The sequence below is a fragment of the Salminus brasiliensis genome, chromosome 3 (assembly GCF_030463535.1).
Source record: "Salminus brasiliensis chromosome 3, fSalBra1.hap2, whole genome shotgun sequence".
NCBI classification, from domain to species: domain Eukaryota; kingdom Metazoa; phylum Chordata; class Actinopteri; order Characiformes; family Bryconidae; genus Salminus; species Salminus brasiliensis.
Window position 1 is genome coordinate 33,210,056 of NC_132880.1, and position 252,786 is coordinate 33,462,841.

The following is a 252,786-nucleotide window of genomic DNA, read 5'->3' on the forward strand; positions in this document are numbered from 1 at the left end:
ATCTGATTCTGAGAATGACTGAGCCTGAACTTATTCAAGAGCTAGGTGAGTTTTTATCGTTTCCTTCCTCTTATATTTACATTAATGAGCAAGCAGCAAAAAAAGATAAATGAGTAAGTGTGCAAGATTATTTAAGGTACAGCACATTACTACACATTAAGTACTGCAAGGGCACTTAACTTTATACTTTTGCCTGCATCCCCAGTTTCTCTTTTCTTCTTTCTGGGCCCTAATTTTGTGATCCCAATGCAAACTGAAAAAAAAAAAATCACAACATCATAGTGTTGGTGCTTGTGAGTGTGGGAGATATGTTCCTGTTATTTTGTAACCACAGGCACATGTGGTAATATGTCTCTCATTTAAAGCTGTGTAGGTTAGAATCAATACTTTATCAACAAGGATGGTTAGGTTATCTCCATTCCCTTTTAAAACCCAGCGTGCATTGGTGACTACGTGCAATAACATTTTAGATGTTTTATATGGTCTGTGACATTGTCTTTGTAGAATATATATATATATATATATATATATATATATATATATATATATATATATAAACTAATATATATTAGTTTCTTTTGTGCTTGCACTGTACTCTGTTTGATAACTGTATCTGATATACTGTAATTTCTTAGTTTTCATTTAAAACTATGTGGTAATTTGTTTTAATTTTGTTAATATAATGTATCATTAATTTAATTTTAGACTTTCTAACATTGTGTGATTCCATCAAGAATGATCAGATTCACATTTAGAATCCTAATTAATTTGTATGCAAATTGAGCTGTTTGTTCTTATTTGTTACAGATGAAATACTTAATGTACTTAGTGGCCTGGTAGTACTGAAAAGGCTGTTAAAACATTTGTACAGTCACAAATCCAGATTGTAAAAGCGACAGGACAGAATGCCATTTCTATGCCATTACTTTTCTATCTTGGAGCAAAGCAGACTTGATAATAGTGGGCCAAAAAAGATAAGATAAGATAATCCTTTATTGGTCCCACAGTGGGAAAATGCACAGTGTCACAGCAGGGATAGCAAGACATTCAGATGCAAAAAATAGAACAATTACCAATATATAGACAATCTAAATAATATAAGTAAAAAACTCTGAGGGAAAACAATATTATCTACAGATTATTTACAGAAAAATCCTTAAAAATAGCCCCCTTTCACACTTCCTGATTCAATACTGTCATCACAGGAAATATTACAGTAACTATGGTGTTTCATGATTGAGAGTATGAATGACTTGCATGTTTTAGGCATTAGTAATTAGTTAATGTAAACACAGATTTAGACTAAATTGGGTTTCCTGGCAGCTTTGATGACTTCTTTTGTACTGTTCCAATAACTGGATGAGCAAACACTTGCATTATATCACAAAATAAAGGAAAGATAAGAAAACAATATTTATTATTTAAAAAGTACAAATATTTAAGATTTTTAAAGATTTTTGAATGCATGTTACCAGGTCAATGTAAGTAAACAGCCACATGATGTGCACATCATAGGAATCACAGGTGTTAAGTAAACCCAACTTCTTCAACAGAATGGCGACAACGAAACAGCAAGTATACTCAGACAGAAGTGGATACATTGTCTGGAGAGAAAAAAAGGGAGGAGGCTGACAAACATTTTAAGAAAGACTCACTGAAGAGACGAAGACTGGAGACAATGCGAGCCATAGAACAGATTGAGAAACTGTGGGAAGGAACAAAACGAGAGAAAAATGAGATAGACAATATGAGGGAAAGAATCAGGCGACAACAAGATGAGATTGGTAGGATGACGGAAGAGAAAAGACAGCTTGAAAGCATGCTGGCAGAAATGAGGATGCAACTACAGCATGTCAATGAAATGATGCAGCAAAACAGGGAGGAGATAAACCAAGAAAAAGACTTGATTGAGCAAATGAAATCAGACCTGCAAAGAGAGAGGTATTCCCTGGAACAAAAATGTGATGAAATCGTGAGAGAGAGACAGAACATAGAAATAATGAAGTATGAAACATTGAAAGCAAAAGAGGAAATGGAGAGCAGTCGTGAAATTACAAAGTATGAGAAGGACAGGATGGAGGAAATGAAAACTGCCATACAGTGGCAAATACATGAGATAGAAAAGAAAGTTGAGGAAACAAAACAAGCTAAAGACAAAATGGATCAGCTGAGAGCTGAGCTTGAAGAAGAGCGTAATGATATAGACAGGAAAAGGGATGACATTAAAAGACAAAAAGAGCAATTTCAACAAATAAAAAATGAGATCCACAGAGTGAAAGAGGAGATGGAGCAAAGATGGCATGAAACAGAGAAGGAAGAATTGGAACGGAGGTCTGTTATCCAAAAAGAGAAAGATGAGTTGACAAATGTGAAGGCTGAAGTTCAGAAAGCAAAAGACGAGATCAGGAAGAACAGAGAAGAGTCAAAACTAGAAAATGACAGAATAAACCAAATGAGAGCTGAAATGCTTCATGAGAAAAACCTCTTAGAGAAAAGATGTCAAGAGGCCTCGAGAAAAGAAAAGGAGTTGGAACAGATTATGTACAAGATTAAAAATGAAAGAGAGGAGTTAGCACTAAATGGAGAGTTAGTGAAGCAAGAGTGGGAAAAGGTGGAACAGGCCAAGGCAGATCTACAGTTGCAAAATGCATCCATTGAGACCAAGATTGAGGAAGTAAAGCGAGCAAATGAAAAACTGGACTGGAATAAAGTGATGATTCAGAATGAAAAGGAGGTTCTGGAAAAGCAGAGGGATGATACACGTAAAGCTAAAGAGGAGTTAGAAAAAAGAAGGTATGAAATAATGACAGAGGAGTTAGAGCACAGAGCACAATTACAGAGGGAGAGAGATGAATTGGAGGCAATCAAAACAGAACTTCAGAAGGCCAATGATCTTGAAAGAGCAAGAGTGGAGAGAGTGAAAGAGGAGATCATTTGGATAAAGGAGGCGGTTCGACAAGAAAAGGAAATAATTGAACAAGTAAATGCTGAGATAAAGACAGAAAAAGAGAATCTTAGAAGAAAACAAGATGAAATACTAAGGGAAAGAGAAGAGCTAGAGAGAGTTCAGCATGAAACAGTCCGAGCACAAGAGGAGATGGAGACATGCAAGGAAATCACAATACGGGAGAATGAAAAAATGGAAAAAATGAAAGCTGACATTCAAACTCAAATAGAAGATATAGAGAAAAAGGTAAGAGAGACAAAACAAGCAAAAGAAAACATGGACGAGATGGAAGTGAAGTTAGGGGAAGAGAGAGATGACTTGGAAAGGAAAAGGGGCAGTGTCAAAAGAGAAATGGAGCAATGTGAGCTTATTAAATATGAGATCATTCGAGTGAAGGAGGAAATGGAGTGTAGGTGGCATGAGACTGAGAAAGAAGACCTTGAGATGAGAGAAAAAATGCAGCTAGACAGAGATAGACTTAATCAACTGCGGGATGAATTTCAGATAGTCAAGGAGGATACAGAAAAGAGTAAACAAGAATTATTGCAAGAAAAGGAGGGTTTTGAAATGCTGAAAATTCAAATCACAAATGACAGAGAAGCTGCCAACAAACAAATGGATGAGGTTAAGGCTAAATTTGAAGAGTTATCATGTATCAAGACTGAAATAGAAAGAGAGAAGCATGAGATTGAGAGAGAAAAAGAAATGATTGAACAAAAGATTAAAGAAATTAGCCAAATGAGGAATGAGCTACAGAATCAAATGGCAGAAATGGATAATAAGACTGCAGCAGCAAAAATAGCTATGGATGAGGCAAATCAAGCCCAGTTTGCAGCACAGGAAGCAGAACTGCTTTTTAAAAAGCAAAAAGAGGAGATGGAAAAGAGAAGGTATGAAACAGTGAAGGAGGAGTTGGAACAAAGAGCTGAGATACAAAGGAAGAAGGAGGAACTGGAACAAATAAATGATGAGATACAAAGAGCTCAAACAGCATTACAGACAACAAGGGACACTGAGAAAGATAGCTTGCAGACAATTCTGCAGGAAGTACAGGAAGAGAGAATCGTGACTGAGCAACTCAAAGCTACTCTGCAGAAGGAAATGGTCATCCAGGAAAGACACTCAAGTGAGATAGAAAAAGAGAGGCAAGAGCTAGAAAAGCTTCAATTCCAGATGCAGAAGATGAAGGAGGACATAGAAAAGAAGCAATATGATAACATGAAAGATGATGTAGAGAGGCAGGACAAGCAGCAGAGAGAAAGGGAAGAACTTGATAGACTCAGGGCTGAGCTGGAAAGAGAAAAAGCAGCCCTACACAGAAACAATGATGTATTTAGGCAAGACAAGGAAAGATTAGAGCAGATGATGATTGAGATTCAAGAGCAAAGGGAAGATATAAGAAGTAGACTAGAACAGGTCAGACAGGCAGAAGATATCATAAGACAAAATCGAGAAGAAGTTGAGCTTCAAAGAGAACATCTGGAGAGGATCCGTGTGGTGACAGAGAAAGAAAAAGAGCCATATGAAAAAGTCAAAGATGAACTTAACAGACTGAGAGAAGAAATGGAACGACTTTGGGAAGAGACTGAAAGAGAAGAACAGGAGGACAGAGAGAAATTGCAGAGAGAGAAGGAGGACATGAATAAAAAGATGGAGGAGATGAAGAATGAGGTGATTCAGATCCAAGACATGAAAGTGCAGTTAACAAAACAGAGGGAGGAAGTAGAGGCCAAAATGGAAAATGCAAAGAAAGAAATGGATAAACTTGAGCAATTGAAGGCAGAGCTGCAGCGACAAAAAGAGGAGCTTGAAGATAAAATTGCAGAGAATAAGACAGAGAAGGATGAAATGGAGCAGATGAGGGCTGAAATACTAAGGCAAAAAGAAGATGTTGAAAATAAAATGGAACTAGCAAAAACAGAGATGGAAAAGATGCTACTAGTCAAGGAAGAAATACAACAACAAAGAGAGGAATTGGAAGCAAGGATGCAAAAGGCAAAACGAGATATAAGAGAGATGGAACTCATGAAAAAAGAAATGGACAGGAAGAAAAAAGAGCTTGATCAAAGAATGAAACAAACATTGAGGAAAAAAGAGGAGATGGACAGGATGAGGATAGAAATGCAGAGGGCAAAGGAAGAAATGGAACATAAAAAGGCAGAGACTGAGAAGGAAAGATATGAGATGGAATGTGTTAAAGCAGAGATCCAAAGAGCAAGGGAAGAGTTTGAGATTAGAGTAGAAGAGAGAGGTCTAGATATGGAAGAAAATGAAGAGATAAATGCTGAGATAATCAAACTGATTAACCAGATTGAAAGAACCAGAGAAATTGTATGGAACACAAAATTTCAGTTGGAAAACAAGATGGCAGAGAGTCAGGAGGAAGCAGGACACAAAGACCAGATGAATGCTGAAATGCAGAGGCTCATGGTAGAAATTGAACAAATTAGAGAGATGCTGCGAAGGCTAAAAAAGGAAATGGAACAAAACAAAGAATCCATCAGGAGAGAGAAGGATGAGATAAGAATGTTAAAGATTGAAATGCAACGAAGAAAAAGAGACTTGCAATACAGAGAGGAAAAGAATATAAGAGAACGCGGAGAGTTAGAAGTCATGGGTAATATGATACAGCGACAAAGAGAAGAGGTAGAGGAGAGACTGAAAAACATTATGCAACAAAATGAGAAGACAGAGTTGGAACTCAAAGATGTCAAACAAGAGAACATAAAACTTGTTAAAGACTTAGAACTCCAGTTACAAAAGCACAATGACAAGGAATTATTAATGAAATCCCAGCTAAAAAAAGAAACTGAGCACATTGAGAAAATGAAGCTAGAAACACAGAATGAAAGGCTAAAAGTAGAAGAGATGGCAAGACAGGTTCTTAAAGAGAAAGAGAGTATTAACAGTCTTCTAGAGGAGACCAGATGGAAAAACGAAGCCTTAGATGCAATGCATGCTCAGATAGAAAAGCAGACACAACAACTAGAGTCAGATAAATACATGATTGCTAAAGAAATGGCTGAACTTCAAAAACAGAAAGATGCTGCTGCACATCTTTCTGAGGAAATTAACAGAAAAGCAAAAGACCCAAACAGATTGAATGCTGATCATGAAGAAAAGCAAGCACTTAAATTTGAGAGAGACAAGCTCAAAGTAGAAATACAAGATCTTAAGGTCTCAAAGAGAGAGCTAGCAAGAGCAAATGAAATATTAAGCAGTCAAATTGCTGAACAAGAACAAAGTAAGATTATGCTGGCAGACATCCAGAAAGAGAGAGAGAAACTTGAGCAGATGAAGGTGTTCATATCAAGCCAAGCCACTGATATTGAAACTGAAAAGGAACAACTGAGACTCAGAAAAGATGAACTGGAGCAGATGCAAGAAGAGATTGCAAAACAACAAAAAGAAATGAATGAAATCAGAAACACTATAATGACAGAAAAACTACAGCTTGAGCAGAATTGGGATGAACTGAATAAAGAAAAGAAAGTAGTGGATGACGTCTTGCTGACTGAAAAGAGTAACATTGAAAGAGAGAGGTCTGAAATTCTTGAAGAGAAACAGCAAATGGAGAGCAGTTTGAGAGGAGCACTGGAAAGGGAGATGGAAAATGTAGAGAGACTGAGAAGAGAGTTACTTGATGAAAAGGAAGCAATAGAAAAGCAAATGCAAGTGATTAACAGAGACATGGACAATGTGAAACAACACAAAACCAAGCTGATCAAAGAGTCAGAGGACATAAAACAGGAGAAAGAAATTCTTTCTGAGGAGAAGAGAATGCTAGAGAAGATGAAGATGGAGCTAGACAGAGAAGCAGAATATATTGAGCAGCTAAAGCTAGCTACACAGAATGACAAAGTGAAGGTGGAGGAAAAGCTCAGAAGAACTGCTGAAGAAAACCAAAAGAGAAAAGAAGAGCTGGATGGTTTTTATGCTGCGATACAAAAGGAAAGAGAAGCAGCTGAATATGATAAGGAAATGATTGCTGAGGAAAAGGCTGACCTGGAGAACACCAAAAGAGAAATAAGTAAAACCAAAGAAGACCTAGAAATCCAAATTGCTGAAGAAAGGAAAAGGAATGAAATTAGCCTTGAAAAAATAGAAAAAGAAAGAGAAAGTGTTGACCATGAAAGAGAACGACTAAGACAAGAACAAGAACATCTAGAACGCCTGCAGGCAGAGACTAAAAACCAAGAAAAAGAAATGGATGATTTGAGAAACACGATCAGTGCTGAGAGGATTCTGCTTGAAAAGATGAAGTCTGAAATTGATCAAAAGACCAATGAAATGAATCAGATTCTTGATCAATTGCACGATGAAAAGAAGAACCTTGAGATTGAAAAAGCAGAAATAATGAGAGAAAGAGAAAAAATGAACACTGATCTGCAGAGTGAAAAGAAAAATATGGAGCATCTGAGAAAAGAAGCACTCAGTGAAAAAGAAATAATTGAACAAAACAGACAGTTGCTGAAGATAGATATGGATGAGATGGAGCAAATGAAATTCAATTTGGAGAAAGATTTACAAAACATAAAACTCCAGAAACAAATGATTGAGGATGAAAAGGACCAACTGGAAATGAAAACAGCTGAACTGCACATCGAAGCTGAGAACATTAAAACCTTAAAACAAGAAACACTTAGAGAAAGGAAGAGAGTAGAAGAAATGGCTGCTCAACTTCAAAAAGAGAGAGACGATGCTACAAATCTCAATGAAGAAGCAAGGAGGAAAATGGAAGATCTAGAAAGGATGCGTGAGGATTTTGAAGAAGGTAAAATCACGCTAACAGACATCCAGAAAGAGAGAGAGAAACTTGAGCAGATGAAGGTGTTCATATCAAGCCAAGCCACTGATATTGAAACTGAAAAGGAACAACTGAGACTCAGAAAAGATGAACTGGAGCAGATGCAAGAAGAGATTGCAAAACAACAAAAAGAAATGAATGAAATCAGAAACACTATAATGACAGAAAAACTACAGCTTGAGCAGAATTGGGATGAACTGAATAAAGAAAAGAAAGTAGTGGATGACGTCTTGCTGACTGAAAAGAGTAACATTGAAAGAGAGAGGTCTGAAATTCTTGAAGAGAAACAGCAAATGGAGAGCAGTTTGAGAGGAGCACTGGAAAGGGAGATGGAAAATGTAGAGAGACTGAGAAGAGAGTTACTTGATGAAAAGGAAGCAATAGAAAAGCAAATGCAAGTGATTAACAGAGACATGGACAATGTGAAACAACACAAAACCAAGCTGATCAAAGAGTCAGAGGACATAAAACAGGAGAAAGAAATTCTTTCTGAGGAGAAGAGAATGTTAGAGAAGATGAAGATGGAGCTAGACAGAGAAGCAGAATATATTGAGCAGCTAAAGCTAGCTACACAGAATGACAAAGTGAAGGTGGAGGAAAAGCTCAGAAGAACTGCTGAAGAAAACCAAAAGAGAAAAGAAGAGCTGGATGGTTTTTATGCTGCGATACAAAAGGAAAGAGAAGCAGCTGAATATGATAAGGGAATGATTGCTGAGGAAAAGGCTGACCTGGAGAACACCAAAAGAGAAATAAGTAAAACCAAAGAAGACCTAGAAATCCAAATTGCTGAAGAAAGGAAAAGGAATGAAATTAGCCTTGAAAAAATAGAAAAAGAAAGAGAAAGTGTTGACCATGAAAGAGAACGACTAAGACAAGAACAAGAACATCTAGAACGCCTGCAGGCAGAGACTAAAAACCAAGAAAAAGAAATGGATGATTTGAGAAACACGATCAGTGCTGAGAGGATTCTGCTTGAAAAGACGAAGTCTGAAATTGATCAAAAGACCAATGAAATGAATCAGATTCTTGATCAATTGCATGATGAAAAGAAGAACCTTGAGATTGAAAAAGCAGAAATAATGAGAGAAAGAGAAAAAATGAACACTGATCTGCAGAGTGAAAAGAAAAATATGGAGCATCTGAGAAAAGAAGCACTCAGTGAAAAAGAAATAATTGAACAAAACAGACAGTTGCTGAAGATAGATATGGATGAGATGGAGCAAATGAAATTCAATTTGGAGAAAGATTTACAAAACATAAAACTCCAGAAACAAATGATTGAGGATGAAAAGGACCAACTGGAAATGAAAACAGCTGAACTGCACATCGAAGCTGAGAACATTAAAACCTTAAAACAAGAAACACTTAGAGAAAGGAAGAGAGTAGAAGAAATGGCTGCTCAACTTCAAAAAGAGAGAGACGATGCTACAAATCTCAATGAAGAAGCAAGGAGGAAAATGGAAGATCTAGAAAGGATGCGTGAGGATTTTGAAGAAGGTAAAATCACGCTAACAGACATCCAGAAAGAGAGAGAGAAACTTGAGCAGATGAAGGTGTTCATATCAAGCCAAGCCACTGATATTGAAACTGAAAAGGAACAACTGAGACTCAGAAAAGATGAACTGGAGCAGATGCAAGAAGAGATTGCAAAACAACAAAAAGAAATGAATGAAATCAGAAACACTATAATGACAGAAAAACTACAGCTTGAGCAGAATTGGGATGAACTGAATAAAGAAAAGAAAGTAGTGGATGACGTCTTGCTGACTGAAAAGAGTAACATTGAAAGAGAGAGGTCTGAAATTCTTGAAGAGAAACAGCAAATGGAGAGCAGTTTGAGAGGAGCACTGGAAAGGGAGATGGAAAATGTAGAGAGACTGAGAAGAGAGTTACTTGATGAAAAGGAAGCAATAGAAAAGCAAATGCAAGTGATTAACAGAGACATGGACAATGTGAAACAACACAAAACCAAGCTGATCAAAGAGTCAGAGGACATAAAACAGGAGAAAGAAATTCTTTCTGAGGAGAAGAGAATGTTAGAGAAGATGAAGATGGAGCTAGACAGAGAAGCAGAATATATTGAGCAGCTAAAGCTAGCTACACAGAATGACAAAGTGAAGGTGGAGGAAAAGCTCAGAAGAACTGCTGAAGAAAACCAAAAGAGAAAAGAAGAGCTGGATGGTTTTTATGCTGCGATACAAAAGGAAAGAGAAGCAGCTGAATATGATAAGGGAATGATTGCTGAGGAAAAGGCTGACCTGGAGAACACCAAAAGAGAAATAAGTAAAACCAAAGAAGACCTAGAAATCCAAATTGCTGAAGAAAGGAAAAGGAATGAAATTAGCCTTGAAAAAATAGAAAAAGAAAGAGAAAGTGTTGACCATGAAAGAGAACGACTAAGACAAGAACAAGAACATCTAGAACGCCTGCAGGCAGAGACTAAAAACCAAGAAAAAGAAATGGATGATTTGAGAAACACGATCAGTGCTGAGAGGATTCTGCTTGAAAAGACGAAGTCTGAAATTGATCAAAAGACCAATGAAATGAATCAGATTCTTGATCAATTGCATGATGAAAAGAAGAACCTTGAGATTGAAAAAGCAGAAATAATGAGAGAAAGAGAAAAAATGAACACTGATCTGCAGAGTGAAAAGAAAAATATGGAGCATCTGAGAAAAGAAGCACTCAGTGAAAAAGAAATAATTGAACAAAACAGACAGTTGCTGAAGATAGATATGGATGAGATGGAGCAAATGAAATTCAATTTGGAGAAAGATTTACAAAACATAAAACTCCAGAAACAAATGATTGAGGATGAAAAGGACCAACTGGAAATGAAAACAGCTGAACTGCACATCGAAGCTGAGAACATTAAAACCTTAAAACAAGAAACACTTAGAGAAAGGAAGAGAGTAGAAGAAATGGCTGCTCAACTTCAAAAAGAGAGAGACGATGCTGCAAATCTCAATGAAGAAGCAAGGAGGAAAATGGAAGATCTGAAAAGGATGCGTGAGGATTTTGAAGAAGGTAAAATCACGCTAACAGACATCCAGAAAGAGAGAGAGAAACTTGAGCAGATAAAGGTGTTCATATCAAGCCAAGCCACTGATATTGAAACTGAAAAGGAACAACTGAGACTCAGAAAAGATGAACTGGAGCAGATGCAAGAAGAGATTGCAAAACAACAAAAAGAAATGAATGAAATCAGAAACACTATAATGACAGAAAAACTACAGCTTGAGCAGAATTGGGATGAACTGAATAAAGAAAAGAAAGTAGTGGATGACGTCTTGCTGACTGAAAAGAGTAACATTGAAAGAGAGAGGTCTGAAATTCTTGAAGAGAAACAGCAAATGGAGAGCAGTTTAAGAGGTGCACTGGAAAGGGAGATGGAAAATGTAGAGAGACTGAGAAGAGAGTTACTTGATGAAAAGGAAGCAATAGAAAAGCAAATGCAAGTGATTAACAGAGACATGGACAATGTGGAACAACACAAAACCAAGCTGATCAAAGAGTCAGAGGACATAAAACAGGAGAAAGAAATTCTTTCTGAGGAGAAGAGAATGTTAGAGAAGATGAAGATGGAGCTAGACAGAGAAGCAGAATATATTGAGCAGCTAAAGCTAGCTACACAGAATGACAAAGTGAAGGTGGAGGAAAAGCTCAGAAGAACTGCTGAAGAAAACCAAAAGAGAAAAGAAGAGCTGGATGGTTTTTATGCTGCGATACAAAAGGAAAGAGAAGCAGCTGAATATGATAAGGAAATGATTGCTGAGGAAAAGGCTGACCTGGAGAACACCAAAAGAGAAATAAGTAAAACCAAAGAAGACCTAGAAATCCAAATTGCTGAAGAAAGGAAAAGGAATGAAATTAGCCTTGAAAAAATAGAAAAAGAAAGAGAAAGTGTTGACCATGAAAGAGAACGACTAAGACAAGAACAAGAACATCTAGAACGCCTGCAGGCAGAGACTAAAAACCAAGAAAAAGAAATGGATGATTTGAGAAACACGATCAGTGCTGAGAGGATTCTGCTTGAAAAGACGAAGTCTGAAATTGATCAAAAGACCAATGAAATGAATCAGATTCTTGATCAATTGCACGATGAAAAGAAGAACCTTGAGATTGAAAAAGCAGAAATAATGAGAGAAAGAGAAAAAATGAACACTGATCTGCAGAGTGAAAAGAAAAATATGGAGCATCTGAGAAAAGAAGCACTCAGTGAAAAAGAAATAATTGAACAAAACAGACAGTTGCTGAAGATAGATATGGATGAGATGGAGCAAATGAAATTCAATTTGGAGAAAGATTTACAAAACATAAAACTCCAGAAACAAATGATTGAGGATGAAAAGGACCAACTGGAAATGAAAACAGCTGAACTGCACATCGAAGCTGAGAACATTAAAACCTTAAAACAAGAAACACTTAGAGAAAGGAAGAGAGTAGAAGAAATGGCTGCTCAACTTCAAAAAGAGAGAGACGATGCTGCAAATCTCAATGAAGAAGCAAGGAGGAAAATGGAAGATCTGAAAAGGATGCGTGAGGATTTTGAAGAAGGTAAAATCACGCTAACAGACATCCAGAAAGAGAGAGAGAAACTTGAGCAGATGAAGGTGTTCATATCAAGCCAAGCCACTGATATTGAAACTGAAAAGGAACAACTGAGACTCAGAAAAGATGAACTGGAGCAGATGCAAGAAGAGATTGCAAAACAACAAAAAGAAATGAATGAAATCAGAAACACTATAATGACAGAAAAACTACAGCTTGAGCAGAATTGGGATGAACTGAATAAAGAAAAGAAAGTAGTGGATGACGTCTTGCTGACTGAAAAGAGTAACATTGAAAGAGAGAGGTCTGAAATTCTTGAAGAGAAACAGCAAATGGAGAGCAGTTTAAGAGGTGCACTGGAAAGGGAGATGGAAAATGTAGAGAGACTGAGAAGAGAGTTACTTGATGAAAAGGAAGCAATAGAAAAGCAAATGCAAGTGATTAACAGAGACATGGACAATGTGGAACAACACAAAACCAAGCTGATCAAAGAGTCAGAGGACATAAAACAGGAGAAAGAAATTCTTTCTGAGGAGAAGAGAATGTTAGAGAAGATGAAGATGGAGCTAGACAGAGAAGCAGAATATATTGAGCAGCTAAAGCTAGCTACACAGAATGACAAAGTGAAGGTGGAGGAAAAGCTCAGAAGAACTGCTGAAGAAAACCAAAAGAGAAAAGAAGAGCTGGATGGTTTTTATGCTGCGATACAAAAGGAAAGAGAAGCAGCTGAATATGATAAGGAAATGATTGCTGAGGAAAAGGCTGACCTGGAGAACACCAAAAGAGAAATAAGTAAAACCAAAGAAGACCTAGAAATCCAAATTGCTGAAGAAAGGAAAAGGAATGAAATTAGCCTTGAAAAAATAGAAAAAGAAAGAGAAAGTGTTGACCATGAAAGAGAACGACTAAGACAAGAACAAGAACATCTAGAACGCCTGCAGGCAGAGACTAAAAACCAAGAAAAAGAAATGGATGATTTGAGAAACACGATCAGTGCTGAGAGGATTCTGCTTGAAAAGACGAAGTCTGAAATTGATCAAAAGACCAATGAAATGAATCAGATTCTTGATCAATTGCACGATGAAAAGAAGAACCTTGAGATTGAAAAAGCAGAAATAATGAGAGAAAGAGAAAAAATGAACACTGATCTGCAGAGTGAAAAGAAAAATATGGAGCATCTGAGAAAAGAAGCACTCAGTGAAAAAGAAATAATTGAACAAAACAGACAGTTGCTGAAGATAGATATGGATGAGATGGAGCAAATGAAATTCAATTTGGAGAAAGATTTACAAAACATAAAACTCCAGAAACAAATGATTGAGGATGAAAAGGACCAACTGGAAATGAAAACAGCTGAACTGCACATCGAAGCTGAGAACATTAAAACCTTAAAACAAGAAACACTTAGAGAAAGGAAGAGAGTAGAAGAAATGGCTGCTCAACTTCAAAAAGAGAGAGACGATGCTGCAAATCTCAATGAAGAAGCAAGGAGGAAAATGGAAGATCTGAAAAGGATGCGTGAGGATTTTGAAGAAGGTAAAATCACGCTAACAGACATCCAGAAAGAGAGAGAGAAACTTGAGCAGATGAAGGTGTTCATATCAAGCCAAGCCACTGATATTGAAACTGAAAAGGAACAACTGAGACTCAGAAAAGATGAACTGGAGCAGATGCAAGAAGAGATTGCAAAACAACAAAAAGAAATAAATGAAATCAGAAACACTATAATGACAGAAAAACTACAGCTTGAGCAGAATTGGGATGAACTGAATAAAGAAAAGAAAGTAGTGGATGACGTCTTGCTGACTGAAAAGAGTAACATTGAAAGAGAGAGGTCTGAAATTCTTGAAGAGAAACAGCAAATGGAGAGCAGTTTAAGAGGTGCACTGGAAAGGGAGATGGAAAATGTAGAGAGACTGAGAAGAGAGTTACTTGATGAAAAGGAAGCAATAGAAAAGCAAATGCAAGTGATTAACAGAGACATGGACAATGTGGAACAACACAAAACCAAGCTGATCAAAGAGTCAGAGGACATAAAACAGGAGAAAGAAATTCTTTCTGAGGAGAAGAGAATGTTAGAGAAGATGAAGATGGAGCTAGACAGAGAAGCAGAATATATTGAGCAGCTAAAGCTAGCTACACAGAATGACAAAGTGAAGGTGGAGGAAAAGCTCAGAAGAACTGCTGAAGAAAACCAAAAGAGAAAAGAAGAGCTGGATGGTTTTTATGCTGCGATACAAAAGGAAAGAGAAGCAGCTGAATATGATAAGGAAATGATTGCTGAGGAAAAGGCTGACCTGGAGAACACCAAAAGAGAAATAAGTAAAACCAAAGAAGACCTAGAAATCCAAATTGCTGAAGAAAGGAAAAGGAATGAAATTAGCCTTGAAAAAATAGAAAAAGAAAGAGAAAGTGTTGACCATGAAAGAGAAAGACTAAGACAAGAACAAGAACATCTAGAACGCCTGCAGGCAGAGACTAATAAACAAGAAAAAGAAATGGATGGTGTGAGGAACACCATTTGTATTGAAAGGAATTTGCTTGAACAGAGAAAGTCTGAAATTGACAATCTAGAAAAAGAAATTAATGACAATTTTGATAAGTTCCAGTATGAAAAGAACAATTTTGAGAGAGAAAAAGTTGAACTGATACGAGAAAAAGAAGAAATGCAGGAGAGTCTACAAAGAGAAAGAGAATATATGGAGCTTCTAAGGAAAGAAGTACTTAGTGAATCAGACTCAATAGAAAATAGGAGACAATTGCTGAAGATTGATATGGATGAGATGGAGAAAAAGAAATTAAATTTGGAGAAAGATTTAGAAAACATGAAGCTTCAGAAAAAAATGATTGACGATGAGAAGGACAAATTTGAGAAGACAAAGGCTGATCTGGATGATATGATGACAACCACAAGGAAGGAGAAACTTGCGTTTGAAAAAGAAAGAGCTGAAATTATGGAAAAAATACAACAAACCCAGAATATGCTACAGAAAGAGATTAAAGATGTGGAGCGTTTGAAGGAAGAGTTGCTTTCTGAAAAGGAGATGATTGAAAATGATAGACAAAAGTTAAGGAATGATGTGGATGACATTAAAGCAAAGAAAAATGAAATTAACAGGGAGTTAGATCATGTTGGATTTCAAAAGCAAGCTATTGAGAATGAGAAGAAAATGATTAAGGAAATGAAAGTACAACTTCAAATGGAATCTAAGAAAATTAAGAATTTAGCTCAAGAAGCAGAGATTGACAAAAAAAGGTTGGATGAGTTTGCCATTCAGCTTCAACATCAGGGAGACAATATTGATCGCCTTGCTATGGAAACTGAAAGAAAGAAAGAAATTCTGGATGGAATTCAAGCGGATGTGGAAAATCAAAGGGAAACAATTAATTCAGAAAAATTATTACTTGAAAGTGAAAAGAGAGACCTGGAGAAAACTAAAGCAGAGATTGCAAAATCCAAAGAAGACTTAGAAAACAAAATCTCTGAACAACGGGAAAGCTATGCTGTTGCACTAGCAGACATACAGCAGGAGAGAATAATTCTTAAACAAATGCATGAATCAATTTCAGAGCAGCTAGTTGATATTGAAAATGAGAGGAAGAAAATATCACATAGAGAAAATGAGCTATCTCAGTTACAGACAGATGTTCTCAAACAACAGAAAGAGATGGAAGACCTAAAGGACACCATCAAGCTGGAAATGAATCAGCTGGAACAGAGGCAAGCTGATTTAGACCAACTCCAGAAAGAGGTTGATGATGTAATGGAATTTACCAAGAATGAAATGAGCAATGTTGAAAATGAAAGAGCTGAACTGTTAGAGAAACAAAAAATAGAGAATAATTTAAGGGCCACTCTTAAAATGGAGTTAGAACACGTGGAGCATTTAAAACAGGAACTACTTATGGAGAAGGAATTTGTTTTAAATAGTAGACAGGCTTTGCAGAGAGACATAAATGAAATTGAGTTGAGTAAAGCTAATGTTCATAGACAGTTAGAAGATATCAGAATTCAAAGACAGACTATTTTAGATGACAGTGAAATGTTGCAGACAATGAAAGCTGATCTGTATAGAGAAGCTAATGGTATTCAGAAGCTCAAGCAACAAGTAGAGGATGAAAAACTGAAGACTGAAGAAACAGCAGCCAAACTCCAGGAAGAATGGAGTCATTATCAGAGGCTCACTGAAGAAACCAAAAAGAAGAAGGATATGCAAGAGGCAGTGCATGCTGAGATGGAAAAGCAGAGAAAAGTCGATGAAGCTGACAAAGTTAGAATTGAAGAGGAAAAATATGAACTAAGGACAACCATGGCTGAGATGGCAATGGATAAAGACGATATTGAAAAACAACAACTAAAACAAGATGACATGGATCAGATCCATATCCAAATTCAGAAACAGCAAAAAGAATTGAATGACATGAAGAATATCATCTTAATGGAGAAGGTCCAATTAGATCAGAGGAAGATTGAATTTAATCAGCAACACAAAACTATGATGGAGTCAATCAGGATAGAAAAGATTAATATTGAGAAGGAAAATAAGGAAATGATGGAGCAGAAACAGCAAATGGAGAGCATTATAGCTGATGTAGAACAAAAGAAACAGGAAGTAGTAAGAGAGTTGGAGAATCTTAAAATGCAAAAACAAGCTTGTGAGGAGGAAAGGGAAGACATACAGAAAATAAAAGTTGGTCTACAAATAGAGTTAGAGGAAATTGCAAAGCTAAAGCAAGACACACAGAAAGAAAGAGCCCAGCTTCAAATGGAGAGAGACCAAATTAGTCATTTTGCAGAAGAGAACATTAGAAGGAATGACATTCTTATAAGGATACAAGATGACATAGAAAAACAGAAACAAAGGACTGAGTCTGATAAAAACATGCTTGAACAATTAAAACACAAACTGGACAAAGAGAAGGAAGACATAGCTACAGCAAAAATAGAGCTTAAAACACAGCTTGATGAGGAAAGACAAAAGAATGAGGCAACTCTGACAGAAATACAGAAAGAGAAACACAATCTTGAAGTGATGAATATAAACACCTTTAGACAAATCAATGTTATTGAAAATGAAAAAGAAGAATTACATCTCAGACAACATGAACTGGAAATCCAGGAAGCGAAAATTGAAAAACAACAAAAGAAAATAGATGATTTATGGAAAGAAGTGCATGATGAGATGGAACTTATAAGGAAGGAGAAGGACAACATTGAGAAGGAGAAAGTAGAAATCTTTAATCAGAAAGAGGAAATTGATAAATGTCTACACAATGCTCTGAAGAACGAGAGAGATAATGAGCTTCAGAAGAAAGAGTTGTCAAATGCGAAAGATGAGGTCCAAAAGATGAAGGCTAAGCTGAAAAAAGACATTGATGTTTTTGAAAAGCTAAAGCAAGACACAGAATATGATATTGACAAAATAAAGAACTTACAATCAGCATTAGACAAAGCAAATGAAGCTCTTAATCAAATGCAAATCAGTATCACAAGAGAAAGACAGGATCTTGATAAAGAACGAGCAGGCATAGAGGAGCAGAAGCAGTTAATAGAAATCAGTTTCAAGGTTGCTGTGGAGAGAGATGCACTGAATAAGGATGAATTGAGGAAGGAGAAAGAAAAAATACAACATCTGAAAGAAGAAATAATTAATGAAAAGAAATCAATTGAAAGAACTAGACAAATATTGGAGAAAGAAATAGATGGCTTAAAACAACAAAAATCGAAACTTGATAAACATTTTGAAACCATACTTTTTCAACAGGAAGACACAAAACGTGAAAGGGATGAATTAGAGAAAATAAAAGCGGAGTCACAAAGCAAAGCTCATAAAACTGAAAAACAAATTCAAGAGACAGAAATACAAGCACTCCAGAGGATTCACGAAAAAGCCACTTTGGATGTAGATCGACAAAATAAAGAACTAGATAGCAAGATTAAAATGCTTGAAAGATGGGCAAACGAGTTGGAAGCAACATCTACTGTTAGAGGGGAGAGGGAGTTAGAGGGAAGAAAAGAAGATTTTGAAACGCAATATGTGAAGCAGATGGAGGACGCTGCACAAATTATGAGTGATATACAAAAAGAGAGAGATGCACTTGTAAATACTAAGCTAAGCCTGCTTCATCAAGTGGATGACATAGAAAATGAAAAGAGTCTCATCAGGGCAAAAAATACTGAGCTACAACTCTTACAAGGACAAATGCAAAAACAAAAAGAAGAGATGATTAGAGAGGAGGTAAGATTAGAACAAGAAAGGATGACACTACAGAGAGAAGAAGAGGAATTGGTGAAAAATAAGAAAACAGCAAAGGAAGAAAGCGACAAGATTCATGAACTGAAGATGGAGTTACAAAAACAGACAGAAGCAAATGAGGAAAAAATAGAAGCAATTATTAGAGAAATAAATAGACTTGAAAAGGCAAAGGCTCTGTTGCAAATAGAAACAAAAGAGATTGAAAGAAAGGAAGCAGAGACAAAAACAGAGAGAGAAGAGCTAGAACAGGTGAAATCTGACATTTTGATGCAAAAGGCAGATCTTGACTCCAAAAGACAAGAAAGTAAATTGGAGATGGAAGAACTTAATCGTTTGCGAACAGAAATAGGGAAACAGAAAGAGGAACTGGAGGATAAGATGCTCAAAACAAAACGTGAGATGGGAGAAATCACATTCATGAAGTTTGAAATTGACGGAAAAAAGAAAGACCTTGATCAGAGGATGAGACAGGTCACAAGGAAACGAGATGAAGTGGAGAAAATGATGGCAGAAATCGAGAGTGGCAGAGAAGAACTTGAAAAGAAAAGAGACATAATCAGTAGGGAAAAGCATGAGGTGGAACAACTTAAAGTTGATTTACAGAAAGAAAGAGAGAATTATCAGCTTAGCATGATGGAGAGTGATGGAGATGGGGAGGAAAGGAAGCAAATAAATGCTGAATTACTGAGGTTAATTCAAGAAATTGAAAGAGCTAAAGATGTAATGCAAAAAAACAAATATGTCATGGAAACCAAGCTAGAGAGCACAGCAATGGAGACAGGTGAAGCCCAGCAAATGAATGCTGAGATGCAGAAACTGATTCAAGAAATCGAACAAATAAGATTAGTGTTGAGGAAAATGAAAAATGAGGCCAAGGCATTGAGAAAGCAAAAGGATGAACTGGCAAACTTGAGGCAAGAAATGGAGACACAGAAGCACCAAATGAATGAATCCTTTGATCAAAAGAAAAATGAGATTCAAAGAGAAAAAGAACAGATGGAAAGCAAAATAAGAGAGTTTGAACAAGATAGAGCTGATATGGAGAGACAAAGACAGAAGATAGAATTTGAAAAACAAAAAATCTATAATGGGAATCAGTTGTTAGAAAAGGAAAAAGCTGATGTACAGACAAAATCTGATATCTTAGATAACCTCTTAGAGGCATCTATGTCAGAAATGGAAAAAGCAATTAAACTAAGATCAGAAACTGCAAGTGACATGGAAATTAAGACTGAGGAGGTTAAAACAATGACTTTAGTAAAGTTAAGGACAGGGATGGAAGTGATAAGCTTAGATGATGTTGAAGATGTCTCAGAGACAGAGGACAGTAAGAACCGCATGGAACAGGCCAAAAGAGAACTGGAAAAACTGGCGCATATGAAGGCTGAGTTGCATGTACAGAAACTTGAAGAGAGTAAAGCAGACACACAACATGGAATGGAAGAAGTAAAACAAAAAATAGCTGATATTCTGAAACAAAAGCAAGATGCTGAGATGCAACAATTAACACCTGTAAATGTGGAAATGGGCGAAATTAAGAAGCAGAAAAAGGAATTGGAGGAAAAGCTTCAAAAGACAACACGTGAGATGGGAGAATTAGAACTGGTGAGGTCTGAGATTAGTATGGAGAAGAAAGAGCTGGACCTAAAGAAAAGAGAATTTGTAAGGAAAAAAGGAGAAATGGAGAGGATAAAAACAGAGATAACAAAAGCCAGAGAAGGTCTTGAAATGGATAAAGAGGCAATTGAACAAAAGAGTCATGCATTGGAGCAAATGAGAGATGAAATTCAAACAGCTAGAGATGAATTTCAGCTTTTAATAGAGGAAGACTATAGAGGTCTAGAAGATGAGACAAAAACAAGTTCACAGATACAGAGACTAATCATAGAGGTTGTGCGAATCAGAAACATGGTGCAGAATTTGAAGGCTGACATGGAACAGAGGATGGAAGAGCACAAATCTGAGGCAGGAGAAAAGGAAAAAATGAAAACTGAGATCCAAAGGCTGATTCAAGAAATTGAAAAAATAAGAGAAAGTCTTGGACAGCTAAAGGAAGAAATTGAAACTACTAGGAAAGAGAGGAAAGAGGTAGAGATGGTGAAGGTAGAATCTGATAAACAGAGACAACAAACAGCAAAAAGGGAGTCAGCAAAAGCCCTGGACGACACCCATATAATAGCAATGGAGTTAGAGAAGAAAAATGAAGAACTTGCCAAAATCCATGAAGAACTGCAAAGGTATAAGAATGATCTAGACCTAGTGATGAGGAATACACAAAGTCAGAGGCAAACTGGCAAAGAACTGCAAGACATAATCCAAAAGAAGAAGCATGAGCTGGATGTGATAACTACAGAACTACAGAGAGGAAAACAAAATCTTGAAGAGCAGAAATATGATACAGAAAAGAAAAGGATTATTGAAGAGATTGAGAGAAAGCAGCAGATCCTTGAACAAATGAAAATGGAGGTACTCAGAAAGGAGGAAGGGGTAGAAAAAGAGAAAGAAAACATTAGACTTGAAAAGCAAGAATTTGAGGTTATTAAAGCTGAAGTACAAAAACAAAAAGTTGATGTGGAAATGCTTAGAAATGGGTTGGTTTTGGAGAGGAATCAACTACAACAGGTTCAAGATGAAATTGATAGACAAAAGCAAGAACTGAACAATACAACTGAGGCTATTGAAGAAGACTGGAGAATTCTGGAAAATATGAAATCTGAAATGGAAAGTGTAAAAATTCGACTGGATGACACAATCAAAGAGAGGACACAGAAGGAACGACAAAAATTGGAGGAACTCAGGCATGAAATAATTCAGGAAAAACAGGAAACTGAGAAAATGAGGGAGCTACTCAGCAGAGACAGAGATGAATTAAAACAAACGAAAGCCAACTTGGAAGAACAAATAAAAGCAAATAGCATACTGAAAGAACATATAGAAAAAGAGAAGAAGAGGAGAGGTGAGGTGTTGGAACAGCAGATTAAAAAAAAGAAAGAAGAGGAAGAAAAAGAAAAGGAAAAAGAGATGAAGAGATTGGAGAGCTTGAAAGATGAAATAGAAAAAGCCAAACACAAGATGATGAGTGACGCACTTTTACTTGAGCAAAGAGAGACTGAAATAATTGAAGAAAAGGAAATTCTGGAGGATAATTTGAAGAAGATAATGGAGGAAAGAAGGGATTTAGATCGAATGAGAGTTGAACTGGTAGCTCAAACTGAACAAATTGAAGACACTCTCAGAGAGAAAATGAAACAGGAGAGAGAAGAAATTATTCAGTTAACGAATGAAATACAAGAGGAGAAGAAATATGTGGAAAAAGAGAAGGACATTACAAGTACTTTGAAGAAGGAAGTAAACCAAATGAAGGTCAATTTAGAAGTTAAAAACCGAGAGATTGAGCTTGAGAAAGAAAAGATGGAGAATGAGAGAAGTGATTTTGAGCATCTAAAGGCAGCTATGCAGAGAGAAATGGAAGATAATACAAATACTCTAGAGAAGATCAGCATGGACAGACAAAAGTTAAATGAAATTGAAAAAGAACTAAAAAACGAGAAAGAGCAATACAAGATCCTCCTGGAAGACACTCAGAGACAGAAAGATGCACTGGAGAAGATGTCTGATGAGATATCAAAGCAAAATGAAGAGATTGAGACAATGAAAGCTTCTCTGGAGAAAGAGAAAAGTGATATTGAAAGCAAATGGTTGGAGATACAGAGGAAAGCTGAGGAGCTGGAAGTGCAGATTACAAAACAGAAGGAAAAGGAAGACATGGACAGAGTGGCAATTGAGGAAGAGAGAAAAACACTGGACACTGACATCCTTGAATTCAGAAGACAGAAAGAAGAGGCCGAAAAGGAAAAGGAAGACCTGGTGGAGAAATGGAAAGAACTAGACAATCTGGGAGAACAAATGCAGAAAGAGAAAGATGAAATGGATAAAGACAAACACAAGATTATGACTGACACACTTCTACTTGAACAACGAGAGACTGAAATAATTGAAGAAAAGCAAATTCTGGAGGATGATTTGAAGAAGATAAAGGAGGAAAGAAGGGATTTAGATCGAATGAAAGTTGACCTGCAAGCTGAAACTGAACAAATTGAAGACACTCTCAGAGAGAAAATGAAACAGGAGAGAGAAGAAATTAATCAGTTAACGAATGAAATACAAGAGGAGAAGAAATATGTGGAAAAAGAGAAGGACATTACAAGTACTTTGAAGAAGGAAGTAAACCAAATGAAGGTCAATTTAGAAGTTAAAAACCGAGAGATTGAGCTTGAGAAAGAAAAGATGGAGAATGAGAGAAGTGATTTTGAGCATCTAAAGGCAGCTATGCAGAGAGAAATGGAAGATAATACAAATACTCTAGAGAAGATCAGCATGGACAGACAAAAGTTAAATGAAATTGAAAAAGAACTAAAAAATGAGAAAGAGCAATACAAGATCCTCCTGGAAGACACTCAGAGACAGAAAGATGCACTGGAGAAGATGTCTGATGAGATATCAAAGCAAAATGAAGAGATTGAGACAACGAAAGTTTCTCTGGAGAAAGAGAAAAGTGATATTGAAAGCAAATGGTTGGAGGTACAGAGGAAAGCTGAGGAGCTGGAAGTGCAGATTACAAAACAGAAGGAAAAGGAAGACATGGACAGAGTGGCAATGGAAGAAGAGAGAAAAGCACTGGACACTGACATTCTTGAATTCAGAAGACAGAAAGAAGAGGCCGAAAAGGAAAAGGAAGACATGGTGGAGAAATGGAAAGAACTAGAAAACCTGGCAGAACAAATGCAGAAAGAGAAGGATGAAATGGATAAAGACAAACACAAGATTATGACTGACACACTTCTACTTGAACAACGAGAGACTGAAATAATTGAAGAAAAGCAAATTCTGGAGGTTAGTTTGAAGAAGATAATGGAGGAAAGAAGGGATTTAGATCAAATGAGAGTTGAACTGGAAGCTCAAACTGAACACATTGAAGACACTCTCAGAGAGAAAATGAAACAGGAGAGAGAAAAAATTAATCAGTTAATGAATGAAATACAAGAGGAGAAGAAATATGTGGAAAAAGAGAAGGACATTACAAGTACTTTGAAGAAGGAAGTAAACCAAATGAAGGTCAATTTAGAAGTTAAAAACCGAGAGATTGAGCTTGAGAAAGAAAAGATGGAGAATGAGAGAAGTGATTTTGAGCATCTAAAGGCAGCTATGCAGAGAGAAATGGAAGATAATACAAATACTCTAGAGAAGATCAGCATGGACAGACAAAAGTTAAATGAAATTGAAAAAGAACTAAAAAACGAGAAAGAGCAATACAAGATCCTCCTGGAAGACACTCAGAGACAGAAAGATGCACTGGAGAAGATGTCTGATGAGATATCAAAGCAAAATGAAGAGATTGAGACAATGAAAGCTTCTCTGGAGAAAGAGAAAAGTGATATTGAAAGCAAATGGTTGGAGATACAGAGGAAAGCTGAGGAGCTGGAAGTGCAGATTACAAAACAGAAGGAAAAGGAAGACATGGACAGAGTGGCAATTGAGGAAGAGAGAAAAACACTGGACACTGACATCCTTGAATTCAGAAGACAGAAAGAAGAGGCCGAAAAGGAAAAGGAAGACCTGGTGGAGAAATGGAAAGAACTAGACAATCTGGGAGAACAAATGCAGAAAGAGAAAGATGAAATGGATAAAGACAAACACAAGATTATGACTGACACACTTCTACTTGAACAACGAGAGACTGAAATAATTGAAGAAAAGCAAATTCTGGAGGATGATTTGAAGAAGATAAAGGAGGAAAGAAGGGATTTAGATCGAATGAAAGTTGACCTGCAAGCTGAAACTGAACAAATTGAAGACACTCTCAGAGAGAAAATGAAACAGGAGAGAGAAGAAATTAATCAGTTAACGAATGAAATACAAGAAGAGAAGAAATATGTGGAAAAAGAGAAGGACATTACAAGTACTTTGAAGAAGGAAGTAAACCAAATGAAGGTCAATTTAGAAGTTAAAAACCGAGAGATTGAGCTTGAGAAAGAAAAGATGGAGAATGAGAGAAGTGATTTTGAGCATCTAAAGGCAGCTATGCAGAGAGAAATGGAAGATAATACAAATACTCTAGAGAAGATCAGCATGGACAGACAAAAGTTAAATGAAATTGAAAAAGAACTAAAAAACGAGAAAGAGCAATACAAGATCCTCCTGGAAGACACTCAGAGACAGAAAGATGCACTGGAGAAGATGTCTGATGAGATATCAAAGCAAAATGAAGAGATTGAGACAATGAAAGCTTCTCTGGAGAAAGAGAAAAGTGATATTGAAAGCAAATGGTTGGAGATACAGAGGAAAGCTGAGGAGCTGGAAGTGCAGATTACAAAACAGAAGGAAAAGGAAGACATGGACAGAGTGGCAATTGAGGAAGAGAGAAAAACACTGGACACTGACATCCTTGAATTCAGAAGACAGAAAGAAGAGGCCGAAAAGGAAAAGGAAGACATGGTGGAGAAATGGAAAGAACTAGACAATCTGGGAGAACAAATGCAGAAAGAGAAAGATGAAATGGATAAAGACAAACACAAGATTATGACTGACACACTTCTACTTGAACAACGAGAGACTGAAATAATTGAAGAAAAGCAAATTCTGGAGGATGATTTGAAGAAGATAAAGGAGGAAAGAAGGGATTTAGATCGAATGAAAGTTGACCTGCAAGCTGAAACTGAACAAATTGAAGACACTCTCAGAGAGAAAATGAAACAGGAGAGAGAAGAAATTAATCAGTTAACGAATGAAATACAAGAAGAGAAGAAATATGTGGAAAAAGAGAAGGACATTACAAGTACTTTGAAGAAGGAAGTAAACCAAATGAAGGTCAATTTAGAAGTTAAAAACCGAGAGATTGAGCTTGAGAAAGAAAAGATGGAGAATGAGAGAAGTGATTTTGAGCATCTAAAGGCAGCTATGCAGAGAGAAATGGAAGATAATACAAATACTCTAGAGAAGATCAGCATGGACAGACAAAAGTTAAATGAAATTGAAAAAGAACTAAAAAACGAGAAAGAGCAATACAAGATCCTCCTGGAAGACACTCAGAGACAGAAAGATGCACTGGAGAAGATGTCTGATGAGATATCAAAGCAAAATGAAGAGATTGAGACAACGAAAGTTTCTCTGGAGAAAGAGAAAAGTGATATTGAAAGCAAATGGTTGGAGGTACAGAGGAAAGCTGAGGAGCTGGAAGTGCAGATTACAAAACAGAAGGAAAAGGAAGACATGGACAGAGTGGCAATGGAAGAAGAGAGAAAAGCACTGGACACTGACATTCTTGAATTCAGAAGACAGAAAGAAGAGGCTGAAAGGGAAAAGGAAGACCTGGTGGAGAAATGGCAAAAACTAGACAATCTGGGAGAACAAATGCAGAAAGAGAAAGATGAAATGGATAAAGACAAACACAAGATTATGACTGACACACTTCTACTTGAACAACGAGAGACTGAAATAATTGAAGAAAAGCAAATTCTGGAGGATGATTTGAAGAAGATAAAGGAGGAAAGAAGGGATTTAGATCGAATGAAAGTTGACCTGCAAGCTGAAACTGAACAAATTGAAGACACTCTCAGAGAGAAAATGAAACAGGAGAGAGAAGAAATTAATCAGTTAACGAATGAAATACAAGAGGAGAAGAAATATGTGGAAAAAGAGAAGGACATTACAAGTACTTTGAAGAAGGAAGTAAACCAAATGAAGGTCAATTTAGAAGTTAAAAACCGAGAGATTGAGCTTGAGAAAGAAAAGATGGAGAATGAGAGAAGTGATTTTGAGCATCTAAAGGCAGCTATGCAGAGAGAAATGGAAGATAATACAAATACTCTAGAGAAGATCAGCATGGACAGACAAAAGTTAAATGAAATTGAAAAAGAACTAAAAAATGAGAAAGAGCAATACAAGATCCTCCTGGAAGACACTCAGAGACAGAAAGATGCACTGGAGAAGATGTCTGATCAGATATCAAAGCAAAATGAAGAGATTGAGACAACGAAAGTTTCTCTGGAAAAAGAGAAAAGTGATATTGAAAGCAAATGGTTGGAGGTACAGAGGAAAGCTGAGGAGCTGGAAGTGCAGATTACAAAACAGAAGGAAAAGGAAGACATGGACAGAGTGGCAATGGAAGAAGAGAGAAAAGCACTGGACACTGACATTCTTCAATTCAGAAGACAGAAAGAAGAGGCCGAAAAGGAAAAGGAAGACATGGTGGAGAAATGGAAAGAACTAGAAAACCTGGCAGAACAAATGCAGAAAGAGAAGGATGAAATGGATAAAGACAAACACAAGATTATGACTGACACACTTCTACTTGAACAACGAGAGACTGAAATAATTGAAGAAAAGCAAATTCTGGAGGTTAATTTGAAGAAGATAATGGAGGAAAGAAGGGATTTAGATCAAATGAGAGTTGAACTGGAAGCTCAAACTGAACACATTGAAGACACTCTCAGAGAGAAAATGAAACAGGAGAGAGAAAAAATTAATCAGTTAATGAATGAAATACAAGAGGAGAAGAAATATGTGGAAAAAGAGAAGGACATTACAAGTACTTTGAAGAAGGAAGTAAACCAAATGAAGGTCAATTTAGAAGTTAAAAACCGAGAGATTGAGCTTGAGAAAGAAAAGATGGAGAATGAGAGAAGTGATTTTGAGCATCTAAAGGCAGCTATGCAGAGAGAAATGGAAGATAATACAAATGCTCTAGAGAAGATCAGCATGGACAGTAAAAAGTTAAATGAAATTGAAAAAGAACTAAAAAACGAGAAAGAGCAATACAAGATCCTCCTGGAAGACACTCAGAGACAGAAAGATGCACTGGAGAAGATGTCTGATGAGATATCAAAGCAAAATGAAGAGATTGAGACAATGAAAGCTTCTCTGGAGAAAGAGAAAAGTGATATTGAAAGCAAATGGTTGGAGATACAGAGGAAAGCTGAGGAGCTGGAAGTGCAGATTACAAAACAGAAGGAAAAGGAAGACATGGACAGAGTGGCAATGGAAGAAGAGAGAAAAGCACTGGACACTGACATTCTTGAATTCAGAAGGCAGAAAGAAGAGGCTGAAAGGGAAAAGGAAGACCTGGTGGAGAAATGGCAAAAACTAGACAATCTGGGAGAACAAATGCAGAAAGAGAAAGATGAAATGGATAAAGACAAACACAAGATTATGACTGACACACTTCTACTTGAACAACGAGAGACTGAAATAATTGAAGAAAAGCAAATTCTGGAGGATAATTTGAAGAAGATAATGGAGGAAAGAAGGGATTTAGATCAAATGAGAGTTGAACTGGAAGCTCAAACTGAACAAATTGAAGACACTCTCAGAGAGAAAATGAAACAGGAGAGAGAAAAAATTAATCAGTTAATGAATGAAATACAAGAGGAGAAGAAATATGTGGAAAAAGAGAAGGACATTACAAGTACTTTGAAGAAGGAAGTAAACCAAATGAAGGTCAATTTAGAAGTTAAAAACCGAGAGATTGAGCTTGAGAAAGAAAAGATGGAGAATGAGAGAAGTGATTTTGAGCATCTAAAGGCAGCTATGCAGAGAGAAATGGAAGATAATAAAAATGCTCTAGGGAAGATCAGCACGGACAGACAAAAGTTAAATGAAATTGAAAAAGAACTAAAAAATGAGAAAGAGCAATACAAGATCCTCCTGGAAGACACTCAGAGACAGAAAGATGCACTGGAGAAGATGTCTGATGAGATATCAAAGCAAAATGAAGAGATTGAGACAAAGAAAGCTTCTCTGGAGGAAGAGAAAAGTGATATTGAAAGCAAATGGTTGGAGATACAGAGGAAAGCTGAGGAGCTGGAAGTGCAGATTACAAAACAGAAGGAAAAGGAAGACATGGACAGAGTGGCAATTGAGGAAGAGAGAAAAGCACTGGACACTGACATCCTTGAATTCAGAAGACAGAAAGAAGAGGCCGACAAAGAAAAGAAAGACCTGGTGGAGAAATGGAAAGAACTAGACAATCTGGGAGAACAAATGCAGAAAGAGAAAGGTGAAATGGATAAAGACAAACACAAGATTATGACTGACACACTTCTACTTGAACAACGAGAGACTGAAATAATTGAAGAAAAGCAAATTCTGGAGGATAATTTGAAGAAGATAATGGAGGAAAGAAGGGATTTAGATCGAATGAGAGTTGAACTGGAAGCTGAAACTGAACAAATTGAAGACACTCTCAGAGAGAAAATGAAACAGGAGAGAGAAAAAATTAATCAGTTAATGAATGAAGTACAAGAGGAGAAGAAACATGTGGAAAAAGAGAAAGATATTACAAATACTTTGAAGAAGGAAGTAATCCAAATGAAGGTCAATTTAGAAGTTAAAAACCGAGAGATTGAGCTTGAGAAAGAAAAGATGGAGAATGAGAGAAGTGATTTTGAGCATCTAAAGGCAGCTATGCAGAGAGAAATGGAAGATAATACAAATGCTCTAGAGAAGATCAGCATGGACAGTAAAAAGTTAAATGAAATTGAAAAAGAACTAAAAAACGAGAAAGAGCAATACAAGATCCTCCTGGAAGACACTCAGAGACAGAAAGATGCACTGGAGAAGATGTCTGATGAGATATCAAAGCAAAATGAAGAGATTGAGACAATGAAAGCTTCTCTGGAGAAAGAGAAAAGTGATATTGAAAGCAAATGGTTGGAGATACAGAGGAAAGCTGAGGAGCTGGAAGTGCAGATTACAAAACAGAAGGAAAAGGAAGACATGGACAGAGTGGCAATGGAAGAAGAGAGAAAAGCACTGGACACTGACATTCTTGAATTCAGAAGGCAGAAAGAAGAGGCTGAAAGGGAAAAGGAAGACCTGGTGGAGAAATGGCAAAAACTAGACAATCTGGGAGAACAAATGCAGAAAGAGAAAGATGAAATGGATAAAGACAAACACAAGATTATGACTGACACACTTCTACTTGAACAACGAGAGACTGAAATAATTGAAGAAAAGCAAATTCTGGAGGATAATTTGAAGAAGATAATGGAGGAAAGAAGGGATTTAGATCAAATGAGAGTTGAACTGGAAGCTCAAACTGAACAAATTGAAGACACTCTCAGAGAGAAAATGAAACAGGAGAGAGAAAAAATTAATCAGTTAATGAATGAAATACAAGAGGAGAAGAAATATGTGGAAAAAGAGAAGGACATTACAAGTACTTTGAAGAAGGAAGTAAACCAAATGAAGGTCAATTTAGAAGTTAAAAACCGAGAGATTGAGCTTGAGAAAGAAAAGATGGAGAATGAGAGAAGTGATTTTGAGCATCTAAAGGCAGCTATGCAGAGAGAAATGGAAGATAATAAAAATGCTCTAGGGAAGATCAGCACGGACAGACAAAAGTTAAATGAAATTGAAAAAGAACTAAAAAATGAGAAAGAGCAATACAAGATCCTCCTGGAAGACACTCAGAGACAGAAAGATGCACTGGAGAAGATGTCTGATGAGATATCAAAGCAAAATGAAGAGATTGAGACAAAGAAAGCTTCTCTGGAGGAAGAGAAAAGTGATATTGAAAGCAAATGGTTGGAGATACAGAGGAAAGCTGAGGAGCTGGAAGTGCAGATTACAAAACAGAAGGAAAAGGAAGACATGGACAGAGTGGCAATTGAGGAAGAGAGAAAAGCACTGGACACTGACATCCTTGAATTCAGAAGACAGAAAGAAGAGGCCGACAAAGAAAAGAAAGACCTGGTGGAGAAATGGAAAGAACTAGACAATCTGGGAGAACAAATGCAGAAAGAGAAAGGTGAAATGGATAAAGACAAACACAAGATTATGACTGACACACTTCTACTTGAACAACGAGAGACTGAAATAATTGAAGAAAAGCAAATTCTGGAGGATAATTTGAAGAAGATAATGGAGGAAAGAAGGGATTTAGATCGAATGAGAGTTGAACTGGAAGCTGAAACTGAACAAATTGAAGACACTCTCAGAGAGAAAATGAAACAGGAGAGAGAAAAAATTAATCAGTTAATGAATGAAGTACAAGAGGAGAAGAAACATGTGGAAAAAGAGAAAGATATTACAAATACTTTGAAGAAGGAAGTAATCCAAATGAAGGTCAATTTAGAAGTTAAAAACCGAGAGATTGAGCTTGAGAAAGAAAAGATGGAGAATGAGAGAAGTGATTTTGAGCATCTAAAGGCAGCTATGCAGAGAGAAATGGAAGATAATACAAATGCTCTAGAGAAGATCAGCATGGACAGACAAAAGTTAAATGAAATTGAAAAAGAACTAAAAAACGAGAAAGAGCATTATAAGATCCTCCTGGAAGACACTCAGAGACAGAAAGATGCACTGGAGAAGATGTCTGATGAGATATCAAAGCAAAATGAAGAGATTGAGACAACGAAAGTTTCTCTGGAGAAAGGGAAAAGTGATATTGAAAGCAAATGGTTGGAGATACAGAGGAAAGCTGAGGAGCTGGAAGTGCAGATTACAAAACAGAAGGAAAAGGAAGACATGGACAGAGTGGCAATTGAGGAAGATAGAAAAGCACTGGACACTGATATTCTTGAATTCAGAAGGCAGAAAGAAGAGGCTGAAAAGGAAAAGGAAGACCTGGTGGAGAAATGGCAAGAACTAGACAATCTGGGAGAACAAATGCAGAAAGAGAAAGATGAAATGGATAAAGACAAACACAAGATTATGACTGACACACTTCTACTTGAACAACGAGAGACTGAAATAATTGAAGAAAAGCAAATTCTGGAGGATAATTTGAAGAAGATAATGGAGGAAAGAAGGGATTTAGATCGAATGAGAGTTGAACTGGAAGCTCAAACTGAACACATTGAAGACACTCTCAGAGAGAAAATGAAACAGGAGAGAGAAGAAATTAATCAGTTAATGAATGAAATACAAGAGGAGAAGAAATATGTGGAAAAAGAGAAGGACATTACAAGTACTTTGAAGAAGGAAGTAAACCAAATGAAGGTCAATTTAGAAGTTAAAAACCGAGAGATTGAGCTTGAGAAAGAAAAGATGGAGAATGAGAGAAGTGATTTTGAGCATCTAAAGGCAGCTATGCAGAGAGAAATGGAAGATAATACAAATGCTCTAGAGAAGATCAGCATGGACAGTAAAAAGTTAAATGAAATTGAAAAAGAACTAAAAAACGAGAAAGAGCAATACAAGATCCTCCTGGAAGACACTCAGAGACAGAAAGATGCACTGGAGAAGATGTCTGATGAGATATCAAAGCAAAATGAAGAGATTGAGACAATGAAAGCTTCTCTGGAGAAAGAGAAAAGTGATATTGAAAGCAAATGGTTGGAGATACAGAGGAAAGCTGAGGAGCTGGAAGTGCAGATTACAAAACAGAAGGAAAAGGAAGACATGGACAGAGTGGCAATGGAAGAAGAGAGAAAAGCACTGGACACTGACATTCTTGAATTCAGAAGGCAGAAAGAAGAGGCTGAAAGGGAAAAGGAAGACCTGGTGGAGAAATGGCAAAAACTAGACAATCTGGGAGAACAAATGCAGAAAGAGAAAGATGAAATGGATAAAGACAAACACAAGATTATGACTGACACACTTCTACTTGAACAACGAGAGACTGAAATAATTGAAGAAAAGCAAATTCTGGAGGATAATTTGAAGAAGATAATGGAGGAAAGAAGGGATTTAGATCAAATGAGAGTTGAACTGGAAGCTCAAACTGAACAAATTGAAGACACTCTCAGAGAGAAAATGAAACAGGAGAGAGAAAAAATTAATCAGTTAATGAATGAAATACAAGAGGAGAAGAAATATGTGGAAAAAGAGAAGGACATTACAAGTACTTTGAAGAAGGAAGTAAACCAAATGAAGGTCAATTTAGAAGTTAAAAACCGAGAGATTGAGCTTGAGAAAGAAAAGATGGAGAATGAGAGAAGTGATTTTGAGCATCTAAAGGCAGCTATGCAGAGAGAAATGGAAGATAATAAAAATGCTCTAGGGAAGATCAGCACGGACAGACAAAAGTTAAATGAAATTGAAAAAGAACTAAAAAATGAGAAAGAGCAATACAAGATCCTCCTGGAAGACACTCAGAGACAGAAAGATGCACTGGAGAAGATGTCTGATGAGATATCAAAGCAAAATGAAGAGATTGAGACAAAGAAAGCTTCTCTGGAGGAAGAGAAAAGTGATATTGAAAGCAAATGGTTGGAGATACAGAGGAAAGCTGAGGAGCTGGAAGTGCAGATTACAAAACAGAAGGAAAAGGAAGACATGGACAGAGTGGCAATTGAGGAAGAGAGAAAAGCACTGGACACTGACATCCTTGAATTCAGAAGACAGAAAGAAGAGGCCGACAAAGAAAAGAAAGACCTGGTGGAGAAATGGAAAGAACTAGACAATCTGGGAGAACAAATGCAGAAAGAGAAAGGTGAAATGGATAAAGACAAACACAAGATTATGACTGACACACTTCTACTTGAACAACGAGAGACTGAAATAATTGAAGAAAAGCAAATTCTGGAGGATAATTTGAAGAAGATAATGGAGGAAAGAAGGGATTTAGATCGAATGAGAGTTGAACTGGAAGCTGAAACTGAACAAATTGAAGACACTCTCAGAGAGAAAATGAAACAGGAGAGAGAAAAAATTAATCAGTTAATGAATGAAGTACAAGAGGAGAAGAAACATGTGGAAAAAGAGAAAGATATTACAAATACTTTGAAGAAGGAAGTAATCCAAATGAAGGTCAATTTAGAAGTTAAAAACCGAGAGATTGAGCTTGAGAAAGAAAAGATGGAGAATGAGAGAAGTGATTTTGAGCATCTAAAGGCAGCTATGCAGAGAGAAATGGAAGATAATACAAATGCTCTAGAGAAGATCAGCATGGACAGACAAAAGTTAAATGAAATTGAAAAAGAACTAAAAAACGAGAAAGAGCATTATAAGATCCTCCTGGAAGACACTCAGAGACAGAAAGATGCACTGGAGAAGATGTCTGATGAGATATCAAAGCAAAATGAAGAGATTGAGACAACGAAAGTTTCTCTGGAGAAAGGGAAAAGTGATATTGAAAGCAAATGGTTGGAGATACAGAGGAAAGCTGAGGAGCTGGAAGTGCAGATTACAAAACAGAAGGAAAAGGAAGACATGGACAGAGTGGCAATTGAGGAAGATAGAAAAGCACTGGACACTGATATTCTTGAATTCAGAAGGCAGAAAGAAGAGGCTGAAAAGGAAAAGGAAGACCTGGTGGAGAAATGGCAAGAACTAGACAATCTGGGAGAACAAATGCAGAAAGAGAAAGATGAAATGGATAAAGACAAACACAAGATTATGACTGACACACTTCTACTTGAACAACGAGAGACTGAAATAATTGAAGAAAAGCAAATTCTGGAGGATAATTTGAAGAAGATAATGGAGGAAAGAAGGGATTTAGATCGAATGAGAGTTGAACTGGAAGCTCAAACTGAACACATTGAAGACACTCTCAGAGAGAAAATGAAACAGGAGAGAGAAGAAATTAATCAGTTAATGAATGAAATACAAGAGGAGAAGAAATATGTGGAAAAAGAGAAGGACATTACAAGTACTTTGAAGAAGGAAGTAAACCAAATGAAGGTCAATTTAGAAGTTAAAAACCGAGAGATTGAGCTTGAGAAAGAAAAGATGGAGAATGAGAGAAGTGATTTTGAGCATCTAAAGGCAGCTATGCAGAGAGAAATGGAAGATAATACAAATACTCTAGAGAAGATCAGCATGGACAGACAAAAGTTAAATGAAATTGAAAAAGAACTAAAAAACGAGAAAAAGCAATACAAGATCCTCCTGGAAGACACTCAGAGACAGAAAGATGCACTGGAGAAGATGTCTGATGAGATATCAAAGCAAAATGAAGAGATTGAGACAATGAAAGCTTCTCTGGAGAAAGAGAAAAGTGATATTGAAAGCAAATGGTTGGAGATACAGAGGAAAGCTGAGGAGCTGGAAGTGCAGATTACAAAACAGAAGGAAAAGGAAGACATGGACAGAGTGGCAATTGAGGAAGAGAGAAAAGCACTGGACACTGACATCCTTGAATTCAGAAGACAGAAAGAAGAGGCCGAAAAGGAAAAGGAAGACCTGGTGGAGAAATGGAAAGAACTAGACAATCTGGGAGAACAAATGCAGAAAGAGAAAGATGAAATGGATAAAGACAAACACAAGATTATGACTGACACACTTCTACTTGAACAACGAGAGACTGAAATAATTGAAGAAAAGCAAATTCTGGAGGATGATTTGAAGAAGATAAAGGAGGAAAGAAGGGATTTAGATCGAATGAAAGTTGACCTGCAAGCTGAAACTGAACAAATTGAAGACACTCTCAGAGAGAAAATGAAACAGGAGAGAGAAGAAATTAATCAGTTAACGAATGAAATACAAGAGGAGAAGAAATATGTGGAAAAAGAGAAGGACATTACAAGTACTTTGAAGAAGGAAGTAAACCAAATGAAGGTCAATTTAGAAGTTAAAAACCGAGAGATTGAGCTTGAGAAAGAAAAGATGGAGAATGAGAGAAGTGATTTTGAGCATCTAAAGGCAGCTATGCAGAGAGAAATGGAAGATAATACAAATACTCTAGAGAAGATCAGCATGGACAGACAAAAGTTAAATGAAATTGAAAAAGAACTAAAAAATGAGAAAGAGCAATACAAGATCCTCCTGGAAGACACTCAGAGACAGAAAGATGCACTGGAGAAGATGTCTGATCAGATATCAAAGCAAAATGAAGAGATTGAGACAACGAAAGTTTCTCTGGAGAAAGAGAAAAGTGATATTGAAAGCAAATGGTTGGAGGTACAGAGGAAAGCTGAGGAGCTGGAAGTGCAGATTACAAAACAGAAGGAAAAGGAAGACATGGACAGAGTGGCAATGGAAGAAGAGAGAAAAGCACTGGACACTGACATTCTTGAATTCAGAAGACAGAAAGAAGAGGCTGAAAGGGAAAAGGAAGACCTGGTGGAGAAATGTCAAAAACTAGACAATCTGGGAGAACAAATGCAGAAAGAGAAAGATGAAATGGATAAAGACAAACACAAGATTATGACTGACACACTTCTACTTGAACAACGAGAGACTGAAATAATTGAAGAAAAGCAAATTCTGGAGGATGATTTGAAGAAGATAAAGGAGGAAAGAAGGGATTTAGATCGAATGAAAGTTGACCTGCAAGCTGAAACTGAACAAATTGAAGACACTCTCAGAGAGAAAATGAAACAGGAGAGAGAAGAAATTAATCAGTTAACGAATGAAATACAAGAGGAGAAGAAATATGTGGAAAAAGAGAAGGACATTACAAGTACTTTGAAGAAGGAAGTAAACCAAATGAAGGTCAATTTAGAAGTTAAAAACCGAGAGATTGAGCTTGAGAAAGAAAAGATGGAGAATGAGAGAAGTGATTTTGAGCATCTAAAGGCAGCTATGCAGAGAGAAATGGAAGATAATACAAATACTCTAGAGAAGATCAGCATGGACAGACAAAAGTTAAATGAAATTGAAAAAGAACTAAAAAATGAGAAAGAGCAATACAAGATCCTCCTGGAAGACACTCAGAGACAGAAAGATGCACTGGAGAAGATGTCTGATCAGATATCAAAGCAAAATGAAGAGATTGAGACAACGAAAGTTTCTCTGGAGAAAGAGAAAAGTGATATTGAAAGCAAATGGTTGGAGGTACAGAGGAAAGCTGAGGAGCTGGAAGTGCAGATTACAAAACAGAAGGAAAAGGAAGACATGGACAGAGTGGCAATGGAAGAAGAGAGAAAAGCACTGGACACTGACATTCTTGAATTCAGAAGACAGAAAGAAGAGGCTGAAAGGGAAAAGGAAGACCTGGTGGAGAAATGTCAAAAACTAGACAATCTGGGAGAACAAATGCAGAAAGAGAAAGATGAAATGGATAAAGACAAACACAAGATTATGACTGACACACTTCTACTTGAACAACGAGAGACTGAAATAATTGAAGAAAAGCAAATTCTGGAGGATAATTTGAAGAAGATAATGGAGGAAAGAAGGGATTTAGATCGAATGAGAGTTGAACTGGAAGCTCAAACTGAACAAATTGAAGACACTCTCAGAGAGAAAATGAAACAGGAGAGAGAAAACATTAATCAGTTAATGAATGAAATACAAGAGGAGAAGAAATATGTGGAAAAAGAGAAAGACATTACAAGTACTTTGAAGAAGGAAGTAAACCAAATGAAGGTCAATTTAGAAGTTAAAAACCGAGAGATTGAGCTTGAGAAAGAAAAGATGGAGAATGAGAGAAGTGATTTTGAGCATCTAAAGGCAGCTATGCAGAGAGAAATGGAAGATAATAAAAATGCTCTAGGGAAGATCAGCACGGACAGACAAAAGTTAAATGAAATTGAAAAAGAACTAAAAAATGAGAAAGAGCAATACAAGATCCTCCTGGAAGACACTCAGAGACAGAAAGATGCACTGGAGAAGATGTCTGATGAGATATCAAAGCAAAATGAAGAGATTGAGACAAAGAAAGCTTCTCTGGAGAAAGAGAAAAGTGATATTGAAAGCAAATGGTTGGAGATACAGAGGAAAGCTGAGGAGCTGGAAGTGCAGATTACAAAACAGAAGGAAAAGGAAGACATGGACAGAGTGGCAATTGAGGAAGAGAGAAAAGCACTGGACACTGACATCCTTGAATTCAGAAGACAGAAAGAAGAGGCCGACAAAGAAAAGAAAGACCTGGTGGAGAAATGGAAAGAACTAGACAATCTGGGAGAACAAATGCAGAAAGAGAAAGGTGAAATGGATAAAGACAAACACAAGATTATGACTGACACACTTCTACTTGAACAACGAGAGACTGAAATAATTGAAGAAAAGCAAATTCTGGAGGATAATTTGAAGAAGATAATGGAGGAAAGAAGGGATTTAGATCAAATGAGAGTTGACCTGCAAGCTCAAACTGAACAAATTGAAGACACTCTCAGAGAGAAAATGAAACAGGAGAGAGAAGAAATTAATCAGTTAATGAATGAAATACAAGAGGAGAAGAAATATGTGGAAAAAGAGAAGGACATTACAAGTACTTTGAAGAAGGAAGTAAACCAAATGAAGGTCAATTTAGAAGTTAAAAACCGAGAGATTGAGCTTGAGAAAGAAAAGATGGAGAATGAGAGAAGTGATTTTGAGCATCTAAAGGCAGCTATGCAGAGAGAAATGGAAGATAATACAAATGCTCTAGAGAAGATCAGCATGGACAGACAAAAGTTAAATGAAATTGAAAAAGAACTAAAAAACGAGAAAGAGCAATACAAGATCCTCCTGGAAGACACTCAGAGACAGAAAGATGCACTGGAGAAGATGTCTGATGAGATATCAAAGCAAAATGAAGAGATTGAGACAATGAAAGCTTCTCTGGAGAAAGAGAAAAGTGATATTGAAAGCAAATGGTTGGAGATACAGAGGAAAGCTGAGGAGCTGGAAGTGCAGATTACAAAACAGAAGGAAAAGGAAGACATGGACAGAGTGGCAATTGAGGAAGAGAGAAAAGCACTGGACACTGACATCCTTGAATTCAGAAGACAGAAAGAAGAGGCCGACAAAGAAAAGAAAGACCTGGTGGAGAAATGGAAAGAACTAGACAATCTGGGAGAACAAATGCAGAAAGAGAAAGGTGAAATGGATAATGACAAACACAAGATTATGACTGACACACTTCTACTTGAACAACGAGAGACTGAAATAATTGAAGAAAAGCAAATTCTGGAGGATAATTTGAAGAAGATAATGGAGGAAAGAAGGGATTTAGATCAAATGAGAGTTGACCTGCAAGCTCAAACTGAACAAATTGAAGACACTCTCAGAGAGAAAATGAAACAGGAGAGAGAAGAAATTAATCAGTTAATGAATGAAATACAAGAGGAGAAGAAATATGTGGAAAAAGAGAAGGACATTACAAGTACTTTGAAGAAGGAAGTAAACCAAATGAAGGTCAATTTAGAAGTTAAAAACCGAGAGATTGAGCTTGAGAAAGAAAAGATGGAGAATGAGAGAAGTGATTTTGAGCATCTAAAGGCAGCTATGCAGAGAGAAATGGAAGATAATACAAATGCTCTAGAGAAGATCAGCATGGACAGACAAAAGTTAAATGAAATTGAAAAAGAACTAAAAAACGAGAAAGAGCAATACAAGATCCTCCTGGAAGACACTCAGAGACAGAAAGATGCACTGGAGAAGATGTCTGATGAGATATCAAAGCAAAATGAAGAGATTGAGACAATGAAAGCTTCTCTGGAGAAAGAGAAAAGTGATATTGAAAGCAAATGGTTGGAGATACAGAGGAAAGCTGAGGAGCTGGAAGTGCAGATTACAAAACAGAAGGAAAAGGAAGACATGGACAGAGTGGCAATTGAGGAAGAGAGAAAAGCACTGGACACTGACATCCTTGAATTCAGAAGACAGAAAGAAGAGGCCGACAAAGAAAAGAAAGACCTGGTGGAGAAATGGAAAGAACTAGACAATCTGGGAGAACAAATGCAGAAAGAGAAAGGTGAAATGGATAATGACAAACACAAGATTATGACTGACACACTTATACTTGAACAACGAGAGACTGAAATAATTGAAGAAAAGCAAATTCTGGAGGATAATTTGAAGAAGATAATGGAGGAAAGAAGGGATTTAGATCAAATGAGAGTTGACCTGCAAGCTCAAACTGAACAAATTGAAGACACTCTCAGAGAGAAAATGAAACAGGAGAGAGAAGAAATTAATCAGTTAATGAATGAAATACAAGAGGAGAAGAAATATGTGGAAAAAGAGAAGGACATTACAAGTACTTTGAAGAAGGAAGTAAACCAAATGAAGGTCAATTTAGAAGTTAAAAACCGAGAGATTGAGCTTGAGAAAGAAAAGATGGAGAATGAGAGAAGTGATTTTGAGCATCTAAAGGCAGCTATGCAGAGAGAAATGGAAGATAATACAAATGCTCTAGAGAAGATCAGCATGGACAGACAAAAGTTAAATGAAATTGAAAAAGAACTAAAAAATGAGAAAGAGCAATACAAGATCCTCCTGGAAGACACTCAGAGACAGAAAGATGCACTGGAGAAGATGTCTGATGAGATATCAAAGCAAAATGAAGAGATTGAGACAATGAAAGCTTCTCTGGAGAAAGAGAAAAGTGATATTAAAAGCAAATGGTTGGAGATACAGAGGAAAGCTGAGGAGCTGGAAGTGCAGATTACAAAACAGAAGAAAAAGGAAGACATGGACAGAGTGGCAATGGAAGAAGAGAGAAAAGCGCTGGACACTGACATTCTTGAATTCAGAAGGCAGAAAGAAGAGGCTGAAAAGGAAAAGGAAGACCTGGTGGAGAAATGGCAAGAACTAGACAATCTGGGAGAACAAATGCAGAAAGAGAAAGATGAAATGGATAAAGACAAACACAAGATTATGACTGACACACTTCTACTTGAACAACGAGAGACTGAAATAATTGAAGAAAAGCAAATTCTGGAGGATAATTTGAAGAAGATAATGGAGGAAAGAAGGGATTTAGATCGAATGAGAGTTGAACTGGAAGCTCAAACTGAACACATTGAAGACACTCTCAGAGAGAAAATGAAACAGGAGAGAGAAGAAATTAATCAGTTAATGAATGAAATACAAGAGGAGAAGAAATATGTGGAAAAAGAGAAGGACATTACAAGTACTTTGAAGAAGGAAGTAAACCAAATGAAGGTCAATTTAGAAGTTAAAAACCGAGAGATTGAGCTTGAGAAAGAAAAGATGGAGAATGAGAGAAGTGATTTCGAGCATCTAAAGGCAGCTATGCAGAGAGAAATGGAAGATAATAAAAATGCTCTAGAGAAGATCAGCATGGACAGACAAAAGTTAAATGAAATTGAAAAAGAACTAAAAAACGAGAAAGAGCATTATAAGATCCTCCTGGAAGACACTCAGAGACAGAAAGATGCACTGGAGAAGATGTCTGATGAGATATCAAAGCAAAATGAAGAGATTGAGACAATGAAAGCTTCTCTGGAGAAAGAGAAAAGTGATATTGAAAGCAAATGGTTGGAGATACAGAGGAAAGCTGAGGAGCTGGAAGTGCAGATTACAAAACAGAAGGAAAAGGAAGACATGGACAGAGTGGCAATGGAAGAAGAGAGAAAAGCGCTGGACACTGACATTCTTGAATTCAGAAGGCAGAAAGAAGAGGCTGAAAGGGAAAAGGAAGACCTGGTGGAGAAATGGCAAGAACTAGACAATCTGGGAGAACAAATGCAGAAAGAGAAAGATGAAATGGATAAAGACAAAAACAAGATTATGACTGACACACTTCTACTTGAACAACGAGAGACTGAAATAATTGAAGAAAAGCAAATTCTGGAGGATAATTTGAAGAAGATAATGGAGGAAAGAAGGGATTTAGATCGAATGAGAGTTGAACTGGAAGCTCAAACTGAACAAATTGAAGACACTCTCAGAGAGAAAATGAAACAGGAGAGAGAAGAAATTAATCAGTTAATGAATGAAATACAAGAGGAGAAGAAATATGTGGAAAAAGAGAAGGACATTACAAGTACTTTGAAGAAGGAAGTAAACCAAATGAAGGTCAATTTAGAAGTTAAAAACCGAGAGATTGAGCTTGAGAAAGAAAAGATGGAGAATGAGAGAAGTGATTTTGAGCATCTAAAGGCAGCTATGCAGAGAGAAATGGAAGATAATACAAATGCTCTAGAGAAGATCAGCATGGACAGACAAAAGTTAAATGAAATTGAAAAAGAACTAAAAAACGACATGGACAGAGTGGCAATGGAAGAAGAGAGAAAAGCGCTGGACACTGACATTCTTGAATTCAGAAGGCAGAAAGAAGAGGCTGAAAAGGAAAAGGAAGACCTGGTGGAGAAATGGCAAGAACTAGACAATCTGGGAGAACAAATGCATAAAGAGAAAGATGAAATGGATAAAGACAAACACAAGATTATGACTGACACACTTCTACTTGAACAACGAGAGACTGAAATAAATGCTCTAGAGAAGATCAGCATGGACAGACAAAAGTTAAATGAAATTGAAAAAGAACTAAAAAATGAGAAAGAGCAATACAAGATCCTCCTGGAAGACACTCAGAGACAGAAAGATGCACTGGAGAAGATGTCTGATGAGATATCAAAGCAAAATGAAGAGATTGAGACAAAGAAAGCTTCTCTGGAGCAAGAGAAAGGTGATATTGAAAGCAAATGGTTGGAGATACAGAGGAAAGCCGAGGAGCTGGAAATGCAGCTTGCAAAATACAAGGAAATGGAGGAGCTGAATAGGAGAGAAGTCGAAGAAAAGACAAAAACACTAGAAACAGAAAGTATTCATGTCGTGACCCAGAAAAGAATCATCAAAAAAGAAAAGGAAGACTTGGAGATGAAGCTGCTTGAGCTAAATTCTTTGCAGGAAGAAGTGCAAAGCCAAAAGAGTGTAATTGACAAAAGTAAAAATGAGGCACTGAATATGAAATTGCAACTGCACCTAAAGGAAAGTGAAATAAATATCCAGGAACAAAGTTTGAATGATGATTTGAGAAGAATGATGGAAGAGAGGAGTGACCTGAATAAGATGAAGACTGCCCTTGAAGCTGAACAGCAAAAAAAGGAACAAATCTTTATTGAGCAAGTGAAAAATGAAAGAGAGAAACTTGATCAATTAATGAATGAAATACAAAGAGAAAAGAAAGACATGGAAAACAGTAAGGAGGAAATGAACAACATAAAGGAACAACTGGAACAAAATAAAATCAAACTTTTTGAACAACAAGAGATCAACCTTCTTGAAGAAGAAACAAACAAGAAATTACAGAAACTTGGACAACTTGAACTTAACATTCAGCAGAAAGAAGATGAAATGGCTCTTGAACAAAAGAAACTACAACATGAAAAGAAAGAAAGTAAGAGGAAAAAACACACTTTAGAAATCCATAGAGGAGATTTCGCACAGACAGGGCCTGAAGAAGGAATAACTCAGATGCTTGATACAGACGTAATTCTCACTTCTGCTGTGCAAATTTCTACAGTTGATCTGAGTGAGACAAAAGACAATCAAGACCAACAGACACAAATAACAGACATACCAGTGAAGCCAGAAATATTAGAGAAAAAAGGTGATGGTGTGGAGTTTAGAACAACACAGGTTACAAAGCTAAAACCAAGAGGTGGTAAGCTAGCCCAAATCACTGATGAACTTGAAAAAAGAATAATTATTTTACGGGAAGAGGAGAGGAACATGGCTCTGCAGATTCTGAAGCAGAAAGAGAATCTGGTTCAGGTAGAAGCAGAGACACACAAAGTAAAAGAGGAACTCAATAAACAAGAAGAACTGCTGCACATCACAAAAGCTGAGTTGGACCAATTCAAAGCTGAATTTCAAAGGCTTCAATATGTAACTGAAAGCTCTGAAATTAGCTCAGACCTTAAGCCGATTCAAATGCACGGGATTATGGTAGACATTTACACACAGACGTGTGAAGATGACAGTGTAACACCAGCAGAAAAGGTACCATCATCTGTGGCAAGATGGAAAAAAGACCCAGCAGTTTCTACAGAAGAACCTGCAAGGGATGAGACTGATAGCCTAATAGAATCATTCAAATTGGTGAAGACGAAAGCTGACATGCCAAAGATGGAGAAAGAGCAAATCATAGAAAGAGAGTGGACTGAACTAGTGCAATATAAAGAAGCACTTGAGAGACAACAAGACGAGATACAAACATGCAAACAAAATATAGAGAACGAGAAGATAGAATTAGAAACAGTGAAGGAGAACATGGCAAAAGACATGGAAATTCTGATGGAGGAGGCAAAACAGACAAAGGAAAAAGCAGAGGAAACTGAATTCCAGTTACAGAAACAGAAGAAAGAACTGGAATATATCTCAGATGAGATTAGAAACAAGACAGAAGAGCTGAGTTTGATCAATATGATGATACAGAGGGTGAAACAAGAAATGGATATGAAATCCAGCAAAGACATGAACCTTGAACAAGTCGAGATAAGCATGCATAAAGACATAGACAAGCAGATCAGACTTGATATGGAGAGACAAAAAGAAGGGCTACAACCTGTTCAACAGAACATAGAAAATGAGGCATGTGAACTAGAAACCAGAGTAACAGGAACAGAGGGCACAGAGAACATCATATTGGAACTCATCAGGGAGAAAGAAAGAGCTGAAGAAATGGTGGTCCAACTTACCAAGGAACAGAAAGAAATTCAAAACATTATGGATGAGACAAATCAGAAGAAAATTGAGTTAGAACTGATCAATAAGGAACTTCAAGCCGAAAAGGAAGAAATGAAGCGCAGCATTAAACTAAAAGAACAGAATTTGGAAAAGATTAGAAATGCCACAGAGATTAAAGCTAAACAGCTTCAGAGCAAAACAGCAGAGCTTGAAGATATGAAAACTGTGCTGTCAAATGAAAAAGAAAACATTGAAAAAATCAAAGCAGAGTTAGAAAAGGAGAAATATCAACTGACACAAATGAAAGAAGAATTAAAGACACGTAGACAAGACAGAGAAATAGGAACCATAAGTGAGGAAAGAGATGATATGAATCAAATCAAGACAGCTGAAGTGAGACAGACAGAAGAAAAGGGCACTTTTGAACTGCGAAAGGATGAGGCAGAGCACTTAACAGAATTGCTGAGAACTGAGAAAGAGAATACACAGAAGCTTGAGGCTGAACTTCGAAAAAATCTAAAAGAATTTGAGAACATGAGGGAACAAATAGAAAGAGAAAGGGAAAGTCTTGAACTGGAAAAGGCTAAATCACAGCAACAGATGGTGAGCATGGGAAGTATTTTGGATGGTTTCAAGAAGGACAATGAAAAGGCAAAAGACATGATTAATCAATTTCAAGAAGAGAGAATAAAGAATGAGGGAATCCTTGAAGAAGCCATGACAAAGATTGATAATTTGAAGCTTATGAATGAGAATTTGGAGAGACAGAAAACAGAACTACAGTGCCAAAACCAGCTCCTCGAAGAACACAAGCGTGATCTACAAATAAAATTGCAAGAGTTACAGAAACAATTAGAAGAAATTCATTTGAAAATACATGGAGAAAAAGACAATATTGAGAGAGAGTACAGAGAAGAAGAGCTAGAAGCTCTAAAGGAGACTAGGAAAGAAATCATGAGGCAGAAAATGAAAATGGAAATTGATTTACAAACCAGAAACAATGAATTCATGCTCCTTCAAGAGGAATTAAAAAACAAGAGTAAGATCATGGATGAACTGAGGGCCACTATGGCTATGGAGAAAAGTGAGCTTGATGAAAAGAGGGATGAATTATATAAACAAAAGCAATATTTGGATGGTATGTTAAAAAAATCTGAGGGAGAGTTGGAAGAGGCACGTGCTGAAATTGAAATGCAGCGACAACAAATAAATGAGCACATTGAGCAAACTGTTAAGGAAAAGTTAAGCACAGAGATGGAGCACATTGAAAAAATTAGAACCCAGTTAGATGACCAAAGACGTGAACTAGAAGATGAGAAGCAGAAACTAAGAAACAAAGAGAATGACCTGAAACAGATTGAGTCTGAGCTACAAAGGAAGAAAACTGAAGTAGAGAAGTTCATGAAAGAAGTAATGAAAGAGAGGGAGAAGCTTGAGACTGTGGCCATTGAACAGCAGACGGAGAAGGAGCAGATTGAGGCTATCATTGGGGTCACCAAGAAAAAACAAAAACACCTAGAAGATGAGCTGGAAAGCCAATTGCAAAATGTTAGAAACACCCAGGACATACTCACAAAGGAGAAAACTGATCTGGATCAAATGAAGGTGGAAATACAGAGGAAAAGAGAGTACTTAGATGATCTCATTACAAAGCAACAAAATGAATTTGAAATTAGGGAGAATGACATTCAGAGAGAAAGAGAAACTCTGGAGAAGATAAATGCTGACTTGGAAAAGCTGACCAGTGAAATAAATAAAGAGAGAGGAGAACTGAACATCAAGAGAGACAGACTTGAGCACTGGGAAACAGAACTACAGATAAAGCAAGCTGAGACTGAGGTGTTAAGGGACACTCTGTTAGCTGAGAAATTTCAGCTTGAGAGAACACAGTCAGAAATGCAACAACATCAATCTGAGACACATGCCATCCTGGAAGCCACCAGAAAAGAGCGCTATGAAGCAGATCAGGTGAAATATGAAACTGAACAGAAGCTAAAGGAGATTGAGAATATGATGCATGGATCACTGAGAACAGAAAAGGGCGAATGGGATCAGTTACAAAGTGAATTGCAACATGAGAGGAGAGAAATAGAGAGAGACAAGCAGATACTAAACAGGTTAAAGGATGAGCTTGACCAAAAGCGATCTGATTTAAATAAAGAGGAAGAGAGAATTAAGATGGACAGACAAAACATCCAAAAGGAGGCAAATAGCTTGGAGAAAATGAAAGCAGATGTGCAAAGAAAAGCTAAGAACATTGAAAGGTCAATGGAGGAGACACAGGCAGAGAAACTACAATTGGAGGAAATGACTATTCTCCTCAATAAAGAAAAGGAAGACTTTCAGAGTATTATTGAGAAGACCAAGAGGCATGCGGCAGAAATACAAACAATGCAAGCTGAGTTAGAAAGACAGAAACAAGAATTTGAAGTGAAGATACTGTTGCTTCAGGGTGAAAAGAATGAACTAGAGAGAAGGAAAGCAGACACTGAGACACTCAGAGAGAATCTGGAGAAGCAGATGGCAGAACAAAAAGAAAAGGGTATCATGACAAAGACAGACTTACAACATCAGAAGGGAACTTTGGAACAGCTGAATGCCGACATATTGATGCAAAGAGAAACTTTGGAAAAGGAAAAGAACGAAATAAGACTCCGGGATTATGAAGTAGAGAACAAACTGAAGAAGGTGGAAGAACAATGGAGGGAAATTAAAGTCTTTAGAGATGCTGTTATGATGGAAAAAAATCAGCTTGAAAAGAGACAACAGGAGCTGGATAACGTGGTGGAGCAAATCAGAAAGGACAGAAATGATCTAGAGACCATGAGAAATGAAATTGAAGAAAAAAGACAGCAGCTCAAAGAAACCATTCAGGAAAGTGAAAAACAAAAAATACAAAAACAGACCATTAAGAATATTGGGGAAGACATGGAGGAGACAGTGAAAGAGAGGAAAGGGGCAGCTGAAATTGCCTTACAGTTTGCAAAAGAAAGAGAAGAGCTTGAGAGCATCACCACAGAAGTACAGAAGAAAAATAAGGACCTAGAGGAAGTTAATGCTGAAATACAAAGATTCCAACATGACATAATAATCAAGAAAAACCTGTATGAAAAAGAGATGAGTACAATGCAACACAAAAAAGCTGACTTACAGAGGGAATTGGAAGAATTAGATGCCAAGGTGAAGCAACTGAGGAAAGAGACAGAGACAACAATTCTAGACAAACAAAAGGAGATGTTTAAACAAGCTGAGCAACTGCTCGGAAGTGAAACTGAGGCACTGGAAAGAGATACAGGACTAGAATTGAGAAAACAAGAACTAGCTCTATATCAAACTGAACTCTATAAACAAAGGGATGAACTGCTAGACTTGAAGAGCATGGTCACAAAAGAAAGGAATGAGCTTGAAGCAAGGCAGCTTGAGCTAAATCAGCAGCAGCAAGAGGTGAATGATACAATTGAAGCCATAAGGAGGGAGAGAAATATAATTAAACAAGAGAGGTCTGAATTTGATGAAGAGAAAAATACATTTAAGAGAAGCATGCAAATAAAGAAAGAGGAGCTTGAAGAGCTAAAAAATCTTATTCAGAAGGACATGGAGGAAATTGAAGACTGTAAAGAGCGCCTGAAGAACGAGAAGAGTCATATTGAACATGACAGAGCTGATCTAGACAGACAAAGGGAGCTAGTAGAACTTGCCCAACAAAAAATACACCATGAGAGAACTTTACTACAACAGGAAAAAACACTGATGCAGAAAGAGACAGGACGAGATAGGGAGAACATCACAAAGAAGACACAAGGTGAATTGGATGAGATGGAATTCCGACTTGAAGAGCTTAAAAAGGAGATGGACAACATCACCGAGCAGACAAACAGGAAGCAAAGAGAGCTGAGAATGCTTAATGAGGAAATACATAAAAAGAAACGAGTCCTAGAACATTACCAAGAAATATTTCAAGTACGTGAGCAGGCTGGAGAAAAAGAGACTCACTCGCTGCCTGAGGAGAGTCTCAGTATTTCAAAGGAAAATGTTGAGAAACTGAAAGAGCAGGAACATCCTGAAGACAAACAAAGGCTAAGACTAGACCATGTACAAGATGCTCAAACACAAACATATGAGCAGGACTTGGAGGAATGCTATGGCAGTGAAAAAATTAAAATAGAGCAAGACATAGTAATGGCAAGGGAACAAGAAACCTCAGGTCATTTCACTGTGATGGAAGAAACATATGATCCGAACCAATATGAGGACAAAGTTCTTCCTCAGGAGGACGGAAAAGAAATTCTAAGGAAGTCACTGAGGTCAGAAACGGCAGAGCTACAGCAAATGAAGACAACTGCGCTGAATAAGAGGGATGAACTGCCACAGGCAAAGGCTGGGACTCGAGTGATGGCTAAGAATCTGGAAATGATCCTGGAAGAAACTAAGAGGGAGAAAGAGCGGGATAAGGGTTTGCTGCTCCAGCTCATGGAAGAGAATGAGGAATTAATTTATGCCATGGCAGAGAAAGATAAAGAAGTGGAGAGACTCCGTAACACATTCCAGAAAATGAAAGAGGAACTGGATATGACAATGAGAGCGATGGAGGAAGAGAAGGAGAATCTAGAGGTGCACAAGGACTTGTTAAAGAGAGAAAGAAATGAACTAGAACAAATGAGAGCTGAAGTACTGGAGAAGGTGTCAAGAAGCAAAAGAGAAACAGATGAAATGGGAAAACTGGAATCCACCAAAGGTGTTCCAGGGAGGAAAATGACAGATGAAAAAGGGCTGCCACCATTTGAGACAGAGAAGGACAAAACAAAGAAAATGGAAAGGGCTGATGCTCAGACACAGACTTTTGCAGTAGAACCAAGGCAACTGGAACTTTCTCATGACATTACAGAGCCCATTGGAGAGGTAGAAAAACTTAACCTCATAAGATCTGACCTGAAGAGACAAATAGTTGAACTTGAGAACACCAGAAAAGATCTAAAAACAAGTGAACTAAAACTTGAAAACATAAAAGCCAAGTTTGTGGAAATAAAGTATGAATGTGGAATTGCTGAAGCAAAAAAGAAAGAGATCATGGAGGATATTCAAATAAAAAGTTACGATCTGGAGCAGATTGGTGCAGAAAGCCAAAAACAGAGAGAAGAAATGAAACATTTAACACAACTGTTTCAAAGCAGAAAACATGAACTGCAGCAAATTGAAGGAGATATACAAGTACAAAGGGAATGGATGAGAATAGAGTTAACTAAAGTGAAATCACAGATACAGGACAAAGAAGACAGAGAAGATGAGTTAACATATGAGAAGAAGACAAAGGATGCTTGCTTACAGTGTATAATAGAAAAAGAAATGGAAGACCATCCCACTATTACTATCACAGAACGTGCTAGTGATTCTGAAGTCATCGAGAAAAAGACATGCATGACTCAGACTTGTGATGAAGACTTTTCAAATATTTCAGATGAGATACCTGACAGAGACCGTCTGATCTACAAAAAGGAGATAGAGGAAATGACTAGAACAATAAAACATATGAAAGGAGAACTAGAGAAGAGATTACAAGACATTCAAAGGAAGGAACTGGAGAGAGCTGGAATCCAGAAAGAGAAAATCGAGCTGGAGCTAAAGAAGGCTGAAATGGAAATGTTTAATGAAGCTCTTCGTCAAGAGAGCGAGACAGACAAGCAGAGAATCCTGGAGAGGGAGAAAGAAATCATTCTGTTAAAGGAATGCATGCTGATCGAGATTCAGCAATTAAAGAGCAAGAGGACAGACCCAAGCACAAAAATGTACTTGCAGAGACTGGAGCAACTCATCAGTGAAACAGCTATAAAGATGGATAGATATAGGCGGATGGCAGACAAAGCTGTGCAAACAGTGACACGAGAGTGGACAGGAGAAGAGAAAAGAGGCACTAATCAGCAGGTGGGGGTTGTCAGGGTGCAGGAGTGGGCTGGACGGGAGGAAGCTGCCACCTCTACTCTTTATGATCTGGTTGAAGTGAAGGAGGAGGAGGAAGTAAGAACAGAGATACTGAGGGGGGCACTGGCTGTGGACATGTCACGAAGAAGGCGGTTGCTGCGGTGGATCAGAAGATGCTGCTGCTGCTGCTGTCCAACAAAATCTGAAGAAGAGGAGCAGGATATTCTGTGATCATCAGGCCAAGCAAGAGCAGTGAAACTTTAGAAACTTAAAGGGTTTATATTTACCTTTTGATATGCTTGTTTCATCATGTTTATGCTTCATAACTTGTTAGAAGAAATCATTGTTTATATATATATATATATATATGCTCTTCTTTTGTTTCAGCTTTTTATGTTGTAAGAACATTTTATGACTTGGAGCACTTTTATTTTGAAAGCAAATCTTAATTACATTAAGAATGTTAATAATAAAGAAAAGAAAATAGAGAAGTAGAGCACTTAAATCCATGGCGCTATAGCACTTAAATCCATGTCTGTTCAGAGATCATGCTAATTCACAGACAAATTAATGTTAAATTTAAAAATTGTGAGAGCATTTTGTTTGGAAAAATGTATTTAAATAAGTAGTAATCATTTACATATACTACAGTAGCTACTATCCCACATCCCACACTTTCTTTTCTATCAATTGTTTGTGTCTTAACAATAATTCATACATATCTTTCCCCAGCATTATTTCTATAAGCCACTCACACATGTGCTTTATTTTTGGTTGATCTTAACCCTGACAAAATGTCATTTTTACCATTGGAATTTCATTTAATTTACAGGTGCATGTACAATGTGCATATCCCCGACCCAGGTGGGACATTCAGTAAAATGGGATTAAGGCTCCCCAAAAACCCATTTGGCCATTTTCTCATTTTGTATTAATTCTAATTTGGACAGAAAGATTTCTCTCCCATGTTGCCTTAGACAAAGCAACCAGCAGTACCCTTGGTTATACTACAGTAACAAGCATTTAGCATACTCAAAGTGTGTGCAGGTGTTTGAAGACTCTGCATGACCGGTACTCTAAAAGTGGTGGTAGGCTGCATAATCATCGGAGGAGGAGTATGCTAACCTTCACCAGTCCAAACTGCTATTGTCTGGCAAAGAGGGGAAGATCCTTTCACTGTAATGAAATTTAACTTTAAAAAATTCAACAAAAATGTCCTTTGGGGCTGGAAGCCAACATCCAAAGACTCCAAAGGCAAATAAACAGTCCTGAGAACATCACAAATCTCCAAAAGCATGCTATGTAAACCATCAGGTCTGAGTGTAAACGGATAATGCAACTATACTTTTCTCCAGAAAATCAAAGTAACACTGGGGTAAGGATGTTGTTCTGTTGTTGCATGTGGTGGTGATTAATACCTTTAAATAAAAATGCACTGTTTCCATATATATATATATATATATATATATATATTATTATTTTTTTTTTTTTTAGATTTTATGAACATGTCAATAATGTAACCTATTTCTTTTTACAGACATCTGAATAAATATGATTTTAAATCCACACTTCACTTGTCTCTGCTCGTTGCTTTTGAAAGAAAGTACTAGATTAATTATTTAAATTATTCCTGAAAGCACCAGCAGTTAAGTTTTCAATTCAAAATTTATTCACTCAGTTTTCAATACAGAAAATGGAAAGAAGTTGACCATCACGTCAAAAGTTTACACTGTTTGCCTGAATAGTCTTTTCCACAAAACATCATAGGGATTATATGCATATTATGCATATTATGCATACATATTTAAGACAGAATTGTTATTAAACTAGACTGCACACACTATCCTCAGTAGATCACAGTTAACACATCACCCATATCCAAAATCTCCATTAGTTATTTTTTTACTGTTCATGAAGAGGATCTGTGTTTTACAGAAGTTACACTGACAATCATGTCATGTCCCTAAGAGTTTAAATGTATAGGCTGGATCCTCACAGGACTTTTGAAAGGAATGCTGTAATCTTCCATGTAAACACTAGATGGAAGTATTGAACAGATCATCAAATTGGAGTCCAGTGGGTCTCTGTGTCATTCAAGCACTGTACATTTTTGTGTACATGACCAAGTACATAAGAACATGTGTATTGTGTGCTTCAATTCGTACTTCAATAGATTCTGCACTAATTTGTTTATTTCTATTTATATTGGCCAGGTTAAAAGTAAACAGTTGCACCTCATTTTCCCCTTTAGGTTTGTAAATACTATAACAATGAAGAGTAGATTCTCACTTTCCCATTTTCATCAGAGAATTTATTCAAGCCATTAAACCAGTCGTATGACGCTGTGGTCATACTACTATTCCACCCCACTATGATGCAAGAGTAAAACCATTGTTTACAAAAAAAAAAAGGGGGGGGTCATCTCATTCAAGGACCTCACTAATGCTTGTCAATGAATGCAGTTAAGTCCTCACATTAATGCTGAAAATCTAGTAGAAATATTTCAACTACAGCTACAAAGGGAAAGGATGAGAAAAGAGTTAACTAAAGTGAAAACACAGATACAGGACAAAGAAATACTTTCCTTTACAGTACAGGAAAGTTTCTCTACAGTACAGAGTTCTTCCAACAAAAGCAGGAAAAACCCTTTAAACAAATCATGATTTTACAAGAAACAATTAAAGAGAGATAGAAAGATTGATATGACTGGCAAAACAATTTAATCCATTTATTTTTGTTACTAATGAATCCGCTGTAGCCCTGGAGTCCTTAATGTTACCATGTTACAGAATGACACACAACTTCAAAGTTCCACTGGGCCTGCAATGTTACAAAAAAGTAACTTTCTGGCTTTCCATCAGAGAGTAGACAATTAAGTTTGATGATCACCTCCCCACCTTATCCCCAACTCTCCAACACAGTAGATGGAGAACCATCATTCCAGAGAACACAGTTCCACTCATCCATAGCTCAATGTTGGGGGGCTTTTTAGCCCACACCTGGCATTAGACATGGTGCCAATAGGTTCATGTTCATCTGCTCCAGAGGGTCCTATTCTATTGGTAGTACTTCTCTACAGACTATACGAGCTGTATGTGTATATACATCTGTGTCAGCAATGGCTGCAACTTAAAGAAGCTGAATGCATTCATTAAAAGGGGTGTCCACACACATGGACATTTATACCTTTAATGATGTTTTACTGCTCACAAGACTGCAAACTTTACTGTAAACACAAGATGGCAGCAATGCACAGCTCATCAGATTATAGGTACAGGAAGCTGTTGGTATACTTGTATACTTCGACAGTGAGCCCCTAGTTCATTTCCTGTTCTAGCACAAGCAGTACTGTACAATCTGTGCTGTAATGGTCTTTTACACAGTAACGGTAAGTGATATGGTAAAAATATTATCATGATATTTAAAGATACAATACACAATATTTATGAGTATATTTTTACATGTTGACAAAATGCACCAGTAGCATCAGATTCTTAAAAACGACTGTTTAAATACTGGTAGCATACCTTTACTTGGGTGTCTATTATAGATGCTTTATGGATGCTCACCTGACATTTAGCTAACATTCAACTGTTAACATCTAATAAATGCAACTGAACTCTTAGTTGAATGTAAATTATTGTCTATTGAATGTAACCCCATAACCCTAATCTTAACCCTAACCTTAAAAACCATTAAAAATGTAAGGTTACAGGTTAGTGTCAGGTCTAGGATTACAATCAATAGACATTTACATTCAGCTTAGAGTTCAGTACAACTTCATCCAATTTAACAGGACTATTAAACACTGAAATGTGCAGTTTGTCAGTGTTTTTTGAGCACTGATAATCTGCAATGCTAATAATCCAACATACGTTAAAAAGTATTTTGTGTATCACGCTTTCAAAATCATTTGCAATATGATAAAATATTGTCACATTGCCCACCCCTAGTGACATGGTTATAAATAACATAAATAACAGTTCTGTAGGCCCAGGCTCTGTTACTTTAATGTTTTTATGTTTAAATGCTTTCTGTTTAAATGTGTCTTGTGGTACTTTAGGGTCTTGGGTTAACAGCAGTTGTTTTAATGATGCTTTGAGAATACCTGACTGCATCACAACCATTAAAATCCCTCATGCAAGCTGGGAAGGAGTGAGTGTTATAAACATGGGCTGTTCTATATGGAGCTATACACTCTATGGGCCTCTGAATTGATTTGGGAGCCAATTAGAAGAGTTTAAGATGCAGCATGGTGGCTTGCCCAAGATGTTAGGTGTGAAGCAGTGACATATGGAGCTGCAGTTCCATAAAGTTGTAGAGGAGGTGGATAGAAGCGTACATAAAACCATGCTTTCCTTCTCAGTTGACATTCTCCTATTGACAAATATTGCTCTTAACTAATAGAGAAATTTGGTTACAGAACTGAATCTGACATTTGGACCAATCTGCAGTTTACTTATGATCTGCTTTGGGTAAGAGGAAGGCTTGTTTGCTTGTTAGCTGAGCATTTATGTCATTGTAACTTGACAATATGACTTCCTCCGAAAATATCTTGTTAAATTTCACAATCCTTTTTTTGGACATTTCTCTTAGATGCATTCCGATGGACTTTAAAATGTCATTTGTATCCAGATGCCTTTAAAAAGTGGATCTCCACATTTAAACTGTAATTGCCTCTGTTTAAAACCACAGTTGTGTAACTACCATTAAATATTAATTTGCATTTCCCTTTTTCAAAGCAGTGCAAACAGTTTACATGAATTTGTAATTGCAGCCAACTCAAAGGAAAGTGAGAGCACAACCTTTATAACTCATACATATTGATGGGCTCACTGTTGCTGCGTTGGTTTAATTATCCATACTGATTAGAAAAAACGGAGGCCAGAGTGTTGGACATACAAGAGGACAAAGCATCTTTTCCTCCTTTGTTGCCACACGCCGAGCGATTCGAGGGGAAACAAGAAAGATGGTGGGGGGCTACATTAGCAGTTAATATTGGGGTCATTAAAAGTGGAACCGGGCCTATTTCAGAGACAGGCCCTGAGAGCTGTAGAGCTGTAGGCCTGAAGGGAGTGCCAATCAGGGTTTAATGATTGACTCAGCTGTGTGGAAGAGGCTCATTAGTGAGCTGCACTGAGAGTGCTGCACCCCAGGGCCTAGCCTCTCTTGTGTAGATTCCCTCCGGCCATGCGTGCCGCATAGGGGGCCCACATCAGCAGGGTTTCTCTACAGGAGGAGGAGTGTGTCTAAATGTGTGAGTTTATAAAGGATGTTTTGGACAGCTCAGCAGACAACAGTATGCAAACTATGATATTCCGATACAATATGACAACTGAAGGCTTATAATTACAGGATGTGGTGATATATATATAGTGAATATATTGGGGCTCTAAACAGTTTTGAAAAGCAACACCAGGAATGAATAAAAATGAATAGAAGCATTTTCCACTTATCCAAACTCCTAAAAAACTTTGCCTCAACAGCATGTCTCATGTTTCATTAAAGGAGTGTCTGACATATGCTGTGCATCTCAGGAGCTGCCACTACACAAATAAATTAATCTTCTTTCTCGCTTCTTCCTGGTCTTCCTGGTCAGTTTTGTGTTAGTTCCAGAGCCTACCCAGAATGGTAGGGCACAAGGTTAGGATATCTCCTGGTCAGGTCGCCAGTCAATCACAGTACATGCATTCTAATGCAGCTTATTTTGAGTACTCATGTAGCATTAAAATATACTGCTGAAATGTTTATTTATGGTATACACTGAGGAAGTGGGAAATTGCTAGCTAATTTTTTCTAAAATGTAGCAAATAAAGAATACCATATTTTTTTCCACTAAACACATAAATGTAATTAAGTATGTACAGGTACAGGTACAGATAACCAGGACCAGTTGCTCTGATACTGTAGGTACTAGCATAGGTAGTCTTGTGTTTATTTATATGGTAAATAATCATGGACTATCTGAAAGCTGTGTTTCTGGAACACAATTTACCAATTCACAAACAATATAATTCCAGCGCTTGTGTGTGTTTGGCCATGTCCTGGATCAATACAAACACAGCTGTGATGTTTAATAGCTTTCTAAACATACTATATCAGCACAATAGATTTGAATGCAGCCTTTGTAATCAGTGTCTATTCAATTTGTCCTCTGTGGTTTAGAAGCATTATGTTTGGGGCTAAAATGCAAGAATGGAATCGCTAAAACACTGATTCTGCTCAGGGTGAGCTGATTTCATCTGTTTCTGAGGCCTGGTTTTTGTGCACTCAGTGTGCACATATATACCATTCTAGTCTGAATTTGGCCTGGTTTCATGGGAAATCATTAGCTTCCCAATTCCCCCATTGGGATTTGTGCAGGAAGAGGTAAACAAAGGGTCTCTCAGTTGTAGGAAAGCTGTCATATTTCTTGCTGGCACATGTGACATGACACTCACTCTTCATCAAATGAAAACAAAAGGTCACTCCCTCCATTGCAGAAAGCTGTCACATATCATCCCCTCACACGTCATGTGGAGAAAAACAGCAGTGGCACCATAGACCACCACTGGGCTGCTCTCACGCTTTGGTGGCTTTATCTGGTTGTTTCTGGTTGTTTTTTTTCTTATTGTGTATTTATTTATTTGTTTAATGTGCTAATCAGAATAAGCTCCTGACTGCTTGATTTAGTGGTGAACACACTGCTGAGTAATACAGTAATTAATCATGGGGCTGTTGTGTTTCAGCACAAAGAGCCCACTGATTCAGAGCACTTATATTGAGTGCTTTTATTACCAGTGCTGTTATTGCACATAAGTGACAAATGTACTAATGTCAGTTTGTGTGCTTACCAGTCATTGTCTGTGATTATAATTCATTGTGATTTGGTGAAAAAACAAGCAAGGAAAACAATAACAATTATGTAGCCATGAATAAATAGATATTGCATGGTAGCTTTTACACTTGCACACATAAAATTTAATTGTTAACAATTTAATGTTAATATAAAAAACACAACCCTGGTTGAATGTGTGCTAACTATCATCTTAAAAACATTTAGTCCAAATGCTAGCGTTGCCATATTTTTGTTTTCAAAAAAGAGGACACTGGGGACACATCACCATATGGGTTTCCACCATAGTTAGGATGTTGTGGCTGGGGGGGGTTTCAAGTGGGCCTGTTGGAGGACTGTGGAAATGTGTATGTGTGAGACTAAAAAAATTACTTCTCAAACCATGCAAGTACAGTATGCTAAGGTACATTAATGCATAAATATTTATTCATATATATATATATATATATATATATATATATATATATATATATATATATATATATAGCCTTAATAGCTTTAATATAACCAAATCATCTCCTTTCAGTTCAACTTACAATGAATGCCATCCATGACATTCTACGACAGGGGGATACTACGGTGGATACCAATGTGTCCCTGTTGTCTCCTTTTTGAAAACAAAAATCAAACTTGGATCAAATGTTTTAAGATGTTTAAATGTTTTCAGTTCAATCAGGAGTGTTTGACTGGTACTATACATATTTTTGATTCCTAAGACTACAAAAACCATTTTTGTTATTGTTCACATTTTGACATAATGTAAATCTGACAGTTGTTCTTTACAATGTGGCATAATTTTGTGATGAATGGATTGGAATAAAATATTTTATAGATATCATAGACTTCCATTGAAAGTCACATTTTTTTTCCTTCTCCTGTAAAGTTGTCATTTTGAAGATACATGTTTTTTTGTATGACATCAACTATATGCTTTTCTTTACACAATGTGCACATAAACTACATTTAATAATGTAGCTCATTTAGTATATTATTTAAATTAAGCCTCTTGACCTGAGCTTGTAGTGCATGCTTTTCTAACTTGTATTTGCAGTGTTAAACCCAAGTTGACTCAACATTGCCTGGGAGGTTCTCTTTCTCTTTCTCTCTCTCTCTCTCTCTCGCTCTCTCTTCCTGATCTGTTAGTCTTTTGCCATGTGCAGAAGAGAGATTGGAGGTGTAGAATGCTGCTGGACACACATGGCTGCTTTTGGGTTTGCTGTGTTGGCAAATGGATGCCCTGCTTAGTCTGCCCTTGCTCCAGTATATAGAGTGAAGTCTTTAAATTGAGTGCTGCTGTTTGCTCGCCAGAAATGGGTTTAAATGTCAAGTCAGGTCAGAAAACAACAGCATAATGACATTCTCACTGTCTCCAAGACCCCTGTGGGATATATCCTATTGTTATTCTTAGATAAAGGAAGGAGAAGGAGAATGCTCTCATATATTATTTATACACATTCCTTGCATTCACACCAAGAAAAAAACAAGTAAATGAAGAGATCAGATGAGCAAAACCAGTGTTCTTCATCAGTTCAGAAAAACATGTCAAATGAAGTAGCGCATGAACAGGGTTGTTCAGTTTTGTCCATTTTTTATTGATTGGCTATTTTTTATACCTTATACCTTACTCTATTAATCTTTACAATAATTAGTGTGACACAATTACTTACATATCAGTAGTGACAGAACTAGTTACATCATATTAACAGCACCTACTGTATATTGCACCTATGAGCACATCTCACAACAGCTTGTTTTTTTGTTTATGGTCAGCAGATTTTAATGAGGTCCTGTCTGCACAGATAAGGCTTCTGGTTCTGTACTCTTTTCACTCTTTCCATGCGGTTCAGCACCACGGAGAGCGCACATGTCCTTGCTCTCAGACAGAATACAATAACCGAAAGTGCTAATTCAGCATGTACTCACTCAGCTTCTCCAGATGGAGGTAGAGCACAGACATAGCTTCACAGATGTGTGTGTGTATGTCTGGGTCTATGTTTTTAATTGACCCAGACATCTGTTTTAAACCAATGAATGAATGCATTTTATTAAAGAGATTTTTTATTTCTGTTTGTCATTTTGTTTCAGTTATTTCAGTATTTTCTTTTACATATAGCTCTTGTTGTAGTTCAAGTGTAGTGGAGACATGATGCCCAAGGCTCAATTGTATTTTTGCTAGTCTGATTTTGGAATTAGAGAACATGATATTGATCAGTAATTTAGTGCCCTGTGTTTAGCCTGTACATGCACTGACCTATGTGTAGTCACTGGTAAAGACATTTCTGTATTTTTCTACTCTATTGCATATACACTATATTGACAAAAGTATTGGGAAACGTTCATTTATGCTCATTTATTGTTTCTCCCGTTGATCCTGCATTTGTTGGAGTAATTGTCTCTACTGTCCAGCAAAGGCTTTCTGCTAGATATCGGAGCATTGCTGTGAGGATTAGATTTCCATCTCATCCTATATTTATTGTATGGAGCACCATCATAAAGTAAAAATAATTATATTAAAATCCACATTGCACTTCATATATGGATTATAAACTAAATCTCTCTAATAACAAACAGTTTTAAATTATTAGTTGATGATTATTGGGCACACAAATATGTTAATTATCAGTTATTGTTATTAGCTAAGAGGTTTTGCATCAGCCTATCCCTAATAACTATACACATAATGCAGAGTATTTGAAGTATTTGAAGACACATTCCTATAGCCTAAACATTTTTAAATACATCATAGAATACTCATGATTTATAACCTTTTGTGTCTAATCTGGGTACTGTGGGTTATCAGGCTTCCTTCAGCACCTTCTTCATTACACACATGCTTTAAGTGATATATGCTTTAGGTTGGCTCATCAGAGTAATCTGATAACTTCGCTCTTTTTCAATTTAAAAAAGAAAGACTTTATGTCTAGCCTGGATCACCTAAAGAGCCTTGATTGATTTCTATGCGTATGTGTTAAACTCTAATGAATTTGAAAGTGCCTGATAAGACTACACTCTTCCACAGGGACTAAGTGGAGAATTAAACAAATCCCCCAGAGTCTGGAGTAAGTGGAAGCAAAATTCCTTTTTGTTATCTAATTACTTCAGCTGTCTGAATCTAAAGATGAGACAGATATGTTTTATGGCTGCTCAAATGTTTTATTCTTACATTGATACACATCAAACCAAGAGCTTTTTTAATATGTTTACTTTTTATGTAAATGTATTAAAATGGCATCCTAGCCAAAAACTGTTACAGTAACCTAAGGAAAAAGGTTTTTGTTCACTATAACGATGGCAGTGGAATGATAGAGCCTGTGTACACCTGACACAAACATGCGTTTTGTATCCAGATAGTATCTGGATCTACTAATTTGACTGGATTCTGTTTGCACTTGTCATTAAAATGCGTCTCCAGTGTGAGCACGTTAGATTTTACTTTCCCGCATAAAAAAAACATTATCAGGGACATAAATACCTGTAAACAACGGTTTAAAACTTTCTTTCTCTGGGAGACCCAGAGTTTAGAGGAGAAAAGTTTAGAGGAGCCACGGAGGTTCTACAACGCGGTGGAACAGTATGTGGTTCTTGCATTCCTATAACAACTCTATTAGAAAATGCCAAGGACTATTTAAACCACAAGGGGCAAACTCAGTACTCTTATCCACTCGGTAAGTACGCACACACACACACACAGGCAGCGCAAGGAAAAGAAAGAGACCTACAGTAATAATTACTGACTGAATCTGTTCATAGATAATGCATTGCATTTACACGACCACCTCTGAATATGATTTGAGTGATCCTATTATAATCTTATCCCAATGCGTCTTGGGGCTGTACACCTGGCTTTTCATGTGGAAAAGTGAAGTATGAACGTGATCCGATCACCAAAAACACATCTTAATGGCAGATGTAAACATGCTCATAGTGAACCACATTTTAATGCTATAACGAATCATTTTTACAAGGTTCTATGAAGAACCATCTACAAAGAGTTTTCTACCAATGTGAAGAACCCTTTTACAAGACAAAGTATTAAGCCATTAAATATTCCAATGGTTCTTTAAGTTGTCACGATTCTATCTAGAACCACTGTCTTTGTTAAAGAACCTTTGAAGAACCCTGTTTCAAGTAAAACCCTGTGTGTGTCAGCATGTTGTAGGTTTCTGCTCTGGTGGACTTCTCTTTATGACGGCCTCACAGTGTTTTGCCATATGTTCCTAAAGTTTTGTTGGTTCCATAGATTCCAGCTTTTGGTGTCAAATTCTGATTCTACCATCTGTGTGCCTCTTGAGAAATTAAAATTGAGAAATTGAGGCTTGATGACCAGGCTATGTTTATCCAGTTTGGTTTGGGTGAGCCGATGCCCACTGCAGCCTCAACTTTCTGTTCTTGGCTGATAGAAATGGAACCCAATGTGGTTTTCTACTATTGTAGCCCATCTTCCTCAAGGTTAGACTTGTTCACCACAATTATCTGTTTATCGCAGCTGAGTTACTGTAACCTTTCTGTCAACAATAAGACAGTGCTATCTGCAGAATGACCAATAGATATTTTTTTTCTCATTCTGCCATTCTGAGTAAACTCTAGAGACTGTTGTGAAAAAAAAGACCAGAAGATCAGCAGTTTTAGGAATACTTAAACCAGCCTGTCTTGCACCAATGATCATGCTCACTTAAAATCATATCAAATATTTTGATGTGAAGATTACATGAAGCTACTGGCCAGTATTTGCCTGATATGTATGTGAATGCACACACACAGCTTGTCTAGTCCCTGTGGAGAAGTACTACCAATAGAATAGGACCCTCTGGAACAGATAAACATGAACCTATTGGCACCATGTCTAATGCCAGGTGTGGGCTACAGGGGTGTAAATCCCCCCAGCACTGAGCTGTGGAGCAGTGAGCCTGTGTTCTCTGGATTGATGGTGCTCCATCTACTGCATTCTGACCTCAATAACACATAGGGAAACCTGAACTTTCCATTGGAAATCTGAAGTAGATTATGGTTTTAGGTCACCATGCATTAGCAGGTGGGCCAAAAATAATAGTAACTAATAATATCTAATGTTTTACCTCCCCCTCCCACCACCCACCACAAAGGATTTATAATTTATGTTGACTTTAAAATGACAGTCAAATAGCATCCACTTGATATAAGCCTACTGTATATTTCCATAGTAACATCACTAAATCACAACATCCACTTTGGATGTAATGTTTTGCCTATATATTGTTTGTACAGTATACAAGAACAATTTGTGACTGCTAGACAAACTTGAAGTTGTAAACAGGAAAAGGCACTGAATATTTTTCCTTCATCTCCTTTAATCTGGTAAGTAATTATATCTGATGAAAGTATGACCTAATTTGTCAACTCTGCTTTGAGTCATGTTGGAATATATAATTTTGAGTCATGTTTATGTTTTTTTAGGCCTTTGCCTAGACTGATTTTTGAGTCATATTTCTACATTTGGTTGGAACATTTTGAGTCGTGAGTCCAGAGTTGACTGGTTTATTTTGGCTGTTGTCATAATGTTTATCCCCCACAATTGAAAACTATTATGTAGGTGTAACACGACTGTCATTGGTAGCTAGAGCAGAGGAAGCCTCTAAATAAACATGCTCATTTTTGTGCTTCCCTGGACCATTACATTTTTTAGCAATCAATCTTAGCCCTTAAATAGGCTATACCCACCATTTCTCGATTTTCTTGAAGGACAAATGACAATTGTTGTTCATGTTTTTTAATAACACTCACAAACCATTTTTAGTTAGTTTGGCTGAATGAATGGTCAGAAAATGAGACAGCAATGGAGTTTGGAGGTGCTCACAAACTGACTTTACCCACACACAATGCAATGGCAGAGAAACTGCACTGAAGACAAATTGTGGTAATTAGCCTGTGTAGACAGTGCAGTCTGATCAGCGGATATGTAAAATTACAGCCTTGCACTTGGGGATGGGTCAGACATTAATTTGATTTACCTCACTTTCGCCACCCAGAGTGCTTTTTGATAGAGCACTTTAACGGCTGCATTAGAAGCTGGAGTGCAGGCCAAGAACCACTGCCCATAACGACTGCTTCTTTAGCTCTGACCTATGATGTTATACAACTCAAACTCTTACAGAAAGATGAAGTTCCCTTTGGGTGTATGATCTAATCCTAGGTTTTAAGTTTTATTGTGGCATAGTCTGTTCCATTGTGAAAAGTTTTTTTTTTTGTCATTTAACTGAAACAAAACCATTAGATAGCAAACAATCTAAAGTACAACATCAGTAGATGTCTGAGAACAATGTTAATGTTTTTTTAATTATTAATTAACTTTGGTTTAAAGTCAATTTAATATAAAAAATGACCTTTTTAACATTGCTAGTGTATCATTTATATAAAATTGATAAATACATTACAATACAATAAATAAATACATTGGTCTAAGGGCCAAAATAATAGTAATCAATTGTTACTATTCAATATTTTTCTTTTTACAAAAGTTTTACCTCCCTCTCCCACCTCCCATCACACGCCTTAAAGGCTTGGCTAGCTGTGAGTCCCTATATTTCATTTAGAAATATGTCACGGTTCGAAAGGAAAATGCTTTTTGATTTCTAATTCATGCTGACTTTAAAGTGACAGTTTCAAACAGCTTAACACAGCTTGATATGATATAAGCCTACTGCACAGTGCCTTTGCAAAAGTTTGGACCCTTGCATTCTTTCTATTTTGTTGCCTTACAAGCTGGAATTAAAATGGATTTCTTGGGTGTTTGTATCATTTAATTTGACCATGCCTATCACTTTAAAACTGCAACATTTTTTTATTGTTAAACAAACAAACAACCTCCCCCCAAAGTCCATACTTTGTAGAGCTACCTTTCTGCAGCAAGTCTCTTGGTGTCTCTATAAATCTGCCATCTATCAACTTGGATTTTTGCCCATTCTACAAGGCATAACTTTTTTTTGTTGTAAACTCTTTTGTTGTACAGCAATTCTTAAGTCATACCACAGATTCTCAGTTGGATTGAAGTCTGGGCTTTGATTACGCCAATCTAAGACACTGAAATGTTTCCTCTTAAACCACTCAAATGTTACTTCAGCAGTATGCTTAGGGTCATTGTCCTGCTGGAAGATGAACCTGTGTCCCAGTCTCAAATCTCTGGAAGTCTGAAACAGGTTTTCCTTTTCCCCCTAATTTTCCCTGTATTTATCATTATCTATCGTTCATTCAGTTCTGACCAGTTCCCCAGTCCCTGACATTGAAAAACATGATGCTACCAAACATACTACTCCAAATGTGTTTTCTTTAAACAATGTTTTTTTTTTTCAAGATACTCCAATCTCCACTGTGGACTTTTCCAGCTCCAGGTCTCTTTCTTGCCTCTCTGTTTAATGCCTTTCTGGCCTGAGAGTTTTGTTGACCAGCCATTTCTTGGCAGGCTTGTTGTGGTGGTGTATTTTTCCACTTTGTAATGATGAATTTAATGATGCTCTGTGGAATGATCAAAGTTATTTTTCTATAACCCATCCGTGATCTGTACTTCTCCACAAATTTGTTGCTGACCTGTTTGGCTTGTTTGGTGGTGCCCCATGTTTAGTTGCGTTGCGAAACTTTGGGGCCTTTCATAACAGGTACCCAAGGATTAATTAACAGTTTTTAAGGCTGGTTTTACACTGAAGTAAAATTATTATAGTTATTTATTGCAGTTATGTTTGCCATCCTGTGGGTGAAAGCAGTTACATTTAGTGTTCTTCCCCCCTAATGGTGCTGAAAATGACTTGAGTAAAATCACAATTGTATTTCTTTGTATTTTCTTTTAATTGTAACTATTCTTGCAAAAGCCTTTCAGGGATGTTAGATCCCAGGAATGTGTTAATGCTTTCTTTTCTTTATGTCTTTGTATTTTTCTATTTTTATGTAAAGCACACGTGCTATACAAACAAACTTGCCTTGTTTTGCCATAAAATTTAAGATGGATAAAAGTGCTAAGAATTAAGCAACTAATCATGTAAACACAGACATTCATGCTAAAATTAATGTCACACCATACAGCCTCATCTCTCTGCTTTCTCAAATAATTACAATGTTGCAGATTAGATAAATAAGCAGTTGCTTCATGGTGATTTCTTAATAATATATTACAGACACAGCAGCCTTAGAACAAACCCTTGGAACCCAAATGAGTTTGGCTTCTTCAAAGAAATGTTTTTTTTTTATGGACATTGCTGATTATATGTAGTGTTTGCTATGTAACTGTCTAATTAGGATTTGGCATCACATAATCACTGATGAACATGCTGAGGATGTTTTTATTTTTCTTGAAAGGATGTCATGTGACTTAAAATGTAAACATCTACTATCAGTTTAATTGGAGCTTCTCTCATCTGCACATCATTTGTCCAGGGTCATTATTGGGGTCATTTTGTTAAAACTCTCACACCGCTTGATTGCACTGAGGAGCACTATTCTTTAATAAGAAAGGGAGCTTTATTAGTAAGATAAGCTGTTATGGTCTGTTTTGCCTAAACTGTTCACTGGATTCATTTGCTGCCCTTTCAAGTCCCAATCTCAGTACCACCAGCCTTTAGAAAGATAAGTACACTGATTGCCTCAAAATGTCATTTTTATTAGAAAAAGTTAGCAGAATGTAAGGCATAAAGTTTTGCTCTGTTAGCTCATGATCTTGAACATGAAGGTGCTTCAAAAGGTTAATTTGAGTGAAGTTATTAAAGAACCGCTTTTGGTTGTTTCTGAAACCTGCACCTAGGAAAACACTGCCTTGCACATGCTAACATTATTTTATGCATTACTTCACCTATTCAAGCTCAGAAAAAGCCAGATAATGAGTTGGATCAGTGTACTGGTGAACTGAACAGTTGAAAAACAGTAGTGGGTCTCCAGAAGCATATTTAATCTAACATCATTTCAACATCATTTTATGTCTGTTGTATGTAACACTGAACTGTGGTATAATGACACTATGATATTATTATTTTATGTAGTTTAGGATAAAACAAAAGATTAAGATCTTAAAATGCCTAAAAGCAATCAGGGCTTTTACACCAGCGGTATCTTTGTTCGCAATACTTGTCAGGAAAACCTCTTGACCATGTATATGTGTGTGTACATGGAGGTGACAGTGTTTGTAGCTTGTGTTTATAGCTTGTGTGTAGTGGACCAGCAGAGAACCATTAGAGAACCAACCAACCATACTGTGCTTTGGGGTCATCTGATGTGGTCAGATCCTTTAAGGCAGTTAACCCACGCAGGGCACCTGGTCCTGATGGTGTACCCAGGTGAGTCCCTAGATAGTGTGCCAACCACTCCCTGACAGTCAGTGATTCACATGCTTTGAGAAAACCCCTGTTGTTCCAGTTCCCAAGACATCTGCTATTGTGTGCCTAAATGACTACTATCCTGTTGCACTAACATCAAGATCGGCTGCTCAAAGCTCATTTCTCATCTCATCTCTATTCTGCACTTCCAGCCACAACAAACCCTCCATTGCTCCCACTAATTTACATACTGCTCTAATTCATCTCCAGAGAACATCATTTTCCTATCAATGCACTCTGTCCTCACTCTCTTGAGCAAAAACAAATATGTGAGAATATGAACATATGTGAGAATGCTGTTGATAGAAAGCTCAGAATTTAACACAGTCAGACCCTGACAAACTCACAGACTTAGGTCCAAACACATCTCTGCAACTGGATTCCAGACTTCCTGGTGGGCAGACCCCAGGTGGTGAGGGTAGAAAACCACTTCTCATCCACTCTGACTCTGAACATAGGTGCTTCCCAGGGAGCTGTGCTTAGCCGTCTACTGTGCTCCCTGCTGACACATGACTATCTAGTCAAGCCCAAATCCAACATCATCTTTTACTGATGACACAACCTTCCTATACAGATGAAGTCAGTGCTCTGTTAGAGTGGTGCTACAGTATGACACTCTGTCTCAAAACCAGCAAAACAAAAGAGATGATTGTAGATTACTGGAAACTGAGGAAGATGAGAGGTCATTCTTCTGCTTTTAGCAATAAAGCTAAAGTGGAATGAGTCTGCAGTGTTATGTTCCTCAGTTTACGCGTCCTGGGTGACCTCACCTGGTCCCTGCATGCCAGCACAGCAGTGAGATCTTCCCATCAGCATCTCTTCTCTCTGCAAAAGCTCAAGAAGTTTGGAAGTCTGAAGAGGTTTGCCTTCTGACATTCACTAACTTCTAGAGATGCACCATATAGAGCATTCTTGTGGGCTGCATCACTGTCTATAAATGGCAGCTGGACTGTCTGTGACAGCCAGGCCTTTCAGTAAAGTAGTGAAGACAGCAGAATTCATCATAGGCAGAAAACCCTCAGTCTTGCAGGACATCTATCAGTCACAATGCCTAAGAAAAATCCACAAAATCAGGTCTACCAGTCACTCAGCACATGTTCTGTTTGCCATTCTGCCATCTGGCAGGTAGTAATGCAGCATTCAGTTAAAAATGAGGAATAGGCTAAAAAAGAGTTTCTCCCCCTAGGCTATCAGGCTACTGATCACATTGTGGAGCTGTGAATTCATCTCCAATATCTCTGTCACTCTGTCACTTTATTATGTATTACATTACTTTTATGGACACAGTCTCTAAGCCACTTTATTATCACGGTAAGAACTCTCTTTACCCCTACCAGTTAAGAAACACTGGTTTACAGTATGCTGATATTAAGAGGCAGCAATAGGTAATGATATTACCAGGATACTGACAACTACAGTCAGCTAGATGAGTAAGTAATTAAAATCAATAGACATAAAAAGCCAAAATATGGCTATTATACCGACAATTTCTTGTCAGAAATATTAAGGCAAATAATTGTAAATAACTAATGCAGAAGTTCATAGGATATGTAAGGCAGCGAAGGATACATCTGCAGTGCCTTCACAAATTGGCAAGATAAAAGTACCTTAGCAGGCAGCATTTAATAAAAACATTTAATTCAGACATGACATCCTGCCCTTGAACACTGCCTGAGTAGCCAGAATGTATTACATCCAAATATTCTCTCTTTGTAATCGTGCCAGTCCAACTCTTGATCAAACATGGTAACATCAACTGTTGTCTGAAACACTTTGGATATATTAATTTCAGACATATCCTTCCATTCATGTTATGTGCTTCCTCCTGGGTAATCATTGGGCAAAAAACAGGAAAATCTTTGGACAGGGCAACTGGTTAATTGACGGTTCCTGCACACATCTTTCTTTTCATACATAGGTGGAATATAGCATAGCCAGTTCTCCTACCAGGTGTGTTTTTTGAGAGGTGGGAGGAACCCAGAGTACCCAGAGGAAACCCAAGCAGACACAGGATCAAGCATCAAATCCTTAACCCCTGACACCTGGAATTAGGGTTGAGCAATTAATTGAAAATGAACAGAAACTTGCCCATGTCGATATATATTTTTTATTCTGTTAATACATTTGTTATTCTAATCTCATTTCTTTTATTTTTGGTTGGGCCTAATCATTTTCCCTCTGACCCATCCATGCTGTGACGTGAAAGCAACATGGAGGAAAACTTGAAACACTGAGCCATTGGAGCAACTCAATTAGCTTATATAATCTTTCTTTAATCGTAATTGAGGTTAAGGTCGAATTAATTGTGATACTGATTTGAGGTCATATTGCCCAGCACTACCTGGAGCTTTGCAACACACATACTACCTGCACCACCACCATGCCACCCCGGATTTATCTTTTTGACTAATGTATTTTCTACATAGTAGAGTCCCATATAATCCCATGTACAGAGTCTCATATACTCTTTGTGCTCTGTATCCTTTGTATATTAGTGGTATCCCAGTGTAAATGAAAACTATATATGCTTCTCTACAAGCATATGAATACTCGTATGTCCTAACATGTTGTGCTAATAAATAAATAAATGACTTAACATGACTTAAATCATGGGCTATTGAGCCACAGAGCAAGTGGAGCATGTTAAACCTTTGATTAGGTTGGAACTAGACTGTTCCCCAACCCAGTCTTTTTCAGTTGCATGCCTGGGAATGTTTTGAATTTGAAGCTAACGATGCTAAAATATAAACTTAAGTAAACAGAGGTAAGATACAAATAGTCCATAAATATTTTATGCCAATTTAGGGAGCATGCTTAAGTTTAGGTTGCTAGGTGGTTTCTGTTTCTCAATTTAATGTTTTTAAAAATCAAGTTTTTAAATACAGTAAATCCTGTGGTGAAGAGTAGAGTATTCCTCTAGTTCTGTATGAGACACAGACAGAGTGAGAAAGAGAGAGAGAAAATTGTGAGTGAGTACCACTGATACCTCCCTTTCTCTCTTATCTTTGACTATACAACCAGCGGGCTGCGCTGCTCCTCAGGTCAGGTGAAGGTTAGTTCCACTACTGTTCATCTCCTGTAGCCTAACTTTGTTTGAGATGTTGGCACTATATGATGAAGGAAACAATGTGGTGTAATGTAGGCACAATAGCTACAAGCTAGCTTTTATTAGGGAGCGGTGTAGTTCAGTGTAGAGCAGTGTTGTGTTTTTGCATCTTGATCTTAAGGAGAAAACAGGAGGAGATTTTTTGACACACTACTTTTTTACATAATCAGGCACCCATGGTGTGTACTGTCTTTACTGTACTTTGTTGCATATGTGTCATATCGATAGTGTTTTTTGTCTAAGCAACATTTATATTTTAACAGACTTGGCTAAATAGTATGATATTGTAAACCTTTTAATGAAAGTACAGCTAACGTATGGTGTGTGACAGAGACAAAGAGATAGAAAGTGTGTGCGTATGTGTGCATATTTATGGGTATTTATGGGTATTATAGGGCATAATACTGAGAAAGGGGATGACTTTTCACCTCTGAACCATCTGTCACCATATGGACATATGAACCCCTATGAGAGGCTGCAATGTGTGGTGCAATATGTTTGCTGTCTGGTAACATTTCATCCCATCTCAGAACTATCAGCTTAATGTAAAGAGGAAAGACTGTGTATCAAATCATCTCTTCTTTTCTTTACATGTTTATAATGGTAGTGTTGGCGTGTGTTTGTATACAGTATGTGTGTGGCCATGTATTTAACTCTATGTAGAAATATTAAAAAAATATATTGCACAGAATGGACAGAGTTAGGTTTGCAGTGTGAAATATCCATGTTTATCTGCAGTGATACATAAATACCCCACAAGGGTAGGAATACGAACTTGTGTGCTTGTATTTGTGTATGGAAGTGGGCAGCTCTTGTTTGGCTGATGCTCATTGGTTGCTAAGCAGAATAGGCGGCCTGACCCACATTTAAAAAAATGTCACAGTTAGATGAAGATCATAAATGTTAAATCAACCCAGTGAATGCTTTCACTGATAAATACTGAAGATCCTGAAATCTCATCTGAAGGTGTATTGAGTCATATTTTCTCATCTGTTCTGTTTTCATTTATTACCTGATGTTGTTTTTATACCATTTACTAGGGGTGGGAATCTCTAGGAACCTGACAATTTGATTTGATTATGATTCAGTGGGCTGTTATGCGATTATAAAACAATTATTATTATATTTTTTCTATACAGGATTTTTTTTTCCCACACTGGGTCACTCTACTTGGTAATTTGAACGCAAAGAATTTGTAATGAATTTACTGTCAATATCTTTTATTAATAAAACAAAGCAATGTGGCAAGTCAACTAGAAAGCAGTTGCAGTTGAGCTGCGGTGTAAAAATGTAGAAATACATCTACCCTTCCTAGTAGACTTGATATATTGAGCAACTTGAACACTCGCTGGAGGCAAGGCAAGGCATAGCATTTAACCTCCTAAGACCCAGACTTTTGCTTGGTGTGAATGTTTTATTTCTCCTGTCTGGGATTAGTAGGACCTAACAAGTATAAAAACTAAACTCAACAAAAACTCACCAATGTCCTCATATTAGGCCAAATGGTCAAGGTATAAAAAATATAAAAAAATTGCATAAAGTTAAAGTTAGCTCAGACTCGACACACCAGACCCACCATGCACCATGCGGCCGCATCTATCGGAACCGATTCTTCCTATTGAAAATTAATGGGATATGTTGCTGTGTGTTGAGACTGGAGCAGTGTAAATGCAGTGTTGGTGATGTGCTGATTTCTTTAATAGCTCAGCCATTTCTGCACATGTGTGGCTCTCATTCATGACCACATTAGATGTTAGCTGCCACTCTGTACTAAAATGTGCAGTTACAGTGACATATGATTTTGTGCAAATGGATGTACAAGCATCATTTGTTTCATCTATCCTATGCATTCATTTTACAGAGTCCATGACTTAAATTCTGGTGTCATTGTAGAGTGTGGAGATTCCTGTCAGTAAAAAATCTTAAAGACAGTAAAAAAAAAAGACAGGACACTCCTGTATCTCTGCTTCCGAGTTTTTAGTCATTTAAAAAAAGTGTCTCTGTTACGCACCACAGACTGTCCAGCCTGCAGTTCTGGCTTTGTGTTCTGTTTTTGTGTTCCGTAAACATTAATTGCTATTCAGACATGCTATTAATGTTATTAATCGAATTTTTTTTTACCTTTCTGAATCGATTCACAATCGCCCATGTCTGCACTGAGACCACATTTAAGAATCAACACACCCCCAACCACCCCCCCCCCCCACACACAAACAAACAAACCCCTACTATTTATAGTTTATATTGGTGTTTAAAGTTGTTTTTAAATGTGCACTTTGTTGGTTGTACATCAAAAGCTCAATTTGACCTGAATTCAAAGTGAAAAATAAACTTTTTTCTTGCCATAATATGGCCTTTTCTGATTTTTAAGTTATCCATCTTTTTTTTTTACTCATTGACTTGCAATATCCTACTTTCACTAATTGTCTCTCCTCTTCTCACTCCTATTTCTCTGCCTCTTTTTCTTAACATGTGTGTATCTCTCTCTCTCTCTCTCTCTCTCTCTCTCTCTCTCTCTCACTCTCTCTTTCCTGACTGGCACTGCAGGCTGTTTAGAGTGTGAAATGTGTTCTGATCCAGCAGACTTGCCTGGCCGAGCACATCAATTACCTGTGTGCACAGCGAGCAGAAACAAGTGGCTCCTATTAACCCTGGTGGGCTTCAGCCAGCTGCGGGAACACGTCCATTTCCCCGGCTCCGTTTGCCGGAGATTGAGCGGTAATTCCCATTGTTAAACCCCAGCCCCTGACAGTTGTGTGCTCAGGAAAGAGCGGGAGCTCTTTTGTCTTTGACTGCGGAATCTTTTCAACTCTGATCTATCGTGCTAAAGAGATCAAAGACAATGAAAAAAGGGAACGCACCACGGAGGGAACTTGCGAAGTACTAGTGCATGCTTGAGTCATGGAGAATGCGATCAAACGTTGCAAACCAGAGCTTGACAGTGATGTGCGAGAGCAGGAGTTGCTTCACCTTTTCCTGAACTGCAGGAGGAATGAGGCAGCTGCTGTGTGCGCTGCAGTGAACGGGCTATTGGCCCAGATGTTCAACCCCACTTATCGCCTTGATGAAGGTGTATGTGAGTGCTGGAGGGCAAGAACCGCTGTTTGTTGGTTTGTTTACATTCATTAACTCAGTCAAGTGATTCACTGTTCTCTGCCCTTTTAACCCTTATTATAAGTCGAGAGGGTATTAGTTTCTTTTTGCTGAGGTATTCAGATGTATACTATATTGCCAAAAGTATTCACTCACCTGCCTTCACATGCATATGACCTTGAGTGACACCCCATTCTTAATCCATAGGGTTTAATATGATGTCAGGCCACCCTTTGCAGCTATAATAGCTTCAACTTATTTGGGAAGGCTTTTCACAAGGTTTAGGAGTGTTTTTATGGGAATTTTTCTTTCACTGGAACTAATGGGCCAAACCTAACTGCTGAAAAACAACCCCACACCATAATCCCCCCTCCACCAAACTTTACACTTGGCACAATGCTGTCAGACAACACTTTAGAGAATACGTCTTCACTGCTCTAGAGTACAGTGGCGGCGTGCTTTACACCTCTGCATCTGATGCTTTGCATTGCGCTTGGTGATGTAAAGCTTGGATATAGCTGCTCAGCCATGGAAACCCATTCCATAAAGCTCTTTATGCACTGTTCTTGAGCTAATCTGAATCTCAAGTTTTGAGATCTGTAGCAATTGACTTCGCAGAAATTTGATGACCTCTGCCTACAATTCACCTCCGCTGACCCTGCTCATTTTACGTGGCCTACCACTTTGTGGTTGAGTTGCTGTCATTCCCAATTACTTCCACTTTGTTATAATACTGCTAACAGTTCACTGTGAAATATTAACTTTATATATTTTTTTAAAGTATGAAATGACTTTTTGCACAGGTGGCATCCTATCATGGTTCCACACTGGACTGAGATCAACCAATTTTTTCACAAATGTTTGTAGAAGCAGTCTGCATGCCTAGGTGCTTTTTTACACTTGTGGCCATGGAATTATTTGGAACACCTGAATTCAGTGTTTGTATGGGTAAGTGTATACTTTTTGCAATACAGTGTACATACTTACATTTTAAATTTACATTTATGGCATTTAGCTGACGCTCTTATCCAGAGCGACTTCCAGGGTTAATCATATTACAGAGGTGGGTCAATGTAGTGCTAGGAGTCTTGCCCCAGTTGCCCCAGTCTCCCACATGCTGTGGTAGCTCAGTGGCAGGTTATCTGTTGCGCCACACCATTAATATACATACTAAATTACAGTTCCTGGGTCATCAGATTTGAATCTGTACTTGTGTGAAAAGGTTTTTCCTTTCACAAAACCATCAACAATACCTTTTATCAGGGCACTTTTAGATCATCTGGTGCCCCTGAGCAATACAATTATGGAGCCTGTTCCCTCCTGCAAACAGTATACTGTATCATATCAGTTGATAATAACTCAAGACCTTGAGACAGTTTCACTCTGTTTGTTCTTCACAAAATATTTTAACTAAGCAAACTTTCACTTCTTGGCTTTGGCAAGATTGGCTGGGTACACCAATGAGAGGGCATAGGCTCCCATGTTAGGATCATTAATGTCACAATGTACAATGAAAGATGGCAAAAAGATCACATTTTATTTTCCTATTTTTGTTTAGTTTATGTTTCAATTCAATTCATTGGAAAGGAAAAACTCTTCTCTCAATAAGAGGAAGTCACATTGAGAAATGGGAACAATTTTCTAATGTAAATGCATAACAAATAACAGAACAACAAGAAGAACTGGAGAAATAGTGAGATAATGAAGAGCTATGGCTAATGTGACAGCAGGTCATGAGTTATGAGAATGTGAGTGTAGGATGCTCAGTGATAATGTGAAAGTCCATGCAGCTTAAAGAATCATATGCACAGCAATGTTGTATATAGGGTGGTCTAAATGAGATAAATGAGAGGATCCAGAGCATGGCAGCATTTCATTGGACAGTAGGGTAGTGGAGAGCTGGGCTGGGCAGGACTGGGACAGCACAGTCAGAACAGGGCAACTCAATACATGAGAAAGAGATAGAAAACAGAAAGTAGGGAAAACAAAAAGGTTAGGAGGCCTGTGGCAAATGTTGGTGAGTTTAGACTGTGGCAGAGTCTGGACCAGGGGGTAGGCCGGCAGCAGCACGATGCCACATGTGTTACATGTAGATGCTGTCCACTAGATTTAAAGTCACTCATATATTGTAGATCTGACCATGCAGCTCTTGAATGAAGCAGTGTTGCTCTTGTTGCTTCTCTCCAAAATTCTCAGTTTCACTGTTTGCCTGTTTTGTGGGGATATTGTTGTGCACCTGGACACATTCTCTACAGTGGTGTGAAAATGTGAAAGTTTTGATGTGGAAAAGTGTGCTTTTTGATTTCATATATTCACATAATATTCATAATATTGAGAAACAGCCTTAACAACTCAGTGTTGTAGAAATGCATCTTAGTTTTTATCCTTATCTTTTTACAGCCTGTTATAATCTATTCTGCAATTTTGCACATTCTACTCATTAAATGTAGACCAGGCAGGGATTTTTAAAATCCTGAACAGACTCAAAATGCAGTTCTTTCTTACTTTGGAGACTTTCTGTTTATCATGATCAATTTAGAGCCTGAGTCATCTCACTGGGCCAGTAACATGTAGCCTGTAAGCTGAGAGCTTTCTGAGGACACTGGTATTGATCCCATTCGTCCTTGGGCTTGATGAGTGACATTCTTCCAGAAAGCAACACTTAACCAGACAGTTGTAACAATTAGAACCTGAAATTGAATATCTTGTCACATAAAAGGTTCTCTCCACTCATATTCCACTGGTGTAGCTGCAAAAACAAGGTTAGCTTATGTTCAAGCTAATGCTCTGAATATTGGCACCAGAAATGAATCCTATAAAATGAAGGAGCTAAAAGGTTTCTTTGGGGTGATATTATATAATATTATATATATTTCTTACTTAAAAAATCTCTTAATGTTTCATTAATAACCAATATAAAATAAGGTGTTTTGTATATATTAGCACTGTTTAGCCATGTCACTCCACTGCTGCGTTCTCTTCACTGGCTTCCTGTAGCTGCCCGCATCAGATTCAAAACCCTGACGGACCAGCCCCTCTGTACTTGATGGCAATGGTCAAAAGCCGTTCCGCACCTAGAGCCCTTCGAGCTTCAAGTACGGCTCGGCTCGACCCGCCATCCCTCAAAATCCGTGGAAGACAAGCGTCCAGGCTTTTTTCTGTCCTGGCACCAAAGTGGTGGAACGAACTTCCCATGGGTGTCCGAACGGTTGAGTCGCTTGCTGTCTTCAAACGCAGACTGAAGACCCACCTCTTCCGAGAATACTTGGGCGAATAGCAGAGTACTATGGTCACCTTATTGTCTTGTGTTTAGTTATGTCTAAGCTTAAAGGTATCTTTGAACTATTAATCTATTCTAACTAGCTGAGGTTTTTCTTGGGTAAATAGCAAAGCACCTTGTAAGTCGCTGTGGATAAGAGCGTCTGCTAAATGCCATAAATGTAAATGTAAATGTATATATTTGTACATATTAGCATTGGTGAAATGAGTTGATGTCTACCCTTTTTCAGATGAGATGTGCAAAGGTGTAGAACCATTTTGCAAGATGTTCTTCCCAAAGCATAAGGTTCTATATTTATTTTTAAGAGTGTATTTTACATGACGGAAATGTCAACAGATTAGTCTTAACGCATATCTACGACTGAACGTGTGCACAAGAGTGCAATCTCCATTGTCTTGGAGCATGCAAGACATCACCAGGCAGCCCTCATGTCTGCAGGGTAGAAAGCATGAAAAGCCCCATATTGCAAACTGTGGTGAACAGAAAGGCTGCGATGCGGAATCATCTTGGCCTGCCGTTTGATTGGTGTTGAGCCGTGCGAGGGGGGCATGGGGAGGTGGGTGGGTTGATACCCCAGACCTGAAAGTATACTGTCTCTGGGAAGGAATGCTGCTGATGCTCACTCATTGGCAGACACAGGCAAGATTCTTGGGGTCGTGGGGGGTTGGGGGCGATGGAGGGCGTGAAAAATAAGGGGGAGGGGTAGCCAAAGCTTACAGAGAGGGTAGGATGAAAACGAGTGCATAGCTTTGCTCTTGTTACAGCTAATATTCTCCCACTGTAATGGAAGCGCATGCCGTTGAGGTGGTGGCAAGCCTTTCCAGCCTTACTGTCATGCCCCTTGACGACTGGCTCTGCAAGCAGGCTAATTAGTCTTAAGCTTAACTCTCTTATTCCAAACCCCCCGCACTCACGTTTAAAGGATGCCTGAAAATACTTTAGAAATTCAAGATTCGAGCACTTTTATGTTGCAGTCTTTGATCTTCCAGTCGCAAAAAACATTGCTAATAAGGATTGCATATTCCAGCTGGTTCCTGCTCTTCATGCCATTATGCTACTGTGTGCTACCATGCTATAGTCATCCAGTCAATGCATTTCTATGCTTTTTGGCATTAATACTGTAACTGAAATTCCTCATATCTCCCTTTACTGTGATGATAAAATTCTATATCGCAATATTAAAAAAAGAATTATCATGGTGTAGTGCTGCTACTCTAATACAATGTCTAATTAAACCCAAAAGCATGTTTTCACTGGGATGTTTTGCTGTTGTCTTATTTTGTAATGCTTTGTAAGTAAAAAAATATGAGAAAGAGCTATATATTTATTATTACTATAAAAAGATAAGGTAATCTTTTGTATTGTAAACATTAACTAGACAGAAACCAGATTTCCAGAAAAAGAAATTACAATCACTTGTCAGGTTACTGTTTTTTCTTTAATGAGCTATACAGTATAGACTGAAATACTAGCCTGTGTATTAGACATTACTAATTAGCTAGCAATAACATAATATTAGAACCATTTTATACATATATATTCAAATAGGCTTCGTGTTATTTCTTTATATGTTTTAAACTGTTCCTTCAAAACAATCTGAAGCACTCAAAAATGACATACACTATATGACCAAATGCATATGGGCCATCACATCTATATGAGTTTACCGACTTTTGTATTTGGCAGTATATAAGCTTAGAGGTATCTTCGGACTTATAGTAGTGTCTTAAAGATAATAGTGTCTTTATATAAGAGTTACTTTAGATAAGAGTGTCTGCTAAATGCCATAAATGGATATGGGTGTTAATATGGAGTTGACCCCCCTACCCCTTTTTCCCTTTTTTGCCACAAACTCAAATGTGTATAATTGTCAAAAGTGTTTGTCGGTGTAGCATTAAATCATCCTTCACTGGAACTAATGGGCTGAGCCCAAACCCCAACCTTGGACCTCAAACCCTGGCCTCGGACCTCACACTTTATTTTTCTGGCCTGTGCCAAACCCAGATTCATTCGTCAGCCTCCCAGATAAGGAAGTCATGATTAATCACTCCACAGAACACGTTTCCGCTGCTCCAGAATCTAACCGGATATCACTTGACATCGCAATGTTAGGCTTGTGTAAAGCTGCTCTGCCATAGAAACCCACTTCATGTACTCCCAGCACACGTCTTGTGCTAATGTTATGTCCAGATTGTGTTTGGAAGTCTTTTGCCTAGTCTTCTACTTCTTTGCTGAGCTGTTGTTGCTCGTAGTTGCATTTTACAATAATGGCACTTACACTCGAGCGGTGTGCATCTAGAAGGGTAGAAATTATATGAACTGACTAGTGGCAAAGATGGCATCTTCTGACATTTACACTAATGTTTTTTTGTAGCAAGTACATTATCACAACCTCCTCCACTGTCACCATGTTTGTTGGTGACTCTGAACTGCCCTGCTCTTGTTGATGTATTTCCATGCTAACGTAAAGGATGCATAGAAGTATGTGGACAGTGAGGGTTACATCGCAGACAACAGGCATATTCATTTTCAGGCATATTTAGATATCACAGGACACATGGAGAGGTATTGTGGATACCATGACTTGCTTTTCATGTTGTGACTGACTGATGTATTATTACGGCACTACTTCCCTTTAATATGCATTAAGAAACTTTGTTTTAAATTATTAGTACTTTTCAAGTGAGTTGACTTGAGTTGACTTTCACCTTTACAATATTGTAGAACCCTTCAGGAGGGAACACAGTTTGGAACTGGTTTGGCAGCCTAGGTGTCATGTGATATGTGCTGGTAGGAGAGCTTCTTTTAGCCCTTCCAGTTTGACACAGTGCCTGGGATAGGAAAGAGCTGGGCAGCTGTTGCTAGGAGACACACTGCTTCAAGACGTAGGCCTCTCTATCTCGCTAGCAGGCAAAAGTTGTGAACTCCAAACAGTGAACCCAGGGTGAGGGGCAAAGACAACAGCAGTGCAGTCAAGGATATAAATACTTCAGCAAACTTTCGAGCATGCTTCTTCAGGCTCACCAGCTAGGTTTGCTGAGCAATTCTTGGCACCTTGAATGTGTAACTTATTTGACATTCATCTTTTGATCTGAGGAGAAGTCATGACAATAAAGCAAATGTAAATTGGGAAGCTACTGCCGAGTAGCACTGAAATATTACAACATCATGATTTCCTTCATTTCCAACACAATTTTACTCTATGGTGAAAGAATGTCTTACATACCTACCATAGATTGGGTTCTGCTAGATCTCAGGTTTTGAGAGACAGAATCATTAATCAGAATATATATATATACATACAGCATCTCCATCTAGCGCCACTGACCTGCCCCTTTCTCCTCCCCTCCCCTTTTCTCCCCTTCCCACATCTCATCTCAGATTGATCTATATCAGCCATCAATAGCTGAGCTGTTGATTTGTGCTCTGAGCCAGCCCCCTTCAGCATTGTCTGAAGTCCGCAGGGGATTCGCCTCCTGGTTGCTGGGCTGACGTGTTTAACTGCAAAACATCCTGCTAATGGTATTAATTTGGAGGGAGTGAATTGAATTAGGACTCAGAGGTCCACATGAGAGCGCTGAGCCATGCAGAGGACCGTTGAGCAGGGTGAGGCCACTTTTCCGCCCAGCTGTTTGTGGAATTATAAAATCAATCAGTCAAATCCGGAATGTGGAAATGTGAGATAAGACTGAACGTCTGTGTCCTAGCATGTGTGCTAACTGATACAGACAGTGCTTGCGATCTAACCTGGCTGATACTCATTCTATAGTTTACTCTGTGGCTTATGCAAATGGACATCCAAAAAAATCTGATTTGGTTTAGTTTGCAGATCAAGGTCACAGTCACTGCAAACTTAAGACAGGGATGTCAGTAAGGGGTCAGTAAGAAAACCCGCACCTGTATCATCCAATTAAGCACTGATCACTCATTTTAAGTCAATTGATTGTTTGCAAAATGACGATTGACACAACACTGTGTCTGTGCTATACATACTACACCAAGTGAAGGATACCCTACAACAAAACTACCCAGAACAAACCTGCAGTGAGAACGATGGTGGCAGTCTGAATTGTTAGAGAAGAGAGAAAATGTGTTACTGAGGAACATTTCATTCAGTGAAATGCTAAACTCATAATCAGGAGAGAGGTGCTGAAAAGGTTTTGGATTCACCTGTGAGAAAGATCACACTCACTCAATGTCCCTAGACAAAGCAGCTCTAAGCAAAGCTGAAGACTTTCTAAGTTACTGTTCATTTGGCAATATTTGAAAGTTAAAATTTAACTTATAAATAACATCTAAAGAATAAAATCTAATTGAATTTGCAATTAAAACACATTATGTGTAGAACAAAACAAAAATATTTGCATGCCTTCTTTTACTTTGAAGTTAATGACCTCATGAGTATAAACCATGTTGCACTGCGATATCTCCAGTGTTAGCCTTAGGATTAGCTCACCTTAAGTACCAGTCATTACTCAAAGCCGCCATCTCCGACTTGAAAACCTGCTACTTTAAAAGATTCCTGGCTTTGTTAGTGTCCTTGTTTCTAGAATTCTTCCATTTTTGAATAATGAATAAAAAATAATAACATGTTAGCCTGGCCACCAGTCCTTGATCTTTGAAATGGTAATTTTCTAGCTTTCAATTAAAGCCAATGGAATATTAAAATCGCTTGATTGATAGACTGACAGATTAGATAGAAAACCCAACATTGTGTCGATGAACTGTGTGCAAAGGTCTTTAATACCTTTGAGTCTTGTATTGCTCACACGTTTCACTGTGCTGTGGTATGGAAAGCCCAGTCTGGTCATTCCTGTTGTCTGCTCCTGTCTGGTTTCCTATAGCTGGTGGCTAACCCCATCAAACACAGGTGACTGATCCTGACAGCTGCCTGTGCCACCTCTACCTGACCATAGTCGACAATAAAACACACACTGCACCATCAAGTCATCTTCACAGACTAGATGATACAGGAATCATTACCAGTGTCTCTATCTCTGTATGTGGCATTTACTCACTGTCTAAATCACTGACCTTCTCTATAGTTATTGAGCCACATCGATCCTAAAATGTTGGTTATTTCTCTTGGTTTAAATCGAACTCCTTATAAACCCCAATGTGCACTCTATGCTCCATCAACTACAATGTTTACGCAGATACTTGAAACCACTGGCTTTAAGGCACTGACTTCTTAGCCTTTGTGTGGATGGATTGTTATCTCGACTTATTTCCTCAGCATTCATGGATGGAGAAGATATGACAGTGTATTATGGCATAGTGCGTAGTTCATTTTGTTAGAACTGATTGCTTTATGACACTTTCAGGTTCATTACACATTTATGAAAGACCTTGGATGACTGCCCAATTAGCACGTTATCTAACATGCTGTTAGATTAAGTCATAAATCATGCAGTAGTCAACGCCCTTATCGTATGTCCACTTCCTGTGCAAAAAAAGTCACCTTCAAATGAACCCTGTCTCTGTATCTTACATTGACTATTATTGGACACTGGGTTTTTTATAATGATCAATGATCTACAATGAAAACCCAAAAGCAGATTATTAAGTGTATCAGTATTATGTATATCGTCCTTTGGGTTTGATGACTGGCACACACTGCTTTGTCATATTTTAAGAAGGTTTTATTAAAGGAATGCATATGAATTGCATTTGAGACAATCTGCACTTTCCACACATCTATAGCGGTTGGATTCCTCTTCTCCATACATTTTTAAGTTCTCAGTAGGGTTCAAAGGAGCATTCACAGTGTCCTGCTCTGGGTCCTTACGTTGATCCATCCTCGCCTCACCTCATAGATGTGCGTGTGACATGTTTATCTGCATGGACTTTGCATTTCTCTCACATTTGAGGTGAATGGGTTCCTCTTTTGAGTCTTGGTTCCTTTTATGTTTTTTTCTCTCAATCTGAGGGCATTTTATCTTTACCACTAAGTCCTGGGTAATTTGTACTCGTTCATACTCGCTATAAAAGTCCAGTTTAAGAGCTGCATGAACGTCGAACAGCTCCTTCGTTTCTAAATCTATAAAAAACACACACGCCCACAGTGTTTTTCTCTCTAAAAAAACTGAAACTCACTGGAGAAAACAGCACAGAAGCCTTCTGCTTTGCTGGCAGTGCTGTGCCACTTTAGTGCAGTAGCAGCTCACACACATGCTCAAGAGGAAGAAGACTTTGCTGTTTCACTATTATAATCGTTTACAAATGCTCCCCTGTGGTCGTTTTCACCCGCAAAACCTTCAAAAGTGCTGTTAAAATTATCCTAATTTCTGGTTGTGATTGAGACGTCCTAATCGAAGCTGGTACATTACTACGCAGAGTAACATAGCCATGCTGGTGAATGTGTGTATGCTGGTAAAATACTGTTTCAGGGCTGCATATTGGAATGACGCACAGTTCTGGTTTACCTGTCATTGCTCATGAGGAGTCTGAATGACAGGCTGTGTTCCAGCTAACTGAGGCTTAAATCACACACGTTTAGAGAACAGAGCTTGTCTTTCAGTCCAACTCAGCATTGCTAAACTCGCAACTACGGTGGGCTTGTTTTTTCCCCACCTGTTTTCAGAGCGTGACATCACTAATCTGTGAGCACCCACAGTGCCCCCACCCTGTGGCTCTCTTAAACGTACATGGGGAATGAGCTTATTTGGTTGTGTACTAGATATACTGTCCTTGTCAACATTTTTAAATCATGTTGTTATACCACCCTATAGTTCAATTAAACTCATCATTATGAAGTGGAAGGAATATGGCACATGTGTAAATATGAGGCAGGGCAGGCCGTCTGAACAAACTGAATGACAAAAAGGGGATTAGTGATGGAGACCACCAAGACACCTATTGGCACTCTGAAGAAGTTAAATTGATGTTTCCACCAACATTCTTCACACTGGGGGTGGTGTGTTTGTGGAAATGTACAGTGTTTGGTGTCCGTCATAGCACCTAGTCTGGCCAAAAAGCACCATTTTGGTCTCATGAGACCTAAGAACCATCTTCCAGTTGACCTTGAAGTCTCCCATGCCTTTGGGCGAACTGTAGTTGAGATATCCAAGGGAGTAAAAATACCCAAGAGGATAAATACTTTTTATAGGCACTCTAAGCTCTATCCAAACCTTTTTCCCCATGAATTTACAGCATGAATGCTGTAATGGTGAAGTTGGGTAGAGAAGAGTGTTTTTTTTGTTTTTATTTGTTCACTGACCACAATCATCAGGCACAATACAGACTGTGCAGAGGTTGACCCCTCGACAATCCATGTGGGTTCTTTTTTTACTAGATTTGATTTTCATATTTCCTATTGTTCAGGCATAGTTCTGTTTCTGATGTGAGATGCATAATTAATTATGATCTGGGAGGATCCTACAGAAGTAGTATGAACAGAGAACACACACACTGCTTATGCCAGATGTTAAATGGTTACTACTTGGGCAACGATTGAACTACAAAAGCAGCTTTGCTGGGTTTAAATTCCTTCTGATGAATATTATATATTACATTACTTTAAAGAATTCTGTTCAAATTGTAAAAAAAAAATGTAAACATATAATTTGTTCTTGTTAGTAGAGAAGGAATTTTATCATAATAACTTGAATCTGATAAAAAAAAAAACAGACATGAGACTGACAGTAAATAAAGTGATCTGAATGTAAACATAATTAATTGCGCAACTTACCATATAATTAACTCTACAGTGATGTAATTATAGTTGACAGTCACAACACAAAGTGCTGCTACTGTTCAGTTGGGTACTGTATAGTGTGCTGTAGAATACAATAGCTTTTAAAAATAGACACACCAGATGTTTCATCTCCAGTGACAATCAAAGCAGAATCTTATTTTGACAGCCAGGCCTGATGCCTCTACCTGGGGGACAGTACCTGTGACCTCTACCCGTTCTGTAAAGGTTCCCAGCCGTCAGCCCCCATACCCCCACCATGGCCTGAGAGCACCTTAAGATGTGTATTTCCACCATTGCACTGCATCATGTAGACAAGGTCATTAAAGAACGAATCAATTGAGCATGCACACACACACACAAACACTCACACGTGCATACACGCATACACTCACACCACTCCACCACATCAGTGGTTAGACCTGCCATGTTTAAGAATGAAGGACAGCTGGGGGGTGGGGGGTCACAGTCACATGCTTTCATGTCTCGTCTGAAGGTCTGAACTGGTCAGTTCCTGCGTCTTTTCTACATCCACTCACTTTGAGCTGCAAACTTGTTTGAAATTAACCTGCCACATAATGGGTAATTATATTAGCGGCTGATAACTGAACGGAATGGAACAGAACGGAATTGAATCTCCATGGAAATTGCATCGCTCACGGTGAATGAAGGGAGGGAAAAAATTTCATTAGGTTCAGCGAGTGGACGCACGTTGTATGAAATGCACATCGGTCCATGAAAGAGTGAGACAGCTTCGGAGAAAAAAGAGGTTCCTCCATTTGTTTTGGTTGGTTTGCCTCCCCTGAGGACCGGCCTTATGTTGCCTGAAGATGAGCGGGTAGTAAGCCCATTTGAAATCCTCTCTGAAACGGCTTCCCCACCCCGTGCCCCCTCTCTGCGTTTTGTGTGAAGTGGGGTTTGGGTGGGCGTCTGACAGAAGGGGAGTCCCCCGATGCCTTTGTTCCCAGTCTGCTTACGTGCTGGGAGTCAGTGAAGCAGAAGACAATAGAAGCGTGGTGGGCTCAGCCAGGATAGGGTTTGGGTTTGGTGAGGAGCGTGCCTGGCTGAACTCATTTCAGGCTTGATTTGCCTTGACAAATATGAGTTGCTTAGATTAGCGTTCATAGGAAGTTTTAAGTCCATTATTGGAGAAGCGCTCAGGACAGCCTGTTTAGGGCTTACAGACTGGGACACATTGCTCCTGAACTAGCAGCTTTTTAGGGGGTAAACAATGGGAAAAACAATGGAATACATGTGGGCTATAGTCCTGGAATGAAATCATAGGGTTTTGCATTTCTGTGGGTCTGAAAGTGAAGCAGCGCTGTGGCTGTACAGAAAATACATCTGTAGCACACGGTTGATTGTCACAGCAATTTTCCTGTGATTACTAACAAACACATTTAATAGAAGCTGGTTTGCGTATGTTTAATAATTGATTTATATTAAAAGTGTGTTTTGAGTCTGCCTATTTTTTTTACTCAGTAAATGAAAAATGATTACCCGTGATAATCGTCTGTATCCTAATAATGTGTCAGACTGAGATCAGTCTGAAGAACTCTCTGAAATATCCCTCAGTTCAGAAGCTTTTTGTCAGCTTATTTGTAAAACCTCATTGTCCTTTGTTTTTGCTACTCTTTGCTAACTGAGACTTCATTCATAGAGCACATGGAGCTTTTCTGTATTGCTAAACCACATGCCCAAAATGATGGCAGATGATTTAAAGAGGGGCCCGGTGGGTTTTTGTTCTCCCTGTTCTTGTCCCCCCACACCTTATTGTGAAATGGTGTGTAATTAAATCCTTGATCGAGGGCTAATCAATGCTAAATGTTTAATTACATTACGATGCTGTTTCTTTTTGTTCCCCCTCATTGTCTTCCCACTTTTGCTCCTGCAACTCTGTTAACATTTGCATATTTAAATTGGATCCGCTTGGCTAGGCGTTCCCCTCCTGCCTGATTGGTCGGTGTCCCATCCTCTCCCCCACCCCACTCTTCCCCACCCCAGCCCAGCCCAGCCCAGCCCCCACCTCCTCCTCTTGCTGTTCTCGGCGGTTTGAAAAATGAGTCAGACCGTCAGCTCTTTCTTCAAAGCCAAACCAATACACTGGGTCCACAGTGTGCAGCGCCCAGTCTGCCTGCTATCCTCAGATATGGATATGACCGCAGCAAGGCTGACTTATCTGGAGGCAGTCACTGTATTTTATGAGGGCGCAAATGCATACATTCTCAAGCAGTACGTTTTCAATTCAATTTATTGACTTAAGTCAATCTACCATATACAGCAGGTACAGAGATCTCACCTGTTTAATTCAAAGTGAATGTCAGACCTCTTTCAAGGTAAAGCACTAAAACACAAGTGCATAATAGCACTGCAAAAGCGCATGCTAGGTACAGTGTCTTTGATCTAAGGATAGGGAGAATGAACACCGTTCTATCTGTTCATATAATGGAGATTTTCTTTTCTTTCAGTGGAGCCAGGGGACGTTTCAGAGGTCAGAGTGTGTGATCTGGGTCTGTTTGGTTTTCCTATTGTGTTTATATTTAAGATTCACAGTCAGGGTTGGGTTGGAATACATTCAGAAGTATTCAGAATACAGAAATGAAGTATCTGTATTCCGGTCATGTCACTTTGAAAAGCCTTCTTTTTCTTCTTTTTTTAAAACATTTTAGGAGAATGTGTTTAGAATACTAAATTAAACACTACATAAAAGTACGGCTTCTGAATACTACAGTATATAGAAGCTGTTTTGCTTAGAGTGTAGAATATTACTGTATGGAAAAGGTGGAAAGCACACTGCACAGGAGTACAATGGAATTCATTCTCTGCTTTTGACCCATCCATTGCAGTGAATACATACACTCACACTAGTGAATAAGGCAGTGAAAGCACACACCCGGCAGCCATTTCAGTACCCGGGGAGCAACTTGCTCAAGGGCACCTCATCCATGAATGTTGAGGGAGTGGAAAGCACTGTTACTTCTCTCCCCCCACCCCCACTTCCTGCTGGTCTAGGGGATTGAACCTTCTGGTCGCATGCCCACTTCTCTAATCTTTAGGCCACAGCTGCCTCATATAACTCCCATTATTGCTGGTAAGCTTTTCCAAAATTTCCTGTAAGATTCAGATAATGTTCTGCTTTACCTGACAAATGAAACATGATGCCTAACTTTATTATTTTTTAAAAATTGATCGGCTATGTGTTGGTAGTGGATGTTTTTCAGGCAAAATATGTGATTAGTGAACGGCCAGAATGTCACTAATTAGTTGGATCATATTCGCGAGTTAAGGATTACAGCAGCTCAACTAAAGACTCCCTGGTCACTGGATGCTGCAGTTCCCTGTTCTGCCCCTGGATGGAACTAGGGAGCTTGCGAACGACTGCAGACACTCATTAAAACCAGTGTACTGCTCCGTGTGCTGGATCTGCTCTGTTAGTCTGGAGTTGTTGTTGTTTTTTTTTGTTTTTTTTTACCATATCTGAATCAAACTCACATGTTTGTAGACTGTAAACTAATGTAAAACTAATGCACCTCATGGAGGAACCAGAGTAAGGACTTAACTCCACTAACCGGATACCCCATGAGAGTACATCCCTCAGCTCGGTACAGTGAGTATCAGAACACCTAGCTAGTAAACACCGCTAACCACAAAAAACAGCAAACAGTGCAGACCACATTTAACCACAAGCAAAAGTACAGCAGCAACAGTGGGAGAGCTAAAGGAATCTCCTCCAAAGTGATAAAGTTGTTTCCACAAAAACACAAAATACATGAATGTAGCTTTTATGAGGGTCCCAAAAGTATCCCACTTGAAGCTATATTTTAACAACTGAACACATCTAGGACAGTGTATTCAGTATTCAGCCATCATTCAATGTATTCTCCCTGACTGTGTGTACAGTTTATTGTGTTATTATGACATGTGTTTGGATTTGATTTTTTTTTCTCTCACTGCCTGTGTTGTGGTGACTGTGTTGTGGTGACTGTGTTGCGCAAGAATGAATGATGCAGTAATTTGTCAGTCTCATAGACATGACATGGTGTTAATCAGGTTGGTAATTGCACTGAAGTAATTGTGACATGTAACAAACACCACCTCATCACACACACACAAACACACACACATACACACACAAGTGCAAAACTGTGTGTGTGTTTTGTGAGAGAAAGAAGAGAAAGCTTTGAAGCCCATTCTATTGTCTCGCTAATTTCTCTGGGCTTGCAGTGGGAGAGTGTGTGACAGAAGGATAAATGTGTTGTTCCAGCCCCATATGAATTAGACACTCATGGACAATCAGACTACAGTGCTCTGTGTGTGTCTGTGTTTGTGGCTCTATACCACAAGGATTTTCTTAATTACAGGACACTGTGTTTTGAAGGAGACAGGGACCAGACACAAATGTCCATATTCTTAGATTCTATACCATCTGTTTGTGCTGGCCTTGTTTTGTTCTGCCGTTTTACTTTTAGTTTGTTGGTGTATTACCCTCTTTTCTTTTGCACACCCCATTTTCTGCTTCCTTTTCCTGATGTTGACCTACATTTAAAGTTAGGAAGGCTTTTTCGTCTTTTGTGCGACAATATTGTAAAATATGCGTTTTGCTTGTCTCTACACTCCTTGTCCAATTTATCAGCTCCACATACCACTTAGGAGCACTTTGTAGTTCTACAGTCACAGACTGTAGTCCATCTGTTTCTCTGCATTCTTTGTTAGCCTCCCTGATCTTTAATGGTCAGGACCCCACAGGACCACCACAGAGCAGGCAGTATTTGGGTAGTGGCTCATTCTCAGCACTTCCGTGATGCAGATATGTAGGTGGCGTGTTAGGCTAGAAAAATATATTTACTAATATACTCACACACCTGTTCACACACACAATCCACATCGATTCTTAAAATAATGCTCTCTAAAATAAAACTCTCACCAGCTATTCTGACATGCATATTTGTCACTATCCAGCGAGAGAGACACATCACAGATGCGAGTAATTGTGGAATCAGTCACAGAGTGTTAAACTCAGAAAATAAATAGGAATTGTGATCTAAAATGTGTGGACATGTGGGCGACAAGGGATGTGCTATTTGACCAGGGTTGCCCAATTTCCTGTACAGGACTATGTATATACAGAATCATGTTTGGATAATTACTGCATTATATACACAATATCTATATTATACACACGAGACACTGGTCTGATGCCACGTCCTAATATTTTAAAAGCTCTAAAAGTGTGTGTATTTGTGTGTGTGTGTGCATGTGTTCATGTGGGAGGGGCTGAAGAGGGGTATTTATGTGTGTATTTGTGTGTGTCAGTCATGTCAGAAACTGCAGGACTTTATCACAGAGCACAGTCCTGCGGCTGCATTCGGAATACTGTGTTGAAGCAAGCTGAGTTGAATGTGTAACATCCCACCCTAATAGTAATCAGAGCTGCTTTTCTGTCACATAATGCAGCCATCCTCACACACACACACTGGGCTTTCTCTGGGTGGATGCACAGCACTTACCATGACAAATCCACCAGCTGCAGTGCCGTGTTGCCCCAGCCAGATAAACTCCATGAGAAGTGTTTTTGGATCCTGTCCAACCTCTCCATTTTTGGCCTTATGCCATCCCAGAGATGGCCATCAACCTGACCTGGCTTGATCTCCTGCCATCTACAGAACTATTGAAAATTTAAAATTTTGGACTTGCATATGTTTGCAGGGTTTGTGTGTAGTGTAAAATGCCAATTACCCTGGTTCCCATGACGCTCAGCATGGCCGGGTCTGCTCGCTACAATAACAATCAGCTGCTTAGTTAATTGTTATGATGCCTGGCGTGATGGCCCATACACTTTCCGCAAGGGAGGACTCCACCTCTGCCCTGGGCCAGCAGAAATCTGTGTATGTTTGTGTCTGTCTTTAATAGAATGTCAGAATGTTCTGATCAAGTTTTTTTTGCCCCCCCCCCCGAAACCCCACTATTGTGTTGTTGCTGCAGATGTGTGCTGCAATGCTTAATGTTTGCCTAATGGCTCTTGTGGCACAGTGTTTACAGACTGCACCGGTTTTATCCACAGACTTACAGGACAGACAGCTGCTCAGTCTGAATGTTTTACTTCAGGGCTGCATCCAGATTTAGGGAATTACTACTTAAAAAAGTAACAGCAGCAGAAAAATGAAATCTCACGTGCATCCAAAACTGTTATAAGTTACTGCGAGAAACATGCGTGATGATGTCTCCTACTAATTGACTAATTTGGTCTTTAATTAATCATTGCACCCCTAACATATATTTTTTTCATTCCACCTTGCCACCTGCCACTCTTTTATCAAAACCAATACCCTAGACGTTTATTATTTTAGTAGAGTGACATTACCTGTTAGCAGCCAACTCTACTGTACTCTTTAACTTTCTTTACTTATTGTTTTTCTTTTACTTAGCTTTATTTTAGTGTACCTTACTGTGTATATATACATATTTTTTTATTATACTTAATCTGTTTCTCTCTTTTTATATTGATATTTATAAGATTATGTCGGTAAATAAAGGAACAGCAAAGTAAAAATTTAATTAGACAGTGCAACTGCTTGTTTATGCTATGCACATGACAATAAACTCTTAAATCTTGATAAAACAAAACTTCTAACTCTGCATTCCACCTTAAATAGTGCTGCAGTTACTGGGTACATTTCAACAGCAGAACATAATTGCTGCATCATAGAAGGTAGAGTGGAAAGTTTGAGTGAGAGGACAACTTCAGTCATGTTCAGGCCCTCAGCTGTTTTGATGTTGATATGTTCTGAATAAAATCTGATAATCATTTGATCCAATCAGAACAGTGGGATCTATCTAGCAGTCAGGGTTTAAGCACAAGACAAAAGGAATCATTGTCTGTAACCAATCTGCATGTAAACAAATAAAATCTGCATGTAAATGAATTAATAATGAATCAATACTGTGAATACGAATCGATACACTATTACAAAACATAATATTGTTATACTCAAATGTATCAATATTTGTTACACCCTTGTTGTCTGTCACAATATATTGGGTTTGTTAGAATTGAATAGTGAATAGCTTCAGCTGTCTCTATTCCAATCAGGGAAAACGTGTAGATATTTAGAACCATTTTTTATAAACATAGTCCCACATTTTTAATCAAAAATATTTGGACAATTGGCTGTAGTGTAGTGTAAGTACTTCATACCTTGTCACATGTGTTTAATTGACCACCACATCCTGACATGGTATAAAAACAAATATGTATGTGTGTGTGTGGGTACATGTGTGTGGCTTAGGGGGCACTTGGACTGTATGCCGTCTGTTGGTGCTGCAGCTTGGCTAATTTGTTCTGCAGTTTGCTCTCTGTGTCGTGGGTTGGCAGGGGGTGAGTGGTTTCCTTTATTATCCTAATCGCTGTGAAACGACTGAAACGGACATTAGCTGGGGTCTGCTGCTGGTTAGGGGAAGGAGGAGGAGGGAGCAGGACATAGTGGGGATCCCTCAGTCTGTGCATGTGTGTTTGTGTATATCGGTGTATGTGTGTGAGTGAGTGAGTGAGTGAGTGAGAGAGAGAGTGATCCATTATTTTCAGGTTACGTGGGTTTACAGTTTTTCATTGTGATATTAATCACCGGCGCTGTCCATTGATCTTACAGGAGCGGTGTATTCTGCACTCATTGGGTTAATATGCTGACATGTTGATGTAGCACATGTTCCTATTCAGAATTGGATTTGTGGAAAGATCCCTTAGGCGCTGTCTCAGTAATGATCGCGGAGACGCTATCTCATCACTTACCTTAGTCTGCGGGTTGAATATCATACAAGGTCAGATTGTGCTTTCTTCAATTATTCATCAGGAATTTTACTCCTCACCGCTTTGACTATTCTTGCCCTGGCACCGTGATATTTTTTCATGTCAGAAAAGAGGTTTAAACTCCTCCTCTTTTTGTCTCACACTTCTCTCCTCTGAAGCTCTTTAGGGTGTGTGGTCCCAGCTGGTGCCTGTGACTCCCTGTGACTTTTCTCTTGTTCTTTCTTTTTCTTGCTACCAACACACACACACACACACACACACACACACTTTGCTAGCCAGTGTCCAGCTGCCTGTTTGTGTTGCATGGTCAGTAGGAGGTGGAGGGAGGGAGGGAGGGAGGGGGAGAGAGAGGTGAGAAGTGAATTAATAAAGGAGAGAGGTAGAGGGAGATATAGGGCTGTGAAGGAGCAAAGTACGAGAGAGTGACAGTAAGACAGTAGGTGAAGAGAGAGCAAGGGAGGGGATATATATTTACCAGAGAGAGAGAGAGAGAGAGAGAGAGAGAGAGAGAGAGAAAGAGAAAGAGAGAGGATACAGAAAGTAAGACACAGAGAGGAGATAATAGGAGAGATAGTGGAGAGCAAATGATGATTAGCAAGTGAAAAAGAGAGAGAGATAGAGGTAGAAGAGAGTAAAGGAAAGTGTGTGTTTGTGTGTGTGTGTGTGTGTGTGTGCGTGTGAGAGAGAAAAAGATAGAGAGCGAGAGTGGGAAAGAAAAAGTGGGGAAGTGACTAAGTGTGTGAAAAAGAGGGACCATGGAAGAGAGAGAGTGGGAGAGACAGAGCGTGTGTGTGTGTGTGTGTGTGAGAGAGAGAGAGATAGTGGCAAAGAGCAGAGAGTGGGAGAGAGAAAGTGGGAAAGCGGCTGAGTGTGTGTGAGAGAGAGAGATAGCGGGAAAGAAAGAGAGACAGAGAGAGAGCAAGGGGGAGAGAGAGTGAGGGGGAGAGAGGCAGAGGGAGAGAGAGTGGGAGGTGCTGCATCAGCTTCAGTGCAGGCGGGACGCTGCAGCCGCTCCAGCAGCAGCAGCAGCAGCAGCAGTGTGAGCTGAGAGAGATCTATTGTTCCTCTCACTCTCCCCCCCCCCTTTCCCTACTCAGCCCCCCTTCTGCTTTACCGGTCCAGGCAAACCCAGCCATAAAGAGACGGATAGATAGAGGAGAGCAGAGGAGGAGTGGAGAGTGCCCGGTGGATTACTCTTTGCTGGAGGAAACCGTGTAAGCGTGTGTCAAAGAGAGAGAGAGACGGGGCAAGCGAGGGACAATAGCAGGCTGCTTGTATCGCTTGGAGTCTCTCTGGCGGAGTGTGTGTGTGTGTGTGTGCGTGAGTGTGCTGCTGCGCATCGGACTCTGTTGGAGCAGACCTGCACTGTGTGGATCTAAGCGGTCGTGCTGAAGCCATGAGGCTGCCGGCCGGTGGGTCTGCAGGACCACGGCCAGCTGCCCGGCTCCTCAGGGCCGCTCTGCTCTTCATGGGGCTGTGGGACCTACAGGCACAGACGCTGACCAACACCAACAAACCCACCTACATCTGGCAGACAGGTACGGCTTTCTACTCTCCCTTTCTGAAGACCGATCGGAATCTCACCTCTGTGAAATCAGAGAGTTGTTAGACCCCTGTATGCAGCTGGTCAGACAGGATGGCACATTGGAGTAAAATGGAAAAGGCAGGGGTTGATTTGAAGTGTTTGGGAGATTTGTAAGGATGGAAAAACACAGCATTTGTTCATCTAAACTGTTCAGTGCATAGTAGCAGTCAACTTGGTTGGTCCTGCATGTTTCGATTGGCCTATTGAGGTATTTATTAAGGGTATGTACTGGTGTGGGAGGGTCAGGGTAATTACTTACAGGAAATAACAGGATATTTTACAAGCATAGTCAATAAAAAGGGAAGTGTCTTACTGTAGTGCTTACTACAGAGTTGCTATAGCCCTCTATGCTGAAGTGACAGAAAGTGAGGTGTATGATGGGCACGTTTTTGAAAGCTGTGCATGTATGTTTGTGGAAGTAAGTAAGAAGCCCTCTAGCTCGTTCGAACGAGGGGATTAGCCCCCCTGCTGTACTCCGGGAAATGAAAAGCATGGTTGCTGTCTTTCCACAAGAAACTTGATCCTGAATGAATGCGTTATCATAATAGTGTTTGTGGATATCAGCCCAGAACAAATGAATAATTAAAGAGCCATATAAAAAGCATCACCTTTTCATGAAGCTGAGGGGGATGTGGAGTGGTGGGGATGGTCCCATGTGTCTGGTTGGGTTAGTAAAACAATAAGCTTATGCAGAGCACATTTCTGAATGTACAGTAAGTTGGAACCTTCCTGACGTTAAGGCAGGTCCGGTTTTATTATGGAAAACACTGCAGTGTTTTTTTTTCTGTGAACGTGGACAGATGCAAATGGGGGGACAACGCCGTCTGTTTTGGGTGGTGCCTCCCTCTCCCTCTATCCCTCCCTGCCTCCCTCTCTCTCCTTTTCCCACTCTTTCTGCAGTCGATTTGAGATAACCCCACATCCTCAAGGGGGTGCAGTGACTTACTCAGGCATGGGACAGGCACTGGTGTGTGTGTGTGTAGGGGGAGTGATTTGGATGCACTCGGGTGGGAAACTGGCCAGCATGAACTGGGGTGGTTTCTCTGATCAACCTGGGCGATCGATGGGTCATTTGCCTGCTGTCTCAGCGAGGAATGGGTGGAGAAAGAGCAGATCAATGGCCTGAAAGCAAAGGGACCACTGGTGTCCAGCACAAGGAGATCAATGCACAGCTTTATAGTCGGACAGGAGCGAGATGCTGCGGGATCAATGGAGGATCCTGGTTGTGCTGTGGCCTGACCCAGATGGGGTTGGATCAATGCAGTAAGGGGTCCATTGCAGTCCTTCTGGACTCGGCTTATCGCTGATCAATGAGTCGATCTGGTAGATTCCTTAACTAGTTATAGGTTCATTTAAGAGCTATACTTCACAGTTACTTGTACCAACACAATTTGTTCCTTAGTTTAGTTAGGTTGTATGTAGATGCTTCTTTTGCATTGTTGTCTATGGAACAATGCAGGCTGTATATGTAAAGCTTTTTTGATCAATGCCCATAAGCATACTTTGTCCTATTCACAACTGACCAGTCATGCTTGAGACTTTTCTGTAGTAACACTCTACACAAAGCTTACCACAATCTGAAAGGAAAGAAGAGCCTGATATTCGGCCCTCTTGAGCTTTTAAATAGGCATCGTCTGAATGCCCCTTAGGCACGCAGTTTGCATAATGCTAATTGGTGAGGTTTAAGCATCCATTACCTTATCCGTACATTATCCGTTAGCTACATTATTCTTGTGTCTCCAGTGTAAAACTGCTACATTTGGGGTAAGAGGAATTTAATTAAATTTCAATGTAATGTTTGGCAAACTATTGAATTTGTTTCATTATCATTTTTCAGTCATTAAACTGATGCTACCTGCTGTTGTTTGGTACTTTTTCAGTTTTAGTGCAATGTGAGTAGTCAGTGATGCTTCGCTACTTTTCCAGGCAGCTGTTTTCATTGTTAAATAAAGAGGCCGGGGAAGCCAAAGCTGTGTCCAATGATACTACACTGCCTCTCTTCTTCTCTCTCTTTAGAGCTCTTTAGAGCAGTTCATCTGAGTGCAGGAGATTAAGCAGAGAGAGATGGGCCGAACAGATTGGCCAGAGCAAGCTAACCTACATACAACGCAACCCTGTTTCTGTTTACACAAACAAATACATGCACTCACACAGATACAGACAGTGTGGGATGTGCTATTTATCATGTATATGTAGATGTGCTGAGCAGAAGAGTGTCATCCTCAGCACGTCTAGGCCCGATTCACAATTGTGATCTTCTGTAGCAACTTTCCAGGACAGTGGCAACAGTCCTATTCCATCTAATGTAAAAAGTCAGCTTTAGTCACCTGCTTTTTACTAATTTCAGATTATATGTATTCAGTAAGAGTGTGGTTACAACAGCGGGTCACAGTGTTTTCACAGATCCAGTCTAGATGTTTGGTAGGTAATCACACTAATTGAGTTAACATAGTGGGAAATTCTATGCCAATTACAACTTACAGCCTAGTTCTGATTAGCTGCAATAGCAGGGTCCAACCCAGCAGCAGATCATTCTACACTGGAAACTCAGTTTCACTCCTTTCCCCATTCGCTTCTCTGACATCTTGAACCCCCATACTTTGCATCTGAACATAACTGTACCCGACTCGATTTTAAAAAAAGGATTCTGAATCAAAGCACCAGAAGTGCTGCTCAGAGATGAAGCAGCGTGCAGGAATACAACCCTCACTACTCCCCCCTCCTTCCTCACATCACACACATACAGCCTCCAGAGGGAAACAGGGGAATTCTCCCCCCAGCTACTCATATTGCTCCTCAGCACAGCAGTGAACAGGAGCCTCTACTGCAGTATTACGCTGCTTATTTGTCACAGCCACAAAATTTATTGTACCTTCATCAGAAACCTGATTTGGTCACTAATGAGTCCCCATAGGCAACCCCCACACACCTTGCTAGGCTTTGTCCCCAGACATGGTTTATACTAGATATGGTCTGAGATACACAAGTCAACGTGTTATAAAGAAACAATTTTTTCACTAAATCACTAAGTCACTTGCAGACAAGAGAATTTGGTGGGATTCGGGAAGAGGGTTGGCTAAAGTTATATAAATAAAATATACTTTAACACTCACCTATATGTCTGTTAAATACAACAAATTGTTAAAAAACATGATAATTCAAAAACATGATAATTCTTTTAAATCTAAGTCCAAGTCTACATAAACCTTATCATAACCTTAAATTCAAAACCTAATACCCCAATCCTAACTTTAAGCATAACCCCTATAAGAATAACAAAAAAGGTTTGTTAAAACTTTGTGTGATGCCTGTTTGCAAGCGTCCTGCCTGTCATGAGCCTTTCAAAGTAATGTTTGTGACATGCATCACATCTTTAAAAAGTATTCTGGGGTTTTCTTTAAAGCATTTTGCAGCTTTCAAACAAGATATGCTGGCATTTTTCCAACCCCTGTCCCTACACATCACACTTAAACAACGGTCTGTGGTTGGTTATTCTGTGGTTGGTTATACTATCAAAGTTGAAAGCTGACAGAATATTTGACGATAAACAAAAGCCTGGCTTGTGAAACTACATCCAACCAAATGAGAATATGCAAATTTGGCTACATTCACATCACCAGGCTGAAGTGACTCAAATCTGTTTTGCCTTAGTGTAAAACAGCTCTGATTTGTTCAGGATTGTGAGGACATTTGATTGGAGTCACTTTCATATGAGGTCTTAGATCAGATACATAGCCAATTTGTGGGCATGTGATGTGAATGTGAACTAAATTTAGACAAATGGTTATTGTCTGTAAAATTATTGTGATAAATATATATTTTTGCAATATTATGAAGCATCCCATGAGCATCTTTCATTGGGACGCAACTACCGCCTGTTATACTGTGTCTCACCATCATAAAATTACCGTCATAAATCATGGCAGATACCAGCGTCTGCTAAAATCCTAAATGCATTACTTTCAGCCATATGTGTTTACTTAGTGTACCCATCCATGTTGCTCTAGTGAAAGCCTAAATGTCATTAAAAGTAGCTACAGGGTACCGCTGTGATGTGGCTATCTGTGAGAACAGCTCCAGGATGAGGAGAAACTCGTAGTTCGCTTCTCCACCTAAAATGAGGCTGCAGTGACATAAATTCTGTGCTAGAATGCAATTGCTCTGTCTTTTAAAAGTGGAACCAGAACCGTAGCTAGGTGGCTAATGATAGGCTACAGATGATGAACTGGCATGCTGTAGGTGCTGCTTTTAGTCTCGACTCACAGCAGGAGCTAGACAGCTAGTTAAGGTCCAGATCTCTGTAGCTTCATAATCATTTTTTGGTTGCATGCCTCCATTCATGAGATTGAGATGAAAATCAGTTAAGGATAAAACATCTGTGAAACTACAGCTAACCACTACAAGAGTGATTACTGCTGAGGAATCATAGGCTTTTACACGAGATGTTTTCATCTTAGTGAACAACTTGCCAGCATGTTAGTTTGTCAGAGAAATCTTTTTTTTATTTATCATTTTCCAGGGATTTGGAAGGATTATTTGACAGTGCCGGTCTACATCGGTGGTGTCCAAATTAGGGTCCTGAAGGGACGACTTTCCTAGTCAAACACACCTACCTGCTAATTAACTGCTGAGTTGAACTTGGCGTGTTTGAACAAAGAAACTGAGCTAGGATAAGACCCTCCAGAATCAAAGCTAGATACCCTTAATCTATATTTTAGGACTGAAAACTCTTTGTACATGCATACCCATGCACACACACACATTTCACACTGATCTTAATCGACAGGGCTGGACCATCTCTTCAGCCTGCATTGTGTTTAGTGATGAGTTCGGTGTCACCCTTCCCCCCATCCGCCCCACCCATCCAGCCCTTTATTTCCTTTTTTACAGTGCTCGTGGGCCTGGCCTGACCTGCCCCATTTTTTAACATCCACTGATGCTCAGAAGAGGACACTCTCTCCTTTCCTCCTCCCCATCATTTGGTCCTCCCTTTAACCTCTTCCCCCTCTCCACTCAAGACTTTTTTTTTGTCAAACTGACCTTTGACTCTTTAGTTTGAAGGGTCTCTGGGGGTCATTTGGAGGGTGTAGGAGCAGGTGGAAGTTAGCGTCAGCGCTAGTAGGCCATGGATCAAGTGTTTAATTCAAACATTTCCACTTGGCCCGGCTTCAGTGGCGCAGTGGCCAGCAGAGACCGAAGCAACAAACAAAGCACTGCTGTGAGGCTGTGAAGAAGACAGGCGCAGATTGTAGACAGCCCCAGCCTGCAAAACACAAAACAACAAACTACGACAGCCAGAATTGGTGGAAAATGAGAAAGGAACATATGGATAAACTCAAAGCACAGCTGAGCTTTTTCTGTAGGGTAATTATACCCAGCCTCCAGGTTGGAGTGTGCCGTGGAAAGAGAGAGAGAGCGCAAGAGACAAACACGCACACACAGGCTTAATGGAGAAGGATGAAATGAGTTGAGTTTTCCTTTGGATTCATCATGTGCCAAATTGGCACAGATAGTTTAGGTGTTTCACTCCGACACTCTCCAGCTGTTCTCCGCAGCATGGTGCATAGGTGCCGTTTGCTCAAGGTTGAAACACCCTTATATAAGCATGTTCTTTCAGAGTGTATATTTTGAATAGCCCTTCTTAGCCCTCGATCTCTAACTTAGCCCTCTCCCGTGTGCTCTCGATTTCTCTCTTTCTCTATTTCTGTCTCTTCCTCTCTCACTTTCCCTCTGGCTGTCTCTCAATCTGTGTCCGTCTCAATCTCTGTCAGCCTCCCTTTCTCACCCTTGCTTTCTTTCTCTATCTTTGTCTTTCTTCCACCATTTTTTTTCTCTTTTCCATTCTCACGTTTTCTCTCTTCCTCTATCTCTTTCTTTCTCTCACTCTCTGCCCATCTGCTCCTCTCACATCCACATCTGCGCGCTCCTTCTTTGTCCTACTGTCCTCTCCTGAAGAGCAAGAGATCGTTCCTGATCAGTATTCAGGATAGCCAAAAGGATGACAAAAGATGGACTGACAGTGTGATTTGTTCCGCTTGCCCTGTCTCCTCCTGTTTCCCTTTTCCTACACACACACACACACACACACACACACACACTCACTCTCTCACTGTTGTATGCATGCCTCATTAGGTTGCTAAGAATGGACTGTTACTGGAGTGCAGTGCGAGTGCTTGTGTATGTGTTGGATTATTAAGCTGTATTATTACCTGGGGGTACCTTGTGCTTCAGAGTTCTCAAAGCCCTGCGGCCCGACCATGCTCTATGTTCTGCAACCATCTTTACCTCATGAAACAGCTCTTTATTCTGTCATGGCAGGTTTACGTCTGAAAGCGTCTATGTGGAGAAACGCTCTGGAATGTTAAAATTGCGCAAAAACAACAAAATGGAAAACAAATTTGGACTGGAAGAATCAGGAAAATAATGTGTAGTGTGGCTGTCATGCCACAATCTTGTATCTTCAAAATGGCAACTTTACAGGAGGAGAAAAATAACTTTCAATGCAAGTCAATGAATAACGATTTTATTCTAAGTCATTTTTGAACATTTCTGTTGATCCATTGCTTGTGGGAATGTGACACAATGTAAAGGACAATTTATGTAAATAAAAATGTCAAACAATTAATGTCATGCTCTAAAAAAACACATCGTAGTTGGAGTTTAGTGACATGCTAAGTTCGAATGAAAGGGAAAGCAAGCAAACATGGATGAACCAGTCTACTAAATGTGCCTAAAACACTCTTTAGACCTTCTTCTCTCAGATATGCAGTTTTATCCTCTACCCACTCTCTTAGACATGAGTTTTTTTTTATCATCAATACTCATGTCAACAGTCAACAGTAGCTGCACTAGGTACTCAGTGCATCTAGCTAGGCAAAGAGTAACTTAAGGAGTGGGCTACAGATCCAAAACCCCAGGAAAAACTTCTGACCATCTTTAAAAACATTCAGAGTCATTCTTGACTAAATGTTTAAAAGTGTGTTTTCAGTCAGCCAGAATCACAAGTGTTCTGTGGTGAACAGAATGTTATCATGCTAACTAAGCTAATGCTTAACAGCTTGTCTCTCCTGATTTAGAGCAGTTTAAGATTTGTAATTGCCAGATTAATGGTGTAATGTTTATTAAATGATTGGTTCAAAATGTTGTACAGTGTTCACTTCATCTGTGAACCTGTGAGCAAGCTAAACTTTGTATTAAACGCAGGAAGAGATTGTACAGAAACCATGTAAATGTAGAATCATCTGTGCTATTTGAGCAGCTTACGCTACTCCTCTGCCCTTGGTAATACCATATATTGCTGTAATATTTTGGGACAGTATGACGGTATGAAAAATGTGGATACCACCCAAACCTAATTGACCTATGGAATTAAAAGCCCAGTTTCTTGCTTAATCTTGCTTATTTTTTTCTTGCTAATGTTCTCTAAAATAATGGTCATTATAAATCAGTGATCAATAAAATCTTACATTAAAAGCTAAGAAGGTATTTTCCTTCTGTAAAATTGTCACTTTGGCAAGGTTTTTGTATGACAGTGATGATGACTTTTTATTCATCACCTCATCAGTAGACAAATAAAAGGTCTAAAAAAAATATTAATTAAATCCTTTACAGACAATAGAAGACATAGCTATCCTGTATGCACATGACTCTACATCAGCTGCCCATCAGCTCTTTTGGATACCTTGAATGTAGTGACACTGTAATAAGTGTGTGATAGGTGAGGAAATTAACCTGGGAATTGACCCCAGAGTGCTCTGTCTAACTTCTGTCAGCTAGGTAGGGACACTTGCACTAACCCAATGACACCACTAACCAGATTAGTGTGGCGAAAGCCTGCCAACACCCCTGATCCCCCCTCGCTTCCTCTTTCTCTTGCTCACGTTCCTGCAGTAGGCTTAACCGCTCAGAAACGTGCAGGGGGATTTCACTAATCACTCTAAACTGCTTTAAACCAACACCTGAAAAATCCAGCCCCACTTCCTCCCCAAGAGAACCCAAGCCATGGCCCTAGACAGCATGTCTACAGACAAGTGGGTATACTAACAGTAAGCAATGGCTTAACACATAGCACATAGAGCATACAATCAGACAAACAAGCACACTTTCTGCTTATTTGAAGAAGGTGGGGATGATGTAGAGAAGTGTCTCTTTCCCTTTCTTTCCCACTCTCTCTCTCTAATGCGCTCTCACTGTCTCTCTCTCTCTCTCACACACACACACAAACACACACACACACTGACTGCTTGTCTCTGAGGGGCTGAGAGGTGCAGTGCCATGCTTTATTGGATCCTGAGATGTATGAAGAGTTATAAATAGCAGGTAGGCTGCAGCATGCAGCAGCTGAGCTCTGCTGCCAAATCCTCTCCGCAGCTGCTAATGGGAGACAGTGGAATGGAGGAGCTGCCAGAATTGAGTGCACAAGAAGTGGGTGTGAAAAGATGGCAAGTTGGGGCTATTTCTTTTTTTTGTGGGGAACTGCACAAATCGGCAGATCTCTGTCTGGTAAACAGAAAATGGTAAGCTAGGTAAGAGCCTACCATCCTATTGCTTACAATGAGCCACCTGCAGCTTTTAGCATGGACGGCAAACAATTGGCAAGCCAGCACAAACTGAATAACACCCCACAGCCAATGTCATGGCAGATTCACATTTTCACACATAAACAAAAAAGTGTTTCCCCAATTTTTATTGTTTTACTCTTTTTGAAGTAACTTGACACATGCATTGCTAGGGAAATTTTGTGTCTTTACATTAGCATACATTAAAAGTTTGTTTTTCTCCTGTTAAGTTACCATTTTATAGATACAACACGCTTAAAGCAGATATGATTATAGAGAAGACTGGATGAATTGCAGAAAAAGTCTGTAATGTCAGTTTCGTAATGGTTAAGTATGAATACACTTACTGTTACACCCCTATTAGTAATGTATTCCATTAAAATACATAAAAAAGTGACATATTAAGAATACATTTACATGACATTTAGATTGTGATCAGAGTTATTTATCAGTCTACTCATGCTTTAAAAGAGCTCAGTAACACTGAGATAAATAACTGATCAGCACAGAGATTTATCAGTCTACTCATGCTTTAGCAGAGCTCAGTAACACTGAGAAGAATAACTGATCAGCACAGTGATTTATCAGTCTACTCATGCTTTAGTAGAGCTCTGTAACACTGAGATAAATAACTGAACATTACAGTGATTTATCAGTCTACTCATGCTTTAGCAGAGCTCAGTAACACTGAGATGAATAACTGACCAGCACAGTGATTTATCAGTCTACTCATGCTTTAGTAGAGCTCAGTAACACTGAGATAAATAACTGATCAGCACAGCGATTTATCAGTCTACTCATGCTTTAGCAGAGCTCAGTAACACTGAGGTAAATAACTGATCAGCACAGTGATTTATCAGTCTACTCATGCTTTAGTAGAGCTCAGTAACACTGAGGTAAATAACTGATTAGCACAGTGATTTATCAGTCTACTCAGGGTTTAGTAGAGCTCAGTAACACTGAGAAAAAATAACTGATCAGCACAGTGATTTATCAGTCTACTCATGCTTTAGTAGAGCTCAGTAACACTGAGGTAAATAAACTGATCAGCACAGTGATTTATCAGTCAACTCATGTTTTAGTAGAGTTCAGTAACACTGAGATAAATAACTGATCAGCACAGTGATTTATCAGTCTACTCATGCTTTAGTAGAGCTCTGTAACACTGAGATGAATAACTGAACAGTACAGTGATTTATCAGCCTGCTTATCTTCATAGGTCAGGATATACTCTGTACCAGAGAAATCCTTACTGAGCAGATCCTGTGCGTGGGGAGATGAAGTGAAGTGTGTGCAGGAATTCCCAGGCTTGCTTAATCACTGTCTGGCTAATTAGCTAACAGTGATCCGCCACCTTTCTTCTTAGGCCCTGACACCATGAGTCAAGCAGTTGGGCCTGGAGTAGTGTTGGACCCATTTGAGGTGTCCGAAAAGATTAACCTTTACCCAGCCATATGTGTGTTTGTGTTTTGTCAGGTAACACCTTGTTAAAGTTTTTTTCAAAGACGATTACTCTTTGCTTTGTTCACAAGGTGTGCAGAGTAATCCTTGTATAATTATAATCCTTGCATTTTTGGCAATGGGGACCCCTCTAGGTCTAATTTATCACAGTTTTTATTCAGTAGAGTCACCATGCTTGTTGTAACCTCTTTCCTCAGGCCTGCAAATGTATATTCTGTTGGTGGAATATAAATCAACTGGTTGCCGGTTTACATCTGTTGCAAGGGGACTAAAGCAGATCACCTATCGAAATTTGAATAGTGTGTTGTCTTTACTAAACAATCACTGTAAAACGTCTAGAAACATATTCTCATAAATCGTCTTATCCTTGTTTTTTCATTCAAGGCCTGACCCGAAGGCCTATCTTTAATTATTCCAGGTTGACACTGGCTGTCGATGTAGCTTTAGCAGATCTTTAAAATTCTGTAAAATTAATCAGAGGAAGGTCATCAGAATGTTACTTTTAATGAAATAACAGGATGTGAAAATGAGTTTTGCACTGTAGGAGAGCATATTCACTAGTATGTATGAAGAGGGGCAGGAAATTAGCATCCAAAAGTGTGCTGAATATTAGTGTTAGAAAGTGTGAAGAGAAATGTGAGGACTTTGCATCTGTTTAAGTGAAATAGCAGCTATTTCTCCAAATATTTAACACATCTTTTCACACTGTAGTCCACCCATAGATGTCTCATACTCCAGTGCAATGCTTCCACCACCCAACAGTGTAAACAGTCCCAGCATGAATTCTCATCTTTCCTGTGCAGCTATGGCATTTACATCAGCTGTACAAACACCAGAATCATCATCTGTTGGAGATCAGAGGGATCTTTACTCAGGATTAGCCACACCAGTCTGTGGAACAAATTGAGTGGAATATAATCTCTCTTTAGGTTGTGGGGGTCTTGTGAAAGAGCTCTGAAAGTCTGAGACATTTGAGCAATTCTTAACCCTTAGAAGCAGAGAGTTTTTGCTTTAATTTGGTTGTATTTTGCAAATGTAATTATGTATTGAAGGTAGCCCAACTGTATGTGTCGCCCAACTGGGAGCCAAAAAGTTCCACATTGGCCCATGCACACCAGGGTCAGTGATGGGACTAGGAGGAGTTAAGTATGGGCCATCATTGCACACTGCATACGGGGCCTAGATGGGATCCTGGTAAGATTAAGGTGGTCTTTAACCATTTGGATCCCAGTAAAACGCATGTAAAAGCTCACTCAGAGCCCATGACCACCTGGAGACCACCTAGCCTTTGTTCCACCCATGTGAGTCCCACGTGGGCAAGTTGGCTGGGTAGCAAGTAACACAATGAACTACAATTATATATACGATTTGTATTTTATATCCACAGCTTTGGGTCTTTCATAATAATAAGAAAATATCTCCTTTCATACAAATACAGATATGGTATCAGGTGTATTTTCTATAGGATCAGTCTGTGATCTACTAGTGTGAAAATAGCTGTAAATACAAATATAAAAAAATATAAACTAACCCCATGCTTTTGTTTTGGCAAGCGATAGTGACTAATATTTGCACAGAATGAAAGCTAAGATTGTAGCAGGGAGAGGGGTGTTTGATTTATGTCATTTGTCACAGCCTGGTCTGCTGGCTGTAGTGAGTTACGATAGTCAGTAAATCTATCATGCTTATGATGAGTGGACAGCCATTGTTCCCAGTGAACCAGCTCCCAAATCAACCTTCTTCTTGCCGCAGTGCGCAGTGAACAAACAACCACCATCTCATATTTTCCAGTCTTTAGAAGATGTTGTCAACCACTACTTTTAAGGTATGTTAAACAACATTTTAGGCATCATTTACACTTGCCAATAATGCACATCTTGAATGATGTGATAATTGAACTGCACCAATTTGTGAATGGGCTCCAATGTTTTTCCTGTGACCAAAATGGATCTCTATTTACATTTCATTGCATTTTAGAGTACGCCGGCCATTTTCCTCTGAGTGTTCAAATTGTAAAGTGGAATTCAAACAAATGAGTTTTGCACATGTGAGTGAATGACAGTAAAAGAAACTGGATGCAGTGAATTTCAGACATTTTCCCACCATGTGTTAACAGTAGGCTTATGTTAATAAGTAACGTAGTGTTCACAGACTGTTCAATGAGCAGCACAATGCTTTAAGTTTAATAGGGATGTCCCGATCAGGTTATCCCCCCCTCCCCCAACTTGAATCTCTTAATGCTGGGTGTCAGTTGATCACACAGTTTAGATAGGATGTCCTGCTAATTAACACTGAAGTAAAATCCCTTTATTTGTAGAACTGGATTATATAAAGAGACATTCAGGACTGATTTATTTAGTTTAGAAGGGACCTCCTTGATCATCCAGCTCCCAGTTCTACTACACACCCCGAATTGATATCTGTTGTTGTTGTTTGTCAATTACTGATCTAAATGAACTGGTTTATAGTGGGTGAATGTGCTGTGATTCCGTGATAGTTTTATATAGTATCAGATATTAGACTCTAAATTCTTTTATTTACCTTCTGAGAACACTTCTCAGTGCGGTCAATACACCAGGCACTTTGAAAATGGCCCAGGACATTTCTAAACTTTAATTCAGAATTCAGTTTGTATGTTATGGCTGAGCAATTAATCGAAAATTAATCAATACTGACATTCAAAACCTCTAATCGACGCAAACTTGGCAAAACATTGTTTTTTAAATTCAGTTTATGTATTACATTTTTTAAATTATTTACCCACTGTGTGTGTTCTTATACTGTCCCCTTAAAACATACTGACATGTGTAGTCATGTGACTTCGCCCTGTCCAGTCTGCCACATGAAAGCATCATGCAACTCGAGCAGTTTATTAAATTGTTCATTAATTGTAATCAAGGTCAAATGTTCAATTAATTGTGAAAATGATTTGAGGTCATATCACCCAGCTCTAGTGTATGGAGCTTTATACATGGCTCAGGCACTCACGTGTTTGTTTATGCAACCATTGCAGACATAAGTTGATGATGAAGAAGGGTCTGGACTCATGTGTGTCTCTGCCACTACTTCCAGGGATCCATTTCAGTCACTGGGATGCACAGGGATGCACAGGGAACTAGCATGTTGTGAGTGGGCCAAAGTACCGAAGTGCACTGATGCATCCCCAGCTTCAACAAAGGGTGGACTAATCAACTGTGCCATCACAGCAGAAATGGAAACAGCTGCTTTGTCTTGCTTCATTCCCCTATCTCTCACGTTGCATCTGCAGTCCTCTAAACGTTTGTGACAGCGTTTACACAAAGAAGGACTCACGGGACATTTTTGTCTGATAACAAATGCAATGAGTGGCTGACTTAGTAAGTGTGTCTTCAGTCACTAAAGGTGACTTTAATTGGTGACTGGAGATGCATTCGAGGCACATGGAAAGGCCAGGAGTAAACGGCCATACGTCTCATACGTCTATTCACTTGGGATCATTCGAGATAGGATGCCAATATGAACACAGCCTTAGTGGCCTGAAGTGACACTCATATTTCGAGTGTTCAGCTCACAAGCTATATTTAAAAAGCTTCTTGCTTGAAAGCTGAGTTAATGAGGGCATCTTTTTTCCTGGAAATGTCCTCTTTTTGTAAAATGTCTGGGATTTTGCGTTGATTTGACATTTGCATTTGTTTCTACAATCGCCATGCATTCTGTGCGTAAATTTTTTCAGCATTTCTGTTTAATTTACGGCCACTATTGGTCTACATGTATCTGCATCTACATCCACGCTTGGTCAAACTGCTTAAGACTTGCCTTTTCACCACGACCTGCGTCTACTTCAAGCCTTGGTCAGACTGTTTAAATCCTGCTTTTACACACTGCCACAGTCCTACAACTTTGGCCTACTTGAAGCCCACAGCCACAATATTCTAACCACGATGGTCACCTATGTGTTTTCAGTGTCTTCTTTTTTAAAAACCAAAATATGCTCACCCTAAATTAAATTATTAAACCAATGAAATTTCCCATTTCCATTTTTTCCTCTGCTTATTCACTAACTAGAGTCTACTGCAATACTTGAATACTGAATACTTGTAACTGTCTTGTCTGTCAGGCAAAGGTGGTGTAAAATTGCAGAAAAATGAGCATTGTTGATTTTGTAATGTGAGGATTTTACGGTAATCCAGCAAACCTCTGTTCTTTTCTGGTGTGCCTGCCAAGTTGCTCAGCGCTACACACAGTGCTGTCACACTCTTGTAGCACCAGCTATACTGACACACAAACGCAAACAGGGAAGAGTGAAGAATTGGAAGAATTGACAGGTGATGAAACCCACACATGTAGAGAGATAGAACCAGAGAGAGAGACAGAGAGAGAGAGAGAGAGAGAGAGAGAGAGAGAGAGATACTGATGTATAAATCTGAATGGCTTGGCTTACACTAAATCGTGATCATTGCCGATTTGGGGTTACTGCATGGATTATAGATTAGAGTTTATTCATAAAACTTTATTTAAAAAAGCCATAAGAGGATTGCAAGGTTATAGCCTGTGGAACTGTACTCTGCATTGTATGGACACAGTCATGTTAACAAGGCCTAGAGAGGAGGTCTGGTATTATATGGCAATACATGCAGCACTCCATAATTCATGCAGCATTTTAAATGATGCACAAGCCCTCACAACAGTGTTTTGGATCTATATTACATGTGGCCTTAGTTGCAGTAAAAAAAATCTTGTACATATACATAATACTAAAAATATAAAGTAAAAAGCACACAGGATTCATTTTTCATATCCCTTTTGCTTATGCTTTGACCCTGTGATTCAACTTTCTTTGGGTTTGACATGTTTTTCAGTTCAGGGTCCAGAAAGAGAACAGCGAGGGTCCATATGACAATGATTCTGAGTGAACATGACCCTTATTCAGATGCATTTCCCTCATCAGCATTTTGCTCTCGACACTGAGTCAGGGAGCATCCTAATCCAACATGGCGTTCCTTCATGGCCAATCCCTTAGCCTTGAGATTCAGTTCCTCATTATTAAAACGCTTCTCCATCACTCTCGTCACTCTCTGCCTCATCTATCTCTTCTTCACTCTTCTCTTCTCTATGCTGTGAACAACCTCCTTTCTGGTCCATTTGCTCAGCAATCGCTCATTTCCTGCACAGCATGCTCGGCTGGACGTTCACGCTGTGATTGTCCTGAAGATGTTGTCTATAAAAGCTGTCTGACAAATGCTGATCTGAAAGCAGATTGTGGTTGTTATGGTAATTCTGAGATACAGGTCAGTAATAGATTACGTGGTGGCCAATCTGATTAAAGGCCGAGAAGGGGCTGAGGCAAATTTAATTACCTGACCTTGGGTCTCAAGTCAAGTGCCCCTTTCACACATACAGTCTTAGGTGGAAATTTATTGGTGCTTAAGTGTGAACACAAGCTGGAGTCAAAAATCCAGATAACGCTGGTCCAGCTGGCGAAGTGGAACATTTCTGCATAGTTTTTATTATTATTGAGCTTAGTATTTAACGAAAGCAGCTCTACAAACACACAAACAAAATGCTAATCACAGCAGGCCAAACTAACAGCGTACTGCAACTCTGAACAGAACTAGGTCAAATATACAAATAACAAACAGAATACACACCTTAAAGACAGTTACAAAGAATGCTTTGTAATAAATTCATTATATATTTTTCTGAACTGTTCTGCCAGATTGCTGCAATGGTTTGCAGCCAGATCGTGCTTCAAAATCCTCCATAATGTATGAAAAACCTCCCAAAAGTGGACATGAAGAACAGCTAATATTCAGCATTACAACAATATGACACTATTAGAACCAACATGGCCTAATAATATCTTAATTAATTTAAAAATACTAAACACATGCATTTAAAATAATTTAGAATGTACAGATCATAATTTAATACTAAGCTGTATATTTATTTAAGTATAAATTATGAAAAACATTTAAAATAATGTATTTGCAAGTGTTGCAGAAATCCAAACAAATGTTTTCCATTCAGTTTTGTTGGTGCATTTTTATAATAGGACACATGACCCTATATCAGGAAAGTAACTAAATAAGAATAAACATGGAAGCAATGCCTTTATCAGCTATGGAGCATCATTGATCATTCAAATTTTCAACAGCAGAACTGTGATCATGAACAACAAGTTAACTAGTACATAAAGTAGTCGAGTCTCCCCAACAACTTCAGACTGGTCCTGGTAATCGGCCCTGTAAGTCCTGCACCATTTAAGGTGGAAAGACTCATTGGTGCAGCCGTGTTTGTTTACATAAAGCACCAAGCAAGGCAGAAATGTTATACTGAGGTTATGTGTAGAGGCATTTCCTAAAGCATGGCCGACAAAACATAACATTTTCACCCTGCTTTAGCAAATAACAAGGGAAAGACATCACAGGTGACATCACACAGAGTTTAAACTAGCACACTTAAACGAGCAAGCAAGTGGCCGGTATGACCAGCAGACTAAAGTTGATTAACTTAAGTGTTGCTGTGTTTTAGGGGCATGCCGTGTGCTGGATGAGGCAGGTTAGATAAGCTAGTGGAATTTTCTAGAGGAATCACGATAGGTGATGTAAACATATTGCTAACTCATGCTAACTGGTTCATTGGCTGATTTGGTTAATTGGATGGGCCAAATTTAGTCCTGCCCAACGTAAATCCAACAGCAGGAAAACTACAAAGCAAAGGTTTGATAAATCTTCCCATAGAAACGACCAATATAATTTTTTCTCTTCCAGTTGAGTGTAAATTCATCTCAACAATTTTAGATAATAGAAGTGATTCATGAAAATGAGTAGACAGAGGCATTAAACATTAACCAGTGAGACGCTGATGTCTCTGAATGTGCTATCCGTCAGTGACTCGACCTCTTAGCAGCACGCTCAGTAATAAAATGTCGTGAGTGAGGTCAACCACACGCCTGTCTGTCGCACTGATCCAGCCAGCCATTCTCTCCTGGCAGTTCGCACATGAGTAAAATTATACGGCCTGCTTCAGCGTTTACAGCGGGTGCTGTTAAACGAAATGTCACTGTGTAACATACCCCCCCCCCCCCCCCCCCCCTCCGCTCAAATAGCTGTAATTTGTTAGCTGCTTGAAGGGCTAATAGTTCGTAAACACAACAGAGGAGATTGTTTTGCGTTTCTGACACGCGTTGTGAGCTAAAGGGCAATGAGGTGCCACCTTGAATTCCTGTTCTGTGTGTAAATGGCCGGCGGTCCTTACAGCGCACTACAAGGAAAGGCCTGAGACTGTAATGTGTGTGTGTGTGTGTGTGTGGTTGTTTTGGTTTGCATTTGTGTTTATTGTAAATTTTATTACATTGATTTTGTCGTTGACTTGGCGACAGCCTGCTGAGATCAGGATTTATGAGATCAGTGACGCATACACTCTGCTTTGTTCAATAATTGCGACATGATGCATGTGTTCATCTACTGTATTTGAGTATGTGTGTGTGTGTGTGTGTGTGTGTGTGTGTGTGTGTGTGCATGTGTATGTTTTATATGTTTGTTTGTTTTTAGTCCAGCATCCTGAGACAGTGTAAGCTTTTGACAGCCGCAGACCCGATAACTGTGATGAGTGTGTGTGAGGAGAAGCCAGCTGGGCTGTGGGATGCTGATCGTGCACTGACCATTACACATCACACAGAGACAGCAAGGGAACTGAGAGTGAGACAGAGAGAGAGAGAGAGAGAAACTACAACTACTAACTACAATAAGATTACCTCTTTTTCCCATCGACTCCTATTAAGCCCCAACCCTTACCCCACATACCCCTATAAATGTATACTTTTACCTCACCCACCCCAATCAAACCTCACCCCTACCTCATACAATTACATATTTACCCCTTACACTTCTATCAAGACCCACCCCTACCCCACAACTCTCTAAGATTATACATTTATCCCACACGTTCCTGTCAAGCCCCACCCCTACCTCACACAACCCTCCCAAATAAAACCTTCATCCAACATGCTCCTATCAAACCCCGCCCCTACCTCAGACAACCCTCCTAAATTACACCTTCATCCAACATGCTCTTATCAAGCCCCACCCCTACCTCATACAACCCTCCCAAATTGTACCTTTACCCCACACGTTCCTATCAAACCCCGCCCCTACCTCACACAATCCTCCTAAATTACACATTCATCCAACACGCTCCTATCAAACCCCACCCCTACCTCACACAACCCTCCTAAATTACACCTTCATCCAACATGCTCCTATCAAGTCCCACCCCTACCTCACACAACCCTCCTAAACTACACCTTCATCCAACATGCTCCTATCAAGCCCCACCCCTACCTCACACAACCCTCCTAAACTACACCTTCATCCAACACGCTCCTATCAAGCCCCACCCCTACCTCATACAACCCTCCCAAATGGTACCTTTGACCCACACATTCCTATCAAGCCCCGCCCCTACCTCACACAACCCTCCTAAATTACCCCTTCATCCAACATGCTCCTATCAAGTTCCGCCCCTGCCTCATACAACCCTCCTAAATTACACCTTCATCCAACATGCTCCTATCAAGCCCCACCCCTACTTCACACAACCCTCCTAAATTACCCCTTCATCCAACACGCTCCTATCAAGCCCCACCCCTACCTCACACAACCCTCCTAAATTACACCTACATCCAACATGCTCCTATCAAGCCCCACCCCTACTTCACACAACCCTCCTAAATTACCCCTTCATCCAACACGCTCCTATCAAGCCCCACCCCTACCTCACACAACCCTCCTAAATTACACCTACATCCAACATGCTCCTATCAAGCCCCACCCCTACCTCACACAACCCTCCTAAATTACACCTACATCCAACATGCTCCTATCAAGTCCCACCCCTACCTCACACAACCCTCCTAAATTACACCTTCATCCCACATGCTCTTATCAAGCCCCACCCCTACCTCACACAACCCTCCTAAACTACACCTTCATCCAACATGCTCCTATCAAGTCCCACCCCTACCTCACACAACCCTCCTAAATTACACCTTCATCCAACATGCTCCTATCAAGCCCCACCCCTACCTCACACAACCCTCCTAAATTACACCTTCATCCCACACACGCCTATAAAACCTGGACAGAGCAAGATAGGGGGAAATGAGAGAGAGAGGGGGATAGAGGGAGAGAGAAAGAGAGAGAGAGGAGATTCACATGCATATAAACTGATGGTTGTGTTTGAGATGAAGGCTTTTTTTGAGCATCTGCTGTTGAGCAGACTGAGCAGTTTCAGGCTCTGATTGCTGTTTGAGCTGCTCTTTCAGAACATCTTTACAAAAGAGAAAAGAGAGAGAAGCAGAAGCGTGTTATTTTTACACACAAGGAGCTGCTCTGATTGAGGGAGAAGAAGAAGAAATTGCTCACTAAATACTCATCATCTGTGTGTGTGTGTGTGTGTGTGTGTCTGTGTGTGTGTATAAGTGTGAGAGTTTGAGTAATGAAGTCTGGGCTGCTCTCATTACTGCGGGACACAATAACACACCCCTCTCCTCGCCTTGGGTTCTCTCCACGCCAGCACCCGCAATTCCGAGTGTCCTTCATCTTAATGGAGCACCATCGACAGCTGGAGAAAAATGAACTCTGCATGCCTGCGAATGACACACACACACACACACTCCATCATGGCTCTGCGCATTGGCCGAAGCTCGTGCGATACATCAATGCAGAGAGAAATGAGAGAGAAACCCAATCAGACAAGCGGCAGCTACCGAAAGCCCGTTCAAATCAAACGTAATCACAGCAAATGTGGAACAAACTGCACGGAGGCAATTAGCCCGCCGCATCTCCCCATTCTCTCGCTTGGCTGTTCACTGGTAAAGAGATTGTCTTTTGAAGAGCACAGCCTCATTAACGCGGGGACATAGGCAATAATGTGAAGGGAAACTACTGCTCTCTTAGCTTCATAACCCAGTGTAGCTCAGTTCCAGAGATACAGTGTCTAGAACTGAGATACTACTGATAATAAAGGGTACAAATAGGGCTCTATAGAGAAATGTCCTAAAAGAATAGTCTTTGTTTACCTAAATAACTGGCAGAGGAGGGTTCTTTCTATACATGTTCCAGTATTTTTTAACCTAATCTTTATCTGCTGCATCTGTACAGACACTTACCTCGACAGTTATTTAGATGCGTTCCCCTGTACCTAGCGAAAGGGAAGAAAAGAATGATATAAAAATGATTGACAGATTGTCTAAAGTAAGATGTAGAGGATATGGGTGAGCTTTAATCTGTCATTTCTGCATAAAGAAGCAGAGGCTGCTACACATAATGAGAGCATGGTCTTTGTTTGTCTTAGCAGAGACTGTAGAGATCATATCATAGCTGCCACACAAAAGCCTTGTATCTTCATTTTTTTTTTTTTACTTAAAAATGAGAAACTGGCAGCTGTTGTGTCAGAATTCCATGATGAATAGACCAATAGAAATGCTCCAAAATGATTTAGAAAAAAAAATTACAGTGACTTCCTGGAATGTTGTTGTTCTGGATATACAAGGTTTCTGTCAGACAGTGATAATATATTTAAACATAAGGTGCACGTATTTGTCACTGCACTATGTACAGTGAAATGTGTCCTTCGCATTTTACCCATCTGTGGTAGTAAACCAACACACACACACACTAGTGAACTAGGGGCAGTGAGCACACACACACCCAGAGAGGTGGGCAGCCAACTCCTGCGCCCAACTCTCTGCCCGGGGAACAGAGAGGGTGAAGGGCCTTGCTCAAGGGCACAACAGTGGCAGCTTGCTGAGCCTGGGTATCGAATCCACAACCCTGTCATCAATAGCCCGGAGCCCCATTATAATAATAACATAATATACTTATGTTATTTATGTTATTATGTAAGTTATAGAATTAACAAGTATCAAAATCAAAAATTCAAATGAAGACAAATGCTAATGCTAATTTGCACTATCCCTACTCCGGGATTATAGTTGTACGTCAGTGCTAAACTCATTTTTTGGCCATTCTAGATGAAACACGAACAGTTGATGCTGGTAACAGTGATTAACATGAATTTTAACTTGAGTGTAACAGTGTGATCTGGCAAAGACTGAATCTTGGTTAGGCTAGTGCTTGAATTCACATTCAGTGCTGTACAAAGGACCTCCAGAGGACCTAGAATACTTTATCCCACCAACTGGAAATCAAAAAGGATTGGTAAATTCCTCTGTCAGTTTCTAATTGTTTTGGTGGTTAATGTGGAGGTTTAGGCCTTTAGTTCTACCAGTGAAGCCCTAACCATTGGGGAAGCTTGTTTTGCTGTATCTGCATAGAAAATCTGCCTTTATTACAAGCAGATTAGACACTGTCTCATGTAGCATGTCAACAGTGTAACCCTTTTGTTTACTCATATTTTTATTCCCAGAAATCATTATTCCTTCTCCAAAGGCCTAGTAGGTTCTAAAAGTTCTCCACCCACCTATATATGAACCTTATTTGGCCTCTTTAGGGCTGCATAATACACTGCTGGGTAACTGTTATTACAGTTTTGACTTTTGCAGTACTGATGTTGCAAAAGGCTACAATATGCAAATGAACCCTTTAATAAACCATGAAGTTTCCCCTAGTTTCTATGGGTCATTTGATAAATCAAGCAACTCACTGGCCCAAGAAACATGAATAATTCTGTCCAAAAATAATGCAGGCAGATCATTAAGCTTGTTACATCAATGTCTTTTCAATGCACCGCAAGACACATCACTACTGCAGTGCATAGCAGTGTAATTGCAGTGTGTTTTTTTTGTCCATATCTTGCAGCCCAGAGAGAGGCCTTTTAAAGTGTATATGAGTGTGAGGGCGTTTGAGTGTGTATGTGTGGGGATGATTTGTGTATGAAGGGGTGAGAGGTTCTTTTGATCCCTCACCTGCTGCCTGCTTCTCTGAATTCTGCTGATAGTGTCACTCTAAAGCTGATACGTCAGCCTTCTCCTGTTTGAACGCTTCCTTCACTCTCACTTTCATACCAGTGCTTCTCACACTCCAGCCAGAGAGCTTCCTCTCAAATTCTGTTTGACCCACACTTCATCTGACTTACACACTCTCTTCCCCACTCTTGCTCTTTTCCTCTCCTTCACTCACAGTTCAGTCCAGTATAAGATAACCTTATTAACATGTCAGTAAGGATAGGGATGATATAGGATTCTATTACACAGACCAGTTATAGAGAACCTGTAAACAAACTTGGTGGAGTTTCCCAAAATCATCTTACCACAAAGAAGATGATTCTTAGATGCTCAAGCAAGCATCACATTGCACACTCTCTTAAGATCTTACCACTTAAATGCTCATGAGAATCAGGACCCTGACTTGTATGTACTTCATGACAGCATTTCCATTTTATGAAAGTTTTACTTTCTTACGTTTCTCTACATTTCAACATGTACAATATCTTACTTTTTACTGCACTACTTTCTGGAGTGTCATTACTCATTAGTTGGAGAAAACTGTACTATCTGAAGCAATGTAAGCTCCCCAGACAAAAACATTGGTCACCTTGCATGTTTAAGGTGGTAGTAACATCAGGCTCCTGTAGATGGATGCATGGGTTTCATGGCTTGTGAGTGATAAACCCTTTACTTCCAAGAATTCCATGGCAAAAGCCATGGGCAGACACTATCTACTCAATTCTAATTCTAAGTCTTTTGGCCACAAGAAGTTCCTGTAGGCTGGGCTTTCTGCCACTGCTGGAAGACCCATATGACCGGATGCTTTGACACACCTGCAAATTCAGCTACTTCTTTCACACTGTGGCCTTTGGCCACCCAAATGCAATCACAATAACACTTATACTAATCCTACTACTAATACTACTCTATATGAGGACACATACCATACATTAATCTCATTCTCTCTCCAGTCCACATCTCTGTCCAGTAAATGGAACACTGCCCTTGTGTAGCAGTGTCTGTATTTTTTGGAGGGACCCAGCTGGGTCAGTTCTGTGGCCACATCCTGTTATTGTCCGTTGCTGGCACACTCCATGTCTTTTATCAGCAGTTTAGAAGCCGAGGTCTTTTCAGAGTTTGAGCCCATCTCAGCTCCTTGCTCCTTTGTTGTTTGTCAGTATTGTAGCTTGAATCCACAAGAACAAACACTCAAAATTCACAGCTACAGTTTATGCATAATGTAAGAGGTGGGTTTTTTAAGCTGCCTGAATGTTTGTCTAAAAAGGCTAGCTATGGATAGCAGCTCTGTATTTAGAAACAAAGGCCATTCATGTATGGAAGCTATCATTAGCAACTTTACATGGTGATTATTTTATGTGTAGTTTCCCTTATTTGTCTGTTGTGTACCAGTCTTCTGTTGAGAGTACCCAGGTGGCTTTGCTGTAGAAGGTCAGAGGAAGTGCACTTCTTTGAGAGAGGCTGTGTGTGTTATGCTGATATTCCATTTTTTTCTCCTGGACCAAAATAGAGAGTTTGCTTTGCCTGTGTAGCCGCTGTCAAGACATGATTCAGTCTTACAGAGAGAAATAATGTATCTAACAGAGTAACACAGCAAATTCTGCGTGCTGTATGTAAACACACAGTCATGTAGGCAAGGCATATCAGCCAGTTTGGCTGCTGGACAGTTGTTGCACCAGTATGGCTGTTGGACTGTTCAAACAAACATCCAGGCAGCTGCTTACATTATACATAAACTGTACACCTGGGACACCTGCTGTTTTCTAGCTCCTAGCACTCACCATAGTCAGATGCCAATCAGTTTGAGCTAAGGTTTAATTACAAACTGGCAAAATATCCAATGAAAATGTTTGGATTTTTGCCTGTTTTTTGCCAGCCACACGATCTCTCCCATTGTTTAGTCGTTCAGGAGCTGTACACCTGACCTTACACAATAGATTGCCCACAGGCAAAATTAGGATGTGTCATTGGTATCAACAAATGAGGGATTGATTAAAAACAGGTTTTAAATCCATTTTAAGAGAAAACATGTCACTCAAGGTCTTCAGGAAGTCCTAGATAATGTGAAGTACCTTCATCTGGAAGTCATGGGCCACAATTTCACCTTATTATTGTGCAAATCTTATTTACAGCTCCAGACAGTATTTGGTGGAGGGGATTGCTCCTAAAGGGGGATCGATTACATTTAAGTTCACTTACTTTTTCTAGCCTGCTCTGTGGATGTTTACTCAATGTGCTCAATTAAAGACATTAACAACTGTGTGTATGTCAGAATAGTAGTTTAAAGTAGTTTTTAAGTAGTTAGTTACTAAATGTAGTTTAGTAGTTTTAGAAATGAATACAGAATTCCTGATCTCACCTCATACGTAAACTGTAGAAAAGTTCAGTAGTGGTTTGATCCTGTACAAGTGAATACAGCAGAGTTTATATTAGGCCGATCTGTACTTGGTATGCACTGGAACTGACCACACAGTGCTGGAGTTGAGAAATGAAAGCTGTTTGAGTTGAATGGACTTGCCAAAAGCATTATTCAAAAGGACGGCGGTGGCATTTATGTTGATTTCCCGTCGTCTGGCCATCACTTTTATTGTTAATCAGTCATTCCGATGAGGCTCTGCACCCAAGGGAGCAATATGTGCAGCAGTTGTCTTAACAGAACCCATTGAAGCTCGCAACCTTTCATTTAAGTTAGTGAAGAGCTATTGAGTATGCAGAGCATGCGGAATACATAATGCATGTCAAAAGCGTACAGTGCGGGGCTCTGTAGTAATTGTGGCTGTGCGAGATTCTGAGTACAGATATTATGGAGAAAAGCAAATTGCAGTCATCGTTTACAAATACCACTCTCACGCTTTTATCAGCCGCACAGAGGACGCTGAGCCACATGAATGCCCTCTGCCATTTACAGTGGACAGCATCATTACTGAGAGAGAGAGAGAGAGAGAGAGAGAGAGAGAGAGAGAGAGAGAGAGAGAGAATATGTATGTGAGAGAATGTGGCAGAGACAGGACAGAGAAAAAACAGAGGGAAAATGTAAAACAGTAGGGAGAGAGGAAGTGTGTGGATAAGAGAGAGAGAGAGTGGATGGGAGAGCGTGAGTGAGAGAGAATAACAGGGAGAGTATGAGAGAGAAGAGTAAGAGGGTCAAAAAGGAAAGCAGTGTGAACAAATGAGAAAGAGTAATAGAGTGTGGAAAAGAGAAGGCAGAAGAGAGAGAGAGCAAGAGAGAGCAATAGTGTGAAAAGGAGAATGCGGTATAGAGAGAGCAGTGTAGTGTGGGAAAGAGAATGCGATTGAAAGAGCGCAACAGTGTGAAGAAAAGAGAATGCAGAATAGAGAGTGCAATAGTGTGTGGAAAGGAGAATGCAGTAGAGAGAGAGCAATAATGTAAGGAAAAGAGAATGCAGTAGAAAGAAAGAAAGAAAGAGAGAGAGAGAGAGAGAGAGAGAGAGAGAGAGAGAGAGAGAGAGAGAGAGATTTCATTCATCTCTGGCTGAAACTGAAGACAGCAGCCCTTGTTTCACTTCCAGCCCCCTCTCAGTGCTGCGACCAGCGGTCTCCGAGGAGCACTTATTGCATTGTGGGTAATTTCGGTTCACCGGGACAATTAGATTTCTCCCTGTACACGTTTTTAAAAAAACCCTGACTGTGGTTTGGGGGTTAGCTAAATAAAGCCCACCACCGCTCAGTAAACAGGGTACACTCCCACCAGTGCACGGAGAGCTGCATACTGCTGCTGGTGCACTGGAATACTCCAGTAAGTGAAGATGCCAACAAGGGTTCTCTAGACTCTGCAATAGAAGAACCACTTTCCAATCTTTTAAGATGTTATTAACAATGAAGAGCTCTTTGAAGAATTGTGAAGTATCTTTAGTGCAAAGGACTGTTTGTCCAAAGCAAGAACCATGTAAGAACCTCTATTTTAGAGTGCATGCTTCTTCTTAAAAGACACAGGAACCATGTATGCGGTTTAGATTGTGTGCTTTGTATTGAGCTTTGGGTAATTTCATTGCTCTCATTTCCAGGTATTCCAGGTAGCCAACACTTTAATTACTTTGTCAGCAGTGTTTGTATATGTTCTGATTACAGCTCTGAATCCACTGTATTGCTCTGCTCTCCAGAGCAGTGATGAATGGAGTCTCTGGAGTAATTGAGGCTTGTGTTCTGGAAGCCCCACACAGCCGTCAGGCAACCACAACTGGAATTCAATTATCACCGAGTTAACACATTCGTAACATATTCACTCACACCGTGGCAGAGCTGTGCTTTTAGTGGTTTTAAAACCTAATGGAATGGAAAATTTCCTCTGTAGGTCTTTCCCTTAAAAATGCTGAAGGAAACAGAGATAAGAGTTGCAGACATGCAAACAGATACGTCTTATGGACCATGTAATTTTTCACTCAATCACAATATACCTTCTAACGGCCATGGCAGTGTGTGCTTATGTGCAGTTAAGCAGTCGTGATAATACAATAGCTAAAACGATAACCTTCTCCAGAATCTCACTGTAAATCTGATGCTGCGTTTACATGTTGGTGTTGACTAATCCGTCGCTCCGTGCCACACAGCGCGGAAGTGTGCAGTTAAGTTGCCATAGTGATAGCACTCCTAAAACTGAAGAAAAAGCAGAATGGTTGCACAGCTTGAGGCAGTTGCAAGACTGTTGCTATGTGCTCATTAGAATGAAACTGTTTGTGCTTAGTGGTTGCTATTGCATTTTTTAGGTGCTGACTATGCTGTTGATGGGTGGTTGCTATGGAGTTGCTATAAAATTATTAGGTGGTTGCCAGTGCTATCCCAGATATTGCTAGTTTTGTTCCGAGGTGGTTGCTATAGTAATTAGTGGTTGCTAGGCATTGCTATATTATCCCAGGTGGTTGCTATGAGGTTGTTAGGTAGTTGGTTGGTGGTTTCTATGTTGTTGCTAAGTGATTGCTTGGTGGTTGTTATAGTATTGCTAGGTGGTTGCTATGGAGTTGATTAGTGGTTGCTAGGCAGTTGCTATGGTATACCAGGTGATTGGTTTGAGGTTGTTAGGTAGCTGCTATATTGTTGCTAAGTAAATTGCTTGTAGCTGCTAAGGTGTTGCTAAGTGCTTGCTGTGGAGTTCTTTAGTGGTTGCTAGGCAGTTGCTATGGTATGCTGGGTGGTTGTTAGGTGGTTGCTAGGTGGTTGCTATAGTGATTGCTTGGTCGTTGCTGTAGTATTGCTAGGTGGTTCCTAAGGTGTTCCTATGTGGTTGCTATGGTGTTACTATGTAAATTCTATGAAACTGATCAATATAATAATAGTGGCATTCATGTCTGCATGCAAAATGATGGCCACTGTTTTATCGTAGACAATGTGAAGAGACTGCCTGACCTCCAACTATGAGTGTTCAGCATCTGTGTTTCCACCTTGTGCTTAATGGCAGAAGTAAGGAGAAGGAAGGTTCCACTGGCAGAACTTCCCTTATCATCTTACTGGAAACATGGAATATCCACGGTTTCTTTGGCCGCTTACAAACATAATATCATGTAATAGCGAGGTCTGACAGGTTTTTATATATTAACCCAAACAAATTCCAGAAATGGAGAACAGCTCCTTTAATGTCTTCTAGTGATTCTTCTTCATTTCCAGAAGCTAGGTTTTCTCAAAAGGTGATCTAGATGACTCTCTTCTCTTCGACTTCCTCACACCGTCTTGTGGGAATTTGGGGATTTCCCTTCGTTCCATTAGGGTCAGGAGGCCATTTGGACCCGAGGGCACAGAAGCTATTTCCCTCGTCTACCCGTGAAATGATACTTCCACATTAAATATTAATGCTGGTTATTTTGTGGCCGCGCCGTCCTGAAAGACTGTTGTGATTTTTCTTGTTCCTTTTCCAGCGCACAGATTTGTCATTACATTCAGATAATGTCAGAGCGACTCGGAGGCAGACAGAAGGAAATATGTTGCTGCACACACTGTTCTGTGCCTGAGTGGAGCGATAATAGAATGTGATGTTCTAGGCTGTGATTGGAGATAATGCAATCAGATGGAAAATAACAGTTGGCTCGTCATGGCTGCCACACTTTATGCTATTGCTATTCAAAGACACTCTTGATAAGAAATGTCTCCGTATTGATCTCTGCTGCCTGCGGCCCTGATGGGGAGGGAGTGGTGGGCACATATTGGTAGATGTTTGCAGAATAAGAAAATGTCTACGGCTACTGCTCTTTTTTGATTCACTACAGCCAACGAGTACTAAAACGCACATGAACTCGCTGTTTTCGATTCAGGCAGTACGGCTTCTCTGAATGATTGGCCACACTTCAACGGAAAAAAAAAATCCAAACAGTAAAAAGAACAAAACTGAATCCAATAGCGAGCAGTAGTGCCTGTAAATAATTCAAAGACGGTGAAGTAGAGCTGTAGGGGCTCCAAGTTGGCAAGTCTGAGACAAGTACAGGACAACGAGTGTCTAAAGTCAAGACTTCAAAAAGAGAGCAATAAGACCAACTGAGGCACTTTACAATAAACCTCTTTAAGACTGAGTCTTAACTAGGTTCTTACTGCTTCCAGTCCAAAGTTCTTGGTCTTTTCAAAGTGTATGATAGTGTTATTTAACAATGAACCCTGTATTTTTATTGTTTTACATTTTTTTACACTGAATATTTTACTACATTTAATTCTTTTTTTTTTTTATTATTATTATTTTTTTATAAAGTTTAATTCTTTAAATTTTCATCAGCAATTGCTGTTAATTTATTTTCGGCATAGATAGAATCGTGTTCGCACTTTTGACTCTTGAGTCATTTGTCAGTAAACACAAACATTGCAAAAAGATGTAAAGATTTTTTGATTAATTTTTCCCTGCAAAAAAAAAAAAAAAAAAAAAAAACCCCAAAAAAACAAAAAAAAAAACATACACCACTAGACTAAAGGTTTCTTTGGTTCTTTGGTAAAAGCAATGGTTCTGTATAAGACCATTACAAACCTTTTCAATGCCCAAATGCCAAATTTGAATAAACACCTCTTGTAATGGTTCTTTAAAAAATAGTTCTACCGTATAATATCAAGAACCTAAAAGCCTAAACTGTTGTTACTAACTCCTTCACTATATAATCGATAGTATTTGAATTTAGACTTGCCTTGGTTTCAGCCTTAGCACCCAAAAGGCCAAAAAGACCCAAACCAGGTCAAGTTCAAAGATAAATACAATCGATTCTAAGACAAGACAAGTCCCAAGCAGTAGAAAAGAAAACATCTTGAGACCAGACTCAAGCACTACTACTTTCATACACTCTTAAAGACAAAAGCGGTTCTATAGCGAAGCAAAGGCAAGTTTTGTACACTACGTTCATTCAAAGTGCTTTACACATGGGGGAAATGCCAGATAATTCATGTAGGAGAATAAACATAATTAAAGCAATATGTCTAAAAGCAAGAAAATTAAACATAAAATGAAATTAGGATCTTGAAATCTAGCACCTCAGAAAAGCTTCTGCAAGAATTGTGGCAATAAAAAGCTGTTAAGCAATCATTGGGATATCCATGCTAGCAAACTTTGAAAAAGCTTCAATAAAGCTTAATAAGGCAGTTTCTAAAGCTTAGGAGAACAATTAGATGTACTCGAGTGATTTCCAGCACTCTAAGTGAGGAAGGGCAGCAAAGTTCATGCCTTTACTCGTTGAAAAGCAGCCCTAACTGAAATCTTACTTTGACGTAATACCCACCTCTAACCTAAAGAACCATGTTTGCAAAAGAGGTCTGTGAGTGTTTTAAGGTTGATTACCAATGTAAAGGTTCTGCACACTGACACGTCTGCCTTACAAACATGGTTCTTTATGGAACCAAAAGTGATTCTTCTATGGCTCTTTGTGGTCGTTTGTTTAAAATAGTCTAGTGATTAATTGCATTCCTCATTTTCCGTTTCAATTCATTACGATTTCATTAACAGACCTTCATCCAGCTAGTTGCTGTATATGGGTTATTTGAAAACAAATGGCACGTCTTTGGCCTGGAAAGCAGCAGACCCCATCCAAAAAATGGGTTTCAGAAGGGGAAATGTAGAAAAAGTAAAGTAGGTCATCGGTGAAGAAGAAAGTGGGAGTGCAAATCTGCTAATAGCCACCCTCTCTAATCCATGCCAGCACAGAGCCTTCTGCCCTCGCTCTGAAAAACACATAAAAGCTCCCTTAGGCTGCTGTAGGGTTCCAGTCTGGCTGCAGCACTGTCTGCTGAAGTAAAATAAATATAAATATCAGTTCAGAAATGCTAAAAGCTTCAAAAGTAATCTGTAAGCGTGTCTTTCTTTACTACCACTTTATTTCAGGTGATGGTCTGTACTTAGCTCATGCTTATTAGCCCAGCCAAGGATCATTTTAGCATGCATATACAGACAGACTCACCCCCCCCTCTAATCCACACCCATTTTTGCCTTTCATGCTGCCATCAGCCACAACCAGCCGCACCGCATGAGCCCTACAACCTGCTAATGCAGCAGCATCATTAAGCTTGCTGCTACTGCGCCCATGAATATTTCAATAAAAGCCTATGCTAATTCCCTCTATTAATATACAATAGTCAGTGGCATGCAGCATTTGAAGGCTTTCATAGGCTATGCATATAAGGGTAATGAACATGGCAAGGAATCAATCAAAAGATTTTTTTTTTATCATATGAAGGTACATCTTATTTGGAAGTGAGGTGCAGCAGTGTGGGCCACAAATAGAACAGACGAAGACACACAAGCTGACAGATAGAGAGGGGGAAGGCATGACAGACTCGTTAAGGTGGCGTTCAGTCTGATCAAATATGTATGTTCTGAAAAGTACATGCTCTTTTGTGAGCTCGTCTTGAGGTAATGGTGCACAATTTAGTAGAAATACCTGAAGTTTTCATAGTGTGTAATATATATCTCGACCTTTTATTTTTAAGACTGTGAATAAGTTAAAAACTTTGAATTCATTTATTAAAAATAATAAATAAAAATAATAGTCTGAATACCAGTGATTACATATTATCACTGACATATGTTTTGTTGCAGAATAATGCATTTTATGGGTCAATTATTTTAATCAAGCATACACACAAAAACCCCTTTAGAATAATCGATACATAAGATGTTAATTAATTAACCGAAATAAATAATTGTTCGATTAATCAATTCTCCAGCAGCGATTCTGAAAATCATCCATTTATGCCTTCAGCCCAGCTCCTGAAGTCCTAACAAATGAAAGCACCCATTTTGACTGAATCTGCCTATAGAGAGAAAATGTAATGTCCAAAATGTTTGTGAACACTCCTAATGAATGCATTCAGCTGCATTCTAATGATATGGTATAAAACCTCTCAGCACTGGGCTGTGAAGCAGTGGAACTGTGTTCTCTGGAACAACGATGCTTCACCCAATACTTTTGGGATGAGTTGGGGAGCTGAGGAAGAGGTGGAGTGGTGATCATCAAAAGTTCTGACCTCACTAATGCTCTTGTCACTGAATGTAATCAAATCCTCACAGCAGTGCTCCTGCTAGTAGAAAGTCTTACCTGGACAGTAGAGACAGTTATTCCAATAAAAGCAGCATAAACTCTTTTTTAATACTGTTGAAATGATGAATGAGCAGATGTCCCAATACTTTTGTCCATATAGTGTATTTTGTGGACAAGGCACTAATTTCCTATTGTCTGCAGCTGGAGAGAGGCATTTTGTCCAATGTTTTTGCCCTTTGGTGCCTTGAGATTTTTGTGGCCTATGTAGTCTTCTGTGTGGAGGGCTTCGGGTACACCAAGCAGGAAAAATCCAGTGTGAATCTTAAAAAAAAGAAAAAAAAGACAGAATAGGTTTTCCATCATCTGAAAATAAGGTGTGAACCTTTTTATTGTACACTGGTAGGTGTTACTGACAGGCTTTCTATTACGCTCGAAATATTTTACTGGCACATGTTGTTGCCGTTTCTGAAGATATTCCTGATTTGCTCATAAAATCATTACGTAATTTATCCCAATTACGATATGTCATCATCCCCCTGCCCCAAAACACACACACCACATACATTGTAAAAAACAAGTGTGGCCTAGTTCTGTTCCAGCCATTGTAGTCCTAATCAACACCCTTACCGCACACACTCACTCTGTTCCTCCTCCATCACACACACACACGCACATACACAAGCACACTTGCCCTCCCCCTTTATCACACGTTTCACCACCTACTCACACATACACACACACACTCTCACGCGCATGCACACACTCCCTAGGTGCCACCATTCTCCCATCTGCTGTGTTTATAGCCATTAGCATGGATAGAGGGAGGACATGTGGAGGCAGGAGGGAGTCCCCAGTGACCATGGTCTCCCTCATACACACACAAACACAACTGTACACACTCACACATACTTACACACACACACACACATATACTGTAGAACAGTCTCACACATTGTGCAGTTATATGCGCAAATACTGAAATCCCAAATTCACGCTTTAGCCTGTCTGATTTTAATTACAATTAGCAGACATATATTAGTACTAGATTTCCTTATTGTGTGTGTGTGTGTGTGTGTCTGTTACCCTCACCCGCCTTTACCACAGAATAGAATGCCCTGCAGGCATGCCAGAAAAAGGTGACTGCTTCTCGCCATCTGAGGCGCTAAAATATGGCACAGCGTCCCACTGCAGTCCTGCCATACGGCCACGGTAGCACACAGGCTTATGCCATATGCAGCACAAAAGTAACCCCCCTTCCCCCAAAATACACACACCTACAGCTAAAGGTAGCCATTTTGGCAAAAGTATAGGGACACCTGCTCATTCAATTGTTTTTTTCAAAATCAGGGATATTAAAAAAGAGTTATCTTGCTTTCGTTGGAGTAACTGTCTCTACTGTCCAGCGAAGGCTTTCTGCTAAATTATGGAGCAGTGCTGTGAGGATTTCATTTCATTTAGTGACAAGAATGTAAGTGAGGTCAGGATGTTGGATGATCAGCATCCCACCTCATCCCCCAAATCCCAAACTCATCATAGATGTATTGGATGGAGCACCATCATTCCAGAGAACACAGTTCCACTGCTCTACAGCTCAACACTGGGGGCTTTATAACCATCTTTAGACATGGTACCATGTGCTTATGTGCTACAGAGCGTCCTATTCTGTTGGCAATTCTTCTCTACAGGGACTAGACAAGCTGTGTGTATGCATTTGCCCATCTGTGCTAGCAGTAAGTGCAATTTAAAGTAATTGAATGATTTAGTTAGAAGGGGTGTCCACTAGGGGTGTAAGAAAATATTGATATGTTGAAGTATTGCGGTATTTTGTTCCACAATACTTAATTGTCTTGATTCTTGAAAACACTTTATAGTTATAAACACTTTTTTTTAATTAATAATTTATATGCAAAGATTGGTGGAAGACAGTGGTTCCTTTTTTTTTTTTTACCCCCACGACTACATAGCAGTGTTACACTCTGTCTTCATATCCCACTGTTCTAATTGGATAAAAGGTAATTAGATTTACAGATTTTATGCATATGACAGTTATATGACAGACTAAAATTTTATTTGAAAAAAAAATCAATATACAATTAATCACAATATATCTCAATATATTGAATCGTAACCCCATATCGTGATATGCACTGTATCTCCAGGTTCTTGCCAATACAAAGCCCAGTGTTTCCAAATATATTGATGATACCCATTACACATTCAGAAAAGCATATCACCTCATCATTTATCACAATACCAATAGCCAATCGCCACATCGTCCAGCCTTGCCTTAACTGCAAACCCCATGTCACCTAAACCCATTTGATAAATACACACTACTTAATGGGTTCACTCCTTAAGCAATTAAACCTCCTGTTTGGTAGTAGCATGGTCTATTATCATGTTTTCATACCCTTTTAGCAGTCAGCTCTTGAGAACAGCATTGCTTGCTTGTGCGCTGAATAATTCAGCAGGCGGATTCTCAGTCATCGTGTGGAACATGAGCTGATTACGCTGGGAAAGCAACGCTCCCACTAGTCCTCTGGAAATTGATGCCTTGTCATTTTATGGCTCCTTAGTTCAAGGTGCCCTCCTTGTATACAAATCTGCCAGCAAGATGGGAAGTCATCATTGGTGCGTAATATTAACATCACACTCAAGAAATATGACCACATCACTGCATTTATAGTCTCTCGGCTCACCCTCTAGGCCTCAGCCTTGGAGCTTTATGATTTAAGGACCTTGGAGATCTTCAGCACCAGAAAGCTAGATGCTAACATACAACACCAGAGTCTGCAGAAAGTGGAGGGGCATCTAGTGTGGTTTGGCTGAGCATTGACCGAGAAGATTTCCAAAGCACAGAACTAGATTATGAATATTTCTGATGCATCTGATGCCTTTTCTTCCTAATGGAAGAGATTCCGTTGGGTTCTATAAAATTCCATCAGGTGCATCAAGATTCTGTCACAGGTCAGCTGATAAACCGATAGGAACCTTTACATTGTGATACCAACCTACGAGGGAAAGTCATTACTAAAGTACCATTACTAAAAATTGGAACTAACAGAGACAACACTAGTCCCACTGTTGTTGTTGAGAATTGACTAAATAGATACCCTGAGGAATTTGGCTAAAAAGATACAAACAAACCAGCATCCAGAAAGTGGAAGAACATCCTAGCAACTGATTATCAAGCCCTTCATAAGCTGAATGAACTAAATAGACAAAAGTATTGGGACATCTTTTCATTCATTGTTTTTTATCCCAAAATCAAGAGGATTTTATTCTGCTTATGGTAGAGTAATTGTCTCTACTGTCCAGTTTAGGCTTTTTACTAGATTTTGGAGAATTGCTGTGAGGATTTGATTGCATTCAGCAACAAGATTGTTAGTGAGGTTAGGATGTTGGATGATCACCACCTCACCTCCTCTCCAACTCCCCATCTCATCTAACACCATAAACAGAATTGGAAGGAGTGAATGGCTTTATATCCCTATGCCTGGTATTAGGCATGGCACCAACAGGTTAAAGTTTTATCTGCTCCAGAGAGTGCTATTCTACTGACATTACTTTTCTATTGAGTCTAGCCAAGCTAGTGTGGGCATCTGAACATCTGTGTCAGCAATGGGTGCAACCTAAAGTAGCTGAATGCATTCATTAGAAACATTTGGACATATAGTGTATGTGGGCGGTGATTAGTTGAAACCCTACAAAGTTCCCAGGACTGAAGTAAAGAATTGATGTTTTATGTGGTAGCTATTGTACTAGAATAAAGAATGATGAATGCTTTGCTTAGCCAACACACAACACCAGTTCCTCAGTTGGGGAGCATCCTACGTGTCTTGGCTAAGAATGGACAGAGAAAATGCCCAAAGCACAGAATGTGATAACTACTGTATGTGAGAACAGAATGTGTTAAGTATTGTATATTGAGTCCAGGGCTTGAGTCTTCACTATGCTAGCTAGTGTACAGTGTGTGAGTGTAGACTTTTGTCCTTCTCCCGTGTTGGCTCACAAGGACACAGCGGTTTATGTGCGCCCCTTTAAAAAAATAAAAGTGGTGAAGCAGGTAAATGACTAAATGGCTGGCACTGGCGGCGTTAGGGCTTGTGGGATTGATTTCCGCGCCTGTGCTTTTTCAGCTCACAGTCTCGCTGACACACTGCCCTGATATCGAGCACCACTCTCGCATTGCTGCAGGGCACTTTGCTCAGCTGAGACTGTAATGTACGTGCATATATGTGTGTGTGTAAGTGTGCAGGAGTGTCTGATTGTCACTGCAAATGTGCCTTATAGAGATGTACATACAGTATTCATAGGGGAAATGTGCAGTCTATTTAGTCCCTGCGATGACGTCCTAACAATACCTCAGGCCTGTGCAGAATGGAGCAGGGAAAGGAATCTTATCTAGTCTCAACAGTAGAGCTGCATGATTGTGGATCTGACTGATATTCACAATTTGATGACTGGATTATTTTGAAAAATTAGGTCTAAAAAAGTTTTATTGCATTTTAGTGATTGTAACAAAACCTAAGATTTTTATTCATTTTTTATTTTTATTCAGCTTCGGTTTAATACATTAATAGGAATATGTTACACATCCAGTTGTGTTTTATGCCTCAATCAGCCCTTATCTAACCCCATTACATCCCAAATAAACTCATATTCTCATTCAGAAAAAAACAAACAAACAAAAAAACAGTGCATCCAACAATAAAGAAAGCAATGTGCATCTTTTATATAGAGATCTATATTTTTAGGTCGATATTCTCTCTCTCTCTATATATATATACATATTCCCTGATCCATTCTATTGTGACCACCATGAACATGCATGTGCTGTACCTTAAATGAGTGGCATTTCAATGAGTTAAACTTGAGCTGTGTTCACAAAGCAGGTAAAGTGGCCCAAATCCAATTTTCTCCCCAAATCTGATGATTTTCACACTGTCTTTTTAATTCTTTATGTAATTCATAACCAAAAATGCATTCAAGGTCGTTGTATAAAAAGGATGTTATTCAGTCATTTCTTTGGATTGCATATTTGGTTATTTGGTCACTTCTCTGGTTTGTGTCTTTGGTTATTCGGTCACGTCTCTGGTTTGCGTCCTTGGTTCGTATCTTTGGTTATTCGGTCACTCCTTTGGTTTTGCGCCATTTAGCTGCTGTGTGAACGTAGTCTCTGAATGGATTGCTGGCGAGATGTTCAGCTGAAATGTGAGAGTCAAAAATCATGATCACAATTAAAGTATGATCAGTTATGTAGCTCTACCTACCACCACCATTGGTGAAAGGTCCTCATTCTCTTTATAAGGATTCACAAAGTTCACAAAGCCATCACCCATTTCTTCACCACTTCAATTTATTCTGTTCACTTCTAGCCTCATGGTTCAAACAATCTGTGAAAAGTCCATACTGTACTGCACTAGAGTTCTCTTTGTGGGCCGAGACAGTGGAACCGAATGCCTTTTATTTCAGTACAGTTACAGCAGGGTCTCGGTCTGCAGTAGTGGATCCCTGTGGATTCCCTCACATCATTAAAGAGCTGTTGTTGCAGCAGCCTGGCCAAGGGGACCTCTGAGCGACCTTGTGCAGGCAATGCAGCTTTTAAATGAGCTGCATCTGGGGGAAAGAAGGGTATAATTGTATACCAGCGTGTAAATCAGATGCACTGAGCGCTTATAAACAAACTGTTATGGACTCTGGAGTGTGTTGTGCCTCCAGCTAAATGTGTAGCAGGGCTGGTGTTGGGTTTGTAATTATTATGAGGTGGACTGAGGCAGTGAGAGGAGTCATTCTGTGACATTTTAACGGCAGTGTCACCTTAATGTGTGCTTGCTTGTGTTTTGCTGCTTTGTTCTAATGTGTGATCAGATCGTGTATAATGGAATACATGGCCTTAACCTTGATGCTACCACAAGTCCGTGAGAAGTCTAGGGATGATGGTATTCACATTGATGTTATTGTAGCCAGTGGCGGTTCTAGCTTGGAGGCATAGGACTGCTCCCATGATGCTTTGAGGTGCTTTTCGGATTTCTATTTAGTTTGGACTGAAGTTCATGATGGCTTCATGGTAGTTGGCTGAAGTCGACCCTAGGGCTGGGTAATATAGTAAAAAATTATTTAAGTGCAATATTTAAAAACATTTTTATCTGTGTATTATGTCATGCAATACTTTTTTTTTTTTTTTTTTTACAATTAAACAGGACTATGTGCAGTGGATCAGTTTTCTTACAGTACTGATGATATCCACCATATACCCATAAAAGCATATTGTGAATCAGTATAACAACACTTATCACGATTCTATAAATTATTGTCACATTGCACACCCCAAGCTGGTCCCCCTCCCATAGCTGAGGTGATCCATGAAGATGGGCCAGAGGTCGTTCATCGCAAAGGTGAAATGAGAAGGCTGAGAGGAGGAGTTCAGGGCGTGGTCCATCTTCTGAAAATTTGCTATATCATAACCCCACTTAATTAGATGACTTCTAGTAGCAGTTTTGTTAAGCATTGATATTTAATGTATTTTGTTAGTTCTAACAGATGTTTTGGTGAGTGGTTGGGTGTTTTGAGACATCAATGATGTCAGCTAAGCTGAGAAGTAGCCTCTTGAGGCTGTTTCGATAGATAAGAACAACTTTAAAGGCTCCAATCATTTTTATTTTATTTCTGTTACCATTCATAGTTCAGTAAATGCTTCATGACCTGCTTTCTCTTTTCTGTTGCTACAATGTCATTCATGTGAAAATTTAATTTTACCTGGATGGATTCAACTCCACTGAATTTCACTTTATTGTCATTATACTAATACAGGGTTGTACAGTACAACAAAACTCGCTTAGACTAAATCCCTGGTGCAGTAATAGGTCACAACATCTTTTTACCTTCTTCGAGTAAATGGCCACCCAGCCCGACCTGCTGGAAGATTGCCCGCTGAGGTCCCCTCTACCTGCGTCTAACCAGCTGCCACCTACCAGTCCGGCCAGTGGGTCTCCCCCAACCCGCCACCACCCATGGCTCACCCGCCTGCCGCTGCTGCCTGTTTGGTGGCCGTGCTGAAACCTAGATGGACTCGTGTCTGTCTGACACTATTAATATCACCACTATTAACTTTCTGTTGTATCTGCTTTGGTAATTTTTATCATTAATGTTTAAATAGTCTGGCCAGAGGAGGATGGGTCCCCCTTGTGAGTCTTGGTTCCTCCCAAGGTTTCTTCCTCCAGCTCTGAGGGAGTTTTTCCTTGCCACTGTCGCAGTTGGCTTGCTCACGGGACCCTTTGACCCTTTATTAAGTACTAATTATGTAAAGCTGCTTTGTGACGACAACAGTTGTAAAAAGCGCTATACAAATAAATTTGACTTGACTTGACTTGACAATAGTGCAAGGACAGAATGGGAAAAAAGACAAGGTACATAAGCAATATGTCCAAAAGAAAATAAATACAATACAGTAAATACAAATATGTGCATGGAGTTAGGGTGATTCCTGTGCAAACTAAGTTACTAGACTAAAAGCTTAAAATAATAAATACACTACAACTGGGTGTTGTGCATGTAAATGGAGGAGTACAGTACGTTCAGGTGTGTATGATGAGGTAGACCAGGTGTGTTAAAAACAGCATCACATATGTAAACAAAGAGCACAGTGCAGTAATAAGTAAAAGATGGCACACTAAGTGGTTGCCTATGTTGCCAATACCTAAATACACTACTTATTGTAGCCTTTGCTATGTGCTGTTTGGAAGCGTCCTCTGTACTAACTGTGCCAGAGGCAGAAGTAGAACATGAAAAGAGATTTGGACCCATTCCTTTGTTTAGGCTGAAGGCGCGATTTATCAAGGGAATACAAGCAGAGATTATCACCCATTCATGCCACACTTGGAGAACAAGACATCATGAAAAGTCTTGTTGAGGCAGTCAGCCCGTAAGGCATGTACGTTTCCTTCTTCCAAAATCTTCCTTCCATAATCTTAATCAAATAGAGACGTCGGGCGCTAGACTGACATATCAATCACTTTAGATCAGTCTAATGTTTTTGAAAGTTAAATACAACTGGAGATAACTCTGTTATGGTAAACCGATAAGAACTTTGCAATCCTCCAGAATCCTCTTGTGTATGGATCTTATCCGGTAACTGGTGTGCAGTAATCTGTGGTAAGCTCCCATGACTCACAGCGGTTTAAGTTCAACACACAAAACAGACACAAAGACACACACACACTCACACATACACTCTTCAGCATAGTGCACTTGGCTCCAGCTGACTGACAGACAGAAGGGGAGTGGTCTGTTTGCACTGGCAGTCAGTGAGTGATGTGGTAAGTACAGGCTAACGTAAATGCCTCACTTAGGCAATCAGACAGATCAGCTCTCTCACTTTTAACTCAAGTGCCTAACTCAAATATAGCAGACCTTCAACAATGCATGAGATTGACGTGTTTAACAGAACATAATAAATTCTAAAATCTTTCAACTGCAAGCTTGAATAAAGTCATCTGTGAGAAATGCCTCTAGATATTAGTTGGGCACTGAATTTACTTGATGCACATAATTTCTACATGAATAAAATATGAAATCAACCCAATATTTTACTTTACGTCCTTTTAATTGCTGATGTTAGATGATTTACATATTGAAGCCAGGTAAGTTCAAGGCATTTTTCAAAGAACCTACAGTGATTTTTCAGATTTTCTGCATAATATATTCCTTAAGATGTAAACAAAATGCATTCTAGAGAAACCAGGGTCAGATTTGTTAACAGGGTGATGACGGGAATCAGGCATTTATTGAGTGCCTATAGAGTTAGTTTGCCTGATTCCTGAGACAGTATTTATGACTAAATTGCTCTACAGGGTATTTCTATCATACATTCCTGCCAAAAAGATGCATCTAAAGTCTAAATTTTGCATCTCAATAATTTCTGATGTAGTGAAATTTATTATATATTTATTTTAATATTATTGTTACAAATGAAACTCAGACTTCTTCTGGTCGGTCCTTTTCCCTTATCTGGTTGACCTAACAGTAGCTTTTAGACTTTTTAGCCTAGCTGCCATATTGGGCTTGCTTTGATATTGGCCACATTTTTTTTACAGCCACATTTTCTTGTAAAGGAGGACACATCATTGCTTGAGGTTTCATATTTGGCCATTTCCATGTGCTGACCTCTTATTATTCAATTATACCAAGATTTTCCATTCTAGAGCCCCTATAAGGCAATCTTAGATGTGATCTGATTTTGTAATTATGTATATCTAGAAAATATTGTTATATTAAAATAGTATATGTCTTTATCTGTGCAGTTCAGTCCATGATAATAGAGGCAGTAGATTCTGCTTGGTCAGACATTAATGGGTCATTTCAAGGTCATTAGCAGCAATTGCCTTTTCTTCCTTCATTCTCTGCTTGCTGCAGATTCGCTCTTCAACCATGGCGAACTCCACCATTACCATGTCAGAAGTAGCTTATTAAAAGCTTATAGGGATCAGAGGTTGCTGTTAACAGGGTTTCTTTTGATCACCTTTCGTTATAGTGTAAAACCCAGGGTTTCAGCAGCTCAACCCCCTTCATTCTACTATAACTCTCTGTCTCTCTCTGTCATGACTGTAGACAATAAGGGGACTCAGTTTTTGTAGCTGCTGCCTGTGCCTGTCTGATAAGCTTGATGCAGATCTTGCGTGTTTTGTGATTTGTCAGCTTTCTTAGCCTGCTTCGATTAATCAGGGTCTCAAAACTTCTCAGAAGTGCTCTCAGAAATCACGGCGAGCACAGGTTTCCTGAGGCAGGCGTAACATAACGTTTTTTCTGGCTTTTCGCGCTTGCTGGGAGAAATAGGAGTGACTCATAAGAGCAGATCTCAGCCTGTTGTGTGTCTACTTACAGCCAGCATGACACTACAACCCAGATGAGTGGGATTTTTCTTCGCGGCCTGACTCGCGCTTGACTGCGCATCCTCTTCAATCGATAAACCGTACGTATATGTGCGCTCTGAATCACTGCCACTGAGAGCAGCTGCAGTGCTGGGCTGCTGTCTTATGACTGTGCTATGAGTTGGATAAATCTAGCATGAGTGGGCTGTTCATTTAGGAGACTTCAGCCAACAGTCAGAACTGCTACCATATTGCAGATGGTGTTTTAATGATGGAGGTGACTCTTCTAAACACTTTTCTGGAAGAGGAAGCAGCTGGGATGGAAGTATGTGTGACACCACTGACAAAGACTGAGCTTTTCTAGTTTTGTAACTTCTGAAGGTTGCAGATATTTTTGACCATTAGGGTTTGTTAACTGTGTGAACATGGCTTTGGAGGAATAAAGCATAATGCTTGACTTTACTTTTGTAGGTCTGAAACTTAAAGGAGCCCTAGATTTCATTTATTGAGCACTTCAAGCTGTTCTTTGATGCATTAATAGTAAATATGTGACTTTGGTTAGGGGACAAAATGGTCAGACTCTATTTTACTAGCTTATTTACAACCCTGTTATTTTGTCTCCAAATGGAAGATGCTGATTTGCCTTTTATGGAAAGTCTTCAGTGTCCTCTTAGCGCTGTATGCAGTAAGCTAGCATTAAGCTAAGTGCTTGCCTGCTTCCTCAGGTTAGGCTTCCTCTCAGAGAGCTTTTAAGTTCTCCTCTTGTTGTGTGGTCAGCTCTAGTCTGGGGTAGTCCAGTATGTTTTCGAGGGAGTGCACATTGGAGAAAAGAGATGGTTATAGCTGGTTGGCAAGGGATGTAGTCTAGCATGGATACTTACTCATATCCATAACTTAACCATCCTTGTTTGTCAAGTTTCCTGTCAACAGGAAAATCCACAGATATGAGTTCATGTCGAAAACTTTTATGGTAAAATGATAACTAGCCCAGCCTGGAGTCTGACGGTGATATGCCACTTAACTCACAAAACTGACTGAAGGTCTCCTGAAGTAGCTATTGCGTTTTACTATGTTGCAGCTGAGCCAAGACTTAGTAGGGCTTTTACTAGTTGTCTGGGTAGATATCAATTTTGAGGTCGTAATATAATCAGTTGAGACTGTTACATAACAGTTTTGGTTTTGGCTTGTTAAAATTTCTTTTCACTGATAACACAGCAAGGTTTGCAGATCACGGTATTGCAAGGAAATTGCAGTTTAAGATAAAGTTTGTCAGTTTTAGTTATAGGGAAAAGAGAACCTACATTTATAGATGTTCCTTTCATTTACAGAATCGATTCCCCAGTATAAATATTTTTAAGTAAATTCATCCTGGTCACTGATTTCTCTGCTTGTGGCTGTGTTGCTTTAGCCAGCCTCATATCTGTCTTGCTTGGCTCTCAGAGCCTACATAATGGCTCCCTGCCACTTGCTGGCTACACTCAGCAGATCATGTGGAGATCCAAACATGTGCTGTTGCTTAGCACACTGTTTAACCATTCCACTTCCCTCATTTCCCTAAATCCTTCCCAATCTGTTCAAACCATCATCTACTGGCAGCCCTCCGCTCCAATCAGATCCTATTTCCACCCCTCGCTTTTTCCCTGCCCTCTCTGTTTATACAGCTTCGACTGTGTCTATGTGCTGTCTTTACGGATTGCTCCTTTGTGAATTGATCTGCTTGCCAGCTGTGAGGCATTCTGATGGTGTTGATTCAACAGGTTTCGGGATTAGCGTTTGGATTTTGTGTATCATATGACTGCACATGCTTTAATTTCACCATCCGTCCCTCCTTTGTCTTTTTAATTTTATCAGCATTTAGCGTTGTTTAGGCCCGATTAGTTTTTCATGGGGAGCTCCAGTGGTGTGATCATTACTAGAGTATCTCTAATTTTATTCATGCCTAAAGCTTTTCATGCCCGCTTGCATTTAATTTGCCTTCCTTGACACCGTAAGACCAATAAAGTTCTGGCTCACACATTGCTTTTTATCCATAATGCAAAAAAAAAATCAAAGATTGTTCCCTTGGTCCCTCTTATTGCCAAAAGATATGAAAGTTGCAGTGTCAGTCAGGATGTCAGGATGTCCTCTTAACAGTACAGACAGACTCAAACAGACTGCATGAACTGTGCTTGATTTATAGACCCAGACTTAGCCAAAAATGAAATGCTGGGTCTCAGGAGTATCGAAAAATCCAGCTTAGGCTGGAGTTCCTTCTTTACATTCATGACTTTCAAACTAGAGTGACTTGTAATAAAGTTACAAAGACAGCCAAATGTAGCTTTTGGAGTCTTGCCAAAGAACTCATATTGGTATAGCACAGTGTGCTCGCCCAGGTGGGGAACTGAGCTTCAGACTGCTGTATCTAGGCGAAAGAAGGTACTCATTGTGCAAAAAAAATAGCAAATCAAAGATCAATGCAGAGATCTCTTAAGCCTACCATATGGTAATAAACATTCAGACATCCTCCTGTACAATTACTTCACAGACTCACTTGTCCTAAAAAACGAATCTTGCCTGAGTAGTACTTAGTTCTGGCCATTACTGTCCTTCTCAAAATTGTAAATGCACTTTGTTTAACCCCCAGAATCCCTTTGGGCAGAAATAACTGTGTTCACTTTATTATAAAACTCTTTTTAATTGACTGCCTCATTGGATTTCTCATTGCCTTGCCACTGCATTTTTCACATGGTATTTCAGCATCAGCAGATAAGGTTGAAGGTCAGGCTCTCATGTCCCATTTAAGCCTCATCATTTTAAGAGAGCATCCTCGCACCAGACCGCTGCAGTGACAGTTATTCCAAGGGGTGGGCTGCCCTGCTCTAGTTTTATCTTCAGCACTGAGCGGTCGTAACTTCAGCGCAGAGGGGTGCAGCCTGAAGTGTGGAAGGTGTGCCAGACTGGCTGGATATCTAAGGCTCAGCTACAGCAGGGGGGTTTTGAGGGATTTGGTTGTGGGTTTGAGCCCGTTATCTCTCCTTTACCTTGACTGGTGGGCTTTCCTTCTACACCTGAACTTTGCTGCACTGCTCTTAATATGAGTCTTAAATCCAGTGGATAACACACTCTTAGACAAGTAATTAGAACTTAAACTATTAATAAAAGCCTGAATAAACCAGAGCCATCATATCAGAGCCATCATATTAATGTCCTAAAGATACCCCTTTTTCTATGTGCTGTTGTTCTTTCACATTCGTTATTATTGTGGGCACGCAGAAATGAAATATTAGGGGAAAAATAAATATGCAATGAATTTACTTATTACAAATACACTGATCAGCCATAAAAACCACCGACAGGTGAAGTGATTGATCTGTAGAGGATCGTAGAGGATCAGTATTTTTGGGGCTAATTGATTGCCGATGGTCTTTCAGTATGACACCAATCAAGAGTGGGGCTGGGTGCTACATTTACCTTTCCAGGCAAACGTAGTAATGTCCGATCACATATTCAGGCTAAAAATTGGCCTAAATCGCTACATAGCCGGACGATTTTTGTCATCCCTTGTGATCTGGGGTTGAGGTTGATGTGTTGGAAGAAGAAAAATGGACAAGCGTAAAGATCTAAATAATCCAATATAGCATCTCTGAAATATCAGGCAGGTTTTGTAAGGTATTTCCTGTATGCAGTGGTCAGTACCTACCAAAAGTGCTCCAAGGAAGGACAACCAATGAATTGGTGAAAGGTTATGAGTGCTTACAGGACTAAAAGAATCAACTGCCAACATCTTGGTTCCAGATACCACAGGACACCTTCAGAAGTCTTGTGGAGTCCATACCTCAAGCTGTTTTAGATGTTAGATGTTTTAGCAATGAGGGGGGCTTATTCAATATGAGGCAGGTGGTTTTAATATTATGGCTGATCTGTGTGTATAATTTCTTTGCTTTTGGCTATCACTAAAGTCAGTTAATCCATCTCTTCCTCAGTCTATAAAAATTACAATAGTAACAACTGTAGAAGTTACATAATCATTTATAGCAGTTAACGAATGACAAGCAAACAAATACAATTAATAACAACATGATAAGCTTTCAGTCTGATGGGTTATATAATTTTGGAACTTCGTGCAGTGGTTGAATTGAATTTGTGGTTTTGATATTCTCAGTTTGATGCTATTTCAGTGATGCAGGACGGGAAATGAATAGCAGGCCATTCTTGGAACTGAGCAGTGGTGAAAAGGCACTGGTCACAGTAGATCACAGCATATGCTGAAGTGATGTGAACATGATGTTAATCAGAGCAGCAGCATGGAGCCTGTAAACCCGCTGTGTGTGCAGCCTCCACAGGCTCAGTGCTCTGCTGCCAAGCCTCAAGCCTGCCTCTCTCTCTCTCTCTCTCTCTCTCTCTCTCTCTCTCTCGTTGTCTTCTTTACGTCTGTGTTAGTTTTCTTTCCCCCGAGCATCACATATCTCACAGATGAGTCTGGTCAGATAAGTCTCAGGGACTGCTGCATTGTTGACTACATTGTCCTCCGCCCACTGTCACGACTTCTCTGAACACCAGTGTCCACTCCTGACCCTTCATGACTGACCTACAATCTATTTTTAACCCATGAATGTCCTTGGGTCCATATTTCCTCTGCACATACACATATAACTAGAGTGACCTACACACAGAGCAGGTATTATTTTGTTGGTCATTTACAACACCAACATGTGACATAAAGTCTTTTTAGGAGACGACATGCTGAGTATACCGTTAATCTTGTATAGTTGTATACATCATTTTAGAGATTTGTATTTATTTTCTGACATTGATGGTAAGCTTATTTAAACCAGTTTCAGTAAGTGTGTAAAATTTACCATAGAATGTATTCTGGCTGTGTGGTTTAACTGCACATGCTTCCGATCTCCATTTAGGCTGGCTTTGAAACCAAGCTTGCTCTCACAATGGGGAATTCCTCAAGAAAAATGAAAGATTAACACACACACACACACACACACACACACAAAAGGTGATGCCTAATTGAATTGTGTGTGAAGCTCTTGCATGCAATCAGCACAACAGCTCAAACACATCAGCAGGCATAACCTTGGCAGAGCATGAAAAGGCTGTGTGTGATTGCATGTTTGGAGTGTTTTCACCTCAGAGCCGCACCAGTGTTTTTTTTCTCCCCCTCCACTTAATTAGTCTGTGACTGTAGCATTAGCGCTGTCTGTGTTTAGATTTGTGAATTTATTTTGCTTTGTGTTTGAATTAAGAGAGTCAGCAGTGATGGGATGTGCAGAGGGTAGCAAGCTCTTTGCTGAAGTTGAGTAGAAAGGATAAAGGACAAAGGCCTGTGTGTGTGTGTGTATGTGTGTGTGTTATCAGGAAGCTAGGGCTAAACAGCATGCGCTTTGTGAGCGTTGGGCTCAAACTGTCACTGTGTGCGGCGACACACCCCTTCAGATCTGGGCGTCTCTCTATTGTGTGTGTACAGAGTGGTGTTGTCTTTTGTCGACAATAGCAGCAATGTTGGCAGCATCCTACAGCCAATACAGCACAACCTCCCTCCACCTTCTACCATCTTTCATCTACTGTACAACATTCGCCCTCTCTCTCTCTCTCTTTCTCTCTCTCTCTATCTATCTATATATCTGTCTTTCTGTCTGTCCGTCCATCTGCTTGCCCTTGTGTCTATCTATCTATCTATCTATCTATCTATCTATCTATCTATCTATCTATCTATCTATCTATCCATCCATCCATCCATCCATCCATCCATCCGCCCATCCAACTGTCTATGCTATATGTCTAAAACGTGCCAATTCGATATGTCTTCTAAAATAAAGGGAATTGATTAAGATGTGTCCCCCTCTGCTGAAATGTCGTCTCCTAAGAAACTTTTATGCCACATGTTGGTGTAGTGTAAAGTCTGCTGTCTGTCTTCTGGCAGACTAACTGAGGTTAGACTTGTTTCAGTGTTTTAATTTTTAGGGAAAGTAGAAAAAAACCCACATCCCTTCAGAGACACTCAAAACCAACCACAGAATTTGCCCCTTGCTCTGTGTTTGTGTTTATTTTTGTACTTTCTGTTTGAAATGTGTGACTTCATCTAATATGCAGGAAGTAAAAATTACTTCTATTCTGTGCAGCCTGTGCCTGCATATATTACTGTGTGGATGTTGCCCTTGTACTTCATGTATGTGTGGTTAATGTGTGTATGTGCATGAGTGTGTGGGTGGGTGGTTGAAATCAAACTCCTTTTACAACTTAGAGGGTGAAAAGTACATCTCCCACATAACTGGCATATCATGCCCCTGTGCACGGCAGATTTGACCTCCCCATACTCCATGGACAAATTTGTTCTTTAGCAACTGTCAGACAGGCTTTATGGAATGAGGGTGATGGAACTAAAATTCTCAAGCTAATGAGCAAATGCATCACACAACAACTGTAATATTAATTTTATTACTTACATATATATTTGCTTGTTTTCAAGTGGTATGTCACACTAGCTAGGTTTCTGTATTTCAGGAAATGATAGCAGTCTCCCCTTTGATAAAACAATACAGTCCTGCTTAATACTAGAACTGGGACACTGGAAACTCAAAGTCCTTACAAAAAAGAAGTTTATTCAGGTGTGCTATTAGTTTTCTTCTTTAAAACTAAAAAACATGTGAGTATACTTCATTTATGCAAAAATTATACTAAAGTATACTTGGCTTATACAGGAAAGACTAGCTGTATTTGGCCTATACTTTTACTTTATCATTTGCTGTAGATATACTTAAGAAGTATAACTAAATATCCTTGTCATATACATCATATACATATATATCTCAGTCGTTTTAAGTTACGCTCTCATTTTCACTACAATAATAGTTTCATTCAAGTGTATTAAAAGTACAGTTAAAGGTAAAGTAGAAATGGAAACTAGTAGTGTATTCTAAAGTGCCAAAATGTAATAATAAAAAAAAATATCAAACTAGTAGTTTACAGGTAGTATACTTATATGTGTAAAAATGTGCAGTGATTTACGAAATTGGAAGAAACTATTTTTTGTCTTTATTTTTTGTCATATTTATTAATATAGTTTAAATAAATGTGTTTAAATGCTGATTTAGAAATGCTAATTAGGCTGCTATTTATTCAATGCAGTTCTATATAATCTTCTGATATCAGGACAGATGCAGTTGCGTTGTCTGTTTCAATTCAGGACGGGCATCTTGGTTTAAAGGTTTGAACTGGTTTAATAGCTGGGAGTTCTCAGTTATGAGGGAAAATATTTTTGGATTATTTAAAATAACAGTATCTGAATGGATTTCCATTCTGCTGGCAAAATAGCCAGTCCTCGGGGGGATGCTGAAAGACCAGGCTTTCTAAGGCTAGATGTTCATGCTGTGCCTTAGCATGACAGGACAGGCAGGTAGTCACATATAGGGATACAGTATCTCTTTAATAGATCCACATGCTTGCATAAATGCAGACACACACACACACACACACACACACACACACAAACACACACACACACACACACACACAGTGTTGCATAATATTAGAAAGCTAAAAAGTCTGGAAGGCTGTGTGTCAGATAGGTTCACAGCAAGATATGAATATGAATCCCATCAACCCCTGTGCTTCCATGCAAAGTGAATCCCTTCAAGCAGATGTTTCCACTGCTCAGAATGGAACGTGTAAAAGCTTTCCATAACTGCCACTAGTACTAAACACACACACACACACACACACACACACACACACACACACATCCTCTACTATTGTTATGTTTCCCCCCTTGACTTCCCTTCACCAATGATTTATAGATGCTGGCAATCTAGCACAGCCTGTTTGTTGGTATCAGAGAGAACACACTCATATACTAAAGGGGATTGGCTTTGTTGAAGCACGCTCACATTGGCACTCTGACTCATACAGTGATGTACACTCTACTGTGCCCCGGCATGAGTGCTGTGTGCGAGTAGGTGTGTGTTTGTGTGTGTGTGAGAGAATGTGCAGCAGCTTTCAGGAACTAAAGATCAGCTAAAATGTGAAACTCTGCTATCGGCTGCTTTTTTATTACTTGTGTATGATTTTTTTTTTTATGTAATCAGTTATGCAATCTTTTGCCCTAAATGAATTGTTTGCCCTTACTCATAGAATTTTCTCTAGAGCTGGTTTTAGTAGCAGCTGATCATTATTTTTTTTGTGTGTGTTTCATTTTAGGCAAAATAACAGGGTTGTAAATAGGCTTGTCCCATCGCTTTTGGATTTTTTGCCACAACTAAAGTCATTAAACAACTTAAAATGCTCAATAAATGTGTTTCTCAGCCCCTTTACAGATTGTTTTCCGCTTCTCTTTTAAAGTTCAGAGAACATTTTCATATGCGACACAAATGCTATGTTATCAGTTACCAGATCATCTTCTTATTACCCCAGCTTTCCATTCCATTTTCATTCATTTGGCCTACTGTTAAAGTCAGGAAAGATTTGGACCATCACACTGAATGAGCCTGCTCTCATACGCTACCCAAAAGTAATTGCAGCAGTGTGTATGTGGACGATTTTATTGTGCATGCTGTCAATGCATGCCCACTTTTTTCTTATAAAAATGCCATGGTTTATAGGTTCTACATTGCATGTGTTATAATTCATTCAATTACATTTTGTGACTTAAAAGATAATTTTCCAGACAGGAATCAAGCCTAGTCTTGGAGTACACAATACTCAGGATTAAGATTCTCCACTGAAATGTAGTTCAGGATTAGAATTAATCCCTGTCTGGGAAACCGACACCTAGTGTCTTATATCTGGCATACACAACAATCACTTTAAGTTTTAGTCCCTTATGACATGGGACGAAAGATAGGAATGCTCAACAGATGTGTGCTTCCATTCCCTGTGGTGCAGTGAATGATACTTGAAAGAATATCTGCAAGGTGCAGTGCGTGTAAGTGTTGGGGACAACAAGCTTCATTTGATGTTTTGTGACAACCTAAATGAGGCATGTAATACCCTGCTGGAAAAAAAAGGATGAAACTCCTGCTCTTATAAAAGATGTATGAATGTCATTTGGAGCTCCTGCTTACATGGTTCTTGCTCATAAGAATGAATGTTTAGCAGCTCTCCTTTTCTCAGTAAAGCTGTGAGAGTAGGTGTCTGCAATAAGAATGCTTTATTCTAGCTGATCTATCCACGCTCCACCCACAAATGTGTAATTCGTCTATTGCAATTGCTGTGGAAGATACTTTTGACCTTTCACAGTAAAATATTTAACTAATAAACTATATTGCTGTATCTAGTCAAGACCATGCAGTTTGGAAACAACAACAGCAAATTTGCTTTTTAGTTATATCATAAATGCATATTTATGTCCAAATGTTTGTGAACATCCCTTCTAATAAATGCATTCGGCTACTTTAATCAACTCCCATTGCTGATGCAAATGTACAAATGCTCACATGCAGCTTGTCTAGTTCTTGTAGAGAAGTACTGCCAATTGAATAGGACTCTCTCGACCAGGTAAACATGAACCTATTGGCATCATGCCTAATGCCAGTGCAGTGGAACTGTGGATTCTCTGGAATGATGGTGCTCCATTCAATACTTTTGGGATGAGTTAGTCGCTGAATGCAGTCAAATCCTCGCAGCAATGCTCCAGTAAGCAGTAGCAGGACAGTAGAGACAGCTACTCCAACAAGAGCAGGATCAACCTTTTTAATACCCTTGATTTTGGAAGAAACAATGAATAAGCAGGTGTCCCAATATTTTTGTCAACATAGTGTATATCTATCTATCTATCTATCTATCTATCTATCTATCTATCTCTCTCTCTCTCTCTCTCTATATATATATATATATATATATATATATATATTACCTTGTTCTTCATCCATTGCTCACAATTATTGGATATTTCCTAACAAAATAAATCTCCTCAGCACATGCATTTTTCATCAGCAGCACAAAGACAAATTAGCCGCCATGCTAACCTTAACTTGATTACATACATCCTATCCTCATATATTGTACATTGTATCCAATATGTCTTAGTTACTGCATGTTGGCATAATCTGGCTAACAACAAGGAAGTCAGAAATGGGACAATGCTTGTGGATGGCCTTTTTTTGTTTTAAGATTTCAGCAAGAGAGCCACTATTCTTGTTCTGTGCTAGCATATAGTCTGAATACCTACGGTGAGCTCCAGACACATTGCTCTCTCAGCTCTGTCATTAGCCTGTAGCCGTTTGATCTTCATGGCTGAAGATCAGAGAACAGAAGATGGTATCCCACACAGGTCAGCTTGTGTGAGGCAGAAAGCACTGTGCATTGACCTCATTGGATGCCGCATTCTTGAGAAAAAGGATGCCAAGCACATGGGTTCACGTGGCCTATGAAAGGTCTGCCTTCTCATGTGGCCCTTTGGGATGAAGACGAGTGAATTGAGATGAGATGAGCCATGGCTGGGAAGAAGCCATGGCCTTCTATCTGAATAGCTTTATTTTAATCTCTGCCCCACACTGTCTTTGTATCAGCTTACTCAGAGACATGATGCAAAGCCAGTGTTCCACCAGATGGAGGAGACTCCTCAGTGTCCGTCTGCGAAACCGACACAAATCCTAGATAACCATGCAAACATTCTTGGACCTACCTACTGCTCCTGACAGTGAGACTCAGAAGAGAATATGAAGCACACTGTGGAAAGCAGGTTGTAGAAGCTGACTATTTACCAGGCTGTGACTGACTGTGGGAAGTCTGCTGGCAGAGAAATGTGTCCATTCACCACAGAGCAGTGTGACAGAACCGTGTGAAATGATTAGGGGCATTAGTGTTTGGCCACGATGACCATGCATGAGGTAGAGACATGTGGGAGTGCTAGCCCAATCTAAGTTTTGCCATGGGGATGTGCCCTCAGTCTAGGTGGGCTTCACCGATCACAGATTTGATTCAGTCTGGTTCAAATTTATTACAATTCCATTACATTCTGTTCACAGAGTGTTTTGTAGCATTTCACTAGAAAAGGAGAAAACATTCAGAGGAACCAAGTCTCAAAAGTGGATCCCAGTAGTAGTCCTCTGGTTGACATTGGAGTCGAGTCTATATTCTTTATGCTGCAAGTTTCTGTCAAGTCTCTGAGGTGCAAGTGTAATGCTGGCCTTACACCCTAATGACTTTTCAGGCAGTTTCGCTGTCAGTTTCCAATGTCAGAATAAAATCACATGGGTCGTGCTAGAGTAGCAGTGTACTCCAGCCTGCTCGATCATTTGGTGTAAGGTGGTCAGAATGGCTTTCTTCTATCTTTTACTTGCCTCGAGGTTCTAATAAAATCAACCATTGGCGCTTGTTTGTGGCCAAAGGCCACTTCTGTTTCTGCTCCACTGTTCAACAGTATTGTCTTCTTGTAAATGTCATGTAATGGAGCATGATGGGAAACAACCTCTTAAGGAATCTAGCTACAGTCTTGCATATAGTAAAATATAGCAAAATTGCGACCCTGGTTAAATGAATGAGGACAGTAAGGTGCTTACTGTTTTGTGCTGAAGAGAAAGCTCACCTGTTGGTAATTCACAATGTCCACATCACAATTTGCATGAGCCAAGACTAAATACTTGGGATAACATTAAACACGGTTGATTTTATTAGAACATCAAGACGAGAAAAAGACTGAGTTACGACAACTATCCTAACCACCTTACACCAAACAATTGAGATGGCTAAAGCGTGCTGAAACTCAAGCAAGACTCGCGTGATTTTATTCTGACACTGAAAATTTGTCTGCAACAGTGAATCCGCTTGGAAAGTTGTTTGATGTAAGGCCGGCATTAGTCTCTGTGCTGCGAGTGCAAGTCGGGTCCCTGAAGTGTCCAAGTCAAGTCTGCTTTTAATGCATTCATAATTGTAGGCATTTAAATGGTTCCCTTCTAATTCATTTAGAATTAATACTGGATCAAAAGTTATAAACAATTGCTTAAATAGGCAAAATGTATAACATTACTTTGACTTAATAACTGTGATCATTTTCTTCCTGAGCTATGTTTTTTGATCTAAGTAATTCTTGTTTTATCTGTTTTATATGTGAAATTCTTGAGTAATAACCCACAAGAGAATACAAGTTACCAAAGTAATCACGCAACACCTAACAGAGCAATCTCAGCAGAGTTTAAACTAATGGAACCAAACCTGCCAAGTGTAACCACCCCCTTAAGAGCGCAGTAATAATAGAAAGCTGTTTAATCCTAAGAGATTAAGGGAAGTTGGAAACTGGTTGTGTGAAAATGACTGATGAGAGTTTTTGGCATGGAAATTTGTACACCAGTGTTATAATTGGACAAATATAGAATGTAGTACCTTTTATTGTAACAGCAGTTTTGGCTCAGTAATAGTGCAAAGCTTAACAATAGTCGTTGGTGAAGCCCTGGTCTCTTCTCAGTCAGCCGTTCATCATGTGGGTGTGTGGGGTGTCCACCATGCCTCCTCCGGTCCAAAGCCTCTGCGTCCAGCAGAGCTGGCGGGGAGCATGCTTCACACCGCTTTCCATTTTCCCCGGTAAATGCCAGCTTCAGCCTGGCACGGCGGGAGAGCGCATGGACGGAGAAGAGAGGATGCAGAGGAGAAATCTCATTACTGCTTTGGAAATGATTTTGCACAGATCTCATTTTTTTCCTGGCAAGCAACAGTGATGATAAGCCACAGGAAATCTGCTGCCCTCCACCTCCCTCTGTCCCCCTCCACTTCCACCTCTCCACTGCCCTATTCTAATTCTTGCTGATCCACATACATGCGGTGATCAGCAGCAGGACCTGTTTTTCTGATGGCAGGCGGGAGTGTTTATGAATGTATATGATACGCTGCATTAGTTGTAGCCTAGGCATTCCACAGACTGATTCACTTCAAGGATGGGTAAGAGAAGCAAATGTGTAACAGCGGCGTTAGATTCACAAAATGATCTGACGGGGATGGATTGTGACTAATGAATTATACAGTGTAATGTATTAGTGATTAGTGCTAGGGTTTATGTAAAATACTATAGACAGCCATTTGAGAGTTGTACACATCTGCTAATTTGTGTGGCCTGTTGGCAGATTTTCAGAGACGTATTTGGAGATGAACGCTGTGGGTGCTAATTTAGCATGGGATTTTGCTGGGCATGTGTAAGCAGACTGTGTGCTGAAGGCAGAAACAGGCATGTGAATGGCAGGCAGTAAGAGGATGAATGCGAGAAGAGTCCATTTACTGGTGTTTGTGCCACTCGCTCTGTGGTTGGTAGGTGGAACCTATTAGTCTAGAAGCTCTTTTTCTAATATTCCCTTTTTCTCATGTTACCCCACACTATGCTAGTTTCAGCCCAGAGCATGTGGTCCACAGGACTGGCTTTGAGAGCTCTTGCTTCATATGTGGAAACCTTTGACAGTTATCAAGTAGCAAGCCACACTTTTGATCATTCCACCTGCTCAGTGTTTCTCAGTTCTGGCCTTGGAGTTGACCTACCACTGGCATGTGTGTTGCAGTGGATTTTCTGCTCTAACACATGCAGCTCACCTCAGGAGGAATTTATTAATTAATGAATGAGTTGGATTAGATGTATTGGAAGGAAACTCTAAAATATGCAGGACAGTGGTTGTGCAGAGCCAAGACTGCACTAGTTATCACAGTTAGATCTAATATTTATTATATCTTGTATTACTTTCTATAAATTGTGATGGGGGCTGTCATGAGGATCCTGAGGACCTGTGGTGTCCACTGAAATCAGTCAGTGGAGATGGTGTTGCCTGACTTGGTATGTTCATGATGACTCATGATTCATGACGTTTGTTTTTTATTCAACGTATATCTATTGTTCATAAACCAAATATGGCACCTCTGAGACGAAATAATGAATGTATCAACCCACATCCCCCCAACCCTTTTACCCTTTTAGCCTCTCTCTCTCTCTCTCTTTCTCTCTTTCTCTCCTGCTCCCTTGGCAACTCTTGGCAATGGAATGGCGCTGGTGTTGCCCAATTCTGCATCCTATTATAGTGCTCTCCTCCCTGGTGTCCTGTGGCCTGTGGATAACCACGTCACCCTGTGACACGCTCGTAAATTACCCCGAACACCTGCGGCGGGCCTAGAGCTCTTTAGAGAGGAGGCTGCAGCTCTCCCAGGGGAAAGCTAATGTGTTACAGCTCTAAACACATCACACCGCTCCCATGATGGAGCACTGGTTAAGATGATAAACCTTGCCTCGCCGAGAGTGTTTACTCGCATGAAAGATGAGTGAGTTTCTCATCTCTCTCACTTGCTCTCTCTCTCGCTCTCTTTCACTCTCGCTCTCTTTCTGCCCTCAAGAATCTAATCAATCTTAATTTCTCAGGAGAAGCCTGTGTTTACCGTAGCTAACCATGTGACAAAGTGCTTAGGGAATGAGACGAGAATTACCGGCCACGGGATTATTTTAGTCAGCAGCTTATGTCTGCCCTGTCTGATAGGGGAGAAAATCGTCTGAATGCACTGGAGCTTTTGTTGCAAATAAAGGTCAAAGCATGATAGCTGACATTGCAATCTGTTTTTGCGGTGCTATTCACATTTGCCTGGTTTTCCCCTCCCCTGTCTCTCAGTGTGAAACCTGCACACAGGCCTGAGTGTGGGTGCCCAGACTGTGTCTCTTGCATCTGGGCCAGTTTCTTGTGGTTCGTATTGATCTCTATCGACCGGACCGCTGCAGCTTCAGCTGTAGGCTAATTCTGCCCGCTGCTTCTTCCGTTGACATTTTCATTGCCCTGCCTCGTCTTTATCGAGTGGGGCCATAAAGCAGGCCTTCAAACAGCTCCTGTCCTTCCTGCCCCTGCTAAATCACTCTCCAGCCCCAGCATTTTATGGTGTAGCTACAGAAGTACTGAATTTGCAGTCTTGTTGAGCCATGTCCTAGAGGACATCCGGCAATGCTGAGGAGCTTTTCAGGAAAATACTTCAATCAGCACTCATGTGTTCGCATCAGCTATTGGCATCAAAAGGATTTTTTTCCCCAATGTTCAAATGTCTAGAAGAATTGGCTGTAAAACTGAAAAAGAGGAATTGCCAAAAGACACTGCAACAAGTCAAAATTGTCAGTACTAACAGAACACTCCCTTGTTTTTACTTTGGAGCACTGACAGTGTTTAAAAGCTGGATTCCCAAACTGAGCTTACAAAAGCAGTCAGTGCACTCAGAAGGCATAACAATTCTATCGGCTCCCTTTCACTGCAGTTTTTGGCCCTCCAGTTTCATTTCAGGCAGTGAGATAGAATATTAATTGAGAGAGAGAGGACCTTATTTCAGCCACTTCCCAGGAGAATATGTCACATTCTCTTCAGTTTCTCACAGTTTCTTCTGCTTATGCAGCTCCATCCTGTCTAATCCATCACTACTGGCAACTAGCTAGTCATTCCTGGCACACTTCCCTCCCCCGAGAGCTTTATAGCAGTCTTGAGGATATGAGAATATCGATTACGGAAGTGATCGTTTGGTTTGACAGCATTCCATGTGTTTGCTTCCTAAGGGTTTACTGTCTTGAGTGCATGAATACCAATGACATTAATTAATTGCAGCAAGTGCTATCAGATAATTGGAACTGAGTGTTATTCAGGACAGACAAGAGCTCTATCCAGCTTTGCTTCTACAGTAGTATAATTTGAAGCAAATGCAAAGCAATGAAGATACCACAGAGGCTTTTGTCTATTAATCTGTGGGCCTACTAGCAACTGCTATTACTAGTACTACCACTAAATACCTTAAAACTAAAATGTAGGTTTTAAACTGAGCCCATGTACAGTGATTGGCCTCCTTTGGACATGTTTCTGTGTTCACAGTCTGCTTTTTTCAACATTTTTGAATTGGCGCTATGAGGCTTATGTAGCTCAAAAGTAATGGAATCTTATAAGCATCAGGTTGGCATCACCTAAATCTTTGCTCACTTCTCTCAAATCATGATAGGCTTGCTAATGTGGTTTTCAGGAATGGATATTCAAGCAGCTGTGGCCTAAAGGTTAGAAAAGTGGACCTGGGACTGGAAGGTCACTGGTTTGATTGCAAGGACTAGCAATCATGGCTGAGGTACCCTTGATCAAGGCACTTAATCCCCAATTGCTCCTCTGGTGCTGAGGCAGCTGGCCACCACTCAGAGTGTGTGTGTGTCTTCACTTTAATGCAAGGATGGTGGTAAAGTGTTCTTAATCCTAGCAGTAGTAGTAAATAGTAGCCATCTAGCCTGATTTTTGTCCTTATTTTTGTCTATTTATATATAAGTATCAGTGCTTTAAAATAAGACCAAGTTTAAATGAATATAAAATAACTGATAAAATACTGAGTGAAGCCAAATAAGTAATTCTGAAACCTTTCTTTCTTGTTCTCTCATTCTCTCCCAGGGCCCTGGGGCAGGTGTATGGGCAGTGAATGTGGTCCAGGGGGCAGTCAGAGTCGAGCAGTATGGTGTGCCCATTCTGAGGGCTGGACTACACTTCACACCAACTGCCTGCAGAGCGAGCGGCCTGAGAACCAACAGAGCTGCTTTCGCGTCTGTGACTGGCACAAAGAGCTGTATGACTGGCAGCTGGGTGCATGGAACCAGTGTGTGCCCGTCTCTCTGCGGAACCCTGGGGTGCCGCGGCCAGCCGTGTGCACACGGGGTGAAGAGGGTCTCCAGACGCGTGAGGTGGGCTGTGTCCAGAAGGCCGACGGAGCACCCGCTGACGATGCCATCTGCGAATACTTTGAGCCGAAGCCGCGGCTAGAGCAGGCCTGCCTCATACCCTGCCCACGGGACTGTGTGGTGTCTGAGTTTTCTCCTTGGACCACTTGCTCCAAGACATGCGGAATGGGCCTGCAGAACCGTGTGAGGTCCATTCTAGCGCCACCACTGTTTGGGGGCTCAGCCTGCCCCAACCTGACTGAGTTCCGCACCTGTCAGCCTGGACCATGCCCAGGTCCAGAGAGTATGTACAGCCTCAGGGTGGGCTTTTGGGGGCCTTGTACCATGCCTCCTTCACGCCAGGCCCGGCAAGCAGAGCCTGAGCCACCCACTTCTCCAGGCAGACCAAAGCGTCCAGGTAGACGCAATCGTCCAGGCAAGCCAGATCGACCAGATAGACCGAATCGTCCAGACAGAGCTAATCGTCCAGACAGACCGAATCGCCCAGACAGAGCCAACCGTCCAGACAGGCCGAATCGCCCAGATCGACCAAAGCGTCCAGACAGACCAAACCGCCCAGACCGACCAGACCGTCTGACGAGACAGGAGCGGCAGGCTAAGCGCCGCAAGAACAAGGAGAATAAAGAAGCTAAAGGCGAGCGGGTGAGGGAGCGGATGAGAGACAGAGGCAAGGTGAAGGATCCAGAGACTCGAGAGCTCATCAAAAAGAAGCGAACAAGGAACCGACAGAACCGGCAGGGAGGGAAGTTTTGGGATCTGCAGGTGGGCTACCAGACAAGAGAGGTGATGTGTGTGCACAGGAGTGGGAGTACAGAGGAACTCAGGTTAGTCTTGTTGGTGTCTCTCTCTCATTGCTCTCACACTCACTACATGCTTCTAACCACCACTACACAATGCTATAAGGCTGTGTTGAGTTAATATTGTCCTTTTGTCTGTAGTTTTAAATGTAATCAGAGTTAATTGCATAGTTACATAACTCATATATATTTGATTACACTCTCAGTCTGCACCTCCAACTGTAATTATATAAGTCATCATTATGGCCTCTTGTCTCATTACAGTGTGAAAAATGTTCACAGGAGGACTAAGCTTGCTAATGTTTATAGAGGAATCTAAAGTGGCTCCAAACTCCCTATGCAGTGCACTTTATAGACCATGAAATTATGACTTCTACACCTCAATACACTGTGGGCAAAATTTTGAGCCATACGTGTTTCACCTGTAGGGAATTCAGTCTTCTATAGAAACATTAATGCATTATTTGTGTGGAGAAAACAAACTTAATGACTGAAATTTACTCCTTTTATAGGCAGTAAGGGCCATTTCAAACAGAGATAGAAAGCTAGCCAAGAGACTACTTTCAAATGGATGACAGAACTTGATACAAATGATCATAATCATAATCATTAATCCTGAGGTTTGCTGTGTTTTCTTACAATCACATCATTGATGGCTTGACATGAAAATGTCAAGAAAATAAAAAAATGTGTTTGACTGGGGAACTGGTTTTCTCTAGGGTGCTTTTGGGATGAGTTGGGGAGTTAGAGAAGAAGTAGGGCGGTGATCATCAAACATCCTGACCTCACTAATGCTCTTGATTAATCCCCTTGATTTCCAAAAAAACATTAAATAAGCAGGTCCCAATACTTTGTCCATATTGTGTTTCCGTTACTGTGAATAGCTAGGTGATTAAAAGATGAACTGATTTCCAAAAGGCACAAAGTTAAAGCTAATACATTTCTTTAATATTTTAAGCACATTTTTTTAATATCCATCTTCTATGGTTTTAAAATAACTAAAAAAATATGCCTGAGACAAAAGTTTAGGCTACCTGCATGGTTGGTGCAAAGGAACAATCTCTGTGGCAAGCATTACAGCTTGTAAACACTTTTTTTGTAGCAGCTAAGCATCTTTTCAATTCTTGTTTGGCAGATTTACACCCATTCTCGCTAAACACCTCTAGTTCTGTGAGATTCAGTGAATGTATTGCTCTCTTTTTATAGTCTTCTCCTGCTCTGTAGGTATCAAATATTTACATTTTCCAAATGCTTAGGTAGCTGCTTAGAGCCAATGCCTGTTGAATGATCAACTAATCTTTCATAGCAAACACTGTAAACAAGCCATAGCCCAAGAAAACAAATATACCTTATTAATATTGTTATATTGTTCCGTCTTTAATTTTATGCCTTTTGGGGATCAGTTCATCTACTCAGCCAACCATTCATAGTAACAGAGCTTTTGACCGGGAGCTCCAAAATCTTTGCTGTATGCTGTATATGGTTTACGTGAAGGGAAATCAAGTCTCAAATTTCTGTTTATTACCTGGAAAAGTTCGGACTCACACTTTGTTCTATGCTGGACCACAGCGAGAAAACTTGCCTGCTTCATTCCAGCACATGAGCTCAGAATTAGTTCACCAATAGAGAACCCTTGAGGTCTCATTACTCACATCCACTTTTATTAAAACCTCCCTCTTAGACAAACACAACTTATCTTTACCATACACACACACATTACAGTTTTTCAGGACTTCTGATCAGAAAGACTCAAAGGGCATATAGCAGGCACTGAACTCAGAGTCAGATTACCCACCCTGCTGTACGCACTAGTTTTCTCATGTTGTACTTTGCTTGGCCTTTGGATATGTCAGAAGCACTGCAGAATGGTCATTGGAAAGTTTATATGTAACTCGGATGCCCTTATGGCCATAAATATTAATCATATCAGTTGTTTTTTTCTCTGATCTGAAATATTTATGCATGTTCTACTCTTCCGAAATCCTAGAAAGTAGAGCAACCTTTCCTCCGTGGTGAGAATCTGGCCTGAAGTGTTTCTTTTTCTATAACACTAGCTGAATTCTCTTACACCATGTTGTTTTATTCTCTGCCAATTGCCCCTCGAGTACAGTTGCTGTGGAAATGTAAGCTCCTCTACTGTACTGTTTTATTGCTCACTGTACTTGCCAAGATGTTGGCTTAAATCATCAATAGAGAAATATAAACTGAAACTGGAGGCATGTGACCCATGATTCCTATAAACTATGATTGTGTACAGTAGTTCAAGTAAAGTGGACTTTCACAGCAGAACAATCCTGATGTTTCTACAGCCATTCTAAATCATCAATAGAAAAACTGAAACTGGAAACATACACAGTAGATTATGTAAAGTGGATCCAGCTGGTCACCAATGTTGATAGATTATTTGTAGGTTGTGACGTTGGATGACCAAAATTCAGTGTCTAATGCATCTAATTTGAGGTAGAAAATTGACAGCAGCATTTTAAAGTTTTAATTCTCCTGAATGTCACATGCCAATATCAACATATTGTCATATTGTGATGTATTTTGACCAAAACCCAATGTCTACTAAAGTTTGTAATGTTAGGGGTTCACATAATGTAAAATTCTAACATTGTTAGACGCTGATATGTTTTAGGTCACAATGTTCAACATCTGTCTAATGTTGTAGTTTAATGTCAACCCAGTGTTGGTTTTTGACATGTATGTGTTTCATTTCTAAACAAAATTCAATGTCTGTACAACTTTGAGTTCTAACGTCAACCTGGTTCTTGTTTGGGACAAAAATTCCAGTGTCCAAGAGTCCAAGAGTCCAGCGCTGACAGGGAACTTTCACAGCACACCCATTCCAACGCTTCTACAACCATTTTAAGTAATCAATATCAAAATAGGAACTGAAACTGGATTTCACATAAAATAGAACCAACTTGTCACCAATGTCAGTAGATGTTATCTGCATGGAAAAGTGATGACTTTGATGCTTTGTTGCTATTGAGTTGTGCTGTTAAGTAACCAAAATCCAATCTCTTCCAAACATCACATACCATCATCATTCTGATCTAAAATCCTTATATTTAGTGGTGAGGCTGGAGATTAATGTCAACACAGTGTTGGTTTTGGATGGATAGATGTCTTTGATTTCTAACCAAAGTCCAACGTTCTAATGACAATAAAATTATGTCCACTCCCTGCTGGGTACTTTAACAGCACACCAATTCCAAAATTTCCACAGCTTCTTTTAGTCTTTTAGTCTTTTAGTAATATGGTGTGGTCTCATGTTACTTTCTGCTGGAGCTCTAATGCTGTGAAAGCATGTTCTTCGTCTCCTCTAGATTAAGCCTATGCTAATCAGTTTATTCTTCATCAATGGGGCGTGTTAAGACTGATAATCAGTCTTCCTCGTGGCAGATGCTGAGGAAATCTGCAGGTTTAGAAAAGAGGCTCCCAAGAGAACACTGAACAAATCAACAGAACAAGAAATCTGATTTGCACAACGGCGATCTTCACTAAACCAATTTTGGTCACTCAAAGTATTTGTTCTTGACATTGTGCAAAGCCAGGACTGTGATTGTCATGAACAACCAAAGCATTAGTCAACCATAATAGGCCTCATGTTCAAACAGCACTGCAGAGGATGTGGGGAAGGCAATTGTGTTGTCATAAAAGGCTTTCTAAGATCAAATTTATATATATATAATATATTTAATTGTTTTTCCAGGCTAATTCTTACTGTGTTAACATCATGCACAGAACAAGTATGGTACTTGCATTTGAGGGCATGGTTTTAAATATTTGCTTCCATGAAAGCATGTGTTCTGAGAAGCATGAGTAGATCTCAGTGTTCCCATATCCTCTGTCTTTTGAAAGACATTGCTGGGAGAGGACATCTTTCTTTCTTTCTTCTACTTCTTATTTTTGAATTCTCTTATTTGTAGACTGTATATTTAAGGGATGTGGAAAGGTTGAAAAGTCCTTTTCTTCCTCTGAGCCTCAGTGAACTATGATTCAGGTTTATGATTCAGAAAAGTGGTGAGTAGTGTCACAGGCAGTACATTTGAGCTACCCTGTGACATCACAGATGGCAGTAGCTCCCAAAGAGGCTTAGCTGACACTGATGACCGCATTAATGTGACTCGTGCATGGGATCAAGTGTGTGTGTGCCTGTGTGTGTGAGTGTGAGTGTGTTTGAGCATGAGCATGAGCAAAATATAAAGGCTGCAGACAATCATTTTTATTATAGCATTTTGTTATCAATTTCATTGACATGTCATAACACAGAAATACGGTAAGCTGCTGATCGGTGTTCTACTGCAGCTGATCAGTGTTCTTTAAGCACTGTCAATATTCTCAGTATGCGTAGAAAAGTATATTGTATATCACAATAACAGAATTTATCACAATGCAATCCAATATTGTCATATTGCCCACCCCTATGATAATGACTTACTGATTCTTTTGACTTACAACTTGTTGACCTTACTCTGAGAATAGAAATATGTCTTTTTGGACCCCATGGAAATAAACTGGGCCCCACAACTCTAACAATTCTGCCAAAAAACTCAATTAATAAATACTTTGTTTGCCTTCTTTCACCCTGTTCCTTAATGGTCAGGACCCCTCAGGACTTCCACAGTTATGTGGGTGGTGGATCATTTTCAGTACGGCAGTGAAACTGACATGGTGGTGATGTGTTAGTGAGTTTTGAACGCTAAGAGTCACTGCTGGACTGAGGATTGTCCACCAACCCCAAAGAATCCTGCCAACAGCATCCTGAAAATGACCTACCACCCAAATAATAGCTTCTCTGTGTGTGACCTTGACCATTGAAGAACAGGGTGAAAGCAGTATAACAAAGAAAGCAGAGAAACAGATGGACTACAGTCTGATATGATATGATATGATTGACCACCCATGTGTATATATACATATATTTTTGATGACCACACACATCACTTGAATTCTACTTTAATAATGAAGTGAAGTAATGAACTATGATGACTGATTGATAGGTTATATATTATAATATACTGTATTTAAACATATATGTATTTTATCATACTGTATTAAAGAGCAGTAAACCACATTCAGTCATTATTTCACAGTTAAAAGATGTGTGCATTGCAGTGTCTCACTCTTGACTCCACGTGCATCAGGTTGTAGACTTGTGGACCTGATGCTTCGAAAGCACTGCAAGCATTTGTTTCCGTTTATGTAGAAATCACGCTGACTTCAACAGGGTAATTAAGACACAGCAGGAAGTGAAAGTCTACCACCTGTGAATCTCCTAGAACCTGTGGAGACGAACAGTCTTAATCATTTCACCCTGCTTGCCAGGCATGCCTCGGAAATGGATTTTGATGCATTTTAATTAAAATTCACGGAAAGGCATAGTTTAATACGTGTTTAAATTAAAATCCAATCAGAATAACTGGGAAATAAAATGAACCCTGATGAGAATTTTGGTCATAGTGTAAGCTGCATTAAGATAGATTTTTATCTGTCTGACAATTCTGTGTAAAGCCATTATCGTATATTTGGAATTAAGAGCATAGATTATCATGCCATCATATCTTTGTCTATTGACCAGAAAAAAGAGACCTTGTTATATTGAGGAGGTAAGATGAGTGTGAGAGTTCTCCAGAAGTATCATCATCTGTAATTTGGCTTTAGACAGAATCTTCAGGCAAAATCAAACACTAGAAAGTACATTTCTGTTCAATCACCAATCTCAAAAAGCCTTCTGTTACTTTGCAGGCATTTTGCTGACAAAAAAGGACTGTGTTGACTTTGCAAATACAGAGATCTTATTCTGGAAGTGCTGAATCCTAATTTTCCTTTTAAAGGGCTGTACTTATGAGATGGCGCATTTTAGCTCCAATATCCAAAGGCCTTTCAGCTAGATGAACCTGATATATTAATATAATGGTAACAAACATGTCTCCTTGCTCTTTTGCAGCTTGTGCAATCAGCAAACTCTTCCAGTCACATACCAAGCCTGTGTCATCACCAAGGACTGTGAGGTGACGGAGTGGTCTGAATGGGCAGCCTGCTCGAAGGAATGCTACGACTTGAACGGGCCCAAAGGTCAGCGTACACGCACGCGGCGAATTCAGCAATTCAACGTGGGTGGAGGAGCTGAGTGCCCTCATCTGGAGGAGTCTGAGCCATGCTCTCCTCAGGGGGACGGAGTTCCACCATGTGTAGCGTAAGTCATACCAACTTTGTTGTTTATATAACATATAAAGTCATAGACTGATATTCAGAGGTTTGGAATGAATCATATGCAAACAATCCGCTTGCATATGCATATATAACATGATACTCTAGAACAGGCATAAAATAATATTTAGATATATGTCTAGAATCATGAACAGAGCTCTATGTGGTTTTGTATTAGCTGATAAAGCTTCACAAGATCTATAATGATGTTAAAGTGGAGATCAGCATTACTATCCAGACACTCCTTTTAATAAATGAGTTCAGCTACTTTATATGGGAGCACCCATTACTGATACAGGCACATAGTTGAACATGCACAGTTTGTATAATTGCCATAGAAAAGCATTGCCAATATAACAGGTCACCCTGGAGCAGCCACGCCTGAGTCTAAAGGCACCATGCTCAAAGTCTGGGATAAGTTTGAGTGGCACTTTTGATCTATAACTAAGCATTCATTATCAGTGCCTTACCTCACTAATGCTCTCTTGGCCAAATTCCATCATATCCTTGCAGCAATGTTCCAAAATCTAGTGTAAGTGTGGCCTTTGCATAAGAGTAGAGGCTATTTCTGTAGCAATGGGAAAACAAACTCCCTATTATCAGTCCTTTATTTTAAAAGCACCTCTGAAGGAGCAGGTGTCTGCAAACGTTTGCACTTATAATGTGTATAAGTACTTTATGTTTGTATGAAATGTTGAACAACAACAACAACAAGAAAATACATACTAGTGTCTAGTGGCTGTGTATTGGCAAGAACCGAAAACTGTCATAGTATAAAAATCAGACTTTTGCAAAATTCAGAGTAAAAGAAAAGTGGACTTGTACCCAATGAGAAGTGTGATCTGAAGACAGAGAACAACACTGTTAGCTAGTGGTAGGGTTTTAAACACAAACACTGTGATGGACCACTGTCACCTATCTTTGCATGTAAAGTATTCATAAAACATCGACACTGTGTTTTTGAGAATTCATACAGTATTGCAAAACACAATATCACAATACTTAGACCCCATGTCAGGCTACAGTCCTTACAGAGCTTCAGACTTTATGAGATAAATTCAGTCCATCACATGAGAGAAAATGCTCATGTCTGCAGAGCTATGCCCCAGAAAAAACTTTGTCCAGTTGATCTACACCAGTGGTTTCCCTGAACCCTGGTCTTTGAGGTCCTCTTTGTGCTGTTTTTGCCTGAGTTGATAGCGTATTAAACCATCTACACCATGATCTACACCATGTATGTTAGTACTGAAAAAAGAGCTAGCATAATGAAGAGTGGTTCCTCTCAAACTGTAGTGCACATCTTTATTTGTGGGTCTTTAGCTGGCCGCTAATCACCAGCTATTTCAGCCATTTATTTTTGAAACTGGCATTGATTTAAGCCAACTACAGCAGTGTTTATATCACAAACACATCGTCCTCTCAGTGGGATTATTGACGTTGAACGGCTGCTCCATGCTGAGGTATGTTTGCTGCTGTAATAACAGCAGTTTGGCCTGGTGCTAACAGTGGGGAGAACAATAATAAGCCTCTCTTCATGCCCATCGTCTGCTGGGGGGGGCTTTTGTGCTGCTCATGAGGAGGAATATACAGACGGAAGCTTGACGGGGGGAGGCGGGGCTGCGACTGCCTGCTGGAGGACACGGGGCGGGAGCGGTGGGCCGGAGAGCTGGCACACTGCCAGGCTGGAAGGGAGGGAGGTGATGAATGGGGAGTGTGTGAGAGGACAGGCGATGTGGCATCTAATCTGATCTCCACCACAGATGGGCAAGGCCCATGCTCCATCACTCAGCAGTCCACTGCTCTGGATCTTTTGCTGCCTCCCTCAGAGAGGAATGTGTGTCAGTAAGAATTAGCCCCAGCTGGATAGTTCCTACTGAGATGTCTTGTGTGGTCCGGAGAGGTCTTCTCCTTTAACCTTGCGTGTGGTTGCACCTGCCTGCATACCTTTACAGCTAGAGGTTTTGTACTCTGCAGGCTCTCTCAGAGTTTTACCAAAGAGTGCAGCATTACTCCATTCATCTGTGGACATAATTTCTACTGATAAGCTAAAACATTAGAGCTACCTGCCAAATTATGTGTACATCCATCTTGTGCTGCCAGAACAGTTCTGACCTATTGAGACGTGGACTTCACAAGACCTCTAAAGGTGTCCTGGGATGCTTGGCACCAAGAAGTTAGCAGCAGTTCCTGCTGTCTCTAGCAAGCTCCACCTTTCATGAGTAGCATTAATGACACCTCCATCCATTAAGACAGATTCTTTGACATAAGGCACAGTGTAGTGTTTGAATATTGTTCATCTTTGGTATCTGTGTATCCACACTGACTTTAGTTTTTGGCAGTATCTAAGCTTGAGGGAATCTAACCAATTTACACTTGCTAGAGATAATTTCATTACATTAGTGGACAGCGAAGCATGAATGTCTCTGGATGAATGTAAATGTGTTCTTAACTGGGCCGCTGCATTAACATTTATTCATAACAGTCTTATAAAAGAATCAGATGTCTGTCACTTCACAGTATAAATGTCTTTATGTCAATACAATGGCCCAATATCTTTCAAAAAAATTCTTCAATTTGTTCTTGAGAAAAGTTTTTGTAAAAATCTGATTTATGATGTGTTTTTAAACCTCAGAATCATTCATAGCTCTGCTCTTATAATGATGGATCCCATTGTCCTTGTAAATTTAACAAATGCCACTGGCCCATGGCAGCCAAAATCACACTGAAGTGATGTGGGGAGAGAGAGACATCTACCCAATTGTGCTTTTTCTGGCTCTGGCATCAATCCTTGGGTCAGAGTGGCAAAGAATACGTCTTAAGAATGGTTGGTGAATGAGACATAATGTCATTAACTTCAGAAAACACCTTTGGCCAATTTGTAAATTCTGACGTACGCTGGTTATAAATATTTAAGTACTGTTTTTTTTAAATGTGCTGTTCAGTGCTAATACATGTGTAATACCCTGTGTATGTAGTTTTTTTCAAATAGTTTTTAAAAAAGTGTTACCAACTAGTGTAATCCTGTTGGTGTACATTTTAATTTATGTCTGGGCTTCAAGAAAGCAGCTGTCGCTGGTTGCTCAAGCTTTAAAATATCTTATGGAATATGTAATCAGCTAATTACCTAATTCATAATATCTCCACACATTTAGTGCCACACATTTGCATGATCCTCCTTTAAATGCATATGGTCACTGTTACACAAGAACCAAAGTGTTTTGGCTTTTTTACATTATTAAAATCTGGAAGTTGTTCTTTACTTAGTTTCGACATTTCATAATGAATGGACCAATAGAAATGAGTGGCTCTTCATACATTTATTTCAGTTGAAAGTTATAAGGGTTTTCTGAAGTTGTCATTTTGGAGATACAAGGCTTATATGCTTATTTTCCGTGCATAATAAATAACACAAAATGTTTCCAATTCATGCCTGAAACTGGCACAAAAGGCTTAGTACGTCAAGCCCACAGTCATCCTCAATCTTATTCCCTTCCCCATATCACATCTGTACAGGGTGATGAAGAGTCAGATGTTCAGATGGTGGCCTTTAAAGCTTCTCACACCCAATGACTGTTGAACTTGCACTCAACCATTACTGCTCACGCTCTGCTTGTCATCAGGACTTCATTTAGGCAGAACTCATTTGCTGATGACATTAACAGTAATGACAACGAGAGACAAGATGAAAACCTAAATCTTTCTGGTGTGTGTGTGTGTGTGTGTGTGTGTGTGTGTGTGTGTGTGTGTGTGTGTTTTCTGTGGTGTTTCTGTTCAGATAATTAAATAGGGTATATCTGCTGCCAAAGTTTGTTTTGTATATATTGTTCCTCTTTTGCTGTCTAATAATCTAATAGAAGTTTTCGACACTGCAGGCGATTCTCCCCAGGCACTGACAAATGATTATGATGAAAAAAAATATATGCAGCTCATCCGAGCATAAAATATCAAAGTGTGCGCAATAAAATTACCCCCATTAAAAATGAGCCGGGCGGCTCTCTGTGTAATCCTGCCGTTGTGGAAGGGATGCGGCTCCCTCGTTTGTTTGTGATTTCTCTGTTTGACTCATGCTGAGCTGATATGATAAATCAGAAGGTTTCAGCCCCGCCGTCAGATTCAATAGAGCTCAATAAGACTGTGACCTGAACACAGAGACCTGTTCAAGCAGGGTTCTGGATGAGTCCATTAGGAAATGAACTTCTTTCATAGCTCTGCTTTAGAGAGAGAGAGAACTGCTATGGAGTACTGATACAGTAATACACTGTATGTCCAAATGTTTGTGGACACCCTATTTAATGAATGAATTCAGTGTATAAATCCCAACAGTTTTAGTGGAACTGTGTTCTCTAGAAGGCTGGTGCTCCATTCAGTACATTTTGGTATCAGTTGGAGAGTTGGGGGATGAGGTAGGGTGGTGATTTTCCAACATCCTGATCTTACTAAAGCTCTTGTCGCTGAATGTAACAAAATCTTCACAGCACTTTACAACATCTAGTAATACCCTTGATTCAAATATCACTGATGATTAAAACAATGAATGAGCACCTGTCCCAATACTTTTGTCCATATAGTGTATGTTCATTATGAAGCATATGACAGATATGATTGGTAAAAATACTAGTCTTAAAGTTCATGTTGAGATAAGTCTCTCTCTCACTCTCTCACTCTCTCTGTCTCTTTCTCTGTGTAGGTATTCCTGGAAGGCTACTGAGTGGAGTGAATGTAGGGTAGATGTGCTTCTCAGTCAGCAGGACCGTCGACGTGGTAACCAGACCGGACTGTGTGGAGGAGGGATCCAAAATAGGGAGGTGTATTGTGTTCAGGCCTCCTCTGACCCACCGTCCAACCTCAGCTCCCTCAAGAGCAAAGAAGGTAACCTATATTCTTACTCACTGACTGCAAAAAAAACAAAAAAAAACAAAAAACAAAACAGGTCTTAAGGGGCCAGTATTCAACATTTTCCCTGTATCCTTATTTTTTCATATGTCCACTTTTATTAGAGTGATTTAATGCATCAAAAACAATTATAGTACATTTCAACATGAGCATTGTCCAGCTTCTCTTTATCCCATACTCTCTTAGAACAATAGTAGAAGCCCTTCCAATGCTTCATAGAACTATTTTTAAAATACATCTCTTAGAAGAACCATGCACAAGAGTTTGAGTCCTTCAACCAGAAGAACTAAGGCATTCAGCTTTAAGGTGTCATGGTTTTAAATAGCATGGTTGACTAAATAGAATCCTTTTTAAAGTTATAAACATTTTATACATTTTATAACAAAGCTTATTTGTGCCTAAAACTGTACACAGGAATTAAATTCATTTTGATTGAATACATTGATACATTTACTTTTGGACAGACAGAAACCACCCAACGTTTAAACACTTTCTATTTCATACATGCTCGGTACCAACACCCTTTATCACTTCAGTGTGAATGAGTGTCCAATTCTTTGTAGACTGATTAAGAGGACATATGTAATGTAATTCAGAAGAGCCAGTTTGACAGCTTACTTTCCACATTTGTACTCAAGGGAATATTGGGAGTACTATTATCTAATATATCAAACTTATTTAGAAAAGGAAATGGGAAATTTCGTGTTCTATGGTAAATAATATATATCTTGGCCCTTTAAAGGTACCATAAAATGCATTTATTTATCATTTAATTATTTTTTTTAATAGTGAGTATGTGCGTTTGGTTGGGGAAAAATGTTCAGAGGCAGATTTACAACCCTGTTATTTTGAGGGAGGAGACATAGGAGAGAAGACATGGTAAAAGCTGATTGGACAGGCCTTTAGCCTAACATGGATACCTTCTTTTTTCCCCAACCTTCGCTTCATTGTGTTTCACGTTTGAGCTCCTGTTCTGCTGACCCTGGCATAGAATAAACCATGGAAGGGCATGGTTTACATAGCAACCCTGAGTCAGGGTCACTTGTTTTAGAGCTCTGCTTTGGTTATGCTGGATTTCCAGTTGAAAGTGGCAGCACTGTTTGGGGCTCTCGTTATGTCACTGCCATGTACCAAACTTCCTTTATTCAACAATTGTCTTTTCTAGGGCATCTTTAACGATGATAGACAAGCACAAGTCCAAAATGACCAACTGTAATTTTCATGTTAGTGCATTTATATCCGTTCCAGAATAAAAGATGGTGCTCTGATCCAAGGGGGCTTGAGAATCTGTCATGCAAGTGCTTGTCATATTGTATCTCTGTCCTCTTTTGCTCAGTTGGAAAGTAGCAGAGCCTGCTTGGTGTGCCTCTGCTGCTGCAGGGGAGAGGAGCTGACAGGCAGATGGACTGACCTGGCTGCTGGAACTCTGCATGCATGAAAGGGCACTCTATTTATTCATTCAGGCTGGTGTTGCACTTAAAGATTGCAACAACCTGTCAGCCGCTGTCTCAGACTCGTGTTTAAGACGAGACCAAGAGCAAAGTGGAAACTTTACAAGGAGTAGGCTCCTTCTTTTCTGATCTGATCAGCTTATCCCCCAGCTCTGTATGTGCGAATTCCAGATTTCACAGCCGGCACTAGAAGCACGTTTTATCTTCCTATGCAGCATTAGATTCTGGGTTCTTGGCTGGATGGATCTGATATGAGTGGAAGAAGCTGCTAGATGCGTATTAATCATTTGGTGATTGCATATTTAAGCATTTTAGAAAGATAAAATAGTACACACACACACACACATACAGTACACATACTCATTAAGTGTGATGTGACATGGCCAGGGAGCTGAGTGTAACCCCATGCTGGGCAGTAAAGCTGGTAGCATGCCCGCACTCTTCCACAGTCTGACACAGAAAGTCCCCTGCCATCTGCTCCGAGTGTTGAACTGGCGACCTCTCACAGAACTTATTCAGATGGCCACAGCTGCTCCCCAACAGCCAGTCAGGACGATGAGCTCATCTAGAGAGAGAAAACACACTGCAATGAAAGAAATCTGCAAAAAAAAGAAGAAAAAAATGGCACACTGCTATGCACCTCTTATGTGTACGAGGCCGTCCTGGCAGGTGCTGCTGGAATGCTGGCAGTGACTTTGGCACAAGTACCAGTACATGAGTATAGACACATGCATATGTACACACACACACACTGTCTTTCTCAGTCTCTCTCTGTTATTTATTTATTTATTCATTTGTTAGTTAGTTTGTTAGGTAATTAATCAGGGACAGTCCATTGATAAACCTGAGTTTGACTGTTAACCTGGCTAATTTTCATTTGAAGTCCCTGTTTTACACACAGGCAAACTGTATAACATACTGAAAAATTGTGTTTAGTGGAGTTTTGACATAATTTTGGGAGATGAACCACGCCCCAACTCCCCCTCCACTGCCCTTCACTCTCACTTCACCTTCGTGTCAAACAACATTCACTCATCTCACCTAAGGGTGGAGCCCAGCTCCTCTACATTCACCAGCAAGCCACCTAGAACTCCAGGCCAAGTCTCCTGAATTCCCCCTATCATAAACTCATGATAAAATGAGGCACAAAGATTAAATATAGTAATACAACATAAGTAAAGACTAAATATAGTAATACAGTATTTACTGAGAACCAGAATAGTAATATACAGATGGAGAAAAGCCTTTGAATACAAGACAAGAAGACATGAAAGATTCAAATTCATGCTTCTTGTCTTGTGTCTCCTTTGTCTTTGGCGAATGTATAAATCAATCAGGTTCTTCTGTCTGAGTTTTTAAGGCGAGATAGTGAAGGCAGAAATGACAACATTGGTCCCATCAGTTACTTGAATGACTGCATCTTCTCTTCCGCTGTAATTAGTAAGCATAAATATGTTACTAACAGAAAACTAACATAATTACACCCTATGGGCAAACATATTGGAACACCTGCTCATTTATTCTTTCTTCTGAAATCAAGGATAAAAGGTTAAATAGGAGTTTATCATGATTTTGTTTGAGTAACTGTTTTATTGTCCAAGGAAGGCTATACTATATCTACTATATTCTTCAAGCGTTGCTGTAAGAATTTGACTGCATTCAGTTATAGGAGTGTTAGTGAGGTCAGGATGTTTCCAAAAGTATTCCAAAGAGATTTCTGTGGAGCACCATCATTCCAAAGAACACAGTTGCACTGCTCCACTGCTCAATGCTGGGGGGCTTTATACCCCTACAGCCCCACCTGGCATCAGAAGGGGTTAGAGTTCATGTTGATCTGAGTCCTATTCTTTTGGCAATACTTCTCTACCGGGAATAGACAAGCTATGTGTGTGCGTTTGCACATCTGTGTCAGCAATGGGTGCAACTTAAAATAGCTGCATTCATTAGATAGGGTGTCCACAAATATTTGGACATATGGTGTATGTGTAAGATACTTTTGGTATGTTTAATCAGTTCACATCCACTTACATTACAGTCTAGCAACTTCAGTGAAGTCTAGTCTAGTCCCTTTTTGGGCTGCAACCGCATTAAGTCATATATCACTGAAATGCTCCCTGCTGTATCTATGTAATGCAAGTTATAAGATATAATCATCCAAGTAAGTCTATTTCCAGTGGCCAGATTTAAGTTTTAAGTTTGGAGGCCAAATGTTCTTATTATGTTTTCCTCTGCATTCAGGACCAACCATCTCAGTCAGTTGGATTTTGTGGTAGATTTTGTGCTCGAATTTTGCATAGATCTTAAAAAGCCTTTTATATTATTAGAGTGTGTAAAGTTATATTAATGAGATTCCAACAATTATTTTAAAAACGTAATAAAAAATGTCAAATTCTTTCTTTGGAGTGTGTCTTTGCAATTTTAAATATTTGTCTAAAAATATGCACATATGTTTAATTAAATAATGTCTCATTTGCATATCTAATTGTTTTTTGCTTTCATACCTTAAAAATGCTTAGGAAAATGAGTAATCATGTGGTAAAGGTTCACTGTGTTATTTCATTTTTTTTAAAACGACACTATTCCTCTCGGCTTACACTAACAGATGTGCGGATAATGTACTGCTGGTGTTTTGAATTATTCACAGATATTCATATTAATGTGAGACAATTAGGGCAGCTCTGCATAAGAACAAGCATGGTGTGTTTTATGCAAATCTAATCTGGTCATTTGCTTTCAGGAAAGATGCATATAAATCCTATAGCAGGACCTGCTGGTGACCAGCCACGTTTGCCCCCCCATCGCTCCCCGCTGCAGTGTTTAGCATGCACAGTAAGCTCGGTAATATGGGGAGGATAGTTGTGATCCCCGTATGTGTCATTACCATAGGAATGTGGAAGCTTTGTCTGTGAAAGCTTTGTTTGAAATCCAAAATCTGTTTCCAATCATCTGGGGATTAGGGCCTGCTTCCCCAGCCCAGGTTATGAATGCCAAAATGGGTCCTGAAACCCAGTTGTTCATTTTTACATTTCAAAAATGCAGCTCTGTCAGTGGAAGCAGCATCTCATCCAGCTTCCTGCATTGCTGGATTTTTTGCGCTCTGCTAAAGCTTGGCGTGATTTCCTCTCTCAGTGGGGGGCTGCAGATTCTCAGACAACAGAGGAAAAGCAGCTGCTGTCTCCGTCTTTATCCATTAACACACCTCGGTCACAGGGAGCCCAGAGTGTGAGAAAAGCAAGGCGGTGTTTGAGCAACAGTGCCACTGATGTTTATTAGTTCCACCCTGGCTGTCTTTCTGTCCTGACTGTAATCGACGTGGCACCCTGTCGTGGGCCTGTGCAAGTGCTTCAGCATGATGGCTTTGTTACAGTGCCTCCATGCAGATCTCCTTTGTGGGTTATGCAGAGTTATTGATGATGATGATCCAGCAAAGGGGCTGGCGGCAGGCGGATGGCCGAGGGGGCTGATGGGATATCGGTGCCCTAATTAGGCTGGGGAACCCCTGAGTGGGCAAAGTGCGAACCATCTGGTCCATGCACGAGCGAGGTGCCACCTGAACAAGGTCAGGCAGCAAGGAGAGAGTCATTAATCAGGCTGGGTTAATGAGAAGGTGAGGAGATACATTTTAGACCGAGACAGGCATTCGTCCATCGGAATGCCATATGACTGCACGGCTATGAAGGAAAGCCATGGAAATTGTGAGATTATGCTGAAGAAAATAGCATTGGGATTCCTACAGAGCAGCTGTGCTCCAAAACCAATCCAGCAGGGTAGCAGTATTCCCCAGACCACCAAATATAGTTCCTCAGGCAGATAAATAAACCAGTGGTGGTTTGGTGTGAAGCAGTTTTGTCAGTGAAGCAGTTTAAGTCAGATTTGTACACAGTGGAGGTGATAGGACCCAGACCTCTGACAGGTTTAAACCCTTGGCCAAAGGGTTTAAAACCCTTTAAAAGCTACCCCCCACAAAAGGCTATTATATGCACTATATGTCTGAGTGTATGTGGACACTAATGGGTGCACTTAGCTACTTTAGGTTGCACCCATTGGTGACACAGATGTGCAAATGCACACACACACAGCTAGTCACTGTCGAGAAATACTGCCAATAGAATAGGACAAGGATAAACATGAACCTTTCAGCACCATGCCTAATGCCAGGTGTGGGCTTGAGGGGTATTAAGCCCTCTAGCTTTGCTGGAGCAGTAGAGCTGTGCTCTCTGGGTGAAGGTGCTCCATCCGATACTTATGGAATGAGTTGGGGAGATGGGGATGAGAGTGGTTGGTGATCATCTAAAAGTCTGACCTCATTATGTTTTGTCACTGAATGCAATCAAATCCTTACAGCAATGCTCCAGAATTTAACAGAAGTTACAGTTACTCCAACAACAGTTACTCCAACAAATACAAGATAAACTCCTTTTTTAATATCCTTGATTTTGGAAGCATCCCATTACTTTTGTCCATACAGTGTGTGTACACATTCTGAAAACATTGATACAGTAAATTACAGTGAAGGTAAGATTTTGGCCATTCCTGATGCAGAGCTACATTTTGACATTTTGAGATGATCAGTATTACTTTATTACTTATTCTATTGGTTTTGGACCGGGAAAACATAGAAAAATGCACTTTCTGAAGAAAAAGCTTGCACAGCTTTGATGGTTCCCACTCCCAGATAGTTACTTAACTGTTGCTACGTGTGTCACTTGGGTAAAGCTGTTTTTGTTTTGGTAATTCCTGTGGTATTTTAGGTAGTATTTGTGGTGTTGCTAAGTGGTTGCTGGGTGGTTGCTAAGGTGTTGCTAGATCAATGCTGGGCAGTTGCTTTGGTGTCCCAGGAGGTTGCAAAGGTGGTTGCTAATTGATTGCTAGGTGGTTGACATGCTGGTTGATCAGGTGTTCCCAAGTGTTTACTAAGGTATGTGGTTAGTTGGGTATTACTAGTGAACTAGTGTATCATCATGAGATAAGAAGGGTGCAAAAACCTTTGCACCCCATAAATACCTACAGGAAAGAATTCTGCAAAAAAAAAAAATTAATAATAATAATCTGATCAAACAGCTGAATATGAGCCTGAATCATACAGTCAGATAGAACAATTAGCAATTAATCGGATAACAGCACATGCACTTTTTGGAGCCATTGCCCTTTAAAATTGGGTGGAACTTTCACACGCTTCATCCAGATTCTTGTATACCTTTGTTTTTTTATTACCAGCACAGTTAATTTCCTAAATTACATGTGATAGTTGGCTGAGAGGTTGGAGGATCAGTTTGTTCTGTTCATTTCAGTCCACTTAAACACGCTTAGCTGAACAGTCTCTTTAATGATCTATATGGATGTTTATAGCACTTACCCAAGTTATTTATTTCACAGTTGGTTAGAAATTGATAATCAGCTAGGAAGCCCATTTCACACATCTTAACCACTTCACAGTAGCCCAGAACCTGCACACATGCGCACACACACACACACACACACACACACACACACACATATGCACATTTTAAGGATCAGCTCCATCAAACCATACACCTTTTGGCTACACAGAGCAATTTGCATGTGAATGAAGTGAGGATCTGTCACGGGGCAATGGTGGCAGATCCATCAGTGATGTGACCTTGCAGAAAGTCACCTACCGCTCAGTACGCCCTGCACACACACATACACACACACACACATTCACACACACACACACACACACTGGAGGACAGGGATGAAGGGAAAACAAATATTTCATGATGTACCCAGAGGATGTTTCGAAATTATGTGTACATCTGGATATCAAATTAAAAATGCTTCTGAAGCCTGGGTGATGTCATGCTTTTTTTTACACTTCATTCCACTGGGCCATGATGTGTGATAGTCATTTTTCAATGTGTGCTTGTGCATATCAGCATTTTTTCCTATGTATTTGCTCATGTTACTTTTGTAGTTATTATCCATCATCTTTAGTGTTATCATGCAACACATTTTGCAGTCTAATAAAGGCGAATCTTTATGCTTCCAAGTCCACACGAAAACAGTGTACATAATTCAGGCCCTCCAGGAATGTGTGATGCTCCAAGCTTGCAATTTTGTTCAATCACTGCATTGTTTTAACACTAAACATGTAAATCTGTAAAGCGACTTCACATTTCATTAAGTGTGAAGCTGTGCAAACGTAGCATGAAGCATATGCTGCTTTACATAATGTGCATATTTATTTTTTAGGATGGCAGGATGAGGTTTTGGATAGTCATAATCTTTGCCTCAGACCCTAGGTTTATTTTAAAAAAGGTGTACATGTGAATGAGCCATCCAAATTTAGTGGTAGCCTAGTTTTACATCTGATGTTTTATGTTTCTGCTGGCCAGGTAAGGCTTTCTATTAGATTTAGGAACATTTCTGTGAAGATTTGATTGCATTCAGTTACAAAAGCATTAGTGAGGTCAGAATTTTAGATAATCACCACCCCATTTCATCCACAACTTCCCAAATCATTCCATAAGTGTTGAATGGAGCACCATCATCCAGAGGTCAGTTCTACGGCTCCAGCAATCCTGAAGGGCTTTACACACCTGGAGCCCACGCCTGGCATTACGCATGGTGCCAAAAGGTTCATGTTTATCTGATCCAGAGAGTCTTATTGTATTGGCAGTACCTCTCTACAGGGATTAGACAATCTGTGTGTTTGTGTGCATTTGCACATCGGTGTCAGCAATGGGTGCAAATTAAAGAACAATTACAAAAAATTGCAGTGAAGTCTTGGGAAGTCTGATAGTCTGCATACATTAATTTCTTATCATTGAAATGTTGTATGTGAATTGTGTCTCCACAGCATCCCGTCCTGTGAACAGTTACCTGTGTTTAGGGGTGACCCCCAACACCACTCAGCTGTGTCACATCCCATGTCCAGTGGAGTGTGAGGTGTCTTCCTGGAGTGCTTGGGGACCCTGCACCTTCGAGAACTGTCAGGACCAGAGCTCCAAGAAAGGTGAATGAACCATGACATCATGCATACTTGCAGCTTAGGTTTGTACAATATAACCCTTTAAACTGCAGGTGTATGATTAATTTATTCATTTAATAATACTGCATCACTGTCATAATTAAAGTCAGTTTTAAAGACCCTACAGTATAACCCTGTGGGACTCCACAAATTATGCTAAACGATTAACAATGAATAGTTTCTACATTTGGATTAATAAATGAATAATGAATGGAGGGTTCAGGGGGCTGAAGGGACAGCTGAAGGAGAAATAGTTTAATGTCCTTGTTTTCCTAATTTATAATATAGTCAGTCCAACACTTGTACTTATGTGAACAAAAAAAAAACATTTTTGAGGGGATTTTCCAACGCTTAGGGTGTTAAATGAACAAACTTGTTTGCTGCCTCCTGACGAAATCCCCTTTAAGCACACTGGTGTGTGTGATGAGACCCTTCATCTCTGAACCCAGCCTGCATCACTTTTTCCTTTTCTCCATCAGCACCTGTACTGTGAGCTTATCAGCAGCTGGAGGGAGAGGAGAGAGTGGGCGGAAAAATGAAAGAGCAGATGACAGAAAACGTGCCAGATAGTGAGGCAGGGGTGGTCAAAAGGTGGATTTTGTGCTTCGAAAATTGCAGTAATTGGCCTGTCCACGCTCTGCCCACAAATGCAGTCTTCTTACAGCTGTTGTGAGGTTGGGCGAGCTTTTGAGAATCCTGGCAAAAACATCTGAATGAGAAACTGTGCAACTCCGTTTTGTCAGATAGGTGCATTTAAAGTATGTTATCAACTTTAAACAAATACATTTTTCTCTGGTGGTGTGTGTTTATGTATTCGGGGTTGCATAACTGGGCATTGGTACCGTAGTTGACATATAAATGGAGTGTTCTGCATGTCAGAGAACAGACATTTTTAGAGGTTAGTGTAGAGGCAGATTCTGAGATGGAAAGCCCTTTCATGCACTACTTTAATCAGTCCAATGACTGTTCATTAATAGTGACCTAGTGTTAATTCCTAGTAGTTAGCCGTGGTAGTCTCTGCTCAACAGTGAGACGTCCAGGGCGCGGTACCTTCACTGAACCAAAAAAAACAGTCAGATACATGGTTTATCAACTGTGACCTTAAATGGTCAAGGGGGACTAACTCTGTGTTATGCAGGTGATGCTAATGTTTGGTTCAGGGGTTCTATGTTGACCTCACAACAAACCCACTCAGAGCCCGTGCTCACCTGAATCCCTTAAAGCCCACCTTCCACCCATGTGAGCCCCACATGAGCATGTTGGCTGGGTTGGTTTCTCATTCGCTTCAATGGCATTTTTGCCAAAATCCTGTAAAGCTTGTGCAGCATGTGAACAGTTCCTATGGAATTCTCTTTAAACAGTGTATGTCCATCTTGTATTGATGAGCCCCTTCACCTCCACGAGCTCGAGCTGAATCACCTGTCCATCAGAGCCTGTCCTGTGTGCTTATCAGCTGCTGGTGGGGGAGAGAATGCGTTTCCACAAAGCGCATGGGCTGAGGGGGGAAGGGAGAGGAGACAGTGGGTGAAAAAACGAAAGCGCCGATGACAGAATACGTGCAAGACAGAGGTGCTGAGGGTCAAAGGGCAGGAGAGAAAAAAACAGTAAATGGGCTTTCCTCTTTGTTGTGTCTTTCATAAAGAATGAACTAATTTCTGAGGAAAGAACAGACACAGCGCTTTGACGTGCGCCTCTCTTTGCTGGTGCTGACAGTTGGTACTTGTCCAAGGAAGAGAGAGACTGCCACAGCGGCTGCCTCCCTCATTAATTACGGCTGGGACAGCGACCTGTGTGCCATACTTAATGCGTATTGACTCTCCCCTAATGAAGCGACTCGAATGGATAGAATGGGAAGAAATTCTTGTCCATGTATCTTAATGATGGATTCTCTCTGAGTCCGTCTTGCCTGTTTTCTCTCTCTTTCTTTTTGCACGCCCACACTGCTTTACTGTACAGCGCTTATGTCTGTCGGCACGCTCCAACGCTCGAGTCCGGATACGCATTCATTACCCAGGAAGCCGTGGGCTAAGGGAGTCATGCAGGGTGCTTTGTCTTTTTTATGTCTTATACAAGTATCAGCCCGCTGTGATCTTACAGGAAAAAACATATCAGTGTTTGTCAGCTTTTGGATCAGCTCTCAGAGGAGTGTATTTTTTGCCCTGCTCAACGCAAGCAGCAGGCGAAGTGACCTTCCTTTGGATATGTCTAAATTTGTCGATTTTGTGCTTTGAAAACTGAGTAATTGATCTGTCCATGCTCCACCCACCAATGTGTTTTTTCATAGCCACCGTTGTGAGGTTGGATAAGCTTTACAGAATCCTGGTAAAAAACCTCATTCAACCTAAAAACAAAAACCGTGGCACACAAGTCAGTCAGAATAACTTTTTTTTTTAAACATTTTTAACAGTGTGTTTGAAGTGTGTATATGAGATCTATCTGTTGTATGCATGTGAACAGTTTCTAATACTATGTTAGCACTAAGCTAATGCTCATACACATGCCGGCTAGATGGGTTTCAGTCGGGCATGGGTTCTGAGTAGCTTTGTAAATGTGTTGTAACTGAGACGTAGTTCGGCTTCCCAAATGGTTCCTGTCATCCAGCCCACCTTCATCTTACATGGGACCCATCTAAGCCCTATGTGCAGTGTATAACCCAGATGGGGCCCAGATGGTGCCCCTTCTGGCCCTTTAGGGGAAAAAAACCTAATTTTCCAATCTTTATCCAAAACTAAATGAAATAAGAATACAACTACAGTACTTATTAAGTATTATAGAGTAAATTTAGCTAGAATAGAATTTGGGCCTATGTTTTATAAAGCTTACCAACTTACCAACAGTTTCTTCTAAAAGATTGTGTCTGTGCTCAGAGCATTTCATTTGTTATTAACCAAAAGATAGTTCCCACCTCACAATTTGATTGGTTGCGAAGCGTTCTAACCATGCTGATTTAAAAGCACAGCTTTTTCACGCTAAAACTGTATCACTCTGCTGATGCACTGGCAACATTTAAAAGGGCTGAGCTGAACCAAAGTCCTTATAGGCAAGTCTGTTCACTCTGCATGCATATTTGCAGTACCTCTGTGGAGTAATTTCCAGTGACACAAGACCAGGCTCCTACATCTATTAATAGAAAGAGACTAAACTACTCAAAACTGAAGGCCAAATGATGTGTTATTATGTTAGAAAAACATATTTAAAATCACTGATATAATCTGATAAAAAAAGCATTTGGATTAATAATGTACAAAAAACATGATATTTCAGCTTGTTCTGGCTACATCGCTTGTGGCGTAACTGGCAAGCTGATTGGCTCTTCTTGTTGAAGGGCAGGACTTTATCTGTAAACAGACACCATGTTGAGCGGTATTAGAATTTCCCATTCATATTTCAAGCAGTCACTGGTCTCCTCATTTATGACGTCTCTGGCTGAACTTGATACTTTGACAGTTCTTTGGCTCTATTCAAAGCACAAAAGTTGAGCCTTATAGTATCAGCGGTTGTCTTGGACCGTGTACAGGGTTCAACACGTACCCTTACAGTTGAATGGCAGTAACTCATTTGTGGTGGAACGACTTTTTTGGTGGAAGGAACTGACAGTATTAAAAGATATTCAATATGAAATTCAGGGTTTCTTTATTTTGTAAAAACTGTTGTATAAAAGCAGTAGAACACTCGTTATTCTGAGTAATGTCAACTCAAAACTGTGATGTTCTTAAACAAACTCCCTTTCATGTTCTGTTGCTTAATTAAACTTTTATGATATTACACTATTCCAGAGAATGTATGAATAATTGTTTACAGAATTGTTCTGTTGTCCCTTCACCACCAATGAATACCACTATTATACCACATTTGTTTACCAACACTATATGTACAAACTCACTAAAGACACTGTTTGTCTTGATTAGTGAATAAAATGGCTATTTTTAAGTTGTAGACACTATGACATTCCTCCATTATTGTAATGGCATCTGGGTTGGTTCCAGACCAGTGTAGTGTTTGTAGATTCCTCAGTGTCTTGTTGCCAGCTAATAGTAAGAAACAGAGACGTCTGGCCTGCCCCCTACACTCTCTCTCTCTCTTACCTACACATCACATACACCTTCAGACACTTTATATCTGATTAGCGACATGTAACACAATTCCCTCCATCTCCCTCTTTCCGCAGTACACTGAGCTCTCTGTGGATCGTGTGTTTAAAAAAAGGCCAATGGAGAGACAAGGACAGAAATAATCAGAAGGAAGGGAATGCCACGGTCATCTTGGCCCTGCAGCCCCCCTCTGACCCCCTCTGGTCTCTCTTATCGTGCCTAAACAGGAGTGGGGATTAGGGCAGTGGCCTGCAGAGTTAAGGGGGGTGGAGGGTTGTAGGTGACCTTGGGCCATCTATGGGTCCAGCCCCCAAAGCCCTGAATCAGTGTCTCTTCTGTATTATGGACCGCTAAACTCATTATTCCCCTCAGAGGAAATCTGGTGTAATGAGTGAAGAATAATAATAATTATGTTCAGCAGTTCCAGTCATTTCCGTCATCTTCTCTGCCTAATGGGCTGCCATGTTAAATGTGCTATGATGATTATCACTCTAAGCATGACGCTTCAGTCAACTGAACTTAGCGATATCTGTTAACGCTTTCAGCTGAAATCAGATGGTTTGCTTAATACACTGGTTCTGGTTTTTATCTTTTCTTGAGAAAAGTCTTAAGAACAAGTCTACGTCAGATCCATGACATGTTTAAATGGCAGATTTGTTCTCAGTTATGCTTTTATAGTCGCGGATCCCAATGTCTTCAAAACTGAACAAAATGAATGACGCCATAGAATAACCATTGTTCCATAACCATGATTAACCATTTTACTATGAGAGATATGTGAGTGAAGAACCTTTTAAAGGTGTAGAATAGTTGATGTAAAGATTGTTTACCAACGTAAAAGTTCTTCACACTCAAGTCACTCACAAATAGCAGAAAAGAGGCCAAAGTTTTCTTTAAATAATACCCAGGAGTGCTATCTGTGATTCCATAAAGAACCGTTTTTTTATGGAATAAAAAATAGCACTTCTGGGCATCATTTCAAGAAAACGTTGGCCTCTTTTCAACTACAGGGCCGAATGGTTGCTAAGGTCATGCCATACCATTCCATGCTGGTGTGGACCTTTTCATTTTGCTAAATCAGGACCGAAAATTGCACAGCGTGTCATAATATTTATTGGTTGCTATCATTGGATTTGTGTCCAGTCTCCTTGATTTAAAAAAGTTAGCAATTTAACATGGTAACTAATAAACAAAGCATACTAACTTAATGCTAAATTAAAAACTGTGAGGTCTTTTTTTCTTCATGTGCAAAGCAGCACAGACTACACTTCGTAAAAATGAAAATGAATTAGCCAATTAGCAGATCCCTATGACAGCCAGGTTTGTAAGCATTCTGTGCCGAACCGCGTCCATGTGGAAAAACCACAGGAACAGTAAACTGTCGTTTTCAGAACCGTTTGGCCCTGCACTGGAAAAGAGGCCTTTGTAGCACATTTATTTTTAAGGGAAATGTGTTTTGCAGCATGGTATAATAAACCCCACAAACAAAACATCACTCCAAAGAATACTTGTACTTATGTCAAAAGGGATCAACACTTCCCATTTAGCACAGTGACCTTAGGTTTGTGTGTGTGGCTGTCCCGGAGCCTTCCTTTCCACTGGCAATGCTTCCCTATGGAGATTAAACATGCCCTGTGTCAGCAATGAGTGTCCATTAAAGGAGCTAAATTCACTAATTAGAAGGAGTGTTTGGACATGTATCTAAAGCTGTGGCCAGAAGCTGAAACTGAATTTTGAATTTTGGATAAACATGCCCAGCTGTGCAGGAGTGAAGCATTGTTAATGACTGACTGTTTCTCTACTCTGTGTTTTGGCAGGTTTTAAATTAAGAAAGAGGAAGATTTTGAACGAGCCCACGGGCGGAACAGGAAACTGCCCCCACTTGACTGAGGCAATACCGTGTGAGGAGCCCAGCTGCTATGACTGGCTGCTGGTGAAACTAGAGGAGTGCATTCCTGACAATGACAAAGAGTGCGGACCTGGAACCCAGAACCCCCAAGTACAGTGTATCAACAGCGATGGTAAGAGACGTTCATGTATTCATCTGTTTCTTCCCCAGGCTCAAAGGGAGTTTTTTCTGCCACTTACTCTTGAACATAAAGTTGGTAAAAAGAGTGGTAACCACTTTATCTCATGCAAAATATGCGGCAAAAAAAACATAGTGCTATTTGTGAGGTCACTGCGGTGGTGATGTGTGTACCTCTCCCTCTATTTTTACTCCTGTTCTTGATAAAAGCATATAAAAATCAACATGTTATTAAGCTAATACATATTAATGACTACGACTCAGTAAAGTCCAGTTTAAGTAATTAAGATATACATAAAGATGCCAAAATCTCAGAATTTGAGCTATAAATACAGCAAACGAATTCTGAATTATTGAGCTCATATCCTCCTTATGCAAGCCACCTTCTCCTCATATAGTCCTGCAAATGCAGTCACAAATGCAGTCATCAATTTGAAATATGTTGATTAATCAGCTGAGTGGGCATGCACATGTAATGCGTTGATGAATAGCAAACACATTTGAGAACATCATAGAAAAGGTCATTCGATCCATTTGATCAGCTTCTTCAGCAGATGAAGCGTTTACTGATGGACTCATGCAAGCAATGTTTTTTTGCAGGGTGGTGTTCTGTTATAATTCACTAATAGAAAAGGCAAGTAAAGGAATAAGTGTGATGACACCACATTTTGTCCAGACTGTAAAACATGCCAATAAGCTAATGTGTAATGGGATCTAATGTGTTACTGTAATGCTGATAACATCATAGTAAATCATGGTAGAACATTTTATGAACCTGGCCTAATTCCTGCTGTTCGAAATAAAGTTGAATAGAACTGGATAGAAGAACATGAATAAAGACGTTGGACTCTTAACGTTCGACTGATTTTTAGTTGAAAAATGTTGATGCCAAACCCTAACATCGTACAAATGTTGAATTTTGATTGGAAATCAAAGTCACATATCCATCAAAAACCAACATTGGTTGAATTTGGGTTACTTAACATCATGACCAGCAACATATCAGTGTCTAACAGCCTTAGAAGAGGTTTTTGTGGATGTTAACATTATGAAGTTTCCTGCTTTTCTGTGCTCGCACTGGGTGTGTAGATGGCACTCTCTCCCCTCACCACTCTAAAAGTGATGTTGACAGACACAGGGGTCTGTAAGCTGGTGTGGCAGAGCTGGTGATCCTGTGTTTTCCTTTGAGCTGCCCGACGATGCAGCATCAGTGCAAAAGAGGTGGTGGGTGGCTTTGTTTTCATCAGAGATGTGTGTTAAGTCATTACCCTCCTAGTGTAAGGAGCATTACTATTGCTAGAGTAGTTACGAATGAGTGGATTAATTTGCACTACCAAATTGGAAATAAGGAAAAATTAGATTTAAATATTTCAAAAATTTTTTTTTTACTCAAATATAACGTTGCCCGTTAGCCAACTTCACAATCTCACACATTTAGCCAGATAACAATGTCTATTGACATTAGTGGCCAGCTGGATAACTAGTGTTCAGGCAATGCAAGCCACTCTATATATGATATAATTAATCATAATTACAAATAACCCAGTAGACTTTATGGTTTGTTCAGGGTTCATGTTCTAGATAGCTGCGGGGGAAATCCAGCGACAAACTCCGGATCACTTCAGTGCCTCAGCAGCTCAGTGCTCTTCTTGAACTCTATCCATAGGGCTTCTGTTCTGGACGGCTGCCCAATGGGGTAATTGCTGTTTTTATAGGGGCTGCTGGTAGTGGGCGTCTATTGTTGGAGTGGCCAAAGGGTGCATTCGGAGCTGTGTGTTGAGTGTGAGTGGTTGCTTTTATAGCTCAAAACTCGGCTCCTCTTGTGCTACTGCAGTCTGCTGTCTAACTAGCCCAAAGGCTCAATGCTGTTGACTAGCCATTATTGAGCTGGCTGAACACAAGGTAGAGGGAGTGAGCTACACCGGCACCATCTGTGAGATCAGAGAAACACATGCTTTACCTTGGGACAAACACACACACCTATAACTGTGACAAATAGCTCACAGCGCAGTCATCCGTGGACAAGAAGATGCTTCAAACAGTGCGGCGCCATACAAACCGCTGAGGAAGAAGACACTGTAATTCACCTCTACCCCGCCATCACCACCCAAACCCGCACGTAAACAAACACAAACAGCCCCACTTTCACACCCAGACTGAACGGCAAGGCATCAAGACCAGGACATAAATATTACATCACTTCTTTGGGAACATTCTGCTGAAGATTTTTTTCTTAGTGGTAGATTTCTTAACCTTATAAAGATTTCATAATGTGTGTACAACCGTTCCTATCCTCGATATCATGGAAGTTAAAAAGCGGCCCAGTCTAATGAGTTTCGAGCCGCGTTCCGCTTCTTTCTCAGCACTCAGCAGACGTATTTTAAGTGCATCTGGGAAGTCAGGCACCCAGACATGTTGCACTAATGCATTTTTAATGGGATTTGTTGGATGGATGTTTTCGTTGACTTGATGAAGGGCCAGTGGGAGGGATAGGGGAAATTCACTGCAGTTTAATTGCAATTCTAATTTATCCAATCTAATTAATTTCATATAATAGAGAATTGAGCATAGCTGATTGAATATTGCAACAATGAACAAAATTAATTTTGAACGCCTGAGAGGGGAGGATATAAATGTGTTGCAGTTGAATAGAGTGATTCACTGCAATTTATCAGAAAGAATTAATCTTAGTTTATGGTGACTGTGAAGAAAGGATGTGATTATCACACCTTTGGAATAGAAATGCCTGCCCTGCGACATCTTTGTCTGTTTTTTTTTTTTTGTTTAATGGTAAATCTTCCTGAGATGGGTGCGTGTTAATGAATGAATTATAAGCACATGCATTGTAATTGTACATCACATCTGCAGATTTCACTGCTTGTCTAAGTGAATTTTGGTGCGCGGACATGGCAATTACCAGAAAATTCGACCTCGGCATCCATACAGCTAATGAGCACCCAGGGGAGGAGAGAGCAAGAAATAGACAGAGACGCACACAGATGTGTGTGCGTCTCAATCAGTGTGGTGAGTCTCATAATCACTGTCCCCATTTCACACCAGCTGAAAGAATCCCAATGCCTGTGCCTCAGCTGTTGCCACGGTGATGACTCCCCCCTTCCCCCACCACTCCCAAGAAGGACATAATTTTTTATTTGTGGAGCAATGCACTTATGTTATGCCATGTACAACTCTCTCCACATACTTCTATTTAGTTTACTTTCTATGCACATCTAGGTTAACTTGACAATGTGAGTGCCCACTGTGTTGAACAAATATAAATTGTCAGGCTTAGGATGTAATACAATGGAAAAAACTTTGATAAGCATTCCATCAGTATATGATCATTAACATTTAATGTACATGGTCACTAGGCTCAAACCAGAAACTCTATTGCAAACTCTACTTTTCAGTGTTACAGAGCTCTACTAAAGCATGAGTAGACTAATAAATCACTGTGCAGATCAGGTATTTATCTCAGTGTTACTGAGCTCTACTAAAGCATGAGTAGACTGATAAATCACTGTGCTGATCAGTTATTTATCTCAGTGTTACTGAGCTCTACTAAAGCATGAGTAGACTGATAAATCACTGTACTGATCAGTTATTCATCTCAGTGTTACTGAGCTCTACTAAAGCATGAGAAGACTGATAAATCACTGAGCTGATCAGTTATTTATCTCAGTGTTACTGAGCTCTACTAAAGCATGAGTAGACTGATAAATCACTGTGCTGATCAGTTATTTATCTCAGTGTTACTGAACTCTACTAAAGCCTGAGTAGACTGATAAATCACTGTGCTGATCAGTTATTTATCTCAGTGTTACTGAACTCTACTAAAGCATGAGTAGACTGATAAATCACTGTGCTGATCAGTTATTTATCTCAGTGTTACTGAACTCTACTAAAGCATGAGTAGACTGATAAATCACTGTGCTGATCAGTTATTTATCTCAGTGTTACTGAGCTCTACTAAAGCATGAGTAGACTGATAAATCACTGTGCTGATCAGTTATTTATCTCAGTGTTACTGAACTCTACTAAAGCATGAGTAGACTGATAAATCACTGTGCTGATCAGTTATTTATCTCAGTGTTACAGAGCTCTACTAAAGCATGAGTAGACTGATAAATCACTGTGCTGATCAGTTATCTACCTCAGTGTTACTGAGCTCTACTAAAGCATGAGTAGACTGATAAATCACTGTGCTGACCAGTTATTTATCTCAGTGTTACTGAACTCTACTAAAGCATGAGTAGACTGATAAATCACTGTGCTGATCAGTTATTTATCTCAGTGTTACTGAGCTCTGCTAAAGCATGAGTAGACAAATCCATTTAATGACCAGTTATTAATTGATGTCGTGCTCCCGGGTCTGCCTCCAAACTTTGATGATGTACAGGACTCCATATCCCTTGTTCCTCCATGACAGTCACGGGACCTCGAGCAACCAATCAGAGACAGTTTCCATGGTGTCCGTCACCAGAGTACTAATCGGTTTTACCTGTATCTTTTTGTTTGGTTTGGTATTTAGGCCTACATGTTTTGTGATCTCGTTACCATCAATTATCGGTACATCCCGATTGTTTCATTAACTTTTGCCTTTCTGTGTTCTCAACCTGTTCTTTCTGTCTACTGTTTTTTTGCCTCTCATATAGCCCTTTTGATTTGATGTTTGGATACTGCTGTTTTCTGGTTTTGACATCCGCCTTGTTTATTAATTACGACCCTGCTCTTGCCCTATACTCTTTTATCTCATTGGTTTCAACTTGGATCTGGTTGGATTACTATTCATTTTTATATATTCACAGAATTTTATTATGGGTGTTAATTGAGTATAAATGACCATGAGCCTTATTAATGTATTTTAATGTATTGTAACAGAGTACACTCTTAATAAATGTGTACAATGTAGAAAACAATAGCATTGTAAAACATTTAGTTCGATTACCTATTCCTGACAGTCAGCCCCATTAGTTTGCAGTAGTATGCCGCCCCAGTCCTGTCCAGGTAACGTACCCTGCCTCAGTGAGAAGTAATACGATTTGTTCAAGGTCACCTCCCTCCTTGTCCTCCCTCATGGTCAATGAGATGGTGAACGTTGTGTTCTGGCCTCAGTCTTATAAATGAAATTAAAGCTCGGCACATGTCGGCGTCAGCTCAAATTCAGCTTGCCTCTCTTTCTCCAGATTAGTTTAGAGTTCTGCTCTGTCTCCTCTGAATGTGACAAGGCCCAAAACAGAAAATGGCAGATGTAGTCTGGTACTTTTCTATGTGAAGAAGCACACATGCAGGTAAAGGAGGGATGTGTGAACATTTGGACTGTGAACCTAAAACCTCAAACACTTTTAGAACTGTCTCTGGACCTATGAATAATATACGCACTTACATATAAAGCTGCTACAAAGGATTTTTATACCCTAGAATTAACACCTTGGGTTCAATAAGGAACCATGTTGGTAAAATATATGTGCCACTATGAAAAACAAGGTTGAAAAAATTAGAAAGCATTTTTTCTTTTTGAAATTGAATAACCATTTAAACACCATTTGTTGTGTTTCGTGTTGTACATATTAGATATAATTTTTGAACAATTGCGTGTTTTTTTGAGAATGTTTGGAGTATAGATCCAACTGATCAATTGAAGTATCAGTAGCTTGTAATTCTGAATACCAACAGACACTTTTGTCTTGGCCTCAGTGGAAAAACTGTCACAAAAAGCAGAGACAGCCCTTAAGAAAAAGCAGAAACAGCCCTTAAGGAACCCATCAATGCCAAACAAGAAGTATAATGATTTTTTTATGCCATGGAAGACTTCCACTTGGATGTGTATCCATGTCTGCGATGTGAGGTGGGCTTACTGAGTCCCTCCCCCTGGTTCTCTGTGCCCCCCCCCCCCCACTCCCCCAAGCTGTCCCTCCCTCCTGGCCTTTTATTGATCCCTGTTGTCTGCTGCTGATGAGAATGGATCTGTTGTGTCCCACAGGGTCCTGGTGTATCATCTAACTCACTGGCTTTTCTGTCAGTTTGGCCTTTTTTGTGATCTGGGCTGACCAATGCAGGGTGGGATGTCACTAATCAATACAGGGCCACTCGCAGGGGTTATTGCCTAAAATAAAGTCCTTGACGTGACCTCAGTGTGATACATATCAGAGCAGGTTTTTACCACCAGATGTATTATTTTTCAATTCTTAAACAAAGGTGTCCAGCCTCAGTTCTGGCTGTAGTTCCTTCTCTATTGATTCTACTCAGCTATAAGTTGCCAGGTGTAGTAGCCATGCTAGAGTAGGGTAATCATGGGTTTCTGAAAAAATATTTACCCTATTACTAGAAACCAACACTAAAGCTGAAGCTGTATAAAAACTAAACTAAAACTAAAACTCATCTTTTTAAAAAATAAACAAAATTAAAACCATTAATACACTCTTAAAGAGGGCAAAAGAGAGTGTCTTCCAAAACTGTGAACCCAAATAACCCAGTCATTTTTTGTGGGCTGCCTAACGTTTAAAAAACAGGGCATTTAACATCAGTGTTCTACATCATAAGCCACCTTTTTACAATTGTATTGTCCCCCATCTGAGTAGCTCCACCCATTAGCTTTGCGAGTTTCAAAAGATAGCCATCTGTTAAAATTGAGAGAGATTTGAACTCAAGGTGGAGTAAATGTTAGCTAGCTAGTGCAAACCAGGACAAATAAGAATAAAGGTAGAAGTCTAAAAATTTGTGTAGCTGGGGAAAAGAGTAATGCAAATGGAGGAGAGTGAGGTGAGCGGTGGCTCATTATCATTTAAAGGAACAGGCACTCAAAAGGTAACTGGACTGTTTACACAGGGTGAGAGTGGGTGCTGTGGTGCTTCATCCTTCATCCTCTAGTATGTTAAACCAAAGCATGATACATCATTTTATTAAGAACCTGGATAACTGTGTTAACTTGTCGAAAAGAAGTATATTATGTCACCATTAAAACAAGCTGGAACTAAACTGAAATCAACAACTAAAATACAACAAAACTAAAACTAAATAACTAAAAAAAACTAAATAGATAAACAATTATAATAAATCATACAAATCTGACTTTGTAAACACATACAGACTAAATATTTTTTAATTACAACAACAGTATACCTGTGGCGGGAGCCTGTGGAGGGCAGCTGAACATCCTTCATTTTTTGGTCTTTATGTCAACTGGTGATGTGTTTTCCCCCCTGTTATACACCCTACCCCCCTGAAAACAGTCTATTAGCACAGATGAAGATTTTATTAAGTGAAATGGACCATATCCAGGGGCAGCCCTTGTTCCTTCTGTTCTATCCTGTTATGTTAAACCTCTCAGCACAAGCTCAGTGCAAAGACAAAGGCATGATGGGCACTTAAGTTGTCTTGAAAAGGCACTTGGCTTGTCTTGGGCGTACATGGCTTCATTCATGTTTTCAAACAGCTCTGGATCGGAAACTCAGCAGTGTGCACATCTGACACATCCAATTGGCATCAGTTCAAGTTGAAGGATGAAGTAATGTAGAATTAATGTCTGCTAGGAGCCAGTGAACTGCAGCTGAACCTGCAGACTGTACTTTTGGATGTTAATAAAATATGTGTAAGAGACATACATGTATAGGAGATGTTGCATTTTTTATATGTATCTAAGTAGGTCTACATTTGATCTTTTGAATATGTATTAGGTCTTCTGACTATACATATGCTTAATCACATGAATATTAACATTCTCGTGAGTTCTTGTACTGAAAGCTATTTAATAAAAAGTATGTTTGTATTTATGTATTTATGTATGTATTTATGAGTGAGTTTGTGGAATGAATGATGAGTGGTGCAAAGATGTGAAGTTATCAGTTATTAACAGAATTGTACTTTAAAGTGAACACTCTTTCTTCAAAATTTACCATGACAGTATATTAACATGTTGTTCTATGGCCCATGATGATCGCTTGATTTGTGTTTGCTTTGCTCAGGTCAATATGTGGACAGACAGCTGTGTCGGGATGCTATCCTCCCCATGCCTGTTCTGTGTGAGGTACCGTGCCCGAAGGACTGTGTGCTGAGCCCTTGGACGGCCTGGTCCCTCTGCTCTCACACATGCTCAGGAAAGAACACGGAGGGCAAGCAGACTAGAGCACGCTCCATACTGGCCTACAACGCAGGAGAAGGTGGGTGTTTCTGTAGTTGTTTAAGTGTACATGCACTCCATGTTGTTTCTCTTGGTTCACCCTTAAGAAGACGTGAGTCATCACTTTTGTTTTGGCTATACTATTTAAATGAAATGAGTAGTTATGTTTTTAATTACAGAACAACACACACAGTTAGTTACATTTACAGTTGGAAGTTTGCATACACTTAAAATGGACATGGAAATGTCATGGCAGTATTGGGCTCTCAGCTTCTTAGAAAATTCCGGTTGGATATCTGACCACACTTCTTGGAATAATTAGTGGAGTTCAATCAAATTTACGAATTTACCAATTGTCAACTGTCTACCTGATGGTTTGATGTTATTCTGTCCACTTTTTATAATGTAGCAGCCTCAAAAGTCTTCAGAATATGTTGCTATCACCACCACCATCAGGGTGTCGATTTTGGAGCAGGGGCTTCTTTCTTGAACAACAGCCTCTTCATTTGTTGTAATGTAAAGCTTGCTTGACTGTATACAGTAATACTGGTGTTACACCAGCTTGTAGTTCATGTCAGGCCTGTGCCTTGTTGGTTCATGGGTTGTTCTTTAATAATAAAATATTAAATGAAGAAAATGTTGTATCACATGAAAGGTTAGAATCCTCTTAGTATTCTCCACTTGTTTCAGTAATATTAAATAAACATGCTTCTGGTATTGGTAGCACCTAAAGGCTCTTTTATGCTCAACGTTAAGAAGGATATGGATATGGATGGAGCCCTTTTTCTGTGCTCTGTGTTAATTTAGTCAATTAATTAGCCAATAGTTCAAGCAAAAAATGACCACTGATATGTAGATATGACAAAGAAGAAACTTGTGTTGTACACAGTTTTGTAGCTGCTTCTTTTGTAAGTCCATTATCACAACCTTTTCCACCGTCGCAATGTTTGTTGCTGTCAGAGGCTTTTAAATGTGAGCTGCCCTCTATTGGATGTATTGCTTATCATCCATGCCAACGTGTAAGATGCATAGAAGTATGTGGGTAGTGACGGGTGCATTATTTAAAACTGACATCTTAATTTTTGGACATGAAGTATAAATGAGCCTTTATGGTTAAAAAAACTGAATTCCTCTCTTGATGTAATATTCCCTGCATTCTTTCACAGCGACTGCAAAAGTTGTAGCTTGGCTAACAGTGATGCAGGGTAAGGATGTGTGTGTACAGTAGGAACAGTGCTGCTACAGTGAAAAGTGAGATAGAATGTTCATGGCATATGCCAGTAGCATTGGCTATAGTGACAGTACCAGCAGTAGTTAGATCTTCAACCATTTTCATTGAATCACCTTGATGGGAAATTAAATATAAGTACATAAACAGCTTTTTCTCTTTTTCAAAGGTCTTTCCCAGGTTCCAAAGGTTCCTGCACTCTTTGGTACAGTCACAACCTCTTCCTTCTCTTCTAGAAAACCCCAGCTGTATCTGATTTGGCTGATGTAGAACTGTAGCTGTGTCTGTGTTTCAGTGAGCATAAGCGTTTCAGTAGATCTGTGAATATCTAGCGGTGCTACCATCCCCCGCTCTGCTGGTTCTGCACAATCCTATGCTTAGAGACATGGAAACCCAGAGGTAATGAGCATCTCAGAGTGTTAAGTGATTCAAACCTCAGGTGGGCTAGGCTTGGGGGACAAGTGTGTGACTGGTGAAGCGAGTGCCTGTAAAAAAAAAAAAGCTCTGTCTCTGCTGCCACTCATCAGCTGGGATTCCATTTCCACAAATATGAAATTTGAGGGAGCAGGACTTGCAAGGTTTGAGGCATGGAAGCAAATCAACTCGATTTCATTTTAGTATCACAGCCATCAGTTTAATGGTCACGCAAGTGTCTCCACTACTCTACTGTGTATCTCTGCCAAACCAGAACGTGTCCCAGCCAGGAGAAGTGTATTAATACAAGCAATGCGTGGAAGGAGGCAGTTATATGCATTATGGATTTAGCACGGATGTAGGCCCGCATCTGCAGCTCTGAGGAAGCCTCTGCCAGGGAGGTGAAATGGCGCTACGTGCTGTGGCGAACGCTTGATTAGGCCTCAAACGATTTGGCAGACAGCGTCCAAAATGGATGACAAGCGTCTGACAAAGCAGGTGCATGGTGACTGCAGCATGAAGTTGTGTGCGGACACACTTCTGCCTGCCATCTGGCTCTTCGCGGAATGATGGAGGGCTGTGTGTTAGAATGGAGTGCGATAGTCCCGCGTGGGCGAACTGTGGATGGGAATGAAGAGGCGTTCTTTTTATTCTGTCTGCAGTCCCTAAATGGTTCTTTGCTTGTGGACGTAAAACCTTTAACTGGTGTTGAACCTCTACAGTGTGTTGAGGTTATTTTAAATCTCTTATTTTTAAATGGTTCTTTTAAGAACCATCATTTGAAAGTTTTTCTTTAGAGAAGCTAAATGGATTCTTCTATGGCATCGCTCCTACGCTCCAAAGGATGCTTTTTGGCATCTATTATAGTGGATGTGTAGGACGAAGCTGCTGGCACTGGCTGAGTAATTACGCTGAGCTATGTGAGGGCACACTTTTGTAATGACACAAAGGATTAGCAATCATCCAAGTAGCAGTTGAGTAAATAATGGAGGGCAATGTTAATCCTAATGTGAAACAATGTGATGCCAGTGTATTTTTTTAGGGAGTGTTGCAGAAGAAGCGACCATGGCATTAGTACCACACACCTAATATTGATCAACTCTTGCTTGGGCTAACACAGCAGATCTGACCATTCGAGGCATGGAATACACAAGACCTCTGAATGTGTCCTGTGGCATCTGGCACCAAGACATTAGCAGCAAGTCCTTTAAGTTGTGAGGTGGGGCCTCCATTGATTGTGTCAATGAGCCTTAGGTACCCATGACCCTGTCACATGTTCACTGGTCGTGAACTTTTGGTAGGTACAGGTAACAGGTACCAGGTAACAGTTCTGGTTGTGGTTGGTGTGGCGCAACAGATAACACCACTACCTGGCAGTGCGCTATTATACGATATAGGAGACCGGGGTTCGATTCCCAGTCTGGGTGCGCTACACCAATGCGAGTCCTTGGGCAAGACTCCTAACACTGCATTGGCCACCTCTGTAACACAACGAACCTTGTAAGTTGCTCTGGATAAGAGTGTCAGCTAAATGCCATAAATGCAAGTGTAACCACTGCATACCAGAAAATCCCCACAAAACCTGCCTGATGTTTTAGAGGTTCTGCCCTCTAGCCATCACAATTTGTCTCTTGTCAAAGTGGCTTAGATTCTAAATTTGTTTTCATCCTCCATCACAACTAACTGTTTACCTGCTGTCTAATATATCCGCCCATTGACAGATGCTACTGTAGATGAAGATAATCAATGCTTTTTACTTAAAGAAATAGAGATAAAAAAAGAGATCTGGGAATGAAAATTGTAAAATGCAGGAGACAGATGAAGATATGATCTGGACAATAAATCTGAAAAAAAAAAATTCTTACAATACCCTGCATGTACCTCTTCACCATAAATAGTTGTTATATATATATATATATATATATATATATATATATATATAATGTTTTGAACCTTCAGCTATTTTAAAACAACATCAGCCCATGCAGCCCATTTAAATTACATTTACTGTAATGACTTTCTGTGAAGGTGCTTTAAAAGGCATCTTCATGCATCTAATTCATGATAATGGATAATAATGTACACTATTTTAAGGTGTATACTCTGTGTCTGTGCTATTTTATGGTCATTTAGCCTAGCATTTCCAGCAATAATCATCAGCAAGTGTTTTTAAACACTCTCCATGCACCTAATGAGGGATGTATTAATGGTCGATAACCTCTTTATAAATGACCTGTAGAAGGACATTACCCAGCACCGCTACAGAGGATAAGTCAATTATTCGTTATTTCCAGTTGCCTCAGAAGAAAGAGAAGCTCTTCATGTACAGCTCATCCATTTTTCCCACTCTGACATTGATTGCATTGTGGTCAGTGCCCAACACAGAGCTACTGGCTGACCTCTCAGCAGGGGTGCGTTGACCTGAAGACTACAACTGCTAATGACAACCAGTAACAGTCGGGGGTCACTTATGGCCCACCTGGGTCCCTCTTTGCCAGGACTGTCTATGGCTGCAAAGGTGGGCTGGTTTATTATCCCAGCAACACTCTCAGGGGAGCCTTAGTGAGCGAATCCTATTTATTTTGAAAGGGAGCAGCTAACAACACACGGCAGATCCACCAAATAAGCCTCACATGGAGATTCGCAAATGAACAAATGAACAGATACAGTGGAAACAGGCTTTCTATTTCATGTTTGAGTCATCAAGGAAAAGAAAAAAAAAACATAAAAATGCCCGTCTTATGCTCCCAGAGAGAACAAAGGAACAGATGCCTTGCGGTATCCTATGAAAATGAAATGATCCTTATCACGGGTAATGCTTGTTAACAAACACTGAGGAGGTTTTGTGCGAAGGCTTAGCAGGCTAATCAGCTTGTTGCTATTTTAACTCGATCTGGTCAGAGCTCATTAGAACCACTTTCTTTCCAGCTTGCTGTTAGAACTGAGGTTTAGTGCTGTCTCTGCAGTAGGTAGTGAGTCATCAGTCATATCAGTTCATATGAGACAGAAAACATTGCTGTGGTTTGTCCTCCCTTAAGCAGGTAGTGCCGCTTTGTGGCAGTGGATTAGTTTTCTAACATTACCCATTATCTATAATATTCTTATCTGGTAATTTCAAACTTTACATACACTACATTGACAAAAGTAGTGGGACGCCTTCTCATTCATTGTTTCTTTCAAAATCAAGATTATTTTAAAAGGGTTTAAACCATCCGTGTTATCCCAAACACCATTCATTGATGTTAGGGTCTGGACTCTAAGGTGGTCTGTGAATGAATACGTCAATTTCTTAGTTTGATTTGATCAAATCGTTCCTCTTTGTTGTCTGTTTCCTTTATCTTCTTGGTCATCTCCACATTTTTTCGTGCCCATAGGGTAGAGCTGTCTTTTGACTGTGAAAGGATAGACAGTGTCAGCAGTGGATATTTTTCTAGATCTGTAGAAAGTGTGGAGCTTGACTTCCTTCATTCTTTTAAAGATGAAAGTGCTGCTTATTTGGTGGGGATGTTTTGGTGGTTTCTCAGGTCAGAATTTGGGAATCCTGTTTTCTCTGTATGATTTTTTTTTTATTTGGACATTTTTCATTTGTGAACATTTAGTCTAGCGTTTGGTCTTTGTCTTTTTTATATGTATGGTACAACATATCCAGTGCAACCCCCACCCCTACGCATATCCAACAAGACCACCTTACAATTACAGGATTTTTCTTCAGATGTGTGAAATTTCCCATTAAAATAAATCATATTGAACATATTTGTCAATTCTGCTAACAATATGGTGAAAGTAGGGGCTTTCTGTTACCATTTCTGAGATGGGAGGTTTTATTAGGAACCACAAAAGGCTCATATTTTTCCTTCCCTGTGGAATTTGTGTTCAATTTTAATGTTAATATTTCCAGTTGATAAAAAAATGCTTGTTCAGATCCCTAGTGATGTGCTAATGCTGCTGCCATATTTGAATTAGATATAGAAACTGGCTACATTAGAGATTTAGAGGCTACATTAGACATCATGCATTAATAGTTGCATATTACGACAGATGTAGTACTGAAACTGGAGGGTACATTCCATTCTAAGGAGGTTCTGCTCTGTCCAGGTGGGGTCCAGTGTCCCAACAGCAGTGAGCTACAGGAGATCCGAAGCTGCAACGAACACCCCTGCACTGTGTACCACTGGCAGACGGGCCCATGGGGACAGTGCATAGAGGACACCTCCGTACCCTCAGCCAATGGCTCCCTCAGCCGCAGTGGAGCCGGAGCCAGTGGCACTGAGGCCTCCTGCTCTGTGGGCATGCAGACTCGCAAGGTCATCTGTGTGAGAGTCAACGTGGGCCAAGTGCCACCCAAGAAGTAAGATTTGGTTCTTTTCTAGTTGTGTGCTTAATGTCTTGACTGTAATTTTGGATTGTGAACTTCCGTCTACCGAGCTTTAAAGCGCTTGGTGGAATCGGGTGAACAGTTAAGATGCTTCTCTGCACATGTAACACATAAAGGCTTGGATGCAAGTGATCAGCCTGTTTATTTGAGAGTAACAGAATCAGAGTTCAGGGGTCACGGCAAAAGCACCCACAGTGAGCCTAGTCAAGGGTATTTGCGGTCTGATATTTCTTTGTAAAGAGCTCCAATGGCAATATTACATATATTTCCTTAAGGTAGTTCACCCAAAGCGTTACTCAGTTCTTTTAACTGATAAACATTAATCTACTCGATTTGTTATTAAGCACTCTATACAGACTGCATATACAGACCTGTCCAGGAGGAAAGTTGCTAATTTTACACTCAACTCCTCTCTTTTCTGAAAAAGAACCTCCGGTCTTAATGCATATTTTACACTTAATTATACATTATTATTTATTTATTTTGTTGTGGATTATTTATTTTGTTGTGGTTTATTTATTTTTGGCAGCACAGCATGTTTCTTCGTCCACAACAATGCAGGGCTCTGACCGGTTTTCTCCATGTTGTTTTAGCTTAAATGATTCAATAGTGGGGTGCTGAGGAGATGGGGTGGTGTAGTGGAGTGTTAAGGAGATGAAGGTGGAGTAATGGGGTGCTGAAGAGTGTTCCATATAAACTGACAGGAAATGTGTTGGCGTAATACGTAAATGTTGACAAGGAGCTGTTTTGGGGCTTTTTCCAGCACATAATACACATGTGCTGGTGCTATAATATGCTAAAATAATAAGTAAAAATAATAAAAAAAAATTATGATGTTCTACACATTTTACAGTTATAAATGAGTAAGAAAAGACTGACTGACTAATGCGTCTTTAAAGATGCATGAAGAGAATGAAACGAAACATGGAAAGACTAGCCTGTGTGAGGCCAGGGAGTGATGGGGGATCCTATCACAACACTTCATTCAGCTCCTGTTAGATTATCAATAAGGAGGAATCATCCAGATTCTCTTGTATCCATATCTGTCTCTATTAGCAGATTGTAGAGATGCCTCACACAGATTGTAGAAGTTCCTTTGTTTCTCCACTCCATTTTCCTAATTTGGTCATTCATACAGGTCATAACAACACACAGCTCACTGAGCAGCCAGTTGTACACATACTTTTGGTTTGCTAACAGGAAACCAAAGCACCGAGCTGTGATTCATATTTGATTATTCCAATATTAATGTTATACATTAAAGCTGGCGTTCTGCACTGTAACATGAGATATCACCTGATCTATCACTAAGTCTTTGTGCACTTCCAGTCCTGTCTGCCTGCTCAGAGCATGATGATAGTTTTTACTTGCAGACAAAGTCAGTGAGAGGAGGAGCTGCCAGCCTGTTGTTTTAAGCATCTGGGTCTGGTCATTCCCTGGAGCTGTCTGCTGGGAGAAGAAATTATCTATTTATTTATTCAGTTTAATAGCAGAATGATTGTTTCAGTGGCTGTGGAACTGTGAGCCACTGCATTGGCTCCATGCTGGTTATGGAAATGAGCCCCACTTTCTACCTGGGGTTATACTAGCTTTGGGTTTTACCTGCTATATTCACACACATATTCTGTCTCTCGTTCTCTTACTCGCTCACTCTCTCTGTCACAAAAGGCAAAAAAATGATAAAAAAACAGACTAATAACAGTTGAAAAAGACTGAATAGTGCTTTTGAAGTAAACACAGCAGGCTAGTGGTTTTGATGTCGAGGATATGTACTGACAAGGCCCACTTTCAGTTTATGTCCACCGTGTCACACTGCAAAACAATTAGACATATCTTGACAACTGGAAACATGTTAAATGTGATGGTTATACATTGCTGCTTAGGCATGGGCAGTATAATGGTAAAACCATATACCGTAATATTTTAAAAAAGGTTGACGGTATCTAAAAATACTAGTCTAATACAAATAAACTAATTCCCCTATTAGCATTTAAGAGAGCCACAGGGTTAGCGTGCTGTGGGAGCTTACTCATTGGTGATGGGAAAAAAAAACAAGCCCATCATAATTGCAAGTTCAGCGGTGCTGAGTTCCACTGAATAACAAGGGGAGGAAACCTGGATGAAAACAGTTTAAAACACCCCTAAGATTATGCACTTAACTTTCTGCTCTCAGATATTAGGCTTTATCCTCTAAATGTGTGTGATTTTAACCTGATTTAGCTGGAACACGATCTATTCTGGGGTGTTTAGCCTGCTAACTAACTTGCCTGAGCCTAGATAGCTGGCTACGAGTCCAGACATGGCAGACCTGTCTCATTTCACCTTTTTGTTACTGTTAAAACTAGTCGCTTTTTTTTTATCATCAACACAAGACATTCTGCACTGTACCATATCTTTTCAGTCTATGAATTCCGTTGCACACCCGCAGGTATTTATAGCCCAATCATCCTCATGCAACGAGGAGCCTGAAGTTACAACCACCTATATTTTTTGTCCGGGGAGCTTATGTATTGAATGCGTCCTGCTGTTTCATGTACTTCAGCAGTCACTTTCAAAGTAACAGCAATAAGGCAATTATATACACAAACAGTGCTGTTAATTATTAGTTATTATTGTGTAAGAGCGGTTTAAAATGACAGCCTAATGGCCAGCTTAGACCATTAAACAGTTTTAGGAGCCTACTCTCATCAACAACACTGACATTTGGTTATTAATACTGTGAATATTTAGAGGCACAGAATATCTAAGCTATTTAATAACTGTTTAACAATAATAATATCCGGTTGTATCAATACATTACTGCTGGCGTTTCCCACCCTGTTATGATGTAAGGCTGATTTGTCTTGTATGCACCTGCGTTTGTGTGTGTTTACCTATGTAGGTGCCCAGAGAGTCTGCGTCCAGAGACTGTGAGGCCGTGCCTACTGCCATGCAAAAGAGACTGCATCGTCACACCGTACAGTGATTGGACCCCTTGTCCTACCAGCTGTCATGCAGGCATGTACTCTGCTCTGTTTCCAAACACACACTCACACACACACTTTAATTCAGCACACGAAATAACAGAAAATCAAGGGTGTAGCCTTGATAAGACGTAAATTGAGTGCTAAACCAGTCTCAATGAGAAGATTTAGCCAAAGCCAGTTTTGATGTAACCATTTGCGGTACCTTTTTATTGGAACTGAGCAGAACCTCTCTTTGCTCATTGTTCAGAGATAGCAGATGTTATCAAGGAAATGGCTCCATTGTCATGAAGATAGCGCTCATGAATAACAATCATCGGCGACATTGAAAACATATTACACTGAACAAATGAATAATTAGCAACCATCTATGAACTCACAAAGCCTTTAAAGCAGTGTGTCGTTCACATACCGACAGCCTATCGCTTTTATAAAAATAGATTGTTGCCTGGCAACCCTCGTAAGGCACGTAAGGAAACAGAACAAATGCTTTAATAAGCAAAGTGGAGGCCGATTTCGACGTAATTTGCCACATGAGGCAAGCTGCTTCAGGACTCCAGACGCTTGTTAACATGCTTATTGCGTGTGATCGGCATCCCAGGAGTGATTTGTGCAAAGTATTGACGTGGCGCCTTACAAGGAAGCATCTGCTGTAGAAATCCTTTAAAGTCTTCCCACCAACAATTTCCTCCCCATTTACTGTCTTTTCCTGTTCAGGTTTGTCTTCAAAGCAAGCATTATGCAGATGTAAATATTTGAAGTGTTAATGTACATTATATTGTTAATGTTCAAAGCCTTGATATTTATGTTTGCTCTGTTTGTAAGCTCTGCTCTGTAAAGTTGAATATGTAGGTGTGCTTTATTGATAAGTTGCCGCTCTCGTACGCTTCTGTCCTTCTATGCCTCGGTGCCTTTGATGCATTCAGTTCTATAATGTTTATTCTTTTTGTAGAATCAGGTTTCAGTGGAAAGGAAAACAACTGATTCAACATGTTCCCTCTTTTTCTTGAAATAATTCATTCTGATGCCAGACCAGTAGCAGGCTTTATCATTACTCATTTCATTACACAGTGACAAAGTCCAATTAGCAAGTTATCCACATTCTCTTCACACATTTCATTGAAAATGATGGCTAGGAGCTTGCCTATGGACAGCAGTTAGAGCACTGGTATAGTACCACAATTTGTATTGCTCCATGCCTCTATGGAATGATGACACTATTGCAGCACAGAACAGAAGTTAGGCATAATTCTATTAGAAGGAAAGTTGAGTGGCAAAAGGAATGAATACAGTTGATGTTTATTACCCACTACACCAAATATTATACTGCCTTAAACCCTATTCTGACAAGATTAGTTTTATATGGTAGGTGGGGTAATGTAATTATTATGATATTATTAAGTCCAGTCTAAATGCTCCATGTTAGTCATTTTTAATGGCTGCATGCTTTTTATGACCACATCAGTAATGATTCTGGTGAAGTTTACCTTCTGTAAAATTAAAATAAAAATAGCCTCAGGTTATATTAATCCTGTGCATATCAGCATGTGGGTATTCCATCAGATCTTGTGGGAAGGGATTTTTTGGTTTATGTCAGTGTTTTGTCAGGTATGGCACAGATACCTCAGAGATTTCTTATCCTGTGCAAATCAGTCATCAATTTTAGTAGAAAATAGTAAAAGTATTATTATTCCATGTATTCCCATGTAAAAGTAATCCTGTCTGAATAGGTCTGTAGTATGTCATTTGTGTTTGCAGGTTAAGCTTAGAGAGTTAAGTTAAGGCCGGTTAGTTATACACTGTAAATTGTACACTAAGGTTTGAAATTGTAAGGCTGTATTTCATCATTTATGGCCTCAAACACACATCAGAGGTGGTTGTGGAATGGATAGAGCAAGCTAACATTAAGCTTTTGGAATGGCCTTTCCTAAATCATTTTTTCTCAAACATGTGGATTGTGCATAAAGGTCCAAATGTGCAAACAAATGTGATTGGCAGAATTGTTAGAGTGGTCAAATAATAAACCGGAATTCTGTCAGAAGCTTCCAAAAGCTAAAGACTATAGCTTATTTCTTTCTTCCTCTGAAGGTGGAGCAATTAAGAAGAAGCAATCAAGAAAACGTATCATCATTCAACTGCCAGCCAATGGAGGTCAGGACTGTCCAGAAGTGCTCTTCCAGGAAAAGGAGTGCGAGGCACCTTCAGTGTGTCCTGGTTACAGGTAAGCGCACCTTAAGTCCTAACATATACGAGTAATCACATGTCAGTATAATGTTATTAATCTTATGTTTATGTAGAATGAGTTTGAGAAATCTTTTGAGTAATATTGCTTTATATTTCTACCTGTTCTAAAAGGTGGAAGACTCATAAATGGCGGCGGTGTCAGCTGGTGCCGTGGTCCATTCGGCAGGACAGTCCTGGTGCTCAGGAGACATGTGGGCCAGGACTACAGGCTAGAGGTACAGGGAAAGCAATGCTGTCACACATTAAATCTAAACTACTCGCAGTGAAGAATCATATCATCGTACACTTCTGTTCCCAACTCTTACAACTTCATACCTTACACTATAGCTCATTTACTTCCATGCAAGGTTGTGTTGATGTTTCAGACGTCCACCACTCTTTCATCAGGGGTCAGTTCCTGTTGAGAGAAGTGGATTTTTATTAGGTAGCAGACTATTCCCCACACAGCGGTCACCACAGACAGATGTTAAAAATCTTAGAATGCTGCTCTGCTTGACCAACACATTACACCCTCTCACTACCATGTACCATGAGTATGGGGAAGCTGCAACAGTTAAAGCTACAGCTTATAGCTATAAACTGACAGCAAATACTCTATTGACAAAAGTGTTGGGACACCTGCTGATTCATTGTTTCTTCCGAAATCAGGATTAAAAAGAGTTCATCCTGATTTTGTTAAAGTAACTGTCTCAGGGAAGGGTTTCTACTAGATTTAGGAGCATTGCTGTGAGGAACGCTAGTAAGTTCAGGATGTTGACTGATCACCACCCCACCTAATCCCCAACTCGCCAACTCATCCCAAAAGTATGAATGGAGCACCATCATTGCAGAGAATGCAGTTCCACTGCTCCACAGCTCGATGCTGGGGGGGGCTTTATACCCCTTTAACCGACGCCTGGCATTAGACATGATGCCAATAGGTTCAAGTTTATCTGCTCCAGAGAGTCCTATTCTTGGAAGTATTGGCAATACTTCTCTACAGGAAGCTGTGTGTGTGTGTAACTGCACATCTGTGTCAGCAGTGGGTGCAAGTTAAAGTTAAAGCATTAGAAGAGGCGTACCTGATAAAATAGCCAGGGAGTGTAAGCCCAAGTTAGGCATATCAAACAGTCTGACAGCTAAATGTACATCTTTTCCGGAAATTGCAAACTTTTAAAACATTCTGAAAATGTACAGTACTGAATAATAAGTCTGCTATAGCTGTAGGGTCATTTAAGTTCATTCAGTATTTTTTCATGACACTCTGAGGAAAGTATATCATTGTCACTCCACATGACTTTGTCACCTGCTAGAAACTTGTTTCCGCAGTGTGGCGGATCCTATTACAGTGAATCCAGTGCTAACAGGTTTTTAAGTCAGGAAGAAGGCTTGCTGACGGAGAGGTGGTAAAGCATAATCTGACTGGACTGAATGAAGAGAGAGTTCAGGAACACCCACGATCATTACAGAACACAAATCGTGATAGCTCTGTGAGGTGTGCTGGTGTGTTTGTGGGTTTAGGTGCATTTAGCATTTGTGTAAATGAGCTCACGCCTCTGTGGAGAAGTGTGTGGGATTGGAGGTGATTTGATCATCACCATCTCCTACCACTTCTAACGGTATCTGAGGGTAAGCGAGAGAGTTAGTTAGCATCAAAGTGCTACCCTGGGCTTTTCTGCATGCAACATTAATCTCTGTGTAAACGCTACAGGATCTAAAGCAGGATGTGTTGCAAGAGGTTAAGGAACTTCTCAGAAGCAGTGGAAAGCTGAGCCCCGGGCTCAAACACATACTGATAAAACTCCCATAAAGATTCAGACCCAGACAGCGTCCCAGTAAGCCAGCTCCGAGTGAGCACTGAGCTAGGTGTATTGGCAAGGTGAGAGTGCATCAAGCCAGCATTTTAAAAGGATACTCAGAGATTTCCTGTGAGTTATGGAAGCTGTTTGTACAACACAAGACTGTTTGATTGGTTGTTTACCATCATCATATCAATGGAAAGAACAGCTTGGCCTTCCAGAGCAGATTGAGGCACTGTGCGACAGATTCACCTTGCTGAGCTTAGCAGAGAGGACAAGAAGATATTTTGCATAATTCAATTAATTACAGTAGTACTAAGAGTTAAAGGGCTTGTTAGAGTCTACAGAGGCTCCAAATAGGGCAGAAGTGAAAACACTGAACTGTGCAGTGCCGATTAAAGAAAAACATCAGACAAAGAAAGTACAGCTTAAGAGGCAATCTGCACATCTGCTCTCAGACTTCTATTTGCAGCGAAAAGAGAAGAGGCATTAGACTGGATCAGATCATAAGACGGGCATCTTTTAGCAGGTACTTCTGCATTAGGCCTCATTACCTGTAATCGTATCCTCCTGCTAAGCACAGACACAAGTGGAGAGGCAATCCAATCCAGGGCCTTTTACCCTCTCTCACTGCCACAGGTCTGAATCGGTTCAACTACATCAGCCCAGCCAATAAGCATTACACCCCCCCCATGCTGATCCATCACCTGGTGGTCAGTTTTATTCAGTATGTGTGGATAAAGGTGCGAGAGTGTTTCAGGCTTTACCTGTGTGATACTAAAATAATCTATGAAGACTATCAACAGTGTATTAGGTACTCAGTTTGCTCTTGTCATGAAGGAGGTGTTGAGACAAGCTGTTGGTGTGACTTTAAACTGTATCAATCTTATTTCCCAAAATAAAAAATGGGTGTGGCCTTCTTTGCTTATTTTATGTATAATTTCGAGAGCAACAGCAAATTTGATATATAGTATAGAGGAGAATTATACCTAAACAACAGTGTTACAAACACAACACAAAAAAGATTAGAGTGCTGTGGGGCACCATATAACTAACCATCCACCACCTTCCAAAGAAGAGAACCTGCGTCCAAGGTTTAAGGCACTAAATTTACAACATCCACCAAAGCGTTCATTCGTCTTCTCTCACCATTTTGTGGAGGGGAAACCAACATCAATATCCTCACCCAGAGAAATGTCTCGGTCGTGAAGCTCCGGTGAAGGCTAATGTCCTACTTGACAGCCTCGCAAGCACCCTATGTGTTCGTTTCATCAGAGCTTCATAACTGAGGTCCCCTCAATAAATGGTAAGAGCAGATGTTAGGACTTTTGTGTGGACGTTTTAAATTTAGCACTTTCAATCTTAGACGCAAGTCTTCTTCTTCTTTTGGATGGCCCTCAGCACTCTGATCTTTTTGTGTTGTGTTGGGAGGCTAGTTGGCTATGCTCTAAATAGCTCTAAATAATGTTAAATAGCCTTTTGGAATGTTGGGTTAGCATTGCTGGCTACTTTATGATATGATTTATTTTGTCCACAGCAGTGGCCTATTTTATTATTATTAAGTTATTTGTCATAACTTATTTTTTGCAAATCAAATTGCACTCAATTGTTATTATTATTATTATTATTATTATTATTATTATTATTATTATGACCTCTCTCTCTTTCTCTCTTTCTCTCTCTTTGAAGCTGTGTCCTGCAGGAAGCAGGACGGTGGGCAGGTTGATATTGGGGTCTGTCTGAAGATGGCTGGTCCGATGCCCTCACTCACCCAGTCTTGTCAGCTCCCATGTCAGGACGACTGCCAACTGACCAGCTGGTCCAAGTTCTCATCCTGTGCAGCTGATTGTGTGGGTGTGCGAACTCGCAGGAGGGCACTTGTGGGTGAGCAGCACAGATTTAATAGACTTTTTGGACATGGTTCTAGCCATTTTTCTCACTGGGTCAGTCGAATACGAAGCTGTACTTCCACAGCCCAAAATGTTTTATCAAACCTGATTGGAGTCATGTCATGATGTGGACTGATTATTAGAATGGTGTGATTGTAAAATCCTACATAGAGCACAAGGAGCACAAGTCGTAATGAAGCCAATTAGCCTGTGTGTTTGATCATTCTCTGAAAGTAGCTTAAACATTTGTAACAACTGTCACTAATTGTCTATTTAAAGTGCTTACTGCATTGCTGAGAGGGGGTAATTGTAATCTGTGTGCAAGTCACAACTGTCCTTTCAGAGATGTCCTTGAATCGCACAACTTTGCAACAGGATTACATAGGATTAGGCCTATGTGCCTTTGGTTTAGACTGGATAAATCTATTTACACATGGTCAACAGATCTGATCGAGCGTTTTGAGCAGTTAGGAAAATGCAGAGTGCAATTAATGGTCAATTTTCAATACTTTATTGAGCAACGTGGAAGAATGAGAAAGTCAAACATCTTAACGGAACCTAAACAGCAGCCTATTTTCAGTTTCACTGGAATCCACTCTGACTGTGCATGATGCATGTCCTTGAGCTCTGAAAGTCTCTGAAAGCAGATCTGTTTAAAGTGTTTGTGTATGTGTGTTTATGCCCTCAGGTAAAAGTAAGAAACGAGACCACTGTAAGAACACTCAGCTGTACCCACTGAGTGAGACCCAGTATTGTCCTTGCAATAAATACAACGCCCAACCCGTGGGGAACTGGTCAGACTGCATCCTGCCTGAGGGAGGACGTGTGGAAGGCCTTTTGGGCATGAAGGTGCAGGGCGATATCAAGGAATGCGGTCAAGGTTATCGCTACCAAGCCATGGTGTGCTACGACCAGGACAACCGGCTAGTGGAGACGTCCCGGTGTAACAGTCATGGTATGATTAAAAGATGAGCTCACTGAACACAGACACCCAGTACAGGCCTTGTAGCATTGAGAAGTTTGTTAGTTAGTTGAGTCCACTAGGTCCACCTTGTATATGCAAAGGCAGAGACAGATGTTCTTCAGTTTGTGTTGGTCATCCTCTAGTCCTTCATCAGTGAGGACATTTTTGAAACACTGAATTAATAGTAAAATGTTGTGAAAGTTCAGAAAGGCTGCTTTCCTCAAACAATGCTTTCCTCCAAAACTGCGTGCATTTTGGGCGCTTATTTTTTGTGCATGTTCACCACGTTGTGTTTTAGCAAACAAAAACATTGCTTGGCCATTTTCTGCGTACTCTCCATGATCAATTTCCTTCATTTGGTCCATCTCAACGGGAGACAGGAAAGCACTTGCCTCATTGTGTGTGCTTAGTATCCACTGATGGGAAATTCAATAGAAGCGAATCAATGTGAAAAGCGAGAGCCCTGCTGCATCATTCACAGCCTAAATCTGTCAAGGCGTCTCCAGCCGAGCCAAATTAGCATCTGCATATGCAGTGCCGAACAGAGGAATAAGAACTGGGAATCAGTGTTTGGGTATCTTAAGATCGTTCCATGGAAATACATGGGGGCCCCCTCAAAGCATAGCGAATGATGGAGGAGCCTGACAAAGTTTTTTATTTTTTAAATTTTTTTGGTGCAGATACCGAAGACGTTAAGACTCGTTCCTTTTATGAGTCACGGTCAGGTTTGATTCCTCTGCTCTCGTCTGGATGGTGTAATCCCAGCGTGAAGCCTGTGAGGGGCTCAGAGACTCAGCATCCTGAGCCTGGAGCCGTGCTGTTGGAGACAGCTTCCCTTTTTCCTCCCCCTCTCTCTGTCTCTGTCTCTGACTGCATCATCTAAGCTGCCCTATCTACCTCATCTCTCCAGTCTGAACCCACAGTGTTCACCATATGAAGCACGGCTGCCATTTTGTGAGCTGGACTGACACGCTGCCTCAGGCAGTTTGCAGGGGGCCGTCGAATTTGTGGAGCTTTCCAACCTATGAAAGACAACCTTTAGGCAAGCAGTAGTTGAAGCTTGCTAAGTTCTGAATTGTGTGTGTATATGTACATATATATTTATATATATCTTAGATATTCAATCCAATACTATAGTATTTGAAACATACAGTATACAGTATCTGTGGATCCTGTTCTATTGACTGATTTCAAAGAATTTTCCTTAATAAAGATGAGAATGTTAGAACTGGAAGACATGAACGTGCCAGTGGTGGAGATGGAGATAATTGTTTGAAGAAAGACATGCACCCTGATCTAATTCCATGGAATTATCCTAACTATCACCATGGTTACTAACATGCCTTAGACGTTTCCCCATTTCTCTGGATAGGCAGAATATGATGGTATTACTTACTGCAAATCGGAATGATGATACTGGGAAATGTAAGAAAGATCAATCACTGAATTCTAATAGGTCTTTCTCATTCCCCAGTAATGGAAGGTCCCTTATTCCTTATTCTTAATGTCTTAATCCTTGCATAACAGATTTGTTCAGTTCGCTTTTAAAGTCCATGAACAAATGAATGATGCAAAGCTATAAATATAGTTAAAATGTACTCATGACTTTTGTGACCTCTTCTGCATCATAAGCAATGCTTTGCCAAGCACAGATATGCACAAAGTTTCACAGTCCACCAGTAGTGGACTAAGTTCTAACTGCCTGCTTGTCAGGAAATAGGAGGTCATATGTTCGAATTCCAGCGACACCACAGCCCTTCATGGACAGGTCTGAGAATTGGAAGACCTCCCCCATTAACCAAATTGAGATTTAAGCCATTTAAGATTTCAGGTGCATCACATTTACCAATGTTTTTGAGTGTATCATTGACCAAACTGAGATGCAGTGCTAGAAATTTGAATTAGGAGAGACTTATGTTGAGTGTAGTGCAGTAAAAGAAATAAAAGAATAAAAGAAAATACAACAAGCACAATTTGCTTTATTATCATTATTGAGTTCTAAAAGCTCCAATAACGCTGCAGCACACTGCACATCTGTTATAGGCACTTATTTCAGGCAATAAAGCCAAAAGAAGCTATCTGTTCCATTGCTGTTCTGCTTGATATGTTTTGATATGTTTTGATTTCCTATGGTCTTGTACTGTATTGTCTAGGGTACATTGAAGAAGCATGTATCATTCCCTGCCCCTCTGACTGCAAGCTCAGTGAGTGGTCAAACTGGTCACGCTGCAGCAAGTCCTGTGGTAGTGGCGTCAAAGTGCGCTCGAAATGGCTCAGAGAGAAGCCCTACAATGGTGGACGTCCATGCCCCAAACTGGACCACGTTAACCAGGTGAGCTAGTGACTTCAAAGTTGTCTTTGTTCACCACCTGGGGAAAAGGGAGGTCCTCGGTCCATTTTAATGTTTAATTGGATTAGCAGGCTATCGTTAATATTTCATTAAAGGACCAAAGAGAATTCTATTTCAGTTTAATGCACAGCATGGGATGCACTGTTATGTGTGTATCATGTTTATTCAACATTATCATTAAACATTAATATTAAAACATGTATACTTAATGTTTTATTCAATAGCATAGACAATTAGGCCTTTGCAGAGTTATGGCTTTAAAAGAGTAGTAGGTCACCAAAGCCATGTGTAAACACTCTCTTCCTCTTTTCTATGTACCTTCATCTTCTGATCATGGAACTCACACACCATAGGCTCAGGTGAGGAGCATGCATTTTTCAAGAGGACTAATCAATTTGTAAGAGAGTGATCAATATGTAATCCAGTGCATGTGATATTTCGTCAGGTGTATGAGGTTGTACCGTGTCAAAGTGACTGTGGTCAGTATGTGTGGGTGGCTGAACCTTGGAGCGTGTGGAAAGTCAGCAACGTGGACTTGAAGGAGAACTGTGGGGAGGGTGTGCAGACTAGGAAAGTTAGGTATGATTTGCATTTATCTCTTTCATTTATCAAAAACTCGTATTTAAACTGTGTGAAAAAGGTGTCAGAGATTGCCCTAAATCAGTAATTCATTCTATCTAGGTGTATGCAAAATACAATCGATGGTCCTTCTGACCCAGTGGAGGACTATCTATGTGACCCAGAAGAGATGCCACTAGGAGCCAGGGAAAGCAAGCTGCCCTGTCCGGAAGACTGCGTCCTGTCTGACTGGAGCCCCTGGAGTCGATGCCCACTGGTGAGAAAATGATGAAGCCAGGGTCTTGACCAGGGAACTTGTTTTGGGAATTTTTCCTTAACGCTACTGGTTCCATTTCAGGCACTGTAGTTCGCTGTCTCCCATGGCATTTTAATATGTGTATCTTAACCCCGGACTCCCATTCCGCACAGCATGGTGTATAATATGAAAGTGGGTTCAGCCCTTCTTCAAAGCACCGGTGAGCCTAGAGCTCTTTCAACCTCCTAAACCTCTGTCTGACACCTCTAATGTGAACTGACTGGTCAGTGGGAGGCCCTCACTCCTCTTCCCCCACCGATTTTCCATTCTCCCGTTGAGAGGGTTGTACAACACAGCGTGTTTTTCAGAGCTGCTCACGGGCTCGCCTCACACTGATTTAAAGTCATGCCATTCGGACCCAGCGGGTTCCCGGGCAGCATTCGAATAAAAAGAAGGGATGGGCAGATAGGAGGGATCTAGGAATAGGTGCATTCTGCTTGGGTGGGTAGCTCTCACTGTTATGAAAAAATAGCTTATGGTGGCTTAGGTCGGTGTTAAAGGGTATTATGGAAAGGAGGGGAGGGGGTAAGAGTTGATTATTTCATCACATCAAGTGTGACTCCAAGGCGCCATGACACTGAGTTGTAAAGGATGTTAATTACTGTGCAACCAGATAGTGGCCCTGCAGATGAAACGGCAGGGAGAAGCAGACCCTCCAAATAAATACCTTGACATTAGAATTGCTGGGAGGGTAAGCAGGGCTTGAAACAGTAAGACATTTATTCTTGTTTTCAGGCAAAAATCATTTTGTGGAAACCTTCTTTGACAGCTATTTAGCATTAGCTTATCTCACTTGTATGATGTTTAATTACCGTTAGGGACACTGAGAGTTTTCTTCTTCTTTTAGCCGTGCAATGCGAACAACACCAGAGAAAAAGCAGCCAGTCCGATCCGTCAGCCTGGCGAATCAAAGCAGTGTCCACCCACGACCGAGCGAGAGCCATGCACTCTCAACACCAACTGCTTTCACTACTCCTACAACATCACAGGTAACTCTCAGTGTCTTCTCATGAGCTGGTTCAGTGTTGTTTCTCAGAGGAAGGTGTTGATTGTTCTTATTGTTTTCATTTTCCAGACTGGAGCACTTGCCAGCTGAGCGAACGGGCTGTGTGTGGCAGCGGCATTAAGACACGCATGCTGGACTGTGTGCGTAGTGATGGCAAGTCTGTGGACCTCAAGTTCTGTGAAGAGGTATGATACAACCCTCAGCAGCTGGATTGTGCTACTGTTCTGAGTGTATCTGTATATTCACTTGACAAAATGAATCATCTTTGTTTCAGCTTAAGCTTGAGAGGAAATGGCAGATGAATGCTTCCTGCGTGGTCGAGTGTCCCATCAACTGCCAGCTATCTGACTGGTCCTCCTGGTCGGAGTGCACTCACACCTGTGGGCTGTCAGGTACAACACCACCTCCAAAACATCCATAGATGTAGACATAGACGTTGTGTTATAATGGGCAGAACTAGTCAGAATTGGCAGATAAAATGAAGCGCTCATGCCAGATGGCATCACAAGCCTTAGGTGGTGAAGCCCCGTGTTATAAAATGTGATGTCAGCTAATATGAGCGGTTTCTCAATTGTTACTTTTTCAGAGGATTGCTCAGAGCTTTTAGCTGTCTTGCAGAATAACATCAGCCGAGTAATGACTGAAACCAGAGACATTTTATGGCATGAGAGCGATTATGTTATCGCCCAAAAGCAGCCTTTGAGAGGAGGATAATAATGTCCTTGTGTGTAATTCCATCGGCTCAGACGATTGATTGGGGGTCCATTATGTCTCTGCGCTTGGGGCCTGAGGAACCACTCCACTGCGGGAAGCTGCAGAGCCAGCGGGCAGCTGCAGCCAAAGCACACGCTGTGTCCACAGAACACCTGCATCAGCCGGAGCTATTGTGGCGACCTTAATCTCTCCCCAGGCGGGGGGATTTTCATGAAACTAGTCAAGCAGGTGAACCTTCATCTCTTTAACAGGAGGTGTTTTAGCAATTCAGCCTTGCCAATAGAAGCTCCATTCACACGAAGGCGATAATGTCCAACATCAGAGGTGGGCGCAAGAAGGGATAGGCATGACTCATTTCATTATCAAAACACAAATCAGAGAGCCAGGCACAATCTGTCCAAAGAGGTGCATAAATAATCAAAATAAATTCCTTTGTGAGTGTTCCTGTGCCAAGTGCTGCACGGCGACAGCTGGTGTTAGCTTCTTTGCCAAGTATTCCAACCGCCAACACCCCCCCTGCCCAACTCACTGTTCGCCCCTGAAATGCTTGGCACCCTGACCACCTGCAGCGCATGAGGAATCACTGCAAAGCACTTAGTATGAACTCAGACTACAGCACAAACAGTGTCTCAAATCAGAAAGCAGCTTCTTTCTTTTAGTGCAGGTATTACATTTACAATGGAAATGCAAATAATAACATGTGGGCTGTTTGCACTTCCACTATTGGAAGTTTAAAAGGAAGAAATTAAAAAAAAAATGCAGAAGAATCACAGAAAGGTTTTTGGTGATTGGAGGAGATGGAAAAGCTGATTAATAAATGGGAAAAAATCAGGACAAAAACAGATGTGATGATAGTGTTTGGCATCACGTCCTCTTTGCTGGAGTGGCCTTTCCATGGTTTTAGTGGGGGACTAGGAGCGAAAATAGTCTCAGTCTGCCATGGGCCTCTCAAGCTGCCATCTCTAAATTTTTGGGCTGCAACCATATGCATATAAATGAAAGCCAATTGCCCTGCTGAGAGGTAATATATGTTCATATCCTTCAAGATAAGAATCTATATATATTTTTCTCTGAAACAAATTCAAATAAAATATGCTAAAGATATGAGACGCCATGCAGAGACATGTCATTTCTGTTAAGAGCAAAGCCTAAGTATTCGATTGGGCGAATCCTAAAGCAAAATCAGCAATTTAAAAATGTGACACTGCACATTGTGAAGATGGTGATATCAGCTGCATTCTAATAATTATACCATGTAATGCAATTAGCGCATTAAATGTCATGCGACACCCTCCCAGCTCCAGGCTTCCCACTTCCCAGCTGAAGACTCATTACTAGGCTGTGCAACAACCTGGGTAAGGTCATTACATTGTGGAGCCAGCAGCAAGAACTGAATCGAATCGTGAGCTGAGTATATTGTTACACCACTATTGCGTAGTGCGTGAACCGAGACGCAGGGTTAGTTCAGTAAGCTGAGCTGTAGAGCGGGTTGATTGGGGAAGTGGGGAGAGGGCTCTCCGTAGGGAAAGGCCTGTCATGGCAGCCTGTGGAGAAGATGAATTGGCAACTCGTAAGACTTGCTGGAGGGTAGTGCGTCAGTGCGGGAAGCTCTGATCATCTTCAACATTAAGGAGCATCACAATGCACCCTGTAGGGCTATGTGCACTCCGCCTCATTAAAAACAGAAGATGATATCAGTACCCAGCCCACCGCTGCACTGAGAGATTTAAAGCAGTGCAACGTCTTCAATGCAATACTAGAAACAAGGGCTAGTCAGAGGCCGTGGCTGCTAGCGCAGTGGGCTAATTGGGCATGCTGGACTGGGTGACCTTTGGATGCAAACGCTGGGGGAAGATGTATGGTGGTGTGTCGACACAATGAGCGGAAGAACTTGCCCTTTAGGGTTCTTACAGCAGTCGATTTAATTCCTGAGCTGAATGCCAGTGGCCTGTACTCTGAGCTCAGCGGGGAGTCCAGCACTGTGAAAACTGTGTCACAGTGCTGGCCCCTAAACCCAGTGAATCGTGTTAGATTTCATAAGCTAGTCTGTTCAGCAAATGCCATAGCTCCTGTTCTCTGACAGTTACCAGCGCACAAGTTACAACCTCATTTCCATGCAGTTTTATACAATCTTAAACAAAGCTAATGCCATAGAAGAACCATAGAAGTTCTGTAAAGAGATGCGTAAGTGTAAAGAAGGTCTTTCCCTTGATGTAAAGGTTCTTTACCAATTTAAAGGTTCTTCACACTACAAACATTACAAAAATTATTCATGGAACCATCAATCATTTTTCTATGGCACCATTTAAAGAACCATTTGAAGTAGCTTTACTTCAGAGAGGTGTAGATGCTAGTGTTATGTTACAGCTTGTACATTGACACCACCTACTACATAAGAGAATTGTCAAGTAAGTGGTGGGCTTAAAAAAAAAAGCTCACATATAACCCCCCGAGACAGGGACTAATTGCTACAGCTTAATTGCAAGCACCTCTTGGGTTCCACTCTTAAACAGCGGGATACGTTTAGAGTAAGAGACGGCTCTCCTGCTTTGTCTCCTTCCACAGCCAAGTTGAAATAAAAACAAGAAAAAAAAACAATAGAGATGAATATTCAAAGTGCTTCTGGGCACAGGAATCAGGCTTGAAAATGGCTCTGCTGATTAGGTTATTTTCAGGAGAGTGGAACAACTGGTGCGATATAACTCACAGACAAATGTTTCAGGTCACATGCCGTTTCAGAATTGGGTATCCAGTGGGTTGGGTATCACATGGAAGCACATGTAATATGAAACACTTCCCTCACACTAAAAAAAAACACCTTTTCAAGGACTCTGAAGTGATTCTGCTTGAGGGTGAATCTGAAAAAGAGCTTGTTACAGGAGAACTAAGCCTTGTACATTTATTTTTCACTGTTTAAATGCTGCCTAGACAAGAACTAAAAATTGTAAATTTTAAAAGCACTTCTCCTTATTTCTGTTAGGAATATAAAAAAAAGACAATTAGCTGTGAAATTGTCAGAAATTACAATATCTGCTGCAGGGCAAACTTTAAAAAGCTCTTGTATGAGGAGAACTAAGCCTTGTAAATGTATTTTTCAGTATGTTTGAATCAGTCTGCTTAGAAGAGAACTACAGTTTTTGTATTGATATGTTTTGATAGAAGTATAATTAAAAAATGACAATTAATGCAAGGAAAATCAAAAAAAGGGGACTTTACATAGATTTTTTAGATTGTAGAAAGTAAAGTAAAGCTATTTCAAGCAAAAATGGCAGAACAGTGTTAATAAATGCACACAATCACCATCACACTGAAATATTTTACATTGTGTCAAAATGTCATGATAAATGGACCAATAGAAATGTTCCAAATGTATTTGAAATAATAAAAAAAATGACATTTTGACAAGTTTTTTTTCATCTCCTGTAAAAGGTTTTGGTGTGACAGTGACAGTAGAAAGAAGGATGACGTTGTGCGTTGCTGTGTCATGTCCATCAGCTAAATCTTCGGTGTGAAAATGACATTGTGTGGAGTTATAAAATAACTACATTTTGGGAGAAGAAACATGCCTAAAGCTCCTTCTTACTAAACTAAAGTCTTATAAATTCCATCTCTACCTGGTTTGTGTGTCTATGACAAGTCGGCGCAACCCCATCACCTCCCTCTAAACCCTCTCATCTATCATTCCTCACTCCACATATCAAAGGGTCGACTGGCCGCTACCACAAAGCAGAAGCCACTTAAACTCCAGCCCACAACTTCTTCTTCTCCCCCACTTATACAGTCTTCTCATCATGAGATGAAGACATGGTCCGAACTAGCAAATACGCATTTTTATCTGTTCTTTTAAATTGTGGAAGTGATTGACGTTGATGGCCATGCTTAAAGCTCTCATTTTCTGCTCCCCTTCTGTTCAGGAAAGTTATGGAGGAGGAGGTTGGTGATCCAGGCATCTCAGGGTGACGGTCGTCCATGTTCGTCTCAGCTGGAGCAGTGGAAGCCGTGCCCCGTTAAGCCCTGCTACAGCTGGAAATACAGCGCCTGGTCTCTGTGCAAAGCTGAGGTCAGTCTGAACTTCAGCTAAATGCGTTTTGCCACAGGCAGGATGTTAATTCCTTGTTTTTATGTGCTTTATTCATCGTTCCCTGTCCGACAGCGCCCCGCTTCCTTTGTCTGGAGCATTCTTCAGGCTCCCCTGCTCTTCTCTCTGCCTCTGTCTTCTCTTTTCCTCCTCTTTTCCCCCCTCTTTTGCATTTGTACTGCCTTCCAGTTGTTGTCATGTGTCTAGATTGCAGAGCTCATTGGGGGGTTTAATTAAAGACACGCGACAGAAGACACAGAAGATGCGGACCCCCTCCTCACTTTCTCTCTCTTTCTCTGCCCTCTATTGTCTGCTAGCTCGGTGCCACACGCCCCTGTCACAGTGCCGGCTGTGAGGACTAGAGTAAGGAGGCATTGTAGTGACTCCTTCCTTTGTTCTTCACTGTCTGGCTCTAAGCCGCACTTTCTGAAAGCGAGGCTCTGGGCTACACTGTCTCGGCTGTGTCTCACGTTTTGAAAGATTTTGGGCAGATGGGGGGAAAAATATGATGCTGAGAGCTGACAGATTGAAATGCATGTCAGACATTGAGCTCACACAACTACACAGTGCAGTGCAGTTGTTGGAGGCTGCAGTTTGTGTGGCCTATGTGTAGCATTACTATGATAACTTAGTTATGTGTCCCTGGTTTATTAAAGGAATGATATCATATAGAGTTTATAAAAACATAGCTGCAGTACTAAATGTAATAATTGTAGAACCCCTAATAGAACCTCTTATTCGGTTGAAATGCAGGTCAGATACTGAGCCACAACACTGTTAAGTAGGGTTAATGTTGTCTTGCATTACATACTGGGTTCCCTAGATCCTACTAGTGAGGGTTTGTGCCAGTTTTCTCCCTTTCAGTTACCCCAGTCTTGCCCAGGCTTGTTGACACAAATGTAGGTCTACATCTATTCAGATATTTTAACATTTTTGTGTTTTGCATGTCCACATAAAAACACCATTTTGGTCACTGAATACAAAGCTTTTACAAAACACTCTCCAAGGTAAAGATAACAGAGCTTAATGGAATCGCTGACATCACAACGCATGTATGTTTCTGACTAAATCTCAAATATGTCCATACGCCCCATGTAGTAAACTACATAAGGCATATAACCACAGCATCTACACACAGATTACACTAGATTTCAGATGGTGATATATGAATAAATGTAAATATTGTAAATATTACAAATATTAAAAGCTCCCTTGACCAAAAATTTGCCACTGCTGGTAGACCAGTATGACCATACAGCAAAACTCCAAATCCAAAATTCTCATTCTCATCATTCTTGAGCAGAAGTGAGACCTCTTGTGAGCCAGTCTGCTTCACACGTTCATGGTTTGCAGTTACCTACAGAGTGCTCTTTCACAAATTGGTTGTGAAGGACTTGCATTGACTTCTAGAGGCTATTCTTTTCTTGGAAGCCATTTTCATTCACAAACTTTTGTCGGCAGTCCCTGTCAGTAAGTTTTGTCTTTCATTCGCAATTAAAAAAAATCCTTTAGACTGGGGTTTCGGAAACTGCAGACAGACCAGTATGATCATATGCTTTACTGCACCTGCAAATTCAGCCACTTCCTGCCAAATGCAATTACTTTTTTTTTTGCCAATTATTATCATGTATTTAGCAATATGTTTTTCACACATCAAACGAGACATTCACTGCACTGTATGACCTCTTCTCAATCTATGAATCCCATCGCACACCCCACAGGCATTCAGAGCCTGATCATTCTCAATAAATAAATGAGTGTGAGAGTGAGGGATTGAGTGGGTAGCTACCCAGGTCTATGAGATGCTTTGCTTCTAAAAATGTGTGTAATGTGAGTTTTTTTCTGTGTGGTTGGTTTTCACAGGGTGCTCGATGTGGAGAAGGCCTCCGCTTCAGGAATGTGTCCTGCTTCGTTTCGGATGGCTCTGGGAAAGACGAGGGCAGTTTGGTAGATGAGGAGCTGTGTGGAGATTTGGAGCAGGCGGTGGATGGAGATAAACAGATCACCCTGGAGGAGCCCTGCACAGTGCCCTGTCCAGGTAACCCAACCGCAAATACATATGCAGATACGCTCTACCAGGTAAATTAACATTTACTGTAAAATTAAATTGAATTCAGTGACAAGAACAATGATCACCACCCCACATTATTCCCAACTCCCCAACTCATCCTACAAGTACTGGATGGAGCACCATCATTCCAGAGAACACAGCTCCACTGCTCCAAACCTCAATGCTGAGGGGGGCTTTATATCCCTCTAGCTTACACCTGGCATTAGAGATGGTGCCAGGACTAGACACGTTGTGTGTGTGTGCATTTGCACCTCTATGTCAGCAATAGGCAATTCACTATTGTATGAGTAATTGTAAATGTTATTTGGTTCCTAGTGTAAACAAAGTGAAAGAAAAAAAATTCCAAGCCCTACTGAGAGCAGCTAACAAGAAGACTCACCACTATGTAGGTCTAAAAATTCTCTTTTCGGCCTGCCACTCATGCAACATCACAGGGCAACCAACGTGCTCAAAGGAAAGCATTGGGTACTCTGATGCATTGGCTATTAGATTTTTGTGCTGGCCAGCATTACTCTGAAGTAGTGTGGGGAAAGAGAGAGAGACATCTATCCACCCAGAGAAAGCAAGGCCAATTGTGCTCTCTCAGTCTCCGGATGCTGATGGCAGGTAGTATAACGATATTCAATATTCAAACTACTGAAGCGCATTAGTCCGCTAGAAAACTCTGAGCCCATACTCTGTGGATATTTGCTGATACAGACTGACATTTGTATGCATCTGTTGTGAATGTGTTCATGTGACAACAAGATGCAAACCTTCAGCTAGAAACTCACTCATCCTCTGGGAATTTTATTGCCGTCCAGATGTGAGAATATTAGCGCTGCGGAGGCGTGTGAACATTGTTTTTATATTATAGACGTCTCCTGATGAACTAATACAATCCCAATAGGGCTTCATTCACTTTCCCTGTCTCTCTACCTCCCCCCCCCTCCTCTCTCTGCATTGTGATAGTAATACTGTAATGTACGGAAACATTTGTTTTGTTTTTCCCCCTCTCTCTGAAATTTGCTGGGCCCGGGCGGCGTGTGTGAATGACAGGTTTATCGCAGTGTTTTGACGTGTTCTGTGTAGCTGAAGCAGAGAGTTGTGACACAGGTTTTTTGCAGCAGTGGATATGACAGTAATGATTCACCAGCATTCATGTGTGTCTGTGTATGTGAGGGAGGAGGAGACACCAAGAAAGAAACAGTGAATATTTGTGCTGCATTGTCAATTAGACGGGACCAGTGACACTCCCTCTCACTCTCTCTCTCTCTCCCTCTCTCTCTCTCTGTATATATATATATATATATATATATATATATATATATATATATATAATACCAATTTCTTGCAGTGTTTCACGTCAAATCAATTAGTGCCAATCGATTCACAAATAACACTCAAGTGTCTCAAGTGTAGTTATATATATATTTTTTAACTTGACACAGACAACGCTCTTTGCAATATTTGTGACCCAAAACACTAAGCTGGCCATGAAAATACTTATCAAACACAGAATTTATCTAAAAACCAAAAATTGTACTGTATTTGATAACCTGAGAGCCAAGCCTCCCCCATCTACACCCCCCCCCCCACACACACACACACACACAAATGTTAACAGCACACCTGCAGTCAGGTCTGTCTTTATATGACAATGATGATACATCAAGCATGGACACATATCTGAAGTGACTAGTGATCACTCTGGTGTGTAAAATAATGTTGTAAATAATGAACAAAATTTTACAATTTTGTAATTAAGTAATTAGAAGTAATTAGAAGTCAACCGCATTCCAAGTACTGGTAATGGTATCGGGTCAAATGTGAATGGTTCCCAGCCCTACTCATCGCCATACACCATCAGAAGCTTCATGATTTCCATGTTTTCCATCAAACTGGGAATATTTGTCCCTATAAACAGTTAAATACATACTGTCACTTGCATATATACAGTGTGTAAATATTGTTCCCACCCATTTGTAACAATTTTGGATGTAAATAAGTTAGAATAGAATAAAAAAAACACAATATGTAAAACACATCTTTATTTCTTTAATAAATATGGCCTATTTCGTAATATACAATACCTATATTTTGCATATATGTGTAAAGGAATGAAACCCTTTGTACACTCTGACCTTCTGCCACCAGTAATGTCAGCAATCTCAAGCCCCACTTACTGTCTGAATCCTTATGTAAATACTCCTGACAGCTGTCTTTGTGTAAGATTTATCCAAAGCAAGAGACAGGTAGCTAGCAATAGCAGATCCACATGTCTACCCCCCACTTCCCTACACACACACACACACACACACACACACGCTCATACTCCACGCACCATCACGACTCTCCACTCAGCTTCTGTGCTGCTAATGTGCACGTGTTCTGGTAATCACAGCTGGGATTAAAGCTTTTGGAAGGGCCGCTTTATGATGAATTAATATGCGAGGTATTCTCAATTCTGTGCGGCCATTACAATAGGACAGTCTGACCTACTTTATGCTAATGAGCCATGGCTGAGCCAGTCTGAGGCCATACACATGATGAAACCCACAGCCAAGTACAGGTGGAAGGTATTACCACTAATACATTATGAAATTCCAGTCACGTTTGAGGAACAGGAATATGACTTTTTTTTATTTTTACCAGTGGCCTTTCATTTTATTTATGAATTTTCACGTGTCACTTCATCTGTGATATTTGATTCCATGCTGTGTGTAAGCATGGCTGTTAACTTGAATACAGTGTGTATGTGGATATGTATATGTATATAAAACATATCTACCCTTAATGTTTTTTTTATAGTATTCATTGTTAAACTGTTGAGATGCTGCATAGCTTCTCATCGGTCCATCAATACTTAACATCTAAGCACATGGTCTATAGTCTTCTAAATATTCTGTATTATATGGTATGTTGTTGTTTTTTTTTATTCATTTTTATGTTTTCTATTTTTATATCTTTGTTTATACTGTATTAAGTGTAATAGTTAATGTAGGAGCATTCACTGTATTCTGTGTTATGCAGTCCACCAAATAAGTGCTGTTTGACTTGTGAACCATTTTAATGGGTCCATGTCCTACTTTTACCTTTTATTTAAAATGTTGTATTTGCATTTTTCCTTGTATTTAAAAGTCCCCTTACAGCATCTACATGACTATGTTCCAATTTCTCTTTTGTCTTCAGACGTAAAAAGGTTGTTTCTGTTATCACACCCTTAAGACTAATGACAAATCAGCTCTAATTGGCTGTATTTTCCCTCATCCAAGACACAAAAAGAGATGAAACCCTTCTGTGCACTGAAGTGTGAATGCGTGAGGGTTAAACTGTTTTTGTGGCTTAGGTTTCATATGTAGACTAATAGCACTTTTCCACTGCATGTTACCTACACTACTTGTCTCTACTCACATCACTTTTTGTAGAGTGATTCTCTCTAGACAGTCAGCGCTCTGCAAGGGTTACATGTCACGATTTAGTCCCTCCTCGGCTTGCTTCAAACCATGAGCGATCAGGTACTGTAGTTCCAGGTACCAAATGTGCCTAGTGAAAAAGCAAAAAAGCAGAGTAGATTTGTGTAGGTAGCATGCAGTGGAATGGACTGGAGAATTAACTGTACATTTTGAAGCTTTAACAATATCTACATTACTTTAAAAAATACAATAATAATAATAATAATAATAATAATAATAATAATAATACATATCAAGGGAAACTGTTTTCCATGGTAGGGGCCTATTAAAAGGTTATGCACAAGAGTTTTCCTTGGTTAGAAGAACCATTTAACAAGGCAAAGTGTTAACAAGGCACCCTGAGAAAAGTCCCTCAGTGTAAGTTGGCAAGGCAAATTGTGGCTGTAATACTTCTTTTTCTATTTGAAAATACCAGCTGGTGTTTACATTGTGTGAACTTTTTGTAATGAATGGACTGATATGGTCTAATAATACTTGGAATTAAAATATTGCTACATCCTATGTTGAAATTATTAGCATTTGTATTATTCTACTATGTTTTGTTATGCAAATAATGAAATATTGGTTGATATGTATATTTTAGTGTAATGCCAGAAGTCTGAGACCACATTGAAATCTGTTTTCTTTTAAATAATAAATTAGTAGTAGTTTATGCCAAGTAAAAAGATTCTGCATTATAAATATTCAAAAGTTTGCACATTTATGACTTGACGTGAATGATGTGAAATTTAGCCTTGTTTATACCATTCTACAGGTGCGATTTTTGGGCCTGCTGCCATTAAAGCAAAATGGGTGCATACAGGATATTAAGAAATTCTAAAATTCACGTTCACATTTCAAATATTCTACTTGTCATGCTGGTAATATCATTTGTAAAACACAAGCTTGTTCCTTACTGTATATATTATATGAAATATGTAATATGAAATGTGTGTAATAAGCATGTAACTTAACTGCATTTGGCAGGAGAGTGTTATTTGACGGACTGGACAGTGTGGAGCCCGTGTCAGCTGAACTGTGTGGGTGGAGATGATTTGGGCTTCGGGTCAGTGCAGGTGCGCTCTCGGGCTGTGCTTGCCCAAGAGCCAGAGAATCTCCTACAGTGTCCGGAGCAGGAGTGGGAGGCCAGGCCGTGCACAGGTGCGTTTACCGGAGAACACACAAAACAGAGTCATTCTTCCATTTTTCCAAGTGATCCTGAAATGAACCACAAATAATCCCTTTAAACTGTGACCCAAGTGTGGGTTCAGATTTCAGTTCCTAACTCTAATATCAGGATAACTTACATACAGTTTCATAATAATTTCTGAATAAGTGTGTACATATTTATCATATTCTGGGTATTCAAATTCAATTTGAGTATTCATAGTAGTGATGTCTTAAGGTAGTGATGTCTTAAACACTGAATAATAAAAATCTGTTCATGGGCTAAAGTGAATCCTTATTTTTCTCAATCCTCCCCTAGATGGTCAGTGTTATGACTACAAATGGATGACTGGTCCATGGAAAGGTTCTTCTCGCCTGGTATGGTGTCAGCGATCAGACGGATTGAATGTCACAGGTACGTCCCTCTCTATATGAATGGGATTAGGTCTATCTTACAATTGCTAGCCACAATCAATGCAAACTAGACTTGCAAACTGATAAACTGTACTGTGGCCTGCTGATTTTTCCAGAGCAATCTGGAATTCAGCCTCCCTACCGCACTGGAGTGTACTGAGTGGGAGAAGGTTGGGAGATAAGTTGACATTATGAGCTGTCATGAGCTGTCAGACTAGAGCGGGGCAGTAGGGTGTGATTACGCTACCAGAGCCTGTGTATAAGCTGTGTGGAAATGAGCTTTTAATCCATGACAATGTCACACTCACATTTTAATCCCATTCCCCATCACACTGCTTGTCCCCTCATGGTGAGTGTATGTGTGTGTATGAGTGTACGAGTGTGGGAGGTTGAAATGTGAAGTACTAGGGCTTTTTGTAACACATTGTATATTTTAACATCATGGAGAATTATAATAACAACAATGGCACTGTTAGAATTTTATTAATAAATGGCTTAGAGTCACCATAGAAAACAATTTAGAGGGAACAGGTTTAGATATCTTGCAACACCTTTGAATTGGAGTTCTTAACCCATGTTTTTGCTCCACATTAAACGTTTTACTCATCTGTTTCCACTGTGCTGAGCCATCCAAATTCAGCTCATTCCAGATGGCATGCATATGCCTGGCCACTTTGATTGACAGATCGCTGCACCGGAGCTTCTAGCACCCTACCCATTTCCTCTCAAACAACACAGACTCCCCTCATGAATATTCATTTGTTGTTCCGAGGTGTGAAACGTTATGAATATTCATTGGAATAACTTGTAATAGGTAGACTCCTTTTTGCAGATGCCTGCAGTTTATTTGAGGCTTCAAAGGCCACCCTTATGCACCCCCCTTCTTGCAGCTATAGCTTATTTCCAGAGCCTTGCAGGTTCAGTAGTAGAGAACAGCACTGTACTCTAGGAAATGTGGAGGAGATCGTACTGTTAGAGTACAGTATTTCCCAGTTTTCTATAATGACACCTGCTTAAAGGCCTTTGCTTTTTTATGTCCTTTATGAAGTTAGGCTGCTTTGAAGTAATTGTTTTTGTGATCAATAATTTAGTTTAATTGTAAAACAATACATTACATTACATACAACATTAAATACATACAACCACTTCTTTACCCCACAGCAATGTAGCCCTGCCCATAGACGTCTGGAATCATGCAGTATTATGTAGTCTGTCCAAAGTAGTTTAGCCCCACCCATTCATGTTGCCATAGACCTCTGAAGTTGTTTGTCATTCCATTGTTGGTGTCATGCCATGCTAGACTCCTCCTATCACATGATGCTACCCAAACTGGAAAGGTGAAGGCTAGCATGTACGTCCTCTGATTCATGGAGATGACAATTCTGTTACATTAGCAAGCTACCGCCCATGCTGACTAGCATCACAGAATGATGGGGGGCTACCTACCCATCCAAAGAGAGTGAGGCGAATTATGCTATCTTGGACTCCCAAATATGGATGGCTGTGACACAAACAGGAATAAAATTCACAGTGATAGAGCTGGCACTTAGACAGTTGTGCCACCTAGGAGCCTCTTACAGACTTTAAAAGAGGTCAAATTTTAAATTGATAAAGAGACATTGGAAAGTGGTCATAATAGGGGGGATAAAATAGAAGAAAAATGTAGAAGATCAACGCTTTAAACAATGTCTGATTTGGTTCAGCTGCCAACTACTTTTACAGCTTTGGCTTCTTCAACACACCAATCTTCAGCAAAAGAAGGGATGCTTTAGAGCTGGGGTACTGGGTGAGGTTTCTGAATCACTGCACTCATTGCAGATTATATTGATTTACCCCAGTGTAGAGAAAATAAAGGCTTGAACTGAAAGCCCTTCTCTGCCCGCTGGCTGTCCATTTCACTGTATTCATGGGCCCACTGAATTGTCCCTCAGGCTATGGAATAGAGAGCGAGAGAGAAAAAAAAAGACAGAAAGAGAAAGGGAGGAGCATCCTCTGTTACTCTTCCTTGTGATAGGATTCCTGGGCATCCCACTGAGAGATTCATTTTTAATTGTGTGCTGCAGCGCTTCTGTTCGCTAGTAGCTATTCACGCGGGACTAGGCAGGAGTGCAGCTTCTCCATTTATTCTCCCTGTGTCTCTTCTCATATTCGCAGAGTCTGCCAAATGATGAATTAATGGTAATGTATGTGTGTGTGTGTGTGCCTGCTGCCTAGAGGTCTGCACCAGTTTTTATACCAGTTAATATGAGGCGGTACTTGTGCTAATTTCATAACACAGCAGAGTTACAGAAGGAGAAGCATGAGCGCTGGCAAAGACTGCTGCAGAGAGAGAGAGCAAGTAAGAATAAGAGAGACTGAAAAATGGAGAGAGTGAGGAAGAGAACGATTGAGAGAGAAAAGAGAACAAAATAGAGGTAGGAGGAAAGACAGAGGGGGACTGAGAGTGAGAGAGAATGAAAGAGGATGTGAGACAGTAGGAGAAAAAATAGAGAGTGAGAGAGAGGCAGTAGAGACCTGAGTGAGAGTCTGATGCCTCCAGCACAGAAAACTGACTCAAAATAACTAGAAGCAGTAGGAAAATATGGGACATGTGCAAGTGTGTGTGCGGAAATGTGTGTGTGTGTGTGTTACACTGCTTTTTTCATATTGTCTGAAGTGCTGAAGTTCTACCGCTTGCCCTACAGGTGGATGCCTGGCGACAAGTGAACCCGTGTCAGACAGGTCATGTGACCCAGCCTGCGACAAGCCCCGCTCTTACTGCACAGAGGTTAGTGTATGTGTGTGTCAAGTGTGTGTAAAGCAAAGGCAACCTGTCAACAGGGCTCAAGGGGAAGATTCTGCTACAGCAGGGTCTGATACTCTCACACAGCCAGCCTGTGCGCACGAGAGCGAGAAAGAGACAGATAGTGGAAAGAGAGAGAAAGCGAAGGCAAGTGAGGGAGTCGAAATGTGAGATTCCCTCCTTTCAGCTGTACTGAAACTGGAAAGAAGCACCTCTTCTTTACCATTCTTTGAGGATGAGAGACAGAATGTTAAAAAATTACATTCATTCATGTAATAGAAACCTCTCAGGTCAGTAATACTGAAAGGTGAATGCACAATCCCAACTTCAGTCATTTTACCACTTACAGCGGTATTGCTGTTACATCACCTTGACTTACAGGTGTGACTGTTACAACAGACTGTAATAGTTGCATTTTATTGCTGTTACACAAAAGCCTGCTATCTCTGTGTTTATGTTTTGACGCATTAAGAATCTGGCAGTTGTTCTTACATTGTGTCAAAATTCCACAATGAATGAACCAATAGAAATGCTCCTAAATTACTTAAAATTGTTTTACATTCTTCATAAAATCTTTTACATTGACAGTTCTCCTGTAAAGTTGTCGATTTAACACATTTGTTTTCTGCGACTGCAACAATTTATTTGAGTGATAATATATAGCCTACATTATCTACTACATATACCTGTAATGCAGAGGAAGCAGAATTAGATGCACAGCTAATCACTCATGAACATGCTGTGAATTTCAATTTCAGGCCATTTTAAAAGAGATGCAACCGCCCCTGAGTATTTAAAGCAGTCAGGAAGTGTAATTAGTGCTTTGAGACAGCCCTAAAGGACACGCTTTACAAATGCATTTCTGGGAAAGCTGAGAGATACAGAACCGTCACTAAAGCATGAGGACTGAGGCGGTAGACATGATTTCAGACAAATATGACTCTGGGTACGCAGAGTTACACAATTCTCGCAAGGTTTTCCTGCCCACTTCTCTAAAGTGACACTGAGCCCAGAGTGGGAATGATAGAGACACTATTCTCTCTATTACGGTCAGTAGAGCATCACAATGATTTTGAAGCAGTTGTTTTAACGTAAAAAGGATACGTAATGTTGCTGTAATATTATATTGCTTAAATATTGCCCGGAAATAATTGATCAGAAAAAACCTCTGTTCTATCTATACACCTCCACACTCCACACACTCCGCCTGAATGAAGTGTTTTTTAGGTCTGTCCCACATTAGGGCAGATTATACTGTCACACTTTTTAAAAACATATTTCCTAAAATGGCAAAATAGAACATTTGATTGAAAGACTTAAAGAATATATTTACACTGCATTATGATATTAGTTGATGAACAAACACATCATAAACACATAACATTCCTAACGGAATTGTTTAATTTATACCCCTAACATAAATTTAGTCTAAATGCTGACCTTATTGGGCTTCACATGGGGTGCTTTCTGTCTAGAGATTGCTCCACCTCAACCTAAGACTGGACATTTAACATTGAATCACATGCTATCACAGCTTGTGTTAACCTGTAGTTTCATTGACTTTTATTTATTTAAGAAATCCTTCAGCAAATAAAGCGTAGGTGTCATTATGGCACATTATAGACATTCTTGAATATGGCACAGAAACCATACAGACAGCCTGAAAATCTGAAATCAGAAAACAAACAAATCTAGTCTTGTATGTGTGTGTAACTACACACATACATGCCCAGTATTTGACTTGCATATATTTCTATAATGCAGTGCATTGTTACATGTAGCTCTGAATCAGTGGGTTAAGCCCCTGCTGTGTGTTACTCTATTCCTTTGTGGGTTTGGGACAGCACATTTGCGCAGCTCCTTTCGTGTGCTGCTTTGGAGCTTCAAATGGGCCGAATGCGCCATGCTCTCTCTTGTGTTCACTGATCTGAGCGCTGTGTTTGCACTGAAAGTGATTATTCTCCTGAGATTGCTGAGGGAATAGGAGACCCCCTGCTAACTGCAGGCAAAGCAAGGAGAATACACATCAGAAACCAGTGGGCTGGGAACGTCTCTCGGAGCATCTCAGAGCACATACATGCACGCACATTTTTATAAACACATTTACATAAAAGCTTTGAGGACTAGTATACACACAATACACCCACGTATACCAGTTTGAGAGCACATGCTGTGATTTTCTTGTCAAATCACCCCCAACCCACATTTGCAATGCACGTTCTCAGGCAAATCCTAGACCCTGCTGCTTTGATTGAGGCGTGTCTCCTATGCAGTTCTTGAAAGAACAATTAGAAATACCAGCGCAGAAGGGAACCCTCCTCAGAGGCATCGTTGCTTTTTAAAAATACTTAAACTAAGCTGTGAAGCACCGCAGAGTATTAAACAGCTCTGAAAGGTAGGGGAAATACACACTAGGGTTGGATATGACTACAGTAGCACAAGCAGTAGCAAAAATGTGGGCAATAATGGAACAGCAAGAGGAAGAACAAAATGAAACCTAGAAATCTCTAAATCCTCTACCAACTACTGATCTACCACTATTGATCTATCTAATTAAAAACCTCTTCCTGAGCTAAAGTGAGAGTGTTCCTGAGCTGAGAAAACACTACAATATGAACAGCAAAGGATCTCCAGGGCTACAGTTGGGAACCATCACCCTACAGTGTGCCATAAGACTGATATATGTTCAGTTTGGTTTGTACCTTTCAGTGAAAAGGGGTTTTTACTAGCTGATCTTGGAACGGATTTGTTTATGTGATTCTGAGTGTAACTGGTGTGTTGCTGACCCCTGCAGGCTGGTATATGTGGGTGCGAGGAGGGCTACACTGAGGTGATGACATCAGATGGGGTTCTGGACCAGTGCACAGTTATTCCAGTGCTGGAGATCCCCACTGCAGGAGACAGCAAGACGGACGTAAAGACCATCAGGGCCATCAGCCCCACTCAGCCCACCACTAATCTGCCTGGCCGCTCTGGACGAACGTGGTTCCTGCAACCCTTTGGACCAGGTGGGCCCTAACCTCTTGTACTCGTATTATTTAGTAATTAATATGATCTATTCTATTCTGAAAGTAATATGTAAAGTGTAGACCAGCCCCCTGTATCGTCCTGCATAATTAATTTCATATATTTAATAAAATCGATTTATTTAGTGACTTATGCTGATAAATATGTCCAACTGTATTGTTCAGGACCTACCATGAAGCTATGCGATTAAAAAACTGTGTGTGCAAATCTCTTGCATAGATCCTCACAGGCTTCGGTTCTAACAAATAGCAAGACTGTTGTAAATACTCTATAAACTGGTTCTTATTGTTTTTAACCGTTCTCTACAGCAGGGTGCTCAAATTGTTCTTATAGGTAGAATATGTGAAAAGGTTGTGTGAGATCATCTGGTTTCAGCAGGTAGCAGGGGATGGTGCTGCTTGTGTTGTAGAGCTTCCTGCGGGCAAGTTTTAATGAGCAGTGGTTGGGAAGCAGCCGTTGTTGATTTGTCTTCTGTTACTCTGTTCTTCTGTACAGATGGCAAGCTGAAGACTTGGGTGTATGGTGTGGCAGCAGGAGCTTTTGTGCTGCTGGTGTTCATCTTCTCCATGACTTACTTAGCCTGGTAAGAGCATTTAACGTCAACAACAAGACGGTGTTCATTTCGCTTCCCGTGTCTGCAGTAAAACTACAACCGCAACCTTTTGGCAAATCACTGGAACATTTCATAAGGTTGCAATGTAATACATGTTTGAATGAGAATTGGATTTTAAAACAGGCTACAGTACATGCCTTAGTAGAGTTCATATGCAAATTGATTTACTGCATGCTGATTTAGATCCAGCTCATATACCACCTTTATCAAAATCTCGTAAATGTTAAGACCACCAGTGAGCAAAAGAAACTCATAATTATGAGAAATTCACAGATACAGTCATTGGGAGATGGAGGGCATATGAATTATATAAATATATATTTAAAATAATTTGTAAAATGTCATTAATAAAAACACTATCCTGTTAGAACACTCCCAAATGTATTACTACCTCAAATTACTAGAATTAGAATCAGGTGCAGCACATCAGATGATTAGAACTTGGTTAGAGAGCATTTTGAAGGAACTTGTGTTATTTAAACCTTTTGTTTGGTTTGCTCTTGATTGGGGCAGTGGTGGCTCAGCGGTTAGAGTGCCGGGCTATCGATGGGTTCGATTCCCGGGCTTGGCAAGCTGCCACTGTTGGGCCCCTGAGCAAGGCCCTTTACCCTCTCTGCTCCCCGGGCGCTGGAGTTGGCTGCCCACCGTTCTGGGTGTGTGTGTACTCACTGCCCCTAGTTCACTAGTGTGTGTTCACTACCACAGATGGGTTAAATGTGGAGGACACATTTCATTGTACAGTCTACACTGTACAGTGACAAATACCTTTACCTGATTGTTAAAGAGAGTGGGATCACCATGGCATGATCCAATGAGCTCTTTGAGGCCTTTATAAAGAAGGGTGTAGATGTATATGAGTCTGGGAAGGGATTTAAAAAAGATATCAGTCATTCCTTTGTTGTGAAACAACTGCCAACATGGCCAGGTCAGGCCATCCTAGCAGATTCAGCCCAAGAGCAGACCACAAACGCATAAAGAGGTCTCCAACAATCCTAAAAAGTCATCAAAGTACAACATCTGCCATCAGGGCATTCATGGGAGGTGTTCAAGGAGGAAATCCTAGGCTTGGCCCTTTTACAGTTTTTTGGGAAGGAGCTTTTGGAAAGCTCATTAATAAATGAATGAAGTTTTTCTCATGGAAAAATGTATTAATTATGGCCTAATGAATGTGAAATAGTTCATCATTTGCCAGTTTGTTGCAGTTAGTTATGCTTTAAACCCTTCATTCATCTTGTTCTCCACATTTCCATTCATTTCCACCTCTTGTTTCATTTTTCATTTCATAATAATTTTTCTCATCATTCATTTCATTCTTTTCTTTTACCTGCCCTCTGCTGTGCCCGTCAGTATATGCATTCTGACCCGGCACTCGGCTCAGAACGCCGACCATTCATCAGTGGTGTGGGTCGGAGCAAATGACCAAGAGATAACGTTCACCTGTCCGAACTGCCAACACGCTGAGACTCAGATCAACTAAAAGCCTGAGCTCAGCTCCGCCCCCTTTCCCTGCGACCAGTCAGGCCTCCTGTTCCCACTCGCCATCACGCTGCCTCACATTCACTCGTGCCTCTCTCACCACTCAGCTGGAGGATTGATTTGGTGGAGGTGAGCAGATAGTCCCACCTTTTAGGACAACCCATTATTACGTCCCCTAGAACTGTAGCTGTGATGCCTGCTGTAGATGTAGACTCTCTTTACACCTGATCATTTCATAAGACTTGAATTTGGATTGATTCAGAAAGATTTTAACCAAATGCAGCTCTCTTTCAACAGTATTATCTCTTCAGCAGTCTTAACATTATGTTTACTACTCCCTGTGTCCTAAGGGTCAAAAATTACTCAAAGACATTCTATGTACCCTGGTGGTGTACTGCTTTTAAACATAGTAATGGGTTTCATGCTGCCTGCCATTAGCCAGAGAGCACAATTGACCTTGCTCTTCCTGGGTGGGTCGATGGTTTGCTCACTCTTCCCACATTACTTTAGTGTGATGCTGGCCAGCACAGATGCCTGCTAGCCAATGCATCAGAGCTAGGTGCCCGCTACTCCTATGAGTGTTGGTTTTCTAGGTGATGTTGCATCAGCTGCAATTTTAAAAGAGGTGATGGCTGGTTGCGCATGTGTCACCCTTAGGTGTCAGGAGCATTACACACAATGGGGGAGTACTAATGAGTGGGTTGAGTAAGTTGCATAACCTGTGACAAGCCACAGGTTATGCAAATCTGCTCCTAACTAACAGCAACTAATAAGTTTTGTTATCATTAGCATTTGACATTGTTAGTTGCAGCCATACTATGTAAAAGATGGGTACCATGTCAAAAGTTAGAGATGTCCATTGTTTTCTGTGCACACCAACAATGTTTGTAATCCATGATTACTCTTCTTTGTTAGTGCTGGTCCATGTTTATTATGGTGTAATGTATTGGGAAGGTGTTGCGCTGTCAGATTTAGCTTGGTGAGACAGGTTTGATCCCAGTCCCAGCCTTGTTGAGCAAACCAAATGCAACAATGGTACGAAAGAACTTCCTCATATTAAAAGAAAGAAACTTTGAGAGGAACCAAGACTCAAAAGGGGAAACCATCCTCCACTGGTCAACACCAGATAGCACAACAAATAACAGAATAAGAACTGGAAAGAAAGAGTGAGATAATAAAGAGCTGTGACTAGTGTAACAGTAAGGCATGAGTTATGAGAATGTGAGTGAGTGTAGGATGGCCAGTGTTAATGGAAAGGTCCATGCAGGTTGAAGAGTCATATGTGCAGATATACAGCATCCTGAGTGATGTAAACAAATCAATGAGAGGATCCAGAGCAGAACAGCATTGCAGTGGGCAGCAGGGTGATGGAGAGCTGGTTTGGGTAGTACTGGGACAGAATAGTCAAAGTCAAACATGAGAAAGAAAAAAAAAACAGAAAGAAAGAAAAGACAAAGGGGTTAGGAGGATGGTGACAAACATTGGCATCATTTACACAGCAGCAGAGCAGCAGCAACAGCACCCAACCACACACAGACTTGCAATGGCATTGAGCAGTCAGCAGGGGGGCAGCTCGGGACATGTCTCAAAGGGAAGAAATGCAAAAAGGAAGAAGGGATTTAACCCTTTAACCAGAGTAGTACAAAACTTCAGCAAAGAAAACAACAGCCTGTAATGGAGGATTAAATGAAAGCTTGTGTGATTAATTAAAACAATTTGTCTCAACAATAAGTGTTGAGTGTTTTGCTTGTAAAAAATTCAGTTCACATTAGAACAGATGCAGGTAAACATAAATGCAGTAACAAGTAAAAAGAATGTCTGTTTCTTACTATTAAACTATGAACTATGAAGGAAAAGAGACCTTGTGAGCTAGTTTGAAGAACACGGCTTGGTTGCAGATTTCTCCTGGGCATCCCAGTCAGCAGATTTGCTCAGTTCTATAACCAGCTCACATGATTTAACATCATAAAATTATTATTACTGTTGGATGATAACTACAAATAATACTAGACTCCCATAAGGATGAGAGCTTTGGGAATGTTTTAACAAACACATAGACACCACCACTACCACTTTTTGAATTTATGTAGTTTGTTAGGTGTATTTGTAAATGCTATTGTATGTGAATTTTTTCATTTTATAATCACATACACTTCCATTTTCCACTTTAGGCACAAGTAACATTTCTTACATTTTATTTGCAACTTCCCTTATTTGCAAATTCTACTATTAATTGTTTTTAAATCTGTGTTGCTGCACAGAATTCATTCAAGAATCATTTTGTGCAGCTGCCTTCAAAACAAACTGATATTATGACATTGATTCCAAACTTTTGAACAGCAGAAGAATCCCTTAAGATTCATGAAGCGACCAGGTGTGAAGTGGTATCCAATTTCCCCTACAGATGATTGATATTCTTAGACTTTCAAATACTTATCAGTTTCTTTCTGTTCTATTCACCCCTTCCTACTAGCACTGCCCCCTGATGGTCACATTTTGTAATTGCTCAACCTCTACACTGCTATCCTCAGAAGCTCTTTCATATCTTTCTCTCTTATCCTCTTCCTCATTAACCCCTTGAACCCTAGGTTTATTATTCAATATTCATCCTATGGCAGAAAATTCTGTAAAGGATTTGGTAACCATGTTGTTTAGCATATCTTGTGGAGTCCCACAGGGTTCTATTACGGGGCCTATGAAACTGATTTTAATTATAACAGTAATGTAGCTATGAGAGTTATGAGCGGTGGGCTTACATACAGGGTAGGGTCTAAGGGGTTCATGAAGTTCCTGAATGGGTCATATTGGTTACACAAATCTAAGCTTCAACATTGCTTTTTTGCAGTGTGATCCATTAGCTTTAGCTGATATGGTATGTGTCTTTGAGACAATTTAACAATCTCATAATCTAATTTTTCTGCATTATTTGTCATAGTTCTCGTTGAGGTAAGACTTGGAGTTCTCACTGTGCTGTTATGTGATGCCTCATGCTTTTCTGTTCCCCCATCTGAGCGCTTTTACACATTTTAAGAGCTTTCAAATGAGCTTTCCCTTCACTTGCGTTATTTACATGCTGCAGTTATTGTGAACAATACAATAATACAGTAGATAAACCATGTAACTGTAATCTCAATCTGTAATCTACTGTATTAAAAAGCAATATAAGCTACAAGAGTGTCAGCTACACTAGATTTGTCCATTGCATGATAAATACTAAAAGCATGACAGTAAAGACTATAATAAATGCATGAAGGCTAAGAAGCCACTGATCAGTGTCTGTATAAAGTGGCAAAAGATCATTGAAGCCAAATACATATGTTAATACCTTATTGAGTTAATGTTTTATATATAATCAGATATGATTATATTTGGCCTCAAAATGCAAAGGGATATCTTTTTAAACTGTTGCGTCGTCCACAGAACGCTGAAAGATGCTGAAAGATCTGTTCATCCATATCCTTGACATGGTACTAAGGTGGCCTAATGCTTGTTTTTTTCCCCCCCTTCCAGCAAAAAGCCAAAGAAGCCCCAGAGAAGACAGATGAACAACAGACTGAAGCCTCTGACGTTAGCTTATGACGGCGATGCTGACATGTAGCCTCCCCGGAACTGCCGCTGATCCTGTAAACCGCATTACTCCACAGCTGCCTACTGGCTACAGCCTGCGCAGACTTCTGGACTGCTTTTTCTATGACATGATAGAAACCCAGACTCTGCCCCTGTTTATAATTAGTCCCCGTTTGTCCCTTCTCCCTTTTTTACGTTTCAAATTTTTTGACTTTTCACTGGAGCCTTCACAAACTCTTATCTTCTTAAGGAAGTCTGCCTTTGCCTTTCTGCCATTCTGTACCATAGACTTGTCTTTCAGAAGGAAATCTGTCGGAGTGGGCCCTTTTCCAGTTGAGAAGGTTTCAATATTGTTGTGGGGGGTTTTTTTGGTTGGTTTTTTTTTGCTAAAAAGCACAAGGATACCTTTTTTCCCTCCTCAGGCGTGTTGCGGCTGCAATGTTTGGATAACTCCTTATCGCACAGCTCTCATTAAAGTGATCCGTCACTGTTCTGCTCCAAAAACACACAACTCTTCATTGGTGTTTGCTTGTTGCAGCCATCGTCTCGGCAGTATTGGGGCATTGGATTTGAGGTTGGTACTCAGATTTGACAGGCCTGCTAGCGCCCTCTACAGCAACTCTGGCCTGCTTCTTCTCCCCATCTCTGTTTTCAGGTCCCATTTTGCACTATATTAGTGCAGCATGATTAACTTATAACATTGCCATAGAAAACTGCCTCTCTCTCAATACAGATGATGTACATTCTTGTGCTAGATGTGTTAAAAAAAAAAAAAGAAAGAAGTAGCCCTTTTTTTCAGAATGAACTCAACAATGTTTGTTTAAAGTTGCTTACTTTACCTCTTGTGATAAAATGGGACACAAATGTAAAATACTTTTTTGTGGTTGCCACTATCCCCTTGTAACATGTACAGTTGGAGTCTACTAAGTGTTGCGTTCTTTGCCTGACTGACTTTATGTACGTCATTTAATTTCTTGCGTTTTGAAGGCTCAGTTCAGTGAATTGCTTTCTGTTTATTTCTCTGATTTTAAAGGGCTCCATTTCCCCAATATGAGAGCTTGTAGAAGTTTTGAACCCACAACAATGCTTGTTTTGAGCAATGGTGATTCTGCTCTGTATGGAAGTTGGAGCTGTTGTGTAATAGTAACCCCAAACTAAACCAGTGCTTAAATTTGAATGTTAGGATGGATTTGTACAGCTGTGGAATCCTTCCTAAAACCCACTTCAACTTCAGATGCAGAGAAAAGGTGAAGCTGAACTTGATTGCCAGTTGCCAGACTGGAAAACTCAACAAAAGGAAATTCAGCATCAACAGGGATGCAAATTCAAATGGTCTTTGAATGGCATTCCATGTTTGGATCATACGCACAGGCAGTATTAATGTGCAGACTAAGGGATAAGCTATAATAACTACAGTATGTATTATAAAACAGCTATGTTGGCCTCTAGTGGCATATCATTAACTTATGAACTTTTTAACATTATCAACAGCAGAAATGAAAGGAATGTTTACTTTTTTTGGTTAAATTATGAGTTGTAAATACATGGATGATTTTATTTATTCATTTTCTGTATCATATATAAATATGTTAAATTGTTTTTTTTTATGCACAAAACGTTAAGAAAAACTGTGTGTGTGAGTGAATGGGCATGCATGTGTGTGAGAGAGAAAGAGAGTGAGAAGACAAATAAGAAAGAGAGAGAGAGAAAGAGAGAGAGAGAGAGAGAGAGAGAGGGAGAGAGTGAGAGAGCGAGGGAGAGAGTGTGAGAGAGAGAGAGAAAACAGAGAAAAGGAAACAAATAAGAGTGAAAGAGTGTGTGTGTGTGTGTGTGTGTGTGTGTGTGTGTGTGTGTGAGGGAGAGAGAGAGATAGAGAGAGAGAGAGAGAGAGTCAACAGCTACTGATCTTCTCTGGGGCTATCCAGATTTACTGTGTGAAAACGTTGCTCAGCTTTGTCCTTTTCCTACAGGTTGTTTATATGTATCTGATGAATTGCTGATAATAAACAAGAAAAAGTCTTCAGTTTGTCACAGGTCTCACATTATGTCTCACATTATGTCTGATGAGGTGATCAATGACTGTCCTACTCCAAAACACCCTATGTTTGTGTAGGCTTTGTCAAAGCCATCTCCTCAAATGTACCTTAGTGGTTATCAGATTTTACAGGCCTCCTAGAGCCCCCTAAAGAAACGTCAGCATGCCTCTTCCCAATAACAAAAAGGTTGCCTTTGAAAAACATTGCCATGGAGAACTGCCTCTCTTAATACAGTATGTTTTTTATTCACATGGGTCTAATTGGTACATTTCACATAAGTGAGGTCAGATCTCAAACATTTCAGTGTCCAGTGTTGGCCAATTGTGCAGAAGGAGAGGACAGTTTTTCTTGTAGGCAGAATGAGCAGAATGCCTTCAAGCTGTGGCACATGTTTAACTGTGCTAACAGTAAAATGCAAACTAACCAAAACAACACAGAGTCAGAAATTATTTAGAAGGTTAAATACAAGTATCAACAAGCTCTTAATACGAGTGATTAAGAGCAAATCAACTGTAACGAAGAAGCAAAGTGAACAGAACACTTATAGTAAGTGCCAAAGTGCTTCTTATAAGTGTATTAACATTGTTAAAGTGCATAAATACATTGCAGATTTAAAGTTCAAACTTGACAAAAGAGCAGCCTAATGCTGAGGCTTTAAACTGCTGCACTGGGATGAAGCTCTAAAGCATGGTTTAAAGATAGCATGCAGCTGAGCCCTTCAAGGCAAAGGCAAAGCAAGGATGCGTTTTGTGTTTGATTCTTGCTGCCACAGGGAGTCACTGGAGTGGTCTCAGTAAGGACATGAAATGAAAGCACTTTGGGTGGAAAATCTAATAAACTAGTAAGAAGAACTTCAACATAAAGTTTTCAGTATCACAGATAAATGACGAGAGAAGGTCAAAAAGAAAGGGACAGTCTTGAAGAATACTTTTGCGTCAATTTATTTCTTGTCAAAGGACCAATAACAGACCCATGCAGAACTCCAATTGTAAACTTATGGCATGGTGAAAATCAGCCTCCCCAGCTTACCTAGTGTGACTGACTCTCAAGATGTAATGAAAAACCAAAACAGGAGGCAGTTCCTTTTGGCCAAGTTTAGGACTTGGTGATTTTAAGTGCCCAATGGACTTTTAAAGGTGTGTGGAGGACTTGAGTAACATTTCATAATAACATTTTAATAAAATATTCAGCCTTGTTAGACTAACAGGTACTAAAGTGTTTTGCTAAAAAAAATAAGAACAGAGAGATCGAAGTTGATAGTTTCCATCATCTGGGCCTTTCTGTCCCCAAATAAAGTCACATATTAATTATTTATACATTAAAGAACAGCACTCTTAAGTGTCATTGTTTTGAGTATTTTGCATTTATAACAGTGACATTTTAAAAGTGCTTTGGCACTTATATGAACGGCATGGTAAAAACTTGTAGGAAATAGTGAATATGAAAAAACACCCTAAAATTATTTTTAGAACAGTTGGTCAGTGTTAGAGTCAATGTCAGAGTCTTGTTGATGAATCAATGCCTGTATTTATTTATTTATTTATTTATTTGTTTTAGCATGTTTTTATTCAAAATGTGTACAGTCTACTTTCAAGATGTTTCCGTGGCAGCAGCTTTAGAACAGCAGGACTATGCTAGGGTTATTATGACATCACGTGATGGAACTGTGATCTGAGGAGGAAGTTGTTCTGAGAACCTCATTCTACACCTGTTTCTGTTTGAGAAACACTTAGACACACTCACCTCTTCAAAACTCTTCGGAAAAGCAAACCAAGCCGACCTAACGAACGTTCACGTAAGTAATTGTGCCTCAAACAAGTTGTTAATTGACAGATCTTGCTAGTTTAAAATGTCTTGCCTCAAAACAAACATAGCCTTGTAGCCCCCACAGAGACATACTCACTCTGTCACTGTTATTAAAAAAGATAGCATCACACATTTTTTATTCGCTTGTTAAAGAAAGCTATCTTTACATTTGAACTTAGGTTCTGGAAAAATGATGAAGCTATCGTTGGAGCTGAATGGTGTCCAGCCACTGGCACCTTGGACAAGCAGAGTGGACACTCTTTCTGTAAGTCATGACATTTGACAGATTGTGGAAGAAGAATAATGGCTCTATAGTAATACTCCTCTCTATGTTCCTTCTACTGTGTTTCAAGTCTTTTCAATTCATGAGGCTGAAGTCCTAGTCTAAGTCTGAGTCTTGACTCGAGTCCACACGTCTAAAGAAAATGTGAGGTCTAAACTGATCTCTCTTTTATAGCCTGTATTTTATACACATGTCTTATATGCAGGAGAATACAGTGATCAGGAAGAGGTTCTCCAAAAGTGTTCAGCTGAAAATGCTGGAGGCCGACCTCAAGAGAGAAAGAGAGACTAGGAAGAGAATGCAGGAGGAGTGGAACAAGGAGAAAGTAATGATGCAGGCTGAAAGAGCATTTTACCAAAGCTACTTTCAGCAGCAAACCTCCGAACTGAGGAAGGAGCTTGAGACAAAGATAGAAGAGATGGGGATGGGGTTGGAGAGAACCCTAAATACACTGATGGAAAATGTGAAGAAAGAGTTTGAGAAAGAAAGAGAACAGATGGAGAAGGATAGAACGGACAGAGCTATGCTGCTGGTCGGAAAGGTGGACGAGCTGAAGAAGAGGGCAGAGAATACAAAAAGTCTAGAGCAGGCAGAAGGAGAACCACAGAGCCTGGTGGAAAACGTGAGTCAGGAGGTGGAGAAAGAGAACTCACGGCTGAAGACAGAGAAGCTGAACAGAAGCACTAAGAGGTCAGTCAGCTTCTACAGACTGGACTTTGACAAGCAGCTCCAGATAGAAAACAAAGAAAAGCTGGAGAAGGTCCTGGCTCAGCTTAAAGAGAAGAGGCTGCTGATCCAGGCAGAGAGGCAGAATAGGAGAGAAAGACAGCAGAGGGAGAGAAAAGCTGAAGAAGCTTCAGTAGGGAACTCCATGGAGGTGTTGATGGAGAAAATATCCGCCTGGACACTTTGAGAGAGGGTGGTTTGAGAAAGGGAGGAAGTGGTAAGACCTGCAGAAGATGATAGAAGAGAGATGTGCACTGTAAATAGTTCATTTCACATTTGAATGTTTCTCTCATTTCCATGAATAAATAAATGTCTTGCATTCAAATTTCTGTTCTCTCCGTTTTTTTTTTTATTACAGTGCTGAAAAAGCTAATTCACATAATACATCTCATGATATCAATCAGGTTCTACAGTTTCTACAGTTTCTACAGGGAATATTTTTGGTTTAACGGCTAGATTAAAAATAAAATCATTATCAGATGCCGTAAACTCACTGATAATTTGTCAGTCTAGGTATTTGTTAAATTTCAAAATTTTGCTCAGTTCAAAGTGGACTTCTGGAGCCTTATATGTTAAACATATCAGCAAATATCAGAAGTGCTCAAATAAAATCAAATAAAGTTAAAATGAACATTGTCTAACTCCAATCAGGTCAGGTATTACTTTAATGTTATTCCTTGATGGAACTTGTGTATATTGGAATAAAATTACGTTCTTCGGGCTCATTTCACACATTATACAAGACGACAACAAAGCAAACACAGTTCAGTAAACATACATGGCAATGAATAAACAGGATAATATGCAAATATATTAAAATAAAGCTCATAGGAGCCCTAAGAATTTGCTACAGAGAATTAATGAACAAATAAACAGTAAGTGGGAAGGGAAGTTGTTGGGCAAGTATAGCCGTAACATCAACAGTTCTGATTGGAAGAAGCATGATGTAGAAAGGTTGGTGATTAGAAGTTGTATTTTTCAGTGAGTAACAGGAAAGGGTCGAAAAAAACCATAAACATTTTAAGTTATAAAAGATTTTCTGTTGTATTTATTTATTTATTTATTTGTTGAGCTTTTTTTGTTTTTCAAAGTTTAGCGGTTTTGCAGAACGACAGCATGGATAAGAACAGTAACCAGTAATCACTCAAATGTACCCTGCACCCACTCAGAACCCCACACCCAGCATAAGTAAGGGAACACAAACAACTAAACAAACATCAGAACTCAAAACTATAACTGAAATATAAGTACACATACAATCAAACCTAAGCACACTTACGTATAGAGAGAGCTGTGAAACAAAGGTGCACCGAAATGTAAGTAATCCTACTTTAATGTGCATTCCAGCAAAGTAATCTATTTCTTTATATTTCCTTTCCATTTATTTCATCATGAACTAAGCAGCCATGTTACAGTCAATTCCTTACCACATCTGGATAGATAAGATCTCTGTCCACCCCTTTCTAATAGCATTTAATGTGGAGGCACCCAGAGCTGTAGGTTCAGCACTCTACTGTTGTTTCTTATTAAGTTGTCCAAGTCATCATTAAACAACAATTAAAGAGCATTAATACATTGGTTGAAGGGGAATGTGGTCTTTTTATTTTTACTGAATTTCATTCTTTTCTACTACTCACCATGTTGTTGCTCTACCTTAATAGGCTATAGGATCTTACATTTGACTATAACTTACCTTAAGGTTCATAGCCCACATGAACAGCCCTAAGGTTAAAAATCTCTGTACAGAACTGCCAAATGTCAAATGTTATTCAAAGATAAATTCATAAATAATTCATAATTTCCATCCTGGGACAGAATCGTGGAAGAAGGGCATCTCAAAACATGAGAAAGAAAAAAGGAAAACAGAAAGAAAGAAAAGACAAAGGGGTTAGGAGGATGGTGACAAACATTGGCATCATTTACACAGCAGCAGAGCAGCAGCAACAGCACCCAACCACACACAGACTTGCAATGGCATTGAGCAGTCAGCAGGGGGGCAGCTCGGGACATGTCTCAAAGGGAAGAAATGCAAAAAGGAAGAAGGGATTTCACCCTTTAACCAGAGTAGTACAAAACTTCAGCAAAGAAAACAACAGCCTGTAATGGAGGATTAAATGAAAGCTTGTGTGATTAATTAAAACAATTTGTCTCAACAATAAGTGTTGAGTGTTGTGCTTGTAAAAAATTCAGTTCACATTAGAACAGATGCAGGTAAACATAAATGCAGTAACAAGTAAAAAGAATGTCTGTTTCCTACTATTAAACTATGAACTATGAAGGAAAAGAGACCTTGTGAGCTAGTTTGAAGAACACGGCTTGGTTGCAGATTTCTCCCGGGCATCCCAGCCAGCAGATTTGCTCAGTTCTATCACCAGCTCACCTGATTTAACATATATAAGCACTGATAACTGTTGGATGATAACTACAAATAATACTAGACTCCCATGAGAATGAGAGCTTTGGGAATGTTTTAACGGACACAGAGACACCACCACTACCACTTTTTAAATGTATGTAAGGTGTATTTATAAATGCTTTTGCATGTGCTCATTTTTTTCTCATTTTATAATCACACACAGTTTCGTTTCCCATTTAGGCACAAGTAACATTTCTTACATTTTATTTGCAACTTCCTTTATTTGCAAATTCTACTATGAATTGTTTTTAAATTGGTGTTGCTACACAGAATTTTCATTCCAAACATGTCCAAACTTTTGAACAGCAGAAGAATTCCTTAAGATTCATTAAACGACCAGGTGTGAAGTGGTATCCAATTTCCCCTACAGATGATTGATATTCTTAGACATTCAAATACTTACCAGTTTCTTTCTGTTCTATTTATTCCTTCCTACTAGCGCTTCCCCCTGATGGTCACATTTTGTAATTGTAATTAATCAATCAAACTCCTCAGAAGCTCCTTCATATTTATCTTTCTTAACCTCTTCCTCATTAACACCTCGAACCCTAGGTTTATTTTCAATATTCATCCTATGGCAGAAACTTCTGTAAATAATTTGGTAACCATGTTGTTTAGCATATTTTGTGGAGTCCCACAGGGTTCTATTATATCAGTAATGTGCTATATGCTATGAGAGTTATAAGCGGTGGGCTTGCATACAGGGTAGGGTCTAAAGGGTTCATTAAGAAGTTCATGAATAGGTTATTGGTTACACAAATCTAAACTTCAACATTGGTTTTTGGCAGTGTGACCCATTAGCTTCAGCTAATTGCATTATTTGTCATAGTTCTCGTTGAGGTAAGACTTGGAGTTCTCACTGTGCTGTTATGTGATGCCTCATTCTTTTCTGATCCCCCATCTGAGCACTTTTACACATTTTAAGAGCTTTCAAATGAGCTTTCCCTTCACTTGCGTTATTTACATGCTGCAGTTATTGTGAACAATACAATAATACAGTAGATAAACCATGTAACTGTAATCTCAATCTCAAAAAGCAATTTAGCTACAACAGTGTCAGCTACACTAGATTTGTCCATTACATGATAAATACTAAAAGCATGACAATAAAGACCATAATAAATACATGAAGGCTAACAGACCACTCATTAGTGTCTATGTAAAGTGGCAAAAGATCGTTAAAGCCAAATACATATGTTAATACCTTATCGAGTAAATGTGTTATATATAATCAGATATGATTATATTTGGCCTCAAAATGCAAAGATCTTTTTAAACTATTGCATCATCCACAGAACAAAGTGTATTTTATGTAGAAAGATCTGTTCATTCATATCCTTGACATGGTACTAAGGTGGCCTAATGCTTGTTTTTTTCCCTTCCAGCAAAAAGCCAAAGAAGCCCCAGAGAAGACAAATGAACAACAGACTGAAGCCTCTGACATTAGCTTATGATGGCGATGCTGACATGTAGCCTCCCCGGAACTGCCGCTGATCCTGTAAACCGCATTACTCCACAGCTGCCTACTGGCTACAGCCTGCGCAGACTTCTGGACTGCTTTTTCTATGACATGATAGAAACCCAGACTCTGCCCCTGTTTATAATTAGTCCCCATTTGTCCCTCCTCCCTTTTTTACGTTTCAAATTTTTTGACTTTTCACTGGAGCCTTCACAAACTCTTATCTTCTTAAGGAAGTCTGCCTTTGCCTTTCTGCCATTCTGTACCATAGACTTGTCTTTCAGAAGGAAATCTGTCAGAGAGGGCCCTTTTCCAGTTGAAAGGGGTTCAAGGGGTTTGTTTGTTTTTTGCTGAGAAAGCACAAGGATACCTTTTTTCCCTCCCTAGGAGTGTTGCGGCTGCAATGTTTGGATAACTCCTTATTGCACAGCTCTCATTAAAGTGATCTGTCCATTTGTTAATACGTTTCACCTGAGGCTGAGGTATTTAAGGGGCTAGAGCTAGCTGCCCTTTGCAGAGAATTGTTGGATTGTACTGATTGAACATACCGAACTGAACTTAGTCAGTGTACTGACCTGAAGGAGCTTTGTGAACCAATTCAAGGTATTGAACTTAGTCAGTGATTGTGCATCTTCAGGGTATTGTATATAGTCAAGGTATTGGATGCATTCACGGTACTTTAGGTACTGAACTTCTCACGTAGTCAGGGTGCAAGCATATGGTCCACGAAGCCTCGGGGGTCTCCAGAGAGACGCTCTCTCTTCAGTATTGCATTATCATTCATGGGCGAGCCTCTTTACCAGGTCGGTCTTACTCATGCCAGTTGTGTTCTGACGCTGATCTCTCAGCTCTCAATCTTACGTCACGTAAGTTTCCTAGCGCTTGACGAGCGCAGCTTTAGTTTTCTCTAGTTTCCCAAGGCACTGCATGTAGGTTTAGGTTATCATTTATTATCCCGCTCATGCCCTTCACGCTAAACTAGCACCAGGATTTACCTCCAGCCTCAGGTGTGTGTCTTTGCTTTGCCCATGTTCCTTTGTCACAGTTGTATTTTGGTTTATCCTTTGGCCCTGTACTTTGCTGCTTTTTCTTGAGTTTACCCTATTTATTGTTTTAATAAATGTTCTCGCATCGAGCCATCCCCTGTGAGTGTTCACCCTCATAGTCAGACCTAGCCAGTCATGACCGGCTGATGAATTCTTGTCCGACAGCCTCCAAACAGCGGTGGTGGCACTATTCCGTAATGGGCTTAGCCCTCGTCTGCAGTGGGAGCTGAATAAGAACAGCAGGAGATGATGTCACGCAGAAGCACGCCAAGTCACAGGTGGTGCGGTAAATGTTCTCGTACAGGGACTAATATGCCGGTCGATCACATTGCCAGTGGTTATTTCCCACCAGTGCCAGTCTGTTGTTTTTACAGCATTGATCGACTGCGGAGCGGAGGGCAGCTTCCTGCGAGCAGACATTGTTGACCGTCTGAAAATCCCGGTCGAGCCACTCCCGAGGCCTCTCCGCATCACCGCCCTGGACGGGCAGCCCATGGGTCCCTGGCCTACCACCCAAATCATGTATACCTCGGTAGAGAGCCCCGAGCCTGAAACTCTAGTAGTCCTGCCCCTAGAGTATGCCGACATGCAGGACGTGTTTAGCAAATCCAGTGCCGCCAAGCTTCCACTCCATCCCCGTAAGCCGTTCGTGGTCGAGGTGGATGCCTCCAACACCGAGGTGGGGGCTGTTCTCTCCCATCGTCACAGGGAGAGCGACAGACTTCACCTGGTAGCCTTCTATTCAAAAAAGCTCACAGGGGCCGAGCGGAACTGTAGGGTAGGAGATCCTAGCGTTTAAGATGGCGCTAGGGGAGTGGCGCCATTGGTTGGAGGGTGCTGCCTACCCCTTTCTAGTTTTAACGGATCATAAAAACGTAGAATTCTTATGTCAGGTCAAATGTCTGAACCCCCGGCAAGCTAGGTGCTCCCTGTTCTTTGCCAGGTTCAGGTTCATGATCTCTTACTGGCCAGGCTCCCGCAATACTAAGGCGGACGCTCTCTATGCGTCAACCAGTCAGATGATGAGGGAGAATGCCTTCAAGCTGTGGCACATGTTTAACTGTGCTAACAGTAAAATGCAAACTAATCAAAACAACACAGAGTCAGAAATTATTTAGAAGGTTAAATACAAGTATCAACAAGCTCGTAATACGAGTGATTAAGAGCAAATCAACTGTAACGAAGAAGCAAAGTGAACAGAACAGTTATAGTAAGTGCCAAAGTGCTTCTTATAAGTGTATTAGCATTGTTAAAGTGCATAAATACATTGCATTCTTATAAAAGCACTTTGGGAGGAAAATCTGATAAACTAGTAAGAAGAACTTAACATAAAGTTTTCAGTATCACAGATAAATGACGAGGGAAGGTCAAAAAGAAAGGGACAGTCTTGAAGAATACTTTTGGGTCAATTTATTTCTTGTCAAAGGACCAATAACAGACCCATGCAGAACTCCAATTGTAAACTTATTGCATGGTGAAAATCAGCCTCCCCAGCTTACCTGGTGTGACTGACTCTCAAGATGTAATGAAAAACCAAAACAGGAGGCAGTTCCTTATGGCCAAGTTTAGGACTTGGTGATTTTAAGTGCACAAGCGACTTTTAAAGGTGTGCAGAGGACTTGAGTAACATTTCATAATAACATTTTAATAAAATATTCAGCCTTGTTAGACTAACAGGTACTAAAGTGTTTTGCTAAAAAATAAGAACAGAGAGATAAGTCGATAGCTTCCATCATCTGGGCCTTTCTGTCCCCAAATAAAGTCACATATTTATTATTTATACATCAAAGAACAACACTTTAAGTGTCATTGTTTTGAGTATTTTGCATTTATACTCAAAAACAGTGACATTTTAAAAGTTCTTTCATACTTATATATAAAACCATATGAATGGGATGGTAAAGACCTGTAGGAAATAGGGAATATGAAAAAACACCCTCAAATTATTTTTAGAACAGTTGGTCAGTGTTGGGGTCAATGTCAGAGTCTTGTCGACGAATCAATGCCTGAATTTATTTATTTATTTATTTATTTATTTATTTATTTTAGCATGTTTTTATTCAAAATGTGTACAGTCTACTTTCAAGAGAGACGTTTCCGTGGCAGCAGCTTTAGAACTGCAGGACTATGCTAGGGTTATTATGACATCACGTGATGGAACTGTGAGCTGAGGAGGAAGTTATTCTGAGAACCTCATTCTACACCTGTTTCTGTTTGAGAAACACTTAGACACACTCACCTCTTCAAAACTCTTCGGAAAAGCAAACCAAGCCGACCTAACGAACGTTCACGTAAGTAATTGTGCCTCAAACAAGTTGTTAATTGACAAATCTTGCTAGTTTAAAATGTCTTGCCTCAAAACAAACATGGCCTTGTAGCCCCCACAGAGACATACTCACTCTGTTACTGTTATTAAAAAAGATAGCATCACACATTTTTTATTCGCTTGTTAAAGAAAGCTATCTTTACATTTGAACTTAGGTTCTGGAAAAATGATGAAGCTATCGTTGGAGCTGAATGGTGTCCAGCCACTGGCGCCTTGGACAAGCAGAGTGGACACTCTTTCTGTAAGTCATGACATTTGACAGATTGTGGAAGAAGAATAATGGCTCTATAGTAATACTCCTCTCTATGTTCCTTCTACTGTGTTTCAAGTCTTTTCAATTCATGAGGCTGAAGTCCTAGTCTAAGTCTGAGTCTTGACTCGAGTCCACACGTCTAAAGAAAATGTGAGGTCTAAACTGATCTCTCTTTTATAGCCTGTATTTTATACACATGTCTTATATGCAGGAGAATACAGTGATCAGGAAGAGGTTCTCCAAAAGTGTTCAGCTGAAAATGCTGGAGGCCGACCTCAAGAGAGAAAGAGAGACTAGGAAGAGAATGCAGGAGGAGTGGAACAAGGAGAAAGAAATGATGCAGGCTGAAAGAGCATTTTACCAAAGCTACTTTCAGAAGCAAACCTCCGAACTGAGGAAGGAGCTTGAGACGAAGATAGAAGAGATGGGGATGGGGTTGGAGAGAACCCTAAATACACTGATGGAAAATGTGAAGAAAGAGTTTGAGAAAGAAAGAGAACAGATGGAGAAGGATAGAACGGACAGAGCTATGCTGCTGGTCGGAAAGGTGGACGAGCTGAAGAAGAGGGCAGAGAATACAGAAAGTCTAGAGCAGGCAGAAGGAGAACCACAGAGCCTGGTGGAAAACGTGAGTCAGGAGGTGGAGAAAGAGAACTCATGGCTGAAGACAGAGAAGCTGAACAGAAGCACTAAGAGGTCAGTCAGCTTCTACAGACTGGACTTTGACAAGCAGCTCCAGATAGAAAACAGAGAAAAGCTGGAGAAGGTCCTGGCTCAGCTTAAAGAGAAGAGGCTGCTGATCCAGGCAGAGAGGCAGAATAGGAGAGAAAGACAGCAGAGGGAGAGAAAAGCTGAAGAAGCTTCAGTAGGGAACTCCATGGAGGTGTTGATGAAGAAAATATCCACCTGGACACTTTGAGAGAGGATGGTTTAAGAAACGGAGAAAGTGGTAAGACCTGCAGAAGATGATAGAAGAGAGATGTGCACTGTAAATAGTTCATTTCACATTTGAATGTTTCTCTCATTTCCATGAATAAATAAATGTCTTGCATTCAAATTTCTGTTCTCTCCGTTTTTTTTTATTACAGTGCTGAAAAGCTAATTCACATAAAACATCTCATGATATCAATCAGGTTCTACAGTTTCTACAGTTTCTACAGGAAATATTTTTGGTTTAACGGCTAGATTAAAAATAAAATCATTATCAGATGCCGTAAACTCACTGATAATTTGTCAGTCTAGGTATTTGTTAAATTTCAAAATCTTGCTCAGTTCAAAGTGGACTTCTGGAGCCTTATATGTTAAACATATCAGCAAATATCAGAAGTGCTCAAATAAAATCAAATAAAGTTAAAATGAACACTGTCTAACTTCAATCAGGTCAGGTATTACTTTAATGTTAAAGTAATACCTGATGGAACTCATTTCACGGGCTCATTTCACACATTATACAAGACGACAACAAAGCAAACACAGTTCAATAAACATACATGGCAATGAATAAACAGGATAATATTCAAATATATTAAAATAAAGCTCATTGGAGCCCTAAGAATTTACTACAGAGAATTAATGAACAAATAAACAGTAAGTGGGAAGGGAAGTTGTTGGGCAAGTATAGCCGTAACATCAACAGTTCTGAGTGGAAGAAGCATGATGTAGAAAGGTTGGTGATTAGAAGTTGTCTTTTTCAGTGAGTAACAGGAAAGGGTCGAAAAAACATAAACAATTTAAATTATAAATTATTTATTTGTTTGTTTGGTAAGCTTTTTCTGTTTTTCAAAAGTTAGTGGTTTTGCAGAACTACAGCATATATATATATATATATATATATATATATATATATATATATATATATATATATATATAAGAGTAACCAATTATCACTCAAATGTACCCTGCACCCACTCAGAACCCCACACCCAGCATAAGTAAGGGAACACAAACAACTAAACAAACATCAGAACTCAAAACTATAACTGAAATATAAGTACACATACAATCAAACCTAAGCACACTTACATATAGAGAGAGCTGTGAAACAAAGGCACACCGAAATGTAAGTAATCCTACCTTAATGTGCATTCCAGCAAAGGAATCTATTTCTTTATATTTCCTTTCCATTTATTTCATCATGAACTAAGCAGCCATGTTACAGTCAATTCCTTACCACATCTGGATAGATAAGATCTCTGTCCACCTCTTTCTAATAGCAATTCATGTGCTGAGCTGTACATTCAGCACACTGGAAAACTAGCTAGTAAAATCTACTGTTGTTTCTTATTAAGCTGTCCAAGTCATCATTAAATAACAACAAATAAACAACATTAATACATTGGATGAAGGGGAATGTGACTCTCCAAGAGTTTTGGATTGTGGTCTTTTTTTATTTTTTACTGAATTTCATTCTTTTCTACTACTCACCATGTTGTTGCTCTACCTTAATAGGCTATAGGATCTTACATTTGACTATAACTTACCTTAAGGTTCATAGCCCACATGAACAGCCCTAAGGTTAAAAATCTCTGTACAGAACTGCCAAATGTCAAATGTTATTCAAAGATAAATTCATAAATAATTCATAATGACCATTAACACTTCTAATCCTTGAATTAATATACAGTATTAAGTAAAAAGAAATTGCACAGTAAATATTGATTTTTTTATCCCTATCATATTGCTGTGTTTATAAAAGATCTCCTCATTCTTAACCAAGACTCCCATATAGATTGTTTCTAAAGTAAGAGTCTTCCTGTTCAATCTGATCTTGAATCATTTTAACAGCAGACAATATTTCAACAGGAATCATGCATGCAGTTTCTTTGAATGCCACTAGATGGAACTAAAAGACAGTGGCTAAGGTGAAGACTGTCAAAGATCACCTGTGAATGTTGCATTTAAACTAAGAAAATTGGTTGAAATAAGTCTTTGAAATGAATTCACTAAAAGTATAAATTTTAATAAACAAAGCATCATATCTTCAGGATTAAGCAATAAAAAGATACATTTTAATCTCCCGGTATGTTATGTCATAACTTGACAGCTGGACACATTCAGTTCACTTTCATATCTTTACTTTATGCAAGAGAAACATACATTAAAACATAAATCCATATGAAGGTGAAAGATTTGTAAACAATCTTATATATCTGAAGTTTTCTAAAGACAGGTTGGAGGTCAACCAAGAATGAACTAAATCCAAATTAAAACGTAGACGATTTCCATTCATCTTGAAGTCAGCTGGACGTCCTCAACTTAGTTATAAGTTAAATCTGGTCTTAATCAACAGGCTCACAGTTCTTCCATGATTATAATCATGGCTTCAAGCCTCTGGGAATCTTCAGTCCTCATTACCCAATCAGTAATTATCACAGTCATGTCTCTTGGCCCTCTTTCCAATTGAATTCCACAGTTAAGAGTAGAAAGTTTCACAAAATGACCTAATCAATTAAGGCCAATGCAAGACCACTTGAAGTGGTTGACTTTGTCCCAACCTCTGAGCTATCAAGATAGGCGAAAATGTGATTAAGCTAGACAGACATCAGGTACAGGAAAGTGGATGGATTTCCAGGCTATCAGCTCCAACGACAAGGAAGTTCTGACTAGGTTTGGCAGTAGAAAGAGCAGTAAGTCATTTAAAACTGATCATCTTCAAGATAAAATTAAGCTCCGTCTCTATTAGGCCATTAAGATGAGTGCTTTTGGGTAGAAACTACAGTTCATGATTGATTGGTAGAGGCCAAAAGGCCTTCTCCTCTTGTCAAAATGCCAGGGCCAGCCTTGAGGAAGAGATGGGACTGATAGTCTAAATCAGGGGCATAACTACTGGAGAAAGGAATGCATATTCCTGTAAATCCACCTGTTAATGTTGGTTTCATCAAAATGTTATTGTTGTTTATTTACATGATCACAATTATATTTGAGGAACAGAGCAAACTGGAACCTGTGTAGCTTTGTAACTATTTATAAAAACAACAGGACTCCTTAAACACCAGACAGTTCATTTCTATGTACCCCTTTCCATTTCTATGAGCCCCTGTGATGAAATAAATAAGATACTAATTTAGCTTTCATTTTAATTAGAAGAAATCATAGTATTTCAGGGATATTTATATGGGCTAGCATTAGAGAGGTAATAGTAATTAAAAATGTCAGACAAGTGCTGATTTTCTCTTTCATGTTGGTCTCTTCAGAGTGCTCTCCAAAAGGTTGGCTGATGACACAAAGTGCACTCAGTGGGGAAATTAGTAAAGGTGGCAGCTAATAATGGCTCCACCATCTAAAGACAAAAGTAGAGCCCAAAAATCATAAAGAAAAGGAAGCTAAGACTTTCAGAAGCAAATTCAGACGATGCAAGGGCCTGTAAATTCAGGACTCTTGTAACTACATAACTTATGTGGAGTTAAAAATCTAACATCCTATATATTCCAATCTGTAATTTTTTTCCCAAGCCCCGCTTATTAGAGGGGCCTTCTTGCTAAAAGCAGAAGATGCCTGAAGTTCAGCTCAATGTTCCCTCACTCTCTAACAGTCTCCTCCCACATTATCTATGCTGATGGCATGTTTCACACTAATAATAGCAGTTACTGAATAGTAGGTCTAGTGCACTGCTCAAGACCAAGTTCTGCTCTGCCCTATACACATTCTCTCTATATTACAGTGCTGTTCAGTTTTCTAGAAGCTGCTCATTGAATTATATGTTGTGATTTTCTTGTCATGTCCCAGGTCTGCAACATGCAAAGATATAGCATGCAAGACTAAACACTGAACACACCTTTAGATGAAAAGGTTCCCTTACTGAAGTGGCATTGGGCTAAAGGTATGTTCCATAGCTCAACACGTTGGTGATGTACTAACACATTGTTTTTGAAATACTGGGAAAGAACATTAACATTATGGGGACTGCCCATGGCTCACAAAGCAGACATGCGCACTTGTGATAAATGAATAGTCTCTGTAGACATGAATGTAGACTGAATAGGACTTTCTGTAGCAAATGAACATGAGTCTATTAGCACCATGCCTAATTCCAGGTGTGGGCTGGAAGGGTATAAAGCCCCACCCGGCATGGAACGGTGAAGCAGCTGTGTTCTCTGGAATGATGGTGCCCCATCTAATAATTTTGGGATGACCTGGGAAGTTGGGGGTGAGGTGGGCAGTGATCATCCAAAATTCTAACCTTACTAGTGCTCTTTTCTCTGGATGCAATCTGATGTAGAGCACAGGTATGACACAGCAGTTATTGGTTTTACATATGAGCATATGATAGGTAGAACTCTGAATATTGGTGCTGTTCTCAGAAACAAAACCTTGTTTCTCCAATTTTAAATTTTTTGACTTCATTTAAATCTGGCAGTTATTTATATCAGAATTGATGGTGATGAATGGTCAACGATGAATGGACCAATAGAAATGCTGAAATTAAAATAAAATATTTTTACATTAACTTCTATTGTAAAGACATTAAGAAAGTTTTTATACAAGGTCTTTGCATGACATTGAAGATATGTGCATAAGTTCGACTTTGCCTGGAACGGGCCTTTGCTGTTTCCAAAAATTTGAAACTTTTGCAAAGGAAATAAAGAACTAGAGAGGAAGTGCAAAACCATCGCTTGCATCTCAATGAGAGGCGAGGCCACTTGCTATTATTTTCAAAGAGGCTATACATGTGCTCTGCGCAGCAATAACTCGTTGTGTTCCAAGCTCCAAGCTCGGCAGTGCTCAGTGCTGCAGATGCACTGGACTTTGTAGAGGAGCATCTCTCAGGCAGTGTCTCTGAGTCCTGCCGTCAGTCTAATTGCTATGTGGAAGCACTTGATACACGCCAGCTGCATCCTGCGACCGGTGCTGTGCACCCACATTTGTCTCTGTCAGTGCCTTCGGGGCCCACCCGCTTCTGCACCCAGATGAGGCACGCTGGCACAGCCACCAGCCTGCATCAACCTGGCCTCTCTCGCGGCCAATGCCTTTCATGCAAGCGGACGCGTATGTGGAGCACTACTCTGGTTGACCTTTTTGACATTTCTGTTTATTCTTTGCTATTTTGTGTGTCTGTTTGTGATCATCACATAAGCTCATTCATAAATGCTACTTTGAATTTGTTAAGCATGACTGAAGCATACAGCAACATTAATATACACTGTTGCTTAATATGCTGTTGATTCTTTACATGCAAACAAAACAGCTAACCGTACAAGACCTATGACATGTCCATTGTAATCAATTTCAATTCCATTTGATTTATCTAGCACTTTTTACAACAAATGTTGTAAACAAGCCTCTTTTGAGCAAGCTAGTGCCAACAGTAGCAAGGAAAAACGAGAGAAAGAAACCTTGAGAGTAACCAAGACTTAAAATAGGAACCCATACTCCTCAGGTCAACACCGGATAATAATAAAAAGCAAAACAGTAATAAATACAACAATAAAACTAAAATGAAAATAAAAAACAAAAGTGGCGTCAAGCCAAACAAGATGAAATTGTGAGTGAGAATGATAAAATCATCATATTCATGCAGTGAGGTGAGGATGAATCAATGCGAGGCCCTAGAGCAGGACAGCAGGCCGGAGGGTAGTGGAGAGTCAGGTCAGGCGGAACCAGGATGGAACAGTTGGAACCGGGCATCTCAAAACATGAGAGGGAGACAGAAAGAAAACAGATGTGGGAAAAACACATAGGTTTCGGCCAGACAGGATAGCCTTGTTGCCCTCACACATCAATGTGTGGCTATCATTTATCTCTTGCTGGTTCATGGTTTGTCCCTCCTCAGACCACTGTCTGTAGTTGACTAGGAACACCAACCCCAAGATATCTGGATGACCCAACCTACATATCAGGCCTTAATGTCCCTTGTCAAAGTCCCTTGCCTGCCCATTTCTCCAACATGTCGGCTGCTCAGTTACCTTCTAAATGAACAAAGTGTTATTCACTTCATCTTTTGGTGGCCATAGTGTTTGGACTCTTCTGTATAAGTTAACATACCGTGGTTTTATTTCAAGTACTTGTGGACATTTCCAGTGTGGTTGTAGCTGTCTTTGTGTCTTCAGAGAGCACCTGCCCAACAGAGAGCAAGGGTTGGGTCTAATTGAAAACCTCGCCGCTATGTCGTCATGGCGCCCGCAGAGTTCGCTCCCCTACTTCTCTGACATCTGCCTGCACAATTGGGCATTCAGCCATGGCAGCTGAGCTGTAGCATGCCAGCACTCTTTGGCGTCACTCAGCTGGCCCAATCGCCTTTATCTCTCACTTTTCTTCCACTGGGCCATTAGGAAGTGGAAGGCTTCTACCCTGTAATCTCCTGTCCTTTGCAGTAGATTAGATGGTGTGAGTAAAAAGCCAATGTGTGTGAGCGAGGGCCAAAGGTACGCCGTTTGGTGGATTAGACCCACTTGACCTCGTCATTAGCTCCATGCACTTGCACTTTGTGCTGGAGTATAAGCCAGCTCGTGGCTGTTTGTGAAAAGAAAGAGTGCAAGAAAAGATCATTTACTGTGCAGGTGCTCTCTTGTAGATTCGTTCAAACTTGAAGCTCTCTCTTTATACACTTCTTTCTCGTTGATCACAGTCCATGGATGATTATTTAGTCCTGCAAACAGTGCTTATAATCGACATGTGATTCTTATAACAGTGAGAGTTTGCTAGTACACCAACATAGATTGATATTAGTGATACAATGTGTTTTTCTAAGCAAAGTCAGACACATTTCAAGTTTCAAGAGTCAAGTGTCTATGACAAGTGTCTATGGCAGAGTATATACTATATATATGAGGTGAAAGTACATGTACAGTGGCATGCAAGTCTGGCCATCTCTCACAAAGCCACAATAGACCACATCAAGATTCAAGGGTTTTATTGACAGTTTGTGCACAGTAAACAGACTATTTAATGACATTCTAAATACCATACAAAGTTGAAATTAAACACCATTATACAACACAAGTTAAATACTTTACACATAATTGAACTAAAGATATCATTGAAACTAAGACTAAATAAAACAAAATGAAAGATATATAAAGAGGTAGACATAAATAGGTAGCTTAGTACTGTTTACCTTGTTGTAGGTATTGTGCAAATAGCATGGCAGTAAACTTACATTAAGATGTGCAATCTGAGGGTTTTGCCATGGCCTTTACAATTCCCTGACCTAAACATCAACAAAAATCTGTGGATAGATATAAGCCCAGGAAAATTGAAAGAAATACAAGGTATTGCCAGGAAGAATAAGCAACAACTGAAATATTCTTCTTTTTACTATAAAATATATTAAAATGTTTGTATTTTATGCCTTTTGGAAATCTTATCAGGGGTGGCAAATTTCTACAAATTGTGTTTTGTTTTAATCATTGTGTGAAGAGATGGTAGTGGGCTGAAAAAAGATGTCAGGATGGATAAATGGATGTAATGAAAAATAAATAAATGGTATGGACAGACTTTATTCATCTGCAAAACTCAGGTATACATAAAAATTGTGGACTATGGACCCCATGTGTATCACACCTCCTCCCCATACAAACACACTCTGTCTGCACCCTGCACTTATGACTGGAAACCCTATGCAGAGTCACACAGCACCCACAAAGACTTTTCCCCACCCACACTACACCTGAACTCACACCCATCCAGTGCCTTTTGTAAATAATTATGATTATATTATATATAACAGTTTTTACCAGAGCAATATTGTAAATAGAGAGTATGTAAAATATGTGTATATGTATAGTATAAGTTCATGTGTAAATATTCAGTATTTCTATTTGTAAATTTGTATTCTTTTTTGTACTACTGTGAGGGACGATACACCCAGGTTTTTCACTCACTTTTACACCTGTGTAATGTGACGTGACAATAAAGTGATTTGATTTGATTAGATTTGGTCTCAATACAGCAAAAATAGTGGCTAAAAATGTCCTTTATGTGCATAAGCTATTATTTCAGCTTTAACCAAACAGATTATTTGAGAAATTAACATTATAAAAATATAATATTTGAAACATAAGCTGTGCTTTCTAGTGTCCTGATCTACTAATCTACCTCTCCTGATCTTCCTCACTAGCCACAAGCTAACATGCTTGTCATGATACAATTCAAAACACTGCAATACTATTAATATCAATGCGATTTTCTACAGTTCAAATGATGTAATTCTTAATATGTATGCATATTAAGAATTGCAAAGAAATTAAACATCAACTGAAACATTCACTGATTAGAGTGCTGTATTTACTGTATTTATGAGCTGAGGTCAAACCATTAACTTGCGATACAAACTCTCAGTAGTGTGTGATTTATGGGCTATTGTTTGTATGGCGACTCGGAGATTCACTTGCTTTTAACTCAATACTGTAGAGTTAGACTGCAGAGTTCAGAGGAACTGAAGTCCTGCCCTGGTGATCCACTGCTCTAGAGACTTTAGGTTCTACCCTAATCCAACATACCTGATCCAGTACATCAAGGCCTTCCAGAGCATTTGAATACTACAGGCACTGGCATTACACATCCCTGCACAGTTTATCTGTAGTGCATTCTTAAGCAGTGTGATCAACGTGACAGCGTGAAAACACAACAGCCTAGAGGGTTGCACGCAGTGGGCCCAGACTGGACGCTCCAGTAAAGAGCCATGTTGGGGCGCAGGGGTGTTCGTCAGTGAAGCTGTGCAGGAGGTGATTAATCCCTGCAGGCTCCGTTGCTCCATGCTGGGACTGTGAAGGCTACTGGAGCCATTCACCGCCGCATCCCATCAGCCCCTCTGTCTGAGTTATAGTGACATGCTGGGACCGCCGCTATGCTGTTGCAATGAAACCGCCACAGATTTATGAAGGCATAGGCATGCTGTCTTTTCTCCTCAACTCTCCACTCCCTTTTTCTTTCCTCCCCCTTAACAGCCAAGCTTGTCAGGGAACAGGAGAGGGGGAAAAAGGGATGGCGATCTATCGTACTGAGACAAGAGCACAGACTCAGCATATGCTGACGCCCTCGTCCTTTCTGCACTGACAGCAAATACTGGTTAAAGCATAGTTTGGGTATCATAGTGACAGAAACCTCCTAAACAACCATGGAAAAACCTTTTTTTTTTTTTTTTTTTGCATTACTTTGTTTTATTCTGCTCCGAAGATAAATTGGGAATAAGGGAGCCAGTAATGTGTAATATTTGATCACATTTCTCATGATGCAATACAACACTCTCCAAAGTCTGATGCAGTCCACTTCAGAGCATCAGTGCCTCTGGTCCTCTATCAGTGTCCCACCCTGTAGTGTCTCTTTTTCCCACCTGTATTCGAATAAGACACGCCCTCTGCGCTGGAATTGACCAATAGTATTGCTTACTTTTCCTGGATTGGCTAGTGGTGCAGCCTCCAGTGCTGGGATTGGCTAATACTTTCCAATTTTCTGCACAAAGATAACCAAATAGCTCAAACTCTCATGGCTTACTAGCCAATCCGAGCTCGTGTGGGCGTGGTTTGTCGTAATACGGGTGGGAGGGAAAAACAAAAAACCCCACAACGCCTCCCCGTTGGCTGCGCTGAGTTTCTCTCTCCGCGCGCCTTAGAGGAGCGCGGGATATAAAGACCCAGAGAGAGAGAGAGAGAGAGAGAGAGAGAGTAAGAGAGAAATAGAGAGGGAGAGAAATAAAGCTCGAGTCCTGTTTGTTGTTGTTTTTCCTCTTTTCTTTTGTCCGAGGGGGAACTAACGGCGCTCAGCTGCACACTGACGCTTGGCCACAGTGAGACCATGACGGCGCTGCGCCCTGCGTAAAAACCGCGCTCTTTTTTCCCCACTTCATTCTCTCGTGGTCATGGGCTCCGCATGCTCGTTGTTCTCCGTGCCAAGGCTCCTACTCGCCCTGTAAAGCGGATACCAGGTGGGATCTATGGTCCTCACAGTCGGAGGGAAACGAGAGGAAGTTTGAGAGCAGAGGGAGGATGCGGGCTGCGTGCTGGTGCGCCGTGTTTCTCCTCACACCAGCGCTCTGTCTGGTGAGCAGCTTTAAGCTTCACACTTACATTTTTCTTCACATACACACTCACACACTCACAGTAAGCGAAGTTGGCTCGCATATTTAGCGGTTACCGGGTTTCGGCAGTTGCGCCTTTGCAGACAAAGCCATTATGGAGTGTCTAATTAAGGGAAGCATAAATAAGAACTTTTGTGTTAGTTTTACCTCCAAAACCAGCCGGAAAAAATAAGCAGGTTATGTTATGGTGTTATGGTGGCCTCGCACTTTACACCTGGTTCAGCAGTAACGTATGTCATGTGTTTTGGGGAGTTTTAGAGCTTAACCTCGTGTTTAATCGCGTTCTACCGCGTGAAAATGTGTCCAGAAGAATGTGTTCTTCTACTGTTTAAACTCATGGGGGCGCCACAATAAACAGAAATAGAGAAGTGTGTTTTTCCCCTACCCGATTTCAGAAAAGACACGCCCTCCTGGTCTGCGATTGGCTCTAGAAGTCCCGCTTACTTGAGCCAGGACTGAGTAGTAGTTTCATTGGCCGTACAGCCAGTGAGTGTGAACTATTAGCCAACCCTAGCGCAGGTGGGTGTGTTTTCCGGAAAACAGGTGGAAATAAAAACAACGCGTTTTTTGAAGTGGATTGTTGTTGAAGTGGAGAGTGGTCTGGTTTAAAACCAACAGGGAAATAGTGGAAATGCCTTTAAAAGTGTTAAATCTGTGATAAACGGTTCAGTCTGCAAACTTATGGCTTATTTGTTTATTTTAAACGTTGGCAAAAATGTCGATTTTTATTCTATCGGTGTTTGTTTTTTTATTTTATTTTGTAAAGTTGGGTTTTTGCGTTTATTTGTCATTTTTTTTTATCGAAATATGTGAATGTGTATTTTAACAGTCACTTGTTAATTTTCAACAAATTCCACCTTTGAAGGAATTTATTTGCATCAAACTATGTATTCTGTCTTAAAGCCATATTTAACTTTTTTTTTTATTTTGTGTTTCATACGTCATATAAACTAATTTGTGCATTGATTAATACAGTCAGTAAAGGTCTTTCAGAGAAACTGTACGCAACAAAATGACAGTTGTTAGAAGTTTGTT

The 252,786-nt window shown here is 39.8% G+C and overlaps 3 protein-coding genes across 4 annotated transcripts in view; all 3 read left to right on the forward strand.

The window, feature by feature from the left end:
- Nucleotides 1-51,291, forward strand: part of LOC140552027 (uncharacterized) — a 52,350-nt gene extending 1,059 nt beyond the window's left edge. For both annotated transcript variants that reach the window (XM_072675926.1, XM_072675927.1), the window contains exons 3-4: nt 1-45; nt 1,554-51,291. The exon at nt 1-45 is cut by the window's left edge and continues 204 nt beyond it. In XM_072675926.1, coding sequence (XP_072532027.1) covers nt 1-45; nt 1,554-49,960 — 48,452 coding nt within the window. In that variant the 3' untranslated portion in view covers nt 49,961-51,291. The remainder of the gene's footprint in view (nt 46-1,553) is intronic.
- A 40,304-nt stretch (nt 51,292-91,595) lies between these two features.
- Nucleotides 91,596-230,405, forward strand: thsd7aa (thrombospondin, type I, domain containing 7Aa). The gene is made up of 28 exons (XM_072675928.1): nt 91,596-92,410; nt 150,088-151,195; nt 157,125-157,373; nt 162,075-162,256; nt 170,552-170,707; nt 176,631-176,834; nt 184,804-184,998; nt 190,696-190,948; nt 193,857-193,972; nt 196,027-196,159; nt 196,294-196,397; nt 199,650-199,844; nt 200,538-200,804; nt 202,967-203,145; nt 203,517-203,522; nt 203,609-203,742; nt 203,845-203,998; nt 204,885-205,026; nt 205,113-205,228; nt 205,318-205,435; nt 209,672-209,817; nt 211,699-211,873; nt 216,328-216,501; nt 216,827-216,922; nt 219,606-219,688; nt 222,498-222,711; nt 223,226-223,313; nt 228,330-230,405. Exons 1-28 carry the CDS (start codon nt 92,269-92,271, stop codon nt 228,415-228,417), a joined length of 5,217 nt encoding a protein of 1,738 aa, XP_072532029.1. The 5' UTR covers nt 91,596-92,268; the 3' UTR covers nt 228,418-230,405.
- A 20,861-nt stretch (nt 230,406-251,266) lies between these two features.
- nxph1 (neurexophilin 1) overlaps nt 251,267-252,786 on the forward strand; it is a 43,707-nt gene continuing 42,187 nt past the window's right edge. The window contains exon 1 of the mRNA XM_072675935.1: nt 251,267-251,713. Within this exon, the coding sequence (XP_072532036.1) occupies nt 251,660-251,713 (54 nt within the window). The 5' untranslated portion in view covers nt 251,267-251,659. The remainder of the gene's footprint in view (nt 251,714-252,786) is intronic.

Coding starts and splice junctions, on each gene's coding strand:
- thsd7aa (XM_072675928.1), top strand. CDS start 92,269: ATGAGGCTGCCGGCCGGTGGGTCTGCAGGACCACGGCCAGCTGCCCGG. Junction 151,196..157,124: donor GGGAGTACAGAGGAACTCAG/GTTAGTCTTGTT, acceptor GCTCTTTTGCAG/CTTGTGCAATCAGCAAACTC. Junction 219,689..222,497: donor CCCGCTCTTACTGCACAGAG/GTTAGTGTATGT, acceptor TGACCCCTGCAG/GCTGGTATATGTGGGTGCGA.